We start from the raw sequence: 288,358 nt of genomic DNA on the forward strand, positions 1-288,358 counted from the left end.
CTCGGGGCTGTGTGTAGCAGAGTGAGGGAGGAAGTTCTCCCCTCTATGGCTTCAGATGTCACGCCTGCTGGGGAATGCCCCTTCCCAGTCTGTGAATCTGACTGAGACTGAGCAGAAAAGACAGAGCAATATCAAGGTAGAAAACTAACAAATAATAAAAATAAAGGCAGGGGGATTATAAAATTTAACAATATCATGAGAGGTACTCTTTAACCCCTTAAGGACCAAGCCCATTTTCACCTTAATGATCCAAGCATTTTTTTGCACATCCGACCACTGTCACTTTATGCATTAATAACTCTGTGTTGCTTTTACTTATGAATTTGACTCAGATTTTTTTTTGTGAAATATTCTACTTTAACATAGTGGTAAATTTTCACCGATACTTGCATAATTTCTTGGTGAAAAATTGAAAAATTTTATGAAAAATTGAAAAATTTTGCATTTTTCGAACTTTGAAGCTCTCCGCTTGTAAGGAAAATAGACATACCAAATAAATTATATATTGATTCACATAAAAAATATGTCTACTTTATGGTTGCCTCATGAAGTTGACATGTTTTTACTTCTGTAAGACATCAGAGGGCTTCAAAGTTCAGCAGCAATTTTTCAATTTTGCACAACATTTACAAAATCTGAATTTTTCATACCCCATAAATGCCCCTTTTATAAGAACTGCACCCCTCAAAGTATTCAAAATGACATCCAGTAAGTGTGTTAACCCTTTAGGTGTTTCACAGGAATAGCAGCAAAGTGAAGGAGAAAATTCAAAATCTTCATTTTTTACACTCGCATGTTCTTGTAGACCCAGTTTTTGAATTTTTACAAAAGGGGTAAAAGGAGAGAAATCCCCCCAAAATTTGTAACCCCATTTCTCCTGAGTAAGGAAATACCTCATATGTGCATGTAATGTGTTCTGGGGCTGCACTAGAGAGCTCAGAAGGGAAGGAGCGACAATGGGATTTTGGAGTGAGTTTTTCTGAAATGGTTTTTGGGGGGCATGTTACATTTAGGAAGCCCCTATGGTGCAAGAACAGCAAAAAAAAAAAAAAAAAACACATGGCATACTATTTTGGAAACTACACCCCTCAAGAAAAATTTTCTTCTCCACTAAAATGCTTTCCATTTCGTCCCTCGGCGGCACACAAAGGGTTATCATCTTTCTTTCCTCCTACTAGACAGAAGATATGGTCACAGAATTAATTAAAAACAATCAAGTAAATTAATTAATCCAGGGCACCTGGCCCCCTACATCTCCTATCTGATAAATGTAGCACAGAAACCAAGACACGTGTTTTTTTCTTCTGTCCTGCGGACAGTATGGTCAGTTTTTTCGTGATTATCTCAATAGAAGAACGTGGAGTTCCACAGGCTTCCAATGTGTATGGGGCCCTTGTTTCTTCCCAGTGTTTCTGGGAAGCGCATGTGGGGTACTGTCTGTCTTGCAGGTATGTTTTTTTTTTTTTTAGTATCGGGGCCCCCCTTCACGCTTACCTGCAGTGTAGTGACCGTTCCCCTGCCTCTAAGTGCTCCTAGCGTCGCGACGAGCTGAAGGCTCTCTCAAGAGAATTTACACCTCAGCCTCTTCAGCCTGTAAGGCAGCATTGGCTTCCATCTCTGTTGGTCGCGCTCTGCGACTCTGGCTCTCTCAACTTACCAGGGATCTGCAGGATGGTGTCTCCATAGATGAAATCTCTCAGGTTCTCCTTACCACAGATGCCTCTGCCAGCGGTTGGGGAGCACATCTTGGGTTCGAATGGGTTCAGGGCACTTGGGATAAGACGGAGGCGTCTCTGTCTTCCAACCGTAGAGAGCTCAGAGCGGTACGTCTGGCCTTAATCCATTTTTCTTCTTTGTTACAGGGCCGTCGGGTCCTGATACAATCGGACAATCTCCCTTCCGTATTCTACCTAAACAAGCAGGGAGGTACAAGATCATCCCAGTTGATGGAGGAATGTCGCCCTCTCATGGCCTGGGTGGAAGAACACCTGATAGATTTTCATGCTGTTCATATCAGAGGATCCCTGAATTCTCGTGCAGATTTTCTGAGCCGGAGGATTCTCAATCCATCAGAGTGGAGCCTCAATCCGATAATTTTCCAACAGCTAGTCCAGAGGTTCGGTCTTCCAGAAATGGATGTCATGGCTACGAGGGAGAACAGGAAAATTCCTGCAATCTGCTCCATTTATCGGAAAGACCTCCCCGACCACCTAGATGGTCTGTCCTTTCCGTGGAACAACAGATTCCTGTATGCATTCCCTCCATTTCCTCTAATTCCTCGCATGTTGTTGAAAATCAAGGAGGACCATGCCAAAGTCCTAGCGATCCTTCCGTTCTGGCCCAGGAGGGCCTGGTACCAGCTCGCGTGGAAGCTTTCGAGAGGCTGTCTCTGGGAGCTTCCACTTCTACCGGACTTACTTCTCCAAGAAGGCTTATGCCATCCGGGCCTTCACAAGTTGAGACTGACAGCATGGCTGCTGACAGCTTAACTCTGAGCTCCCAGGGGTTCTCTGAGGATGTAATCAAGCTCCTTGCTGCTTCAAGAAAGCCACCCACTCTTAAAATCTACTCCAGAGTTTTTAAAATCTTTAATTCATGGTGTTTGGATCATCACATTGATTCTCCATCTCTGTCTCAAGTCTTAGAATTTTTGAAAGATGGTTTTGACAAAGGTTTGAAGCCTAACACCCTTAGGGTGCATTTCGCTGCCATTAATCATTTTTTCCAAGGAATCTTTTCCAGCAATGCCCTAGTCTCCAGATTCTTCAAAGGAGTATCTAACCTCAGACCTTCAGTTTCACCTCCAATACCGTCATGGGACTTACTGTCAGTTCTTCAAGCTCTAACAAGTAATCCTTTTGAGCCTATTGACGAGTCTGATGTCAAATTCCTCTCCTGGAAAACACTGTTTTTGGTGGCCATCACCTCGGCTAAAAGAGTCTCGGAGCTCCAAGCTTTGTCCAGTCTTCCTCCCTATATTAGAGCTCAACAGGACTGTTAAGTTCTTCGTCTGAATCCATCTTTCAGACCGAAAGTATGTTCGGATGCTAATCTTAGTCAAGAATTTTTTTTGCCGGATTTTTATCCTAATCCTCAAAGTGAAATACAGATCTCTCTACATTCTCTGGATGTGAAAAGAGCTGTTCTCTCCTATATTGATAGAACCAAGCAGTTCCGACAGTCAGAGACTCTCTTTGTGCAGTTCCAGGGCCCGAATAAGGGGAAACCAGCATCCAAAGCTTCTCTGGCATGCTGGATTAAGTCAGTGATTTGTTTCTGTTATTCCCTCCATGGGGAAGATTCTCCTTTAGGTGTCCGTGCCCATTCCACCAGAGCCATGTCCACATCCTGGGCTAATCTAGCGCAAGTCTCCCTTGATGAAATATGCCGTGCAGCGACTTGGTCTTCTCCGGACACCTTCATCAACCATTACAGATTGGACCTCACGTCTGGCAGGGAGGCGTCCTTTGGCAGAAACGTGCTGGAAATGGCTTCCTCTTTACCCCCCCCCCCCCCCTTAAATTTACTGCTTTGCATATCCCTTTGTGTGCTGCCGAGGGACGAAATGGAAGGTTAAAATTTACTTACCAAAATGTTTTCTTTCCATGAGTCCCGAGGCGGCACAGATTCCCTCCCTATTAAAGATTTATTTTTTTTGCTGCATACTACACATGTGTCTTGGTTTCTGTGCTACATTTATCAGATAGGAGGTGTAGGGGACCATGTGCCCTGGATTAATTAATTTACTTGATTGTTTTTAATTAATCCTGTGACCATATCTTCTGTCTAGTAGGAGGAAAGAAAGATGTTAACCCTTTGTGTGCCGCCTCGGGATTCATGGAAAGAAAACATTTTGGTAAGTAAATTTTAACCCCAAGTAACCTTTTTCCCCAAACGTACAATTTTTACAAGGTAGTAAAAGGAGAAAATGTGTAACCCCGTTTCTTCTGAGTATGGAAATATCCCATGTGTGGATGTAAAGTGGTCTGCGGGTGAACTGCAATGCTCAGAAGAGAAGGAGCCACATTTGGCTGTTGGAGAGAGAATTTGGCTGTCAGAATTCGGCAGGCTGGAGGTGGATCCTCTGTGTCAGAGAGGGATTGGCGTGGACGGTACCGGTGGACCGGTTCTAAGTTGCTACTGGTATTCACCCGAGCCCGCCGCAAAGCGGGATGGACTTGCAGCGGCAGTAGCAACCAGGGCGTATCCACCGGTAACGGCTCAACCTCTCTGACTGCTGAGATAGGCGTGGTACAAGGGATTAGGCAAGAGCAAGGTCGGACGTAGCAGAAGGTCAGGACAGGCAGCAAGGATCATAGTCAGGGGCAACGGCAAGAGGTCTGGAACACTGGCTTGGGACAAACAAGGAACGCTTTCACTGGCACAATGGCAACAAGATCCGGCAAGGAAGGGAAGGGGAAGTGAGGTTATATAGGGAAGTGCACAGGTGAATACACTAATTAGAACCAGGCACCAATCAGCGTCGCACTGGCCCTTTAAATCGCAGAGAGCCGCGCGCGCGGGGACAGTACAGACGGGGAACGAGTCTGGTAAGCGGGCCGGGATGCGAATCGCGAGTGGGTGCATCCCGCATCGCGGATCGCATCCCGGCTAGGGACATTATCGCAGCGCTCCCGGTCAGCGGGTCTGACCGGGGCACTGCGAACAGAAAAACGCTGCGAGCGCTCCGGGGAGGAGCGGGGACCCGGAGCGCTCGGCGCAACAGTACCCCCCCCCCCTTGGGTCTCCCCCTCTTTTTTGAACCTGAAAATTTGTGAATGAGGTCCTTGTCGAGAATTTTATCCTCGGGTTCCCACGACCTCTCCTCAGGACCGCAATTCTCCCAATCTACGAGAATTTTTTTTTTACCTCTGACCATCTTAGACGCGAGAATTTCTTTAACCGAGAAGACATCTGAGGACCCGGAGACAGGAGTAGGAGCGACAACCTTGGGAGAGAAGCGGTTAAGAAAAGCTGTTTAAGGAGAGAAACATGAAAAGCGTTAGGAATACGGAGAGAAGGCGGAAGAAGGAATTTTTAGGAGACAGGAATGATTTGGCACTTAATTTTAAAGGGTCCAAGATAACGTGGTCCCAGTTTATAACTGGGGACACGGAAGCGGATATACTTGGCAGAGAGCCACACTTTGTCTCCAGGAGCAAAGACAGGAGGAGTTCTTCTCTTTTTGTCGGCATGCTTCTTCATCCGGGATGAGGCCTGAAGGAGGGATTTTTGAGTCTCTTTCCAGATGGTGGAGAAGTCCCGGGTAACCTCGTCAACAGCGGGCAAACCAGAAGGCGTGGGAGTGGGGAGGGGGGGAAGAGGGTGACGTCCGTACACCACAAAGAACAGGGATTTAGTGGAGGATTCAGAGACTTTGAAATTGTACGACAATTCAGCCCAGGGTAGAAGATTGTCCCATTCATCCTGGCGGGAGGAAACAAAATGTCGCAAATAGTCACCAAGAACCTGGTTAACTCTCTCTACTTGCCCATTGGATTGGGGATGATAGGAAGACGAGAAATTTAATTTGATTTTTAGTTGATTACAGAGAGCTCTCCAGAATTTCTACACAAATTGAACGCCTCTATCCGAGACGATATGCGTGGGAAGCCCGTGAAGGCGAAAAATGTGCACAAAAAATTGTTTCGCCAACTGTGGCGCAGAAGGAAGGCCTGGAAGTGGAATAAAATGTGCCATCTTGGAGAAACGATCAACGACCACCCAAATGACTGTGTTGCCATGGGATAAAGGCAGGTCTGTTATAAAGTCCATGGCAATCTGTGACCATGGTAGCTCAGGGACAGGCAGAGGATGAAGGAGGCCGGCAGGCTTCTGGCAAGGAGTCTTGTCCCGGGCACAGACTGTACAAGCCCGAACAAAATCAGCAACATCTGCTTCCAGGGTAGGCCACCAATAAAATCGAGAGATGAGTTGGATGGACTTCTTGACACCAACATGGCCGGCGAGGTGCGAGGAGTGTCCCCACCTGAGGATCTTGAGGCGCTGGCGTGGAGGGATGAAAGTCTTTCCAGGAGGTGTTTGTCTGATGGAAGCTGGGGAAGAGGAGATCAGACACTCAGGAGGAACAATGTGTTGCAGGGGGGCTTCCGTTTCGGAGGCATCAGAGGAACGAGAGAGGGCGTCAGCCCTGATGTTTTTGTCAGCAGGGCGAAAATGAATCTCAAAGTTAAAACGGGCAAAAAACAACGACCACCTAGCCTGGCTTGGGTTCAGCCGTTGGGCAGACTGAAGATAAGAGAGATTCTCGTGATCTGTGTATATGATAATTGGGTATTTGGAACCCTCCAGCAGATGCCTCCATTCCTCGAGGGCTAGTTTTATGGCCAGCAGTTCTCGATCACCAATGGAGTAATTTTTCTCCGCCGGAGAGAAGGTCTTAGAAAAGAAACGACAAGTAATGTTATGTCCAGAAGAGTTTTTTTGTAGGAGTACAGCTCAGGCTCCCACCGAGGAGGTGTCTACCTCCAGTAAGAAGGGTTTAGATGGATCAGGTCTGGAGAGTACAGGAGCAGAAGAAAAGGCAGTTTTGAGACGGTTGCATGCCTCGTCCACTTGGGGAGGCCAGGACTTAGGGTTGGCATTTTTCTTGGTTAGGGCCACAATTGGAGCCACAATGGTGGAAAAATGTGGAATAAATTGTCGGTAGTAATTGGCAAACCCCAAGAAGCGTTGGATAGATCGGAGTCCGGAGGGGCGTGGCCAATCTAACACGGCTGACAGTTTGTCTGGGTCCATTTGAAGTCCTTGGCCAGAGACTAAATATCCTAGGAAGGGAAGAGATTGGCATTCAAAGAGACATTTCTCCATCTTGGCATACAACTGATTGTCACTGAGTCTCTGGAGCACCAGACGGACATGACAGTGGTGTTCTTCGAGGTTAGAAGAGAAAATCAAAATGTCGTCCAAGTAAACCACAACACAGGTATATAACAGATCACGAAAAATTTCATTCACAAAGTCCTGGAAGACAGTAGGGGCGTTGCAGAGCCCAAAGGGCATAACCAGATATTCAAAGTGTCTCTGGTATTAAATGCGGTCTTCCACTCATCCCCTTCCCTGATGCGGATGAGATTATATGCACCTCTAAAATCCAATTTGGTGAAGATGTTAGCGCCACGTAGGCGGTCAAAGAGTTCCGAGATAAGAGGCAGGGGATAGCGTTTTTTATAGTGATCTTATTAAGACCGCGGTAATCGATGCATGGCCGTAAGGAACCCTCTTTTTTGGAGTCTGGCGAGACTGGTCACTGGGATGTTGAACCTGTTAACGAAAGAGGCCAAAATAAAATTTCCTGCAGATCCAGAATCCAAGAAGGCCACAGCTGAGAAGGAGGAGTTAGAAGAAGAAATCCGCACAGGCACAGTAAGACGTGGAGAAGCAGAGTTCACACCTAGAGCTGTCTCACCTTTGTGCGGAATCGGAGTGCGTCTTTCCTGACGTGGAGGACGGAGAGGACAATCCTTCAGGAAGTGTTCGGTACTGGCACAGTACAGGCATAGGTTCTCATTGCGTCGGCGTGTCCTCTCTTGTGGTGTCAGGCGAGACCGGTTTACTTGCATAGCCTCCACGGCAGAATCGGGGAGAGAAACCGCCTAGTGCGAACAAAGTCCATATCCGGACGGAGCTCCTGGCGTCTTTCGTAAAAGCGCATGTCAATGCGGGTGGCCAAATGAATAAGTTCACTCAGGTTGGCAGGAATTTCTCGTGCGGCCAGCACATCTTTGATGTTACTGGATTGGCCTTTTTTGAAGGTCGCGCAGAGGGCCTCATTATTCCAAGATTATTCAGAGGCGAGGGTACGAAATTGGATGGCGTACTCGCCTACAGAAGAATTACCCTGGACCAGGTTCAGCAGGGCAGTCTCGGCAGAAGAAGCTCGGGCTGGTTCCTCGAAGACACTTCGAACCTCAGCGAAGAAGGACTGTACAGTGGCAGTGACAGGATCATTGCGGTCCCAGAGCGGTGTGGCCCATGACAGGGCCTTCCCAGACAGGAGACTAACCACGAAAGCCACCTTCGACCGTTCAGTTGGAAATTGGTCCGATATCATCTCCAAATGTAGGGAACATTGCGAGAGAAAACCACGGCAAAGTCTAGAGTCCCCATCGAATTTGTCCGGCAAAGATAAGCGGAGGCTGGATGCGGCCACTTGCTGCGGAGGAGGGGCAGGAGCTGGCGGAGGAGATGGTTGCTGAAGCTGTGGTAGAAGCTGCTGTAGCATAACAGTCAGTTGAGACAGCTGATGGCCTTGTTGCGCTATCTGTTGCGACTGCTGGGCGACCACCGTGGTAAGGTCAGCGACAACTGGCAGCGGGACCTCAGCGGGATCCAGGGCCAGATCTACTGTCAGGATTCGGCAGGCTGGAGGTGGATCCTCTGTGTCAGAGAGGGATTGGCGTGGACCGTACCGGTGGACCGGTTCTAAGTTGCTACTGGTATTCACCAGAGCCCGCCGCAAAGCGGGATGGTCGTGCAGCGGCGGTAGCAACCAGGTCGTATCCACCGGTAACGGCTCAACCTCTCTGACTGCTGAGATAGGCGTGGTACAAGGGATTAGGCAAGAGCAAGGTCGGACGTAGCAGAAGGTCAGGGCAGGCAGCAAGGATCGTAGTCAGGGGCAACCGCAAGAGGTCTGGAACAGTTTGGGACATACAAGGAACGCTTTCACTGGCACAATGGCAACAAGATCCGGCAAGGAAGGGAAGGGGAAGTGAGGTTATATAGGGAAGCGCACAGGTGAATACACTAATTAGAACCAGGCGCCAATCTGCGGCGCACTGGCCCTTTAAATCGCAGAGAGCCGCGCGCGCCGGGACAGTACAGACGGAGAACGAGTCTGGTAAGCGGGCCGGGATGCGAATCACGAGCGGGCGCGTCCCGCATCACGGATCGCATCCTGGCTAGGGACATTATCGCAGCGCTCCCGGTCAGCAGGTCTGACCGGGGCGCTGCGAACAGAAAAACGCTGCGAGCGCTCCGGGGAGGAGCGGGGACCCGGAGCGCTTGGCGTAACATTGGCTGGAATTCAAGTCGGGGGCCATGTGCGTTTACAAAGCCCCCTGTGGTGCCAGAACAGTGGATCCCCTCACATGTGACCCCATTTTGAAAACTACAGTGTGAAAACTACAGTGTGTAGAATGAGTATTTAAACCCCACTGGCGTTTGACAGATCTTTGGAACAGCAGTGAACTGTGCAAATGAAAAATTTTATTTTTCATTTTTATGGACCACTGTTCCAAAAAATCTGTCAGACACCTATGGGGTGTAAATGCTCACTGTACCCCTTATTAAATTCTGTGAGGGGTGTAGTTTCCAAAATGGGGTCACATGTGGGGGGTTCCACTGTTCTGGCACTATGGGGGCTTTGTAATCGCACACAGCCTTCAATTCCAGACACATTCTCTCTCCAAAAGCCCAATGGCGCTACTCCTCTTCTGAGCACTTTATATATCCACATATGGGGTATTTCCATACTCAGAAGAAATGGGGTTACAAATTTTGGGGGGCTTTTTTTCCTATTACACCTTGTGAAAATGAAAAATTTGGGATAACACCAGCATTTTAGGGAAAAAAATTTTTTTTCCACATATAACCTTAACAAAAAATTTTCAAACACATGTGGGGTGTTAAAGGGGTATTCCAGGAATTTTTTTTATTTGACTATGCTACGGGGGCTGTAAAGTTATTGTAGTTCATAATATAGTGTCTGTAACTGTGTGATGGTTTTCTCACAATTCTTCTGTTATTTTCTACCCAACATTTATTTTTACCAGCATACAAAATGACTGTTGTCTCAGATTTTTCCCTGCTTGCAATGCGCCCGAGACCTGACTCACTAGTCAGCTGATGACAGGGAGCATGTCTGATCAATCTGCAACTAATGCAACAGCTGTAGGCACCCTGATTGAAAACCACACTGATTTGAATGGATGCAGCTCATTTATGTTTCAATGGGTGGGGTGGCTGATGTGTGGGAGGGAGGAAGATGGAATTGTGGGATTTGTAGTCAAAAAAAGATAAGTCAAACAGGAAATACTGGTTCACAAACAGCCAGCCACAGTGTTATGGTAATCTCACAACATAGCCATTTAGCCCCAAGACAAGTGCAGATCCTTCCTTGCATGTCCATTACTGTCTGCCAGGTACGTACTAAAATCACCCTATGCTGGATAACCCCTTTAAGGCTCACTATACCCCTTGTTACGTTCCGTGAGGGGTGTAGTTTCCAAGATGGGGACACATGTGGGTTGTTTTTTTTGTGTTTATGTCAGAAGTGCTGTAAAATCAGCCACCCCTGTGCAAATCACCTCAAATGTACATTGCGCTCTCACTCCTGAGCCTTGTTGTGCGCCCACAGAGCACTTTACGTCCACATATGGGGTATTTCCATACTCAGGAGAAATTGCATTACAAATTTTGGGGTACTTTTTTTCCTTTTACCTCTTGTGAAAATGAAAAGTATGGGGCAACAACAGCATGTTAGTGTAATTTTTTTTTTTTTTTTATAGCAACAAGCTGGAGTAGACCTCAACTTTACCATTTCATAAGGGGTAAAAGGAGAGGGGGGGGGGGGGGAAAAAAAAAAATGTGTTAGGCAATTTCTCCCAAGTACGGAAATACCCCATATGTGGCCCTAAACTGTTGCATTGAAATACGACAGGGCTCTTAAGTGAGAGAGCGCCATGCGCATTTGAAGCCTAAATTAGGGATTTGCATAGGGGTGGACAAACAGCGGGAAGCTCTGTTTTGGAAACACTTCTGTACCAGATGTTTTCATTTTTATTGGAGGGGGGGAGGGAGGTAACTGTGTAGGGGTATATGTATATGTAGTGTTTTTACTTATTGTGTCTTAGTGTAGGGTAGCGTTTTTAGGGTACGTTCACACAGGCGGGGGTTCACAGCGAGTTTTCCGCTAGGAGTTTGAGCTGCAGCGGAAAATTTGAATTTGCATTCACATTGGGGGGGGGGGGGGGATGGGGCAAACATCCAGCTGTTGCAAAACTACAACTCCCAGCATGCCCTTTGGCTGTCCGTGCATGCTGGAGGTTGTTGTTATGCAACAGCTGGAAGCACACTGGTTGCAAAACACTGAGAGTTTGTTACTTAACTCAGTGTTTCACAACCAGTGTGCCTCTAGTTGTTGCAAAACTGCAACTCCCAGCATGTCCAGTCTGTCGTTACAACTCCCAGCATGCATTGACAGTCTGGATATGTTGGGAGTTGTACTTTTGCAACAGCTGGAGGCACACTGGTGCGAAACACTGAGTTAGGTAACAAACTCTGCGTTTCACAACCAGTGTGCCGCAGGGCATGCTGAACGTTGTCATTTTGCAACAGCTGGAGGCACACTACTACAGCTCCCAGCATGCATTTGGCTGTCCATGCATGGTGGTAGTTGTAGTTATGCAACAGCTGGAGGCGCAATTTTTCATAATTACATATCCCAGCATGCCTAGACAGCCAAAGGGCATGCTGAGAGTTGTTGCTAGGCAACAGCAGGAGGCAAACCGCTTACCTCCTGCTGTTAGATCCCTACGCCAAAGACCGCCGGGACGCCGGTGAACCGCACCCCTGTTAAGACTCCCCCCACCGCCGATCACTCCCTCCCTCCACAGCCGATGCCACCCAGCTGGATGGGCGATTGGTAGGCCGGCCCGGCCGACTAATCACGCCGATCGTGAGGTGGCAGCAGTGCCACCTCACTCCTGCTGGGCAAGGGTGAATGGTGCCGATTGAACTGCACCAATCACCTTTTTTTTCCGGTCACCAGGTCACTGGTGACCCGATATCGCCGATCAGATTGGCATTTGCGGCGATCCCCGACATGGTGGGGTCTCAGGACCTCCCCAGGGCTTTGCACGCATTCCGCAGGCATCCCGGTCTGGTCCCCGCTCGGCGAGTGGCGGGGTCCGGAATTCCAACGGGCTTAAAGGTATGTCCTTGGTCCTTAAGTACCAGGGTGTTAGGGCATACCCATACGCCTTAAGGATCTATTCCCAAGTAGAGTATCCTGTGCATATTTGATGCTGTGTGCAGTGATTTAGTTTACATTGAAATCTGCAGCTTCAAATTCTGCACATCAAATATGCGTAGGATATTGTGTGCACGTACGCGTACACAGACTCTGAGGGTGTATTTACATCTACAGTATCCTGCACATATTTAAAACACAGGATTTAAAGCTGCAGATTTTACACTGCAGAGTTCAATGTAAACTAAAATCACTGAACACTGCATCAAATATTGTGCATCAGATATGTGCAAGATACTGTATGTGTGAATAGACCCTAAAAGGGTGTTCTGGGAATATTTACCTAGCCCGGTTACCTGCAGATCCCAGTCTCCATTTCTTGTCTCTTTTTTTCTGCAGGACTGCAGAGCAGGACTTGCCTGCACAGCCAATCACTGGTCACAGTGGTGTTCGATCTGATTGGCTGAGCAGGCAGGTTCTGCTTTAACTCCTTGTATTGGAAGCCAGGAGAAGGTTAAAGCAAAGCCAGTTTAAAAAAAAAAATTATAAAAATAAAAAGCATCACCTAGTTTTGTTTTTCTTACTTTTCTAAGCCAGATACTAAAATATGTTATTTTTCTCTAAGCTTTTTCTATTAGTAATTCCCCCCTCCCCCCATTTTTGTACATTATGATAGGGGCTGCCATCTTGCATGAGTGCTTTTTAACAGTATGTAGAGATATGTTTTACGGAAGGCCCAATGACCATTAGAACATTATACTTTAGGAAACCCTATTTCCATTTATGGTTGAGTTTTCTAGGCACGCTCTGTGACCTGTGCAGATGTGAGCGAAGAGAAAAGGCGTGAAACAGTCTGTCCCAGTTACGTCCCCTGCCTCCACTTTTGCACCAGCTTGTTATGCCTGACAACTATCAATAAAACGTATGGACGGTGAGTGCAGTCCTTGTTTTCTATTCATCATTGTTCATGCATTCTATTGGATTTTTTGCACCGACATATCCTACATTAAATTCTGGGAAACCCTGTTACCCACGTCATTCACCTGTCTACCAGCAGCCTTAGTTTTTTAGTGCCGGACTATCCCTTCTTTATTATACAACACACAGTTGTGAAGGTTTCACCTTCTCTAGCGTAAGAGGCAGATACACTGCGAATCAAGCTTAACTCAAAAAATGTCTTCAAGCATTTTTTATTTTACAAGTAGAGACAACAAGAGTAGAGAAGAGATAGCATCAGATGCGGAGAGGATTGTGTAAATACCAGTACACTATTTATGTGTCAGATAAACAAGAGCCACTCCCTTGGGGCCAAAACAATGACTAAACTAAAAACACGGCTCAGGAATGGATCAACATGTGCATCATGTTAGCTTTATGGCTTGTAAAAACTACTATGCAACAGCAGAATAAATTCCTAATTTTCCATTGTATATTCTACTATACTGGATGACAAGCAAGCAGAGTAGGCAGCAGAAACATGTCACATATATAAATACACCATCCAACTCATTTATGTTCACCGAGGACCTGTAGCCACTCCTAAACTGCCTGGTTTATTAAATGGATACATTTTTATTATAAAACAGAGCTGGAGCATTTGCATTGCACCATTCATAATGTATAAATAAGATGACAACTAAGTATCCTATGGATATGCTATAAATATTCACATGTACACGATCCTGTGCAGATTTGATGCTCAGGATTTGTAACTGCAGATTGGAAGCTGTGCTCAGTCATTTAGTTTACACTGCAGGATACTGTACGTGTGAACACACCCTAAGGGTACGTTCACATGTACGGGATCTACTGCATATTTTGTGCTGCTGATTCTGCTTCCCATAACCGCTGCACTATATATTGCAAGCCCAATCGAATCGCGATAATTGGGGATTGCGATATAACATTTTGCCCTTTGCAAAATGCTGCGATTATGCTGGGAGGGGAAACAGTGAGACTCATGCCAAAGGGGCCAGGCCACGCAGCACGGGAGCCGCTGATCCCAGCTCCGATCCCAGCTGAGCATGTATTCTCATCCTCCGTGAAGCGCGGTCCGGCCCCTTTGCTGTGAGTTTTACCGTTTCCCCTCCCAGCAGTGCCCACTGCTTGGAGGAGGTTAACCCCACCATGGCTGGCAGCCGTTAATAAATGGCACAGCTGTGCAGCAGGTATAAGAAGTGAGCTCAGGAGCTGAGCTCGCTTTATGTGGCTAATGCAGGAAATCACTGATCCGAGTGATGTCCGGCATTAACCCTTTAGATTTGCGCTGGGCGGTATGACCAAATATGTGTATCACGGCTGTTCCCCATTGGGGTAAATACTCACATACCACCCACAAGCGCTGCCCTACTCGTCCTCCTGTTTGTTGCGGGCCACCGGCGCTGACACTCTATACTGTACGCTGTATCCCTATGCCTGGGCTGCAAAAGATAAAACAAAATAAACTTTAACACATCTTCCTATGTCGGCCTTACGCTCTTCCTGGGGATGTGAACGCAGGAAGCAGGTCCGGACCGACGGGGAAGGTGAGCTAAAGTTTATTTTGTTTATCTTTTGCAGCCTGGGCATAGGGAGATAGAGTACAGTATAGAGTCTCAGTAATTGGGTGGGGCGCAGAACAGCGCTCGCGGGTCGCATATGATTAGTTCCCCGATGTGGGGACAGCGCAGCACTCAGCTGATAACTCATTCATTCCCGAGGAGGAGGGGCCAAACTGTTATTGCGGTATTGGGAAAAATTTATATGGTGCAGGACAAAAATTTCGGTATTCGGTATGAACCGGTATACTGCCCAGCCCTACTTTAGATGCCACGATCAAACTTGATCGTGGCATCTAAAATGCAGAGGCAAGTGCCGAAAGCTTAGTGGAGCTGATCAGGACACCCGCGGCAAAACCCGTGGGGTCCCGATTAGCTGGCTAATGCGGACCTGCAGAATAAATATAATGCATAATTTTCACTGAAAAGTGCAATGTGTAGAATAGTGTAGCCCTCCCTTCCCCCACACTCCCAAAAAATAAATACATTTTGCTTTACTATAGATTTAGAGTAAAAGGAGCAATTTCATTACAAAGTACAATGAGTGGCGCAGTAAATAAGTCTCATATAGGCAGTAGGTGGAGAATTGAAAGCACTGCGGCAGGCAAATGAAATGTGGAAGAGGAGGAATTAAGCTAATTTCTCCCCATTTCGTATCCTATCCCCCCTCAATTACTTATCAACTACCCACAGTGTATGATCACAGGGGTCTGACCTCTGGTAACTCCTGAGATCTCCCAAACAGGGTCCACAGTAAAAGACAAACACTTTTCTCCAAATGAATGGAGCGGTGTTGAACATTCTCATCTTGCAGCTCTAATTAGCCAGAAGAGCCAAGTCCCTGTTTGGGAGATGGTGAGCGGTCCAATATTGGGGGCTGGAACACCCCTTTAAGTCTCATAATACAGTCACTTTGACAGTCACTTTGACAGTCACTTTGACAGTACACCTTTTCTCATCCTCACAGGCTTCTGAACTATTCTGACCCCTTAATTTTTTGTATTCAAGGCTGTATGAGCGCCGTGATTTGTAGTTTTTATCAGTACCAATTTGCACAGGGTGCCTCCAGCAGTTTCACCACTACAACTCCCAGCATGCCCTGACAGCCAATAGATGTAGTGGTGAAACAGCTGGAGGCACCCTGTGTAGATGAACTAAGGGCGGAAGTCGCCCCCCCCCCCCCCCCCCAGCAGGCATCAGTGATGTCTGCCTGCTGGGGAAGACAAAAAGGCCTTTTTAATATAGTAAAAATAAATAAAAATAAAAGCAGGGAGGGGGTTAGGGAGAGATGGGCAATAGGCAGGGACGGAGGAAAAAAAAAAGGATGGTGGGAGCTACCCTTTAAAGGAAAACTGTGAGCTTGATCCCCTCGCACTAGCCAGTGGTACTGGCTGGTACAGTGCGGGGGGCGCTGATCAGTATGATGCTCACTGTGCATGGATCCGCACGGCCTATATCTTTTCCCTATATGCTAATTAAGTGCTAACTGGCACAGGCGGCATTAACTCTCACTCTGTCGTCACCGCCGCCAGCCACATTGCCACCAAGCTCATCAATATTCCTCCCCTCCCTCCGCCTCTCCCTCTTCATTACAGAGCGGGGAGAAGAGGGAGAGGCAGAGAGAGGCGAGGAATATTGGTGGCACTGCGGCGCTGATGTTGTAATAGATGTATCTATGTTTTTCTTCCATGTAATAATGTTCATTTAGGAGCTCCCCTCCCCCATCTGCTCTCTCTCATCTTCGCAGCCAAAGCCCTCACCATCGTGTAAAGGAAACAGCGAGGACAAACCTAATCCCACATTTGCTCACTCCGGTATCACCCCTCCCATCGTGTGAAGTCTTTGAACAAAGAAAGCCTGCGAAAATGTGCAAAAAAGGCATAGTAGGGGGTGGGAACTTATGCTAATTACAGAGGTAATAAAGCCAAGTGAAGGGCTGAATAAAGGGTAGAAGCATTTGAAACCGACATGGCTCTGTTTGATTTACTTCGCTATACTTCGGTATATACATTCTGTATACGGATTTGGCCGGGAGTAAGATAGCTACAAGAACACTGATAAAAAGCCACATCAACGTCAGAGTGCCAGTTACCCTGTCTGGGCCAGTTGGCACTTAATTAGCATATAGGGAAAAACAAAGATATCAGCTGAACGGCGAGGTGGATCCGGGCACAGTAGGCATCAAACTGATCAGCGTTCCCACACTGTACCAGCCAGTACTGCTGGTTAGTGCGGGGGAAGCAAGCTGAGTTTTCCTTTGAAGGGGTTCTCCAGTGGAGAAAAATTGTCCTTCTTTTCAGTCTGACCACAGTGCTCTCTGCTGACACCTTTGTCCGTGTCAGGAATTGTCCAGAGCAGGATCGAATCCCCATAACGAACCTCTCCTGGACAGTTCCTGACACGGACAGAGGTTTCAGCAGAGAGCAATGTGGTCAGACTGAAAAGAACTACTCAACTTCCTCTGTAGTATATAGCAGCTGATACTGGAAGGATTAAGATTTTTTCATAGACTTAATTTACAGATCTGTTTAACTTTCTGGAGCCAGGTGATTTGAAAAAAAATAATAAATAAATAAAAAGTTTTCCACCGGAGTACCCCTATAAGAGTATTCTGTCTAGGAAGTGAGCACAGGAGCTGTGCTCACTTCAGAGGCAGTGAGTGACGGCTGTGATCAGCAGCCAGGACTCACTTCTAAGGACGGAAATCAGCGATCACGCTGATGTCTGCCATTAACCCTTTAGAGGTCTTGATCAGCATTACTCACACTATCTAAAGGATCAAAATGAAGATGCCGGTGGGTTTGGGGCACTCACTGGAACTCCTGCAGCCGACTTTACAAGTTGGGTAAGACAACTCCAGCCGTCATTCTACCTCCATGTCGTCTCATACCTTTTCTTATCCAGTCTATACTAGCAGATGCCAATAACACCCATTGCTGTTCAGTGCTAGGCTATAACTAGAGATGAGCGAATCGAACTTGACGAACCCGAATTTGTTACGAATTTCATGAAAAATTCGATTTGCAACGAATACTAATATCGCCGTGATTCTATCGCACGAATTGCTTCATTAAACACCATTTTACAGCGTTCCAGGCTATTGTAGAGCTAAGATGGCGGATCCACATGTGAGTACATGGGGCAGGGGATTATGGGAGGGCGGGAAACAGCGGCGGGAATGAAGGTAGGCGGGCTGACCCAGAACCACATGTGAGATGCAGCCTATCAGTGTTCACTGACCCCTGTGATGCCACAGCCCCTATATAATCGGCGGCCATCTTGCCTCACTTCATTTCATCTGTGCACTCAGATGGAGAGGACGGGACTGTGTGTGGGTGAATAGCTCATACCACAGCGTTACACTGCAACTGCTAGTCACATCAGCATTAGGGAAAGGCAGGAGTGCAGAGTGCTGTGCTGTTACTCTGAGAAGGATCATTGATAGCTAAACCTCCTATTCACGTTATTGGGCATTGCAGCAGAGAGGGGCAGATAGCTGTCAGCTGCTTCATGCAGATCTCCAAGCTGCCTGAACTTTCTGAAGCATCTTATCTCCTCATTTTTCAGCTCTATTGAGTTTTTTTTTCTCCACAAATCTTCTGCTGCTCAGAATTGTGTGACAGAGTGCAATTTAGGGTTTAATCCCTGGATTTTTTTTTTTGGTGGTGCTGCGCTGTTGGGTCCTGCTGCTGTTCAGAAATAAGTCATATTAGTGAGGACTTTAGTGCCTTTTTACCATTTTTCACCTGTTACTCTGTCTCTGTGCTAAATTCAGTGTTATACCACACGTTATACACCTGCCGGTGTATTAAATAATTTTTTTTTTCCTGAGTACAAATACGCTTAACAGTGGCCTTATCATTGCAAAAGGCCTAAATACAAGCAAATAGAGTACCATATACTACCTTTTTTTTTTCTGTCTCTGTGCTAAATTAAGTGTTATACCACACGTTATACACCTGTCGGTGTATTAAAGAAAAAAAAGTTTTTCCTGAGTACAAATACGCTTTTTCAGTGGCATTATCATTGCAAAGGTCCTACATACAAGCAAATAGCGTACCATATACTACCTTTTTTTCTGTCTCTGTGCTAAATTCAGTGTTATACCACACGTTATACACCTGCCGGTGTATTAAAGAATTTTTTTTTTCCTGAGTAAAAATACGCTTAACAGTGGCCTTATCATTGCAAAGGGCCTAAATGCAAGCAAATAGCGTACCATATACTATCTTTTTTTCTGTCTCTGTGCTAAATTCAGTGTTATACCACACGTTATACACCTGCCGGTGTATTAAAGAAAGAAAAGTTTTTCCTGAGTACAAATACGCTTTTTCAGTGGCATTATCATTGCAAAGGGCCTACATACAAGCAAATAGCGTACCATATACCACCTTTTTTTCTGTCTCTGTGCTAAATTAAGTGTTATACCACACGTTATATACCTTCCGGTGTATTAAAGAAAAAAAAGGTTTTCCTGCGTAAAAATATGCTTAACAGTGCCCTTATCATTGCAAAGGGCCTACATACAAGCAAATAGCGTACTATTTAGTACCTGTATTTCTGTTTTATACCACACGTTATACACCTGCCGGTGTATTAAAGAACAAAAAGGTTTTCCTGCGTAAAAATACGCTTTTTCAGTGGCCTTATCATTGCAAAGGGCATAAATTCAAGCAAATAGTGTACTATATACCACCTTTTTTTCTGTCTCTGTGCTAAATTAAGTGTTATACCACACGTTATATACCTGCCGGTGTATTAAAGAAAAACAAAAAGTTTTTCCTGCGTACAAATACGCTTAACAGTGCGCTCATCATTGCAAAGGGCATACATACAACCAAGTAGTGTACTATTTAGTACCTGTATTTCTGTCTTGGTGCTAAATTCAGTGCTATTCCACACATTAGTATACACTGGCTGGTGTATACCACAAAAAAAGAGTTTTTTTCTGCGTATAAATACGCTTAACAGTGCGCTCATCATTACAAAGGGCATACATACAACAAAGGAGTGTACTATTTAGTAACTGTTATTCTGTCTGGGGCCTATATACTTTGAAAGGACAGCCGTAAGTAATCGCCTGCTGCTGTTCTATACCCTCATAAACGCACTAAGTATGTCAGGCAGGGAAGTGCCAGGACGTGCACAGAGAAGGGGCAGAGGCCTACATATGTCAGGCAGAGTTGGCAGCAGACTTGGGGCGAGTGGCAGCAGGAGTCGCAGCAATAGGCCTGAGCTCCCTGTAAACACCCAGCGGTCGTGTCGTCGACCCATCTCTCCTCGTCAATTGGTTTGCACACTCATCCCCATCATCACAAGCGACATCTGACAACCCCAGTCAAGAGTCGGTGGGTTCCTCAGACACAACCCTCAGTTGGCATGGCCCGGGAGCAGTCCCTGTAATCCCATTGCCTTTGTCCTATGCTGTTCCCTCTTGAGAAGTATCTCATGCTTTGGGTTCAGCTCCACTATTTAGCGAAGACAATGTAATAGAGGACAGTCAGCATCTAATGGGCAGCCAAGAATGTGAGGAGACATGCGTCCCTTGCTCCGCAAGGCGGCCAAGTAGTGATGCGGACAGTGACGTGGGAGGCGGTGTTTCAATTGCTCAGGGTCCTGAGGCAGACACTGTTGTGGAACACGAGGAGGACATCAGTGACACGCACACATCTTTTGATGATGATGAAGCCGATCGCAATTGGGAGCCGGGTGCAGAAGCAGGGGCTTCATCATCAGGAGAAGAGATTTGCTCTTTGTGTATGAGGCAGCAAGGCGGTAGCACGGTTGGCAATCAGCTTGGTGGTGGCAGTAGTGGAAATTCAGGAGCCAAACATGCCAGGGGGAGACCACCTGCTTCGCGGCAAGCTACCATTCAGGGAGGTAGTGGAACCGGGGTTCCTGGAGACGGCACCAATAGCAGTGAAATAGTGTGAATTACAGGTGGGAAAATCAGCTACTCTGCGGTGTGGTTGTTCTTCATAAAGAATCCGGAGGACCTTAGCGTAGTCACATGCAAAATCTGTGGGCAGAAAGTGACGCGTGGCCAGGGTCCCAATCTCGGCACCACGGCCCTGCGTCAACACATGATTCGCCACCATAAAGCGGCCTGGGATAACCGTGGCTCCGAGGTAGTGGTCCAGCCTGCCGCATCACCCAGTGGCCATCCGCACCCTCCGTCATCCAGCCAAGGCTCCACCACCTCAGCCGATGGGAGCATTGTGTCAAACCATCCTTCTTGCGCTCCTGCTTCCTCCGCTCGTAGTCAGCCATTCCACCAACAATCGATCGGCGAAGCCATGTCCAAGAGACAACAGTATGCGCCCACTCCAACGGCGCAGAAGTTGAATGTGCTCCTGTCCAAGTTGCTGGTGTTGCAGTCCCTCCCTTTCCAACTGGTGGACTCTGCAGCTTTCAGGGAATTGATGGCTTGTGCCGAGCCAAGGTGGAGAGTCCCAAGCCGTCATTTCTTTGCGAATAAGGCAGTACCAGCCCTGCATAAGTTTGTACAAGAGAAGGTGAGCCAGTCCTTGAGCCTGTCGGTGTGTTCAAAAGTGCACGGCAGCGCCGATGTGTGGAGCTGTAACTACGGGCAGGGACAATACATGCCCACTGGGTAAATGTTGTTCCTGCACAGCCACAGCAGAAACTTGGACAGGTCACACCGCTTCCTCCACCACGCTCTCGCTCCCAGGCAGTTGGTCCTTTTACAGTTTGCGCCTCCTCCTCCCCCATGTCCTCGGCCTCCACTGCACATCCAAATCTCGGTGGCCCTTCATCGAACCACGTGTGTAGGGCACAGCGGTGTCAAGCCGTCCTTCACATGGTTTGCCTTGGCGAACGGAGTCACACAGGGGAGGAACTGCTGAAGTTCATTAGGGAAGAAATCCGAGTATGGCTTACTCCACGAAATCTGGAAATGGGAACCATGGTGACCGACAATGGGAAGAACATTGTGGCCGCGCTGCAACAAGGAAGTGTGAACCATTCGCCCTGCATGGCGCACGTGTTGAATCTGGTTGTCAAGAAGTTCATCAAGTCTTCACCCCATTTGCAAGACGTCCTGACAATGGCAAGGAAACTGTGCATGCACTTCAGCCAAGCACACTTTGCTTGAGCTGCAGTGTCAGAACGGTGTCCCACAACATAGTCTCATTTGTGACGTTGCCACACTTTGGAATTCCACCCACCATATGTTGGACAGACTATATGAACAAAGAAAAGCCATCACGGATTTTTTGATGATACAAGCAGATAGGAGTACTCCCCTGTGTAACGAGTGAACGAGTGGCAGCTCATACGTGACACCTGCCGTTTGCTGAGGCCCTTTGAGGAAGCCACATTTTTTGTTAGTCGCTTGAATTACGCCATGAACGACGTAATTCCACTCCTACATTTACTCCAAAAAATGATTGAAAACATGTCTGGTCACGGCAATGGAGATGTTGCGCCTACATCAGAAGGCTACATGAGTCCTGTGGGGGATGACCTGGAGGAGGATGATGAGGGGCAGAGCGGAGCACAGTTTACGGTGGATGAGATGGCCGGTGTTTCTGGTCATTGGACAGGAGGGGAGGAGCAGGAGCAGCCAGAGGAGCTGGAGGGTTATTACGAGGGAGGCGAGACAGAGGACCCAGACACACCGTGGCAGTATGCAGTGGAGATGGAGGCAGGTAGTCCCAGTGAGTCATTGTCACAAATGGCACGATGCATGCTGAGTTGCTTGCATAGTGACCCCCGAATTGTCAAAATTCGTCAGCGCAGTGACTTCTGGATCTCCACCTTATTAGACCCTCGCTACCGGCCCAGAATGGGGGCCTTTTTTACACCCACTGAGAGGGAGGACAAACTGACCTACTTCAGGGAGCTTCTACGTAGTCAGTTGGCCGATGCCTATCGGCCGCGTGGTCCGCAGGTCTGACTCGGGGGGCCCTCTGCGCTCACCTTCCACTGTTGGGGAGGGGAGGGGTGGCAGGAGCAGTACTGGCTCAATCAGCAGCAGCCTGAGTCTACAGTCGCTGATGAGTAGCTTCCTTCAGCCGCATAGTGAAGCTACTCATCAGCAGCAGGTGGACCTGGAGCAGGACCTGAACCAGCAGGTGATGGCTTACCTCGACATGACCCTGCTAACAACCGTTGAAGATCCGCGGGACTTCTGGGTAGCCAAACTCGATTTATGGCCACAACTAGCGGAGTTTGCCCTGAAAAAGCTGTCCTGCCCGGCCAGTAGTGTGCCATCAGAGCGGTTGTTTAGTGCGGCCGGGGCCATAGTCACCCCAAGGCTAACTCGTCTGTCCGCTAAAAATGTGGAGAGACTGACGTTTGTCAAGATGAATCAGGGATAGATCAGCCAGGATTTCCAGCCACCAATGACAGATGGGTCTGAGTAGATTGACCATGCTCCTACAACATAATTTTCTCTATTGTGGTTGGTTATGAAACCCTCTGGGGCAGACCTGGGGATTGTACGGCCCGCTTGACACATACGACCCTTTGATTGGCTCTGACCGGCCCGCACTTATTGGGGAACAACTATGCTGCCTAATCTGGGGGACATCTATGCTGCCTAATCTGGGGGACAACTATGGTCCTAATCTGGGGGACATCTATGCTTCCTAATCTGGGGGACAACTATGCTCCTAATATGGGGAAAACTGAAGCTTCTGGCTTTGGGCCTATAATTTTTTGAAGTTTAGCAGTAGCTAAATGCATGCTTAATGCAAATGTCAACATTGATCTTTAAATGTTAGGGGTTATGAAACCCTCTTGGGTACTGCGAATAACTGCTCCAGACTCATTCTGTGTCTTTCACAAACTACTTGCCTCCCTGGTGCCTCAGGCCTTGGGCCTATAATTTTTAGAAGTTTAGCAGTAGCTAAATACATGCTTAATGCAAATGTAAACATTGATCTTTAAATGTAAGGGGTTATGAAAACCTCTTGGGTACTGCAAATGCATGCTCCAGACTCATTCTGTGTCTTTCAGGAACTACTTGCCTCCCTGGTGCCTCTGGCCTTGGGCCTTAAATTTTTGGATGTTTACAAGTAGCTAAATACATGCTTAATGCAAATTTCAACAATGATCGTTAAATTCTCGGCGCTCTGCCAGGGCCTTCTCCTACCCCGCCTGGGCCGATCCGAGGACCTCACTAACCAACTCACTAACTAATCCAATCGCTTATAGTGACGGGCGGTGTGTACAAAGGGCAGGGACTTAATAAATGCCAGCTTATGACCTTCACTTTCTGGTAATTCCTCGTTTTAAGATTAAATAATTGCAATCACAGATCCCTATCACGAACTGGTTTCGATAACATTTTGCGTTTTTTTGGGGTGGATTGTGAAGCCCGGGTGACGGGTGTGTAGTGTGCACTCGTGCATCAGTCAACTCCAGTCTGTGTCCATTAGGCAATATATGGGTTACTGATGCAGCAGAGGTGGGGCCTTGGTCTTGGAATTTCAATTCTTAAAAAAAAATGTAACATATTGTGTGGTTTATTATATTATAGAAGAATGTCTTTGGGTGGTCCACCGTCCTGCATTATAGAATCTTCTGAACTGCTGTATATGCGCTTGTTTTTTTTTAAAAAAAAAGGTATTTTGTCAGACAATTTCGATAACATTTTGCGTTTTTTTGGGGTGGATTGTGAAGCCCGGGTGACGGGTGTGTAGTGTGTACTCATGCATCAGTCAACTCCAGTCTGTGTCCTTTAGGCAATATATGGGTTACTGATGCAGCAGAGGTGGGGCCTTGGTCTTGGAATTTCAATTATTTAAAAAAATTTAGCATATTGTGTGGTTTATTATATTATAGAAGAATGTCTTTGGGTGGTCCACCATCCTGCATTATAGAGTCTTCTGAACTTCTGTGTATGCGCTTGTTTTAACAAAAAGGTATTTTGTCAGACAATTTCAAAAAAAAATTTTGGGGTGGATTGTGAAGCCCGGGTGTGTACTCGTGCATCAGCCAACTCCAGGCTGTGTCTTTCAGGCAATCTATGGGTTACTGATGCAGCTGAGGTGGGGCCTGGGTCTAGGAATTTCAATTTTTAAAAAAAAAATTCAACAATTATGTGGTTCATTATTTTTGAGAAGAAAGTCTTTGGGTGTTCCACCGTCCTGCCTTATAGAGTCTTCTGAAATGTTGGATATGTGTCAGGATTCGGCAGGCTGGAGGTGGATACTCTGTGCCAGAGAGGGATTGGCGTGGACCGTGTCGGTGGACCGGTTCTAAGTTGCTACTGGTTTTCACCAGAGCCTGCCGCAAAGCAGGATGGTCTTGCAGCGGTGGTAGCAACCAGGTCGTATCCACCGGCAACGGCTCAACCTCTCTGACTGCTGAGATAGGCGCGGTACAAGGGAGTAGACAAGAGCAGGGTCGGACGTAGCAGAAGGTCAGGGCAGGCAGCAAGGATCGTAGTCAGGGGCAACGGCAGGAGGTCTGGAATACAGGCTAGGAACACACAAGGAAACACTTTCACTGGCACAATGGCAACAAGATCCGGCAAGGAAGTGCAGGGGAAGTGAGGTATTAATAGGGAAGTGCTCAGGTGAAGATACTGATTAAAACCCATGCCCCAATCAGTGGCGCACCGGCCCTTTAAATCGCAAAGACCCGGCGCGCGCGCGCCCTAGGGAGCGGGGCCGCGCGCGCCGGGACAGCACAGACGGGGAACGAGCCTGGTAAGCGGGTCGGGATGCGCATCGCGAGCGGGCGCGTCCCGCATCGCGAATCGCATCCCGGCTGGGGACATTATCGCAGCGCACCCGGTCAGCAGTTATGACCGGGGCGCTGCGAACAGGAGAACGCTGTGAGCGCACCGGGAAGGAGCGGGGACCCGGAGCGCTCTGCGTAACAGTACCCCCCCCCCCCCTTGGGTCTCCCCCTTTTTTAGAACCTGAGAATTTGTGGATAAGGTCCTTGTCAAGGATGTTGTCCTCGGGTTCCCATGACCTCTCCTCTGGGCCGCAATTCTCCCAATCTACAAGAATTTTTTTTTTACCTCTGACCGTCTTGGATGCCAAAATTTCTTTAACCGAGAAGATGTCAGAGGAGCCGGAAACAGGAGTAGGAGCAACAACCTTGGGAGAGAAGCGGTTAAGGATGAGTGGTTTAAGGAGAGAGACATGAAAAGCATTAGGAATACGGAGAGAAGGAGGAAGTTTGTAGGAGACAGGGTTAATTTGGCATTTGATTTTAAAAGGACCAAGATAACGTGGTCCCAGTTTATAACTGGGGACACGAAAGCGGACATACTTGGCGGAGATCCATACTTTGTCTCCGGGAGAAAAAACAAGGGGAGTTCTTCTTTTTTTGTCGGCATGTTTCTTCATCCGGGATGAGGCCTGAAGGAGAGATTTTTGAGTCTCTTTCCAGATGGTGGAGAAGTCCCGAGTCAGCTCATCAACAGCGGGCAAACCAGAAGGCATGGGAGTGGGAAGGGGGGAAGAGGGTGACGGCCGTACACCACAAAAAATGGGGATTTAGCGGAAGACTCAGAGACTCTGAAATTGTACGAGAATTCGGCCCATGGTAGAAGATCGGCCCAGTCATCCTGGCGGGAGGAAACAAAATGTCGCAAATAGTCACCAAGAACCTGATTAATTCTTTCCACTTGCCCATTGGATTGGGGATGATAAGAAGACGAGAAGTTTAATTTGATTTTGAGTTGATTACAGAGGGCCCTCCAGAATTTCGACACAAATTGAACGCCTCTATCCGAGACGATATGCGTAGGAAGCCCATGAAGGCGAAAAATGTGCACAAAAAATTGTTTCGCCAACTGAGGCGCAGAAGGAAGACCTGGAAGAGGGATAAAATGTGCCATCTTGGAGAACCGATCAACGACCACCCAAATAACTGTGTTGCCATGGCATAAAGGTAAATCAGTAATAAAGTCCATACCAATCTGAGACCATGGTCGTTCAGGAACAGGCAGAGGATGGAGGAGGCCGGCAGGCTTCTGGCGAGGGGTCTTGTCCCGGGCACAGACTGTACAAGCCCGAACAAAATCAGCAACATCAGCTTCCAGGGTAGGCCACCAATAAAAATGAGAGATGAGCTGGACGGATTTTTTGATGCCAGCATGGCCTGAGAGATGTGAGGAGTGTCCCCACCTGAGAATCCTGAGGCGCAGGCATGGAGAGACGAAGGTCTTCCCTGCAGGAGTTTGTCTGATGAAAGCTGGAGAAGTGGAGATCAGACAGTCCGGAGGAATAATGTGTTGCGGGGAAGCTTCCATTTCAGAGGCATCCGATGAACGAGAGAGAGCGTCAGCCCTAATGTTCTTGTCAGCAGGGCGAAAATGAATTTCAAAGTTAAAACGGGCAAAGAACAACGACCACCTAGCCTGGCGAGGGTTCAGCCGTTGGGCAGACTGAAGATAAGAGAGATTCTTGTGATTGGTGTATATAATAACTGGGTATTTGGATCCCTCCAGCAGGTGCCTCCATTCCTCAAGCGCCAATTTTATGGCCAGTAGTTCTCGATCACCAATGGAGTAGTTTTTCTCCGCCGGAGAGAAGGTCCTAGAAAAGAAACCACAAGTGACAGCATGTCCGGAAGAATTTTTCTGTAGAAGTACCACTCCAGCTCCCACCGAGGAGGCGTCTACCTCCAGTGAGAAGGGTTTAGATGGATCAGGTCTGGAGAGTACGGGAGCAGAAGAAGAGGCAGTTTTGAGATGGTTGAACGCCTCTTCCGCTTGAGGAGGCCAGGACTTAGGGTTGGCGTTTTTCTTGGTTAGGGCCACAATTGGGGCCACAATAGTGGGAAAATGTGGAATAAATTGTCTGCAATAACTGGCAAACCCCAAGAAACGTTGGATAGCACGGAGTCTATCCACGGCGTGGCCAATCCAATACGGCTGATAGTTTGTCCGGGTCCATCTGGAGTCCCTGGCCAGAGACTAAGTATCCTAGGAAGGGAAGAGATTGACATTCAAAGAGACATTTTTCCATTTTGGCATATAATTGATTGTCCCGAAGTCTCTGAAGAACCATGCGGACATGCCGGCGGTGTTCTTCTAGGTTAGAAGAAAAAATCTAAATATCGTCCAGGTAGACCACAACACAGGTATATAGAAGATCATGAAAAATTTCATTTACAAAGTCTTGGAAGACGGCAGGGGCGTTGCAAAGCCCAAAAGGCATAACCAGATATTCAAAGTGTCCATCTCTGGTGTTAAACGCGGTCTTCCACTCGTCCCCTTCCCTGATGCGGATGAGATTATATGCACCTCTTAAGTCCAATTTGGTAAAGATGTTGGCGCCATGTAGGCGGTCAAAGAGTTCCGAGATAAGAGGTAGGGGATGGCGTTTTTTAATAGTGATTTTATTAAGACCGCGGTAATCAATGCAAGGTCGTAAGGAGCCGTCTTTTTTGGAGACGAAGAAAAATCCAGCTCCGGCAGGGGAGGAAGACTTGCGGATAAATCCCCTTTTTAAATTCTCTTGGATGTACTCCGACATAGCTTGTGTTTCCAGAGCGGACAGAGGATAGATTCTGCCCCGGGGTGGAGTAGTACCAGGGAGGAGGTCAATAGGGCAGTCATAAGGCCTGTGAGGAGGCAAAGTCTCTGCTTGTTTTTTGCAAAAAATATCAGCATAGTCCAGATAGGCCTTGGGGAGACCTGGTATCGGAGGAGCCATAGGGTTTTGACTGACAGTACTGGGAGCAGACATAAGACAGTTCTTGTGGCAAGTAGTACCCCAGTTCTTGATCTCCCCGGTGGTCCAATCGAGGGTTGGGGAATGGCGTTGAAGCCAAGGTAGTCCAAGAAGAATTTCCGAAGTGCAGTTAGAGAGGACCAGAAATTCAATCTTTTCGTGATGGGGTCCAATGCACATTAAGAGGGGTTCCGTGCGGTAACGCACAGTACAGTCCAATCTTTCATCATTAACAGAGGCGATGTAGAGGGGTCTGGCGAGACTGGTCACCTGTTAACGAAAGAGGCCAAAATAAAATTTCCTGCAGATCCGGAATCCATGAAGGCCACAGCTGAGAAGGAGAAGGTAGAAGAAGAAATCCGTACAGGCACAGTAAGACGTGGAGAAGCAGAGTTCACACCTAGAGCTGTCTCACCTTTGTGCGGAGTCGGAGTGCGTCTTTCCTGACGTGGAGGTCGGATAGGACAATCCTTCAAGAAGTGTTCGGTACTGGCACAGTACAGGCAAAGGTTCTCAATGCGGCGGCGTGTCCTCTCTTGAGGTGTCAAGCAAGACCGGTCAACTTGCATAGCCTCCACGGCTGAAGGCACAGGAACGGATTGCAGCGGACCAGAGGAGAGAGGAGCCAGGGAGAGAAACCGCCTTGTGCGAACAAAGTCCATATCCTGGCGGAGCTCCTGACGCCTTTCGGAAAAACGCATGTCAATGCGGGTGGCCAGATGAATAAGTTCATGCAGGTTAGCAGAGATTTCTCGTGCGGCGAGCACATCTTTGATGTTACTGGATAGGCCTTTTTTGAAGGTCGCGCAGAGGGCCTCGTTATTCCAGGACAATTCGGAGGCGAGAGTACGGAATTGGATGGCGTACTCGCCAACAGAAGAATTACCCTGGACCAGGTTCAGCAGGGCAGTCTCGGCAGAAGAGGCTCGGGCTGGTTCCTCGAAGACACTTCTAATCTCCATGAAGAAAGAGTGTACAGAGGCAGTGACAGGATCATTGCGGTCCCAGAGCGGTGTGGCCCATGACAGGGCTTTCCCAGACAGAAGACTGACCACGAAAGCCACCTTTGACCTTTCAGTTGGAAATTGGTCCGACATCATCTCCAAATGCAGGGAACATTGTTGAGAGAAAACCACGGCAAAATTTAGAGTCCCCATCAAATTTGTCCGGCAATGAGAAACAGAAGTTGGATGCGGCCACTCGCTGCGGAGGAGGTGCAGGAGCTGGCGGAGGAGATGGTTGCTGAAGCTGTGGTAGAAGCTGCTGTAGCATCACAGTTAGTTGAGACAGCTGGTGGCCTTGTTGCGCTATCTGTTGCAACTGCTGGGCGACCACCGTGGTAAGGTCAGCGACAACTGGCAGCCTGACCTCAGCGGGATCCATGGCCGGATCTACTGTCCCGATTCGGCAGGCTGGAGGTGGATCCTCTGTGCCAGAGAGGGATTGGCGTGGACCGTGTCGGTGGACCGGTTCTAAGTTGCTACTGGTTTTCACCAGAGCCCGCCGCAAAGCGGTATGGTCTTGCAGCGGCGGTAGCAACCAGGTCGTATCCACCGGCAACGGCTCAACCTCTCTGACTGCTGAGATAGGCGCGGTACAATAGAGTAGACAAGAGCAGGGTCGGACGTAGCAGAAGGTCAGGGCAGGCAGCAAGGATTGTAGTCAGGGGCAACGGCAGGAGGTCTGGAACACAGGCTAGGAACACACAAGGAAACGCTTTCACTGGCACAATGGCAACAAGATCCGGCAAGGAAGTGCACCGGAAGTGAGGTATTAATAGGGAAGTGCACAGGTGAAGATGCTGATTAAAACCCATGCGCCAATCAGTGGCGCATCGGCCCTTTAAATCGCAAAGACCCGGCGCGCCCTAGGGAGCGGGGCCGCGCGTGCCGGGACAGCACAGACGGGGAACGAGTCTGGTAAGCGGGTCGGGATGCGCATCGCGAGCGGGCGCGTCCCGCATCGCGAATCGCATCCCGGCTGGGGACATTGTCGCAGCGCACCCGGTCAGCAGTTATGACCGGGGCGCTGCGAACAGGAGAACGCTGTGAGCGCTCCGGGGAGGAGCGGGGACCCGGAGCGCTCGGCGTAACAATATGCGCTTGTGTTTGCACAAAGTTGTAAATAAAAAATAAAAAATTGTACAATTTTGTTGATTTTGGGGCGGATTGTGAAGCCCTGTGTGTACTGGGGCATCAGCCAACTCCAGGCTTTGTCCTTCAGGCAATAAATGGGTTCCTGATGCCGCAGAGGTGGGGCCTGGGTCTCGGAATTTAAATTTTTTGAATTGCGGGTGCTACAAAAAAAGATGGACACACCCTAATCCGTTCAGTGGAGCACACCTGCGGCCCTGGACATCTGAGGGCATAACATACCTGTTATTGCTCGATCTCAGGAGAAGGGGGTTCATCATCGGGAGAAGAGAGTTGCAGGTTGCCCTTGAGTCAGCAAGGCGGCAGTCAGCATGGTGTGGCAGTAGTGGAAATTCTGGAGCCAAACTTGCCCGGGGGAGACCACCTGCTTCGCGGCAGCTTACCTTTCCGGGAGTTAGCGGGTTACCAGCACCGGTTGATGAAAGATAGAGACACGCTAATCCGTTCAGTGGAGCGCACCTGCGGTCCCGGAAATCAGAGGGCATAACACGCCTGGTATTGCTTGATCTCGCAATTGATCGTGCAAAGGTAGGGGGTTATTAAAGCCTCTTGGGTACTGCTGAGGCCTACTCTTGACTGCTCCTGGTGCATAATGTCCACACAATGGAGTTTCCATGCGGAACTCCGCAGATGATTTCAATGGGATTCTGCTGCGCTGTGCATACGGTGGAATTTCCATAGATGTTTCTGCAGCAAAAATCCCGATTTTGGAGTCTGCAGAAATTTTCTGTGTGGACATTTGCCCATGTAAACATAGCCTAAGAGTGACTCCACATACCATACTCATCTGCAAGGCTTAAAATAAATACTTGTACATTTAAAGCAAATCTGTCTGTAGGAAAACAGGGGTGTAAATAAGCCAGTGGCTAGATAGGACTAGTCATCATGATTCCAGCCACAATTTTTTTTGTCTCCCTATAGTTCTAGAAACAAGATATCATCCTTTTTGTTAAATAGGCACTGTCAGATATAAATACTTTTTATATGTTTTACATCTTGGCAAAACAATAGTTTTTCTAATATCCTCCTTTAAAAAAAATTCACAATTTATTAAAGAAAACTGCCTTTGAAAACCCCACCACTAGGGGTCCCCATACCTCCTTGGACACTGATGAGTCCCACAGCAGCATGAGCGTGTCCAAGGGTCATGGATACGAGATGGCTGATTGACAAGGCTGCAGGAGAAACACTGCTGTAACACTGAGTTTTACCAATCATGTGCTTCCAGCTGTTGCAAAAGTACAACTCCAAGCATGCCTGGACAGTCAAAGGATGCCTGGGCATGCTGGGAGTTGTAGTTTTGCAAAAGCTGTAGGCACATAGCTAAAGGCAACACTGCTGTAAAAAGAGTTATCCAAACACTGTATCTCCAACAGTTCCAAAACTCTAGCATTACAGGACTGGCAAAGGATGACACACGAGTGACATAGGAAGATGTAAGTTATACACTCACCATATTGTCTTTGGTGGTAGAGTACAGGCAATCTCCAATAATAATTGTGTGTGTGTACAGCATAAATCCAGAGAGGAAAGGGTTACAGAGCAGGGCTACCAGGCTCCTCAGAGCAGTAAGTCAACAAGAGTGTGGGTGGGGGAGGAGTCATCACAGTGCAGGCAAGAAAGGGACATGCCCCCTCCCTTTGACAAGATGGAAAAGACATTGGCCCAGATTTATCAAATAATGTCTATGGTAGAGCTATTTTCCCACATTTATTTGGGTGGTGGGTTTAACTAGCATTCATCTAATTTATCAAGAAGGTGCAGCAGGATGATGAATTTTGTGCAGCTCTGCTGTGGGTGGGAAAAGCTCTACCACATACACTTTTTCTAGACTCTTGTGAGGGAGGGAAGTAGACACTTTCCCGGGTCCTGAATTTGGCAGGTTAGGTGTTTTTACTTACTTCACAGAGCTGTCTGGACATTTTTACTTGTATTTTAGATGCTACAATCAAATTTGATTGCAGTGTCTAAGGGGTTAAAGCCGGGCATCACCGTGATCGGTGATGTCTGGCATTAGAGATGGGTCCTGGTGGCAGATGTTGGCCACCAGGACCACCCAGCTATGACCCGCGCTCAGCTCCTGAGTGCGTGTCATAGAAAGGGAGTGGGACGCTGTCGTCCACATAGGTTAAAGGTTGAATTGTGGAAGGTAGAAATTATTCTCACGCCTACTGGCAGGTAGTGTAGCTTTGCACCTAAAAAAGTACCTTTGCGCACAAAATAGCGACTTTTGACAGAAGTCGCAAATGATAAATACGTGACCACTGCATGGTCAAAAAGAAGGTAAGCAAAAAGAGTGAAACTGTCTATATCAAAAGGCGCATAAAAGTCTCAAAATATGCTGCTTGCGCCTGAACTGCGCCTGAACATAGACAAAAAAAATGCTCTAAAAGCAATGATAAATGTCCTCCATTGAGAAGCTGTAATATGCTATTTTTAGTGAAATATCAGTGATAGAGACATAAAACTACATGTACATGATCAGGATTAGGTACTGAGTAACATATAACAGTTTTGTCTTTTTTGTGGGATCTGACAGGTACGCATCAATATGCAGATGTGGCTCAAGTGCCCAGGGGGCATTTCCTAGCACAGCAAGAGCTCAGGTATGTATAGCCCCTGGCCACTTTATTTAGTGCCTGACTGTAAAACAGGGTAGGTAGATGCAAATAGCCTGGGGCATTGATAAAGAAAATGTGTGCTGGAGTTGTCTGGGCTCTTGCTGTGCTGGGGAACGCCCCCTGGGCACTTGAGCCAAATTCAATAAAAAAGGTGCAAATTCTTCATATTTCATATCATGAGATTGTGGCACAATTGTTGAGAATTACATAAATTTGGCACAATTTTTGGTTTTGATTTTTACAATGTGAGAACATTACCTGAAAGTAACCTTTGCCCGATCCACCTTTTCCCAGCTGTTAAGCATGTTATTAGAAAATCACAAAGGCTTCTAATATCTTTTATTTGGGTTTCTAAACTTTCTGGATAGTCAGATTTCAGAGAAGCCGTCCTACTTTTGGAGTTACCATGCATGAGTATAGTTAACACTCTTGACCACAGGACACACATTGGAAAACTTTATTAAGTGGATAAATAACATTAGTGACTCTAATGTGACATAATATGGTTCTCTGACCTAAACGTAATCTGCCAGGCATTTGTTTACACAGAAGTTAAAAACTGAAATTCACACCTTTCTTAACACATCCAATCACAGTGCAACAAAATTTGATAAAAAAAACATGTACAACCTGTCTTGTTCTTATTTTGGGGGTATGCTATGCCCATGAACAGGTATAGGTTGAACTTGCCTGGCATTTTGAACAGAAGATACATGTGGAATTGATACATACTAGAAACACAACACTATTCATACAAGCAATGGGAAATGTCACTGGCACCAGATATACCTTGTCTGTTCTTTGCTGTTGGGTATATTCTATTAACTCTAACACTGCGGAAACTGACTGCCCTTAGTGCCCAGGACTACATCTATGTGTATAATGCCACCATTTGTAAAATGTAGAACAGAAAAATTAAATTAGAAAAAGCCCCTAATGGATTGCAGAATTGCTTTCATGTATGGCTGGTGGGACCCAGTTTCGAAACTTATTTGTAAAGATAATGAAGCGGAAAAGAACAAATATCTAAATATAAATAAAATATAAAATAATAGAATAAATTATGAACAGACATAAATGGCCTAAATATAAGTGATGTTAGTTAGGGAGATAGGCAGGTGAAGTCCATTAACAGCCAATGCTAGAGATAATACTCTTCCTATGGTGGTCTCCTATTTCCCTGTGGTTAAATTCCAGCTTTTTTTTTTACAGTTACTGCTTGAAATGAAAGTGCTGGAAAGGCAGGAAAACACAAGAAAGATGACTGAATGTTTAATTGTGTTCAGCTTCACGGAGTCTACATCCAACGGCGGTGATCAGTGCTGCCCCCTTCCCGCTACCATCTTCTGAGAGAAGGAAGGACACGTTACACTTTGGAGCAAGTTCATTTACAGTCTGGTGCATTATTCTGGAGAAGCTGCAAGTGAAAAGAAAATAAAAGTTTTATTATTTGATTAATTTCCAAGCCCAGAAAACTATCCTTGATTGCAGGGGTCCTGCCGCTGGGGACCCCAGCTATCTCCCTGCTGCACCCAGCATTCGTTTAGAGCGTCGAGTGCAGAACCGGAGGTTCCTGACGTCACGGCCATACCCCTTCAATGCAAGTCAGTGGGGTCACGCCCCCTCCCATATACTTGCATTGAGGGGGCGTAGCCGTGACATCACGAGCATCTGCCCAGCATCACCAGTCATCTGGCACGGATAGGGGATAAGATGTCTAGAGGCGGAGTACCCCATTAATACCACCATGAGAAGGTATTGTCTCATTTGATAAATCAGCTACCATTTCAATACATTGTAATACAATTTTTATTTAATTTATTTAAGCGCATTTTTAACAACAATTTTAATGGGGTACTCCAGCCTTAATACATCTTATCCTCTATCCAAATGATAGGGGATAAGATGTCTGATCACGGGGATCCCGCAGTGTGATGCGTGATGATCCCGGGGCCGAAGTATCGTGAAGTCACGACTCCGCCCCCGTGTGACGTCACGCCCTGCCCCCGCAATGCAGGCCTATATGACGGAATATGAGAAAGTGTGAGCTCTGAGAAAGAAAAATATAGTGCCTGATGCAAAACACTGTCAATGTGTGATGCTCTGCATCACACTTGGAGCCTCCAGCACTGTGAGCTCACAAATGTGGGTGCGGAATGACAGATTGCGGGGGTCCCCAGCGGCGGGACCCCCGCGATCAGACATCTTATCCCCTATCATTTGGATAGGGGATAAGATGTATTAGGGACAGATTACCCCTTTAATATTAGTGGTCTTTGTCAATAGGGCACCTTGCTCAAAAACTGGTGTGAATTTGAAAGAGTAAATACTGAATATAGGTGTATTGCCTATTGTTTGCTAAAAACATACATACGTGGAGCATACCCACAGTTTAGGTAGACTGATATGCTGGGACAATGAAAACCTGATAGATGAAAACAAACAATGAGACCATATTCTGCTATTTAAAATATGAAAGCTCTACCATGCTGGGTGCCATGGGGAGCAAAAATAGTTTTTCTGTTAGTTTTCAAATTTCTGCCCCATTTTGTGGCATGGCCTAAGACATCTGTGACAGGAGACATCCCTGAACATACCCATGAACTCCATCTCTAAAGGAAACTGGCAGATAGCACTCCTCTATGCTCTCTCCTGTATGATAGGACTCCTATGTGCTCTCACCAGTCTGATAGGACTCCTCTGTGCTTTCTCCTGTCTGATAGCACTCCTCTGTGCTCTCTCCTGTCTGATAGCACTCCTCTGTGCTCTCTCCTGTCTGAAAGTACTCTGTGCTCTCTCCTGTCTGATAGAACTCCTCTGTGCTCTCTCCTGTCTGATAATACTCCTTTGTGCTTTCTCCTGTCTGATAGGACTCCTCTGTGCTCTCTCCTGTCTGATAGTACTCCTCTGTGCTCTCACCTGTCTGATAGAACTCCTCTGTGCTCTCTCCTGTCTGATAGCGCTCCTCTGTGCTCTCTCCTGTCTGATAGTACTCCTATGTGCTCTCCTGTCTGACAGTACTCCTCTGTGCTCTCTCCTGTCTGATAGCGCTCCTCTGTGCTCTCTCCTGTCTGATAGTGCGCCTCTGTACTCTCTCCTGTCTGATAGGACTCCCCTGTGCTCTCTCCTGTCTGATAGTACTCCTCTGTGCTCTCTCCTGTCTGATAGGACTCCTCTGTGCTCTCTCCTGTCTGATAGTACTCCTCTGTGCTCTCACCTGTCTGATAGCACTCCTCTGTGCTCTCTCCTGTCTGATAGTACTCCTCTGTGCTCTGTCTGAAAGGACAGGAGAGAGCACAGAGGAGTGCTATCAGACAGGAGAGAGAACAGAGGAGTGCTATCAGACAGGAGAGAGTACAGAGGAGTCCTATCAGACAGGAGAGAGCACAAAGGAGTCCTACCAGACAGGAGAGAGCACAGAGGAATGCTATCAGACAGGTGAGAGCACAGAGGAGTACTATCAGACAGGAGAGAACACAGAGGAGTCCTATCAGACAGGAGAGAGCACATAGGAGTGCTATCAGACAGGAGAGAGCACAGAGGAGTGCCCCATAAATGCTCCATAAAACTGTACATAAATGTGCATAAAGAAGCTAAAATAAAAGCTTAAACATGTTGAGGCTCAATTTACTTAAAAATACACTGTGTGAACATGACCTTACTTTCACCCTAAATGGGCCTTTTGTTCCCATATTTTGTACTTCCATTTTTATGTGTGTTTTTTCACTCTATATGACAATAATACAATTGGAAATAATATTCCTTTCTTTACATGGAAAATGTGAATTTAGAAATACTTCTCTTTACTTACTGTGGATGTAATTTGTACAGAGTTCCATCAACGCCGACTGTGACCTCCAAATGGTCTAGGCCTCTGTTTTCCCGTATCTTATCCACAACAGCTGCCATTCCAGCACCACACAGCTGGGCTGCTCTTCTGGATACAACGCCACAGACTTCTTTGACTATTATACTGTCATCACAGGTGCTATTCAGACCCAGCTGCTGAAGGATGGCTCGTACTTGTAGCAATGCTAACCTATCACTGTATGAAAAGAGATACAATGTCTTAGTATCATATATTTCAGAATGTACCATCTTTTAGACAAAGATTTCATTAAATATGCACGTCCCGCCCCATACTGTCAATGCATGGAACTCTGTTTAACAACTGAATCAGTCAGAGAGGGCTACAAAGCCCTATATCTCAGCAACCACATATCTTCTTTAAAGGGGTTATCCAGGAGTTTAAAAAGCAGAGCTAATTTCTTTCAAAAACCGCTCCCCATCTGTCTCCAGGTTGGATGTGGTTCTGTAGCTTAGTTCCATTTAAGTAAATGGTGCCAACATAGGCGTGCGCAGCCTATTGCATTAGGGTGTGCACCCTAAAGCACAAACTCACGCCGCACGTGTATATGTCCGCCATTACCAGCGGGTCCCTGGCTGCGATCAACAGCCGGGACCTGCCGCACATGATCCGGGCATCGCTCCGATGCCCGTGGTTATGCTTAGGACGTAAATGTACGTCCTGGTGCATCAAGTACCACGTCATCAGGACATACATTTACGTCCTTCATCGTTAAGGGGTTAAATGGAACTTAATGAAAGGTATATTTTATCATATGGAAGGTCCCTATTCAAATCAGTGCCTGTAAGGTATGTAGGTTGGTTTTTAGCTAGCTAGGTCAGTTGGTAGCTAGGTGGATTGATAGCTAGGTAGATAGCATGTAGGCAAAGTCAGATCACAATACACAGTGTTACTTCCCACTTTGTATGTTTAGTTCACAAATAGAGCAACTGATAGAGTCACTTCATACAATCATAGATGCAGAGCCTCTAGTGTTATTCATAGTGCACATATAATTAGGTGTTACTGTTTCACATTTTGTGTAAACTGCGCATTCATAAACATAAGATGCATAACTTTGCCTTGATGTCAGGACCCTTGTATAGTTGCACAAAGTCCTGTGTATTACATCGGGTCCCTAGATTAGCACCAGGTAATGTATTCACTGTTCACGTCCCAACACTGCGCTATTGCATTAGTGTCCGTCACTGGTGGCCCGGGAAGCGATATTAGAAGAATACACGCTACAACGTGATCCCTGATTAATTAAAGCATGTAGGATCGCCTATGGCAATGTGAACGGAGCCCAAATACTTGAAACCAGCTACCACTAGGAAACAGCGAAGTGCAATGGCATAGTGTTATACAATCTGCAGCCAATGCATAACAAAGGAAGCTGTGTACATGTGTGGATTAGGAAATGGAGTGACGGGCACTAGTGCAATAGCGCAGTGTTGGGACATCTGCAATAAAGTGAACAGTGAATACATAACCTGATGCTAATATAGGGACCCCATGTAATACACAGGACTTTGTGCAATTATACAAGAAGGGTCCTGACATCAAGGCAAAGTTATGCATCTTATGTTTATGAATGCGCAGTTTACACAAAAAAAACCAGTAACACCTAATTATATATGCACTTTGAATAACACTAGAGCAGTGGTCTCCAACCTGCGGACCTCCAGATGTTGCAAAACTACAACTCCCAGCATGCCCTGACAGCCGTTGGCTGTCCGGGCATGCTAGAAGTTGTAGTTTTGCAACATCTGGAGGTCCGCAGGTTGGAGACCACTGCACTAGAGGCTCTGCATCTATGATTGTATGAAGTGCACTCCATCAGTTGCTTTATTTGTGAACTATACATACAAAGGACATTAACTCACATATAATTGGACTGCAAAATAAAGAGCAGTAATAAAAATTCATAGAAGTAACTGCATAATAGCGTGTCTATGTGAAAAGGGTCCAGTAGAGCAGTGTTTCCCAACCAGGGTGCCTCCAGGTGTTGCAAAACTACAACTCCCAGCATGCCTGGACAGCCAAAGGCTGTCCAGGCATGCTGGGAGTTGTAGTTTTGCAACATCTGGAGGCACCCTGGTTGGGAAAAACTGCAGTAGAGTAAGTGTGAAGTAACACTGTGTATTGTGACTAAAAGCCCACCCCACCCCACCCCACCGGGTCACCACCCCACACGATTCCCCATCCCAAAGTACCAAAGAAAATAACAAAAAAAACTCACCAATCCCACGCAGCGATCTCCTGAAGAGCCGGGCCGCGTTTTCTCTTCTCCACAGTGCAGGCGCTGATGATTGACGTCATCAGCGCCTGCGTCTGGGAAGGGGTCACGGCCTTCTCTGAACTGTGTGCGCACACAGTTCAGAAGCTCCGGCAGAGAGTGAACAGCTATAAATGCCTCCCTGGGTTAAATAGACCCAGGGAGCATATAATACAGCAAAGTCTGCGGGCAGAACTGGGGAGGATTACCCCATGATTTGTCCCCCTGCATGATTTTCTGGGGGGATGTGTCCCCCCAATTCCTACGCTCCCTGGATATCCCGAATTTGACGGAGCCTGGGCTTGATTAGGGTGTGCCCAGGCACACCCGGCACACCCCGTGCGCACGCCTATGGGTGCCAAGTTGTAATACCACACCCAACCTGGAGACAGACGGGGAGCTGTTTTTTTTAAAGAAATTAGCTCTGATTTTCTATTCCTGGATAACCCCTTAAAGATGGTGGATATCAGGGGGAGAGAGATGGAGTATGTTCTCTAGATATCTGCTAAGTTAATCAATTCTGAAGGTGCACCTCGCTATCATACCCTCTAAAGCCCTTAATATCTCTATGATACAGGCCTGATACAAAATTTCCACAGAACGTTGGCCAGATACGTGAGTAACTGGCGTGTGCAGGTCAGCCGCCAGGGGGCCCATAGGCCATAGTAGTAGTCCTTAAACACCAAAAAAGGCCCCCAAGGGATCCTTGGGCCAATATATATATATTTGAAAATACAAAACACTCCTTAGGGAAATTATCCCCTCAGGGATAACCCTGACTAAAGACCCCCTATAATGATATTGTTAAAACTTAGCCTTTATTTCTATAATTAAAATCATGAATTAGTGCTCAATAGCTATAGATGGCAGTGGTGTGTTAAAATTACAACACTGTGTGCATACACGTTCTGATAGAACAAGCTACTTGTGTCTGTGTCACAGACTACTTTGAAGTGGAATGTTGGATACGTATTAATACCAACTACAGACTAGTATTTCCAGCAGTCCATTAATGTTTTGGAACAATGACACAGTGTTGAGCTAAAATTCTTTCCCCTCTCTCCTAACGTTTCGCCATGAACTGGCTTTTTCAAAGGCGTGAGGCATATCAGAGATACTAACTTCCGGCTATTTATAGACTAGCTATTACCATATTTAATAAGAACATTTATTTAATTACTTGGCATCCTGAGCATCCAATCAACATTTATAACTACATCAGTACGTAACTTACGTGAAGCTTATTCATACATGTGATCTACCTGTGTGGTTATCACATCACCTAAGCGGCGCATGTCAGCAGACTGTACCATTTCATGGTTCTCCAGGTGCGTACTGCGCATGATTTCCCAATGTTTGCGCATATCTTGGGACTTAATGTTTGTCATTCAGTGTGCTCCGTTGTCTGCGCCTGTCTTGGAACTTAGTATTATTTTCTCTTCACTCTTCAATGTCTGCTCGTGTCTTAGGACTTCGTATTATTTTTATTGCACTCCAATGTTTGCGCATGTCCTGGGACTTCCTATTGTATTCCCTGCATAATTCAGGATCAGCGCAGATCTTTATGTCCGCGCATTTCTTCAGACTTAGTTATTCACTCAATGCACACTAGTAAAGCACCAAACTGAAACTTGGATCATAAATTTTACACTGTTGAGGCTATTGTTATTTGTGCTTATATAAATTTACTTATCCCATTCGTTTATATTACTGTATCGTTATTTCAAATTGGGAATATATAAGGAGCATAGAACAGATCTATATATTAAAAAGTGTATCATAAAACAAAAACTATATGTTACTATTTCCTCCATAGAATCACTATCTATTTACAGATAGTGTTATGTATAATACATTAAAAGATGTTAGTCATATTAATTATTATATTCATATGGAGTAATTCAATATAGGGGTTACTACTTAGATTTACTCATAGTCCCCCTTTACCTTAAGACCCATTACATTCATGTTAATTAATAGCTCCTTATTATTTTTCCCATATTATTATACTATTGTATTAACCTCTTGTCCTTATGTAATATAGCCTACCTTTCTATTTGTTTTATAGGTATGGATGCAATACTTTAGTATCCAAGATCTACCCTCGGTAAGTATTAACACAATTTTAAGTATATAGATGTATAAGTATCTTTCAAAAATGGATAAATGTTTAAAGTATATTGACCGTCATTTGGATTTGGTGATAGATTTAGTGTTAATTTTCATATATTGATCTATTGTATTGTATCATGGGTGCTCATAGTAGTACCTTATGTCTTTATTATGAAATTTAATGGGTTTTCTCGCCGATTAGTACCCTGATATTATCAACCACTGTCTGTTTTATTATATCTATTTGGTTATTAATAATTCATTTTATTCCAAGAATTCTGAAAATGAAAAATCTTTGTTTAATCCCTTTGGGCTTCGGCTATCCAATTGATATATCCATCGCATCCTTTCCTTTAACAGGATTTAATCCATGTCTCCTTTCCTTTCACCAATTTTCATCCTTCTTAGGCCCCAAAATTTGATGGCATATTTATCCTCAAAATGTACAGTACTCATATGATTTGCCAGGGGTGTGTCCGCTCCTGTACGGATGGTGCTGATATGTTTGCTCACCCGCTTTCGAAGTTCTTGAATCATTGTGCTTATATACAGATTCGGACACGGGCACTCAGCTTACAGTTTGTACAATGTCCACAGGGATACCGACACAACCACAGGGATCTTATCCCTGTGGACATTGTACAAACTGTAAGTTCTTCCCTAAAACAAAAGATTTCACTAATCCAATTGATGGGAAAAAATATGTCATTTGGGATTTTGTGAATTGTGGAACAAAAAATGTGATATATGTAGCTCAGTGCCCGTGTGTGAAGCTGCATATAGGTGAAACGATTCAAGAACTTCGGGTGAGCAAACGTATCAGCACCATCCGTACAGGAGCGGACACACCCCTGGCAAATCATATTTTGCCTTCAAATTTTGGGGCCTAAGGAGGATGAAAATTGGTGAAAGGAAAGGAGACATGGATTAAATTCTGTTAAAGGAAAGTACATGCTGGATATATCAGTTGGATAGCCGAAGTCCAAAGGGATTAAACGAAGATTTTTCATTTTCAGCATTCTTGGAATAAAATGAATTATTAATAACTGAATAGATCTAATAAAACAGACAGTGGTTGATAATATCAGGGTACTAATTGGTGAGAAAACCCATTAAATTTCATAATAAAGACATAAGGTACTACTATGAGCACCCATGATACAATACAATAGATCAATATACTGTATGAAAATGAACACTATATCTATCACCAAATCCAAATGACAGTAGATATACTTTAAACATTTATCCATTTTTGAAACATACTTATACATCTATATACTTAAAATTGTGTTAATACTTACCGAGGGTAGGTCTGGATACTAAAGTATCACATCCATACCTATAGAACAAATAGAAAGGTAGGATATATTACATAAGAATAAGAGGTTAATAAAATACTTAGGGGATAAGATGTCTGATCGCGAGGGGCCCGCCGCTGGGACCCCCCTTGATCTCCCTGCAGCACCCGCATTCTATGCGGGACCTGCAGGCTGGGGACGTGACGTCAAACCACACCCCCTCCATTCATGTCTATAGGAGGGGGCGTGATGGCGTCACGTGATCAGACATCTTATCCCCTATCCTTTGGATAGGGGATAAAATGTTTTTGCCCGGAATACCCCTTTAATGTAAAGGGGGACTATGAGTAAATCTTAATAGTAACCCCTATATTGAATTACTCCATATGAATATAATAATTAATATAACTAACATCCTTTAATGTAGTATATATATCTTTAAATAGATAGTGATTCTATGGATGAAATATCAATATATAGTTTTTGTTTTATGATACACTTTTTAATAAATCGATCTGTTCTATGCTCCTTATATAGTCCCAATTGGAAATACTGATACAGTAATATAAACAAATGGTATAAGTAAATTCATATAAGCACAAATAACAATAGCCTCAACAGTGTATAACTGTAAAATAAATGACCCACGTTTCAGTTTGGTGCTTTACTAGTGTGCATTGAGTGAATAACTAAGTCTGAAGAAATGCGCGGACATAAAGATCTGCGCTGATCCTGAATTATGCAGGGAATACAATAGGAAGTCCCAGGACATGTGCAAACATTGGAGTACAATGAAAATAATACAAAGTCCCAAGACAGGCGCAGACACTGGAGCGCACTGAATGAAAAACATTAAGTCCGAAGACATGCGCGAACATCAGGGAATCATGCGCAGTATGCACCTGAAGAGCAATGAAAAGGTGAAGTCTGCTGACATGCGCCACTTGTGGTGATGTGATGTGATGTGCACACAGGTAGATCACATGTACGAATAAGCTTCAAGTAAGTGTAGTGTTGATGTCATTATGAATGTTGATTGGATGCTCAGGACGCCAAGTAATTAAATATGGTAATAGCTAGTCTATAAATAGCCAGAAGTTAGTATCCCTGATATGCCTCGTGCCTTTGAAAAGCCAGTTCATGGCGAAACGTTAAGAGAGAGAGGAAAGAATTTTAGCTCAACACAGTGTCATTGTTCCGAAACATGAATAGACTGCTGGAAATACTAGTCTGTAGTCGGTACTAATACGTATCCGACATTCGATTTTTTTATGTAGTCTGTGACACAGACACAAGTAGTTTGTTCTATCGGAACGTGTAGGCACAGTGTTGTAATTTTAACACATTACTGCCATCTAGTGGCTATTGAGCACTAATTCATGATTTTAATTATAGAAAGAAAGGCTAAGTTTTAACAATATTATTATAAGGGGTCTTTAGTCAGGGTTATCCCTGAGGGGATAATTTCCCCAAGGAGTGTTTTGTATTTTCATAGCAGTAGTCCTGACCACAGATAAGAGAAGCAGTTGAGCACTGAAGCAGGGCTGTACATAGACATACTGCTTCCAACCCTATGCTGTATATGACTGGAGACAGGACCTGGTTTTAGGGGTCTCCAAAAATAATTTTATATTGGCCAGATTAGAAAGATAGATGGGGTAATGTATATGGAGTCCTGTCCAATTAGCTAGGCCAAAATGGTTAGTGCTTCTGAGTGACAAATCACCACGCCTCTCCAGGTCACTTATCCTTGTTTGACATCACTGGACCTCCCAGGATAATGCTGTCTTCTCCCCATGACATCACAGATCCCCCCGGGTAACCCTTGGCCTGCCCCATGACATCACTAGTCTCCAGATAATCATGCCTTTCTCACTTTGATATCACAAGTTCTTCCTGGATAACCCCTGCCTTATGACATAACTAGTCTCCAGATAATCATTCCAGATAATCCTCCTTCCTCGCACTGGACAATAATTTTATAGTGTTAATGTATGATTTTTAAGAATCTTAAGAATTGTTAATTTCTCCTACTGATTTCAGTGAGGCTGAATACCGGATTTAATTGCCTGTTTATCTTCTAAACTGATTGTTAAACTGATAGAAACTGTTTGCATTTAATGCATCAAAATCTGTGTAAAAATTATAACAAAAAAAGTAAAAAATCAGCCTTGCAATACTAGTGTGCCAGCTGTTGTTTAAAAGATAGTCCTAACAACCAACATTTGTTTTTTACAGCAGATCCCAGCACAAAAAAGGTTGTCAATCCCATTGGGAAGGATACATTTCCATAAATAAGTAATAACAGACAAGAAAACAGAGTTTCTGAGCGCTCAGGTGAATGCAGCCTACTCTATGTACTTTAGCGTTAAAATAGCATGTGATCTGTCTAGCAGCAAATGGTTGAAGTGTACATGTTGTTAACTTTTTATATAATGTAGATAATACCATTATATATATATATATATATATGTAATATAGAGTGATTAAAAATGTGTATATTTTTGGGTGAAAAAATGCTGTCTCTGCTGCTATTGTCTGCGTGTCTCTGTTAGAAGACCAAACACAGGAAGTGACGACCGGGGGTGTATCACAGAGCCTCAGTGTACAGAACCCTGCTTGTCCTCAGTGTACAGAGCAAAGAAATACATATAACTGAGTTGAGAAAGGGAGGAGACTCCTGAAACGTCCTTCAGTGGCTCGCACGCCAGCGAGCTTGTCTTTACCCCCTCAGAATCAGCGTCCATGTGGCCAGGAACATACCATCCTACAGACAGCAAGATTCTTGATGGATAGTTCTGAAGACACCGTATGGAAGGATCTCTGAACTGTTTTTATGCACTGGGTGAATATGTTCTGAATTCTCACTGCATTTTTTGTAATGAATGAAAATTTAGATAAAAAGGAACTTTTAAGTGCAATTCCCGGTTATATGTCTTTCTTTGCTATGAATACGGTTGAATATTCTCAGGTGATGGAGCCCTGAGGTAGACATTGGGAAGCCACCCTATATGTGCACACCTAAGGTCTGAATACGTGTTTGAATTGATACTCCGTGCACAGAGCCCTGCTTGTCTTCAGTGCAGAGAGCCCTGCTTGTCTTCAGCGCAGAGAGCCCTGCTTGTCCTCAGTGTACAGAGCCATGCTTGTCCTCAGTGTAGAGCCCTGCTTGTCCTCAGTGTACAGAGCCCTGCTTGTCCTCAGTGTACAGAGCCCTGCTTGTCCTCAGTGTACAGAGCCCTGCTTGTCCTCAGTGTACAGAGCCCTGCTTGTCCTCAGTGTACAGAGCCCTGCTTGTCCTCAGTGTACAGAGCCCTGCTTGTCCTCAGTGTACAGAACCCTGCTTGTCCACCCACACTTCCTGTTTTTGGACTCCTAACAGAGACACACAGACAATAGCTGTAGGGACAAAAATATATAAATTATTTAATCACTGTATAGTACAAATATACATACAGGGGAAATTTATCAAAAACGGTGCAGAAAATTTGCCCAGCTGCCCATAGCAACCAATCAGATTGCTTCTTTCATATTACAGAGGTCTGGTTAAAAATGAAAGAAGCGATCTGATTGGTTGCTATGGGCAACTAGACAGCTTTTCCTCTGCACAGGTTTTGATAAATCTCCCCCATCATGTTATTGTCTACATTATATTAAAAGCTTTTGTTAATGACAGGTACGCCTAACTGTACACCCAGCTGACATAGAAATAGCTTTATTTAGCTCTCGAATAACAGATTGCAATAGTGACCTGTAAGATTTGACTTTTTTGGAGCAGCAAAGGAGAAATGTTTCCAGTAGAATTAGACCACAATACCCACAAGCACTGTTTATTTCTTACCTCTCAATCTGTGAAAGAAATTTGGTTTCAAAGATACCCCTAGTTTTCAGTGCCTCGGAAATCTGCCCACGGAACAGGAATCCTCGCTTTGTAAAGTCAATTAGAATGTTTCTTACAATTTCTCCCAAGTACATTCCACTTATCATTTTCTCATATCTATAAACAGAATAACAAATGCAATAATGACAATGTATTAGATCCAGAGAAACAATTCATGACTTAGTTTTCCAGTATTTGGCTTATCTGACCTTTGTTTTCCTGAATTTAAAGACAGTTCATCAACAGCTTTGTCATATTGTGTTCGGATATCATCCAGACATCCATTGTCACCGAATGCTCCCCATTCCATGTTGACACACATTCTGCCTTCATCTCCATCTACCATTTCTATGTTCTTTGTCTCTTCCATGTAACATGCATTACTGCCGGTACCTAAGACATAATAAGATGTGTTCAATCTATAGCTGGATATGTAGGATACAATATATATTAAACATTTTATGAATTCTTTACAAGCACAGTATAACGTACAAATAATATCAGTTAACACTGATATCTGACTCAAATGTAGCTGGAAAATAAAATTCCAGCACATAATGACTAGTGCTATTTTTGTGTGATGCTGCAAGAGAAAAGCTTTTATAAAGGCTATAGACACCGTAGATTGTCCTTTTTTATTAATACGCTGTAATTGTCAATGTTTATAAAAATTTTACCAATATTAGAAATGTTTTTTAGTTTTTCTTCTACCGAAAATGTTATATAAAAACCTATGTGAACATATTTTTGCACATATGTACAATGAAATAATAAAAGAAAATGCATTCAAAAGGTGTCCATAGACTTCAAAGGTAATGTTTGGTTGAGTGGCTGATATCCACAGATAATGCATACTTACCCACAATGAGACCGATTTCACAATTTGGATCTTCATATGCACAAGTCATCATTGTCCCAACAGTGTCGTTTACTATGGCAACTACATCAAGGTCAAATTCCTGTTTTAAAAGAAAACTTACTATTTATCCAGAAATTATTTTTACTAGAATGCACACTAAATAATCCCACAAGTTATGTGACCTTTACAGTTAACCCTTTTAGAAACAGAAATGACATTGTATATAAAGTATAATACCATTATAGTTACGTTATATAGGGTGTAATGAAAGAGGGGTTCTTCACCATACCTACCTCTCTCCTCTTGATTCCTTCCCTTAGCAAATTAACCACATCTTCACCTTCACAATCAGTTGCTTTAAAGCCCTTGGTCCATGTTAGCAGGATACCCTGAATATATACAACTCAGTGTCAGAACTTTGATGTGCCAAATACCTAAAACCTGTGCGTATTTTACTAAAAGCTCTGCTTCTTTAGTGTTCCCAAAAAGAACACTGAACATATAATCATGAATTGTTGTCAGAAAATATATCCCAATATATATATAGACTCTAAACAGTGCCATCTTCTTATTTAAGACTATATAATGTGCTTGTATCTTCAATGACTTTGCATTATCCTCCAGATCCATCACCAAAAAGTTTTGGTTAAGATCTATTTCATGTGACCCATATCTTGAGTGGATGCTAAAAAAGTACTAGTTGTAGGCCCTGAATCTATTTCTTTGCTTTTCATAGCTCACAATTCCCACCCTCATCCATGTGACTTACAGCATCCAAACTGGTTTGCTTGCAGGGGAAGGAAAAGGTGAAACCCAGAGGAAGTCGTGCCCCTTTAATTCCCATGTAATCCAGGAAATCAGAGATGCAGTGAACAATGTGGTCAAATAGCTGAAACAAGACAATCATCATATTTGTGAAACAATCTAAACAGGAAATGAATCAACAGTGACAGAACATATATTATATGGGCAAGGATCGGATACTTATCTGGGATCAGATACTTATTCCCTATTATTTGGATAGGGGATAAGTGTTCTTGCACTCCAGTACTCCTTTAAGTGCATAGTTCTATTAGGATACAGGTATTTATTATGGATTTACCTCATCCCCAGTCCCTTGCATGACATCTGTAGGAATAGCATAGATTTTATTATGCATTTCCACCATTCTTCTTTTTCCACTGCGGATCTTGACAAGTAGAACTCGGAAGTTTGTCCCTCCAAGGTCTAGAGCCAGAAAATCACCATTTTCTATACAAATATAAAACAATAAAACACTGATATACAATACATGATAAGTAGTTAAGAATAAATTGCTGTAGAAAAAGTTAACTTACTGTTAATTTAATCATTGGTAGCAAACTATGGAGAAGATCATATAATAACAGAAACCTATAACCCTTAAGTCAGTTATTTACTAGCTTTTTATTCACAATGCTGACTTTTTCCTAACATTTTAAATCTCCTTCAATGGCAATTAATAGTAATGAAAATTAAAGAGATTTTCCAGGAAAAAAACAAACATTGGCATAAACAGGAGAAGACATCTGTAGTTAACTGGTAGGGTGCCGACACTAGGCATGCTACAAAGAGATTCTCTTAGGCTAAGTTACCACTTGGTTTTTTTTCCTGCGTTTTTTTGTGAGAAAAAAAAACATCAGAAAAAACACCAGTGCAACTTCTTGCATCTGACTTTTTTCTGGTGTTCTTGCATTTGAGTGGAAATTGCATTTTTGGCCCCTTTGGTGTTTTTTCTTTTTAATTTGTTGGGTACCAAAAAAGAAAAAAAAGGATGCAGTAGTCCATAATATAGCAGAGATGGAGCGGCTCTATACAACGCTCGCATCTCTGCTCTGTACTCCGGCCAGTGATGTGAATAGAACATCAATCATTCATATTTTCCACCCAGAGTGGGGATTACCAAATGGTGGCAGCCAATCACAGCTCATAGAGGAAAATATGAAAGGTGAGTGGCCAGCCAAAGTACAGAGCTGAGATGGGAGCACAGGAGAAAGCAGCTCCGCATCTCAGGGATGAAGGATGACACCCGCTGTGATCTGTCTTTAACTGTAGGTACTACTGCTCCCAACATGGAGCACACTCTGCTCTATGCTGGGAGCTGTAGTACCTGCATTAATAGACAGATCGCAGCGAGTTTCACTCCTGACACCCGCTGTGATCCTCCTGTATAATGTATAGATGTGAGCGGCCGCTCTTCTACGGTCCCCTTCACTGACGTATATATACACCTATTCATATTTCCCATAGAGAGTTGTGATTGGCTGGAACCATCTGGCCAATCACAGCTTTCTGGGGGAAATATGAGTTGGTGTATATATACGGCAGTGCAGGGGACCATGGAAGAGCGGTCGGCCCCATCTATACATTATACAGGAGGATCACAACGGATGTTAGAAGTGACATGGGCAATCTGTCAATTAGTACAGGTACTACTACTCCCATCATTGAACAGTGTGCTCCATGCTGGGAGTATTAGTACTACCTAAAAAAAAAAAGTAAAAAAGAAAAGTGAAAAACACACACATTTTTAGTGCCCTTCCTGCCCACATAAATTTATCCCTGTAATTAAAATGTTTTTATAATAAAGATACATTTAATTGAATACAATTTTTTCCATCAATACTGTATCTTTTTTTAAATATTTTTCTAATGGTACCCTACAAAATTTTATTTAAAAAGGTATCTCCATCACTTTTTTGGATCTCTAAAGTCCAAAAAAGAATAAAAACCTCCAGTAAAAACGCCAAAATTAAAACCCACATGTAGTTGGCATTTTTTTTTTTTTTACTCCCATAGACTTTTATGGGAGAAAAACGCCATGATTTCAGGAAAAAAAAAAGCCATAAGCTCAACATGCTGCAACTTTGCAAAACTGCTGAAGCTGAAAAATGCCAAAAACGAGTGAAAAAATGCCAAAAGGATTTAAAAAAGCCAAACTGAAAACCGCAGAGTGGAAAAATAATTTAGCAATTTATCATTGATTTACAGCTAACATCTGGCCGCAGCGTTTTTTTGCCGAAAAAACGCCACGAGGCAGATATATATATTTTTTTTTTTGGGGGGGGGGGGGCAAAAAGAAAACAAGTGGAAACTTAGCCTTACTCTAGAGCACCCAGGGCCTCTGTCAGGGGACCATTCTAACAGATAGTATTGTCTTAAGAGGACAAGTCCTTTAAGGTGAACTTGTCAATGTTATAGGTGTTGGCCAGGCTCATATAAATAAATGTTAAGATTTTGTACCGTGTGCAACGTTCTATGATTGTTTGTGTTTTGCTTTCCATCCATTTCCAGGATGTCTGTTAGTGAATAGAAACATTTTAGCTTGTATGCACAGGCTAAAAACCTTTCATGCACACACATCTGAAAACTGTTACAATGTATCAATCCAAAACAGGATATTTATTTGTGTAGCTGCCGCAGATTGTAACAAGCAGTTATGCCTAAATAGGACTAGGTCTATGCAGGTACTACACTAAGAACAGAGCGGGAAGCAATTGACTCTGTATTTTATGTAGTGGTGAGGCTGTGCTGCTTCATCCTTGGTTTCTATTGTCCAGCGGAAGGAAATAGTAGCTGAATCTGCAGTACCCTGGTGCTGCCGTTACACAGAGTACACAGCTAATTGTTCCTGGCTCTATTCTTAAGGTAACGTGAGTGCCAAACAGCTGATCGGCAGAAGTGCTGGGTGTTGCTGCCCTACCAGTTAACTATGAATGTCAATGTTTTTTTTTTTTTCCCCTTGAAAATCCCTTTAATTTTCATTACTCTGCACCTTATGCATCACACTCCCTGTGGTATGATTCAAATATGTTAAAGAAGTTATTCAGCATTAGAGAAACAGAGGTGTCACACCCCTTTGCATAGACTTGAATGGAGGGGGCGTGGCATGACGTCACGATCACGGTCGCCCGAAGTCAGGGTTCTGAACATGATCAGAACACCGGGGTGCCTTCCTGGAGATTGCAGGGGGGGTGAAGGGTCCTAGCAGACAGATCCCCGCGATCAGACAGATGTCTAGTGGTGGAGTAGCCCTTTAACGCTTATTTGTTTATGATATAATACTCATATTGAAAATTAAGAGTAAATGTGGAGTAATGGTAGCAAGTTATCACTATTCTTTAATGCTAAAGGAGTGAAAAAGCGTTCATCTGGTTCTGAAGATTCTTTTAACTATTATTGCATCCCTACACATAAGAAAAAGTTGGGAGGGATTGATTGATAATTTTATATGTATGGGGGTCAGGGCTCAAGTCCTGCATGAACGTGTGGGAACTAAGTTTCTGCATTTTTTCCACAGCAGAAACACCGTTCCCATTTCAAGAAGTCCTTGGCGGGACCAGTCCTTGAGTGGAAGTCTTAGGTGAGTTCCTACACTTTTTTTTCCTGGCACTTGACCCCTGATGGGGGTCATTTGAAAAAGGCTTATTACAGACATATTACAGAGACATGTAAAAAGTTTGATCAGTTGGGGGCTAGGTGTTCAGACCCTCACCAAGCTGGAAGAAATGCGGGGCTGAGCATTTCTGCAATGCTTGCTGCAATCTTATTCCCATAGCAGGAAATGGGCTTCATAGACAGGGAATGGCAGGTAGACCAGCGAGCCGGGGAGAGAAGCAGTTAGCCGCTGATCAATTAAAACTTTTCATATGTAAGAAGTTTTTTTTTTTTTTTCAATTAACAAGAAACACTTTAAAGAAAAGTGCAGTCAGAAATAGTGGATTGTCATGCATAAAATACAGATAAAATGTGGCATAAACCTATGCTGGTCATGCAATATATTTATGAATTTTATACATCACATAAGCACTATGCCTGGAAAACAGCAATTTAAATGCTTTCCTGTCATCAGATATATTGAATTTAGTGTTTAGGATCTTGACCACTATGATATATTAATGGATAATGATGTTCTACAAAACATGTTCAAAACACAGATTCCATGTATTATGCTCCCTCCTTCACATGTTATATTTAGAATGTGATTATTACCAGTGCCATCTGGTGTACTGCGAACAAATGTTGGCAACATTTTAACTTTTGCAATCTCATGAGTCTTCTTCTTCAGTCCATTCTCCATCTCGATCCGCATCCTTCTCTTTACTTCTAACAATTGTTCATGAGTGAGGCTGAACTCTTCAAGTGTCTCATCGATCTGCCTCCTCTGTTCAGCCAACCGGTAGGCCACTGCTGTCACCATAGCAGCTCCCTTACCACTGCCACTCTCAGACAACAGAAATCGTACATCTGACTCCGGGACCAATCGTCTCACTGTCTTATGTAAGCGTCTGGCATATCTGCGGAAAACACACCGAAGGAAATGTTAGTAACTTTTAAACATAACATGCATTGATCAGTTACAATCGGAAACAGTAACAAGTGTTTAAAAAACACAAACATCCATTTAGTTCACCCTGTTAGCCTGCAGCGTTGATCTAAAGCAGTGGTTCTTAACCTGGGTTCGGCGGAGGTCAAGACATACACCCGACTCATAAGATTTGTGATGACATGCCCCACTTGTCCATCATTGGCTGCAGGTGATCATGTCCCACCTAACAGATCTCAGAGTACTGTTTTACCCTACTGTAAAGGAAGCCTCCTATCCTTTGTGGCTCCGCTCCTACGCGATCGCCTGCATGCGTCCTACGCTGGAACGCACCACTTCCGTCGCGGCCTAACGTGATGCACTTCCGGTCCCGTGGCGTCTTAAACAGGCTCAGCCAGACGGTCCCTCTGACAAGCGGACAGCCTGGATGCACGGACGCACGGACGCCGCGGGAATAGGTAGGCACACTGAACCACCAGCAGGAGTCACATTGATTTGCAGTAAATATTCATTATTATGTTTTTTTGTGAAAATCATGTTTTCATGGTTTTGTTCTTTGTTCTTAATGGTTTTGTTCTTTAATGGTTTTGTTCATTTTGTGCACCTATGTATAAATATACAGTGGTCCCTCAAGTTACAATATTAATTGGTTCCAGGACGACCATTGTATGTTGAAACCATTGTATGTTGAGACCATAACTCTATGGAAACCTGGTAATTGGTTCTGAAGCCTCCAAAATGTCATCCAAAAATAGGAAAAAGAGAGGATTAAAGAAAAATAAGTAAATAACTAATACAGATAAAGCAAATCCTTACATATAAAAGTAATAAAGATCTGCTGGGAGCTGTAATCACTGTCTATGTAGAGGACAGGAGCTTCTTCAGGGTCCTGTACAGTACATGCAATGTCCTAAAAAAAAGTAACATGGAGCCGCCCTCACCTGGTGTCCATAGGAGCAGCTAACCCTGGCACAGGTAAAGAGTAATACAGAACATGTAGTACCTCCCTGTACTGTAGGGGGCACTACCAGACACCAGTCAGTGCATACGCTTCAGTAATACAGGGGTTTTACCAGTAAATGCCCATTCTGATTGGTCAGTTCTTCCGGCCATTGACACGTTTCACAGATCTGGACTGGCTGTACCATTGTATGTTGAGTCTGGTTTCAAGTTACAATGGTCCAGAAAAGACCATTGTATGTTGAAACTATTGTATGTTGAGGCCATTTTAAGTTGAGGGATCACTGTATATTTAAATATATAACTATGTTTTGAATTTGAAAAAATCATATTTTATTTTTCCAATTAAGAAGGGTTCGGTGAATGCGCATGTGAAACTGGTGGGGTTCAGTACCTCCAACAAGGTTAAGAACCACTGATCTAAAGGAAAGCAAAAAAAATTAAATAAAACACATGTAGAAGCCAATATTGCTCATTGTAAGGCGAAACAAATTTCAATCTGACTTCAAATCTGGCAAAATAAATCCGAGGATGAACAACTAATGACTATAACCTGTAATATTATTACTCTCTAGCATGTCAGCACTCACCACATCTTCTTTATTTTTTTTTTTATTTAATAACACCACATGTTCTTTAAAATCTTCTTTATTAATTAAATACTCACATAAAAAAACTTGCTGGACGGGGAGGATACATAAAGGAGGGGGTAGAGCTGATGGCAACAGAGCGGTTTTGCACTTCTTAGTAGTGCAAAACCGCGCTGTTGCCGTCAGCTCTACCCCCATTGTATGTATCCTCTCCCCTTTCAACAAGTTTTTTATGTGAGTATTTAAAGGGGTATTCCAGGAAAAAAAACTTTTTTTATATATATCAACTGGCTCAAGAAAGTTAAACAGATTTGTAAATTATAGAGAAAATGGGTAAGTGCAGCTCACAGCAAAAAATGCGAGGTTAAAGGGGTTCTCCGGTGCTTACACATCTTATCCCCTATCCAAAGGATAGGGGATAAGATGCCTGATTGCGGGAGTCCCGCAGCTGGGGACGCCCGTGATCATGCACGCGGCACCCCGTTTGTAATCCGGGTCTGATTACGGTCAACCATAGGGCCGGCTATCACGCCCCCTCCCGTAGGCTTGCATTGAGGGGCGGAGCGTGATGTCACACGGGGCGGAGGCGTGACGTCACACGCCGCCGACCCTGCGGTCGACCGTAATCAGACCCGGAGCGAACACACTCCGGGGACTGATTACAAACGGGGTGCCACGTGCAAGATCACGGGCGTCCCCAGCTGCAGGACACCCGCGATCAGGCATCTTATCCCCTATCCTTTGGATAGGGGATAAGATGTGTAAGCACCGGAGTACCCCTTTAACTGAGGTATTCTCTCACCCAAGAGAATTAAAACAAAAACAATAGAAAAAAAAGGGATACTCAGTCCTCAGCAGTCTAACCATTAATGGGAAATATGGTGGATGGTTCAATAGTGGAGAAAACACAGATTTCCACGTCTAGTTCGAATGGGTGTAAAAATAGGCGTGTAAAAAATAGGGGTGTAAAAATTTAAATAAATGAAACCTGTAAAAAGAAAAATGAAATGTAGCACAAGTCCTGGTGAAAAGAGAGTATGCAACAATGAAGGACAATGATATAAAGTAGAAAAGTGGAGCGGATGATCCGATCACAAAAAAGTGGAACATCTGAAGGAGCGCAGACCTCTTCGCTTCTGTGGGAGTCATTTTAAACACAGTGACAGCTACAGGACATCTTCAGCTCTGCTTCACCTATAGGAAGTGCCAATGTCTTCTGCAGCAACTAATTCTTCATCCCCGACGTCCCCGGTTGTCTCCAAGGTGGGAGGAGACAACCGGGGACGTCGGGGATGAAGAATTAGTTGCTGCAGAAGACATTGGCACTTCCTATAGGTGAAGCAGAGCTGAAGATGTCCTGTAGCTGTCACTGTGTTTAAAATGACTCCCACAGAAGCGAAGAGGTCTGCGCTCCTTCAGATGTTCCACTTTTTTGTGATCGGATCATCCGCTCCACTTTTCTATTGATGTGCTGGACCCTGCTACCCAGAGCCCAGAGGAACCTGGATGCTGCGACCCCTCTCTAATTTCTAAGTGACTGCAGGTGTTATGCTCTGAGCATAACACCGTAAGGTAAGGGACCACCCTGCTGGCCTATTTATCTAACCATTTACACACGAAGTTATCTTGTTTACCTGCACGAGGTGCGCACCGTTCTCTTTCTTGTATTCTAATGATATAAAGTAGCAATTCCCGATTGTTTCAGGGAAATATATTGTAACCAGTCCTGGAAGTATATCTTTAACAAAAGTCCTGATGAAAAAAGGTCTAATGACAAAAGGGATTATATATGAAAATATCAGTAAGCATATTTTCATATATAATCCCTTTTATCATTAGACCTTTTTTCATCAGGACTTTTGTTACAGATATACTTCCAGGACTGGTGTTACGCCGAGCGCTCCGGGTCCCCACTCCTCCCCGGAGCGCTCGCAGCATCCTCTCATTTGCAGCGCCCCGGTCAGACCTGCTAACCGGGTGCGCTGCAATATCACTCCCAGCCGGGATGCGATTCGCGATGCGGGAGGCGCCTGCTCGCGATGCGCATCCCGGCTCCCGTACCTGACCCGTACCCCATCTGTCTTGTCCCGGCGCGCGCGGCCCCGCTCCTTAGGGCGCGCGCGTGCCGGGTCTCTGCAATTTAAAGGGCCACTGCGCCACTGATTGGCGCAGCAGGCTTAATCAGTATGTTCACCTGTGCACTCCCTACTTATACCTCACTTCCCCTGCACTCCCTCGCCGGATCTTGTTGCCATTGTGCCAGTGAAAGCGTTTCCTTGTGTGTTCCTAGCCTGTGTTCCAGACCTCCTGCCGTTGCCCCTGACTACGATCCTTGCTGCCTGCCCTGACCTTCTGCTACGTCCGACCTTGCTCTTGTCTACTCCCTTGTACCGCGCTTATCTTCAGCAGTCAGAGAGGTTGAGCCGTTGCTGGTGGATACGACCTGGTTGCTACCGCAGCTGCAAGACCATCCCGCTTTGCGGCGGGCTCTGGTGAATACCAGTAGCAACTTAGAACCGGTCCACCAACACGGTCCACGCCAATCCCTCTCTGGCACAGAGGATCCACCTCCAGCCAGCCGAATCGTGACAACTGGTTACAATATATTTCCCTGAAACAATCGGGAATTGCTACTTTTTCATTTTACAGGTTTCATTTATTTTATTTTTTACACCCCTACGTTGGCTTTACTGGATCTGGAAATCTGCGTTTTTTCCACTATTGAACCATTTATGGTTAGACTGCTGAGGACTGAGTATCCCCTTTTTTTCTACACATTTGTAAATTACTTCTATTAAAAAATCTTAATCCTTCCAATAATTATCAGCTGCTGAAGATGAGTTGTTCTTTTCTGTCTGACAACAGAGCTCTCTACTGATAACTTTGCTATGGGGATTTGCTTCTACTCTGGACAGTTCCTGAGACAGGTGTCATCAGAGAGCATTTAGACATAAAAGAACAACTCAACTTCAGCAGCTCATAAGTACTGAAAGGAGTAAAAAAAATTTAATAGAAGCAATTTACAGATCTGTTTAACTTTCTGGAGCCAGTTGATATATATATAAAAAAAGATTTTTTTATCCTGGATAACCCCTCTAATTAACCCCTTAAGGACTCAGGGTTTTTCAGTTTTTGCACTTTCGTTTTTTCCTCCTTACCTTTTAAAAATCATAACCCTTTCAATTTTCCACCTAAAAATCCATATTATGGCTTATTTTTTGTGTCACCAATTCTACTTTGCAGTGACATTAGTCATTTTACCCAAAAATTCACGGCGAAATGGAAAAAAAATCATTGTGCGACAAAATCGAAGAAAGAACGCCATTTTGTAACTTTTGTGGGATTCCGTTTCTACGCAGTGCATATTTCGGTAAAAATGACACCTTATCATTATTCTGTAGGTCCATACGGTTAAAATGATACCCTACTTATATAGGTTTGATTTAGTCATACTTCTGGAAAAAATCATAACTACATACAGGAAAATGTATACGTTTAAAAATGTCATCTTCTGACCCCTATAACTTTTTCCACGTACAGGGCGGTATGAGGGCTAATTTTTTGCGCCGTGATCTGGTTTTTATCAGTACCATTTTTGTTTTGATCGGACTTTTTGATCACTTTTTATTCATTTTTTAATGGTATAAAAAGTGACCAAAAATACGCTTTTTTGGAATTTAGAATTTTTTTGCGCGTACGCCATTGAGCGTGCGGATTAATTAATTATATATTTTTATAGTTCGGACATTTACGCACGTGGCGATACCACATATGTTTATTATTTTTTTTATTTACATTGTTATTTTTTTTATAGGAAAAGGGGGGTGATTCAAACTTTTATTAGGGAAGGGGTTAAATGACCTTTATTAACACTTTCTTTTTGCAGTGTTAGAGACCTATAACACTGCACACACTGATCTCTCATGCTGATCACTGGCATGTATTAACACGCCTGTGATCAGTGTTATCGGCGCTTGACTGCACCTGCCTGGATCTAAGGCACGGAGCAGTCATTCGTCGATCGGACACGAGGAGGCAGGTAAGGGCCCTCCCGGTGTCCTGTAAGCTGTTCGGGACGCCGCAATTTCACCGCGGTGGTCCCAAACAGCCCGACTAAGCAGCCGGGATACTTTCACTTCAGACGCGGCGGTCAGCTTTGATCGCCGCGTCTGAAGGGTAAATACCGCACATTGCCGCGATCGGCGATGTGTGGTAGTAGCCGTGGGTCCCGACTGTTGATGAGCGCCCCCACGTAAATATACGTCCTGCATCGTTAAGGGGTTAATAGAGAAGATTTTAAAGCAGATGTGGTGAGTGCTGACATGCTATATTTCGTCCAAGACGATGTTGTTATTATCTGATATTGTCTGATATTGGCTCTCCTATAACACAGCTGTTCCCACTATATATATATTGGAGTAGCGGTAGTGCTGACTCATTATCTATTTCTATTGCATTATTACTCTCTAGAAATGCATCCAGGCCCCTTTTGAAATTTACCATGAGTTTACCATGACCAATTCCTCTAGAAGAGAGATTTGTATTTGTATAAAAAAGTAAAGAATCCTGTTCTGTCTTCTAAATTATAACCCAGTAATTTTTGGATTTTTTTTTGTGGTGTCTCAATACAAATAAACATATAATGCCATATTAACGTGAGGAATCAATCCTGTTAAACTAATCTGATCAGCTTATATTACAGTGGTACTCCCGTGGAGAACCTTTTTTTTTTTTTTTTTTTAATCAACTGGTGCTAGAAAGTTAAACAGATTTGTAAATTACTTCTATTAAAAAATCTTAAACCTTCCAATACATTTTATGGGCTGTATACTACAGAGGAAACAATTTTCTTTTTGGATTTCTCTGATGTCATGACCACAGTGCTCTCTGCTAAGCTCTGCTGTCCATTTTATGGACTGTCCAGAGCAGCATATGTTTGCTATGAGGATTTTCTCCTGCTCTAAACAGTTCCAAAAATGGACAGCAGAGGTCAGCAGAGAGCACTGTGGTCGTGACATCAGAGAAATCCAAAAAGAAAAGTATTTCTTCTGTAGTATACAGCCCCTAAAAAGTACTGGAAGGATTAAGATTTTTTAATAGAAGTAATTTACAAATCTGTTTAACTTTCTGGCACCAGTTGATTTAAAAAAGTTTTCCACGGGAGTACCCCTTTAAAAGGTAACTTGCAGTCTGGACTTGGGTAAGGCTTTGGATATTTTGTATCTAGATTTTCAAAGGCATTTGATTACTGTGACACATAAAATGTTGGTACATAAGAATGCCTCAGCTGGGAGAAATGTGCATTATTGGGTTAACAACTGGCTCCATAGGAAAATGAGGGTGGTTATTGATGGATTTATTGGGCTACCACAAGTCACAATTGGACCCTCCTTTTTAACCTGTTTATTAATGACCTTGTAGATGGCTTACAGAGTAGAATTTTAGTTTTGGCAGATAATACTAAACTGTGCAAGGTATACAACACAGATAAAATAAAACCATGGGATGTTTAAAGTTATTAAGGGCTTGTTTGAAATGCAGTATGAAAACAGAGATGCTCAGATTTGGGATTATTCAGTGTATATAAAAGACAGTTTAGCAGTGATCTGATCACAATGTACAAATATATGAATGGACAGTACAGAGATCTTCCAGTGATCTTTTTATACCTCGGCCGGTAGCCATGACAAGGGGGCCTCCTCTACATCCAAAAAGACTTCACCACCATCAGAGATTCATATAATTAATTAAAAAAAAAAAATAGAAAGGCACCACTCTAGAGAGAGTAATGGCACTACTATGGCTACATACCCTAACTCATTCACTGGTACAAAAAGAAAGAAGCAGATGGCATGTTAAGTGCACGCAGACTAATGCATCATTAATATATGTCATTATTATGCTCAATTCCACCAAAACACACAAGATCAAGACATTATTAACACTGTTTAAAATGCACATAGAAGGTTTCACCATTATCAGATATTCCTTAGATATAAGAGCACCGACTGCCTTTCTTAAATAATAAATTATTACAAGTTATGTCTACTGGATTGGGGCGTCCACAAATTTATCTAGATTGCAAAAAAGTAGCTTATGGACAGGGGAACAGAAATGACCCTGATTGCCGAGGTCATTTCTGTTCCCCTGTTCATGAGCTACATTTCATATGGATGAATAAAAGCTTGAACTTTGTTCACATGTGAGCACCACTAGTTGCGTTTTTCAGTTGTACTGCCTGTACTTGACTAAAAGAATGTGTTTAGGGTATTAGTCTCCCAATTTTTGTTTCTGCAGTAGTGCCACTAGCAGTTTCTTCTGTGCCTAGTGTTTATTTTATTTTTTTACAAACTATATTTTATATTAAATAAAGTACAGTTAGGAATGTTCCCATCAGAATCCATTTGTTGATTTAGTGAGTTGAGGGGGAATAATGACTTGGGGAGAATCATCAATCACAATAAGTACACTTACTGTGGATGCATCTTGTACAAAGATCCATCAATGCCTACTGTGGTGCGCAGTCTGGGAACGCCTTTATTGTCCCGAAGGCGGACTAGGATACCACCAAGTGTAGCAGCTATCAGGTTAGCAGAGCGGAAGGACACAATTGTGCAGACATGCTGGACAGCTATACAATCTTCATGGGAGGGTTCCACCCCCAATCTGGTCAATATGTCTTTGGCTTTACTTAAACCTTCTTTGTTCCTAAAAGAAAATAAATGATAAATGATCCAATATGCACAGGTAATGCATTACTAATGGTATTTATTGTTTTCACTAGGAATTAAAATTATCTTTACTAGAGATTGAGCATGGGAACTTCTTCCCATTTAAGTCTTTCTGAGGATAACATTTTCGAGACCTAATGGGTATGGGATGACCGTTTTACATAAGCTACAGTTCTTTGTACTGTAGTCCTAAAAAGGGCTGCCCATAAATTTCAGTGTAGGTGTCTTAACTACTTTATGCAGACCAAATGTTCTGTATATAGCCAGAACTGTGTGGGTCAGTAAGACGCATTTATACCAATTTGCTCTTCTTTAGCAGTATCTTTGTATAGGATGCCCATGCCCTTTAAATACAATGTCAAATTATAAAAATTCTTTAGGTCTTGGGCCCCATCTTACATGAGATTGACGCCATATATCTGTAAAAATAGTAATTTACTTCTCTATGGCAGATACATGTTTAGTTTCAAATTTCCCTCTTGTTAGCAGCTCTGGAGTGATTCTTCCTTCAAACAGTAGCCCTTCTTTGGCCATTTTTACCAAGATAAGTCGGACAAGCTCTCCAATGTACATTCCACTGACCATCTTTTCAAACCTACAAAGAAAAAAAACATTGCTCAAAATGGCATTTATAACTAGAGATAGAGAAATATGATTCTATTTTATAAATCTTTACCATTGACAATTATTTAAACATTATCATATACACATGCCCATAGTCCATGCACCAATAGTCACTTCGTTGACCTTTGTAATTAGCAGAGCTTTACATACATGCCTTGTACCATGTGTACACATATAAAGTTTTCCCATTCCCAGGTGTTATACAGTGGAAAATCCTCTGCAGTAAACCCACAACAAAAAAACTTTACTGCAGATTTTTGTGTGAAACATGTACAAAAAAAATATCTAAATTTCATTGCAGATGTGTTACAAATTTTGACTTCCATACGAAAGTCAATAGGGAAAATATGCAAAAAAACAAGTGACAAAAAGGGACATGATTGTATGATGCTGTCAGTTTTGTGGCCAAAACTTCTCGAACAATGCTCCACATTGCTACTACTGTAAAAGCGTCAGAGTTCTATATGGAAAATCCGCAGAATCTATGCCATGCGTGGCATTTTGCATAAACAGTAAACCCAATTAGCTCTTGGTAATTGTCCTGTCCCTAGAAGCTTTGCTTCTTCACAGAGATGACATTAAATAATGCAGCTTTGACAAACTATACCGCCCTATGATCCACTTCGAGGATAAGCACCAGGAATAAGAATCTGTCAATTAGGGCAGTTAGGCAGAGTCGTTTGCTGTATGCACCCAAAACATGGCAACCAATGACTGCACGACTTTATAGGAAAAATTGTGAGGCCTTTGGGTGGTGCATTTCTGCCATGGCTGCCCACTCATGTTGGTAAATGTAGCTTAGTCCACATAAAGCAAAGGTAAAAGTGAGTTTTTGGACTTAGGGTGGGTTCACACTACGTTTTCTCCCATACGGGAGCGCATACGGCAGGGGGGAGCTAAAACCTCGCGCTCCCGTATGCCTTCGTATGCGCTCCCGTATGTAATTAATTTCAATGAGCCGGCCGGAGTGAAACGTTCGGTCCGGTCGGCTCATTTTTGCGCCGTATGCGCTTTTACGACCGGACCTCAAACCGTGGTTGACCACAGTTTTAGGTCCGGTTGTAAAAGCGCATACGGCGCAAAAATGAGCTGACCGGACCGAACGTTTCACTCCGGCCGGCTCATTGAAATGAATTACATACGGGAGCGCATACGAAGGCATACGGGAGCGCGAGGTTTTAGCTCCCCCCTGCCGTATGCGCTCCCGTATGGGAGAAAACGTAGTGTGAACCCAGCCTTAGATTGCATTTAAAGGGAATCTACTGTATGAGCTGCAATTTACATTGAAAACTGCTGACTTTGTTAGAAAGCTGTTAGGACAAAAAGAGACGCATGGTACCTTTCACATATCTGTCGGTGCTTCCATAAGATAGAAAAATGTGTACTGTCCCAGTACAGAACATGGTTCTGTACTACCCTTAAGCCCCATCAGGTTGAGTCCATCAGTAACCTGGGGGCTCTCCTGCAGTGTCTCCCCTGCTGTTATTATAAGTGTCATTTATTGTCATAGGATTATAGTAAGTGTATTAATGTAAAGCTAGTCTAAAGGACCTGTGAGATACTGTGAGATGTCTGAAGGACCTGTGGAATGTCACATGTTATGTTGTTATATGAAGTTACCCAGAGAGCACCAGCTAAACCTATGACCCGCAGCTTGACCAATGGGCTTTGGCTCAGCCCCCCTCTATATAAGGGGGCGGCCATTACAATTCTCTCTCTTGTACCATCAGTCTTTACAGAGACCAGCCAACACCAGATACCTCAGTGCTAGTGACCAGCACCTGGAAGGCCGCTACAGTAATTCCAGTAAGTCAAAAGTCTATGTCTGCTGTCACTACCCATAGTCAAGTCCAGTCTAAAGTCAAGCCTCAAGATAATTATCTAAAGTCTAATTGGTCCCAACAAGCTGTGAGGTCCTTCTGTGTTCCTGGCCACCTCTCTGGGAATCTGGCCTAGCTGTGAAGATAATACCATCTATCTAAACTCAGTAAAGCCTCCTTTAAACCATAACTGGTTGTGGACTCTCCTTTCACTACCTAGCCATTGGAATAGCGGAGACACCTTTCATGTGGTTCTGGTACCCAAAAAACACTCTGGCATAACAAACATTAGGGGTTAACAAAACCTTTCCCCGAGGGTTAATACCATCTTGCCCCTACACCTACACTGCTACACCCCGTTTTCCTGTCATACACAGTGGGACACCACAAATGCTTTTATTCTCTGGTGTACAGAATTAAAGAGGTGTTCCCAAAACCCCGAAAGTGCTGAGGACTGTAATGCCTTTTCGCTGCCTCTCCTATCCCTGTCCTTGCTTGACTGACACTCAGCTTGAGGCCGAGCCCTGATTTCAAATGTCGGACCTGGGCACAGCTTCAAGCTGACTGTCAATCAGGTATTGGAGGGGGACAAAAGAGTCTTCTAGCCCTCAGCCCTCCAGGGACTTGGAAACACCTCTTTGACCCTTTTTGCACCATAGAATATGAAAGATACTGTGGTGGCCCAGTACGGGAGATGTTACCCCGCATCATTGCTGCCCTGTCAGGCAGCTTCCTTAAGTGTCCCCAGGGCCCCTTGCACCTGTTTCCCCCCTGTACATATGTTCTGCAGTGTATTGAACAATAAAATGTGTTGTATCTTTAAGAGTTATGTCATTTGATTGTTACCCAGGAGGTACCAGAGACCAGGTGATCCCAAGAGTGACCTAAGGGCTTCCTGCTAGTCTCCTCCATATAAGCCCTGTGTGGAGCTATCCTCACTCTCTTGGCTCTTAGCTCTTGCTTCCTGCTGAGGTCCAGTGCAGTCGTGCCTAGTGTGTGTGTCCAGAGTGTTGGAGACCTCAAAGTCAAGTCCTGCAGCCACCATCAATTCAAGTAAGCAAAAGTCACAGCTTTAAGAGTCAAGTCAGTCCCTGTCATCTGTCGAGTCAGAGTAGTCTGCATTCAATTGTCCAGTCCTACTACAAGTCCCAGCAAGCCCTTAAGGTCTCTGCATCACTGGTCACTTCCATGGGCCCTTGCCGAACTGTATAGACTTTACCAACTACCCTTAGTAAAGCTACCATTGTCCGTAACTTGGCGTCAGAGTATTTATTGCCCTAGACCAGGATCCAGCGGTATACCTTCAGGTGGTTTTAGGCTAAACGACACCCTGGCATCACAAATACAAGGGGTTAATGCCATCTGACCCGAGGGAAACAACATCTGCTCTCAACACACCCCGGTACCACAGTACCATTGCACTAACAATGTCAGCAGTTAAGAGCATGAATTGCAGCTGACAGATTCCCTTAAAACCTTGTATTTTGTCGCATGCAATGCCATGGCAGGGATGCTGTGGCCAATGGTTGTACAGTGTTGCTCAATATCCTTGGCTTGGGCAGCTGCAAGGTGGGAGCACATCATTAGTATGAACTACTCTGGGTCTGTGATGTTACTTACAGCTGTTTTCCTGGGTTTAGGGAACCTCTGTCAATCTCTCTATCAAATTCAGTCCTAATATCTTCCAGAGATCCATCATCCCCAAAAGCTCCCCATTCAGTGTTAATGCACATTCTCCCCTCGTCTCCTTCCACTAAATCAATGTGTCTCAGCTCCTCCATGTAGCAGGCATTAGTTCCAGTACCTTAAAAAACAAATCACAGTATGCCAATTGCCATATCATCCATCATACACAGTAGGAATCCTATATAATTCATTATATCATGTTACCAATGATTATGCCAACTTCACAGCGCTGATCATCAAACCCACAAGTCATCATAGTCCCCACAGTGTCATTTACAACAGCCATGATGTCTGCATCATAGTCCTATAGAACAAAAACATTAAGAAAATATTTAACACACATATGTTTAAAACTAGGTACGATAATTGTAAAATTCTTTAAAGGTGTCATCCAGTAAAATCTTTAAAAAAAAAACAATGTGCTTTGGCTTGGTAATAAAAAAGGCTTATACATACCTCCCTTGCTCCCCCCTGGGTTCTGGCATTAGGGGTCCTGCTTGAGAGCCCTACAATTTTCCTTTTCAAAGATATTTAGTGTTGTGTGTAGCTCACATTGCCACTCCACCTATTACTGACTGAGGCGGGACACCACTATGGCGGATTAGTGGAGCGGCACTGCGAGCTACACCAGCTGCAGAGGCTACGCTTTGTAGCTCTGAGAAGCAAAGTGTCTCCAATTACTTTAATAGAACCGAGCTGCAATAAATCGAAGAACCTGAAAACAGGTGTGGTGCTGTATTCTAACCCCTAAACCAGCTTTGTTTTTCTAATCCCTTAAATACATATTTAATTCCTCAATTAATTTACTTAAATGATTTCAAACAGTATAATCTGCACAAGTAAAGTACTATAGATGTATATATGGTAATCATTGTACTTTATGGTTGTCATCGTTGTCATCATAAAATAAAATAGCTCTATAAAACTTGTCAAACTTAGTTATACTAATAGAGACAAGAACACATAGATATTCCACCATTTCTATATATTTGTCACTCTGCTAAGAAAGAAAGACTTACCCCTCGTTTCTTGATGGCCTTGTTAAGTAGTTTGACCACATCCATCCCCTCAACTCCACTAGCCTTGAATCTCTTGGTCCATGTGAGCAGAACACCCTATGGGAACAATACTAAAATAAATAACATATTCCAGCAAAATAAATTAAAAGCCTTTTTACACATAATGTCAAATGAGCACTTGTTCCCGATAACTGGCCCAAGGGAAAATAACTCTTGTTCATCTGCTGATTGCATCTTATGTGTGGCATTTCATAAACAGGGGATGTGCGATGGACAATGATAAAATGAAGGGCTGCACAAAAGATGCAGCAATCATTTGTGCACCTGGCCACAAGCCTTCTTAAAGCTCAGCAAATGAGTGCGGAATATCAAAATTGGCGCTCTTTTATGGAAGCCCGTTGGCCATGTAAAAGGGCATCGACTTTCTATGGCACTGTTGGACAAAGAGGGGAAATATGGCAACCATCCGAAAGGCCATTTCAGAAACTTCACAATGCAAACTCCATGGTCGCAGCACCAAAGACAGGAATTCTAGATCAATTCAAAACTGTAGTTTTATAGGTTCCCCAATGTGCAACGTTTCAGCTACATAAAGCATGATACATACAGTCATAGGCGTAAATGTTGGCACCCCTAAAATTTTTCTAGAAAATGAAAAATTTCTCACAGAAAAGGATTGCAGTAACACATGTTTTTCTATACACATGTTCATTCCCTTTGTGTGTATTGGATCTAAACCAAAAAAAGGGAGAAACAAAGCAAATTGGACATAATGTCACACCAAACTCCAAAAAATGGGCTGCACAAAATTATTGGCCCCCTTTCAAAATTGTGAAAAAATTAGATTGTTTCAAGCTCCTTTAAACTCACCTGGGGCAAGTAACAGGTGTGGGCAATATAAAAATCACACCTAAACGCAGTTAAAAAGGAGAGAAGTTCAATTAGTCTTTGCATTGTGTGTCTGTTTGTGCCACACTAAGCATGGACAACAGAAAGAGGAGAAGAGAACTGTCTGAGGACTTGAGAACCAAAATTGTGGAAAAATATCAACAATCTCAAGGTTACAAGTCCATCTCCAGAGATTTAGATTTGCCTTTGTCCACAGTGCGCAACGCTATCAAGATGTTTGCAACCCATGGCACTGTAGCTAATCTCCCTGGGCGTGGACAGAAGAGAAAAATTGTTGAAAAGTGTCAACGCAGGATAGTCCGGATGGTGGATAAGCAGCCCCAAACAAGTTCCAAAGATATTCAAGCTGTCCTGCAGGCTCAGGGAGCATCAGTGTCAGCGCGAACTATCCGTCGATATTTAAATTAAATAAAACGTTATGGCAGGGGATCCAGGAGGACCCCACTGCTGACACAGAGACATAAAAAGAGACCAAGATAGAGCTTTTTGGTAAAGCACATCATTCTACTGTTTACCCAAAACGGAATGAGGCCTACAAAGAAAAGAACACAGTACCTACAGTGAAATATGGTGGAGGTTCAATGATGTTTTGGGGTTGTTATGCTGCAACTGGGTGCCTTGAATGTGTGCAGGGCATCATGAAATCTGAGGATTATGATCGGATTTTGGGTCGCACTGTACAGCCCGAGATCTTGGGTCTTCCAGCAGGACAGTGACCCCAAACATACGTCAAAAAGCACCCAGAAATGGATGGCAACAAAGCGCTAGAGAGTTCTGAAGTGGCCAGCAATGAGTCCAGATCTAAATCCCATTGAACACCTGTGGAGAGATCATAAAATTGCTGTTGGGAAAAGGCGCCCTTCCAATAAGAGAGACCTGGAGCATTTTGCAAAGGAAGAGTTGTCCAACATTCCGGCTGAAAGGAGGAAGCTTATTGATGTTTATAGGAAGTGACTGATTTCATTTATTTTTTCCAAAGGGTATGCAACCAAATATTTATTTAAGGTGCCAATAATTTTGTCCAGCCCATTTTTGGAGTTTGGTGTGACATCATGTCCAATTTGCTTTTTTCCTCCCTTTTTTGGTTTAGTTCCAATACACACAAAGGGAATAAACATGTGTACAGCAAAACATGTGTTACTGCAATCCTTTTCTGTGAGAAATACTTAATTTTCTTGAAAACTTTAAGGGGTGCCAACATTTACTGCCATAACTGTATGTTATGCTTTTGCTTATTGTTTGCATGCTGTACAGTTTTGCCCCCCTGCAAAGGATTCGGTTCTTCTCCATGTTTATATTGATTGTTTCTAAATAAAATGACTTTAAAGCCAATAAAATAAAATAAAAAAGTTAAATTGGAATAGAAGTACTAATACAGTAACCCCCCGACCTACGATGGCCCCGACATATGATAAAATCGACATACGATGGCCTCTCAGAGGCCATCGCATGTCGATGTCAGCATCGACATACGATGCTTTTATATGTCGGGGCCATCGCATTAACTGCTATCCGACAGCGCAAAATGCTTAAGCTGCTGTCGGATAGCAGTTTAAGCATCCCTGGCAGGTTCGCTCACCTATTCCCGCTGCTCCGGGTCCACTTCGCGATCCTTCGGTGTCTTGCGCATCTTCTCCAGGGTCCGGGCCTAGCTTTCCGGCGTCGTTATTACGTCACTACGCATGCCGCGCCGGCGCAGCAGCATAATAACGTCACCAGAAAGCGAGGCCCGGACCCTGCAGAAGATGCGGAAGAAGACGGAGGATCGCGAAGAAGACACCGGAGCAGCGGGACAGCATCGGGAGCCCCTGGGACAGCATCGGGAGCGGTGAGGACCTGATCCAGAGCGACGGGGACAGGTGAGTACAGCTTCCTATACTTTACATTGCACGGATCCCTCAACATACGATGGATTCGACAAACGATGGGTCGTTTGGAACGAATTACCATCGTATGTTGAGGGACCACTGTACTATTGAATTGAAATGGAATACTACTTAAAAACTGTTGCCATAGCAGCTGACTGACTGTCTGCAATAGCATTGCAAGGGGAGGGGGGTGGGGGGGGTTGATCCATATATGTATATCTTTGGGATGTCCACTGTAGATGTGCACGCTTATGTAAGATTTACTCACTAGCTAGATAATGTTACCTCATCTAATTTGGTCTGACTGCATGGGAAGGAGAAGGTGAATCCAACTGGCAGTTTCTTGTCTTTGATCTGTTTCTTCTCCATGAAATCTCCAAGACATTCTGCAACATGATCAAAAAGCTAAAGGAATAAAGAAAAACATTATATTAAACTTTGTAGTAATAATACAGAAAATGAATATACCATATAAAAGATAAAGCCATATTTGGACCAATACAACAAAAAACAATTAGCCTGACCACTGAATTGTATTTGGACATGTCTATGGCCATCATAACACATTGAATCGACACCATAAATAACAAGTAAAATATATCATAAGATATGATACCCTCAAAACACTATCTTTCAGGCCACTTTCTTTGCAGGAGAGAATCAGACATCATCTTCAACAAATCAGCAATCATTTCTATAGCACTTATATAACAATGCTGAAGTAGCTAATATGTAGGGTTTAGTGTGCAGTGGAACCCTGTGCGGGTCTGTTTCCTTAATCCCGCTCCCGCTGGATTTCTGACCATTACCACCCACTCCTGCAAGGTGTGTTCCACTCCTGCAACATGGTCCAATCCTGCGCACTCCCACAAACATTTTATCACAACTTTTATTAACTCCCCTATGCAATTTAATTTTCCCCTTGTGTCATTTTATTATCCCCTTGTGGCATTTTATTACCCCCTTATGAAATTTCATTACCCACGTGTGCCATTTCATTATCCACTTCCTTTCTTTACCCCCTTATGCCACTTCATCACCCCCTTGTGCCATTTCATTACCCCCCCCCCCCTTGTGCCATTTCACTATCCCCTTGTGCCATTTCATCACCCCCTTGTGCCATTTCATCACCCCCTTGTGCCATTTCAAGACTCGCGGGATCACAATCCCATTGCAGTCCTTTAGTGTGCAGCTTGGATGACATATTTATATAGATTTTGATAAATCCCACCCTTTTTTATTGTCAATATAAAAGAGTATGTAGACTATATAGGTGTCCCTGTTTTTGTCCCAAAAAACAGAAAAAAGGTGACACTAAGGCACTCTGTAGAAAAAAGACAACTGTATTGGTCACAGCTATACATGGGCCATGTCTGCATCTTTCAATGCACTTTTTATGCTTTGTGGATTTCTATACCATTTATTGACTGGAGTGATATTGCGCAAATAATTTTGCAACTTAAAAGGTCATGCACAGATGACACTTAAACCTTCTCCCCTTTTATGGAAGCCATACTCATTTGCCTGGATGTGCTGTCATATGCATCTTGGGGGATTTTTTTCACAATCTAAGTAATTGTAAAGGAAGCAAATACTATTGAAATGCTCCATGGATTAAGCCAAGGTTCCCAGCTCATGCTAATGTCCAAGAAGAATGTAACAGATGCTAACTACAATATGGTGCAGACAGCATTATCCTAGTAATGACTTAAAACAAAGGTAATTGTAATGGTCAGCTGTTTACCCAGGTATTGTCTCCTAAATATTCCTAAGCAACACCATCACCCCTGCACTGACCACTAACAGCCTGAATAGACGTAATTCTGTATTGTTCTGAGCTCCCTTGACATCAGACATCCCTCAACATCTGTCACATGATGTCTGAATATCCCTGGAAAGAGTAAAATGAGAAAGATTTGTAATATATTGTAAAACATATATATATATTTTTTAAGATGGTAAGAATCACTGTTAAGGTACCAATACACATTAGATTAAAGTTGGTAAAAACAGACAATTCCAGCCAAACTATTGTGTTTGAGAAAAATTTATGTTACGGTTTGTGCTCCGGCCATACGCGCTGGCCGTGAGCGCATTGCCCAGCTCTCTCCTCCAGCCGGCGGGGCTGGGATTCACATCGCGGGACGAGTCCGCATGCGAGTCCCAGTCCATCACTTACCTCAGTCCTCTGCTGTCTCCTCCCCTGCCTCTCAGCTCCGGCGCGCGTGTCCCCGTTTCCTAGGGCGCGCGCGTGTGCCCGAGCTATAAGATTTAAAGGGCCAGTACGCCCATAATTAAGTCTAACACCTGTGCCTCACTTATAATTTCCTGCACCTCCCACAGATTTCTGCAGGTTCTTTGTTGCCTTGTGCCATTGAGAAGTCTTGCCTTGCCGTGTTTCTGACCCCTTGTTCTGTGACCTGACCTTGCTCCTGTGCCGCCTGCCTACTGACCTCCTGCTACGTTCCTGACTACGCACCTGTGCTGCCGGCTCTGACCTTCTGCTATCCTGACTACGAGTTGCTTTCTCCTTCCTGTCCTGTGCCTTGAATCTCCTCAGCCGCCCTTTGTGGTCGAGCCGTGCCAGGGGTAGCGACAACCTGGGTGCCGCCTGCCGCAGCAAGACCATCCCACTTTGCGGTGGGCTCTGGTAAAAAACAGCGGCACCTTAGACTCCGTTCCCTGGTACGGCCCGCGTCATCTGTCACACAGGTCCAGCGGATCCACTACCTCCAGTGTTCCTGTCTTCTAACCGTGAGTGTTAAAATTTAACAACAAAAAAATTGTTCTTGATGACCAATGTTATCTTCTAAAAAGAAGTCGGCTGTGTTCGAAATTTCTGGCCTATAGTCAGGCAAAATCTATTATTGATAAATTAACTTTGTTGTGTCAACGAAAAGATTTCCATCAGATGATCATTCATTCAATTGTAGTTCAACCATAAAACTAACTCTATCTCATGTTTATGGCCCTCTGTAGCTTCTATTTTTTATGTAGGTTGTCACTATACAGTCTAAAGCAGGTGATGAATATGAAGGGATACACTGAGTATAATTTTCTCCCGTCTCTTGAAACCCATCAGCAATATCTGGTCAATCTGATGGCAGCGCGTAGTCTAGAGATAACTAATATACAGGGTGGGCCATCTATATGGATACACCTTAATAAAATGGGAATGGTTGGTGATATTAACTTTCTGTTTGTGGCACATTAGTATATGTGAGGTGGGAAACTTTTCAAGATGGGTGGTGACCATGGCGGCCATTTTGAAGTCGGCCATTTTGAATCCAACTTTTGTTTTTTCAATAGGAAAGGGTCATGTGACACATCAAACTTATTGGGAATTTCACAAGAAAAACAATGATGTTCTTGGTTTTAACTTGGTTGTAACTTTATTATTTCATGAGTTATTTACAAGTTTCTGACCACTTATAAAATGTGTTCAATGTGCTGACCATTGCGTTGGATTGTCAATGCAACCCTCTTCTCCCACTCTTTACACACTGATAGCAACACCACAGGAGAAATACTAGCACAGGCTTCCAGTATCTGTAGTTTCAGGTGCTGCACATCTCGTATCTTCACAGCATAGACAATTGCCTTCAGATGACCCCAAAGATAAAAGTCTAAGGGGGTCAGATCGGGAGACCTTGGGAGCCATTCAACTGGCCCATGATGACCAATCCACTTTCCAGGAAACTGTTCATCTAGGAATGCTCGGACCTGACACCCATAATGTAGTGGTGCACCATCATGCTGGAAAAACTCAGGGAACGTGCCAGCTTCAGTGCATAAAGAGGGAAACACATCATCATGTAGCAATTTCGCATATCCAGTTAAATGGCCCCCAAGGTTTCCCGATCTGACCCCCTTAGACTTTTATCTTTGGGGTCATCTGAAGGCAATTGTCTATGCTGTGAAGATACGAGATGTGCAGCACCTGAAACTACAGATGCTGGAAGCCTGTGCTAGCATTTCTCCTGCGGTGTTGCTATCAGTGTGTGAAGAGTGGGAGAAGAGGGTTGCATTGACAATCCAACACAATGGGCAGCACATTGAACACATTTTATAAGTGGTCAGAAACTTGTAAATAACTCATGGAGGAATAAAGTTACGTTAAAACTAAGGACATACTTCCGGTTCCGGCGCGGCCATGTGAGGAGCGGAGGGACGGAGCTCCTGTACCCCACACCCCAGAACGGCACAGTACCGGGCGACTTTGCCCCGCTCGCGATCCCTGCACGGACCTGCTCCCCCGTGAGGGCTCCGGAGACCAGCCAGCAGCGGAGATCTCACTCCCCGTGCTTTACCGGACAGCGCAGCGATCTCGGAGTTCCGGAAGCTGAATGCGATTGTGGGCGCCGGAGAGAGGACCGGGATTACAGCTGGGCGGCCTGAAGAAGACTGCGGAAAACCCGGTGAGCACAAAAACTGGTGCCCGCAGTTAGGACAAGCCCCGGGGCGGGTAGAGGGGGCCCTCATCGGGTGCACTCAGCTGGTTACCTACACAGCGCCACTCAGCGCCATCTTGGCCCCTCTGAGCCACCACTGACTATTCTTCCCTGTCCCCTGCTGAGCTGCTATTGCAACAGGGCATTCCCACACTGGCTTTAGGGAGTGACTACATAACGGACATAACAGCCAAGTCATGGATAAATTTGTCCACAAGGGACCTCAGGGCCCGGCAGTCTCTGGATTGCACGCATCTCCTGCGCCCTCTGGGCCCCCCCGCCCCCCTACCCCTCAGCACGAGACCACAAACGGCGCCTCTATTCCTGCTGCAATGGAAGTGACTGGTAGCCAACTCCTGTTCTCTCAACTTGCAGAGTCCCCTGGTCTGGGGGTCCAGCTCTCAGATGCCATGGCCGCAGGACCCTCTGTGGGGGGTTTACCGGCCCACCCTGATCTACAGGCACTGGCCGCAGCGCTAGTTTCTCTCATCACCCCCACGATACAGAGAACTTTAGAAAATACCATACGTGACACCCTAACGCAGATACGCACGGATTTGGGCGCTCAGGAGGGCCGCATTGGCGAGATGGAGCATAGAATTGTTGCGCTTGAGGATGAGAACAGCGGCCTGGCTACTAAATTGCGCCAAATGGACACAGATTTATGCTATGTTAGCGGAAAGCTGGAAGATTTAGAGAACCGTTCACGGCGCAGCAATCTGCGTTTGGTAGGCGTTACTGAGTCGCTCCTTCCTGCGGACCTTCAAGATTTTTGCGAGAGTGATCTACCTAAGGCGCTGGGTCTGCCACACAAATGCAGGGTGGAGAGGGCACACCGTATAGGCAAATTGCCTGACCGTAATGTTGATTCCAAGACGGGTGTAGATAGCCGTCCGCGTCAAGTAATATTTAAACTGCTCGACTACAACGACAAGGTTAGCATCCTGAGAGCGTTTCGAAAGCGCACAACACCTCTGACATTCCGTAACAAGAAGATGCTGATATTTGAAGATTTTTCGGCTGATGTAGCGAAGAGAAGGAAAGCTTTCAGCAATGTTTGCACTGCCTTATACAATGCCAAACGCCGCTTTCAACTGCAATACCCAGCCACATTAAAAGTGCACATGCCGGATGGATCTTTTCGCTCCTACCAGACTCCGTCAGCAGCCGAGGCGGAACTGCGAGATGTGCTAGCGGACCACCAGAGACACCCAAGACATTCACCTGCCCGCCAGGACCCCTCAAGAGATCAAGGTCCCCTGGCACAGAGACCCGCCCGTCGTAAGGAGGGGAGGGACCGATCACCAGCAGAGGGAAGGAAGAGAAAGAAGTCTCCAAAACGGAGGAGCAGAAGCCGTAGTAGCAGATCCTCGTCACCGGACTGAGTCCCGGTCTTCCAGCTATTGTTTCCACGCACCCCCCCTCTCTTTTTTCTTTCTTTTCCCCCAGCTTCCGATAAAGTACACGGACATGCGGTCTTGCAGAGCAGCTGATCCAGGATGACATCATAGAAGCTACTCTCATTTCTACCACGGCTGAGAATATAGGACTGCAATGTATAAAGGGTATTGTTCATCCTTATCCCCCGTGCTTGACTCTTGGGACTTGAGATTTTGAGTTATTGGCCATAATATTTTGAGGGGAATGTTCCATTATTACAGATTGGACTATGGCGGCTCTATGTATATCGTTAATGGGTATGTCTCGGGAGTGGGGCGGGGTCATGTGTACGGGTGGGTGTGGGGAGGGGTGTTCCTGTCTCCTCTCATGTCTGAAAAAAGTGAAGTCCACATCCAGTCAGGGGGTTGCCATTTTTCCACACAGGGCTTCCCTCACTGTTGGAGTTGCAGATATGGTTTTTTCATGTTTTTTTTATAATTCAAATGTTTTTTTCTTACGAGCTGCGCTGGCAGGGGCACACTCTAAGTTGAAAGGTTCAGGATTACTGTGGCGCTCCCCTTCTGCGAGCTCTAGTCATGTGCTGAGGTACTTCGATAGCTTGCGCTGGCGATCCCTGCTCTTCCCCTGTCTGCCCATAGTCCTGGGAATTTCCCTTGGGTGGGTTTTTGTGTTGTGTCCCTACGTCTCCCTGTGCATTACTGTTACCCTTCCTCAATGTATTCACGATGTGTAGAATTGTTTCGTGGAATGTGAAGGGTCTAAGATCACCTCAGAAGAGAATGTCCATCCTTCGATATCTCAAGCGCTTGAGGCCGGATGTGGTTCTTTTGCAGGAGACACATCTGACCGCAACCGATTTCCCTAGAATGAGGAAGTTGTGGGTGGGTGGTGTGTATGGTTCCCCGGCGGTGGACCGAAAGGCGGGTGTATTGATTCTGATACACAAGGCATTCCAACACCATTTGATCTCCCATACACATGATGATGCGGGACGTCTTTCCCATATTTCCTTAATACATGGCGAGCAATCTTATGCTATTTATAATGTATATGCACCGAATGGAGATAACGCCTCTTTCTTTCGTTCCCTAACAGATGAGTTAACTAGTTCAGCAGGTCTGCAGGTAGTGGTTGGAGGTGACCTGAACTCGGTGGTGGATCCTCTGGTGGACAGGAGAGGGGCGACATCGACGCCAGTGGCCATCCGACAGAGTGACAGGGTCCTGCAACCGTTTCTGTCCAGTACAGGCTTGGTGGATGCCTGGAGACATTTTCATCCCGATGGTCGTGAGTATACGCACTACTCCCACACACACAATTCCTGGTCCCGAATTGATTACCTCATGATTAGTCCTTCCCTTTGCCCTAGGGTGACTGTAACGGACATCTCTGACCTGATCATTTCTGACCACTCCCCTGTAGTGTTGGAGTTTCGGCAATCACACCCGAAGGGGACTGATTTTTTGTGGCGCTTCCCTTCTTATTTAGCGAAGGATGAGTCTTTTCAAGATCTTCTTCGGGGGTGGTGGCTGGAATTTCAAACTGACAATGCCCAACATGAAGGGGACCCTGCCCTTTTCTGGGAGACAGCCAAGGTAGTCCTGAGAGGTAAAATAATGGCCTATCATTCCACGTTAAAGCGTAAGTCGCAAGAGGGACATGCGGCCGCCAGTTCTCGCTTAGCCGCAGCATATTCCAAGTTTGTATCTTCCTCGACCCCCCCCAATAAACTGGCGTGGCAGACAGCACGTGCCGACTATGAACTATGGTTAGACAGGAGGGAGCGAATTTATCGCTCACATTACGATCTCCAGCTGTTTAAACAGGGAAACAAGGCAGGTCGCTTGCTGGCTAGACTAGCGAAGGGTCCACATTCATCTGCGCATGTGCTTGCTCTGAAGGACACCCAGGGCCAAATTAGTAGAGACCCGAAGGCTGTAAGTGCTCTATTGGGTGCTTACTATGCGGACTTGTACTCCGCTCCACCTGACGCAGGTACAGAGGGCCGGGACTTTTTGGACAAAGTGAGTCTCCCAAAGTTGTCTGAGGACCAACGACTAGAGCTGAACATAGCCATCACAGTAGAAGAGGTTAGGGGGGCTATCAGATCTCTAGCCAATGGGAAGGCCCCGGGACCGGACGGTTATCCGGGGGAATTTTATAAACCCCTAGTTGATCAGGTCACTCCTGCCCTGACAGCTTACTTTAATGGTGTCCTGTCTGGTGGAAACTTGTCGGCGGGAGCTAAACTAGCCTTCATTAAGGTTCTCCCCAAGCCGGGCAAGGATCCGCTAGATCCTGGCTCCTATCGTCCAATATCACTTATTAATCAGGATGTTAAATTACTTACCAAAATATTAGCGGACCGGTTAGCGAAACTATTGCCCGAGTTGATAGGGGATCATCAAGTGGGTTTTGTAAAAACGCGTTCAGCTGTCACGAACATACGGAAGGTTCTAGCGGTCATGGATAGTGTAGGCAGAAGGCCTGCGGTTATGCCCCACCCTGCACTGCTCGCTCTAGATGCGGAAAAAGCGTTCGATAATGTCCGGTGGGATTGGTTGCATTTGGTTCTAGAACGCTTTGGTATCACAGGGAGGTTCAGTGGTTTCCTGGAAAACCTCTATTCTGGCCTGGCAGCCAGGGTGTATACCCCGGGCTTTTTGTCTCCATATATCCAACTGCATAGAGGGACACGACAGGGGTGTCCCCTATCGCCCCTTTTGTTTGATTTAGCAATTGAACCCTTGGCGCGCTTTTTGCTCGCTTCGGACACGTACAAGGGTATAGCGGTGGGATCCAGAGAACTCAAAATATCCTTGTTTGCAGATGATGTGCTAATGTTCTTGGATGACCCAGGGCGGGATGTTCCCAAGGTATTGTCTTTTCTAGCCGGGGTGGAAGGTTTCATGGGCTATAAAGTGAACGCATCCAAAAGTGTGCTCCTTCCTTTGGGGAAGGGCCCGCCTCACTGGGAGCGGATGGCTGGGGATTTAGGGATCACTTATAGCACTTCTTCCATTCTCTACCTGGGGATTAGGATAGGGAGAACCGCGGATACACTATATGCGTTGAATTTTACCCCGGTGATTAAGAAGATAGTGGACGAGTTGGCACGGTGGAAAGACCTTCCGCTGTCCTTTATGGGACGTTGTCATCTGGTGAAGATGATAAGTTTTCCCAGGCTACTTTACCCTCTGCAGACACTCCCAATATTGCTGAAGCACGTAGATGTCAGGACACTCAACGCAGCATTCACTAAATTCATATGGCATGGGAAGAGACCCAGAATTGCGCTTAAAAAGTTGATGCTGTGTAGGATGGAAGGGGGGGTCAACTTTCCCAATGTGAGGGGTTACAACTTGGTATGCTTGTTCCGCAATGTGATGGATTGGTTGCATGATTCATCATACTTCTCTAACCTATTGATTGAGCGAGAGCTGGCGGCACCGTGGTCATTGACAGCCCTACTACATACTTCCTACACTAAGCTACCCCCGCAGGTCAAGAGCTCGCAGGTCCTTAGGGATACCATTATTACATGGAAGGAACTCCGTAAGACTTTTGGCCTATCGCACTTGTTGTCCAAGCGAATGCCACTCAGAGGACACCCTGAATTCTCTCAAGGGACTTCATCTACCTGGCTTGCTCTTTGGGAGAGGGAGGGGGTTTTGAGGGCTAGTGATTTGTGGGACGAGGATCGAAGGTCATGGCTTTCACCTGCAGAGATGGTAACAAAATTCTCTTTACCCCAAACTCAATTGATCTATGCAAATCAATTATACTCCTTTTGTTCGACCCGACTTAGGAACCTGACAGTGGAAGCCCCTGTCCACTCTTTTGATGACATAGTAGGGGATGGTCCGAGGAAGACTTCCATTTCCCAATTATACCTAGCTTTACGGGGGAGACTTTTAAAATTCGACCCAAAACGCCTGTTTACCACATGGGAGAGATGGACTGGGGACCCAGACATTCATGAGACTATACTTACGGGATGGGAAGCGGTTTGTAAACAGGTTATAAATGAACGATGGAGGGAGACCTATTTTAAAGTTTCCCACGCAGCCTTGTACGGCTTTAATATCCCACCGTCGCCTTGTTTCCCTGAGCGTATAACACACTGCCCCAAATGTCTTACACCTATGACAAATCTTTTTCACGGGATCTGGGACTGTGCTCACTCGGCTGGCTACTGGCGCTCGATCTGCTCCTACATCAGAGACCACTGGCGGGTAAGTCTTCCTTTTAAGGTTCAGACCCTTATATTTCACCAGCTTCGTCCTCCGGAGGAGGATCGGACGGGGATCCAGAGGATCCCTAAAATAATACATGTGGTCTTGCTGGTTGCTCTCCGATGCTTGTTTCTCCGGTGGTTGGAGGACCGGGTACCGGACCTGCAATTATTGATAACTCAATTGAAGTTCTTTTTAGGGGTAGACAGATTGGATGCTGAACGCCATTGCAACTCTGGCACGGCACGTTTCTTCGAAAAGTGGACACCGTTCATTGTTACACACTATAATCCCCGGGAGGTAGCCGACATTGTATATCCTTTTAGACACACCACATGGTACCTTACAGAATCATTGAAAGGGACGCTGGGGGCATTACAGCTTCCTGATTCAGTTTAGACTGTAAGGATTAAGCTTATTGAATCCTTGGGGAGAGAGGGAATCCTGCATCACTTCACTACAGCACCTCAGTATTTGTCATTTTTAAGACAGTTATTGTATTGTATGTTGGATCGCGGTCCGTTATTTTCCCAGATGGGGATCGTGATATTTCTGATATGTTTTTGTGTTATTCTGAAAATGTTGAATAAAAATATATTGCAAAAAAAAAAAACTAAGGACATAATTGTTTTTCTTGTGAAATTCCCATAAATTTGATGTGTCACATGACCCTCTTCCTATTGAAAAAACTAAAGTTGGATTCAAAATGGCCAACTTCAAATTGGCCGCCATGGTCACTACCCATCTTGAAAAGTTTCCCCCCTCACATATACTAATGTGCCACAAACAGGAAGTTAATATCACCAACCATTCCCATTTTATTAAGGTGTATCCATATAAATGGCCCACCCTGTACTACAGCCCCAAATCTCTTTTCAAAGTAACCAGGTGAGGTACAGTTAGGGTATGTTCACATGGCAGATTGTGCCTCAAAATTCAGCCTCATAATCTGTGCAGAATCCGAAAATCTGAAATTCATGTGGATTTACATATGAATTCCTTAGAAATTATTAAACTCCCATTAATGTCTTTGGGAGAATCCATGCGGAAATTTTTCACACTGACAAATCCACAATGTAGATTTTGAAAACCGTAAATTTTTGCTGCGTGAACAATAACATGCTTTAAAGGGATACTCCACCCCTAGACATCTTATCCCCTATCTAAAGGATGAGGATAAGATGTCTAATTGTGGGGGTCCTGCTGCTGGGGACCTTAGTGATCTTAGCTGCGGCACCCCAGACATCCGGTTCACGGAGCGAACTTCGCTCCATGCTGGATCACTGGCGATGCAGGGCGGGGGCTTGTGACGTCACGGCCGCATCCCGCTCGTGATGTCACGGCCGCGCCCCTCAATGCAAGTCTATGGGCACTGCACCAGACGTTCTAAACGAATGCTGCGTGCAGCAGGGAGATCAAATAAGATGTCTAGGGGCGAAGTACCCCTTTAAGGCTATATTCACACTTCGGAATGTCTGCCCGGAAAATCTCTGTGCGGACATTCCGGAGACTGCCCGGGAATGTGTCGTCTCATAGATGGCTATGCATTCTGTGTGGAGTCCGCAGAAAGAATGAACAGAATAACAGAATTCGGAATTTCCATGCCAGAATCATCTGGTACGGAAATTCTGATGTGTGCACCTCGCAGCACAATTCAATGAAACTCTGCTGCCCTGGAATCTCCATGCAGAATTCCAATGCGGTATTCCGCATGGAAATTCTGAGGTGTGAACATAACCTAAGTGTTCACTGCATATGATATGGGGAAGTAATTCAGTGAGCAGGAGGTTTGAGGAGAAAGGATTGACAATAGCTTACTAAGTGCAGAACCCTAGAAAGCTAAATAAGGGAGGAACATAATCAAAAGCTTTTCATATCCTCTCAATTTCTGCTCTTAGTGGTCATAAATGATGGCTAAATTAAATGTTAGAGCTAGAAACACTATCAGAACATTGCTATTTAAACCATTACCAAGTACATTCCAGCAGGTTCACCAGGCATAAAATCTACATTTGAACAAGCATACAACAACGTGAAATATCAACACTATGGGAATGATATTGCTAATTCTAACTAGAGCCCTGCATCGGGATTGAGATTCCCCTGGATCTTGTGGGACCCAATGCAAAACTTGTGAACACGGGCGGTAATTAGGCTTTTGAGGGCGGGAGTGGAAAATCAGGTGCTATGCCTGCGGCTCCTGCAAAGCTCGTGCACTCCCACACCCAGGCCCGTCGCTACAGGACAGGCAAACCAAGCAATTGCTTGGGGCCCCGAGCTGGCTGGGGGCCTCCGAGCACAGCCAGTGCTTGCCCGTCCTGTAGCGATTAACAATCCTGCTCTTGGAGTTTGTGCTCTGGGCCCCAGTTACCCAGTCAAACAAGAGGGCCCCCGAATGTCTGACATTTTTTTTTTAAATATACTTATTTGCAGCTTTGGAGTTCTTCTCACCTGACCACAATCATGCTCCCCCCACCCCTGCTGCACTTGGTATCTTCCCTCAGCCCCGGACTCTTCTCTCAGACTTCAGCCATCTGAGCAGGAGGAGGGGGAGGGAGGAGGAGAGAGAACAGAGCTGTGAGGAAAGGAGACCGCAGAGGCTGTACAATATGGGGCCTGACAATAGTAGGTGTCCCTGCATGTATTTGTGTATAAGCGTGTGTGTATATATATATATATATATATATATATATATGTGTGTGTGTGTGTGTACATATGTGTATGTCTATGTACTGTGCCTGTGTGTGTGTGTGTTACTACTGTGGATGACTATATGTAAAGTGCATGTGTGTATCTATACCAGTGTTTCCCAACCAGGGTGCTTCCAGTTGTTGCAAAACTACAACTCCCAGCATGCCCAGACAGCCAAAGGCTGTCTGGGCATGCTGGGAGTTGTAGTTTTGCAACCTCTGTAGGCATCCTGGTTGGGAAACACTGATCTATTCTATCTGTGTGTGTATGAAGCATGTTTAGTATGTATGTAATGTGTACAGTGTGTGTGTGTGTATTAGAGATGAGCGAACTTACAGTAAATTTGATTCGTCACGAACTTCTCGGCTCGGCAGTTGCTGACTTTTCCTGCATAAATTAGTTCAGCTTTACGGTGCTCCGGTGGGCTGGAAAAGGTGGATACAGTCCTAGGAAAGAGTCTCCTAGGACTGTATCCACCTTTTCCAGCCAACGGGAGCACCTGAAAGCTGAACTAATTTATGCAGGAAAAGTAATCAACTGCCGAGCCGAGAAGTTCGTGACGAATCGAATTTACTGTAAGTTCGCGTAAGTTCGTGTGTGTGTGTATGATGCATGAATAGTATGTTGTGTGTATGAAGCATGTATAGTATGTAATGTGTACAGTGTGTGTGTGTGTGTGTGTATGATGCATGTACAGTATGTAATGTGTACAGTATGTGTGTGTATGATGCATGTATAGTATGTAATGTGTACAGTGTGTGTGTGTATGATGCATGTACAGTATGTTGTGTGTATGAAGCATGTATAGTATATAATGTGTACAGTGTGTGTGTGTATGATGCATATACAGTATGTAATGTGTACAGTATGTGTGTGTATGATGCATGTACAGTATGTAATGTGTACAATATGTGTGTGTATGATGCATGTATAGTATGTAATGTGTACAGTGTGTGTATGATGCATGTACAGTATGTAATGTGTACAGTGTGTGTGTATGATGCATGTACAGTATGTAATGTGTACAGTATGTTGTGTATGATGCATGTGCAGTATGTAATGTGTACAGTGTGTGTGTGTATGATGCATGTACAGTATGTAATGTGTACAGTATGTTGTATGTATGGAGCATGTATAGTATGTAATGTGTACAGTGTGTGTGTGTGTATGATGCATGTACAGTATGTAATGTGTACAGTGTGTGTGTGTATGATGCATGTGCAGTATGTAATGTGTACAGTGTGTGTATGATGCATGTACAGTATGTCATGTGTACAGTGTGTGTGTATGATGCATGTATAGTATGTAATGTGTACAGTGTGTGTGTATGATGCATGTACAGTATGTAATGTGTACAGTGTGTGTGTGTATGTATGATGCATGTACAGTATGTAATGTGTACAGTATGTGTGTGTATGATGCATGTACAATATGTAATGTGTACAGTGTGTTGTGTGTGTATGAAGCATGCACGTACAGTATGTAATGTGTACAGTGTGTTGTGTGTGTATGAAGCATGCATGTACAGTATGTAATGTGTACAGTGTGTTGTGTGTGTATGAAGCATGCATGTACAGTATGTAATGTGTACAGTGTGTTGTGTGTGTATGAAGCATGTATGTACAGTATGTAATGTGTACAATATGTGTATGTGTGTATGAAGCATGCATATACAGTATGTAATGTGTACAGTATCTGTGTGTGTATGAAGCATGCATGTACAGTATGTAATGTGTACAGTGTTTTGTGTGTGTATATAATGCATGCAGTGGCAGATCTAGGGGGGGGGGGGACGGGGCAATTGCCCCGTCCCGTGCGTGCGCCCATTGGAAAGCAATGCGGAGGAGCGGAGCAGCGAACAGGACATGCGCTGGCCAGCATGGTAAGTGACCAGCGGCACATCAGTGTCAGTGCTCCGACCACCGCTCCTCCAGTCCCGGGACCTACTGCTATGGTGGCCGGACCAGAGGAGCAGTGGTCGGAGCACTGAAGTAGGGCAGTAAACAGTCATACAGCCTCCAGCTATACACTGTATGGCTGGAGGCTGGATGTCTGTGGGGTAACATACTACACCTAATGTGGGGGGACTATACTGCACCTAATGTGGGGTAAACTATACTGCCAACGTAATGTGAGCACTATACTGCACCTAATGTGGGGAACTATACTGCACCTAATGTGGAGAACTATACTGCATCTAATGTGGGGAGAACTATACTGCACCTAATGTGGGGGAACTATACTGCACCTAATGTGGAGAACTATACTGCACCTAATGTGGAGAACTATACTGCATCTAATGTGGAGAGAACTATACTGCACCTAATGTGGGGAGAACTATACTGCACCTAATGTGGGGAGAACTATACTGCACCTAATGTGGGGAGAACTATACTGCACCTAATGTGGGGAGAACTATACTGCACCTAATGTGGGGGACTATACTGCACCTAATGTGGGGAGAACTATACTGCACCTAATGTGGGGGAACTGTACTGCACCTAATGTGGGGAGAACTATACTGCACCTAATGTGGGGGAACTGTACTGCACCTAATGTGGGGAGAACTATACTGCACCTAATGTGGGGGAACTGTACTGCACCTAATGTGGGGAGAACTATACTGCACCTAATGTGGAGAACTATACTGCACCTAATTCGGGGGAACTATACTGCACCTAATGTGGGGAACTGTGCCGCACCTAACGTGGGGGGGGGGGGGACTGTGCCGCACCTAACGTGGGGGAACTGTGCTGCACCTAATGTATATTTAATACCTCAACTCAGCCCAAAAGGACTGAGCAAAAAGTCCACTTTTTATCCCTCACTTGATTAAAACTTAACTTTTAATTAAACAATAAAGTGGGTATACAGAGCTATAAGTGATTTTAAAAAATCCAGCATGTTAGCACCACATGTATTAGTGTACTTGTTGTCCCTAGGGACCAACTGAATATAGAAATCTACTCAGCGCATCTGCAGAATGCGCTGATTAAGGGTGCTTTTGCTGATATTTAAAATACTAACACACTGTCCCTCCTAACATGTTTCGCCACCAAAGTGACGTCTTCAGAGGTTAGGGAACAATGGCTATAAGAACGCCGCGTAGAGGGTTTATATAACCTCCCTTACCAAGGTCACAGCCCCTTCCTGTGTTTAACCCTCCAATAGGGAACTATCAATAAAATTGGCAGTTCACCTACCCAATTGCCAGGATTATTAGATTAGCCAATCACAATAATGACACCTGGGCAGGTACTTACCTCCCAAGGTATACGTTAAATTACCTGTCTATCTTCCCCAACTGTAATCTGATAGGTCAATTCATTGCCACTCACGGAGCTCCATCAGTTCCGGTTCCTTCTGCGCTGAATCACGGCAGGTCCCTAATGCGCCTGTGTAAAAACCACGCTTGCGCTCTGAATTGTAAACAAACAACGTCACCACGTAAGCTAGCGCATGCGCCCGTCCACCAATCAATCGCGCATGCGAAAAAACTTAGAAAGTAGAACGTAGTGGCCGGAATGAAAACGCGCATGCGGGAAAACTTAGAACTGGAAGGGTAGTGACTGCAGATTTAACATGCATGGGGAAGACTAAGTTTAAGGGGTACTCACTAATAATGGCTTAAATCCAACCTACAAAAGTTCTGTTAATCATTGTATCGGAACCAATATAATTATTCCTTTTACAATTCTGGATCCATTACTAGGTAAGTATATCCCAATCAAAGGAAGGGGGGGAAGGCAGGCAACTGTCAATCATATAGGATTTACTTATAAAATATTGTGTACAAAGAATTAGGATTAAGATTAACGAGGCTCCATATACAATACTAGATATAGTGGTAATAAACCGAATATCCCATATACATCTACCTTTATTGTGTGTATGCCTCATACTATATACTGGACCTTTATTCAAGGATTGGTTGCTGGCCAGCAATAAATCCTGGGTGGACCTTCACAAATCAAATTGCAGTGTGAAGGGATTAATATAGCAAACTCAATGGTTTATAAAAGTATAAACATACAAAGTATGTATCAAAGAGTATACCTCAAATGCAAGCATGTTTCCACATTTGTAAGGTAAGTGGTCCAAGTGAAATTTGCAATAAATAGAATCCATAATCTTCATACACATAAAACAGAACGAAAAATATATATATTGTGGAAAAACAGGAAGGGAGACTGTCATAATGTATTGTGGGCGTAGCTCAACAATCAATGCTATTATCAATACACATATTAGTATAGATAAACTGTCACTGCTGGAGGTATGTCTCACTTTACAAAAATGTCTTGCTTTACAGGAAGGCTGAAAATGTAAAGCCCTCATTCAGACCTAATGGGCTTCTAGATTTCAATTTGAAAATCCAAAATGCTTCTTCCTTGAGAAGTTTACGGTTCAAATTTCCCCGTCGTGGACCTAAATTGCACTTTTGAATGCCCCAAAATTTTAACAAGGTAACATTACCGCTGTGAAATTCCCTAACATGTCTAGACAGAGGGGTATCCATATGGGTGTTAATTGTGCTCAGATGTTTGGATATTCTCCTCCGTAGTTGTTGAATAGTTTTACCCACATATAATTTCGGACATGGGCACTGTCCGGACATATACACCACCCCAGTCGTTTGACAATTTATGAAGGTCTGAATCTTATAGCTCTTATTGTCCACCGGATTAGTAAATTCTTTTGTTCTAGGCATAAACTTACAAAAAGTGCAACTTCCACAGGGGTAAGAACCAGTGGTTGGTGACTTCAGCCACATTTGCATATTGTTCTCAGAGTAGAAACTATGAACAAGAGACTCCTTCACGTTTCGTCCTCTGCGATACGTTATTGCTGGTCTTTGGGGTAATACTTCTCTGAGGTCCATATCACTCATAAGTAAGGGCCAAAATTTATTCAATATCCTTACCACTTGATTATTGTTAGAGTCATATGTACCAATACAGCGTATGACCTTTCCAGATTCATTAGTACTTCTAGATTGATTAGACAATAAATAACTACGTGGTGTCGCTCTCGCTCTGGCATAGGCTCTATGGAGCCACTTTTTGGGATAACCTCGACTCAGGAATCTCTCATACAGCTCCTTACATTCCTTCTGAAAGGCCTCCTCACTAGAACAGTTTCTCTTAGCCCGTAAATACTGGCCTATCGGTATCCCTCTTTTGAGGGGAGGGGGGTGGAAACTATCCCAGTGAAGAAAACTGTTAGTGGACGTTTCTTTTCTATGTATGTTGGTATGTACTGTCCCATCTAAATCAAGTGATATAACCAAATCTAAAAAAGTGATCGTGTTAGTGTGAATTTCCGAAGTGAATTTCATACCTATACTATTTGTGTTTAATGCTATTACAAATGAATTAAATTCAGTGATAGTGCCATCCCAAAAAATCAAAATATCATCGATAAATCTCCCCCAAAATAAAATGTGATTGGTGAAATCAGAAAACTCAGAAAAAACTATCGTGTTCTCCCACCACCCCAAAAATAAATTAGCATAATTAGGTGCACAAGCCATGCCCATTGCGGTGCCTTTAATCTGAAAATAAAATTTACGATCAAATAGAAAGAAATTATGTGTAAGTAAAAAACGTAAAAGTGTTAACAAAAATTCATTGTGACGGTGAAGGTGAGTACCCCTAGTGTTCAAAAAGTATTCAGTGGCTTGAATTCCTAAATCATGGGAGATGTTCGTATACAGGGACTCCACATCCAAACTAGCAATAAGTGTTGTTACTGGAAACGTCAATTCTTGTAGTTTCGTAACTACATCTTTGGTATTCCGCAAATAAGACGGTAGACTTGTTACAAATTGTGCAAGGAATTGATCCACGTATAAACTGATTCCCTGAGTCAGGTTATCATTTCCCGAAACGATGGGACGACCGGGAATAGGTCGGGTTTTCTTATGCACCTTAGGAAGTGCGTACATTGTTGCAATAGTTGGTGTAGGGTTATACAGAACTTTAAATTCATCCTCTGAAATCAAATTCTCACTTTTCGCTGTTATTAATATTGTCTTCAATTCTTTATTGAAGTCCTCCATAGGGTTCTTGGGAAGGATGATATAGGTGGATCTATCATCCAATAACTGCATTACCATCCTTTTATAATCATCTCTATCTAGAAGAACAATGTTACCTCCCTTGTCTGCTGGTTTGCAGACAAGGGAGTCATTGTTCGCCAATTCTCTTAATGCTCTTTTCTCTTCTTCCATTAGATTATCAAGTCTAGTATTAGGTTGTAATTCTGTTATTTCTTGACAGACCATGTTTACAAATGTGTCAATGTTCGAGAATTGGGATAGACTGGGAGTCATCGTCGATCTAGGACGTAGACTCGAGAAGGGTGGATCCATCACCACTCCTTCCTCATTTTCTCTCTCTAACTCTTCCAAGATTTGAATGGCTTCTCTTTCTCTTTGATCATTATTAATCCCATTTCTTGACAAATTTAAGTGAACCTTATGTAGAGCCAATTTCCTCCCAAACAAATTAATATCTTTAACCCATTCAAAGGATTTGAATCTCGGTGTAGGGGTAAATTATAACCCTTTCTGTAACACCCTTATTTGGCTCTCAGTCAGTTGATATGAGGATAAATTATAAATCTGTAAATCTTGGGTCCTAGATGTCAAAACATGTTGGGCCCCATCATCTTGTCCCGAGATATTATTCCCATCCCTAAAAAAGAGGGAGTTGCTGCTGTTGCTCCTACGCCAGTGGCTACCAAACCAGTCATAGCCATTGTGGCTGTTGTTGATACCGAAACTGGTGGTGCTATATTCGCGACGGGATGGTGTGCTAGCGGTGTTAACTGTAAAAAGGAGGATGAGCCAGAGACAGGTGGTATATATCCTCCTTGCATGTTGTTCGGGTTCTGGAAGCTTGGATTTTGACCGGGGGGACATCTTGATTCACCAGATCTTGTGTTGACGGGTGATTTACGTGTGGGTTGTCTACGTGAATAACCCCCTCTTCCCCCTCTTCTGCGTCCTCTATTATCTGTGTAATTATTGGGTCTCCCTTTATTGGAGTCCTCGGATTCAGAGATATCAGATTCTGAGATATCAGTGTAGGGGTTGGGGTTATAATTGTAACTGTTATTCCTCTTAATGTAAATCACCCCTGTTTCAAAATCACGTTTGTCGCGTATATATTTGCGATGTTTTCTTTCTTTAATTTCTTGCTGGTGGGACTCAATATGTTTTTGCAATTTGGACTCCAAATTGCTGAATTCCACACTTGTTTTAAAGACTTGTATTTCTGCGATCTGTTTCTCAAGTTGTGCCCCTGTTCTCCTTAACACTTGCTTCTCATAATTGAGAAGATATTCTTGCATACGAATAGTGCAATCCGTCAGGAGGTTTTGCCAACCTGCTATAAACTCAATATCCTCCTGATGAGAATTAGGTAGAATATTGTCACGATGCCGGCTGGCAGGTAGTGGATCCTCTGTGCCAGAGAGGGATTGGCGTGGACCGTGCTAGAGGATCGGTTCTAAGTCACTACTGGTTTTCACCAGAGCCCGCCGCAAAGCGGGATGGTCTTGCTGCGGCGGTAGTGACCAGGTCGTATCCCCTAGCAACGGCTCAACCTCTCTGGCTGCTGAAGATAGGCGCGGTACAAGGGAGTAGACAGAAGCAAGGTCGGACGTAGCAGAAGGTCGGGGCAGGCAGCAAGGATCGTAGTCAGGGGCAACGGCAGGAGGTCTGGAACACAGGCTAGGAACACACAAGGAAACGCTTTCACTGGCACTAAGGCAACAAGATCCGGCGAGGGAGTGAAGGGGAAGTGAGGTGATATAGGGAAGTGCACAGGTGAAAACACTAATTGGAACCACTGCGCCAATCAGCGGCGCAGTGGCCCTTTAAATCGCAAAGACCCGGCGCGCGCGCGCCCTAGGGAGCGGGGCCGCGCGCGCCGGGACAGAACTGACGGAGAGCGAGTCAGGTACGGGAGCCGGGGTGCGCATCGCGAGCGGGCGCTACCCGCATCGCGAATCGCATCCCGGCCAGAGGCGGTATCGCAGCGCCCCGGGTCCGTGGAACCGACCGGAGCGCTGCAGTGAGAGGAGTGTAGCGAGCGCTCCGGGGAGGAGCGGGGACCCGGAGCGCTCGGCGTAACAGTACCCCCCCCCTTGGGTCTCCCCCTCTTCTTGGAGCCTGAGAACCTGAGGACCAGACTTTTGTCCAGGATATTGTCCTCAGGTTCCCAGGACCTCTCTTCAGGACCACAACCCTCCCAATCCACTAAAAAGAAGGTTTTCCCTCTGACCTTTTTAGATGCTAAAATTTCTCTGACGGAGAAGATGTCCGAGGAGCCGGAGACAGGAGTGGGGGAAACAGATTTGGGAGAGAAACGGTTAATGATAAGTGGTTTAAGAAGAGAAACATGAAAGGCATTAGGAATACGAAGAGAAGGAGGAAGAAGAAGTTTGTAAGAGACAGGATTAATCTGGCGCAAAATCTTGAAAGGACCAAGATAGCGTGGTCCCAACTTATAGCTAGGGACACGGAAGCGGACATATTTGGCGGAGAGCCATACCTTGTCTCCAGGGGAAAAAATGGGAGGAGCTCTTCTTTTCTTATCCGCGAATCTCTTCATGCGTGAAGAAGCCTGTAAGAGAGAATTTTGGGTCTCTCTCCATATGATGGAAAGATCACGAGAAATTTCATCCACAGCGGGCAGACCAGAGGGCAAGGGGGTAGGGAGGGGGGGAAGAGGGTGACGGCCGTACACCACGAAAAACGGGGATTTGGAGGAAGATTCAGAGATTCTGAAATTATACGAGAATTCGGCCCAAGGTAGAAGATCTGCCCAGTCATCCTGGCGGGAGGAAACAAAATGTCGTAAATAGTCACCCAAGATCTGGTTAATTCTTTCTACTTGTCCATTGGATTGAGGATGGTATGCAGAAGAAAAATTTAATTTAATCTTGAGTTGTTTACAGAGAGCCCTCCAGAATTTAGACACAAATTGGACGCCTCTATCCGAGACGATCTGCGTAGGCAACCCGTGAAGACGAAAAATGTGTACAAAAAATTGTTTAGCCAACTGAGGCGCTGAAGGAAGACCAGGAAGAGGGATGAAATGTGCCATTTTGGAGAATCGATCAACGACCACCCAAATAACAGTGTTGCCATGGGATGGGGGTAAGTCAGTAATAAAATCCATACCAATCAGAGACCAAGGTTGTTCGGGAACAGGCAGAGGAAGAAGAAAACCAGCGGGCTTCTGGCGAGGAGTCTTATCCCGGGCACAGATAGTGCAGGCTCGCACAAAGTCCACCACATCAGTCTCTAGAGTCGGCCACCAATAGAAGCGAGAGATGAGTTGCACAGATTTCTTGATGCCCGCATGACCTGCGAGATGGGAGGAGTGACCCCATTTGAGGATTCCGAGGCGTTGGCGTGGAGAAACAAAGGTCTTTCCTGGAGGAGTTTGCCTGATGGAGGCTGGAGAAGTGGAAATCAGGCAGTCAGGAGGAATGATGTGTTGAGGGGAGAGTTCAATTTCAGAAGCATCTGAGGAACGAGAGAGAGCATCGGCCCTAATGTTCTTATCAGCAGGCCGAAAGTGAATTTCAAAATTAAATCGGGCAAAGAACAGAGACCACCTGGCCTGACGAGGATTCAGCCGTTGGGCAGACTCGAGGTATGAGAGGTTCTTGTGATCGGTGTAAATAATAACTGGAAATCTTGATCCCTCCAGCAGATGCCTCCATTCCTCAAGTGCTAATTTAATGGCTAGAAGCTCTCGATCCCCGATGGAGTAGTTCCTCTCCGCCGGAGAGAAGGTCCTAGAAAAAAACCCACAAGTAACAGCATGCCCGGAAGAGTTTTTTTGTAGAAGGACAGCTCCAGCTCCCACTGAGGAGGCATCAACCTCCAATAGGAAGGGTTTAGATGGGTCAGGTCTGGAGAGCACGGGAGCCGAAGAGAAGGCAGACTTGAGTCGTTTAAAGGCGTCTTCCGCTTGAGGAGGCCAAGACTTGGGATCGGCATTTTTTTTGGTTAAAGCCACAATAGGAGCCACAATGGTAGAAAAATGTGGAATAAATTGCCTGTAATAATTGGCGAACCCCAAAAAACGTTGGATGGCACGGAGTCCGGAGGGGCGTGGCCAATCTAAGACGGCAGAGAGTTTATCTGGATCCATTTGTAGTCCCTGGCCAGAGACCAAGTATCCTAGAAAAGGAAGAGATTGGCATTCAAACAGACATTTCTCAATTTTAGCATAGAGTTGATTGTCACGAAGTCTCTGAAGAACCATACGGACATGCTGGCGGTGTTCTTCTAGATTGGCCGAAAAAATTAGGATATCATCAAGATATACAACAACACAGGAGTATAACAGATCACGAAAAATTTCATTAACAAAGTCTTGGAAGACAGCAGGGGCGTTGCACAGGCCAAAGGGCATGACCAGATACTCAAAGTGTCCATCTCTGGTGTTAAATGCTGTTTTCCACTCATCCCCCTCTCTGATGCGGATGAGGTTATAGGCGCCTCTTAAGTCCAATTTAGTAAAGATGTGGGCACCTTGGAGGCGATCAAAGAGTTCAGAGATGAGGGGTAAGGGGTAGCGGTTCTTAACCGTGATTTTATTAAGTCCGCGGTAGTCAATGCAAGGACGTAGAGAGCCATCTTTTTTGGACACAAAGAAAAATCCGGCTCCGGCAGGAGAGGAGGATTTACGGATAAAGCCCTTTTTTAGATTCTCCTGGACGTATTCAGACATGGCAAGAGTCTCTGGGGCAGAGAGAGGATAAATTCTGCCCCGGGGTGGAGTAGTGCCCGGGAGGAGGTCGATAGGACAATCATAAGGCCTGTGAGGAGGTAGAGTCTCCGCTTGTTTTTTGCAGAAAACATCCGCGAAGTCCATATAGGCCTTAGGGAGACCGGTTACTGGAGGAAGCAGAGAGTTACGGCAAGGGTTACTGGGAACCGGTTTTAGACAGTCCTTGGAACAAGAGGGCCCCCAACTCTTGATCTCCCCAGTGGACCAATCCAGGGTTGGGGAATGAAGTTGAAGCCAGGGAAGTCCAAGGAGAATTTCCGAGGTGCAATTGGGAAGGACCAAAAGTTCAATCCTCTCGTGATGAGATCCGATGCTCATTAGAAGGGGCTCCGTGCGGAAACGTATGGAACAGTCCAATCTTTCATTGTTTATACAATTGATGTAAAGGGGTCTGGTGAGACTGGTCACTGGGATGTTGAACCTGTTGACGAGAGAGGCCAAAATAAAATTTCCTGCAGATCCAGAGTCCAAGAAGGCCACAGAAGAGAAGGAGAAGGCAGAGGCAGACATCAGCACAGGCACAGTAAGACGTGGAGAAGCAGAGTGGACATCAAGGATTGTCTCACCTTTGTGCGGAGTCAGGGTACGTCTTTCCAGGCGGGGAGGGCGGATAGGACAATCCCTCAGGAAGTGTTCGGTACTAGCACAGTACAGGCAGAGGTTCTCCATGCGGCGTCGTGTCCTCTCTTGAGATGTCAGGCGAGACCGGTCGACCTGCATAGCCTCCACGGCGGGAGGCACAGGAACAGATTGCAGGGAACCAGAGGAGAGAGGAGCCGAGGAGAAGAAACGCCTCGTGCGAACAGAGTCCATATCTTGGCGGAGCTCCTGACGCCTTTCGGAAAAACGCATGTCAATGCGAGTGGCTAGGTGAATAAGTTCATGAAGATTAGCAGGCATTTCTCGTGCGGCCAGAACATCTTTAATGTTGCTGGATAGGCCTTTTTTAAAGGTCGCGCAGAGGGCCTCATTGTTCCAGGATAATTCAGAAGCAAGAGTACGGAATTGTACGGCATACTCGCCAACGGAAGAATTACCCTGGACCAGGTTCAACAGGGCAGTCTCAGCAGAAGAGGCTCGGGCAGGTTCCTCAAAGACACTTCGAATTTCCGAGAAGAAGGAGTGTACAGAGGCAGTGACGGGGTCATTGCGGTCCCAGAGCGGTGTGGCCCAAGCCAGGGCTTTTCCAGACAGCAGGCTGACTACGAAAGCCACCTTAGACCTTTCAGTGGGGAACTGGTCCGACATCATCTCCAAGTGTAATGAACATTGGGAAAGGAAGCCACGGCAAAACTTAGAGTCCCCATCAAATTTATCCGGCAAGGATAGTCGTAGTCCAGAAGCGGCCACTCGCTGCGGGGGAGGTACAGGAGCTGGCGGAGGAGATGGTTGCTGGAGCTGTGGTAGTAACTGTTGTAGCATAACAGTCAGTTGAGACAGCTGTTGGCCTTGTTGCGCAATCTGTTGTGACTGCTGGGCGACCACCGTGGTGAGGTCAGCGACAACTGGCAGAGGAACTTCAGCGGGATCCATGGCCGGATCTACTGTCACGATGCCGGCTGGCAGGTAGTGGATCCTCTGTGCCAGAGAGGGATTGGCGTGGACCGTGCTAGAGGATCGGTTCTAAGTCACTACTGGTTTTCACCAGAGCCCGCCGCAAAGCGGGATGGTCTTGCTGCGGCGGTAGTGACCAGGTCGTATCCCCTAGCAACGGCTCAACCTCTCTGGCTGCTGAAGATAGGCGCGGTACAAGGGAGTAGACAGAAGCAAGGTCGGACGTAGCAGAAGGTCGGGGCAGGCAGCAAGGATCGTAGTCAGGGGCAACGGCAGGAGGTCTGGAACACAGGCTAGGAACACACAAGGAAACGCTTTCACTGGCACTAAGGCAACAAGATCCGGCGAGGGAGTGAAGGGGAAGTGAGGTGATATAGGGAAGTGCACAGGTGAAAACACTAATTGGAACCACTGCGCCAATCAGCGGCGCAGTGGCCCTTTAAATCGCAAAGACCCGGCGCGCGCGCGCCCTAGGGAGCGGGGCCGCGCGCGCCGGGACAGAACTGACGGAGAGCGAGTCAGGTACGGGAGCCGGGGTGCGCATCGCGAGCGGGCGCTACCCGCATCGCGAATCGCATCCCGGCCAGAGGCGGTATCGCAGCGCCCCGGGTCCGTGGAACCGACCGGAGCGCTGCAGTGAGAGGAGTGTAGCGAGCGCTCCGGGGAGGAGCGGGGACCCGGAGCGCTCGGCGTAACAAATATTAATACGTAACCCACGATATGTTATTTTTTGTTGGGTGTAAGTTTCCAAGCTAGCCACCTCCCACCAAGAACGTAAGTGCTGTTTATATGTTTTTTGTAAATCCCTAAATCAATTTAAAATCACTTATAGCTCTGTATACCCACTTTATTGTTTAATTAAAAGTTAAGTTTTAATCAAGTGAGGGATAAAAAGTGGACTTTTTGCTCAGTCCTTTTGGGCTGAGTTGAGGTATTAAATAAACATATGTTTAGTCCACCCCTCACTAGGGTCATTGATCCTTGTGATCATTATTTTTGAGTGCACCTAATGTAGGGGCCTCGTATAGACGTTCGCTCACGTCGCGCTCCCAGCATTCAAGGGCCGGCGTTACTACATCCTGACGCCGGCCCTAGAGCGTGACGTGTGTGAACATCAAGGGGAGGGGGGGCTCCATGTCCATTTTGCTTGGGGGCCCCCAAATTCCTTCAAACGGCCCTGCCCACACCACAGACCTGGCCTCAAGTTAGGTCCTACCTTCCTGTCCCGAATTCCAGCTGAGCTCACCCAGAATCATGCTTGGTGCAATGCTCATGTGCAGCTTCTTGTCCTGCTCTCTCCTCCCCCCACTGATCGGAGACGGTATGCTACACAACATAGTATGTCACGTGCATAGTACATACAAAGGCCATTCAGAAGCCTGCCCTGGGGCACCTGTCGTCACCTCACCAGGCGGTATACTCATACATGGGTTGCAGGTAACTGCAGGTTGCCCGCTGTATAACCCTCCCTGCTTATATATATGTATGGCTTCACACATACTTTTATTCATTCTATATGATTATTTCTAGTCACTTTTTATGACCATTATAGAGTGTAAATGCCCATCTGCATTTCTGTACACATAGGGGTAGATTCATCAAAACCAGTGTAGAGGAAGAGTGTTGCAGTTGCCCATAGCAACCAATCAGATTGCTTCTTTCATTTTTAACAAGGCCTTTGAAAAATGAAAGAAGCAATATGATTGGTCGCTATGGGCAACTGGGCAACCTTTACTCTGCACAGGTGTGGTTAAATATCCCATATAGAGAATAATACCATAGTGTCTGTACAATCCTATACACATGGGGGTATGAGCGGAGCATTGCACCCTAGTCTGTATACTGCTATACGCATAACGGTATGTGCAAAGCATTGCACGCTATTGTCTGTACATTCTTTTATGAGGGGTAGGTGGGTGAAGAGTATTGCACCCTAGTGTCTGTACATTCCTATGTTAACGGGAGCGGGCAGGATTGGACACACGTTAGTGGGAATGAGCAGGATTGAACACACTTGAGTTTAGTGGGTTGGCCAACAGTATAACATCTGCAACTCTTTCACCTCTGTACATAGTTTTAGGACTAATACCTTTCTTTTACTCAGTAGGGATTTAGAACTCAAACCCAAATTGTAAAGCTGAGCCAAAAGTGCAATTTCAGAGTAAATACCTTAAAATGGGCATTGCCATGGAAAAAACTTTTGATATGTCGTAGAGTTTTGAACACAAGAATGACCCGGGAGAAGTGGGCGCTTAGTGTGTTCTCTACCGACTCATGTGACCAGGATGGACTCATAAATGTAAGTCTATGGGGCTGTCTCATGGTCTCAGACAGAGGGGGAGATCTATCAAAACCTGTGCACAGGAAAAGTTGCCCAGTTGGCAATAGCAACCAATCAGATCGCTTCTTTCATTTTGCAGAGGACTTGTTAAAAATGAAAGAAGCGATCTGATTGGTTGCTATGGGCAACTCAGCAACTTTTCCTCTGGACAGGTTTTGATAAATCTCCCCCAGAGTGTGGAGAGGAAAGTGGCTCCTAAAATATGCAATTATCATTTCATTAATTATACAATGTAATATCTCCTGTACTATTTTAAGTGATCCATATGCAAACCAAAGGGTAGTTTGGTAAATATTACTATCATGAATAAAAACTTTCACATGTTGCGCAGACATTTCAAAAATTTTGATTGCTGGATATAGCCAGGTAAAGTGTGCCCTTCATTCCTCGGCTCAGCGTTCACTTTGTCACTTTGCATATGACAAGTTTCATAGACCATAATGGAGTCTGTTTCCTGCAATGAGTGTCAAGTTGGGCAGGGAACCACGCTGCTGTGCACTTCACCCGGCTATATCTAGCAATTGGCAAGGGTCTCAGCACTGAGACCCTGACCAATTAAATCTTTTTACATGTCTGCATGGCATGTAAAAGAAAACATTTTCAGGTTTAAAATTCACTTTTAATTTGTTCTTCTACAACTCACTACTTGCACTACTTGCCTATCTTTGACATTGTTTATTCAGAATTTTCTGGATCATGAATATAACCAGACCTACAGCACCACTGTAACAATGGATATACACCTTAAAGGAAAGTGGTCGGAACCTACCTATTTTGCCAGAATTGGCTTATGTATATGTGAGGGGTCCAGAACCTTCCCTGACTGCAGATGTCAAAGGAAATAAAGATCACATATTGGAGTTCAACATGGCTCATCCTTTGTTCTCAGAGGTGTCTGACAGCAGGTTATTCTCTCTACATCAAAAACACATTCATGCTTGGCATTGTAATTGTCCCTACTGATGGCAGCCACCAAAAGTATAGGCCTCAGATTTCTGTTTTTGTTTCTCTTCGTACATGCAAGACTTACCCGTGTTCCAGTGCCATGAATTATGTCCTCGGGTGTGTCATATATCTCACTTTCCATCTGAACCGTCTGTTTCTTTTCATGCGAAACCTTGACCCGCAGAATACGGAAATGCGATCCACCAAGATCCAGTGCAATGAAGTCTCCCTTTTCTGTATGACAAGACAAGAATTGTGCACATATTTAGCTGATGGTGGCGATACTGTCTGATATAGGAGAACGGCTTCCTCTGAATACAGACATTTTCCTGCACGTGTAACAGAGTAAACACTATAACAGATGTCCCTTAATAAAAGCTGAGTGATTCCAGAGCGGCACTTTAACTAAACACTGGTTAATTCACAATGTACATAAAATGCTTAGTGCACAGTTAATGTGGCGAGAGTTATCTGACATTAAGTACACTATTATGAAGCAATGCAAACAGTAAACTCACCCTCACAGATCAGTAGAGAACACGGATAGTACTAAGCATTAAACAACACTTATTAACATAGATACAAGTAACAAATACCGTAATTTGGCATATTTTTTAATTGGATAATATTTATATTTAGGATCATGACATTTTCTATTACATAGCAGAGGGGAGAATCTAAGTCCACAGAGCTGTGTAAGTGTCCCCCTGTCCTGCCCCCTGATGACACCTGACTCAGAACTAGTAATACAGTACCGTAATTAGTACTGATTTGATGATGTGTAAAGTGGAGTCTATTTCAACTTTAAGAGTAGGCAAAGGACTTAAAAAGAAACTGACAGGCTATTCGCCCTCACTAAACCTCATATACTGAAATATAGTGCAGGTGAACAGCGTTAAAACATTACTCATTTACTTTATTCTGTTTACTACTTCCAAAGTTATGGACCTTTATTCTTTTCTTGCTGTTGCACTTCTGTACGCAATGGAGGCAGGAAGCGGGCTTGCCGAGTTTCCCTGCCTCCTCAATATTCACCATCCAGCCGGCCCGGTAAGGAATATGCAAATTAATTTACTCTTGCATCTCTAGGACTTGAGAGCCTGCTTGTGAGCGCTCTGCTGCCTTCCAGGTGCAGTGAGGCAGCCAGCTTCCCGCCTCTATTGCACACAGGGGCATATAAGCAAGGAAAGGATAAAGGTCCACAACTTTACAAGTAATTGAACAGATTAAAGTAAGCTGTTCAACTGCACTATAACCCAGTATATTGGATTTAGTGCGTGTGAACAACCTGTCAGTTTCACTTTCAGGATGCGTTCACATGCTAATAACAAGCAGTGGGTTTTCTGTGGAAAATCAGTTCCTAATTATGCTACGATTCTTTTGACCAAGTCTGCTGGCAAACTGCAAATCTGACACTATTGCGGACTCTCCGTGGACCCATTAAAATGAATGGTTGCGTAACTCGCAGCGTATTTGCCACAGTGGGAAACCCCCTACTAGTTGCTAGCATGCAAACGCATCCTAAAGGAGTTCAGAACAAAAAAAGGTTCGAAGTGAGGTGGTGGAATGTCATCTGAGGGACCTTTCTTTTTTATTATGCAATGTATAGGGATGTATAGGTTCCTCCATGGGTTTAGATGCTACAAGTAATAATCCTTTTAGCTGCTCTGTATCTATTATCCAAGATATACATGAAACAACTGGCTAAAATGGCATTATGCCTTTAATGGTTTGAGGTCATAGAGGTCAAATGGGAATCCCTAAAGGTGACCTACAGTTCAGTAGGACTGACAGTATTACTGGCTGAAGCTCATTTACCCAGGTAAACATATGGTGGATACCCATGTGCCATGTCAATTTTCCTGGTATGGCTGAGTGGACAAAAACACTTGATGAGTATTGATATACTGTAAATGACTCACAACCAGATTAGCACCCACTCCCTCCTTTCTAACCTCATAGATTGTGGGGTAACCCCATTTGGGTGGCCCAGTACAGAAGTGGCCCTTCTGTACAATCTATAGTCCTTTTCAGGTGGGTTCAGTCCTAGCCCCAGGCCCCACACGCCTCATGACTCTGGTTATGTGATTGTACATACAAATGGTTCATGTATTTTATTAAGAGGTATATGCCTTTAAGACCTGTTGTTAAGATATGTAACCAAGGACGGTGCCAGTGACCAGGTGACTTGGAGGTGACCTATAGGACCCCTCCAAAGGTCCTCCTATATAAACTAAGGGAGGAGTTAGCTAGCTCTCTTGAGTTCTAGTCTTTGCTGAGTACAGAACAGTCAAGTGTCTGGTGTCCTGAAGAGACCCAGGGCCTAACCACGCAGCCACATTTCCACCAACCAAGTACCCCACAGGTGAAAGTCAAAGCCTGGTAAGCTACCACAAGGGTGAATTTTAGTCAGTCATAGTCAAGTCAATCAAGTCTGTTAAATTCAGCGTGGGTCTGCCTAATTCAGTCCAAGTCCCAGTGAGCCCTCAAGTCTCCAAAGTCACTGGTCATTTCCTTGGGCCTAACTGAGCTGTAAAGACTATAACACCTGTCACCCTCAGTAAAGCTGCCATTGTTCCGTAACTTGGCATCAGAATCATTATTTGCCCCGCGCCTAGCACAGGATCCAGCGGCTATACCTCGGGTGATGCAGAGGTTAACCATGCCCTGGCGTCATGAATACAAGGGGTTAATTCCATCTGCCCCTAGGGTAATAACATCTGCCTTCATCACACCCTTTACCACACATTGATATCTGTGTGTTTGCCCCTCAATTATATAATGGATATGGCCACCTTGAGGGTACGCTCACATATGTTTTTGCGTTTTACATGTTACATGTTTAGTGTACATTTTTACATGTACAGTGATATAAGTTAGATTCAGTGTTATAATAAACTTTTTTATAGAAAGCAGATGAAAGCGGTAGTGATTATCTTGTTTTGACTGGGTGCGGAAATCTATTTGCAGATAGCAGGGAATCCCTATTAAATTATTTAGTCTGAAGACCTTGATGGCAGTAGCTGCCGCTGATATCTCTCCAGACACAAGCTGTTTTACTTCTTAATGGCAATAGTAAGATAGTATGTGGAAGCATGATGCACATTAGGCTAAGTGTCCACTTGGTTTTTTCTCTGGCAGTTTTTGGAAAACTGCCACTGCAGTTTTTGAGCCAAAGCCAGAAGTGTATTCAAAAGGAGTAGGACATATAAAGGAAAGACTTACATTTCTCCTCCCTTATGGATCCACTTCTGACTTTGGCTAAAAAACTGCAGTGGCAGTTTTCCAAAAACTGCCAGAAAAAAAAACAAGTGGAAACTTAGCCTTAGAACAAGCGCTAGTTTCCTGATTATTAGCTATTTATACATAAACATCATCTTCGGCTGAAAATTATGGGGGCAGTGTCAATGATCACATCCTATGGCTTACAATGTATTTCAAGAATCTTATTTAGACACCCCAGCAGAGGCATAGCTAAGTGTTCATAACAGGGAAAAACACATGGGGGGGGGGGGGGGAGATTTATCAAAACCTGTCCAGAAGAAAAGTTGCCCAGTTGCCCATAGCAACCAATCAGATCGCTTCTTTCATTTTGCAGAGGCCTTGTTAAAAATGAAAAAAGCCAGCTGATTGGACAGGTTTTGATAAATCTCCCCCAAGATGCTTGAGTTGGGCCTACAGAGTAATAGTGAACCGCCTCACAGTAATATTGTTTCTGTTTCTCGCTACACCTCAGTAGGTCTCCCTTAGTGCCTTCCACAAAGTAACCGTATCCCCTTACTGCCCTCTTCACAATAATAGATCCCCCTTACTGCCCATGCACACCAATAGTGCATTCTTCCTGCCTCTTCACATTAATAATGCTTCCACACAGTTGAGGTTGCTTCATACAGTCAACGTGCCACTCCTTAAAAAAAAACAATACTGACATAACCTCTACTTCGACGAAAAGTAAAGCAGTTCATGGCCCGAACTATAAGTGTTAGTGCTCTTTTAGTAAGTTCAGGCAAAATTCATACTGATTTTGAAGCAAAATCTGTGGCAGATAAGCCTCCCATTGAGTTAAACAGGATTACTGCAACTTTGTTCACACAGAGTAAAATCTAATTCCACTTAATTTCTGCGCCATTTAAGCAACAAACTTTTCCTAATAATTTTCCCCAGTCTGCACATGTAGAGTCCAGGCATGCAAAATGATGTCCAGCATCATACTGGTTTGCATTGAATCTTATAGGCAGAGGCTTGAAGTGCCTGCATCCTACAAGAGTGCATGGATCGGCAAGGAGCTGATCCATCTACATAGTATTAATCTACATGTGCCTCTTGAGGACACAGGCTAGTGCTGGGCGGCATACCGGTTCATACCGAATACTGAAATTTTTTCCTGCACGATATGAATTTTTCTCATACCGCAATACCTTCCTACATTCCCCCATTGCTCCGGTAACGGCCTCAGGCTGGGTATAGGAGCGTCAAAGACCCGTCAGCCTATCACCGGCCGCAACGATGTCCCGCCTCGGTTGGTGATAGGCTGAGCGCACTGTCATGTAAGGAGCCAGCCGGTTAAAGTTAATTTTATTTTTGAAGCACGAGCACAGGAATATGTAGTACATTACAGATTTCCAGCGCCGGTGGCCCACAACACAGGAGGACAAGGAGAGAAGCGCTTGCGGGTAACATGATTAGTTCCCGGATGTGGGGGACAGCACAGCGCAGCGCTAGGCTGATAAACCGGTGGTGTTGGGGAGGGGGGGTGTGCCGGGGGAGAATAGAGAAGCAGCACCCACGGGTCACATGATTGGGGGGGGGGGGAAATACTGTTAAATACCGTGGAATCGCCATAATTTACAAAAATACTGTGATACCCATTTTAGGTCATACCACCCAGCTCTAACACAGACAATATAGGAGAGAAAAAGAACAAAGGAGAGGACAGCGCCTCATGTAATTCCATTGGTATAATATCCCACACGCGTTCCATCACCTTTAATGACTTCCTCAGGGGTGTTACCCTAGGTGAGCGCACATCACAAGGGGGGTGTGATGTGCGCTCACCTAGGGTAACTCCCCTGAGGAAGTCATTGAAAGGTGATGGAACGCGTGGGGTTCAGGTGGACGCCTGCCAGGGAATTCTTACATTTAACTATCTCTTATCCTTGCATTTCCCAGCCTCTTCTCTGAGTTTACGTGGACATATTGGTATTAAGGTTGTATTTTAGCATTACCATTTACTGCATATCTGATAGTGAGCTCTGGTGTTATGCTTGTATATTATCATTATTATTGTATTATATATGGTGATTATCTAGAGATAGTACTGTTACTTTCTTAATACTTGCAGGTGTCCTGGAGGGGTCCAGAGGGGCTCCCCCTGTTGTGGAAGGGCATGTTTTTGCCCTTTTTCAGTGTTTTTATGGGGGCTTTTGTTTTGTATATTAATGTCATGTGTGGTTTGAAAATTAATAGAGATGTTTTTGTATCCAAGTGGATGTGCGCTATATATGTGTACTTTTTACTAGTTGTTTGTGGAATTGTTAATTGGTACACACAGTAGCACCCCTGTATCTTACATATATATTTATTGAAGCTGAGCCCGCTAGTGTTCTTATTGCTCACCTGGGGTAAGTCTTGAACAAAATGTGTCACCCCTCCGTGTGGGGTCAGATGACAGATCTCAGACTGCAGCCTGTGGAACCTTGGCCAAAACACTCAGGTAGAGGTGGGCAGGAATTGTAGTTACTGGAGGAGGAAAGATGTTCTGCAGTGGTGCTGCCTTTCAGAGACCAAATTCAGTTCCAGTTCAGTTAAAAAAGTATTCACATTTATTTGTGCATACATAAAAAGACAGACAAGCAAGACACGTTTCTGGGTTAAATTACTCCTTTCTCAATTGCAGATTAGAGTTGTCCCTCTAATTTGCAAATGAGAAAGGGGAAACTTAATCCCGAAATACATCTTACTTGTCTGTCTTTTTATGTTAATACTTTTTTTAACTGGACTGGAACTGAATTTGGTCTCTGAAAGGGAGCGCCGCTGCAGAAAATGTTTCCTCCTCCAATCTTGAGGACATAGGCATGGCTTTCACCATGTAACCTCACCAATATTTGCGGACAGACTCATCTGTCCCCCACTAGCTACGACTTTGCAAATATACTGTAATCTACCCATGGTACCCAGGTTTCTAAGGCCAAACATCTGCTACATGAGTTTCCTTTTGGCAAACTTTAACAGGTTTACAGCATGATACCATTTCTTTTTCCCACAGTATATATCTTGCCTTAATGACCACAGAGCAATAGAGTGTGCATAGGTAGTGGTTGTATCCAGGCCTTCCTGTTTAAGGGGCAGCTGTTTAAGGGGCAGCTTTGTACAGGGGGCACATGGTAGATACAGTTTTTACAGTGGGGCTCAGAGGCTTAAAGGGGTACTCCACTGGAAAACATTTTTTTTTTTTAATCAACTGGTGCCAGAAAGTTAAACAGATTTGTAAATTACTTCTATTTAATGCTCCACAATTCTATTATATGCTCCACAGGAAGTTCTTTTCTTTTTGAATTTCCTTTCTGCCTTACCACAGTGCTCTCTGCTGACACCTCTGTCCATGTCAGGAACTGTCCAGAGCAGGAACAAATCCCCACAGAAAACCTATCTTGCTCCGGACAGTTCCTAACATGGACAGAGGTGTCAGGAGAGAGCACTCTGGTCCGGCATAAAGGAAATTCAAAAAGAAAAGAACTTCCTGTGGATCAGCAGCTGATAAGTACTGGAAGGATTAAGATTTTTTAATAGAAGTAATTTTCAAATCTGTTTAACTTTCTGGCCCAGTTGATTTAAAAAAATGTTTTCCAGTGGTGTACCCCTTTAAAGTTGCACTTCTGATCATAAACATGTAATGAAAGGATCCAAATTTGCAAGCAAGATGTATCATATATATCAACACTTGATCCCTTAAACTACATATGCTGCATGGTCATGCTGGGAAATATTAAGGTGTGCACTATTTGTTGATAATGAAAAAAAATCACAAGTAACCCTTAACAAAGGCGAGAGGATGCCCAGTGCCTTAGCAGACCATCTGAACCACTCTGTCCTTCTCATTTTGTTAGCACCCTGTATTTTTAACCAGCCTGTTGCTCAGCTGTCATTGCCTCCAGGCTAAATATAGGAATACAAGAAACCAGAGACACAGACAACACTGGCCAGAAATGGCGCCGTTGAAATGTCATCAAACTGTTCAAAATAGCAAACCACCTGAACAGGTTAAATGTTAACATGGGTTAAATGTAAGCTTTGTCTAACTACATAATAGCTCTGAGAAGGCAGCCTGCACCGAAAAGGACGCTACTTATAATGGAATGGTTGGAAATTTGAAGAACTGGAATGGTGGGAGTGTTGTCCTATTAGTTTTTAAACTATTTGTACAGATATCTAGGAAAGAAGCAAAAGGTTTTTAAGATGTAAATATCCGACATGGAATATTGAGTACATTTTGGGAACTTTTATATCAGAATGACATGGCTGATTTACAGTGGGTGCAATAATTAAAGGATGGCAGAACCAAGACAGATTATTCAATTTAAAAAGTACCTGTCACCAAATAAACGCTTCTAAAATAACTCCGGCTATGTTCCCTAACTACTCCTAACACTCCCCTAGCTCTTAAAAAAATATTTTCAGAGCTTTAAAAAGCTGTGTATTATATCTTTCTTCTTGCTCACATAGTGCAATTTCCCAGCAGGAGAAAGTAGGCGTTTCACAGCAGGCATGACATCACTGAAGCTTGCTGGGTGACCACTTCCGCCTTCACATTGTTGCAGCGCTGTGATGATTAGAAGACCTCAGGCTCTGTGCATGTTTCAGTCTGTGTTGCTATCAGTGAGGTTCTCCTGCAGCTTTCAGTCTGTGCAGCTTTCTCTGAGAATCTGTGGAGCTTGCACTTTCTGTGCAGCTGTCGCTCAAGCTCAGTGCAGAGAAACACTTCCTGAGTTTGGACTCCTGCCAGGCTTGGAGGAGACCAAACTCACTGTATTAATTGTGGCAGGGAACAGAACAGAGCCACCTAGTGGCCATTTTTTATATTACATTTTAAACATATTTATGTTGATCATTTTTAAAGCAAGTGAATGGAAAAGTGCCTGCTGATTACACAAGGAACACTATATTAAAAGTTTTATTTGGTAAAGAGTACCTCTTTAAGGTTATTTAGTTTGGAAAAAAAGACATCTTAAGGGCCAACTGCATAGTAGTGATCTGCTTATACCTAGGCTGGAACCAAGAACATCCTCTATGTCTAGGAGAAAAAAGGTGTTCTCATCATCACAGATGAGGATTCTTTACTGTAAGAGCAGTAAAAATATGGAGCTGGTTGATTCATTTAACAATTTCAAGAACAGCCTGGATGCCTTTCTTGAAAAATATAGTTCAAGTTAGGGTGCGTTCACACGGAGTAATTCAAGAGGAATTTACTCGAGTAATTCCTCTTGAATTCTCCGCTCCAAATTAATGCACATCCCTTCTGCCCATTGACTTTAATGTTATTTCTGCTATCCTGTTCACACTGCGGAAATTCTGCTAGCAGAATTCCGATGCTGAATTCCGTTCCGCTTGAAGAAAGAACATGTTCATTCTTCAAGCGGAATCCGCTAGCAGAAATCAATTGAAGTCAATGGTTAAAAAAAATCCGCCCAACATCATTTTCGCGCGGAATTTGCGGGCAACTTGCGCAGAATTCGCAAGCAATTTGCACGGAAGTGGCTGAAAAACCCTTCATTTCTTTCTTCCCCATGTCCGCGCGCAATTCCGCGCAAATTGCGCGCAAATTTCCCACAAATTTTTTTTCATTTTTTCCGCCCGTAAATTTTTCAGCGTGAATTACTCTTCATTTACTCCATGTGAACGCACCCTTATGCCGACTAGATTTCTGGATAAGGGATGTTAATCCAGGGATTTATTCATATTTGGGATCGGGAGAGAATTTTTCCTTTAGTATCGGGCAACTGGGGGCTGCTCTCCCTCCCCACATGGGAATGTGTCTTGTTTGTTTCAAAAGCATGAAAAAACGATAAAAAGTTGAACTACTGCTTGGGTAAGTAGTAGTTTTCCATGATTCCTATATACTAGTCTTCTTAAGTTTGCTATTTTTCTTATACGTGAGCCCCTCGTAAAAGCAGAAAATATTTTGCATTATTGCTGTTTGGTAGGAATCTTCTCAATACTTTTAGAGAAGTTGGTTGAGGTTTAGGTTTGTACACCTGATGTCCTCCTCTGAACCCTCATCTTAAGAAGACAGAAGATATAATGGTAATGTATATGGGTCCCTGCTGAAATCGACGACAAGGTAATCTAATGTATATGGTGAGAGACTGTCCACAACATCTAATAGTGAGGGAAACAAGGATTGGAATATAGTGGCGCCATGATCAAACTTCTTATGTGAGTAACTGGAAAGATGTAGAATGTTGAAAGAAAAATGTTAGCTACCATTTTCCTAGACCAAGTTTGTAGATGAAAGCAATGATATGTATGCTTACTACTGCAAACATTTTTCATCTAGACTTTAAAAACATTATAGTAGTTAAAGTGTCACTTTTCATAGCCTGTGAACTTTAACGTGAAAGGGAAAATCTGTTGCCAGTATGGAAGCATTTTGTTTCCCCTCTACAAGCTTGTAACCTGGGGAACCTTTGATGGCTTTAGGCATGATGTTTCTCTTTGTAATGTGGATAAGACATTTAAGAGCTTTAAACATAGAAGACTCGCCTCTAAAGGCCACATTGTGATCCAAGACAACATTCATACCACCCCAGATTGTGGTCTCCCATAAGTATAAACTCTACTTCACTTTATCATCACCTAAGTGACACCATACAACCATTTCCAAGGAATTGAAAATCTTAAAAGTAGATAACTCATTCTGTTCTCAGAATCTCTTTCCTCATTGGATGTCCCGAAACTGGAGATATGCCACATATTTGGTGGGCATGCCCCAAACTGGTCTCTAACATAACATAACTAACATATAGTATGATACATAATCTGGTCTCCATAATCTAGTCTAGTCTCAACCTTTAAGACGGCATCCTTACTGGAAACCATTTTTGTCTTCTTACTTTTCTCCTTTTGGAAGCTAAGCAAACAATTGCTTATTTAAAGGGGTAATCCAGTGGAATTTTTTTCTTTTATTAACTGATGCCACAAAGTTAAACAGATTTGTAAATTACTTCAATTTAAAAATCTTAATCCTTCCAGTACTTATCAGCTGCTGTATTGTCAGGATTCGGCAGGCTGGAGGTGGATCCTCTGTGTCAGAGAGGGATTGGCGTGGACCGTACCGGTGGACTGGTTCTAAGTTGCAACTGGTATTCACTAGAACCCGCCGCAAAGCGGGATGGTCTTGCTGCGGCGGTAGCAACCAGGTCGTATCCACTGGTAATGGCTCAACCTCACTGACTGCTGAGAGTGGCGTGGGACAGGAGGACTAGAAAGAGGCAAGGTCAGACGTAGCAGAAGGTCAAGGCAGGCGGCAAGGTTCATAGTCAAGGGCAACGGCAGAAGGTCTGGTAACACTGGTAAGGCAAACACAGAAACGTTTTCACTAGGCACAAGGCAACAAGATCCGGCCAGGACAGGAAGGGAAAGTGGGTTTTTATAGGCATGGAGCAGATGGGAGCTGATTACACTGATTGGGCCAGGCACCAATTAGTGGTGCACTGGCCCTTTAAATCTTAGAGAGCCGGCGCGCGCGCCCTAGAGCTGGCCGCGCGCGCCAGGACGTGACAGACGGGGAACGGGACAGGTGAGTAGATTGGGATGCGACCCGCGAGCGGGCGCGTCCCGCTATGCGGATCGCATCCCCGCTGGCAGTGTCAGTGCAGCGCTCCCGGTCAGCGAGTCCGGGGCGCTGCAGAGAGGAGAATGCCGCGAGCCCTCCGGGGAGGAGCAGGGACCCGGAGCGCTCAGCGTAACAGTACCCCCCCCCCCCTTAGGTCCCCTCTTTTTATCTGCTTGCCCCTTCATACGAGAAGAGGCCATTGGGAGCGACTCTTGAGTCTCCTTCCAGATAACGGAGAAGTCCTAAGTTACTTCATCTAGGGCAGGAACTCCAGAAGAAGTGGGAATGGGGAGGGGGGGGGCAGAGGGTGAGTGTTACCAGGAAGGGGGCTATGAGGAGGCAAGATCTCTGCTTGCTTTTTGCCGAAAGTATCAGAAAAATCCTGGTAAGCCTTGGGAGGGACCGGTAAGGGTGGAATCTCAGGAGTTAGACAAGTGGGAGCAGATGTGAGGCATCGTTTGTGACAAGAAGGACCCCAATTTTTGATCTCCCCGGTGGTCCAGTCAAGGGTGGGAGAATGACGTTGGAGCCATGGCAGACAGAGGAGGACTTCAGAGGTGCAGTTGGGCAGAACAAAAAATTTAATTTTTTCGTGATGCAGTCCAATGCTCATAAGCAGGGGTTCTGCGCGGTAACGCACAGTGCAGTCCAATTTTTCTCCGTTGACAGAAGAAATGTAGAGCGGCTTGACGAGACGGGTTACTGGGATGCTGAACCTATTAACAAAAGAGGCCAAAATAAAATTTCCTGCAGAACCAGAGTCCAAGAAGGCCACAGCTGAGAAGGAGGAGTTGGCAGAAGGAGAAATCCGCACAGGCACAGTGAGACGTGGAGAAGCAGAATTCACACCAAGGGACGCCACTACCATGTGAACAGGGTGCGTGCGTGCGTTTCCCAGACGCGGGGGACGAATAGGGCAGTCCACTAGGAAATGTTCGGTACTAGCGCAGTACAGGCATAAATTTTCATGGGTCAGGCGAGACCGATCCACTTGCATAGCCTCCTCGGCGGGAGGCACAAGGGTAGATTGCAAAGGATTCTGGGAGAGAGGTGCCCAGAGATCAAGGTCCTTTTCCTGGCGGAGCTCCTGGTGTCTTTCAGAAAAACGCATGTCGATGCGGGTGGCCAAATGGATAAGTTCAGACAGGTTAGCAGGAATTTCTTGTGCGGCCAGTATATCTTTGATGTTGCTGGATAAGCCTTTCTTGAAGGTCGTGCAGAGGGCCTCATTGTTCCAGGCTAGCTCTGAGGCGAGGGTACGAAACTGGATGGCGTAATCGCCTACGGAAGAACTTCCTTGGACTAGGTTCAGCAAAGCAGTCTCGGCAGAGGAGGGCCGGGCTGGCTCCTCGAAAACACTACGGACTTCAGCGAAGAAGGACTGGACAGTGACTGTGGCAGGATCATTGCGGTCCCAGAGCGGTGTGGCCCATGACAAGGCCTTTCCAGACAGAAGACTCCGGGGAGGAGCAGGGACCCACAGCGCTCGCCGTAACATGTATGCTCCACAGGAAGTTCTTTTCTTCTTTTAATTTCTTTTCTGTCTGACCACAGTGCTCTCTGCTGACACCTTTGTCTGTATCAGGAACTGTCCAGAGGAGGATTTGTTTGCTGTAGGGATTTACTTGTACTCTGTACAGTTCCTGACATGGACAGAGGTGTCAGCAGAACGCACTGTGGTCAGACTGAAAAGAATTCCAGAAATAAATACAACTTCCTGTGGAGCATACAGCAGCTGATAAGTGCTGGAAGGATTAAGATTTATAAACAGAAGCAATTAACAAAACTGTTTAACTTTTTGGCGCCTGTTAAAAATGATTAAAAAAAAATTTCCACAGGAGGAGGAGGAAATAAAAGTTAACTCTAGAATGGATATAAGGGCATATAATCTGTAATGGTCAAAAATGTATATAACAATTTCTTTCACTTGTCACACTAGCCTACTTGGCAACCTCCCATTGACATGGCTGATATGGCCTCCCTATCTGTTCTATTATTCAAGTTACAATTATTTAGATTGTCTTAGGATGCAGATTTATATTTTTTATCTTTCACCCACTGACATGCATTATAAAAAAATTACAACCACAATGAAACAGGTTGCTTGTAGTGTGCATACTGTATTTGTTACATGGCTCCAGTAGACACAGCTCTTTTATGATAACTAGGGATGAGCGAATCGAATCTGACTAATCCGAATTAGTTAAAAATTTCAGGAAAAATTTGATTTGTAACGAATGCGAATATCGGCGCGATTCGCTTCATTAAACTCCATTTAGTGCGGTCCAGGCTCCAGGGCATCTAAAATGGCGGATCCACATGTGAGGACATGGGGCAAGGAATCCTGGGAAGGCGGGAACAAGGGTTGGTGGGATGACCCTGAATAACATGCAGCATGCAGCCTATCAGCAGCCAGCCACCCCTGTGATGTCACAGCCCTATATAATTGGCAGCCATCTTGAGTCACTTCAGCCTTTTATTGCAGAGAGAGAGAGAGGGACGGACAGCACTGTGTGTTGCACAGAAAAGCATTTTTACAGCAGCGATTCATCTCCCAGTCACATCAGTGTTCTATTGCAGAAAGAGAGGGACAGAGAGCAGTGTGTGTTGCATAGAAAAGCATTTTTACAGCAGTGATTAACCTCCCAGTCACATCAGCGTTCTATTGCAGAGAAGGACAGAGAGCAGTGTGTTGCACAGAAAAGCTTTTTTACAGCAGCGATTCACCTCAAGCCCAAATCTAGCCTAGAAGCACTGATAGGGAAGGGAGTCAGATTGAGAGAGAAAGTGTAATTTTGGGTGTAGCACACAGTAACTGTGTGCTGCAGCACTAGTGTGTACAACAACTGAAAAGCTAATAGTAGCCAGCCAGACTAAACGCAAATTGTCCTCTATTAAAGGGCTGCAAAAAAAAATGAAAAGGAACCATCTCTCCCCTTCCTGGGTTCCCGCAGAGCACCACTACAGCTGGTCGGTCCTCCGGTCCATCCTCTTCATACTTCCGGGTGTAACGAAGCGTCACATGGCACTCAGCCTATCGCCGGCCGAGGCAGAACAACACGGCTGCCGGCAATAGGCTGAGCACCATGTGACGCTTCGTTACACCCAGAAGTATGAAGAGGATGGACCGGAGTACCGATCAGCTGTAGTGCCACTCCGCAGGAACCCAGGAAGGTGAGAGATGGCTCATTTTCCTTTTTTTTTTGCAGCCCGGGCAGGACGGAGCAGGAATACTCTGCACCAGAGTACTCCTTTAAGTTTAACCTGTGTACATCTAGGCAAAGTCAAAAGTAGACACCTGCTGGGGTTGCAAATACTATTTTAAGCGTACTAGAGCTCATTGTCCTTTCCTCATAAGTGCATACCACATACGTACATATAAGTGGTGTACCATTTTGTTCCTGTTAAAGTCTTAAGGGCCTAGATACTGTGAAAGGCCAGGCAAAAGTACACACCTGCTGGTGTTGTAGACAAATACTGTTTTAAGCATACTGGTGCGCACTGTCCTCCCCTCATAAGTTCATACCACATACATACATCTAAGTGGTGTACTATTTTGTTCCTGTTAAAGTCTTAAGGGCATAGATACTGTGAAAGGCCAGACAAAAGTACCCACCTTCTCGTGTTGTAGACAAATATTGTTTTAAGCATACTGGAGAGCATTGTCCTCCCCCCATAAGTGCATACCACATACGTACATCTAAGTAGTGTACCATTTTGTTCTTGTGTTCTTGTTAAAGTCTTAAGGACCTAGATACTGTGAAAGGCCAAGCAAAAGTACACATCTGCTGGTGTTGTAGACAAATACTGTTTTAAGTGTACTGGAGCGCATTGTCCTCCCCTCATAAGTGCATACCACATAAGTACATCTAAGTGGTGTACTATTTTGTTCCTGTTAAAGTCTTAAGGGCCTAGATACTGTGAAAGGCCAGGCAAAAGTACACACCTGCTGGTGTTGTAGACAAATACTGTCTTAAGTGTAGTGAAGCGTATTGTACTCCCCTCATATACACACTAAGTACACTAAGTATGTCAGGCAGAGAAGTGCCAGGATGTGCACAGAGGAGTGGCAGAGGCCTAAATTCATTAGGCAGAGGTTGCAGCAGACTAGGGGCTAGTGGCAGCAGGAGTCGCAGTGAGAGGCCTGAGCTCCCGATATCAGCTAGCGGTCGAGTATCGACCAGCAACCCATCTGCTGTCATCGATTGGTTAACACGGTCATCCACTTCATCACAAGTGACATCTGACACCCCCAGTCAACAGTCAGTGGGTTCCTCAGACACAACCTGGGCATGGCCCAGGAGCAGTCCCTGTCCTCCCATTGCCTCTGTCCTATGATGTTCCCTTCTCCACAGAAGTATCTTATGCTGTGGGTCCAGCTCCACTATTTAGTGAGGAAGATCTACTAGAGGACAGTCAGCAGCTACTGACCAGCCAAGAAGTGGAGGAGACATCTGCTGCTTCCTCCACTAGGCGGGCAAGTAGTGATGAGGAGAGTGGCGTGGGAGGTAGTGTTACGAGCGTTCAGACTCCTGAAGCAGACACTGTTGAGGAACCTGAGGAGGACATCAGTGACGTGCAGACACAACTCGATGATGATGATGAAGCCGATCGCACTTGGGAGAGGGTTGCAGGTTGCCCGTGAGGCAGCAGCTGAGCCAGCAAGGTGGTAGCATGGTTGGCAGTCAGCATGGTGGCAGAAGTTGAAAGTCTGGAGCCAAGCATGCTTCGCGGCAGCCTACCTTCCCAGTAGGTAGTGGAACAGGGGTTCCTGGAGTCGTCGGCAGTAGCAGTCAATTAGTGCGGACTGTTGGTAGGAAAATCAACTACTCTGCGGTGTGGCAGTCTTTCATCAAGCATCCGGAGGATGTTAACCTGGCCACATGCAGGATGTGTCAGCAGAAGGTGAAGCATGGCCAGGGTCCCAATGTTGGCACCACGGCCCTGCGTCAACATATGCAGCGTCACCATAAAGCTGCCTGGAAGAACCGTGGATCCGATGTGGTGGTCCAGCCTGCTGCATCACCCAGTGACGCGCTGCTCCCTGTTTCAGCCAGCCAAAGCTCCACCACCTCAGCTGGAGGGAGCTGTGTGTCATACCCATCTTCTGTCGCTCCAGATGCTCCTGCTCCTCCTACTTCGAGTCAGTCATTCCGCCAGCAATCCATCTGCGAAGTCACGTCCAAGAGACAACAGTATGCGCCCACTCATCCAACGGCGCAGAATCTGAATGTGCTCCTGTCCAAGTTGCTGGTGCTGCAGTCCCTCCCTTTTCAAGTGGTGAACTCTGCACCTTTCATAGAAATGATGGCTTGTGCCGAGCCGTGGTGGAGAGTACCAAGCCATAATTTCTTTGTGAAGAAGGCAGTACCAGCCCTGCACAATTTTGTGAAACAGAAAGTGGGCCAGTCTTTGAGCCTGTCGATATGTACCAAAGTGCACAGCAGTGCCGATGTGTGCAGCTGTAACTATGGAAACCATGGTGACTGACAATGGGAAGAACATCTTGTCTGCACTGCGACAAGGAAACCTGAGACATGCGCCCTGCATGGCACACGTGTTCAATCTGGTTGTCAAGTGGTTCCTGAAATGTTTCCCCCCTCTGCAAGACATCCTAACAATGGGAAGGAAACTTTGCATGCACTTCAGCCACTCGTACACTGCAAAGCACACCCTCCTTGAGCTGCAGCGTCAGAATGGTATCCCCCAACATAGTCTGATATGCACGTTGGAATTCCACCCTCCATATGTTGGATCCACTATACGACCAGAGAAAAGCCATCACTGATTTCTTGATGATCCAAGTGGATAGGGGGACTCCCCTGGGTAGTTTCAATGTCAACCAGTGACAGCTCATACACAACACCTGCCATTTGCTCAGGCCCTTTGAGGAAGCCACATTATTAGTCAGTCGCCAGGATTACGGGATGAACAACATCATTCCACAGCTTCATCTACTACAACACGTGTTGGAAACAATGGCTGGTCAGGGCACTGGAGACGTGGCACCTACATCTCAAGGCCACATGAGCCCAGGTTGGGCTGAACTGGAGAAGGAGGAGGGGTAGGGGCACAGTGGAGCACAGTTTAGGTTTTGCAAGATGGGCATTTTTTCTAGTCATCAGACAGGAGAGGAGGAGCAAGAGGAGCTGGAGGAGCTAGAGGGTTATGAGGAAGGCGAGACAGAGGACCCAGACACACCGTGGCAGTATGCAGTGGAGATGGAGGCAGGGAGTCCTTCCGAGTCACTAGCACAAATGGCACGATGCATGCTCACTTGCTTGTGTAGTGACCGCCGAACTGTCACCATTTGGCAGCGGGATGACTTCTGGCTCTCTACCTTAATGGACCCTCGCTACTGGCACAAAATGGGGTCTTTTTTTATACCCACTGAGAGGGAGAACAAACTGACCTACTACAGAGACATCTTATGTAGTCAGTTGGCTGATGCCTGTCTGCGCCATTGTCCATCCTCTCGCAGATCTCACTCGGGGGGGCCCTCTGCTCTCACCTTCCATTGCCATGGCTGCTGGGGAGGGGTGGGGTGGCAGGAGCAGTATCAGCTCCATCAGCAGAAGCCTGAGTCAACAGTCGCTGATGAGTAGCTTTCTTCACCTGCACAGTGAAGAAACTCATCAGCAGCAGGTAGGGCTGGAGCAGGACCTGAACCAGCAGGTGGTGGCATACCTTAACATGACCATGCCAACACACCTTGAAGATCCGCTGGACATCTGGGCAGCCAAACTTGATTTGTGGCCGCAACTAGCAGAGTTTGCCCTGGAAAAGCTGTCCTGCCTGGCCAGTAGTGTGCCATCAGAGCGGGTGTTTAGTGTGGCGGGGCCCATAGTAACCCCAAGGAGAACTCGTTTGTCCACGAAAAGTGTGGAGAGACTGACCTTTGTGAAGATGAATCAGACATGGAACAGCCAGGATTTCCACCCACCAATGCCTGATGCATCAGAGTAGATTGACCATGGTGCCACACCAACACTTCACAAATATGGATAGTGCTAAACATATTTAAGGCGCTGCTCCCCAGTTACAAACATTCCTCAGCATCAGACCAGAAGTAAGTATTGAGGATATACATTACTTAAAACTTAACTTTTAATAATATTCTTAGGATAAAATATATGTACCCAAAACATTTTTTTAATAATAATAAAAAAAAAAAAGGTGTGCAAAAAAACACCATGAGCCACCTTCACCACCAAGTATTAATGTGATGCAAAGACCTCTAAAAGGTGGGAACAACGTATGGTCATTTGTAATCGGTGGGAGTAAAAACTTCCCCTGTAAGGCCCTACTCTTGCCCTATTAATTCCCTTCTAGACAAGTGTTACTCACCCTAAAAAGGGCATCCCCACACAGGAAACTCTCTATTTCCACCTAAAAACCCTGGGAAATGGCAGTATTTGTAGGTGGAAGTAGAGAGAGTTTCCTGTTTAGGGTGAGTAACACTTGCCAAGAAGGGAATTATTTGGGAAAGAGTAGGGCCTTACAGGGGAAGTGTTTATCCCCTCCTGCTACAATGAACAATACATTGTTCCCTTCCACCTTTTCGACGAAAATGTTACTCATCTTAAAAAGGGCGGCCCCACACAGGAACCAATCCCTATTTCCACCTAAAAACCCTGGGAAATGGCAGTGTTTGTAGGTGGAAATAGGGAGTGGTTCCAAGCTTCCTCGTACTGCCACCATATGTTCTCCTCATGCTGCCACCTCCAGGCTGTGTCATTCAGCCACTATATGGTCTCCTTATGCTTCAGCCAACTCCAGGCTGTGTCATTCAGCCACTATATGTTCTTCTCATGCTGCCACAAACTCCAGGCTGTGTCATTCAGCCAATATATGGTCTCTTCATGGTGCTGCCACCCCAACGCTGGGTCATTCAGCCACTCTATGGTCTCCACATGATGCCACCACCTCGACGCTGTGTCGTTCAGGCACTGTATGGTCTCCTCATGCTTCCGCCACCTCCAGGCTGTGTCATTCAGCCACTATATGTACTCCTCATGCTGCCACAAACTTCAGGCTGTGTCATTCAGCCACTATATGCTGCCACCACCTCCACACTGTGTCATTCAGCCACTATATGATCTCCTCATGCTGCGGCAAACTCCACGCTGTGTCATTCAGCCACTATATGCTGCCGCCAACTCCAGGCTGTGTCATTCAGCCACTATGTGGTCTCCTCATGCTGCTGCCAACTCCAGGCTGTGTCATTCAGCCACTATATGGTCTCCTCATGCTGCCGCTGCCTCCACGCTGTGTTATTCAGGCACTATATGATCTTCTCATGCTGCCGCCACCTCCACGCTGTGTCATTCAGCCACTATATGGTCTCTTCATGCTGCCGCCAACTCCAAGCTATGTCATTCAGCCACTATTTGGTCTCATCATGGTGCTGCCACCCCCACGCTGCGTCATTCAGCCACTCTATGGTCTCCACATGATGCCACCACCTCGATGCTGGGTCGTTCAGGCACTATGTGGTCTCCTCATGCTTCCGCCACCTCCAGGCTGTGTCATTTATCCACTATATGTACTCCTCATGCTGCAACAAACTCCAGGCTGTGTCATTCAGCCACTATATGCTGCCGCCACCTCCACAATGTGTAATTCAGGCACTATATGATCTCCTCATGCTGCCGCCACCTCCATGCTGTGTCATTCAGCCACTATATGCTGCCGCCAACTCCAGGCTGTGTCATTAAGCCACTATATGGTCTCCTCATGCTGCCGCCACCTCCACCTCCACATTGTGTCATTCAGGCACTATGTGGTCTCCTCATGCTTCTGCCACCTCCAGGCTGTCTCATTCAGCCACTTTATGTTCTCCTCATGCTGCCGCAAACTCCAGGCTGTGTCATTTAGCCACTATATGCTGCCACCACCTCCATGCTGTGTCATTCAGCCACTATATGCTGCCGCCACCTCCACACTGTGTCATTCAGCCACTATGTGGTCTCCTCATGCTTCTGCCACCACCAGGCTGTCTCATTCAGCCACTATATGTTCTCCTCATGCTGCTGCAAACTCCAAGCTGTGTCATTTAGCCACTAAATGCTGCTGCCAACTCCAGGCTGTGTCATTCAGCCACTATGTGGTCTCCTCATGCTGCCGCCAACTCCAGGCTGTGTCATTAAGCCACTATATGGGCTCCTCATGCTGCCGCCACCTACACGCTGTGTCATTCAGGCACTATATGATCTCCTTATGCTGCCGCCACCTCCACGCTGTGTAATTCAGCCACTATATGGTCTCCTCATGCTTCTGCCACCTCCAGGGTGTGTCATTCAGCCACTATATGTTCTCCTTATGCTGCCCCAAACTCCAGGCTGTGTCATTCAACCACTATATGCTGCCGCCAACTCCAGGCTGTGTCATTCAGCCACTATGTGGTCTCCTCATGCTGCCGCCAACTCCAGGCTGTGTCATTCAGCCACGATATGTTCTCCTAATGCTGCCGCAAACTCCACGCCATGTCATTAAGCCACTATATGCTACTAATTTGCATAGTTGCATCTCAGAGCAAAAGCCATGGCCCGCAGAAAGCTTTCAAAGCATCAGAGGGGTCTCATGGTTGAAAGGTATTAGTCGAAAGAAGGATACAAAAGAATTTACAAAGCAACAGATATTCCATGGAACACAGTGGAGACAGTCATCATCAAGTGGGGACGCCATACCCCCAGTGAAGCATGGTGGTGGCAGCTTCATGCTTTGGGGCTATTTTTCTTCATCTGGAAACAGGGCCTAAGTCGGGGTAGAGGGAATTATAAACAGTACCAAATACCAGGCAATTATGGCCCAAAACCTTCTAATCTCCAATTAAAACGCTGAAGATGAAGAAGAGGTTCACCTTTTAGCACTACAAGACCCAAAGTACACATCCAAATCCACAAAAGCATGGAGCGGGGGGGGGGGAGTGGAGATGGCGGCAGTTACCGGAGTCCACGGGACCGTTGATCGCGGTGGGATCGGCGGCAGCGGCGATGCAGCAGTGAAGGCAGTGGTAAGTGATCTTCACTGCTGCCTTCTAGGGGTGGCCAAACTACAACTCCCAGCATGCCCAGACAGCCCAAGCTGTAGCCCTACAGATGTTGCAAAACTATAACTCCAAGCATGCCCAGACTGCCCAGGCATGCTGGGAGTTTTAGTTCGGCAACATGTGGCCCTTCAGATGTTGCCAAACTACAACTCCCAGCATGCCTGGGCAGTCTGGGTATGCTTGGAGTTATAGTTTTGCAATATCTGTAGGGCTACAGTTTTGGACACCACTACACAGTGGTCTCCAAACTGTTCTCCTCCAGTTGTTGCATAACAACTCCCAACATGCCCTTCGGCTGTCTGGGCATGCTGGGAGCTGTAGTTTTACAACAACTGAAGGCAAACTGGTTGGGAAACATTGTCTGTTTCCTAACTCAGTGTTTTCCAACCCGTGTGCCTCCAGCTGTTGCAAAACTATAACTTCCAGCATGCACTGACAGACCATGCATGCTGGGAGTTGTAGTTTTGCAACAGCCGGAGGCACACAGGTTGGGAAACACTTAGTTAAGTAACAAACTCTTAGTGTTTTGCAACCAGTATGCCTCCAGATGTTGCATAACTATAACCCCCAGCAGGCATGGACAGCCAAAGGGCATGCTGGAAGTTGTAGTAGTATGCCTCCAGCTGTTGCATAACTACAAGTCCCAGCATGTCCTTCTGCTGTCAGTGCATGCTGGGGGTTGTAGTTTTTGCAACAGCTGAAGGCACACTGGTTGCGAAACACAGAGTTTGGTTGCAAAATACTAAGTTAGGTAACAGTGTGCCTGCAGCTGTTGCATAACTGCAACCCCCAGCATGCACGGACTGCATGCTACATTCACACGGCGGGTTTACAGGGAGATTCTCGCTGTAAGTTTGAGATGTTTGAACACTAAAAACACTACACCTACACAAAATAAAGGGTAAAACACTACATATACACATACCCCTACACATTTACCCCCCCCCCCCCCCCAATAAAAATTTGAAACATCTGGTACGGCATGGTTTCTAAAACAGAGCCTCCAGCTGTTGCAAAACAACAACTCCCAGTGTTACCGGACAGCCATTGACTGTCCAGGCATGCTGGGAGTTTTGCAACAGCTGGAGGCACCCTGTTTGGAAACACTGCCGTAGGGTAATTTTGGTATCAGAGGCAAGTCGAATTCTTGCATCCAGGTCCGTCCCTATGCAAATGCCTAATATAGGCCTCAAATGCTCATGGTGCTCTCTCACTTCGGAGCACTGTCATATTTCAAGGCAACAGTTTAGGGCCACATATGGGGTATTTCCGTACTCGGGAGAAATTGCCTAACAAATTTTGGGGGGCTTTTTCTCCTTTTGTCCCTTATGAAAAGGTAAAGTTGAGGTCTCCACCAGCATGTTATTGTAAAAAATGTTTATTTTTTACACTAACATGCTGGTGTTGCACCATACTTAAAATTTTTACAAGAAGTAAAAGGAAAAAAAGACCCCCAAAATTTGTAACACAATCTCTTCTGAGTACGGAATTACTCCATATGTGTACATAAAATGCTCTGCAGATGCACAACAAGGCTCAGGAGAGAAAGCGCCATATACATTTTAGGTGATTTGCACAGGGGTGGCTGATCGTTGCAGCGGTTCTGACATAAACGCAAAAAAAAAGACACCCACATGTGACCCCATTTTGGAAACTACACCCCTCAAGGAACATAACAAGGGGTATAGTGAGCCTTAACACCCCACAGGTGTTTGAAGAATTTTCGTTAAAGTTGGACGTGAAAATGAAAAATTGTAAATTTTTCATTTTCACAAGGGGTGATAGAAGAAATGGGGTTACACATTTTGGGGGGCTTTTTTCCTGAGTATGGAAATGCCTCATATGTGGATGTTAAGTGCTCTGCGGGCAAACTACAATACTCAGAAGTGAAGGAGCGACATTGAGCTTTTGGAGAGAGAATGTGTCTGGAAGTGAAGGCCATGTGTGTTTACAAAGCCCCCCGTGGTGCCAGAACAGTGGAACCCCCCCCCCACATGTGACCCCATTTTGGAAACTACACCCCTAAAGGAATGTAATAAGGGGTGAAGTGAGCATTTACACCCCACAGGTGTCTAACAGATTTTTGGAACAGTGGTCCGTGAAAATGAAAAATTTAATTTTTGCCAGTGGGGTGTAAATGCTCACTGCACCCCTTATTAAATTATATTAGGGGTGTAGTTTCCAAAATGGGGTCACATGTGGGGGTTTCTGCTGTTTTGCCACTATGGGAGGTTTGTAAATGTACATGGCCCCCGACTTCAATTTCAGAAAATTCTCTCTCCAAAAGTCCAATGGCGCTCCTTCTGTCCTGAAACCTGTAGTGCGGGAGTTTGGGGAATTTTCTTAATTGGGAGAAATTGGGCTTCAAATTTTGAGGTCCATTTTCTCCTACTACCCCTTGTGAGAAAGAAAAATTTGGGGTAACACCATCATTTTAGTGTTAAAAATCGAATTTTTCATTTTCACGTCCACCTTCAACGCAAAGTTGTCAAACACCTGTGAGGTGTTAAGGCTCACTATACCCCTTGTTACATTTCTTGAGGGGTGTAGTTTCCAAAATAGTGTTTGTTTGTTTTTTTTGCTGTTCTGGCACCCTGGGGACTTTCTAAATGCAACATGCCCCCCAAAAACCATTTCAGCTAAATTCTCTTTCAAAAAGCCAAATTTTTCTCCTTCTCTTCTGAGCACTGTAGTGCGCCAGCAGAGCACTTAATGTCCACATATGGTGCATTGTCTTAATCAAGAGAAATTGGAATATACAAAGAAAGGAGGAATGGCACTTACCGCTTACTGTAATTTCTTATCTTTTATTCTTCATAAAGTGCAGGTGCTTTAAAAAGGCATTTCACCCAGCCGGGTGTGGACGCCAGTGCGCGTGCTACAGGTAACAATTGTTTCGCTCTGGCTTGAGCTTCAACAGACCTGTTGGTCTGTTGAAGCTCAAGCCAGAGCGAAACAATTGTTACCTGTAGCACGCGCACTGGCGTCCACACCCGGCTGGGTGAAATGCCTTTTTAAAGCACCTGCACTTTATGAAGAATAAAAGATAAGAAATTACAGTAAGCGGTGAGTGCCATTCCTCCTTTCTTTGTATATTTGGATTCTGAATACTCTTCGTTTTCATAAGGAATTGAGCACCACTAACTGTTATGAGACTGACCTGGTTCACATAGGAGTCACGGGAAGCTTGGCAGTGCCGGCCAGCTTTTTCTAATCTAAGTTGTGATTATCAAGAGAAATTGGGCTTTACATTTTGGGGTCCATTTTCACCAATTACCCCTTGTGAAAAATAAAAATTTGGGGTAGCACCATCATTTTAGTGTTAAAAATAAAATTTTAAATTTTCAAGTCCAACTTTCACGCAAAGTCGTAAAACACCTGTGAGGTGTTAAGGTACACTATACCCCTTGTTACGTTCCTTGAGGGATGTAGTTTCCAAAATAGTATGCCATGTGAGGTTATTTTGCTTTTCTGGCACTATGGTGGCTTCCTAAATGCAACAGGGCCCCCAAAAACCATGACAGCAAAAAAAAATTTCAAAAATCACACAGTTGCTCTTTCCCTCTTGAGCCATGTTGTGAGCCCGCAGAGCTGTCAACATATGAGTTATTTCCATACTCAAGAAAAATTGGGCTAAAAATTTTATACCACTTTTAAAAATGTAAAAATGGGGCTGCAAGAACATGATAGTGTGAACAAATGCAGATTTAGATTTTTCTCCTTCACTTTGCTGCTATTCTTGTTAAACACCTAAATGGTTAACAAACTTTCTGAATGCCATTTTGAATACTCTGAGGGGTGTAGTTTCTATAATGGGGTCATTTATGGGGTATTTCTCACAGAAAGGCCCCTCAAATCCACTTCAAACTTAACTGGTCCCTGAAAAATCCAGATTTAGAAATTTTTGTGAAAATTTTGAAAATTGCTGCTATACTTTGAAGCCCTCTGATGCCAACATAAAGTAGACATATTGTATTTGTGAATCAATATAAAATGTATTTGGAACATCCATTTTCCTCACAAGCAAGAGAGTTTCATATGCAAAATTTTCTAAATTTTCATGAAATTTTGGGATTTTTCCACCAAGAAAGGATGCAAGTAATGACAAAAATTTACCACTATGTTAAAGTAGAATATGTCACGAATATGTCTCGGAATCAGACTAATCAGTAAAAGCATCCCAGAGTTACTAATGTATAAAATGACAGTGGTCAGAATTCCAAAAAAGGGCTCAGTCCTTAAAGGGGTACTCCCGTGGAAAACTTTTTTTTTTAATCAACTGGTGCCAGAAAGTTAAACAGATTTGTAAATTACTTCCATTAAAAAATCTTAATCCTTCCAGTACCTTTTAGGGGCTGTATACTACAGAGGAAATTTTTTTCTTTTTGGATTTTTCTTATGTCACGACCACAGTGCTCTCTGCTGACCTCTGTTGTCCATTTTAGGAACTGTCCAGAGCAACACATGTTTGCTATGGTGATTTTCTCCTGCTCAGGACAGTTCCTAAAATGGACAGCAGAGATCAGCAGAGAGCACCGTGGTCGCGACATAAGAGAAATCCAAAAAGAAAAACATTTCCTCTGTAGTATACAGCCCCTAAAAAATACTGGAATGATTAAGATTTTTTAATAGAAGTAATGTACAAATCTCTTTAACTTTCTGGCACCAGTTGATCTAAAAAAAAGTTTTCCACGGGAGTACCCCTTTAAGGTGAAAAAGGGCTCAGTCCTTAATTTAAACACAAATAAAACATAGAAAACTTCATTTTTTTTTATCAAAGTACATTTTTATTTACCATAATGAGTGCAATAGCAAAAATTAGTTTTAATGACAGTGCCCATTTAAGGGTGTGCACACTTATGCAACCAGGTTGTAGTGTTTTTTGTTTGTTTTTTTTCCCCTCAAAGATTTCAGTTTGTTTTACAATTGAATTGTCCACTATATAGGTCACATTAAATGTGGAAAAAGTTCTGACATGATTTATCTTCCTCTCCTTTAACATCATGAAAACCATGTAATTTTAACAGGGGTGTATAGACTTTTTATTTCCACTGTATCAGCTTTTGCTGCTAATCTGTAGGAACTCTGCTGCCTATTTCTCAAAGGTTGCAAAGTGGTTTCCACATAGCAATGTACAGATATCTAGTGAGTTCAGTCTGCATGGTACATCCTAGATACCAGGTACATGGATGCCAATAATATCCTTAAATACGGTAGCCATCAACCAACCACTAAGGAGTCTTTTTAAAAAGATTTTTGTATTAAATATATTGGGATTATTTAAACAGAGATTTAAATGATCTACTATGTAAAGATCTATAAAAGCTGTAGTCAGGCAGCACATACAGCAATAGCACTAGCCCAATGAACCGTGTAAAGGAGATTAGCTACTGTTTTAAAGGCCCTTGCTCTAGCTACTTAGGAGTAAAGGAGAAAGTGGGTCAGTCAAGCCCAGATAAGGCCAGAGAATGCTGCTATTCTAATACATAAAAGCTACACAGGCTAAAATACAGTTACTACAGTACAGTACAAAGCTGTGCCAGTCTACACATATTACAATAACAGCATCCTACAGATATCTGGGATTAAAGAAAAATCTTCATGTCTGGGTAATAGTAATGTTATACAACCAGAGGAGAAGCTATGTAAGGGTGCAGAAGTAGCAGTCACATCGAAGTCCTGCGGTTGTCTCTTGTAAGATGCAAGAAAGTGCTAAATTCTTTTATGTTTAAATGGTATATGATAATTGGGAGACCGGCCCACCTAAAGCTGTGCAGCCCAGAAGACATGTTCATGTGAGCAGAAGTGGTATATAGAAGGGGTTCTCAACCAGGGGTACGCCAAGAGTTATGCGGGGGTACGGCAATTTGCTGACAAATACCGGCCAGGCATTGGCCAGTATATATATCAATGCAGAGCGGGGATTGGACGGAGCTGCAGCCGCGGACACTTTACGTGAGCTGCAGTGGCTGCCGGGCCTAATGTGTGACATCCCTGATGTTGCTCGGAAGTGCCAGCACAGTGCAGGAGGATGTCACCCATCAGTGCAGCCCCCCCCCAACTCCCGCCAAATGGGATAGACACAGGCCTGGTAAGCATGTTAAACTAAGTGTAACACCGCAGTATGGGAGGGTGTTATAGTATGTATCTCTTCTATTGGCTCATGGGGATCGGAGGGGGTAATAATGGCACAAAGGGATTAAGATAGGGGGGAGGGGGGTAATGGCAAAGGGGGATCCGAGGGCAAAGGGGGATTAAGATGGAGGGGGGGGATAATGGCAAAAGGGGATCCGAGGGAGGGGGGAATAATGGAATAATGGCACAACTAGATTAATATGGAGGGGGAGGGTAATCATTATTGCCCCCCCCCCCCTCCATCTTAATCCCTTGTGCTATTATTCTCTCCTCCCGATGATTCCCTTTTGCCATTAGCCAATTATGGTAAAAGGGGATCAGAGGGAGGGGGAAATAATGGCACCAGGGAATTAAGATGGAGGGGGGGGGGGGGGGGGAATAATAGCACAGGGGATGAAGTATCACATTAGAAAGGTAGGCACACGCCATTATGAAATTAAGTACTTTTATGACTTATTTTGTCCGTGGGTACCCCTCGCGCGTAAGTTCCGTGCAAGGGGTACCCGCAGACATACTTTCTCCCTTTGGGGGTACAGCAGCGAGAAGGTTGAGAACCACTGGTATATAGCACTGATTTTACTGCACATACAATACATAGTTACTAGCAGAAAATATTTTTCTGGTGCTGTTATAATAGTTACATGGTATTTGCCTCAGCAATACACAATAGAAAGTATTTTAGTGTAGATTTTTTTTTAAATATATATTGCTGAGACATTATCAGCATATGAAAATACTTTCTTTTATATATAACCTGATTCCTTAAAAAAATTATTATCAATAAATCTGCTTAGTCATATAATCTGGTCATAATGTAAGTGTAAGTGGGAGAGAAAAAAAAGGACAGTGCCTTGTGCATTACCCTTGGGTGTTTGGTGACTCTATTAGAGGTCCACACAAAAAACCCTTCTGTTAGATGGCCGCTCACCTTGTATAAAGAAAAGTGGGCTTATCAACCCATCAGATGGGTATCACATGCTGGGGAGAAGCTGCTCAGCCTGGGGGGTTGGTTGCAGGATAGGGGCAATCTGTCCGCTCAGAGCGCAGTGTCAAGTGTAACCAGGCGATGCTTTGTCCAGAAATAAAGATTTCCAAGTTACAGATTATAAAATCCTACATGGACTTTTTTTTATTGAAAACAAATAAAAATTTACAAGACAATGACCCAATTTGGGGCTTGGTCCCCCTTCCTCAGATTTAGTCTAGTTAATTTCTTTTGTTTTCCATAAACAAGTTAATTCAGGATTTTATTAATATCTGTGAAATCTTTATAACTGGACAAAGCAGCACCTGGTTACAGAAGGGTCACCTTTCTTCCACTTCAACCTATAACCTAAATGTGGATAAGAGGCCTTTAGTACAACCCTAGAACAGCATAATAATTCACGTAGCCTACCTGATCCATCAGGAATGGATCTCACAAATGTGGGAAGCATCTTGACAATTGCTGTTGGGTTTGTGTCCCTTGAGAGACCATCTTCCATCTCTTTTTTGAACCGGTACACAATATCCAATAATGTTTCATCTGAAAGTCGCATTGCATACAGGTACTTGTCAATCTGTGAAGAGAAGAAAACATCAGTCAGCAAGGCTGAGAATCCATCAGTACATATCATTATTAATAATATGGTAGATGGAAGGACATGAACATTTGCATATAAAAGGGAGCTACAAGAAACCACAGGGGACCACCTCGAAGACTTTTGGATCAGGCACCAAGTGACAACAGGTTCCCTATAGTTTATGACTCTAGGGAAGTTAAAGGTATGGGTCCAGGACCCCATCAAATTTAAAGGTAAAACTCTGCCACAAAATTTCACATTCTGTGAGGGGAATTTATCAAAACCTGTGTAGAGAAAGAGTAGTGCAGTTGCCCATAGCAACCAATCAGATCGTTTCTTTCATTTTTCACAGGCCTCTTCAAAACTGAAAGAAGCGATCTGATGAAAACCCCATACAGGTTTAGTTTTTTCGAAAGTGAAAAAACTCTTTAATAGATTGCACTTCCATGGCTGCAGTATAATTGTTAAAGGAGTATGACATGACATATCTAATATAACTGGCTGAAATCGAGGGAACATAATGGGAAAAACTGATACTCCTAGCGCAGAGTCTGTGAGGTGGAACATGATACAGGATTTCTCTCCTCTGCTTTTGAATTTCTTGGCATGTACCACCTAGTGCTGGGCGGTATGGCCTAAAATGAATATCGCGGTATTTTTTTTATTAGCGCGGTATCACGGTATTACCGCACGTCCCCTAACCCCCCCCCACGAGCGGGGTCCCTGTGCCCACTAGTGGTGTCAAATGTGCCCCCTGCGAGCGCGAGCGCTACCATCACTGCTAGCGGGGTCCCTGTGCCCACTAGCGGTGTCACAAGAATGCCGAGCGTGAGCGCGGCTCTGTTCACCAACTTTGTGAGGTCTTAGGGTAAGGGAACAGATTTAAAAGCCTCGCGAGCAGCTAACATAGTACTGCGCATGCGCTAGGCTCCAAGCGCTGCCTACGTTAGCCCTACGCTATTTACGTAGTGCTGTGCCTGCGCAGTACTATGTTAGCTGCGTGCAAGGCTTTTAAATCTGTTCCCTTACCCTGAGAGCTGACAAGAATCACAAGAAGGCCGAGCGCGACTCTGTTCCCCGTCCCTGTCAGCTCTCAGGGTAAGGGAACAGATTTAAAAGCCTCGCACGCAGCTAACGTAGTACTGCGCAGGCGCAGCACTGCTCAAATAGTGTAGGGCTAACGTAGGCAGCCCTACTCTATTTGCGTAGTACTGCGAATGTGCAGTACTACGTTAGCTGCACGCAAGGCTTTTAAATCTGTTCCCTTACCCTGAGAGCTGACAGGGACGGGGAACAGAGCCGCGCTCGTGCTCGGCATTCTTGTGACACCGCTAGTGGGCACAGGGACCCCGCTAGCGGTGATGGTAGCGATCGCGCTCGGCATTCTTGTGACACCGCTAGTGGGCACAGGGACCCCGCTAGCGGTGATGGTAGCGATCACGCTCGCGCTCGGCATTCTTGTGACACCGCTAGTGGGCACAGGGACCCCGCTAGCGGTGATGGTAGTGATCGCGCTCACGGGAGGTATTCTTGTGGCACTGCTAGTGGGCACATGGATCCCGCTAGCGGTGAGGATTGATCGTGCTCGCGGGGACACTGGCTGACAGGCGCAGCGGGGGGACACAGAGGCACACCTGGACAAGTGATGGTGCCGTGCTGGGCTCTACAATTCATCCAGAGGGTGGGGGAGGGGCCCGACCGGTATAGCGGTATGGGCAAAAATCCATACCGTGGGAGAAAAAAAAAAACGGTATCCGGTTCATACCACCCCCTTATTAGAAAAAACACAAGGGATGTGGTCTCCAGCATTTTGGGCAATGCTTCTCCCGCCAACTCTGACCCCAAATCACCTCCCCCTTCAAAAATATGCATCACTCTGAATGGGGGCGGTGATATCGGGCCTGAGTGGGTGAAAGAAGCATTGCTTAAAGGGGTACTCCCGTGGAATTTTTTTTTTTAATCAACTGGTGCCAGAAAGTTAAACAGATTTGTAAGTTACTTATATTAAAAAATCTTAATCCTTCCAGTACTTATTAGCTGCTGAATACTACAGAGGAAATTGTTTTCATTTTGGAACACAGAGCTCTCTGCTGACATCATGACCACAGTGCTCTCTGCTTACATCTCTGTCCATTTTAAGAACTGTTCAGAGTAGGAGAAAATCCCCATAGCAAACATATGCTTCTCTGGACAGTTCCTAAAATGGACAGAGATGTCAGCAGAGAGCACTGTGGTCATGATGTCAGCAGAGAGCTCTGTGTTCCAAAAAGAAAACCATTTCCTCTGTAGTAATCTGCAGCCAATAAGTACTGGAAGGATTAAGATTTTTTAATAGAAGTAATTTACAAATCTGTTTAACTTTCTGGCACCTGTTGATTTAAAAAATAAAGTTTTTCACGGGAGTGCCCCTTTAAAAGACTGGAGACCTCATGCATTGCTTAGAAAAATAAATTTGCTTTAAAGGAAAAATACAGAATTCTTAGGAACGGCTGAAAGTATATTTTCCAGGTAAAGTGCATTTTAAACAGCATTACTGCACTATTAACCTGCATATTCAGGTTAGTGTGGGTGATACTGCTGTCAGGTTCCTTTAGAGCCATTTGTCCCAATATATCTGGTATGCTCAGAGTGTTTCTTTAAAGGGGTACTTTAGCCCTGAGACTTCTTATCCCCTATCCAAAGGATAGGGGATAAGATGCCTCACCGCGGGGGTCCCTCCGCTGGGGACCCCCGCAGTCTTGTATTCGCCACCCACCTGTTTGAGCTGCACGCAGTGGTGCCAGCTCATAAACAGCCGGGTGGCGACCACGGGGCCGGAGTGTCGTGATGTCACATCACGACTCCTCCCCCGTGTGATGTCACCCCTGGCCCTCGCTATGCAAGTCTATAGGAGGGAGCCTGCACAGTGCTGCTTGTCCCACCCTCACTTCCTGTATTTGGACTCCTCACAGAAAACACAGGTAATAGCTGCAGGGACAGCATTTATTCACCCCAAAAAATATACACATTTTTACATATTACATATATACAGGTGGAACTCAAAAATGTTTAATATCGTGCAATGTTCATTTATTTCAGTAATGCAACTTAAAAGGTGAAACTAATATACATGCAAAGTAAGATAGTTCAAGCCGTGATTTGTCATAATTGTGATGATTATGGCTTACAGCTCATGAAAACCCCAAAGCTTCCCCCCAATTACTATGATTTCGGGAGCGATGTCATCTGCTGGTGTTGGTCCACTGTGATTCATTAAGTCCAGGGTCAACACATCCATCTACCAGGAGATTTTGCAGCACTTCATGCTTCCTTTCCTTTTAAGTTGCATTAATGAAATACGATGAACTTTTGTACTATATTCAAAAAGTTTTTGTTAATGACAGGTACACTTAAAAAACTTCATTCTGATAAACTTAGACGAAAATGGAATATAATGTGAGTTCTTGTAAATAACTTATAGCATTATGAATAACAAAACTGAAAAAAAAAGTAAAATGAAAATAGTTAAAACGTATTTTCAAAAGCCATATTGAAAGTTGTTTGCTTACCCCGTGTTTCCCAACCAGGGTTCTATGTTAGTACTTGAATACAGTTATTGTGACTTAGTTACAGCTAACATATTGTAAAGATAAGAAGAATTTTTGGAGAAATAACCCGCAGGACTGAACATGTCTTATAACTTAAACTCAGCATTTAGTAATATAACAGAACCCCCTGGCTTGTGTCATGTGCACATTTACAGATCGTGTTTCCTATATGCCATCCACACTAACCAAAAACAAATGATGGCTGGGTAATGGGGCTGGTATTTGGGGTAGGTATATTCACATGCAGTATAAAAATCACTTCCACTCATCTAAATTTGTGTGTTTTGGAGAAAAGTACACGTTGTAACAGTTGTAATGATTTCTGTAACAATGGACCTATCTGTATAAATCAGAAATTAAGGAGTTTACTAAAGTTTAAACATATGTTGCTCAATAGACAGTCCTAGGCTGAATTCACACTATGTTTGCAGTGTCCATAAATATGTTGGAGGGATCTGTTGGGAAATCCTCCCAATGTATAACTCCACTGAAAATTCAGGATTAATAGACCCTTACCGCCAGTACCACCAGTACCATCAGTCTCTGAGAAGCTAATTCATAGGAGACAACTAATATGACTATACTTCCTATTGCCCTGTTTGGAAAAAAAAATGTCTACCACAACAGAAACATTTTTTGTCCGTAAAAGAAACTTGAAGAGTACCTCTCATGATCTATTTTTTAGTTTTCTACCTTGATATTGCTCTGTATTTTCTGCTCAGTTTCAGTCACATTCACAGACTGGGAAGGGGTGTTCCCCAGCAGTGGTGACCTCATCTACAGACATACATGGGAGAACTTCCTCCCTCACTCTGCTACACAAAGCCCAGAGTAGTTCAGTGCATGAGATGAGCTATTATTGGCTAAGGCTGCACACACACCCCTCTGCACTCCAGAATGCATTTCCTGATCTTGAACTTCTGCCGGGCCAGCAGGAGTCCAAAGTCTGCGCAAAAGATGGGGGGAAATGTGCTCTGGACAAGTAGGGAGACACTTAGTGGAAGCTTTTTTAAACCCAAATAAAACATAGAAAACTGATTTTTTTCCAAACAAAGTACATTAGAAAGATTTCTTTTCTTTACCAAAAGGAGTGCAATAGCAAAAATTTGTGCCCATTTAAGTGTTTTAACTGTTGATTTACACATTTTCACTTTTTGGGTAAAAATTAAAGAATGTGCCTCATCCCCTTGTACACTACCATACAGGATCTGTTTCCAGGACTCTGCATGTGCACAAGCCTTCGGCACTGTCATGGAATCCTGAGGCTTCTGATGACTGCATGATTTTTGTCATCAAAAGTTCTGGAGCACACACAGCACAGGTTGACTAAAGCCTTCCTGGGTGAAAAATGGAACAGAACTTACAGCTGACTAAGGCTAGATATTTTATGGCAACTTGTTTTGAAACTTTTTATTTCTTGCTCTCATCCAGTATTTCCTTCCGTATCCTGACCTCTTCCTAACACACATTTTGTACAGTGATCCCTCTACTCACAATGGCCTCAGAATACAAAATTCTCAACATACAATGGTCTTTTCTGGAACATTGAAACTTAAAACCATACTTAACCCCTTAAGGACTGGGGGGTTTTCCGTTTTTGCATTTTCGTTTTTTGCTCCTTGCCTTTAAAAAATCATAACTCTTTCAATTTTGCACCTAAAAATCCATATGATGGCTTATTTTTTGCGCCACCAATTCTACTTTGTAATGACGTCAGTCATTTTGCCCAAAAATCTACGGTGAAACGGGGGAAAAAAATCATTGTGCGACAAAATTGAAAAAAAAACGCTGTTTTGTAAATTTTGGGGGCTTCCGTTTCTACGTAGTACATTTTTCGGTAAAAATGACCTGATATTTATTCTGTAGGTCCATACAATTAAAATGATACCCTACTTATATAGGTTTGATTTTGTCGGACTTCTGGAAAAAATCATAACTACATGCAGGAAAATTAATACGTTTAAAATTGTCATCTTCTGACCCCTATAACTTTTTTATTTTTCCGTGTATGGGGCGGTATGAGGGCTAATTTTTTGCGCCATGATCTGAAGTTTTAACAGTACCATTTTTGCATTGATAGGACTTATTGATCGCTTTTTATTCATTTTTAAATGATATAAAAAGTGACCAAAAATGCACTATTTTGGACTTTTGAATTTTTTTGCGCGCACGCCATTGACCGAGCGGTTTAATTAATGATATATTTTATAATTCGGACATTTCCGCACGCGGTGATACCATATATGTTTATTTTTATTTTTATTTACACAGTTTTTTTTTTTTTATTGGAAAAGGGGGGTGATTTAAACTTTTAATAGGGGAGGAGTTAAATGATCTTTATTCACTTTTTTTTTCACTTTTTTTTGCAGTGTTATAGGTCCCATAGGGACCTATAACACTGCACACACTGATCTTCATCATTGATCACTGGTTTCTCATAAGAAACCAGTGATCAACGATTCTGCCGCATGACTGCTCATGCCTGGATCTCAGGCACTGAGCAGTCATTCGGCGATCGGACAGCGAGGAGGCAGGAAGGGGCCCTCCCGCTGTCCTGTCAGCTGTTCGGGATGCCGCGATTAGCCGCGGCTATCCCGAACAGCCCGACTGAGCTAGCCGGGAACTTTCACTTTCACTTTTAGCCGCGCGGCTCAGCTCTGAGCGCGCGGCTAAAGGGTTAATAGCGAGTGGCGCCGCGAGCGGCGCTGCGCGCTATTAGAGGCGGGTCCCGGCTTCACTATGACGCCGGGCCCGCCGTGATATGATGCGGGGTTACTGTGTAACCCTGCGTTATATCAGAAGAGCAGGACCAAGGACGTACCGGTACGTCCTTGGTCCTTAAGGGGTTAAAGGGCTACCCCAGTGGAAAACATTTTTTTTTTTATCAACTGGTGCCAGAAAGTGAAACAGATTTGAAAATGACTTCTATTTAATAAAAAAAATCTGTACTTCCAGTACTTATCAGCTGCTGTATGCTCTAGAGGAATTTATTTTCTTTTTTAATTTCATTTCTGTCTCTCTGCAGACACCTCTGTCAGAAACTGTCCAGAGTAGAAGCAAATCCCTGTAGCAAACCATTAGATTTCACTTTTTTGGGACATTATGGGATATTTATCAATACCTGTGCAGAGTAAAGGTTGCCCAGTTGCCCATAGCAACCAATCAGATTGCTTCTTTCATTTTTCAAAGGCCTTGTTAAAAATGAAAGAAGCAATCTGATAGGTTGCTATGGGCAACTGCACCACTCTTCCTCTACACTGGTTTTGATGAATCTCCCCCATTGTGTGTACTGTACAGGACCCTGAAGAAGCTCCTGTCCTCTACATAGACAGTGATTTACAGCTCCCAGCAGATCCTTCTTACTTTTATATGTAAGGATTGGCTTTATCTGTATTAGTTATCTGCTTATTTTTTTTTTAAAGGAGAACTATCATGTATGAAAACTTATCCTCTATTCATAGGATAAGGGGGAAAGTTTTAGAGTGCAGAGGTCTGACTGCTGAGACACCCCCCAATATACAATGGTACAATTAATATTTTCACTTGGGATCACTGTATATTATGAGGAAGTTGTGGACATCTAGAAGGATGTATGACTGCAGTATAAGACTACACAGTGTATGTTTATTGCATGTTACAAAAAAAGACAGAAGTCTGTACTGCAGCTGTAGACACAAAACGGTAGAAAACTTTTAATGAAGACTAAAGTTGCTTTTTATAAAAAAAAAATGTTTTTACATTAGAGAAATGTAAAAAATGGTTACAATGCTGTACATAGCAGAAAAAATTCTGGAAACACACTTGTGTAAGCCTGTAATATGAAACTCTTGTGATTTTTAGGCTTCCGTCGAGAGATTCCTGTGCATTATACAAAAGAGTGTTGTAAAACTGGTTTTCAATGTTTGCAAACACATTTGCTATGTCATCCTCACTGTGCACTCTATATTTTCTAAACCATAATAATGATGATTTAGGATATATATATATATATATATATATATATATATATAAACAGCACTTGCCGTAAAGTTACTGTATCTGTAGTTTGTCTTCTGCGCAGAGCAGGACAATGGCTGTACGGGCATGCTGGGAGTCATGGTTTTGCAACATCTGGAGGTCCACAGTTTGGAGACCAAGGCTGTAGGCTCTTGATATATTTTTAAAAATTTTAATTTCTTATCAAATTCAGGAATGGTTTATCAGATGATCTCATGTTTCCTATATCCATTAATACAGATGCTTTGAAGAAGTCATTAGAGTTATGAGAGCAGAGTTATGGGAGTGAATGAACAGGTGTGTATAGGTGTGTCATTGCAGGAAGCTGACTGTCACTACTACTAAGACTAAAAGGAGAACAAAGGAGGAGAAACCCGGGGGGGGGGGGGGAATTTATGAATAGTTCGTGTAGTAGAAGGCTTTTCTTGTCTTTTTTTTTTTCCCCTTTGCGGTGAAGCGTCATGATTTCTGACAGAAAATTCCAATTAAAAAATTCCGCCAGAACATTTAACCTGCTCAGTGTTCTGAGGGAATCCGTCCTACATAGATTACCATCTATGGGGATGTCCTAGTGGTCCTAGCGCCAACTGATTCCATCGGCACTGGCTACGCTCAGAAGCTCTGGACGAAATTTTCATTTTAGAGCTTTGCAAGTGTGAACTCGCCCTTACTGTTATAAGTATATACATATTAGGGATTTTTTTTATGGGAAAAATTGCGTTTTTATTAGAGGAAGGGCTTATTTACATTGAAAAAAAGATTTTATTTTATTTAAAAAGGGTGGGGATTCAAACTTTTATTAGGGAAGGGGTTAATTCACATTTATTATTTATTTACAAATTTTTTCCCCTTTATTTAGTCCCCATAGGGCACTATTACATTCAAGTAGATAGCATTGATCAGTGTTATCGGTGCTCCTTTACTACTGCCTGCTGTGACTGGCAGCAGTAAGGGAGCGACGATTGGATGGCACAGAGCACGGTAAGGGACCTCCGGCCATCCTCACAGCTGATCAAGACACCGTGATTTCACTGCGGTGATCCCGATCAGCATCCCTGAGCTAACCGGCAGTTATCTTTAGGACTTTTAGACGCCGCAATCAACTTTGATTGCGGCGTCTATAGGGTTAATGCCGGACATCACCGCCATCGGTGATATTCGGCATGAGCCACAGGTCCTGGTTATGATCCGTGCTCAGCTGCTGGGCACGCTGCATAGTTCGGCACCTCCATGATACCTGCTGGCGGGGGTCCCTCCGGCGAATATCGGATTAGGTATCAGGGACATTTGCACAAGTAAAAGTACTCGTGCAAATGTCTAGTATTGGTCCCGATACCAGTATCGTTATCGGGACATCCCTAATACATATGAACTAAACACTGGGGCTGTCGGTGTATTCATTATTTTCCATGTTCCGCAGTTAATATAATGCATCATAGGCCTGAATGCCAATGGGCTTAATGGGAATCTGTCACCTAGAAAGGTATTATTATGCTATATTATGTGATACATTGGAGGATATCTGAACATGTGTCTTTTCAACCATTCTAACTATGACTTCATATAGTTATTCAGACATTTAACTTAGGTATATCGGGGGTGTCCTGAATCACACCTGGTGGCAGATGTTGGGGAAAAGAAGTATTAGGGTCGCATGTACTGGAGCTGCTGCATATTTTGTGCAGCTGACGTTGCTACCCATTGAAGTAAATGGATAGCAAAATCAGCTTCACAAAATATGCAGCAGATCCTGTATGTGTGAACATACCCTTAGGGATAATTCACACCAGGTTTTGAACCTCCGGGGGTCAAATTCAGCTGTACAATTTTAAAACCAGATACTGCCATATCTCTGCAGGCCCTGTGCTGTACTCAATTCAATAAGCCGGATATAGTCAGCTTGTCAGTATCCTTCTTTTGGCACAAACTGAACATAGCAGCAGACCACGGATTTCAGTCTGGCTAAAAGCCAGATATGGTTGGAAAATGGAGCAGCCCATAGCAACCAATCAGATTCCAGTTTTAATTTATCAAAGACCTTTTTAAAAATGAAAGCTGGAATCTGATTGGTTGCTATGGGGAACTGATCTAATGCTCCTTTGAACAAGGCTTGATAAATCTCCCCTTAGTCATTATCAGAATAGATTTATAAAATGCATTTTGAATATGACTATACTACAGCAGCACAGCAGTCAGATGATACACAATATAGAATTAGACGTACACTCCCATGAGTGCACATGATACCTCTTCCTGTCACACCTTGTGTGTTGCCATGGTGAGAGCACAATTCAGGAAGCCCTCTAATTGGCTGCTATGAGCTGTGACCAAGAAAGACGGTCAGAAAGATAACAATAATCGGGAACAATCCAACTGCACAAGACGACTGTTAATAATTGTTACCTCTGTAGAAGACTAACAATCTGATCATTCATAGAATAAGGAAACACGCGTAAAGCTATAAACAAGAACAATGCCAGCTCGGAGTCAGTCTGTTATCAGCTGGCAGCACAATATTTGACCAATTTCATTCAGAGATGTTGTCCTGGATCTTAGTTGTCCCTTAAGGACCAAGCCAATTTTGACCTTAAGGGCCAGGCCAATTTTATTTTTGCGTTTACGTTTTTTCCTCCTCGTCTTCAAAAAATTGTAACTCTTTTACATTTTCATCCACAGACTAGTATGAGGGCTAGTATTTTTGCGGGACCAGTTGTTCTGCATAATGAATCACTCATTTTACCATAAAATGTATGGCGCAACCAAAAAAATACTATTTGTGTGGGGAAATTAAAAAGAAAACCGCAATTTAGCAAATTTTGGAAGGTTTCGTTTTTACACTGTCCAATTTACGATAAAAATGACATGTGTTATTTATTCTGCGGGTCAATACGATTAAAAGGATACCCATGATTACACACTTTTCTATTATTGTTGCGCTTAAAAAAATCGCAAACTTTTAAAACAAATTAGTGTTTAAAATCCTTCCAATTTGACGACCCATAACTTTTTCATTTTTCCATATAAGAGGCGGTATGAGGGCTCATATTTTGCACCATGATCTGTACTTTTTATTGATACCACATTTGTGTATATAAAACTTTTATTAATTTTTTTTATAATTTTTTTTTAATAGAATGTGACAAAAAAAGCAGCAATTGTGCCTTTTTATTTTCTTTTACGTTCAAGCCGTTCACCGAACGGGATCAATAACATTGGATTTTAATAGTTCGGACATTTATGCACGCAGCGATACCAAAAATGTGTATTAATAATTTTTTTTTACTTTATGGGGTGTAAAATGGGAAAATAAGGACATTTTACATTTTTATTGGGGGAGGGGATTTTTAACTTTTTTTTAACTTTTTTTTTACTTTTATTATTACACTTTAACAGTCCCCATAGGGGACTATTTATAGCAATCTTTTGATTGCCAATACTGTTCAGTGCTATGCATGGGATAGTCATCTTCTGCTCTGGTCTGCTCGATCTCAGACCAGAGCAGAAGACCCATGGAAGGCGGCGGAGGCAGGTGAGGGGACCTCCGTGCGTCATTCTGGATGATGCTCCTTCAAAGCGCTAGTCGTGGATGAAATACCAGAACTTTACAGGCAGATATCTTGACAGTCAGTGGACCAAAATAAGTAAGTGACCCGTCGTTAGAATCCTGTTCATCCATACTATAACCCAGTTTATATGGCTGACAGTTTTTATTTAAGGGTGTTGTAAGAACCCAAAGGGTTAATCTGCACTGAGAGCTTTTGTTTATTCTGGTTACTGCAGTTACACCTAGCTCTCTGGATGGTCAGCTGACCTCGTTTGCTTTCACCTGTGTACTCCCTATTTAAACCTGCAGTTTACATCCAGTCTTTGCCTACAAAAGAGGTTTCTCTATTAGCTAGCGTTGTTTCTTGTATTCCTGATCTTCTGGCATTTCTGACTTATTGGCTGGGCATTCTGACCTTTCTCCTGTTTTTGAGACTCAGCACTTCTGATAACTCCTGGTATTGACTAGTGGACTGTGACTTATTGTGTGTGTTTTTTTAGATATTATTTCTGTTGGTTTGTGTGCTCCCTTACTGCATCTTGACCTGTGTCTGTATTGTAGTTTATTTTGTTGACAGTGACTTCCATCACTTATTTAGGGAGGGACTTTCACTGTGTTGTCGATTCGCTATTTATGGTGGATAGGCAAGTAGGCAGGCATAGAGGGTGTGGGTGAGATCAGTACTGCACTCCTTCCCTGCCCATACATGACATTTCTGCAGGCCCACATACCTGCATTTGCCTTGCTCCTGCATTATGGAAGCTATGTCTGCTTTGGTAGAGCAAATGCATAGCTTGACTCAGCTGGTTCAGGATTTAGCTGAAATACTTCAGCAGTGTGAGTCTTCTCAGTCACAGTCAGCATTAGTTCAGACATTGCCTCAGAGACTGCAAGACCAGGAATAGCTTATCCAGGGCTTGCTAGCCAGAATCCAGGAGCTAGTGTCTGCCCGTACCCAGGTGTCATCTGTTCCTGTCTCGGCTACCGTGGAGCCGCAAGTTATTCTCTCTGAACGTTCTTCGGGTAACCGGAAAATGTTTAAAACCTTCTGTGAAAGTTGTACATTTTGTAAGTTATACTTTCATCTGAGACCTTACCTTTCTGGCTCTCAGGCCCAGAGAGTGGGAATTATTATGTCCCTTCTGCAAGGGGGTCCCCAGGAATTGGTATTTTCCTATGATCCCGATGCCCCTTAATTGACCTCCATGGATTCATTATTTGCGGGATTGGGTCTCTTGTACGCTGAACCTGACTGTGCTGCTTATGCTGAATCTCAGTTGCATACATTAAAGCAAGGTCGCAGACCCGTAAAAGAAGTATTGTACAGACTTCGGAAAGTGGTGTGTGGCCTCTCGGTGGAACATCCCAGCTTTGGTTTGTCAGTTTAGACTTGGATTGTCCAATACCTTAAAAGACATGCTGATGATTTACCCCTCTCCTGCCACCCTAGACCAAGCCATGATGTTAGCTGTGCGTTTAGATAGACGTCTACCTACGTGAGCGCAAATGGGAGTGTTCATCTTCCTCTAATTCTTCTCTTTTGCTTGACTCTTTACCTGTCTTTAATAACCAACCTGTGCCTGAGGTTGAACCCATGCAAAAAGGGTATATTCATACCCCGGAGGAGCGCAGAAAATTTTGCCAACTTAACGGCCTGTGTTTTTACTGTAGGGAGAATACACATTTCATCGGCTCCTGTGTCAAGTGTCCGCATCCAAGTGATAATCGTGGAGGCCACTTGGGCACACAGGTATGTCATGCCTCCAAGAGAGCTACGCCTGGCAAAGTTCTTCTGGGGGGCATTGGTCCATCTAGTGTGCAATATGATTTAACACCTGTATACTCCCTATTTAAACCTGCAGTTTACATCCAGGCTTTGCATGCAAAACAGGTTACTCTAGCAGTCATTTCTGACTTATTGGCTTGGCACTCCGACCTTTTTCCTGTTTTTGTGAATTGGCACTTCTGATAACTCCTGGTATTGACTCGGCTAGTGGACTGTGACTTATTGTGTTTGTTTGTTTAGATATTATTTCTGTTGGTCTGTGTGCTCCCTTTCTTAATCCTGACCTGTGTCTGTATTGTAGTTTATTTTGTTGACAGTGACTTCCATCACATTTTTAGGGAGGGACTGTCACCATGCTTGTCGATCCGCTGTTTAGGGCGGATAGGCAAGTAGGCAGGGATAGAGGGAGTGGGTGAGATCAATACTGCACTCTGCCCACAGGTGACAGGTGTACTCACATGTACAGTATCCTGCACATATTTGATGCAGATTTCAATGTATACTAATTGACTAAACACAGCTTCATATCCTGAGCATCAAATCCTGCTCATCAAATATGCCAAACTGCTAAAAACTCTACCTAGGCATTATTACCTAACTATGGGCCATAAAGCCTCAATGATATTCCATTGTTTGCAGCCTTATAGTTATCTCATAGAAAGATTTTCTTACATATTAATACTAAATCTAAGTGCCTCTGCATAAAAAACAGAGGGACATAGATGTATACTATGGGCCCATAGCAACCTAAGGCACTATATTACAGATCAATGCAACACTTATCAGTAATATGTAAACAGGTCTTCAGTTATTAAGTCATAATATATGTTCTATTCCTTATGTTCCCTATATGGCTCTCTGTGTACAACAGGTTTTCCACTGTGAAACAAGTGCATAACCAGAGGGACTGTAACCCAAGTGCCCTCATACCGTAGGAGACCAAGAGACCTCTTTGCCATATAAGAAAATGGAACTTTAGGAAAGCAGAGTATTTACCTCTTGAGAGACTCTGTAAATACAGGAAAACAGGTCCATGCAGGAACAAGATACAAAATTACCAACAGTAGAAAGAGAAGTCTATGTCAATAAGAATAGTAATCAAACAGAAGGGAAAATCCCATCCCCTACAGTGACATCTCTCGTCTGTAAAAATGGCTAAAAGAAGCCTATAGGGCCAGAGTACCTAAAGCAAAGAACAGCAGGTCGGACACAAAACAAATGGAGCAAAAGAGAGGAAGTCCAGGAGCAAACACCAAGAGCGACCTGTAATGTACAGGGGAATATGCCGGAGGCCCAGAGAAACTGATTGTAACTAGAAAAAGGTTTCCGAAAATGTAAGGGCCCTAACTCCAGACTATTCCACGGTATATTAAAAAAGGCAAACAATATCAGCTATCCCCTGAGCCTTCTAGTGTGTCACAATAAAATATTTTATTTCTGAAAAAAATTCTGGGTGCTGGTATGTTTATGTCTCTGTCGATTTGAATCTCCCCCAGAAACACCCACAGTTGAGAAATGGGCATAGGCAAAACTGGTGTAACTGCTAAAAAGAGAAGGTTACCTTCCTTCCTCATCTACCCCCCTCAGGTGGGTGAAGTTGGTGAAAGAGCATGGCTATATTCATAATGGGCACTCACAGCCTTCAATGGTCATAGATCTAGTCTGCTATCATAACCCAGTAAGAAGTAGAATGTGCCACCAATGTCCAAACACCATGGTAAAGATTCGTGAAGGGGTTTGACACTTAACGCAATGTGTAATCTTATCTGGGAAGTTGGGACAAGGGTGAATGTTGAACCCATAGGGTATGTTCACACTACAGATTATTAACGGAATCTCCGCTCGCAGTATTCCACGAGTGGAAATTCAAGTCTGGCAGCCACCGGAGCAATACTTTGGCGGTAGGACAGCGTGGCACTGCACCGTCACCATTGACGGCTATGCAGTGTTTGCGGACTTCCGCGCAAAAAATGTACATGTTCTTTCTTTGTGCTGAACAATTTCAGTGGCGGAATTGTCCGCTGCTGAAATTCTGCAGTGTGAATGGGTCTCCCAGAAACCCATTCACACTGATGTTTATGTTCACAGCACGTAATTCCATTTGCGGAATTCCGCGGGAATTACGTAGTGTGAACATACCCATACAGAGTAGCCATCTTTAAATATGTTTCCCTCCATCTATTGTTAATGACACACTTATGCACCTCTATCCTCCCTGAGAGAACATTACCAGATATATCAGAATCTTCTGTCAATTTCTACCATGTACTAAAGACCTTTCAAGGATCAAGTTTGAGAAATTAATTGCAAAAGGATCTATAAAAAAGAGCATTTGATGCCCTCTTTGGTCCTGTGCCAAATATATCATCTAGTGAGTGAGTTTGAGATTCAAGTGTGGGTTTTCGAAGCCTAGAGGTGCAAAACACATAGGCCTGCTTGGCATATATCATGTGTGGCATGTAAAGGGCATAAGTATTTAAGATTTCAGAGGATCTAAGCCATCTACAGTCCTCCCTATGAGATACCCCTGTACCTCCAAATGGACAGCCAAGAGGAAGACTTCCCTGTGGAAACTCAGGATGATTCAGCATGGGCATCCATTTGGAAAGAAGGAAGGGAAGGCCTTGCGCATCTCCTTTCAGGACACAATGGTGTCACATAGCAGCAGGGAGCAAGTTATGAATTTTATGTAAAACCTATATGGACCAAATATATATATTATTCACTTCTGTGTCCTCTAACAGGTCAACTGTCTTTAAATATTTTCCAGCACATATTTTTAATGCATAGATTCCATTTCATCCACCATATTGGTTTTCCTTTTCCAGCGTTTTTTCCTCAGAGGACAGAGTCCTTCAGTGAGTAGATAAATTGACATAAGCAAGGTCAGAGGGAGAATGGATAAAGATGCACTCAGCCACTTGAAATTCCACGCCTATGATACATGTACAACCAAAAGCACACAAATCCATTAAAGGTCTCATGCAACTGGAGTTCTCTCAGTATACCTGGCCTAGCGATAAGTATAACATTCACCTTTAATATTTATCCAAAATACTTTTGGGCCTAGGAGAGAAAATAGCTACACAGTAAAGTGACATTTATTTATTTTTGTATTTGACACCATCTTATAACCTAGTGACTGCCAAACACACACTAGAACTATAAAATCTGTCAAATAGGCACAGAAGGCAAAACCTGAACATAATTCATGTAATGCCAGACATGTATGAAATGATCCAAGCGGTTTGACCTCCCCTCTGGGTATTCTGAGTACATGTACACAGCAGCAGAGGTCAAATGCCTGAACCATGTCATTTCCTAGGTTCTGGTGACTCAGTAACAGTATAGTGGTATAGACTGGTTTAATGCGAGCGAGGGATGCTGAATGAGGAGAGGTGACCTGCCATATCCACACTAAGGTGTGCCCTCGTAGATAAATCAAGCCTGCCGTATGTACTCAGGGTGAGGATTAGCAGGAACACAGTTAACTAAGGAAATTGGCCGCTACCATTAAATTGACTTGTTACCCTCAGCCAGCTCATACAAGCTGCATATGAATTTTTTATACCCTCTATATGATGACAAGCCTTGTACTTATCTACAGGATATGTGGTTTCTTAATTAGTCTATGGAAATCATACCAGGAGGCAAAACATAGATAAATAGATAGAATTAGATTATGTAGTGATAGAAGAAAACCAAAGTCCGTCATCATTACGTTAAAGGTTATACCTTGTAATACAGCTGTAAAGAAATGGCTGTATGTCAGGCATCACGTTTACTGTCTCATAGTTGCACAAGGTGTTGGTGCAGGTAACATTACTCCAAGTTATTGTCTTAGTGCTATACACAAGCCCATCGCCACGGTGCACAGGACCTACGTGAAGGCCTGATCATAGAGTAGCTGCCATGAAATGTCTTCCACATCCTGCTTTCAAGGACACTGCAGCCTACACCATCACTACAATGTTCTTCTCCCCTGACATCTTGTACCTGTATCCTATTAAACCATACAGACAAAACCATTTACGTGCTAATAAATGACAAGATATACACGGTTGTCGTACTCTGGTAAGCAATGTCCTAATGTTAGTGGTGTCATGGGGATAGAGTGGGGTAGGTCTCACCTTTTTGACCTGATCATCTTTGAGCTCTGTGAAGTAATAGGCCAGGAGCTGGGCAGCTATCATCCTGCAGGCTGGCTTCAGTAATGTCTCGTCCCCCTGCTGTGCTGTGAAATGTCCCAAATGTGTAGTCTCAATGTGCAGTAGAGAAATTCCCTGATAGCAGCAGAGCTCCTTCTCTTCTTCTCACTGCCCTACAAGCTCAGAGATGTAGATGTGGTTTTCTTTCCTCTCCTACAGTGACATGTTTAATCCAACCCACTTCCTGCCCTGGGATTGGCTGTAACATGTGGACTTGCTGCATTGAGGAGAGGGCTGCCTGATGATCATCAATAGGGGGCTGACTGAGCAGAGCTGGGGGTGTGTTAGCACTGTTCCCTTAGCTGTGTGCTCTGGAAACCATAGTCTTAGAAATATAATGCCGCTTGTATAGGTATTATTATTATTATTCAGGGTGGAGACCTTATCAGAATGTTCCTTTAACTGTTCTCTTTCCGTTGTGTGTGTTAAGCACTAGTTATGATGAGTGTGCACAGAATAATGTGCAGGGGGAAGGGTGTGCAAGACACTAGTCTACATTGCAGAGGGAGGGTGTAACAGGCAGCACAGGAGGAAAGGCTGAGGAGGATACAATGTCTTGTGAGAAGGGGCGGTCCATTACATCTACTAAATATGTAATTAAGGCACGTTCACCACGTACTGCACCAGTGATGCCCACTACCTACTCCCCATCACTTCCTGTGCACATACCAAAGGCATTGGCTACTAGATTCAGCCCATATAAAGCCACCAATGCTATATGGCTTTCATATATTTTACATACATGGGAAATGTGACCTTGATGACATTGAAAGGCTTTGGTGTTAATATAGACAGACCTAGTTGAGGACAGTGTGTACTATATTCAGTATACAGATCACAGGGAGGGGGATTAATTGCTTAAGAAGAGAAGAAGCATTCCTTACGTATTAGTAAGTCATGGTGACATTTTACACCCTGTGATGACACAGCAACCCTTCCCCCTTGCATCGCCAGGCTACCAAGACTTTATTCAACATGCACTAGATAACAGGAGAACAGACCCAGTAAACTAGATTAAACACTGCCTTATCTTACATGTACTATAAAGTAAGGCTAAACATATATATTAACGTTTGGGAGTGACGATAAAATGAAAGATCGGATGTAATGCTGGAATGATGCACTGTCTGCAAAAACAATTTCAATGAAATATTTCCACTTGATTATAAATATGTGTACAGAAAAGTGGTCCCGGCACCAACTACCTGCTGCTACTCAGACCGTGACACTTAGCCGAAGGTTTGATGCTATCCCTGGAAGTCACACCTGTAGCCTGTCTGGTGCTATACACGCTATGTAATACAGGGCAGTCAAATCTTGTTGGAAGAATAGAAGCGGAGCACTCACCAGCTTCTTGAAACAGGGACTTCTTTAATTCACTGGAATGGTAAAAATGGGTTTACAGACAGGGGAACGAGATGGAGCACATGCGGGGGTATACAAGCTGGCGATGAACCGTTCTCGCGCCGGGGCGCGAGAACTGTCTGTCGCCAGCTTGTATACCCCCGCATGTGCTCCATCTCGCTCCCCTATCTGTAAACCCGTTTTCACCATTCCAGTGAATTAAAGAAGTCACTGTTTGAAGAACCTGGTGAGTGCTCCGCTTCTATTCTTCCAACAAGATAAATACTTGTAACTTTTAAATCACATTTAGTTTAAAGAAGAACTCTGGCTTCCATCTACTGAGAGTCCTGGGGAACAGCAGCCATCTTGTCCACTTTCTAGCAGTGAAGTAGAAAGCATTTATGTGTATGTGCATGAAAAATCCAAATCTGATGTAAAGACGTTCATTTATCTTACATGTCAGCCAAATAGCTATGTCTGTTATACATGATAGCCCATACACAGCTGATAGATGTCTTTGGCAGTGCTTATGTCCACAAACAACAACAAATGTGCAGAAATGTTAAAATTCTAAACGCCCAAACTACTGGTTGGAGCGATGAGATGTGAAGCAGTATGGTCAGAGAGCACCATCTCCCCTCAGCTTACAGGGAATCTAACAGCGGCAATTTACGTTCCAAACGGCTAAGGGTATGTTCACACTGATTAATATTTGCGCGGAATTCTCGCTGAAAAAAATCCGCTCAGAAATTATTATTTTTTCCGCGCGGAATGTGCGCGGAATTCCGCGTGGCATTCTGCACAGAGATCAGTGCAGAGTTCAGCGCGTCATAGGAGGCATTATTTTAAAAAAATTTATTTTGTTTGCGCGAATTCCGCGCAAAATTTGCATAAAATTCATGCGCATTCCACGTGAATTCCGTGCGAAAGTGTGGCGGATGAAAAAAAATTACATTGAGTTCTATGGGGTCAGGATGCAAATTCTGTTCTTCATGCGGAACGGAATTCAGTGACAGAATTCCGCTAGCACATATTCCTCAGTGTGAACTGAGGAGCAGAAATTTAATTACATACTATGGGGTTTTTCACTGCTGAATGAATTGGAGAGGAATAAGCGAGCAGAATTGCTCACGGAAATGCCTCTCCAAACCTTCAGTGTGAACATACCCAAACACTGTAAGGCTAGATTTTCCTTTTCCTTTTTTTTTTTTTTTTTTTTTTGCAAACCGCCAAAAAACGCTGCTCCCAGATGTTACTTAGGAGACAATGAGAAAATATGAAATGCCAAACCCATTTTTTTTCTTTGGTGTTTTTTCCCTTTTCATTGGCATTTTTTATCTTAGTGACAGTTTTTAGTGACAGTTTTCTAAAATTGCAGCATGCTGAGATTATGGTGTTTATTTCTGTGAAAGTTGCATTTTTATTCTCCCATAGACTTCTATGAGATGGAAAAAAACAACAAGAAAAATCCAATGTGGGGATAACATTGGTATTTTTTTGTTTGTTTGTTTTCTGTTCTCTAGATCACTTTCATATTCAAAGTATTTTATTGAACCAAACAAAACCAAACAGATGGGCAGCACATCAGCAAAGTACATCAGAAAAGAAGGGCACCGCCTCCCAAAGCGGAAGCGAAAGGATACATCACATAATACACAAAGTATACTGGGTAAAACGTGAGAGACAAGTAATAGGTATCCCAAATACACATCATAAAGGCTGCAGTAACGAGAGGGGAGCTGACGTGAGCATATACGATCGCTAAACCATCTGAGTATAACAATATAACAGATATGGAGTAACAAACAAGTAACGAAGGGAAGAAGGGAGAAGAGAGAGAGAGTAGGACGTAGAAAGGAAGAGGGGTGGGGAGGGGGGAGGGAAAGGGGGGAAGGGAAGGAGACACAGACACAGTAAGGCAGGAGGGGAGGGTAAAGCCGGGGGGGCGATCCCAGGGAAGGCGAGTAGCAGAGCCCGCGTCTCAGCAGCCCAGGGAGAGGGTACCAAATTCTAGGGAAGCCACAAACTCGGACCACGGGAGCCAGCGCAGTAGAGGACGCTCAGCGCGACGGGTAGCATCCACCATACACTCCTCCATACCCTGTACGTATAGCACTTCCCTAAGCCACTCAGCTACAGTAGGGGGCTGGGCGGTCCTTCATTTCCTGGGGATAACTCGACGTGCAGTAGCCAACAAAAGGCAGGCCAGACCCTTCTTAAGAGCATTTATCCTACTCGGGAGAAGAGACAGCAATATGACTTGATGGGAGCGGTGGAGGGTAAGTCCCGTCACCTTCAGAATTACCTGCAACACCCCTGTCCAGAAAGGCAAGAGAAGAGTACAATCCACCCAGATATGAGACATCGTCCCGGGAGCAGCACCACACCTCCAGCACACTTCAGGAACTGTAGGGAAGTACCGATGCAGTAATGCTGGCACACGGTACCATCGTGAAACAATTTTATAGTTAGTTTCCTGCAGCTTCACAGAGACAGAAGCCCCGTGACAGAGTGCATAGATTTTAGTCCAATCCTGTGTGCCAAAGGTGAGGCCCAGCTCCCGCGCCCCCCCCCCCCCCCCCCCCCCCGGTGTGCTGGGGGGTCGCCCCTGCGTTGGACAATTAGATGGCATAGATCACCGATACTGAGTGTCCAGGAGCTGCCGGAGCAACACACAGAGACTCAAAAGGCAGGAGGGGCCTCTCTAGATCACTTTCATCTGTGTAAAAAAAAAAAAGGCCATACTGAAAGCAGTGAAAAACTGACAAACGCTCACAAAAGATTTATCCACTAATAGGAAAAAACGCCAGACAAAATGATAGAAGAGAAAGCCAAAACGCTGGAAAAAGCAGTTGCAGTTTTTTGGGCAGTTTTTCTGGCATTTTTCACAACAAAAAACTGTCACAAAAATTAAGCTATACTGAATCCTAGCCTTAGATAGCTATTATGGCAAGGGTACACATAGTTTTGCCTATGTATAAATCATTAGTCAGACCACATATTGAGTATTGTGTCCAATTTTACGCACCTGCATATAAAAAGGACATCGCTGAACTGGAGAGGGTGACGAAGATAATTAATTGGAAAACAGAAACAAGTCAGCTCACCCAAATTGTAGATAGTGTCCATATCCAAAGAAAAAGCTGGCCGACCAGGTACTAGGGCATTGCAACCGGTTTGCAAGTCAATGTAGTGGAGAAGATATCCCAAAGGGCTTTATTTATACATGTTAAAAATATATAGAAGTGCCATAAAAATAGAAAAATCTGACACGTTTCGTTAGACAACCTTTATCAAGGTATGAACAGTTACAACAGTTAAAAGTTGTAACTGTTCATGCCTTTATAAAGGTTGTCTACTGAAATGCATTGGATTTTTCTATTTTTATGGTACCTCTATATATTTTTAACATGTATAAATAAAGCTGATATGTTTTAAATAATTTTTATGAGCCTTGGATTGGAAGTGCTGGGATCTTCCCTTTGGGATATCTTCTCAACTAAAGAGAATTCATAGTCTGGGAGGATTACAGGACCTAGACAGGTTATGAAGCTTGGGGTTAGTTTGGAGAAAAGATGTCTTATGTATAAATATATAAATGGACAAGTCAGAGATGTTGTAACGCCGGCGTTTGGCGTCCACCAACGTGTAACCCTTATCCACCGTCTTTCTGGGACGTGCAGCACGCACAAGTTATCCTGCTCGCTGAAGACTAAGATCTGGGATTTCTGCATCTGCTCCTATTCCTGTTACTTCCAGCAGAGGTTGCACTGGGTCAGTTGCTCTGAAGATCCACACAGTAGGGACACAGTAGGGATACAGAATGAACTTAATGGACTATTGTCTTTTTTCAACCTTATGAATTATGTAACTATAAATGTGACTATCTGTCTGTGATCCCAAAATCTAGAAAAATGCTTGTATTCTCCTGTGCAAAGTGTCGAAGGGGCGTTCCCAAGACCCTGAAATGCTGAGGGCATGATTGACTGACAGCTGGAAGCCGTGCCTTGTTTCCAAATCTTACACCTGTACACAATTTGTATGAAAAGAGCAGGAGGGAGATTTGAAAAAGGGACTCAGCTCAGTGCTAAAAGCTGAGCCTGGACTGTCAATCAGGCAAGGACAGGGATGGGAGGTTGAGTGAGAAGGTGTTCCAGCTCTCAGCACTTCAGGGTCCTGGGAACACCTCTTTGACTCTTTGCACATTATGGAAGTACAGACAGATACGTGAAAGGTACCGTTTCTCCTTTCACAGGCACGGTACAGCTGTCTAATAGTGTCAGCAGTTTGAATATGAAATGTAGCTCACAGATAAACCCATCCCTGGTGCTTACTAATGCAACAGATCCAAACCCATCCCTGGTGCTAACATATCGCTGTAACAATTCTGAGGAGCTTCAACCCATTGAGAAATTGGAAGACACACACATCCAAATCAATGAATGAAGGACAATAGAGCATTAAAAGACCACATGGAGGACATGGAGAATCGCTCAAAGCTCAACATCCTGCACCTAATACAGCAGGTTTACCAGAGTCAATAAGGCTGCAGACACTCATGATGCCCTGATGATATAGGGCCTGTGGAAGGTGAAGCAAGCACACAAGGGACCAAGGGAATATGGGGGAGCACACTTTGGCAGGTGATCACTTAGATCACACATATAATGAAAATGTTTTATGTGCCTTTAGAAGTAGCAATAACTCTTCAATGATCAGAAATGATAAAGTAGTACTATACGTTCACTTCTCAGTGGGGGTTTACTGCACTAGCAAATCCTTCAGTACAGTTTGTACAACTGTACAAATAAATAAAAGATCCGGCTCAAGCTGTCTCACTGAGGAGGTAGCAGAGGGACATCACTTGGCACTTTTGTGGAACCTTTTATGGTTAGAGAAAAAAAGGAAAAATTCCAAGAAGAAAGCACCTGTTATTCACTCAAAGAAGATGTCATCTGTAAGCCACTCTATGTAACGGTACTGTAATCACTGCCTGTGTAGATATAACCCAGCTTTCTGCTCTCACCAGCATGTAGCTCATCGTGATGGGCAAAGGTACCAGGTTACCCTAACTGCTCCAGGTTCTCCCTGACTCTTAAAGGGTCATCTCAGGCACCCAAATCCTTCCCTAGCCCATCCCTGGGAATCACCTGTTGTAATAATAACTTTCACCAGTCCAGTCACACAATGGATTGTAAAGTAAAGGGGCATGTAAAGTCTATTTCCCCTGGGGAACTTCCCTAGTGACGATGTCCTGGTGAGTGGTAAATGGAAGGTCTGTGGTGTAATGTGTGCAGTAGAAATCAACACACTGCAATTTAAAGGGTGTTGTGGCATAATGGGTAACTTTTACTAAAAGGGATTGGCCATCTGTAACATGTTTTTTTTTTTTTTTTTTTCATTCTGGCTCCAATCTCTCAGAAGATAGAAGTACATTTTCAGGTCAAGATAAAGTCTTTATGCAGAATTTCCGTAGTCATCTGCGTAGTAGTAATCCTTATAATCTTTAGTAACTATGCTCACATTCCAACTCGTAAATCCACAAGTCCTGATAGAGTGTAACCTGGGGCAGCAACTACGTTGGAACAATACTTTAAGACCATACTTTGAGAACATGTGGTTAGCAAAAATAAGACTTATATAGGAAGCTAATTATAATGACCCCCAAAGTAATGCTGTCCACCAGAGGTGGCAGCAGAGAGCAGATAGTGTAAGCAGAGGTGTCAGCAGAGAGCACTGTGGTCATACAGAAAGGAAATTCAAAAAGAAAAGAACTTCCTGTGGAGCATACAGCAGCTGATAAGTACTATAAGGATTAAGATTTTTTTAACTCCTTGGGGACGGAGCCCATTATAACCCTAAGGACGGGAGCATTTTTTGCAATTCTGACCACTGTCACTTTTAAGCATTAATAACTCTGGGATGCTTTTACTTTTCATTCTGATTCCGAGATTGTTTTTACGTGACATATTCTACTTTATGTTAGTGGTAATTTTTTGTCGATACTTGCATCATTTCTTGGTGAAAAATTCCAAAATTTGATGAAAAAATTTAAAATTTTGCATTTTTCTAACTTTGAAGCTCATTCTAACTTTGCATTCTAAATAAATAATATTTTGATTCACATATACAATATTTCTACTTTATGTTTGCATCATAAAGTTGACATGTTTTTACTTTTGGAAAACATCAGAGGGCTTAAAACTTCAGAAGCAATTTTCCAATTTTTCACAAAATTTTCAAAATCGGAATTTTTTAGGGGCCAGTTCAGTTTTGAAGTGGATTTGAAGGGCCTTCATATTAGAAATACCCCATAAATTACCCCATTATAAAAACTGTACCCCTCAAAGTATTCAAAATGACATTAAGTAAGTTTGTTAACCCTTTAGGTGTTTCACAGGAATAGCAGCAAAGTGAAGGAGAAAATTCAAAATCTTAATTTTTTACACTCGCATGTTCTTGTAGACCCAGTTTTTGAAATTTTACAAGGTGTAAAAGGAGAAAAAGCCCCCCAAAATTTGTAACCCAATTTCTCTCGAGTAAGGAAATACCTCATATGTGTATGTCAAGTGTTCGGCGGGCGCAGTAGGCGGCTCAGAAGGGAAGGAGCGACAATGGGATTTTGGAGAGTGAGTTTTGCTGAAATGGTTTTTGGGTCGCTTTTAGGAAGCCCCTGTGGTGCCAGAACAGCAAAAAAAACACACATGGCATACTATTTTGGAAACTACACCCCTCAAGGCACGTAACAAGGGGTCCGGTGAGCCTTAACACACCACAGGTGTTTGACGACTTTTAGTTAAATTCGGATGTGTAAATGAAAAAAAAAAAATTTCACTAAAGTGCAGGTTTTTTCCCCCAAATTTACCATTTCTACAAAGGGTAATGGGAGAAAAATCCCCCCAAAATTTGTAACGCAATTTCTCCCGAGTACGGAGATACCCCATATGTGGCCCTAAACTGTTGCCTTGAAATACGACAGGGCTCTGAAGTGAGAGAGCGCCATGCGCATTTGAGGCCTGAATAAGGAATTTGCAGTAGGGGTGGACCCGGTTACAAGGATGAGGCTTGTCTCCACCAAAACCCTACAGCAGTGTCTCCCACAGGCTGCCTCCAGCTGTTGCAAGACTCCCAGCCTGCCAGGACAGTCTATGGCTGTCCGGCAACACTGGGAGTTGTGGTTCTGCCACACCGCCGTTTAGGAAACACTGCCGTATGAGAGGTTTTTCATTTTTATTGGGGGGGGGGGGCAACGTGTAAGGGGGTGTATATGTAGTGTTTTACTTTTTATTATTTGTTAGTGTAGTGTAGTGTTTTTAGGGTACATTCACACAGGCAGGGGTTCACAGTAAGTTTCCTTGAAGGAAACCCACTGTAAACCCGCCCGTGTGAATGCACCCTGTACATTCAAATGGGGTGGGGGGGCGCCCCAAACCTTCAGCTGTGGCAAAATGACAACTCCCAGAATGCACTGACAGACCGTACATGCTGGGAGTTGTAGTCTTGCAACATCTGTAGGCACATTGGTGGGGAACCACTGAGTTAGAAAACAGACTCTAGCTCAGTGATTCCAACCCATGTGCCTCCAGCTGTTGCAAGACTACAACTCCCAGCATGTACGGTCTGTCAGTGCACTCTGGGAGTTGTAGTTTTGCAACAGCTGGAGGCACACGGGTTGGAATCACTGAGTTAGGAAACAGACTCAGGCTCAGTGTTTCCCAACCAGTGTGCCTACAGCTGTTGCAAAACTACAATTCCCTGCATGCCCGTACAGTACAGTCACTGTAGAGTGGTCTCCAAACTGTGCCCTTCCAGATGTTGCAAAACTAGACAGTCCAGGCATGCTGGGAGTTGTAGTTCTGCAGTATCTGGCCCTTCAGATGTTGCAGAACTACAACTCCCAGCATGCCTGGACAGTCTGGGCATGCTAGGAGTTGTAGTTATGCAACAACTGGGGAAGAACAGTGGCCTCCAAACTGTAGCCCTCCAGATGTTGCAAAACTACAACTCCAAGCATACCCAGACTGTCCAGGCATGCTGGGAGTTGTAGTTCTGCAACATCTGAAGGGCCATATATTGCACAACTACACGCCCAGCATCCCTGACTGTCTGGGCATGCTGGGAGTTGTAGTTTTACAACATCTGGAGGGCTACAGTTTGGAGACCACCATATAGTGGTCTCCAAACTGTGCCACTTCAGATGTTGCAAAACTACAACTCCCAGCATGCCCAGACAGTCAGTGCATGCTGGGAGTTGTAGTTTTGCAACATCTGGAGGACCACAGTTTAGAGACCACTACACAGTGGTCTCCAAACTGTGACCCTCCAGATGTTGCAAAATTACAACTCCCAGCATGCCCAGACAGCCTTTGGCTGTGTGGGCATGCTGGGAGTTGTAGTTTTGCAGCTTTTAGAAGGCCACAGTGAAGATCACTTATCGCGATCTTTACTGCAGCCTTCTCAGCCGCACTTTCCGGCCGCCGCTCTTCCTCCTGCCGTCGCTGCTCCGGGATGCCGCCGCAGGTCCGGGTAACCAGGGCCATGTTCCCCCCGTGTTCTCACCGCTCTGTACCGACTTCGATCGGTGCGCAGAGCGGGGGGAAATGAACTCTAACCCCCCGCCCCCCTCCTGCCATTGGTGGCCAGCCTGACCGACCAATGGCAGGGATTAGGAGGGGGTGGCAACATTGCCACCTCGCTCCTATGCTTTAGGCTGGTCGGAGCTGTCTCTGACAGCTCCGATCAGTCTTATTTTCCGGGAGATCGGGTCACGAGTGACCCAATTTGCCCGGACCGCGGCAAATCGCTGGTCTGAATTGACCTGCGATTTGCTGCGATCGCCGATATGGGGGGGTCTCAGGACCCCCCTAGGCATTGCCACGGGATGCTTGCTGATAGATATCAGCAGGCATCCCGGTCCGATCACCGCCCGGCGAGCGGCAGTGATCGGAAATGCCGACGGCGTATGGATACGCCCTCCGTCCTTAAGTGACGGGACGCGAGGGCGTATGCATACGCCCTTCGTCCCCAAGGAGTTAATATAAGTAATTTACAAATTGATTTACAGTTGATTTAAAGAAATATGTTTTCAAGTGGAGTACCCCTTTAACACCTTAAGGACCAAGCCCATTTTCACTTTTTTGCACATCTGACCACTGTTGCTTTAAGCAGTTATAACTCAGGGATGCTTTTACTTATGAATTTGATTTCGAGATAGTTTTTTCATGACATATTCTAACATAGTGGTAAATTTGCGTCAATACTTGCATAATTTCTTGGTGAACAAATCAAAAATGTCATGGAAAAATTTGAAGATTTTGCATTTTTCTAACTTTGAAGCTCTCTGCTTGTAAGGAAAATAGACATACCAAATAAATAATATATTGATTCACATATACAATATGTCTACTTTTATGTTTGCATCATAAAGTTGACATGTTTTTACTTTTGGAAAACATCAGAGGGCTTCAAAGTTCAACAGCAATTTTCCAATTTTTCACAGAATTTTCAAAATCTGAATTTTTTAGGGACCAGTTCAGTTTTGAAGTGGATTTGAAGGGCCTTCATATAAGAAATACCCCATAAATGACCCCATTATAAAAACTGCACCCCTCAAAGTATTCAAAATTGCATTCAGAAAGTTTAACCCTTTAGGTGTTTCACAGGAATAGCAACAAATTGAAGGAGAGAATTCAAAATCTAAATTTTTTACATTAACATGTTCTTGTAGACCCAGTTTTTGAATTTTTACAAGGGGTAAAAGGAGAAAAGCCCCCCAAAATGTGTCACCCAATTTCTCACGAGTAAGGAAATACCTCATATGTGAACGTAAAGTGCTCTGTGGGTGCAGTAGAGGGCTCAAAAGCGAAGGAGCGACAATGGGATTTTGGAGAGGGAATTTTGCTGAAATGGTTTTTGGGTTCTTGTCACATTTAGGAAGCCCTTATGGTGCCAGAACAGCAAAAAAAAACAAAAACAAAAAAAACACATGGCATCCTATTTTGCAAACTATACCCCACAAGGAACATAACAATGGGTACAGTGAGCCTTAACACCCCAAAGGTGTTTGACGACTTTTCGGTAAATCGGATGTCTAAATATAAAAAAACATTTTCACTAAAATGCAGTTTTTCCCCAAATTTACCATTTTTACAGGAGGTAATAGGAAAAAATGCCCCCAAAAGTTGTAACCCCATTTCTTCAGAGTATGGAAATACCCCATGTGTGGACGTAAAGTGCTCTGTGAGCGCACTACAATGCTCAGAAAAGAAGGAGTCACATTTGGCTTTTTGAAAGCAAAATTTGCTGAAATGGTTTTTGGGGGGCATGTCACATTTAGGAAGCCCCTATGGTGCCATAACAGCAAGAAAAAAAAACACATGGCATACTATTTTGGTAACTTTACCCCTCAAGGCACGTAACAAGGGGTACAGTGAGCCTTCACACCCCACAGGTGTTTAATGACTTTTCGTTAAATTCAGATGTGTAAAAATGTTTTCACTAAAATGCATTTTTTCCCCCCAAATTTACCATATTTACAAGAGGTAATAGGAGAAAATCCCCCCAAAATTTGTAACCCCATCTCTTCTGAGTGTAGTTTCTAAAATGGGGGTCACATGTGGGGGGTCAACTGTTCTGGCACCATGGAGGCTTTGTAAACGCACGTGGCCTTCAATTCCATACACATTCTCTCTCCAAAAGCCCAATGGCGCTCCTTCTCTTCTGAGCCCTGTAGTGCGCCCGCAGAACACTTTACATCCACAGATGGTGTATTTATATGCTCAGAAGACATGGTGTTACATAGTTTGGGGGGCTTTTTTCCTATTACCCCTTGTGAAAATAAAAAAATTTGGGATAACACCAGCATTTTAGTGAAAATTTTTTTTTTTTAAATTTTCACGTCCAACTTTAACAAAAATTCTTCAAACATCTGTGGGGTGTTAAGGCGCACTATACCCCTTGTTATGTTCCCTGAGGGATGTAGTTTCCAAAATCGGGTCACATGTGGGTGTTTTTTTTTGCGTTTATGTCAGAACCACTGTAACGATCAGCCACCTCTGTGCAAATCACCTCAAATGTACATGGTGCTCTCACTCCTGAGCCTTGTTGTGCGCCCGCAGAGCCTTTTACATCCACATTTGGGGTATTTCCGTACTCAGAAGAAATTGTGTTACAAATTTTGGGGGTCTTTTTTTCCTTTTACCTCTTGTGAAAATAAAAAGTGTGGGGCAACACCAGAATGTTAGTGTAAAAAATTAAATTTTTTTACAATAACAGGCTAGTGTAGACCCCAACTTTACCTTTTAATAAGGCGTAAAAGGAGAAAAAGCCCCCCAAAATTTGTTAGGAAATTTTCCCCGAGAAATACCCCATATGTGGCCCTAAACTGTTGCCTTGAAAGACGACAGGGCTCCGAAGTGAGAGAGCAACATGCGTATTTGAGGCCTAAATTAGGGATTTGCATGGGACCCGGATGCAAGAATTACAATTGCCTCCCATACCAAAATTACCCTAGGGCAGTGTTTCCCAAACAGGGTGCCTCCAGCTGTTGCAAAACTCCCAGCATGCTTGGACAGTCAATGGCAATACTGGGAGTTGTTGCTTTGCAACAGCTGGAGGCTGCGTTTTGGAAACAGTACCGTACCAGACATTTTTCATTTTTATTGGGGGGGGGGGGAGGTGGTAACTTTGTAGGGGTATATGTATATGAAGTGTACAGCGAGTTCACAGCGAGTTTTCCGCTAGAAGTTTGAGGTGCAGCGGAAAATTTTCTGCATCTCAAACTTGCAGCGAGAAACTTGCTGTAAACCCCTGTCCGTGTGAATGTATCCTGTACCCTGCAAACCTCCAGCTGTTGCAAAACTACAACTCCCAGCATGCCCTTTGGCTGTCCATGCAAGCTGGGGATTGTAATTATGCAACAGCTGGAGGCACACTGGTTTCAAAACGCTGAGAGTTTGTTACTTAACTCAGTGTTTCCCAACCCGTGTGCCTCCAGCTGTGGCAAAACTACAACTCCCAGCATGCATGGTCTGTCAGTGCATGCTGGGAGTTATAGTTTTGTAACAGCTGAAGGCACACGGGTTGGGAAACACTGAGTTAGGAAACAGACAATGTTTTGCAACCAATGTGCCTCCAGTTGTTGCAAAACTACAACTCCCAGCATGCCCAGACAGCCGAAGGGCATATTGGGAGTTGTAGTCATGAAACAACTGGAGGAGAACAGTTTAGAGATCACTGTATAGTGGTCTCCAAACTGTGCCCTTCCAGATGTTGCAAAACTCCAATTCCCAGCATGCCGAGACTGTCCAGGCATGCTGGGAATTGTAGTTCTGCAACATCTGAAGGGCCAGATGTTACAGAACTACAACTCCCAGCATGCCTGAACTGTCTAGTTTTGCAACATCTGGAAGGGCACAGTTTGGAGACCACTCTACAGTGGTCTCCAAACTGTGGCCCTCCAGATGTTGCCAAACTACAACTCCCAGCATGCCCAGAGAGCCAAAGGCCTGCCGCTGCCTGCTTAACTGTCACTTAACTGTGGGTAAATATAATCGCTGAAACTTTAGACACACTGGTTCTTCTGCTTGTGTGCAGGCTGTACTGTGTTAGTGAGTTATGCAAAGTGCTAGTAGCATGCACACAACCAGTCACACAGCAAGAGCCCATCCTGCAGGAAAGTAGGAAGAGAGAGGAGACTCTGCTTTGATCTTAAAAGGCACATGAAATCCTTTTAACTCCTTGATACTAACTGCGATTAGAAAAGGTCAGTTTAACAATATTAAAGTACCATTTTACATACAGTACAATAAATTCAGATGATGCTTCATCAAACGATAACATTATACATAATAGGCCACTGCAAGATAATAATACCTGTTCCTTGGATAGTGGTATTTTTGGCCTTTGTATGCTGGGTTTTGTTCAGTAGAAGTATGATGGCAATATGTATGTGATAAGATTTTCTCATGCTTTTTAGTAACTGTATGACTATTAGAGGGTCTATCATACATAGAAAACACACACACACACATGTAGTGTGTCTGTGAGAATGTTTGCCTTTTCAACCAGAAGAGCATTTGGCCATAAGTGCACACACGGATGTTGGATGAGAGGGCCTGGCTCTAATCTTTGTTCCAGTTCATCCCGAATGTGTTTGACAAGGTTGAGGTCGCGAATTTGCGTGGGCCAGTCAAGTTCTTCTTCTTCACCATTCTCTCCCAGCTATACCTTTATGGACCACTGGGGCACAGTCATGATGGAACAGAAAACCCAAACTGCTCTCACAAAGTTGGAAGCATACAGTTGTCCAAAATGTTTTTTGTTTTTTTATCTAAGAGCCGAGGAACGTGCTCTCGAATCACCCAAAGTGCAAGAAAAAGTACAAACATGTTTCACTAAAAAAAACATGCACAAAGGATGCGGACTATCGCAAGCCCTTCTCCAACAGGAGAGAGGCCCAACAACAAACCTTACCCTTCGCCTCTAGACCAAAAGGTACCTGCAAGGTTCCAGGTTCAATGTCCCTTTTTGCGAAGCTACTAAGGGACAACAAATGCCCCCGGCATCCCCCTTGGTAGTAGCCAAGGTATCTGCCGTGTCACGATTCGGCTTGCTGGTTGTGGATCCTCTGTGTCAGCGAGGGATTGTCGTGGACCGTGCCGGTGGACCGGTTCTAAGATGCTACAGGTATTCACCAGAGCCCGCCGCAAAGCGGGATGGTCTTGCTGCGGCGGTAGCAACCAGGTCGTATCCACTGGCAACGGCTCAACCTCGCTGACTGCTGAGAAGGCGTGGGACAAAAGGACTAGGCAGAGGCAAGGTCAGATGTAGCAGATGGTCGGGGCAGGTGGCAAGGTTCGTAGTCAATATGGATAGCAGGAGATCTGGAAACACAGGCTTTGGACAACACTAAACGCTTTCACTGGCACAAGGCAACAAGATCCGGCAAGGAAGTGCAGGGGAAGTGAGGTAATATAGCCAGGGAGCAGGTGGAAGCTAATTAGGCTAATTGGGCCAGACACCAATCATTGGTGCACTGGCCCTTTAAGTCTCAGAGAGCTGGCGCGCGCGCCCTAGAGAGCGGAGCCGCGCGCGCCAGCCGAGGACCAGGACGGGTAAGTGACTTGGGAAGCGATTCGCGAGCGGGCACGTCCCGCTATGCGGATCGCATCCCCGCTGGCAATGTCAGTGCAGCGCTCCCGGTCAGCGGGTCTGACCGGGGTGCTGCAGAGAGAGAGACGCCGTGAGCGCTCCGGGGAGGAGCAGGGACCCGGAGCGCTCGGCGTAACATGCCGCAGAGCCATTAACGGTCGGTACCCTGCACATGCAGGAGTACCCGGGGTTTTTGCAGGGAGGTGTGGAAACCTAATGGCCACACACACCTCCCCTAGACCACTAGAAGGGACACCCAGAAGGGCTACTGCATCCTAACAATCCTGTGGACACACAACATGCAAAAAGTGACACAGTGAACAAAAATAAATAAATAAGTGAATGTGCGCAGGTATACTGCCTGAAAATGCGTCCGGATCTATAAAAAAATTCTCCGATCCTAGCCAGAAGGCTGGGAATCAAGAAGTGAGTGCCACCAAGGTGAAGAGATCATGGTGCCAGTGCTTCAACTCAGTGAGCCAATACACACAGTGAGTTTCGGCACCTCGGGGGTCACCACTCTCCGAGGCATTAAAGTACCTCGGTTCTAGACCCTCTTGGCCTTATGGCAAGGCCCGGAGGAAACAGGTGACATCAGGGCAGCCATTGAGCGGCAGCCCCGGAACGCCCCGTTACACCTGCTTCTCCATGCAGCCATCCATTCCTACCAGTGTACTGACTGATAAGAACAGATACTTACACTTAGCCAAAAGGCCGAGAAGTGATGTTTTGTCCAACATGTTTTGTTATGCTAAAGTATTATGGTTTCCTTTCACTGGAATTAAAGTATCACCATCGCTAACCTGTCAAACAGGCTTGTAGTGCATAATCCCCCTCCCTCCTTGCGCGTGCCTGTTTACTCTACAGCGCATGGGCCGTAGATTAAACCTGCCATGCGAGCAAGGAGGGGATTATGCATATGGATGAGCCATTCAGCGCGCCTGGCCAAATATGATGTAGGGGTGCCCCGAGCTCCGGTCGTAGCTCCACCCATGCCCCATGGATCTCATTTACCTATGCAAAATAACGGCGGAATGGCTGGATTGTTAAGTATAGTTTTGATCAGTATCACCCGCACTAGAATCCTGTATGACAGGTTAGTGCTGGTGATACTAATGAGAGATTTCCTTTAAGGTACCTAGTCACACTCCTGCAGTTTCCTTTAAAGGAAATCTGTCATCAGTATCGCTTCTCGGCCTTTTGGCTAAGATCAAGTATAGTATCTGTTCTGATCAGTGGTTTAGTCTTTGCCATTGATGTAGGATGGATGCTGCATGGAGGAGCAGGTGTAACGGGGCGTTCCGGGGATGGTGCCACAACACCAGCTCAACGGGTGCCCTGATGTGACCTGTTTCCTCCGGGTCTCGCCATGAGGTTGGGGGGTGTAGAGCCGAGGCACTTGGTGCCTCGGGGAGTGGTGACCCTGAGGTGCCGAAACTCACTGGGTGTTAAAGCTCACTGAGTGAACGCACTGCACCATATACTCTTCACCTTTGGCACTTACCCTTGGTATCCCGGCCTTCTGGCTAGGATCAGGGACATTTTTATAGATCTGGCCGGTTGACCGGGCAGTATATCTGCACTCATTTACATATATTATTTTTGCATGTCACTGTGTCACTGTGTGTTTTGTTTGTACACAGGATTTGTCAGGATGCGGTAGCCCTTTTGGGTGTCCCTCCTGGCAGTCTAGGGGAGGTGTGTGTGGCCATCAGGTTCCTCACCTCCCTGCAACTCCTGGGCATCTTGACTTACGTCCAGATGCCATCAGTATACGGCTCCTTGGCTGATACCTTGGTTAACGCCTAGGTTGAAGCCAGGTGCATTTGTGCCCCCTTAGTAGCTTCGACAAAAAGGGGCATCAAACCTGGATCCTTGCAGGTGCCTTTTGGCCCAGAGGTGAAGGGTAGGTTTGTTGGGCGGGGCTCTCTCCTGTTGGAGAAGGGCTTAGCGATAGACCGCATCCTTTGTGCACGTTTTTTTTTAGTGTGACACGTTTGCACTTTTTCTTGCACTTTGGGTGATAGAGAGCATTTGCCTTGGCTCTCAATAAAAAAATAAAAAAATAAATCTGTCTTCAGTATCACCCGCACTAACCTGTCATATAGGCTTGTAGTGTGGGTGATAGTGGCGGGTGATACTGATCAAAACGATGCCTACCGTGTTCCAAAATGTCCAGCCATTCCCTCATTATTCTTGTTTTTCTTCTTATGTAAATGAAGTATTTGGGGCATGGACAGAGCTATGTCCAGAGCTCTGGGCACCCCTACATCATCTTCGGCCAGGCTGGCGCTCCACCGAGCTCATCCCTATGCATCTCCTCCCTACCTCCCTGCTTGCGCAGCAGGTTTACTCTACGGTGCATGCGCCACTTCAACCATGAAGCAGCGCATGCGCTGTAGAGTAAAAATGATGCATGGGTGCCCGTAGCTTCATTTACATAGGTCAGCTCATTTCTGGCCTGTATACGGTTTCGTGAGTGGACCTAAATTCGCAGTAAACTACGGTTTTAGGTCTGGTCACAAAACCGGATACGGGGCAAAAATGAGCAGACAGGAGTCACTGTTTGACTCCGGTCAGCTCATTAAAGTCAATGGAGTTTGGAGCCGGTCTGGCTGGGGTACGGGAACGCACGGTTTTCCCCTCCCCCAGCCAAGTCCGACAGCCGTACGCTCCAACCGCTGTGTGAATGCATCCTAAAACAGAGAAATTTATGAATTTATTTTCTGTCTGACAACAGTGCTCTCAGCTGACACCTCTGTCCGTGTCAGGAACTGTCCAGATTAGAATAATATCCCCATAGAAAACCTCTCCTGCTCTGGACAGTTCCTGACACAGACAGAGGTGTCAGCAGAGAGCACTGTGGTCAGGCTGGAAAGAACTTCACAAATTTCTCTGTAGTATATCTGTAGTATGCAGTAGCTGATAAGTACTGGAAGGGTTAAGATTCTTAAATAGAAGTGATTTACAAATCTGTTTAACTTTCTTGCACCAGTTGATTTGAAAATATTTTTTGCCACCGGAGTTGCTGTTTAAAGTGGCAGCTGTCTGTTCCTGAAATAAGGGTATATTCAGGTTATCAGGAGCCATATATGGAACAGCCCTCTATTGTTAGGGTAAGGCAGCTGTGAATTTTGCATGTGTGTGTTTGGGAACAAATGAATATTGCTTTGTACAAAAGAAATTAAGCACCATAACCGAAGTATTTTAGGAAAATATTCCAATGTAATAATAATGCTGGTTTAATAAAAAAAAAAAGTAAACTAAATGATATTATTTTTTATAAATGATTGTGGGGAATACTGATACATTTAATTTAATCTTTATTTATCGACAACCTCATATAGCATAGGAACTACTGTATAGTGATTCACTATAGGTCAGCAAGTAATGAGGAAGTGCAGTAATCCTTGTTGTGGTTTTAAAGGATGTCTGGGTTAAATGGGAAGTCTGAAATGTATAACCTTATTATTACTACCATTACATTTGGTCTATTTATAGCCATCTCTGACTTCCATGTAGGATATTCTTATTATTTGGGTTTCTTCCAAAATGCCAACATCCTTTTCAAGGTTCTTAATAAAGATGAAATAGTAGCTCTGTGTACAGTGATCCCTCAACTTACAATGGCCTCAACATATAATATTTTCAACATACAATGGCTTTTTCTGAACCATTGTAACTTGAAACCAGACTCAACATACAATGCTACAGACAGTCCAGATCTGTGAAAAGTGTCAATAGCTGAAGAACTGACCAATTAGAATGGGCATTCACTGGTTAAACCCCTGTATTACTGAAGCGCATGCACTGACTGATGTCTGGTAGCACCCCTTACAGTACAGGGAGGTACTACATGTTGTGTACTACTCTTTACCCGTGCCAGGGTTAGCTGCTCCTTTGGACACCAAGTAAGGTCGGCTCCATACTACTTTTTTCGGACACTGTGTGTACTGTACAGGACCCTGAAGAAGCTCCTGTCCTCTACATAGACAGTGATTTACAGCTCCCAGCAGATCTTTCTTACTTTTATATGTAAGGACTTGCTTTATCTATATTAGTTATCTACTTATTTTTCTTTAATTCTCACTTTTCCTATTTTTGGATGATATTTTGGGGCTTCAGAACCAATTACCAGGTTTCCATAGAGTTATGGTCTCAACATACAATGGGTTCAACATACAATGGTCGTCCAGGAACCAATTAATATTGTAACTTGAGGGACCACTTACAATGCTTCTAGGCATAAATAACAAGCATGTAGCTGATATAAGTATGAAATACATCACTGTAGTAGTAGCTCTAGACAAGTGAAAACTTGTCAGTACTGTGGAATCCTTTAGTATACGTGTGCAGTTTTCATCTACAGTTTTGTTCACGTTCGCTGTTCTTGTGGTCCGTCTTTTGTTTATGACACAAGAAGTGTCTAACATTGTTATCCACAATTATTTCCGGATTATTTCAGACATAATTGTGCCACGTTCCATCAAGCAAATGTATACTGTGCTTCAGGGTGAGTATATTTCAGTACACTCAGAGTCTTATAGCGACTGCATGGCAGTAGATGCTTGTTTACATACTAAAGAAGCCATACAAGTTTTGGGCACTGCTGTAAAGGCTCCAAGAGTGATCTCAAAAATGGAGGGCTGGCCTCTAAGACCCTGTTTAAATGGAGTGATGGTCAGACAATTTTCGCCTATTCTGTGGATAAGTGAAAAGCTGCTACTCATATCTTCTTCTCTGAAAATCATCTTAGCTTTGTCCTGTGTCTGCAAGACAAGCAATACAAAATTATGGAGTTAGCTCTGCCCACCAGCTCTGCGAGCACTGTAAATTAGAGATGAAGCCTGCAGAGCAGAAATGTGCTGAAAAATACTAATAATAAAAAGTTATTTTTTACTGCACTGGAGATGGCTGATGCTTATGTACAATGCTTTCTCCTGCCAGCATAGACTTCAATCACAACCCCTTCGGTCAGTAACCCCTCCCCTCTCCATAGATATTCATCCCTTTTCCTCAGTAGATCCATGAAGGAGGCCGAAGGCAACGGGACGGGCAGGAGAAAGCATTGCACATACAAGCAGCAGCCCACTACATTGCATTTAGGAGAAAATGCCATATTAGCAACAAGATTAATATTTCCTGAACAGCTGCACTGATTTTCACCTGGTAACAATCCTTACAAGCAGAGTCACCCGCACTATCTACCTGTATATTGAGGTTGGTGTTGGGTGACCCACAGAGGACAGTTCTAGCTATATTGCAGTCTTTGCATTTCAGAGTGTTACAGTCCACTGGCCTCAAACTGTAAAAAATATATTGAAAAAAGAATTAAAATATTATTTACATAAAATCAGTAAACCTTTTTAATATTTAAACATGGGAAAAAGACAAGTAGAAAACACAGCGCTCGGGGATGGTTCGGAAGATAATAACAGTCAAACTATATTATGGTATATTATCATTGAGGTAGACTTACTTCACTAGGGGAGATGTGTAGGTGGAATTGCCTTTCACATCATCCCCTTCCAGGAGAGTTTTACAGAAGGGCCAGGCAGCCCGTGGGTATGTAGAATAGGGTTTATTGCGACGCGTTTCGGAGGGCTTACAGAATCGCCTCCTTCCTCAGGCATACAACAAGACAAAGCGATAATACAGTCCTTTTATATACATACCATGGCCGGGGGAGAAGCGTGTTAATTGGCTCTTTATTTCTTACAGAGTTGTAGTTTGAGGACCTGCAGATCCGGTTCTGCAGGTCACATGTTCTATACCTGGGTCACGTGATCATAGATCACGTGATACCCAATAGTATACTCGTTTCCTCCTAAAGAAGACCGGAAGTTTCAGCAGTGGGAGCCGCGACCACGTGACGAATATCGCCACATGATCGAGGATCACCCGCCGACCTTTCGGAATCATGCGTTCCACAATGGAGCGCATAACTCAAATGCGCATGCGGAGAAGAATAGAATACTCAACGCTTGCGCACCTGGTGTATCGAAGGCCCGATGCGTTCCAGGATGGAACGCACTACAAATTCCTATGGATGAGGTATTTGAGGACTAAAAACCGCTTATCCTGCGGACATGTTTACACAAGGAAGGTATATAATTCATAAAGAAAAACATATTCACTTGAAGACATACAATAATAATAATGATAATGGTATAAATAAAGTACAAATGTAAAAAATATATAGTATATATATATAAATATATATATATATTGGTGCATAAATGTATACACACACATGCACACGCGTTGAGTATTCTATTCTTCTCCGCATGCGCATTTGAGTTATGCGCTCCATTGTGAAACGCATGATTCCGGAAGGTCGGCGGGTGATCCTCGATCATGTGGCGATATTCGTCACGTGGTCGCGGCTCCCACTGCTGAAACTTCCGGTCTTCCTTCTTTAGGAGGAAACGAGTATACTACTGGGTATCACGTGATCTATGATCACGTGACCCAGGTATAGAACATGTGACCTGCAGAACCGGATCTGCAGGTCCTCAAACTACAACTCTGTAAGAAATAAAGAGCCAATTAACACGCTTCTCCCCTGGACATGGTATGTATATAAAAGGACTGTATTATCACTTTGTCTTGTTGTATGCCTGAGGAAGGAGGCGATTCTGTAAGCCCTCCGAAACGCGTCGCAATAAACCCTATTCTACATACCCACGGACTGCCCGGCCATTCTGTAAAACTCTCCTGGAAGGGGATGATGTGAAAGGCAATTCCACCTACACATCTCCCCTAGTGAAGTAAGTCTACCTCAATGATAATATACCATAATATAGTTTGATGGTTATTATCTTCCGAACCGTCCCCAATTGCTGGTTTTTCTACTTGTCTTTTTCCTAAATATACGGACCACGGTTCTGTGATTCCGTCTTACCCTGCACCCTCCCTAAGGGATGTCCATATGACGGAGATTGGTTCAGTTTATAAGCTTGAAGAGGACTCTAGGTGTTAGTGGGGGATCACTGTCCTGTGACCTCCCACATACACCGGGTGAGTACATACCTCTTACACTTTCATTGGTTTTTGGGATTCGAGCGCCGCCCTTTTTCATTTTACCTACTATAATATTTAAACATGTGAGTTATGGTTACATTTGAATGTATGCGTTGAATACAATGTACTTTAAGGGACACTGTGCACCCCCTAGTGGCATAAACTATGCACGTCTACACCTACATACATTTTGCGGTGTATGTATGACAAGAGAAAATAAGTGTTTTCTAAAAGCACTCAGGGACATGGCTATATGCATCAAATCCCAATGTATTCTTACTGCCAATGTCACTTGACACAATGTCACAGAACTATCTCTACCAGTAATTGTTGGTCACTAAATTATGCATGAATGAAATTTGTGACAATTGTCAAAATCAATAAAAGAAAGGGAATATAATGGTGTGATCACAAAATGTTTTAAATAATATAAACTGTTAGAGTAACTTTTTGAATCACGTCAGTCACATAGACTCAGACCTAGAGTATTTTATAAAATTACAAGTAGATTACCTGGAGTTATCCAGTCTTCCTACCTAAACCTTGTGGGAGAGGAAAAGCAACAAAGACACTCCTGTCCTCATATCCTGTAGTCATATCCCGACCTTATATCCTGTCCTCATATCCTATCCTCATATCCCAAACTAATATCCCATCCTTAGGTTGGGCTGACCTATGATAACGAGATTGTAAGCCAAAAATAGAAGGGGATATGACTTGTGGAAGGGGGCGTGGCATGCAAGCTGGAGATGCAGAGCTTGGGGAGTAAGGTGGGGCAGAGCTGTGATTAAGAGATTGTGGTTAAAGGACCTGTGATGTGGGTGTATCGGGTGTAAATGGTGTTTTCATCCCTAGGCCAAAACCAAAAGGGCTGAAAATAGAAGGGACTTGTCCTGTGGGAGGGGTGTGGCTTGTGGGAGGGGCATGGCTTGCAAGCTGGACCGACACACTCACCAGAAGATGCAGAGAAGAGCTTGGTTGCATGGGACTTAAAGGGGTACTCCAGGGAACTAAAGCCATAGCCCATCTTTTCCCTCTCACCAACCTATTTATTTGACTAAATATTATTCATTAGCTATATAGAGCAGTTTCCCTCTTTCAGCTCTTACTTACATGCAGGGAGTGAGAGAAAGATGTCATTATCTGATCCTGCTTGTCTTTGTGTAAACCCCTCAGTGAAACTAGTGCCGACCCTCCTGGAAGACAAGCATCACGTGATTTCTGGCTTCACAGCCACACCTCCCCTCCCCTCTCTCTCCCTGTGTGAGTATTTTGCCAGCAGAGGTCTCCTCAGCACATAACGCTGCTCTTTTCCTGCTGTAGATCTAATCACTGACTGCTACCATTCAGGTCATAGCTTGATTTATTGCTGGGGGGGGGGAGAATAGTTTGAAAGAAAAGACATGTACAGTGTGTTTACAACAACACAGCATGCATACAAATAGTAAAAGCAATTGGCTGGCAGCTATTGCATAGAGCTGCACTGAATGCTGGGAATTGTAGTCTGGGCTGCAAGCAAGTAAACAAAATATTTAGGAGACAACAAGGGCCACAGGAGATGGCAAAATCACATGGATTACTACAGGGGACATCAAACAGGTATTGTAGTGGCTGTTACGCCTAGCGCTCCGGGTCCCCGCTCCTCCCCGGAGCGCTCACGGCGTCTTTCTCCCTGCAGCGCCCCGGTCAGTCCCGCTGACCGGGAGCGCTGCACTGTCATGGCCGTTGGGGATGCGATTCGCACAGCGGGACGCGCCCGCTCGCGAATCGCATCCCAGGTCACTTACCCGTCCCGGTCCCCTGCTGTCATGTGCTGGCGCGCGCGGCTCCGCTCTCTAGGGCGCGCGCGCGCCAGCTCTCTGAGACTTAAAGGGCCAGTGCACCAATGATTGGTGCCTGGCCCAATTAGCTTAATTGGCTTCCACCTGGTCCCTGACTATATCTGACCTCCTCCCATGCACTCCCTTGCCGGATCTTGTTGCCTTGTGCCAGTGAAAGCGTTTAGTGTGTCCAAAGCCTGTGTACCTGAACTTCTGCTACCCATCCTGACTACGAACCTTGCCGCCTGCCCCCGACCTTCTGCTACGTCTGACCTTGCCTCTGCCTAGTCCTTCTGTCCCACGCCTTCTCAGCAGTCAGCGAGGTAGAGCCGTTGCTAGTGGATACGACCTGGTTGCTACTGCCGCAGCAAGACCATCCCGCTTTGCGGCGGGCTCTGGTGAAAACCAGTAGCCTCTTAGAACCGGTCCACTAGCACGGTCCACGCCAATCCCTCGCTGACACAGAGGATCCACTACCTGGAAGCCGAATCGTGACAGTAGATCCGGCCATGGATCCCGCTGAGGTGCCGCTGCCAAGTCTCGCTGATCTTCCCACGGTGGTCGCTCAGCAATCGCAGCAGATTGCCCAACAAGGACAGCAGCTGTCGCAGTTGACCGCCATGTTACAGCAACTTCTGCCTCTGCTACAGCAGCAACCATCTCCTCCGCCAGCTCCTGCACCTCCTCCGCAGCGAGTGGCCGCTCCTAACCTCCGCTTGTCCCTGCCGGACAAATTTGATGGGGACTCCAGACTCTGCCGTGGATTTTTGTCTCAGTGTTCCCTGCATATGGAGATGTTGTCAGACTTGTTTCCTACAGAACGGTCTAAGGTGGCGTTCGTAGTAAGCCTTCTTTCAGGAAAGGCCTTGTCCTGGGCCACACCGCTCTGGGACCGCAATGATCCTGCCACAGCCACAGTCCAGTCCTTCTTCGCTGAAGTCCGAAGTGTCTTTGAGGAACCTGCCCGAGCCTCTTCTGCTGAGACTGCCTTGCTGAACCTGGTCCAGGGTAATTCTTCCGTTGGCGAGTACGCCATACAATTCCGTACTCTTGCTTCTGAACTATCCTGGAATAACGAGGCTCTCTGCGCGACCTTTAAAAAAGGCCTATCCAGTCGCATCAAGGATGTGCTGGCCGCACGAGAGATTCCTGCCAACCTCCAAGAACTCATCCATTTGGCTACCCGCATTGACATGCGTTTTTCTGAGCGACACCAAGAGCTCCGCCAGGAAAAAGACTTTGATCTCTGGGCACCTCTCCCACAGCATCCTTTGCAGTCTACGCCTGGGCCTCCCGCCGAGGAGGCCATGCAAGTGGATCGGTCTCGCCTGACCCAGGAAGAGAGGAATCGCCGTAGAGAAGAAAATCTCTGTCTGTACTGTGCCAGTACTGAGCATTTCTTGGTGGATTGCCCTATCCGTCCTCCACGCCTGGGAAACGCACGCACGCACCCAGCTCACGTGGGTGTGGCATCTTTTGGTTCTAAGTCTTCTTCTCCACGTCTCATGGTGCCCGTGCGGATTTCTCCTACAGCCAACTCCTCCATCTCGGCCGTGGCCTGCTTGGACTCTGGTGCCTCCGGGAATTTTATTTTGGAGTCCTTTGTTAATAAATTCAGCATCCCGGTGACCCGTCTCGTCAAGCCGCTCTACATTTCCGCGGTCAACGGAGCCAGATTGGACTGCACCGTGCGTTACCGCACAGAACCCCTCCTCATGTCTATTGGACCCCACCTCGAGAGGATTGAGCTATTCGTTCTCCCCGGCTGTACCTCTGAGGTCCTCCTCGGTCTGCCTTGGCTCCGGCTTCATTCCCCCACCATTGATTGGACCACCGGGGAGATCAGGAACTGGGACTCTGCCTGCCACAGGAAGTGCCTCTCCCCCCCTCCCAGTCCCGTCAGGCAAGCCTCGGTGCCTCCCCATGGCCCCCGTCCTGGTGTCACACTGCCCCGTGCCAGGCCTCGCCCTCTGCCCTCCCTCCCCATTCCCACTCCTGCTGTACTGCCTGCCGTTGAGGAAACCCTCCGTTCTTTCCCGGTGTCCTCATCCCAGGGGAGGCAGTTACCGGACAAAGAGAAGGGGAGACCTAAGGGGGGGGGTACTGTTACGCCTAGCGCTCCGGGTCCCCGCTCCTCCCCGGAGCGCTCACGGCGTCTTTCTCCCTGCAGCGCCCCGGTCAGTCCCGCTGACCGGGAGCGCTGCACTGTCATGGCCGTTGGGGATGCGATTCGCACAGCGGGACGCGCCCGCTCGCGAATCGCATCCCAGGTCACTTACCCGTCCCGGTCCCCTGCTGTCATGTGCTGGCGCGCGCGGCTCCGCTCTCTAGGGCGCGCGCGCGCCAGCTCTCTGAGACTTAAAGGGCCAGTGCACCAATGATTGGTGCCTGGCCCAATTAGCTTAATTGGCTTCCACCTGGTCCCTGACTATATCTGACCTCCTCCCATGCACTCCCTTGCCGGATCTTGTTGCCTTGTGCCAGTGAAAGCGTTTAGTGTGTCCAAAGCCTGTGTACCTGAACTTCTGCTACCCATCCTGACTACGAACCTTGCCGCCTGCCCCCGACCTTCTGCTACGTCTGACCTTGCCTCTGCCTAGTCCTTCTGTCCCACGCCTTCTCAGCAGTCAGCGAGGTAGAGCCGTTGCTAGTGGATACGACCTGGTTGCTACTGCCGCAGCAAGACCATCCCGCTTTGCGGCGGGCTCTGGTGAAAACCAGTAGCCTCTTAGAACCGGTCCACTAGCACGGTCCACGCCAATCCCTCGCTGACACAGAGGATCCACTACCTGGAAGCCGAATCGTGACAGTGGCTTTGGGGCATTTTTATTTTTCTTAACTTCCCAGGAGCACCCCTTTAACATAAAAACCCAGACTCTCACAAATGAGGGTGGGCTAGGTCCAATTTAACTTTACATATAAGTAACATGTGAACCAAACGCACACACACACATTGAGTTTTATAATTGCCTAATCATGGACAGTAAGATTTAGCATCTAACCAGGGGTGTCCGAAAAATCGGAAAGATCTTGGTAACAGTCACTCCAACAAGGCACACTAGAATGCCCTAAGGGTCAGTGTAGTGAGGCTATCCCTTCTCGCTCAAAAAACACCTGGAAGCTCGCCTTTATAAGAGCAACCCCTGCCCGAAACTACCCCCTGGATCCCTGTTATCCCCTAAAGTTCCTACCCTACTCATTTAAACTGGGGTAAAGTGACAAATAGTAAAGTAAAAAAAAAAATTGGTCCGCAGTGGCGTGTAAATCAAGGCTGCGCAGTCTACAGTGGTAGAGTACAAGGTGTATGGCTAGAGGATATGCTATGTGGCTATACATAGATTTATACCAGACTTTTTTCTCCCCATTGGGATACTTTTGTTTATAAAATTATGTGGCATCATTTGACAACTTGTTCCTTGTCCCCAACCATAAAATTGTTCATGCTGAGTTTTCTGTGGACTATACATAAGCCAAAGAGTATCCTTTTCAAATATTTGTACAGCACAAATATTCCGCAATTATTTAGGAATATTTCCTAACAATAATTTTATTTTACAAACTTGGGTGGGGTTTTATCTTTGTGTTCTTTTGTCTGCAGTATGCAATGTATTGGACAATGCCCTTATGAGGGTTGGAAGCTGAATTGATCTTCAGACTCATGCCCATTGGTAGTTCATGGAAGCTGTATGGCCTTTTACCATGCAGACTCGTGGCCTTCATACTTTGCTATAAAAGGACTACTTTTAGAGACAATGATTGATTGATAGATAGATAGATAGATAGATAGATAGATAGATAGATTCTGATGGAATATGCCATATTTTTTTTTCAACAAAATGAAAACCCTCTATGTGTGTTCCTATGAAATCTGTAGCATATGGATGTATTCATGCACCTCTGTGGGGCACTTTGTCACATCGATTACTTTGAAACTGTTTTTGGGCATATATTTTGTGGGCTTAAAAACTTTTCTTTTTCTTTGAGCTTTGGAACAAACTACTATTGATGCATTCTGGGGTTATTGGTAGGCCAGAGTTGATTTTCATGTGAAATACTGCGATTATGCCTAATTGTACAAAACCATAAGTAGTTTTTATAGTGTTTATACCACATACAACAATACTTTTTATGACATTTGTTTGTGTCTGTGGTGAGAAATGGTGCCTCACTCGTGTCGTGGATAAATACTTTTATACCTAGGCTCCACAGTTTTAATAATTCATTTGTTTGGGTGGATAATACTAATTATTAGAATGCTGCAGCGGTTTTATTGTAAGAAAACTGTAATGATAGCAAAGACACTCCTGATATAAGAATAGCACAAGAGAACTTTATCGATTATGCAGAGTGATAACTGATTAAGTCTTTGAGGATTTTCATTCCCACATATGCAATTAGTGAGTAATTAGAAATCAGTTACTGAAAAAAGTATATTAGCCTCTGTATGTCTACACGGAAAAGGGGCAAGAGACTAGTCGGAGGGGGTAGGGGTCAACATAAGAGATAAACTCTATAAATCCCTATGAATTTTAAGGAGTTATTGGAAAAGGTATAAGGTGAACTCGAAAAAATTAGAATATTATGCAAAAGTTCATTTATTTCAGTAATGCAACTTGTGGTGTCGGGGTGCGATGTGAGGTTTAGGGGCAGATGGTGTTGCCCAGGGGTAGATGGTGTTAACCTCTTATTGTTTGTGACACCAGGGTGTGGTTTGCCACCCGAAGGTAGCACCACTAGTCCTAGGTTAGGCAGGGCAAATAATAGTCCAAGGCCAGGTTAAGGTTAACGGTAGCTTTTACTGAGGTAGACAGATGGTACAGTCTTTACAGTTCAGCCAGGATCCCAGAGAGGTGACCAGTAACACAAGGGACCTCGCAGCTTGCTGGGACATGCAATGACTTGACAGACTTTAGCGCAGCCACACTGACTATAACTGACTTGACTTCACTAAAGATAGTGACAGCAGACAAAGATGACTTGACTTACTGACTTGTGGCTGCAATTCAGGCTTGAGGCCTCCGATTGTGCTCGACACTAGCTCTAAGACATCTGGACTGGACTTGACCTCAGGATCTAAGAGAGTGATTGTAGTACCTCCCCTCTTATAAAGGGGGGCTAAGCAAGGAGCCCATAGGCTAGCTGCGGGTCATCTGGTCATCTGGTGCTCTTTGGGTAACAAAACAGATGACTTAAACATCTGACAACCATTATCAGGTGACTAACAATCATGTGACCATATAAGGTCCTTTACACTAAATATACAACCTAGACACAACATGGGGGAACACTGCAGGAGAGCCCTGAGGACGTACAGGGACTCAACCTGACAGGACTGTAGGCTGGGACATCACAAACCCCCCTACTTAAGCAAAGTCACCCTCGATGTCCGTCCTGGAAGGCTTTGAGGAGCGAAACGGCCTCAGGGCCACAAGCATTCCTGGAGCATTGTAACCAATGTTCATTTCCAGGCTGTTGTTGACAAAATTGATAATGCAATAGAGTCTCTGTATCAATGCCCATACATGCTCTGATAAATTGTATAACTGAATAACCATGGATTACTGGAGAATAAGGATTATGTATAGCAATGACAATATACCTACGACTATAGTATACACATGACTTATGGACTATGGGGGGAATTCATCAAAAGTTACTTCAGAAAGTCATTATATAAGTAGTTTCTTTTCTGCTTTGGTTTTTCTTTCTTGCTCAAAATTTATCAAAATGTCGCAAGGCAGTGGTAAATTTTGCACATGAAAGTCAAACTTTGAAAATCACCTCACAAAGCAAGTTTCAAAAGACAGGATTTTATTTGCTTTGCTGTGCGGTATTTTTTACTTTCGTGCAACTTTTTTTTTGCGAATGTCGCTATAATAAATTCACTATTACTGCAAAGGGAAAAATTGAAAACTTGCTTACCTAGGGTTTGTAACAAAAGTTGCTTATCAGCCACTGCCTTTAAAAAGTCACACGGAAAGTTGCTTTGGCGCACATGCGACAATATATGCGCATAGAATAAGCAAAAAAAGTCCCTTACCAGCTTTGATAAATTCCCCTCTATGACTATGCATATTATGATATTTGACTATGCATATAACATTTGACTATGTATATAACAACACTTTATTCATATGACTAAGACATGACACTCACGGATTGGGTTGCCGGAGACTTTCTGCCCAATGCCTTGGCTACTGGGGTCCCTTGGCATTACACACGTCTCCCTAGTACACTGGTTATATAGACATTTATTAGATAACATTAGACATTTGTTACATTTATTTTTTTAGGTTATGTGCTTTGTGGAAACAGGAATACCTTCTGGCCAGCAAAGAATCCTGAGCAGGTGGACACAAGAAAAATCACATTAGACATTCTAGACACAGGAGACATTGGTATGGACTGTGTGGTTGTGAGTGTTACAGTTTTAATGTACATGAGACGTGTACATGACTTTATGTGTACTTATGAACTATGTGTAGTACACTACTAAACTTTGACTGTACATGCTGTTGGCGATGGGGTGAAAGGTTGCTTCTCCCGACTGTTCAGGATACCCCTGAAAAGAAAACTGCCAGACACCAGAAAACAGGGTAAACCATGATGTTTGGTGTACAACAAAATATATACATTTTATTATATTACAACCATTTTAGTATGGAAACACAAATATATCCCTTGCGCATAATAGTGAGCAAAAATATCTTACTATGGCAGTATTTACACAGATGTCATGTATCGCTCAGTAGTCCAGATACACTATAGAGTTCAGGTTCTAAGAGCTCAGGCTCTGTCAGGTTCCTGAGGAGACACTCGGCCGTAGCCGAGCACAACACTTACGAGATTGGTTACCACAAAACTTTCTTGACTAGTTCATCAGGCCCTGTGCTTAAACGTTGCTGGTAAATCTGGAACAACAAATGATTGTGCTTGCACACAGAAGTCAATTAGTCTCACAACCAAATTTGGTAAGGTACTGTACATGAGTACACAAATAGAACATTTCTTTTATGCAGGGTACTCTTCCATTCCAACCTCGTGGGTCAGACTGTCTTCTAGGTGGGCGCATATACCTAGGACCGCAAGACTGGGCCCCCTCCATGGGGTTGACATGTGTGTTCCATGAGACATGGGAAAAACGGGATTCAGTGATGGTTGGACTCACAGTGACCACCACTTGTACAGCAGCAGCTTGCGCCACTGGTGGAATGGCAGTTGGTGCCTGTTGGGCCGGCCAAACCTCCTGAACAGCTGGAGTAGACCAAGACACTTTTGTTGGTGCCCGATGGTCAGGCCAAACTTCTGGGGCAACAAGAGTAGGCCTGGACACTTCTGTTGGTGACCGATGGTCAGGTCAAACCTCCTCAACAGCAGGAGTAGGCCTGGACACATCTGTAGAAGACCCTTGATGCAGATACTTGGGGTCCATAGCAGGTGACTCCAGATACCACTCTTCATGAACAACTGTCCCCTTAACACTTGGTGGCAGGAGACCAAATGGATCTGAGTCCCAATCTTCAGAGGGGAAATAGGCGAAGGGAATTTGTGTGGGATTCTGAGGTCTGGTGATGGCTGCTGCCCATTCCCCTTGCAGGCTTTGTACAGGTGTGTACTCCACAATCTCCGCGCTCTTCAGAGAATGCATAGCTGGGGGGACATAGTCCCTTTGTACTGCCCTCCTGTTCACTAGAAGGATGCCCCCATGGTGGCAGTCCATAAGGGTGCAAAACCCCCTCCTTTACAGGTCCTTTACACTAAATATACAACCTAGACACAATATGGGGGAACACTACAGGAGAGCCTTGAGGACATACAGGAACTCAACCTGACAGGACTGTAGGAGCATATGCCGTACTGGGACATCATAAACTCATCTGCGGAAGGAAGCATGAAGTGCTCCAAAATCTTCTGGTAGTTGGATGCGTTGACCCTGGATCTAATGAAGCACAATGGATCAACACTAGCAGAGGACATGGCTTCCCAAATCATTGGGGGGATTTGGGGTTTTCATGAGCTGTAAGCCATAATCATCACAATTATGACAAATCACGGCTTGAACTATCTTGCTTTGCATGTAATGAGTCTCTCTAATATATGAGTTTCACCTTTTAAGTTGCATTACTGAAATAAATTAATTTTGGCATGATATTCTATTTTTCGAGTTTTACCTGTAGGACATAGGATAGTCACTTGCAAAAAAAAAAAATTCACCTTGTTAATAAATTCTTATTTTACTGTGGATGAGACTTCGAGCCTATATGTTTCCTCCACTATATCTGCTCCAAACTTTAGAATATATTTTCTGTCCAATCAAAAAGTACATCTTGGGAGTAGGCGAGATGATGAATTTATAGAATATCTATTAAAGGGGTTCTCCCGTGGAAAACTTTTTTTTTTTTAAATCAACTGGTGCCAGAAAGTTAAACAGATTTGTAAATTACTTTTATTAAACAATCTTAATCCTTCCAATACATTTTATGGGCTGTATACTACAGAGGAAATCCTTTTCTTTTTTGGATTTCTCTGATGTCACGACCACAGTGCTCTCTGCTGACCTCTGCTGTCCATTTTAGGAACTGTCCAGAGCAGCATATGTTTGCTATGGGGATTTTCTCCTGCTCTGGACAGTTCCAAAAATGGACAGCAGAGGTTAGCAGAGAGCACTTTGGTCGTGACATCAGAGAAATCCAAAAAGAAAAGCATTTCTTCTGTAGTATATAGCCCCTAAAAAGTACTGGAAGGATTAAGATTTTTTAATAGAAGTAATTTACAAATCTGTTTAATTTTCTGGTTCCAGTTGATTTAAAAAAAAGAAAAAAGTTTTTCCACGGGAGTACCCCTTTAAACTTGGAGTGCCCAACTCTAGGATATTTCTGAACTAACTGAATATGGATAGTTGGCTGGGAAACGGTTTAACTCTTTTCTGAAAGTTATTCATAAACCCTGGTTTAAACGGAGTACTCTGGTGGAAAGCTATTTTTTTTCTAATCAACTGGTGCCAGAAAATGAAACTAGTGATGTTGTCCAAACTTGGCAAATGTTTGTTTTAGAAATTCAGACCTGGATGGCTGTGAGGATCCCCTTTAATTCTGTGTTATGTGATCATAGTAAATTTTCTTAGCCCAAACCATTATAAAATACCCATTCTACGATTATTGATAACTGTGATAACACTCAGTCATGGTTGGCACCCCCAGAAGTTTTGGTCTTGAGACTTAAAGGGGTACTCTGGCCCTAAGATATATTACCCCTTATCCAAAGGATACGGGATAAGATGTCTGATTGTGGGGGTCCCCCCACGCCCCTTTCCATTGACTTGCATTGTGGGGGCGGGATGTGACGTCAAAAGGGGGGCGGATTCGTGATGTCATGATACTCCCCGGGGTCGTGATTCTTCAGACACGGAGTGATCATTGCTTCATGCAGCTGAGACAGGTGGGTTCTGCATGAAAGATTGCGGGGGTCCCCAGTGGCGGGACCCCCGAGAACAGACATCTTATCCCCTATCCTTTGGATAGGGGATAGGATGTCTTAGGGCCAGAGTACTCCTTTAAGATCTCTAAGAATTAAAAGCAGTAATCTTGGCAATCTCAAGCATCCCCACATGAGAAACAGCTTAATGGAGTGGCACCCAGAAGTGGGGCCCATGTTACCATCCTGTAGAAAAAGGTGTTGCCCAAATCAGGTAACCAGTTCATACAGGCTTATACTAGTTACTGAACAGCTGTCATATAGATACACTCACTGGCCACTTTATTAGGTAGGCTGTCCTTATACTGGGTTGGACCCTCTCTTGCCTTCAGAACTGCCTTCATTCTTTGTGGCATACTTTCTACAAGGTGCTGGAAACATTCCTCAGAGATTTTGGTCTATATGGACATGATGGCATCACACAGTTGCCACAGATTTGTGGGCTGCACATCCATAATGTGAATCTCCCATTTAACCTTATCCTAAAGGTGCTCTATTGGATTGAGATTTGGTTCAAGAAACCAGTTTGAGATGATGTGAGAGCTTTGTGATATGGTGAATTATCCTGCTGGAAGGAGCCATCAAAAATAGGTACACTGTGGTCATAAAGGGATGGTACGCTGTCAGGTTTAAACAATGCTCACATGGTAATAAGGGTCCCAAAGTGTGCCAAAAAAATGTTCCCACACAGTTATACCACCACCATCCTGACCAGTATATGCAAGGCAGGATGGATCCGTATTTTCATGTTGTTTTTACAAATTCTGACGCTGCCATCTATACTAGAGACTCATCAAACTGGGTAGGGTTCTTCCAGTCTTCCCTTGTATAATTTTGGCGAACCTGTGCATATTTTAGCCTCAGTTTCCAGTTCTTAGCCAACAGGAATGACATTGGATGTGCTCTCGTGCTGCTGTAGCCCATCTTCTTCAAAGTTTGAGGTATTTTGTGTTCAGAAATGGTATTCTGCATACCTTGGTTGTAACAAGTGGTTATTTGAGTTACTGTTGCCCTTATGTAATATAGAACCAGTCTGCCCATTCTCCTATGACACTAGCACAGCATTTTTATTCACACAATTGTCTCTCACTAGATATTTTCTCTTTTTCAGACCACTCTCTGTAAACCATAGAGATAGTTGTATGTGAAGATACCAGTAGAACAGCAGTATCCAAAATCCTTATATAAGCCCATGTGGCACCAACAACCTTGCCATTTTCAAAGTCACGTAATTCCCCTTTCTTCCTCATTCTGATGTTCGGCTTGAACTTTAGAAAGATGTCTTGACCTAAATCTATTGAGCTGCTGCCATGTGATAGGCTGATTAGCTATTTGTGTTAACAAGCAATTGAACAGGTGTACCTAATAAAGTGGCCAGTGAGTATGTACTAAAATATATATTAAAATATTACTGAACACTGAGGGTTATGGAATCTTATTAAATATTACTAATAATGATATAAGTCATGCAGCTCTTACCTCTTCTGTCATATGATAATATTTCGAGCCCAGGGCTGCTCAAATCCAGCAGGTCATTGACATCCAGCTTGACTGCAACAGTAGTCTAGTGGAAATAACATTTTGTTTTGCCCGTGAACTGCCTTAAAGTGACCTTATTGAATAAGCAGACTTCATTCTTTAACAATTCCACTGTTCAGCCCTCTGCATGGAATGGCATTTTGCTTTTTGTATAAAATAAATGACCTTGCAAATTATCCAAATTTCAGGCGTACTGTGAACACAATTTATAACAACAAGACTCATGCACATTGCTGAGGGGTTCTTTTGGGCCTACGTGTTTGCTTTTTTTCTCTGTGTATTATTTTATGACTAAATCATTGAACAATTCTGGGGCCAAACACAGTGTTATGATTGGTTATATCTGTTGTATATATAGAATTACAGTAAGGATGATGGAGTTTAGCATTCATCTGTGCCAGCTGGGTCACATCCATGATCAGCACTGCCAAGTCCTACACATTAGTTTCTTCCTCAATGACAATACTGGCGCTCAATGAAAATGTGTCGTGCTTGTATTAACCTAATCTGTTAGTGTGATGTCCCAGTACAGATAGACGGTCCTGTACTACCTGTACGCCCTGTCAGGTTGAACCCTGCAGGGGTTCCTCTTGTTTTCTCTCTGTTGTTTTATGTGGTGTAAGTTCCTTTAATGCTTAGACAGGATCCCAAAGTCTAGATAGTAAAGAGGACCTGTGGGAGGTCTCAAGGACCTGTGAGTAAGCCTGTCACATGTTATGCTATGCAGTCACATGATCTGTTGTCACATGTACTCCCACAGAGCACCAGCTTTAACCTATGACCCACAGCTTGACCAATGGGATTTAGTCCAGCCCCCCACTATATAAAGGGGTGGCCATTTGCAATTCTCTCTCTCTTGCATCTAAGGCTTTGCTGAAGCAGCTACCAGAGATCTCGGGTCAAGTTTTCAGCATCTGGAAGACCACAAAGCTTAAGTCTCTCCAGTAAGTCTCAAGTCTATGTCTGCTGTCACTGAAATTAGTACAAGTCAAAGTCAAGTTTATTACAAGTATTGGTCCAGCAAGCTGCGAGGTCCTCTGGGCCGTGGCCACCTCTCTGGGAAATATGGCCTTAGCTGTGAAGATAATTACACCTGTCTTCTACTCAGTAAAGCCTCCATTTACCCATAACTGGTTGTGGACTCTTTATTCCCTACTAGCCTGTGGGATAGCAGAAAATCTGGGCGTGTGGTGTTCCGGAACCAAAAAACCACACTGACGTCATGAACACATAGGGGTTAATACAATCTGACCGCCAGGGTTAATAACATCAGATCCCACCACTCACACCGCAAAACCGTGGTCCTGCCATTCACCTGGTGGTGCACCACATTAGGGTCTATTCACACACAGAATTTCTGCTTGCGGAATTCCACCTCAAATTACAGCCCATAGAATCTATGGGATTCCACACTCCCATTCACACTTCTGAATTTCCGCAAACAAGTCCTATAGCTGGATAATTAAAGGAGTAGTGCAGTGAAACATAACTTATCCAGGATAGGGTATAGGATAGGGTATAAGTTATAGAACACAGGGGGACCAACTTCTAGGACCCCCGCGATCTCCTGAACGTGGCTCCGGCAGTCTGCCGGAACTGGCCTTTCTGCCCCCCGCCGATGGGATACATGGAGGGTCAGCACGCCCCCTTCCAGCAGACTGTGGGGCCCCATTCCGAAGATCACAGGAGGTCCCAGCAGTCTGACCCCCTCTTTTGGATAGTGGATAGAAGAGTTATAAATTTTAAAAGGCGAGGAGGAAAAAATGAATATGCAAAAACAATGAAAAATTGCAGCATTATTAAGAAGTTAATAGAGTATTTTAATAGATATTTCTGCATTCAGCAATACGATATATGTTTTTATTTTTTATTTTTTTTCATTATTTTGTTTGGAAAATGGGAGAAGGGGGGTAATTTAAACTTTTATTCAGGGAGGGTTTATTCAGGGAGGGTTTACATGTATAACATAAGACACAAAATCTAGCCAAGCCTTTTGTGGCAGCAGGGAATGATAAGTAATTTTGGGAGGGGTTGTTGAGACAAAACCTTGCTGACAATGAAAGGACTACACAACATCCTGTCAGGGGTATTTCAAGTAATAAGATGCTGAAGGCAGTACCATTTGTGAAAACATTAGTTATAAAGTGTTAACTAGATGTATTAACGCACCAAGAAAATCTTAATCCTTCCAATAGTCATTAGCTTCTGAAGTTTTCTGTCTAACTGCTCAATGATGATGTCACGTCCCGGGAGCTGTGCATGATGGGAGAATATCCCCATAGGAACTGCACAGCTCCCGGGACGTGAGTCATCAGAGAGCAGTTAGAAAACAACAACTCAACTTCAGAAGCTAATAACTATTGGAAGGATTAAGATTTTTTAATAGAAGTAATTTACAAATCTGTTTAACTTTCCAGAGCCAGTTAATATATAAAAAAAAGTTTTGGCCTGGAATACCCCTTTAACTGTACATCTGTATATCTTAGAATACTAGGTCTAATTAAATAGACTTTAAGATTTCTTTTCACACATGTTATGGTGTGTATTAAGCCCTGCCTATTGCACAGGGCTTTTCAACTAAAATATGTTTTTTTGCCTAGGCCCCTCTCCCCAGGGTACCTTTTGTGACAGTATTACCTTACAGTACTGAGGAATCTCCTTTTCCTCCAAGGTGAGACCTGTGACCACAATAAAGTTGTGGGGCCTGCAAAGATCTGGTAGAGGGAAGATACAGAGCTAAAGCCTGATGGCTGGCTCATCCCCTCAGGCTATGTTCACTAAGCAGAATTTCTGCTATTCAATTCCAAAAAGTAGACTGCAGATTTTTAAGAGTTTTTCAGAATTTCAGCGGAATTCAACCTAAATTTCTATGTTCTCAAAACACAGATTCTGCATGAATTCAGAGTCCCATTAACTTCACGGACTTTACATGTCTTTTTGCAATTTCTGGAATGCGAAATTTCCACCACTGAAATTCCGATGTGTGGATGGGAGATAATGGGCAGTAAATTTGCTGAATTCTGTGGTAGAATTTTTTCATGGACATTCTGCCGTGTGACAAACTACAAAGTCTTCTACAACTAGTGATTGTAGTTGGCTGTGAAATGCAAGGAGAGTGCTGTGCAGGGAAAGAGCCAGCTGTCATTCCCCTTTAGGACACCGGCCCATGTGGCAATTTCCAGATGGGCAGCCCGGCCAATAGTGAAGGTAATGAAGATTGAAGAGTCTCCAGCACTCCTATCTGGCCAGCAGGTAAAATTCATCTTTATTCAGCAAATGCATCATAAAAGTAGCCATGATGTGTTGCCCGGGAACACAAGTAACATAATTCCAGTCCTGTAAATTAAAAATACACTCTGGAAAAACATCATGCCTGATTTTATTGTAAGACTCACGGCAGTAGGCTGTAGCACTCAGGGTAGTAGTGGATCCGCTGGACCTGTGTGGTAGATTATGTGGGCCGTGCACACAGGTACAAAGGATTTCCCATGGGGAACTTGCTGAAGATCAACAGGAGCTGCTGAGATCAATCACTCTGGAGGAATAATATGCCTTGGCGTGGAGTCCAATCCTACGACATCGGAGGACCTGGAAAGAGCATCGGCTTTTAGTTCTTGCTAGCAGGGTGGAAATGAATGAAGAAATTAAATCTGGAAAAGAAAAAAGAGACACCTAGCCTGGCGAGGGTTCAATCGCTGAGCAGACTGGAGATATAGGAGATTCTTATGGTCTGAATAGATGCTGACCGGATGAGAAGAACCTTCTAATAAATGTTGCCACTCTTCCAAGGCAAGCTTAAAGGGGTACTCCGGTGAAAACCTTTTTTTATTTTTAAATCAACTGGTGCCAGAAAGTTAAACAGATTTGTAAATTACTTCTATAAAAAAATCTTAATCCTTCCTGTACTTATCAGCTACTGCATACTACAGATATACTACAGAGAAATTTGTGAAGTTCTTTCCAGCCTGACCACAGTGCTCTCTGCTGACACCTCTGTCTGTGTCAGGAACTGTCCAGAGCAGAAGAGGTTTTCTATGGGGATATTAGCTGCTGAATACTACAGCGGAAATTCTTTTGCTATGGGGATTTCCTTTTACTCTGGATAGTTCCTAAAATGGACAGAGATGTCAACAGAGAGCACTGTGCTCATGATGTCAACAGACAGCTCTGTGTTTCAAACAAAAAAAGAATTTCCACTGTAGTATTCAGCAGCTAATAAGCACAGGAAGGATTAAGATTTTTTTTTATAGAAGTAATTTACAAATCTGTTTAACTTTCTGGCACCAGTTGATTTAAAAAAAAAAAAAAAGTTTTTCACCGGAGTACCCATTTAATAGCAAGGAGTTCTCGATCTCCAATAGTGTAGTTCCTCTCTGCAGGCGAGAAAGTCTTAGAAGAAAAACCACAAGTTACAATCTTGTCCTTGGAGTTTTTCTGGGTAAGAACGGCACTGGCTCCTGTGGATAAAGCATCTACCGCCAAAGCAAAGGGTTTCTCAGAATCAGGTCTTGAAAGCAAGGGAACAGAGGCAAATGAGAGAAGGCCTCTTCAGCCTCAGGAGGCCAAATCTTGGGGTAAGAGTTCTTCTTAGTGAGAGACCGTATCGGGGCAACCAAGGAAGAGAAATGTTGAATGAACTGACGATAATTGGCATATCCCAAAAAGCGTTGAATAGCCCGTAGACCCGTAGGACGAGGCCAATCCAAAACCACAGTCAGTTTGTCCGGATCCATCTGTAGGCCTTGATGAGAGACAATGTAACCGAAGAACAGAAGACTAGATCTCTTGAAAAGGCATTTCTCCAGTTTGGGATAAAAATCATTCTCCCGTAGGCGCTGTAGAGCCAGATGGACATGTGAGCGATGCTCCTCCAAATTGGATGAGAAAATCAATATTTCATCAAGGTATACGACAACACACGTGAAGAGCAGGTCTCGGAAAATGTAATTGACAAATTCTTGGAATACAGCTGGACTATTACAGATACCAAAAGGCATCAAAAGATACTCAAAACGTCCATCTCGGGTATTAAAGGCGGTTTTCCATTTGTCTCCCTCGCGGATATGAATAAGATTGTATGCTCCTCGCAAATCCATCTTGGAGAAGATCTTGGCACCACAAAGACGATCAAAAAGTTCAGAGATCAGAGGTAGGGGATAGTGATTTTTATTGTGATCTTATTAAGACCCTTGAAGTCAATACAAGGACAGAGATAACTATCCTTCGGCCTACTTTTCGCTTAATATGTCAGAATAGTCCTGATATGGAAGAGGCAGACCAGGCATAGGAGGAGGTAAAGAGACAGCTTTAGACTGGATTGGCACAAGACAGTGATTTTGTCAAAACTCCTCAGTGTGTGAGTTCACCAGATTTCCAGTCCAGTTGCGGAGTATGACGTTGAAGCCATGGGAGACCAAAAAGAAGCTCCGAAGTACAATGTGGGAGCACATAGAACAAAATTTTTTCCTTATGCAAGACTCCTACTTGCATAACGAGAGGTTCTGTGCGAAATAGCACTGTAGAGTTCAGGTTTTGTCCATTAACAGAGATAACTTACAAGGGCTTAACAAGCAGAGTCACAGGAAGCCGGTGTTTATGGACCAGGGAGGCATCAATGAAGTCACCATCGGAACCAGAGTCCAAAAAGGCAGAAGCAATGAATGAAGTCTTAGCAGCAGTAAAAACGTGGACCGAAGTGGTTAAACGAGGAGAAGTAGAATTCACACCTAGGGTCGTTCCTCTTATTTGTCCTAGATGCGAGCGTTCTCCCAGACACAGAGGATATATAGAACAGTCTTTGAGAAAGTGCTCCGGACTGGCACAATATAAGCACAAATTCTCATTGCGTCAACCGGATCTTTCCTGCTGCATTAAGCGAGAGCGGTCCACTTGCATAGCCTCTTCAGCAGGAGTCAAAGAAGACTGTAGAGGTGGACGTTAGAACACTGGTGCCAAGCGAGGAAATCACCATGTTCGGACAGGTTCTCTTTCCATACAAAGTTCTTCCTGCCTCTCAGCAAAACGCCCATCAATATGAGTGGCTAAATGGATAAGTTCACTCTGGGTAGATGGAGGATCTCGTGCAGCGAGAGCATCTTTGATTCTACTGGACAATCCTTTTTTAAATGTAGCACACAAGGCCTCATCGTTCCAAGCCAGTTCAGAGGCAAGAGTGCGGAATTGAACTGCGTAGTCATCAATGGAGGAGTTCCCTTGGCAGAGGTTCAGTAGAGCCATCTCGGCAGAGGAAGCTCTTGTGGGTTCTTCAAATACATTGCAGAATTCTTCAAGGAAGGCCGGCAGATTAGATGAGAGGATTTGCCCAGACCAAGGCTTTTCCGGACAATAAACTGACCACAAACGCCTCTTTAGCTTGATCCGGCAGGAACTGATCCGCCATGAGCTCAAAATTCATAGAACACTGTGTCACAAAGCCTCTACACAACTTGGGATCACCTTCATACTTCGTGGGTAGGGATAAACAAAGCTTGGATCCAGAAGGAGCTGCAAAAACAGGTGGAGAAACAGGAGCAGGTTGCGGCTGCAGTTGCTGTTGTTGCTGCTGTATGGCAAGAAGCTGTTGCATCAAGGCAGACGATTGATTCAGTTGTTGCGCCTGATGGGCTAACTGCTGCGACTGTTGAGCCACGACGAAGGAAAGATCCGAAACTTCTGACAGAGCTACCTCAGCGGGATCCATGGCCGCATCTTACTGTAAGACTCACGGCAGTAGGCTGTAGCACTCAGGGTAGTAGTGGATCCGCTGGACCTATGTGGTAGATGACGTGGGCCGTGCCAAGGAGCAGAGTTTAAGGTGCCGCTGGTTTTCACCAGAGCCCGCCGCAAAGCAGGATGGATTTGCTGCAGCAGGCGGCACCCAAGTCGCTACACCTGGCATGACTCAACCACACAGGCGGCTGAGGAGATTCGAAGCACAGGAGGGATATGGCAACTTGTGGTCTGGATAGCAGAAGGTCAGGGCAGGCGGCACAGGAGCAAGGTCAGGTCACGGAACATTGAGGTCAGGAACACAGCAAGGCAAGACTACAAACACTTTCTCTAGGGCACTAAGGCGAACAAAGATCCGGCAGGGGTTAGTGGGAGGTGCTGATACTTATAGGATAGGTGCAGGTGTAGATGATAATTACGGGCGCACTGGCCCTTTAAATCTTAGAGCTCCGGCGAGCGCACCCTAGGAGGTGGGGGCACGCACGCCGGCGCTGCGAATCCCAGCCCCGCTGGAAGAGGAGGACAGAGGAGGGGAGAGCTCACGGCCAGCATGTCTGGCCGGAGCGCAGAGCGTAACATTTATTATGTACTGTATTTGTTTAGTAAAGATACATTTTTACTGTTGGTCAGACAGGAGTTCTAAAAACCTTTTAATGTACCCTAAACAAGTCCAGGAGTTGTTTCCAAAAACAGAACATCACATGTCTTTGGGTTGTATCTGATATTGCAGCTCATTTATGCAAACTCGTTTATGTTTTAGAACAGCCAGGGGTGGACTGACAGGTCAGGCACTGCCCAAAGGCCCGGGCCAAATAGGAGGCCCACCTCCATCATGTTCTTTTTTTTTTGTTACAGTTATTTCACAGGGCTAACTCCAGTCCCACTGTTTTTCATACCATCCCAACATTCAGACATAGTAAATTTGTAAAATAGTAAAGACTTTTCAGGCCATGCACTGTAATCTGCAGAAATGGAGAGGGAGAAAGCTTTCCCCGCCCCCTCCCAGTCTGTGTGGCTAAGCTCTGACTGGTGGAGACACTTCTCCCTTAGAAACAGAGCGCCATGGAGCAGCGAAGGAGAAGATTAAACCCCTTTTCCTGGCCACCCTGATCCTACACTCAGTGACTACCCCTGTAAATAACACAGTACTTACACTGTCACTGATAAGGAGGGGAGAGAAGAGGAGAACAGCAGGCTATGACTGATAACACAAAGGAAGAAAGATTATTATTTTTTTTTTCCAGAATTTTATTCTACAGCTATAGGATTACAACTCCCACTGTAGTCTGTCTGATCAGCCTGTGCTCCTTCTAAAGCTGGGTTCACACCACGTTTCGTTAAATACAGTTCCCGTATACGGCTGGGAGGAGGGGACGGGGCTTAATTGCGGCGCCCGCACTCAGCCATATTCGGGAACCGTATTTAATGCATGTCTATGAGCCGACAGGAGTGAACCGCAGCCTCCGGTCGGCTTCGTTTTCGGCCGTATGCGGTTTCCCGACCGCAGGCAAAAACGTGGTTGGCCGCGTTTTTGCCTACGGTCGGGAAACCGCATACGGCAGAAAACGAAGCCGAACGGAGGCTGCGGTTCACTCCGGTCGGCTCATAGACATGCATTAAATACGGTTCCCGAATATGGCTGTGTGCGGGCGCCGTGATTAAGCCCCGTCCCCCTCCTCCCAGCCATATACGGGAACTGTATTTAACGAAACGTGGTGTGAACCAGCCTTACCTTGATCCTGGGGAGGCACACAAACCACACTGGAAGTTGTAGTCCTACTTGAATTTTTACTCTCTAAAATACAGTTACCCTATGACTCTGCAGCTTCTGGATAAGTAAAAGGCTCAGCTGACACGTACTTATTTTTGCTGCAGTACATTTTGCTGCCCATTGACTTCAATGTATAGCAAAATCTGCTATAGAAAATCTGTAGCAGAAAATACACATGTAAATGTACCTTTAGGGTGCGTTCACACCGAGGAATAGGAGAGGAATCCGCGCGTAAAAATTTGTGCGAAAATCGTGCTGAATTAACGTGGAATTCTGCATGGATTTTCCACGCGGCATATAGGAGGAAACTTTTTTTTTTTTGCTCAACTACAACCACCAATTGGAATTTCGCACAAATTCCGTACAAATTCCATGCGGATACGATTTCAAGAGGAAATTTTTTTACCATTGACTTCAATGGACTTCTGCTCATGTATTCCGCAAGACGAAAGAACATGTTCTTTCTTATAGCTGAATGGAATGCCGCCGCAGAATTCCGCAAGCGGAATTTACGCAGTGTGAACAGTGCAGAGTAAAATAGATTGAAGTCAATGGCAAAGCAAATGTTAATTATTTCTAAGTGGAGAATTCAAGACGAATTACTTGAGTAGATTCCCCTTGAATTACTCAGTGTGAATGCACCCTTATACAGAATAAACTGCCAAAATAAAAACCATTAACATTTTGACTTAAAGTATATTGATTTTTACTCACTGACAGTTTGGTGGTATTGTTCAGTTTTGGTATGGTTGTGTTATCCAGTCATGGTATGGAGATATTGTTCAGTCCTGGTATGGAGATGTTATTTATGCATAGTATGGTGGTTTTATTCTGGTACAGCAGTGTTATTCAGTGACGGTATGGTGGCATCCCTCAGTTCTGGTATCGGGTTGTTATTACGTGACGGTATGGTGGTATTTTTCAGTACTGGTATTTATTTAGTGATGGTATGGTGGCATTGTTCAGTTCTATTATCGGGTTGTTATTATGTGACAGTATGGTGGTATTTTTCAGTACTGGTATTTAGTGATGGTATGGTGGTATTGTTCAGTTCTGGTATGGAGGTTTTATTCAGTCATGATTTGGTAGTGTTCAGTTCTGGTATGGCAATGTTATTCAGTCATGGTATGGTGGCATTGCTCACTTCTGGTATGGCGCTGTTATTCAGTGACAGTATGGTGGTATTTTTCACTTCTGGTATGGCGGTATTGTCCAGTTCTGGTATGGCAGTGTTATTCAGTCACAGTATGGGTGTATTCAGATACAGTATTATTTGAGGAAGGGTGAATCTCTGTATACAGATAGGGGTACTGGGGCACAGTCCACCCTAATGACCACCAAGAGTGGGTTGTGCGCTAATAAGAAGCATATATATTTATCAATCATGCTGCTGAATATTATATCTATTATTCATATATAATGTCAGTATATAGTATAAATGCATTTGTGGGGACCAGTATATAGTAAATTTATATGTAGGGTCAGTATGTTGTATAAATTCTTATGTGGAGGTATGGCTCACACATGGGTAAATGGTGCAGGGGGGGCCCCATGATCCTCTATTGCCTCTACTGTCCACCCCTAAGAACAGTGCTTCCCAAATGGCCCTCCAGAACCTCCCAACAGGTCATGTTTTCAGGATTCCCTTAGTCATTCATAGGTGATATAATAATGGTCAATGTATCAGGCATTACCACAATTATATGACCTGTGAAAGACTAAGGAAATCCTGGAAACATGACCTGTTGGGGGTGCGTGAGGACCATTTGGGAAACACTGTTCTAGAAAATTGACTTATTAGTAGATATTATAAAACACAAGTCCTGCTCATCTACAGAATAGAAGTAGTTTAGATCATTTTCATTACATAAAAAATACTAAAACAACATAAATATAGTATGGCATTTATCATTGTCTTTAGACTGTTTTTTGTGTCTAAAAAAAAGGCGCAAGCCGAGTTTATTTGCGCCTTTTTTGTGCCTTTTGGTTTACACATTTCTGCTGGTTTTGAGTTGCAATCCACTGGTTTTGGCAATACCCATGATATGGAAGGGTTTTATGAACTGCGCCTTTTTGTTAAAAGGCGCAAAGCCACTGAAAAGTCTCTAAAACTACACCAGCCCAGACTTAGCTTAGCTTTTTGGTGTATGTGAAGAGAGAAATTTCAGAAAATGTTTACCTGTACAATATTTATGAAATACCCTGTGAACATTTAATAAATCTGGTGCTCCTACACATCAACAGCACACAAAACAAAGGGGTGGAAAAATGCTTCACTTACACATAGAGTTTTGGGATTTTTACTATTTTGTAAGTGATGAAACAAAATAAAGGAGCTGTTTTACAGGCAGACACACAATGTGAATATATTACCTCTACAAATGTAATTCATACATAGTGCGGATACTAAAAGATCCTGTACACTTGATAGACGTAATCCATTAAAGTATTTTATGTTGGGGAATATAAATACTGTATATAGGCTGCAATCTTTATTCCTCCATTCAATTTCAGACCCTTGATACATAAGGGGAGATTTAGCAAGACCTGTGCTGAGAAAAAGTTCACCAGTTGCCCATAGCAACCAATCAGATTGCTTCTTTTATTTTTTAGAAGTATTGTTACAAATGAAAGAAGCGATCTGATTGGTTGCTATGGGCAATTGGTCAACTTTTCCTCTCCACTGCTTTTGATAAATTTTACCCATAGTTTGCAACCTGCTTCTGGTTTCTGACTTCTCCCTTATGTGGCTGTATTCTCCCATGTCTGTTTGCCCAGGATGCTACGGCTTTATTTCTGCACTACTTTCCTCTTCTACAAACATTGAAGGATCTCTTCTCCTTTGCACTGACAGACCATGAAGCTGATCTGTCCTTCCTTAGTACTATGATGCTTTTCTCCATATTCACACACTAATATGCTGTATATTACCTCCACCCATATCCCTACTTGTATCTCTAAAACTAAGACAAGGGAGAGGAAAACTAGGTGGAGCAAGGAGCATTCTATCTATGTTAGAGGCAGCAGAACAGCCAACCTTGTGAAAGAGTTACACAGACTTTGCAGCAGGATACTAATAGAAAATAGTTAATACTTTTTAAATTGTTATTTTTGTGACACTTTGTATATATTTATTGTTGAGTGTTGCATGTGTTGTAGACTCAGATAAGTTTTGCTTTGGTAGCCATCTAATTCTTGTCCTGTTCCTCTCTACTGTGGAACTTTTTGGCCACTGCAGTGATAAGTGCGGCTCCCTTTCCACTGCCATCTTCTGAAAGGATAAATGTCACATCACATTGCGGTGACAACTTCTTCACAGTTTCTTGCATGATTCTAGAGAAACTAAAAAAGAACAAGAAAGAATGAACATACTAAAATATGCTATTAAGTCCTCTGAATATTCTATATCTAGAGCAGCTCAAAAGTTGTCAAATTTGTGTACATTACCAGCAAAGAGTAGTATTTGTAACCATTACATGTATAATTCTTATATACCTTTTAAAAAGTTAAGGCTGTCTAGAGTTTTGGTTAGCAGGGATAGCCTAGGACTTTAGCACTTAAAAGGCTTATGAATCTATTTATTTACACATTCTAAAGTGGTCGGACTGGGGTGAAAACATTAAGAGTGTAAGTGCAAGAGTGGGCACAGTCATAATGGCAGGGGATCTTGGAAGGTGAGTACATAATGGCAGTGTCAGGTGATCATGGAAGGTTAGTATTCTTAGAAGGTCAGTATTAATTATTTCAGTCATCCAGATTCACAGCTCGGTAAAATCTGTAGGCCTGTCTTTTTAACTGAAGATAAATTCACAATTTAGCACAAGGCAATTTCTTAATTTTTTCTCCCAACATTGAGTGAATCCATTGTACTTCTTCTACTTGATTTGGAAAAATATTGCATTATTAATTTAAAATAATTTACTTCCAATTCTTTTTCATGAAGCCCAACAATGCTCAGCTTTAATGTTGACATTGTTGTGTGTCATATCTAGGATTTGTGTGTTTGCTGAAAAGTAGAAAAGCTTAATAAATATCCTCAAGATGGGAATTCCACAATTTTTGCCAGGGACTGCAGAACCTTATCTCAGATGACATGTAACAGTGCCAATTATCTAAGAGCATTATTAATCAAAGGATATTTAAAGGGGTTATCCAGGAAAAAACTTTTTTATATATATCAACTGGCTCCAGAAAGTTAAACAGATTTGTAAATTACTTCTATTACAAATTTTTAATCCTTTCAGTACAAATGAGCTGATGAAGTTGAGTTGTTCTTTTCTGTCTAAGTGCTCTCTGATGACACCTGTCTCGGCAACCGCCCAGTTTAGAAGCAAATCCCCATAGCAAACCTCTTCTACTCTGTGCGGTTCCCAAGACAAGCAGAGATGTCAGAAGAGAGCACTGTTGCCAGACAGAAAACAACAACTCAACTTCAGCAGCTGATAATTATTGAAAGGATTAAGATTTTTTAATAGAAGTAATTTACAAATCTGTTTAACTTTCTGGAGCCAGTTGATATATATATAAAAAAAGTTTTTTCCTGGAATACCCCTTTAAGTGCTATGGAAGTATGGGCAGGGCAAGCTCTAGTGGCACCCAACACAGGGGTTTCAGAATGTTCCCCATCATGTTTCATTCCATGAAGATCACCATGATAATCAATCATCTGCCAACCTTAACCCCTTCAGGACCAAGCCCATTTTGGCCTTAAGGACCAGAGCGTTTTTTGATCATCTGACCACTGTCACTTTAAACATTAATAACTCTGGAATGCTTTTAGTTATCATTCTGATTCCGAGAATGTTTTTTCATGACATATTCTACTTTAACATAGTGGTAAAATTTTGTGGTAACTTGCATCCTTTCTTGGTGAAAAATCCCAAAATTTCATGAAAAAATTGAAAACTTTGCATTTTTCAAACTTTGAAGCTCTCTGCTTGTAAGGAAAATGGATATTCCATTTTTTTTTTATTATTCACATATACAATATGTCTACTTTATGTTTGCATCATAAAATCGATGAGTTTTTACTTTTGGAAGACACCAGAGGGCTTCAAAGTTCAGCAGCAATTTTCCAATTTTTCACAAAATTTTCAAACTCGCTATTTTTCAGGGACCAGTTCAGTTTTGAAGTGGATTTGAAGGGTCTTCATATTAGAAATACCCCACAAATTACCCCATTATAAAAACTGCACCCCCCAAAGTATTCAAAATGACATTCAGTCAGTGTTTAAACCCTTTAGGTGTTTCAGAGGAATAGCAGCAAAGTGAAGGAGAAAATTCAAAATCTACATGTTCTTGTAGACCCAATTTTTGAATTTTGCAAGGGGTAAAAGGAGAAAAAAAATTTATTACTTGTATTTGTAGCCCAATTTCTCTTGAGTAAGCAAATACCTCATATGTCTATGTAAAGTGTTCGGCGGGCGCAGTAGAGGGGATTTTGGAGAGAACATTTTTCTGAAATGGATGGTTTTTGGGGGGCATGTCACCTTTAAGAAGCCCCTAGGGTGTCAAAACAGCAAAAAAAAAACACATGGCATACCATTTTGGAAACTAGACCCCTTGGGGAATGTAACAAGGGGTAAAGTGAACCTTAATACCCCACAGGGTTTTCATGACTTTTGCATATGTAAAAAAAAAAAAAATTACATAAAATGCTTGGTTTCCCAAACATTTTACATTTTTAAAAAGGGTAATAGCAGAAAATACCCCCCCCAAAATTTGAAGCCCAATTTCTCCCGATTCAGAAAACACCCCATATGGGGGTGAAAAGTGCTCTGCTGGTGCACTACAGGTCTCTGAAGAGAAGGAGTCACATTTTGGCTTTTTTGGAAGCAAATTTTGCTCTGGGGGCATGCCGCATTTAGGAAACCCCTATGGTGCCAGGAGAGCAAAAAAAAAAAAAAAACACATGGCATTACATTTTGGAAACTAGACCCCTCGGGGAACGTAACAGTGTTACAGTGAGTACTTACACCTCACAGGTTTTTTGAACAGTGGGCCATAAAAGTGAACATTTTTTTTGCACTATATTGATAGTGTTACCCCAAATGTTTCATTTTCACATTGGGTAATAGGGCAAAAGGCCCCCAAAATTTGTAGAACAATTTTGTCTGAGAAAAAAAATACCCCATATGTGGATGTAAATTGCTCTGTGGACGCACTGCAATGCTCAGAATGGAAGGAGTGAAAATTTTGTCGAAATTGAAGTCGGGGGTCATGTGCATTTATAAAGCCCCCAACAGCAAAAAAAAAAACACATGTGACACCATTTTAGAAACTACACCCCTCAATGAACGTAACAAGGGGTACAGTGGGAAATAATACCTCACAGGTTTTTTGAAAAGTGGGCCATAAATTGAAAAATTAGATTTTTTTTTTACACTAAAATGCTGGGGTTACCCAATTTTTAACATTTTCACAAGGGGTAATATGAGGAATTGGGTTACAAATTTTGGAGGGCTTTTTCCCCTGACTATGAAAATACATCCACATATGGGGTAACTTGCTGGACAGGCGCACAACAAGGCTCAGAAGTCATAGATGTCAGTTTGTATTTGAGGCCTATGGCATATCAGTAGCTGACGTTAACATATATTCCGAGGAAAATACAAAAATGAAACACCTGCATGTGACACCATTACAGAAAGTACCCACCCTAAAGAATGGGTATAGGGGTAAAGAGGACATTTTGAACGCACAGGTGTTTCCTAAATTTATTTTCCAGGAATGGATGAAGGGTAGCTTTTGAAAATTGCAATTTTCAACCTATGCTCTGCTTCATCTTTCTGGGAACAACTAACATGTGACTCCGAATTGTCGCCTGGAAATACGACAGAGCTCAACGAGAACTCTTCGCATTTGAGGCGGATGTTTTTTACGGACCTAACAGTTACATACATTCGGAGGAAAATACAAGAAAGGAACACCCACATGTGAGCCTATTACAAACAGTACACCCCCTAGGGAAGGTGTATAGGGTGAAGTTGAGATTTGGAACAGACGGGTGTTCCCTTCATTTATTTTCCAGGAATGGATGAAGTGTACTATGGGGGGGGAAGAAAATTGCAATTTTAGTACTGATATTCCCAGAATGATGACCCAGAGTACAGCCAAAAGTAAAAATGATGCCCGCCCCAAACCCTATACTCTGAATCATCATTCTGGGAAGGGGATGTGTGGGGCCGTCCCTATTCTGTTACCTCAAATGCGCACCCCGCTTAGGTGGGGAGAGAGAGCATTGCGCATTTGAGGCAACTGCAAACCTCCAATGCTGTTGACTCTGTGTCCCATGACCCATTTTTTAGGGGGAAGAACAAAAAAAAATATTGGGGGTATTGGTAAAAAGGTTTTGGTTTTGGCAGTTTTTTTTTTTTTTCTGGGGGGGGGAGGTTGTTATAAAATTTGGAAGACAATGTACTCTGGACTGGTACATTGGAGTCGAATTGTGGGGAATGAAAATTGGGGCAAAGGATGGAAAATTTTGTACTCCATGGAAGTGTGATACTCCCTGAAGCAGCCTATGCAGAGGCCCGGATGATCGGGGCAAGTGTCGCATTGAATGGTGGTGTCCTTCCGAATCCCCCTCTTGCGACCCACTCTGCATTACTTCTGAGATCGTCCCTTCTTTCCAGTGTGGGGGATCACACCTGGAAAGTGTTGGCCGGGGACGATCCGGGGACCTTAAGTTCCAGAGGTTGTCTGACCCGCTCTTTGGTGGTCACCATAGATGAGGGCCTTTAGAACTTCCTCTTGGAACTCCAGGTATGTCCCTGTGTTGCCAGCGTACTTGTACAGTACAAAAGAGTTGTACATGGCAACCTGTACCATGTAGACCGCAACTTTTTTGTACCATACCTTTGTTTTCTGCATGGCATTATATGACTTGAGGACTTGATCACAAAGATCAACTCCCCCCCCATATACCGATTGTGGTCCAGAATACAATCGGGCTTGAGGACCGGTCCCACGGTACCTCGCACAGGGACAGGAATGCTGCCATTCCCTTGAATAGTGGTGAACATCCCTCTTGTCCTTATACCGGACCAACAACAGGTTCTCATGGGAAAAGGCACAGGACTCACCCGGGGGATAGGAGTCTGCAGGGGATAGGAAGGAAGGCCTCTTTGATTCTTCCGGACTGTCCCACAAGCGAGCGTGGATCTGGCGGCGAGGGATGTGAAGAGAGGGATACTAGTATAAAAGTTATCCACGTAAAGGTGGTAACCTTTATCTAGCAATGGGTGCAAAAGGCCCCAAACGATTTTCCCGCTAACACCCAAAATGGGGGAACAATCTGGGGGTTCAATGCGGGAATCTCGTCCCTCGTACACCATAAACGTGCAAGTGTACCCGGAGGTACTCTCGCGAAGTTTATACATCTTCACACCATACCGCGCCCGCTTGGTAGGAATGTATCCCCTTAAAGCTGATGAGAGACTCATCAATAGCGACCTCCCTTCCAGGGACATAGGCCTCCCAAAATCTGGCCCCGAAGTGATTGATGACCGGCCTGATTTTATACAGACGGTCATACGCCGGATCAGTTCATACTGTATAGGGGTGTGTATGTATTGCCTGACACTGGATTTTTTAACTAGACCCATATGCAGCACGAGGCCCCAAAAGGTTCTCATTTCGGCTGCATCGACTGGAGTCCAGCCACCGGGTCTAGCTAAAAGTGAGCCCGGGTTAGCGGCGACAAACTGTTGGGCATACAGATTCGTCTGTGTAACCATTAGATTAACAAAGTCTTCACTGAAAAAATTACCGAAAAAGTCCTTTTCAGTTAACCCGGCGATGTTAATCTTGATTCCTGAGTCGCCCCAGGGGGACTCATACTAGCATGGGGCACAGGGTCAAGGGCAGAGGAGGTTTGCGGCACCGCACGGCGGCGTCTCCGCCGCCTTGGTGGCTCATCATCAGAACTAGATGATGAGGAGGATGATGAAATAAGGAAGGTGGGGTCTTAATCGTCCTCTGAGCCGCTCTCGGTGTCGGAGGCAATTATGGCATATGCCTCCTCCGCCGAAAACACTCTGCGGGCCATTTCCCTACTCTAATGGGGATACGGATGTGTGTGTGTGGGGGGGGGGAAACTTTATTGGTGTATGTGCTGTGTGTGGTGTGGTGCGATACTACTTCCCTAGCCCGCCCTAACCCTCCCTAACCTAATCTAACTAAACTAACCCGCCCTAACAGAAAAAAAATAAAAAGGGGACTTAAAAAAAAAAAAATGTTTTAAAATGGGACTTCTAGCGTAAAAAAGCCCTTCGCCAAAAAAAGCGTTTATCTAATCAGTGGTGTGCGCACTGATTAGCGCTTGTGGCGGCAGGGGGCGCAGAAGTCAGAGGGGGTCCGGCCACTCAGCCCAGAACAGTGGCTGGTGGCTTGTACACAGACCCCCACACAAAAAACCCGAAAAATAAAATTAAAAAAAGCTTAACCCCGAAAAAAATGCACCTGCCTGAACCCCCAAAAAAACGCTCATCAGTGATAAATCACTGACAGCGGTGGGACAGGCTGCACACACAGGTACGGTCCGTCCACACAGTACACGCCTGCTACTGGTGGCACGGACCGCCTATGGGTGCAAAAAAGCGCTAGAAAACGCGAAAAAAGCGCCAGCACCACAAAAAAAACACTGATCAGTACTACGGGACTGATCAGCGGCGGGTGGGCTTTAACAAACGGTGGCGGACCGCTCTTTTATAACTAAGAGGGTCCGCACACACGCTTAGGGAAAAAAAAAAGAAGATCTGTGCCAAAAAAAAAAAAAGGCTGGCGGCAGACCACAGAGACCCAGCAGGGCCGGGGTCATGCAGCTAAAGGTGCTACGGACCCACGGACACCCACTGAGGTACGCCGAAAAAAAATAATTAAAAAACATCTCTGTGAAATGGTGGGCAGAACGGAGCAACATGCTCCTAGCCCACCCAATCCCCTCCCATTACTATGTGATTGATGTGGCCACTTTGGCCACCCAATCACAACTGTACTGAGGGGGGTGGCCACAATGCCAGCCCCCAGTACAGCAAGGATGGTGATTGGTGGTGTATGCTACACCACCAGTAACCATCTATATCCATGTCACAGGGTAACACGTGACCCTGATGACCCGAAACCGCTGCAGAATGCCGGTAAGTAGTTACCAGCGTCTTGCAGCGATCGTCGGTATAGGAGGTCCTCTGGACACTGTACACTGCCGGGATGTCTGCTGATTGAAATCAGCAGACATCCGGCTCCGATCCCTGCCCGGCGAGCGGCAGGGAACGGAATCAAAGCACATCGTTCATCTGAATTGGGGCCATGATGACCCCCCTGGGCGATATATGCCGAGATGCCTGCTGAACGATTTCAGCAGGCATCCGGCTCCGGTCCCCAACCGGCTAGCGGTGGGGACCGGATTTCCCACGGGCGTATGGATACGCCCTCGGTCCATAAGGACTCAGAATGCAGGGCGTATCCATACGCCCTATGTCCTGAAGAGGTTAAATCAAAGAGTAAGTTTGTCTTTGAAGAGCAGAGATGCTAGAGTCTGTATGTGTAATGTTCTTATAAACCACACAGCCTTGACATTAAAACCATTAATGTTGCAAAGGTTTCCCTGTGCCCCTAAAATTGCTCTGAGCCATAAAGGCATGGATGCATGAGACCTCTGAAGATGCCTAATGGTATCTGGCTCAAAACCCTCAGTGGCTGATTCTAAAGTTCTATACGTTGTGATGTGTGGCAACCATGAATTGAACATTTGTGTATGTACTATTGGGTTCCTTCTCAGTCTATATGTCCACATAACACGTAAAAAAGACTACGTTATTTTTTTCTATCTTTCCACCTAACTCCTCTCCTGGGGTGTGTGTGGATGTACTAAAAGAAATACACAAGAGGATAACCTAAAACTCCCTGCAGAGGACACACCATTTACAAATGAACCACTGAAGACTGCGAGGAAGCAGTACCAACCACTGAAGACTATGAGGAAGCAGTACCAACCACTGAAGACTGCGAGGAAGCAGTACCAACCACTGAAGACTATGAGGAAGCAGTACCAACCACTGAAGACTATGAGGGAGCAGTACCAACCACTGAAGACTGCGAGGAAGCAGTACCAACCACTGAAGACTGCGAGGAAGCAGTACCAACCACTGAAGACTGCGAGGAAGCAGTACCAACCACTGAAGACTGTGAGGAAGCAGTACCAACCACTGAAGACTATGAGGAAGCAGTACCAACCACTGAAGACTGCGAGGAAGCAGTACCAACCACTGAAGACTGCGAGGAAGCAGTACCAACCACTGAAGACTATGAGGAAGCAGTACCAACCACTGAAGACTATGAGGAAGCAGTACCAACCACTGAAGACTGCGAGGAAGCAGTACCAACCACTGAAGACTATGAGGAAGCAGTACCAACCACTGAAGACTATGAGGAAGCAGTACCAACCACTGAAGACTGCGAGGAAGCAGTACCAATCACTGAAGACTGTGAGGAAGCAGTACCAACCACTGAAGACTATGAGGAAGCAGTACCAACCACTGAAGACTATGAGGAAGCAGTACCAACCACTGAAGACTGCGAGGAAGCAGTACCAATCACTGAATCACCTGTTATTTTACTGTTTAGTATCATGTATAGATCATTTCTAGAATGTTGACTGAGCAATACATACAGTATCTTGGTTTGCATATAATAAATATAGCAATACTGATATAACTTACTGTGGGTGTAACTTGTACAAGGTCCCATCAACACCAATAGTAGTTTTAAGATGATCCAGACCACGGTTTTCTCTTATTTTATCTACAACTGCAGCCAAGCCGGCACCACATAACTTTGCTGCTCTCGTTGACACTGCACCACAAACTTCCTTCACAATGATACTGTCATCACATGTACTATCCAAGCCAAGCTGCTGGAGGATCTTTCTGACCTGGAGGAGAGCTAGACGATCACTGTATAAAGAAAAGCCAAAATCATTGATGAGTGTATACAAATGGCATAGGGGCAGAATTACTACAGCCTGACGTTCTACATGTGTTTAGATAACCTGCAGTGGAGTACTCTGCTCCTAATGTATTAAGAGGTGCACATCTTATAATAAACTGTCACATCTTGTGCTGTGCATTTGCCTCTGACTGGACTCTACGCCAGCTAGAAACTGGCATACGTTTCAGCTTTAATGTCCCCTTAACACCAAGCCCTGTCTGCATTCTAAAAACCAAAAAGTTGTGTACTTTTGGACAAAATGGGGGCTTTTACAAAAACATGCCACTGTTTTAAAAGGCAGAAAACTGGCCAATATGGCAAATAAATGTCCTTCCATTGTCTTTACAAAGACAGATAAGCAGAGTGACTATATAAAAAGGTGAGGCTGTATGTTAAGTTATATGGGTACATTAGCCACTCTAAAACAAAACTCTGCTGCTACAGAACCTCTTTTTGAAGATAAAAAGAAGTTTCCGGTTCACAATTTTTTTGATCTACAGTGCGCCCCAATGATTAGGACCAGGAGACTTGCGGGGTGCTCAATACCAGATAGCTTCAGATGCAGCCAATAAATCATAGCAGAAAACGAGAGGCAACTCACCGCATCAGTGCTCCAAAGACTGTTATTTTCAGTGCAGTAAAAACGCCAGCAGTACCGGACCGTAAGCCATTCACAGAAAGCTTTAGTTAGTTTAGTTAGCAACTGTTTCACACTGTTATGGTGCTTTGTCAGACTACGTTTCTCACCTGAGGGAGGGGAGGTAATAAGCTCACGTCACCCATGATGCAGGTGAGAGGAGCGTGTACAAAGAACAAATTACATATAAAACAAATTCTACTAATCTTATGCAACAAACTAGCCAGGGGTCAAGTCTTGGGAAAAAAGTGAGGGAACCCGAGATTTCCACTCAAGGGCTGGTCCTGCAGGACTCCTGCTAATAGGAATGGTGTTCCTGCTGTGGAAAAAGTGCAGGAACTTAGTTCCCACGCATTCCTGCTGGACTTGAAACTGAAACTAGGATGTCCTGAAACTAGGATGCTAAGGTCGGACCTGTCAGTAAGTCCTAAGTTCCTTAGCCCTTTGAGAGCTTGTATCGTGCAGCCTATATAAAAATGTTTGCATGGGCATGTAATAGCATAAACTAGTCCAGTAATCTGACAACATATATAAATGCGGTTTAATAGGTACACCTGCTATATTAATATTTTTATCTACACACATAAATGAACACCAAGAGCAGATCTGCACCTACAATTACCTGCTGGAAGTGATTTCTGTAACCAGTCATGTTCTTTTGAGAAAACTTGCTACGGGTTAATGTGTCACCTATATTGTGGCATCTTTTAGACGAAAATAGAGGTCTCTGTCTACCTACATCCTGCAAATCTGCCTCATTCCTTATTATGAACCAGTATTTGTTAATTATTTCTTTTATTTTGTTTGCCATAGGGCTAAATTTTAAAGTAAAGGAAAATGGGTCACTCTCTTGTGCTGTAGTGTGAGACCTGTGTCATTGAAAGGTTTATGATTTTTAAAAGGCAAGGAGGAAAAAATGAAAGTGCAAGAACAGAAAACGCTCGGTCCTTAAGGGGTTAAGGGACTCCACATCGACAGAGGCAAGAATGAAATGCTCAGGCCACATCATTTCACCTAGAGCACATAGAAACTCCCCTGTAACCCCTGCAGCGCTAGGGAACTTAAAGGGGTACTCCGGTGAAAACCTTTTTTCTTTTAAATCAACTGGTAGCAGAAAGTTAAACATATTTGTAAATTACTTCTATTAAAAAATCTTAATCCCTCCTGTACTTATTAGCTGCTGAATACTACAGAGAAAATTATTTTCTTTTTGGAATGCTCTCTGATGACATCACGACCACAGTTCTCTCTGCTGACGTTATTATAATAATAATAACGCTTTATTTATTGTTGTCCTTAGTGGGATTTGAACCCAAGTCCCCGACACTGCAAAGCAGAAGTGCTAACCACTGAGCCACCATGCTGCCCTTAGCATACATCTGCTATGCATGGTTGCTAAAATGGACAGAGATGTCAGCAGAGAGCACTGTGTTCGTGATGTCATCAGTGTTCCAAAAAGAAAGGAATTTCCTCTGTAGCATTCAGCAGCTAATAAGTACTGGAAGGATTAAGATTTTTTTATAGAAATAATTTACAAATATGTTTAAGTTTCTGCCCCCAGATGATTTAAAGGAAAAAAGGTTTTCACCGGAGTACCCCTTTAAGACTGAATGACAGGTCCGACTTTAGCATGTTTATCGGCTAGTTTGCTGCATAAGATTAGTCGAATTGGTTTTATATGTAATTTGTTCTTTGTACACGCCCCTCTCACCTGTGTCATGGGTGACGTGAGCTTATTACCTGCCCTCCCTCAGGTGCGAAACTGAGTCTGACGAAGCACCATAACGGTGTGAAACAGCTGTTGTAACTAAATCTTTCTGTGAACGGCTTATGGTCCGGTAGTGCTCTAAAGACCAAAGTCTTTGGAGCACTGAAGCAGTGAGTTGCCTCCCGTTTTCCACTCCGATTTACAAGATATGGCAATATAGGGCTTCTCATCCGGATTCTAGACATGTCTTCATAGTCCTTCCCAGCTCCAATATATAAGCCTTTTTGTATATAAGCGAGGCTAAAGTGTCCTTGGGGGAGTCCAGCCTCTCTCTTTATTTACACCTCCTTGCCTTCTGGTTTATGCCTTAATCTTAATCCTTCCAGTACTTATTAGCGGCTGTATACTACAGAGTAAATTCTTTTCTTTTTGGATTTCTTTTCTGTCTGACCACAGTGCTCTCTGCTGACACCTCTGTCCATGTCAGGAACTGTCCAGAGCAGGAGAAATCCCCATAGCAAACATATGCTGCTCTGGACAGTTCCTGACATGGACAGAGGTGTCAGCAGAGAGCACTGTGGTCGTGACAGAAAAGAAATCCAAAAAGAAAAGAATTTCCTCTGTAGCATACAGCAGCTGATAAGTAATGGAAGGATTAAGATTTTTTAATAGAAGTAATTTACAAATCTGTTTAACTTTCTGGCACCAGTTGATTTAAAAAATGTTTTCCACCCCTTTAAATATTACCTAAACCATATGATATTAGAAACATGCTGCTCTTCCCTAATATATCATTTAAATGTGCTTTTTATGGTACAGATTTACTTTACTCATATGCTAAAATATTGGCATGTACAAGATCACAAGACATAACCTTTCTATCTGAGACAGAAATTTGGTTTCAAATATTCCCTTTGTCCTCAGCCGTTCAGAAATCTGTCCTCGAAATAGGAGGCCTCTCTTGGTTAGATCAATCAGAACCTGTCTCACAATTTCTCCAAGGTACATTCCACTTGACATCTTTTCAAAGCTGTGTGAAATATATGCAAAGCTATATTAGTTGTTTGCATACTGCAAGTAAATTAAAATTGTTACATTTTCTATTAATATCAAATATGTACCACATTTAAATGAATCATTTTCATGTCTTCATTCCATGATTCCGATAATTTTATGTAACAAGATGTGGAGAGACCGAAAAGAGAACATATTTCTGTAATATCTTTTGAGCTCAATTTGAAAATCATGTTTTACAATTGAAAAAACAGCCCAAAATGGATGTTTATTTTAACTTGTTGAGTTCTATTAAGCCCATTAGTAGAATGTCCATTTTGTTCACGATCCAATATTTTTATGGCTGGAATTTTTACATTTTGAAATAAAAACATTCTTTTTTACATTTCTCTTTTTTGGCTGTTTATGGTCCCCAAAAAACGTCACTTTTGGTAATTCCAGTCATTATTGGCCAATTTTTTCCCCACTGCAATTTTTTCATAAAAAATGGCAATTTTTTGGAACGACTGAAAATACTGACGGAAACCTTTGAATATAGGAATATATCCAGGATTGAATGTTTGATCTTCAGGCTATTTGTTTCAGGCTGCTGTACAGTAGTAGCTGTACAGTAGATTAGCGGTGTAATGTGAGCGGCCCTCCGTTTGCAATTATGAGACAAAAAGGGGGTCGATTCTGTAACGCTGCAGGTCAGTTACCATTGAAAAGCTATATAATGCAAAACTAACATAGCGTATATACTCGAGTATAAGCCGAGTTTTTCAGCACGATTTTTCATGCTGAAAACACCCCCCTCGGCTTATACTTGAGTGAACTCTCCACCTGTCAATCCCTTCTCAGTGGTCTTCAACCTGCGGACCTCCAGATGTTGCAAAACTACCTAGCTGCGAATGAACGTCCCTGTGCATCGTCGTCAAGGCAACGTCACTAGTCCGGGGCCAGCCCGGAGCGGAGAAGAGGGCCTCCCGGTGAAAATGGACCGCCCGGAACGACTAACCCTTCCCACCGGACGGTCCCTGCAGCATAGATGGCCCAGATCAGCTCACTCTTCCCGAGGGGAGGTGAGTAGAGAACTAAATGGGGGTCTGGATGATGACGGAGGCCGCAGTGGTCTTCAACCTGTGGACCTCCAGATGTTTCAAAAATACAACACCCAGCATGCCCGGACAGCCGATGGCTGTCCGGGCATGCTGGGAGTTGTAGTTTTGCAACATCTGGAGGTCCGCAGGTTGAAGACCACTGATGAAGGGATTGACAGGCGGTGATGATGAAGGGGGGGGGGGGAATGAAGACAGGGTGATGATGACGGGGGTCTGGATAATGACAGGGGGGATGATGACAGGGTGATGATGATGAGGGGGAAAATGACAGGGTGATGATGACAGGGGTGATGATGAGGGGGTGTTAATGACAGGGGTCTGGATGATGACATGGGTGTATGATGTATTTCCCACCCTAGGCTTATAGTCGAGTCAATAACTTTTCCTGGGTTTTTGGGGTGAAATTAGGGTCCTCGACTTATATTCAGGTCGGCTTATACTCGAGTATATATGGTATGCAGTAACCAATTCTGCTGCAAATGTCATTCTCTATTAATTTTACCTTTGTTTTCCAGGATTTAAGGAATTTACATCCACGTGTCTATCATATTGTGTCTGGATGTCTGAGAGACGGCCATTATCCCCAAATCCTCCCCATTCTGTGTTAATACACATTTTCCCTTCATCGCCATCTAAAAATTCAATGTTCTTCATTTCTTCCATATAACAAACATTGCTCCCAGTACCTGGGGAAGAAAGACATATCTCAGATTGTATTGTATTGTTTTTCATTTTTTATTCTATAACATTTAGGGGTATGTATGGTGGCACACAACATTCTTACAAATCCACATTAAAGAGACATATGTGCTCATTATATGACTCTTTAAGTGGATCTGTAAGGTCGTTGTGTTCCACCATACAAACCCCTAAATGTTATACAATAAAACATGAAAAACAATTTATGCATTAGAACATGCCACGAAATTCTTGAGGGGAAAAAACTCCTTTTTTAGGGGAGGAGCCATGAAATGATAAAGTGCAACAACACATTAATAGACATAGAATACACATGAAAATAATGGCCCTGATTTACTATTGCAATCCCAAAATGTGTTGTCGGGTTGTGCGCCAGATTCTGGCACATTGCAGCAGAATTGAAAATACACGACTAACTCTCCATTTTACTGAGAAAACCCAAAAAAGGGGTGTGGCAGCAGTAAAAAAAAGGGATGTGTCCCTGACATTTTCACAAAAACCCTACATGTTTACTAAGGTTCCCACATAAAATGTGGTGAATTTGAGCTGAGGAAAACCCCACAGATCAGAGCATGTGTAAAAAAAAAAAAAAAGCAAAGTGTAGAGAAAAGTGCAAAATGTAGGGAAACCTTAAAGGGGTACTCTGGCCCTGAGACATCTTATCCCCTATGCAAAGGAAAGGAGATAAGATGTCTCACCGCGGGGATCCCACCGCTGGGGACCCCTGTGATCTTGTATTCGCCTGTTTGAGCCTGTATTCACCTGTTTGAGCTTCACGCCTCGGTGCCAGCTCACAAACACCCGTGTGGTGACCACGGGGCCGGAGTATCATGACGTCACGACTCCGCCCCCGTATGACGTCACCCCCCACCCTCGCTATGCAAGTCTATGGGAGGGGGCGTGATGTCACGACTCCGCCCCTGAATGACGTCACCCCACCCCCCGCTATGCAAGTCTATGGGAGGGGGCGTCACGCCCCCTCCCATAGACTTGCATAGCGGGGGGTGATGTCACACTAGGGGGGGGGGGGGGGGAGTCGTGACTTCACGATACTCTGCCCCCGTGGTCACCACACAGCTGTTTGTGAGCTGGCACCAAGGTGTGCAGCTCAAACAGGTGGGTGGCAAATACAAGATTGTGGGGGTCCCCAGCAGTGGGACCCCCGTGGTGAGACATCTTATCCCCTATCCTTTGCATAGGGTATAAGATGTTTCAGGGCTGGAGTACCCCTATAATAAATACCATGGAAAAAAATTGAAGGGAAATAAAACCCATTAACCTAAGAAACCTACACTCCACTCTTAGTAAATCAGGGCCACTGTCTTTGTATGATGGCTGTGAGAGGCTTTACTTCAATGTAGTATGTCTTTGCAGGGCATAGAAGCCAACGTAATTGAGTTCTGTTCTGATCATAGTACACACCAATGCAGCTTTTCTGTTCTCATATTTGATACAAATAATTACCTGCAATGAGTCCAATCTCACAGTCTGGATCTTCATATCCGCATGTCATCATGGTTCCTACTGTGTCATTGACAATTGCCACAATGTCTAAGTCAAACTCCTTTAAAGCAGGAAAGAATACCATACAGATGTTAGTATATATACCATGGCTAATGATTTAGAAGCTAGCGCACAGTCCATAGTTTATTACAGTATCTTCTGCCGAACTCAGGTCATAACCATGTTGCATATTTTATCTCCATCATTTATTATCTGATCATTAAAGGGGTTATCCAGGGGAAAAAAAACTTTTTTTTTAATAAATCAACTGGCTCCAGAAAGTAAAAAAGATTTGTAAATTATTTCTATATTTTCTTTTTTATCCTTTCAGTACTTATGAGCTGCTGAAGTTGAGTTGTTATTTTCTGTCTAAGTGCTCTCTGATGACACCTGTCTCGGGAACCGCCCAGTTTAGAAGCAAATCCCCATGGCAAACCTCTTCTACTCTGTGCAGCTCCCGAGACAGACAGTGGTGTCAGCAGAGAGCACTGTTGCCAGACAGAAAACAACTCAACTTCAGCAGCTGATAATTATTGAAAGGATTAAGATTTTTTAATAGAAGTAATTTATAAATCTGTTTAACTTTCTGGAGCCAGTTGATATAAAAAAAAAAAAAGTTTTTTCCTGGAATACCACTTTAAAACATGAATCTAAGCAGATTTCTTTATTCTGCAGCATCAGATTATACTGAATATCCCCAAAAATCCCCACAAGTGTCACAAACATACAAATGTACCAGTACCTTATATATGAAATGCTAATGAAAAACTGCTATTAATTTGGCTATTCATTGTCTCTTATCAGAAGATACTGAGTCAAATCACAGTTTACATTTGAAAGCGCTGCCTTCTTCATACAACATTCCATGTAGACTTCCGTGGCGAGCACTTGGGTCTTCAGGCTTATATAACTTTTATTTACTGTGCTGCTGTATTTGGACTATTGTTTTATATCTCATAGGCGCTGAAGAGTAAATGTATAAAGAAAAATGTTATGTATTGTGGAGGGGTGAAAAGTCATACCCCTGGTGATCAACATAATCTAATGACAAATGGCGTCCTAAACCAATGATTGCTACAGTATCAATCTAGGCAATATATATGCAACTTTAAAACCTTGCCCCTACATTACCTCTTGTAACACATTGGGAGGCTACAAAACTGAAATCAAGTTCTCATGGGGAGAGAGGCTTTTTTCCTACCCAAAGATCAATCTATATATATAAAACTCAACGTGTGTGTATGTATGTGTGTGTATGTATGTATGTGTGTATGTTCCACAAAAACTTCCAAACGGCTAAAGATATTAACATGAAACTTGGCACACATGTTACTTATATGTCAACAACAAACATAGGATAGGTGATTTAACCCTTACTCACACCCATTTGCCAGGGGTGGGGTTTATGTTTAAAGTACCATACAACTCTATGGGAAATATATGTTACTGCCTAACTTCCAAACGGCTGGAGATATTTCCAAATACTTGATCACATGTTACTTATATGTCCCCTTAAAATATAGGATAGTTAATTTAACCCTTAACTACCCCCATTTGTGAGCGGGGTTTTTGTTTAAAGTCCCATGTAAATCAATGGGAAATGTATGTTCCCACATAACTTCCGTACGGCTGGAGATATTTCAATACCTGGTACTCTTATTACGGGTCCGGATATGAGGACGGGATGGGAGGTCAAGATAGGAGGTCAAGATAGGAGGACAGGATGGTCTGGATAGGAGGTCGAGTTAGGAGGTTGGGATAGGAGGACGGGATAGGAGGACAGAATAGGAGGTCGGGATAGGAGGACGAGATAGGAGGCCGGGATAGGAGGTCGAGATAGGAGGACCGGATAGGAGGTCGGGATAGGAGGTGGAGATAGGAGGACGGGATAGGGGGTTGAGATAAGAGGACGGGATAGGAGTTCGAGATAGGAGGACGGGATAGGAGGATGGGATAGGAGGTCGAGATAGGAGGTCGAGATAGGAGGACGGGATAGAAGGACGGGATAGGAGGTCGAGATAGGAGGAGGGGATAGGAGGTCGAGATAGGAGGAGGGGATAGGAGGTCGAGATAGGAGGAGGGGATAGGAGGTCGAGATAGGAGGACGGGATAGGAGGTTGAGATAGGAGGATGGGATAGGAGGTTGAGATAGGAGGATGGGATAGGAGGACTGGATAGGAGGTAGGGATAGGAGGTCGGGATAGGAGGACGGGATAGGAGGTCGGGGTATGAGGACGGGATATGAGAACGGGATATGAGGTTGGGATATGACAACAATATATGGGGATGGGATATGAAGTCAAAAGCTTCCTCCTTTGTTAAATTTTCCTCCACAACAAGGATGAGGAAGGAAAAAACGGGCAACGCCGGGTACTCAGCTAGTACAGTTCATAAAATTTAGAAGCTCAGTTAATGACAAACAAAAATAAAAAGTAAAAAAAAAAATACTAAAACAGGTGTATTTCATTATTATACTATTTTTTAATTATAAACTTTTAAGCATTTCATTTTTTGAAGATGAATTTAGCAGGTATTTCTACTACCAGGTTTTTTGTTGGATCACGTTGTGGTTTTCCTGGTGATTATAGAATAAAAAATAAAACAATCTGGTATCTAATTCAAAAATAATATTAGCCCTTTAAAGGGGTACGCTGGAGGAACAAAAAGTTTTCAAATCCATTGGCAACATAAAGTTAAATAGATGTGCAAAATACTTCTATTTAAAAATGTTAAGCCTTCCAGTACTTATCAGCTGCTGTATGTTCTAGAGGAAGTTATGTAGTTCTTTCCATCTGACCACAGTACTCTCTACTGTCACCTCTGTCCGTGTCAGGAATTGTCCAGAGCAGGAGAGGTTTACCATGGGGATATGATCATGTTGTGTATATTTCCTGGTGGCAGCAGGGAGCGCTGTGTCTAACTTAAAAGACTAGATTGACTTCCTCCAGGGCACACAGAATTCATTTAAAAATCTGTCACCAGTTGATTTGAAAACATATTTTTTTTCTTCAGAGTACCCCTTTAAACCCACGTATGCATGCCTTATATAGACAACATAATATGAAGGAGTGAAAGGAAGTATGCTGTTTTTGTTTTCTTATTTTAGTGAACATGAAGTGTCAGGTAAGAGAAACCTAGACATTTCCTTCCATGCTGCTGTGTTAACTCACATTGTATATTATTTTCACACTCACAAAACCATATAAAGTTTTATGTATTAACAATATAAACATCATGATTCCCTCCATAAATGTATTTTGAGGCATACTTACATTTCTCCTCTTGATAGCTTCTCTTAACATGTCTACTACATCCTGTCCTTCACAGTCAGTGGCTTTAAAGCCCTTTGTCCATCCAACTAATGTTCCCTATGAAACAAGGCAAAAAAAATCAGTGGCCTATAAATATTTCATAGAGGCATTTATTGTCTCTATGTAGTCTTAAAGGGTTACTCCGCTGCTCAGCGTTTGGAACAAACTGTTCTGAACGCTGGAGCCGGTGCTGGGAGCTTGTGATGTCATAACCCCGCCCCCTGATGATGTCATGCCCCACCCCCTCAATGCAAGTCTATGGGAGGGGGCGTGACAGTCGTCACGCCCCCACCCATAGACTTGCATTGAGGGGCGGGCGTGACATCATGAGGGGGCGGGGCTATGACATCACAAGCTCCCTCTGCCGACTCCAGCGTTCGGAACAGTTTGTTCCAACTGCTGAGCAGCAGCGTACCCCTTCAAAGTAAACCATGCTGCATTCATACATCTACTTAGACTACACAGCATTAGGAGAAACGTATTCATTATTTATATGGGTACTGTCAGGGGAAAGCATAATCTTAATAGAGCATTGCACCTGCTATACTTAGAAATCAACTCTACAAGTCTTGGCTTTGTTACACCTATCAGAAAACATCAGATGCACACAAAAATATACTATAGAAACTTGCTAAATGTTATTATTGTCACAAAAATACAAATAAAAATATACAAAGAGTCAATGGAGAGTCAATGCAAGGGAGCAGAAAGCAGGGTCATTGTTTGGGGAATTCTGGTCTTCATGCTAAAAGAGATAGCAGTTACATACAGTTTACTAATAAAATTCCATAAATAATAGGACTAGTGATAAAGAATGAGTTTTAAGGTTTGACAAAACATTTTCTTAAACACGGAACAGATTTCAATCAATAGAAAATGGCAGCTGTGTTAATTTTTCTTATTTTACTTGCCAAACAACCAATAAGTATAGCTAGACTTATTTAATGAAATGGATAGAAAAAATGACCTCATAAACATTCAGGCGTTGCTTTCTGCCAAAAGGCTCAGAAGTATTGAACACTGGTGGTGCTTCTGTATTAAAATAACAAAGTTACAAATGCAATAATGTGTTTCGAGGGTACTAGCCCTCTTCCTCAGATTGCATCCAATGCAATCTGAGGAAGTGGGCTAGTACCCTCGAAACGCGTCATAATAACACGTGTCTGCAGTAACAGATTACTAGTAGAGCATGTGAGATAACCATACCTTGTCAATTTGATCTTGTTGACATGGGAAAGAAAATGTAAATCCCAGGGGCAATGGGGCACCTTTAATTCCCATGTAGTCTAGGAATTCTGCGATACATTCCACTATGTGGTCAAAGAGCTAGAATACAATAAGATAAATAGCTGTTAATATTAAGTTATAATAAAGTGTTTGTTACATTCAGGGCTGGCCTTAGGGTATTCCACCTATACAGTACCACAGGGCATATCTCCTGTCACTACTGATCATCACTGGCCCACATGCACTTGGTACCAGGATTCTGTATCTTCAACCAACATTTGGTGTCTGACCCTATGGAACAGCAACTACACAGGATGAAGCTAAAAGGAATTTTCCCAACTGTTAAAGTTATCCCCTATCCACAGGATCCCAAGTCTACTGGTGGAATGGAGTGGTGGGTTACAGAATTATTCTCTATTAGAGCTGCTGGAGTTTGGTGTTTAGTTGTCTCTGCGGCTCCCATAAAGAATAAATTGAGCATCGGTTCGCATGCGCAACTAGCTGTTTGGTTTTACCTGGAGAATATAGGGTGCACCTATATTATATACTATGCATGCGGTTACTTTTTGCACACTTACCTCTTCCCCAGTGCCTTGCATTATTTCTAGAGGTATAGCAAAGATCTTGTTGTACATCTTTACATAACGTCTTCTCCTGCTCCTGATTTTGACGAGCAAGACTCGGAAGTTGGTTCCTCCTAGGTCCAGAGCTAGAAAGTTCCCTTCCTCTAAAAAATACATTAGAAATTTTGAACTATCAACCTATGTTCTAAACGGATTTATAACACTCCAAACTATTCCAGATCCAAGGAAAGGGTAGGGGAGGGGGAGGACGGGGAAACTCGAGCTCCACTTGAAAGTAGAAAAAATTCCTTTATTAGTGATCCATAACAATAGAAAAAGATAAATAAGTGCAGACAAAAATCACACGTGCATGGTGAGTTAAAATCTCACGTCCACCGACGCGTTTCGGGCTGTCAAAAGCCCTTAATCCTGGAGCATGGTCTGTCTACCTCGGGCTGCTTATATATACTGGAAACCTATCACTAGGTCACATGATCACAGACCACGTGACCCAAACATCTGATGCTTAATTAACTCTAATCAAAGTACGTCTTAAAATACATAGAACCATAAAGAAAATGTATCCCAATCAGATAAAATCTATCCTACTGAAACACTTACCTGTTCTTTATGAAGATGCAACATTGTACACTATTCTTCAGGAAGAGGTTAATGTTGTGGCTAAAAGAGGTCGCACCCTGCGCAACCAATTGTCCCCTAGTGACTTTCTAAACAAATCTTGAGACAACACGTGGTTGCACTTAAAGGGATTCTTTAAATGTGCTAAAAATAGATGCAATCTCTGCTGATATGCCACCAAATCCAATACTTTTACATCGATGGCAAATGGCAAGAAATATTCTAAAAATCATTTCTAAATTGTGACACTACACATGTCATATATGTGGCTACCTGCAGAGATTGCAAAAAACAATATGTTGATTGTACAACTAAAAAATTGAAAAAACGCATTTGTGAACATATGCATAATGCACACATTGCGGTATTCAACTCACGTTCAATGTCCGGTTTGTCCAAGCACATAACTGAGGTTCATCAGGGCAATCCGAATTCCATTGAAGTATGCGGCATTGAAAGGGTTTCCCCTCCTCAACGAGGTGGAGACTGGTCTCGTTGGCTGTTAAAACGCGAGGCGTATTGGATTCTCATGCTGGAAACTAGATTTCCAGCAGGGATGAATTACAAAAATGATCTGGCGTATATCTATTGATAATGTTGTTCTCAGTATATGCGAGTGATTGGGATACATTTTCTTTATGGTTCTATGTATTTTAAGACGTACTTTGATTAGAGTTAATTAAGCATCAGATGTTTGGGTCACGTGGTCTGTGATCATGTGACCTAGTGATAGGTTTCCAGTATATATAAGCAGCCCGAGGTAGACAGACCATGCACCAGGATTAAGGGCTTTTGACAGCCCGAAACGCGTCGGTGGACATGAGATTTTAACTCACCATGCACGTTTGATTTTTGTCTCCACTTATTTATCTTTTTCTATTTTTATGGATCACTAATAAAGGAATTTTTTCTACTTTCAAGTGGAGCTGGAGTTTCCCCGTCATCCCCCTCCCCCACCCTTTCCTTGGATCTGGATTGTGTTAACCGAGAATATGGCTCGGCTCTGTGCTCTCGTGCTCCCTGCCTGAACACATCTTCCACCTGCGAACTGCATATTTACTGGTGAGCTGGAATTTTTTCTTTTTGTCTTATGACTTTGTGCTTATTACTCCAAACTATTACCTGAGATCACCTAGCTTGTACCCAAAACATTTAGTTTATACTTTATTATGGGTAGAGCTTTAAAGGAGTTGTCCAATTTTACAAAAATGCTGCAGAAATTTAACAAGATGCGGGGGATGTTGAGTGTTGTGTAAAAAAAAAAAAAAAACATTTTAGGGGTTGTTCAGTATTACAAACAAACTGCTTTTTTTGTTGTTGCAAAAACAGTCCCATCCACTGCTTGTGTCTGGTATTGCAGCTTTATTGAAGTTAATAGAACTGAGCTGTAGTACTACACACAACCTGTGTGTAGTAGTGGTGCTGTTTTTTCACGCCCCCTCCCATAGACATAAATGGAAAGAATGTGGCGTGACGACGAACCGAACCCAGCGTTCTGAACAAAAATGTTCAAAATGTCCCAGCGGCCGGACCCCTCGCGATCAGACATCTTATTCCCTATCCTTTGGATAGGGGATAAGATGTCCAGGGGTGGAGTACCGCTTTAAAGTTCTGCTGCCTGTAAGTACTCTCTGTATACAGATTTATACAGCTCCCACTGTGCTCAGTAAGTACTGTAAAAATCCATATGCAGCAGGCTCTCTTCTCCCTTTAGGGCCAGCTTCAGGCAGACAAAATATATTGCAAAACAACAACTTGCCAGCATACTAATAGCTACGCAGACATTCTGGGAGATGTAGTTTCACAACAGCTGGCGAGCCAAAGGTTGGTAATCACTGATTTAGAGCATATGGTTACATTACGTGTGTACATGAGGAATAACACTATTTTTGTCCAATACTTAATTTGTATCCAGCATTTTCACCAATCTTCCTCTCCGCAGGATTCATCTCTAATCTCTAGTAATTGTCTCTGAATTAATGTCATACACTACACAAAAAGAGAAGAGGAAATCCAGCCCCCCTGTGTCTGCCTTTGCTTCTCTCAAGGCTAATTTTAACAGTGAATCTTACTAAAACAATCTTACTTTTTGATACCCCTTGAAAGTTTAGGATGTCCTGAGTCTAGGGGTGTCCTTATTTTATTACTACGCCCCACCCCCATTTCCGATATATGAGGGGTTTTGTACCCTGTCAGATGGGGTGTATTAATAAAATAAAAACACCCCTAGGCCCAGGGCACTTTTTAACTCTATGGACCATTGTCGCTTTATTTCCAATGAATGCTGGGATCTGATTAGTTATCATGGGAATTATAGTTGTTGTCAGTTATACAATGGTGCAGATTTACTAATACTAATTCTTACACAGTGCAAACATAGATTAGACAGTGTAAACATGTGCTAAACATTTTAGGCTGTTTGCAAATCTGGTGCATATGTGGACTGTGCAGTCTAAATATAGACCAACTATTTGTTGGTTTACTTTATACCAAAATGCAATGACATAATTTTGGTGCACAAAGTCACAAGCAAACCATGCCCCCTTCCCCGTAAAGCCATACTCTTTTTTCAAGCAATTCTCAATAGTGTCTTAAACATTTTTTTTAAATTGTGCAAGTCACGTATGCCAGTTTCTTCTGCACAAATGCACCAGAATTCTGGCGCATATGCAATAGTAGATCTGAATGAAGAAAAGAATGAAGATGGCACTTACCACATCAGAGGTAACGGTAATGCTTTATTAGGTGACCGGCAGACTACAGCATAGGGAGGAGGAACGCCAGGAGCGTAATAGCTATTTCGTGCAACAAGTGCACTTCTTCTGTAGTCTGCCGGTCACCGTTTACCGTTACCTCTGATGTGGTGAGTGCCATCTTCATTCTTTTCTTCATTCATTCTGCACTGAATTCCGAAATGAGCACCCTGCCAGAGGGTATACGGACTGGGTGTCCACAGGCATCATTTATTAGGTCCCTTGTAGCTGTGCCAATCGCTTCATCTTTTACAGCAATAGTAGATCTGCTTCCATGTGTCTAGTCCATAATGAAAGATTAAATTACAGAAATTACCTGTCCCATCTGGTGTCCCATAAACGTAAGTCGGTAACATTTTCACAGTTGCGGAGTCATGCGTTTCCTTCCTGAGTCCATATTTTAGCTCCTCCATCATCCGTAATTTAATATCTGCAAGCTTCTCATCAATCTGTAGTTGATTTAGAACTTCATCGATCTCCTTGCGTTGTGAGAGCAACCTACAAGCCACTGCTGTTACCATAGCTGCTCCTTTACCACTACCGCTTTCTGAGAGTAGGAAGCGCACATCACAGTTAGGAACCAGTCTCCTTACAACCTTGTGTAGGCGTTTAGCATACCTGAAAAAGAAATGACTCCAGGGTTATTCTTCATAGTATGCTCTAATGGGGGAGATTTATCAAAACCAGTGCAAATTAAATGTTGTCCAACCAATAATATTGCTTCTTCTTTTTCCAGAGGTCTTACAAAAAAAAAATAATAATAGAAGGGATCTGATTGGATGCTATGGGCAACTGGTCAACTTCTCCTTTGCACAGGTTTTAATAAATATTCCCATTGTGTATGTGTGTAAATGCTTGAATGCAGATCAGTCTCTTAGTTATAGGTTTGGCCATCCTTTGAAGGGGTACTCCGCTGCTCAGTGTTGGAAACAAACTGTATAGAACACTGGAGCCGGCGCCGGGAGCACGTGACGTCCTATCCCAGCCCCCTCATGATGTCACACCCCGTCCCCTCAATGCAAGTCTATGGGAGGGGGCGTGGCAGCCATCACGCCCCCTCCCATAGACTTGCATTGAGGGGGCGGGGTGTGACATCATGAGGGGCGGGGCTATGACGTCACAAGCTCCCGGCGCTGGCTCCAGCGTTCAGAACAGTTTGTTCCAAATGCTGAGCAGCAGAGTACGCCTTTAAGTAAGATCAATTGATCAGTTGTCAGATTTCACCTATACCTATGGTTACATTACGTTTTAAGAAAAAAAAAAAACATGAATAATTAGATGTTTTTTTCTTTTACACTTGATAAGAATACAGTGCTCTGTAACTAAGCCCTAATAGTCACTGTTCTGGTCTGTATCCGGACTAAATTGCATCTATATGTGATTATGAGTAAGAGTCACAAGACTCGAAACTTGTCCTACTGAGCATTCCCAGGGATGCCTCTGTGATTTAATTCATTTGTTATATGATATTTCAATGGATCCTCAATAAAGACGCATTTTACTTCCAACAAGTGCTGGTCTCTTGGATCAATGCGCGTGTGCAGGCCACTTATTATGATATATATATATATATATATATATTGACTTAATTCACATATGATTAGTTACTTACTGGGGATGTGTTCTATAAACGGTTCCATCCATTCCAACTGTTGTCCTCATCCTATCCAACTTCTTGTTTTCACGAAGTCGTGTGAGAATGGCAGCAAGAGCAGCAGCACAAAGATTGGCCGAACGGAATGATACTATAGTGGCGACATGCTGAACAGCAATGCAGTCCTCTTCTGATGGCTCCAGGCCCAGGTCAAGTAATATCTGTCTAGTGTTATACAGCCCTTCCTTATATCTGCAATACAAAGACAAAAGTATAGGCAGGAACTCCTACCACTCATTCACCATGCAGTTTTTATATATGTAGCAAATGCTTACTTTTCCATGGCAGCCACATGACTTGTTTCTATTTTCCCCTTGGTACGGAGACCATTAGAGACCTTGCCACTGAAAAGAAGCCCTTTTTTTGCCATCTTTAGCAGAATAATTCTGACCAGTTCTCCCATGTACAAACCACTGATCATCTTCTCAAATCTTTTATGAAAACAAGACACAATTGCAATTTTTTTTTAGAATAAAATTTTTTTTGAAATCTCACAACTTACATATAATGTTCCGATACAGATGCTCTGAGTTTTAGATAATACTATGCCAGGTGGCACTATGAGAATGACATATGTGTGTTAATGTGACAATATATTATAATACATAGCATTACTCAGATTTTTAATTTAGGATACAGTATCATGCAAAAAAAAAAAAAAGAAAACACAAAACTAAAACCCCAGCCTTTAAGGTCAACACATAATGACAATATTGCTAGACATTTTGCATCTATAGGGTTCTAAGGGTATGTTCACACTACGGAATTCCCCGTGGAATTCCGCGGTGTGAACTTAACATTAGTGTGAATGGGTCTCCGCGAGATCCGTTCACACTGCGGAATTTCAGCGGCTGACAATTCCACCGCTGAAATTGTTCCGCGCAAAGAAAGAACACGTTCATTCTTTGCACGAAAGTCGGCGAGCACTGCATAGCCGTCAATGGTGACGGCACAGTGCTGCGAGGACCTACCATACTGTAGTGTGAACATACCCTAAGACAGAAATCCATTGCTAGTCATCTGTGTAGCTCACAGCTACAGAAGCATTGCAGACTCATAGCTGCAATAGTTTAAAGGGTTACTCGACTGGTGCTGCGGGGGTCGACCATGCCCCTAAGGATGTCACGGCCACGCCCCCTCAATGCAAGTCTATGGGAGGGAGCGTGACTACCGTCACGCCCCCACCCATAGACTTGCATTGGGGGGGTGTGGCCGTGACATCACAAGGGTGTGGCCGACTCCTGCAGCGCGAAAACAGCATTCAGAACATATAGCTCCGAACGCTGGCCAGTGGAGTACCCCTTTAAAGATATTGCACCCCGGACTTAAAGTGTTAAAATCATGAATAAAAACTTTTATGCCATTCATATATGTGAAAAGTTTTTATGAGACCCCCACCGATTGCTAAATATAGCTGGGTAAAGAGTGGCAGTGTGCTTCACTACCTGGCTCAGCGCTCAATGCAGGAGCCATGATCCGTGATAGTCTATGGTCATCTACAAAGTAACGGATTGAGTGCCAAGCTGGGGAATGAAGAGCACTACCAAACGCTTTACCTGGCTATATCTAATGATTGTGGGGTTCTTAGCACGGAGACCCTGACCGAACAAAACTGCACAACTTTTCAAAAGATTTTTTTCATGACAGCAACAGATCAGTATAAGAACAGGGCTGCCCAAATGTACTGATAATTCAGCAATACCACGGCCCTTGATCTTGCAATTCCATCAATGTAACATCTACAATATTTATGCCATGTTGATGTAATCTCTCATCCTTATGTTGTGGTTTCCCTAAAATATCCGGCACAATTAACCATGAACATATAATAAAACACAAGACCATCAGGGAATAAGCATTACGTCACTAATATCATTTTGTGGTGGTCCTACCCCCAGCATCTAACCAAAGGAAAAGTCTCCAGTTTCAGAGTCCTGCAAAACCTATTTAACCACTGACAATGCAGGACAAAAATAGTACTAAAATGGCAAATCTTAGTCTCCCCGACGCCATGACAATCTATTGGCACTTTGAAAATGGGATGTGGGGGGTAGGTGCCTGATGGTTTACAGAGGAAGTCCCTTCCCTTTGTTTAACCACTTAGATTCTACAGTCAAGGCTGATTAGGTATAAAAGACTAGGCTTTAAAGGGGTATTCTGGTGGAAAACTTTATTTTTTTTCCAAATGAACTGATGCCAGAAAGTTAAACAGATTTGTAAATGACTTATATTAAAAAATCTTTACCCTTCCAGTACTTTTTAGCAGCTGTACGCTACAGAGGAAATTATTTTCTTTTTGAATTTCTTTTTTGTCTTGTCCACAATGCTCTCTGCTGACACCTCTTCAGTTCCTGACATGGACAGAGGTGTCAGCAGAGAGCACTGTGGACAAGACAAAAAAAGAAATTAAAAATGAAAAAAAACTTCCTCCATCGGAGTACCCCTTTAAGTTATTTCAGATACTAGGTGCTAGAGCAAGGTGACTGCTGCATTACACAGCCTGTAAATGTAAGTGATGACTCTGGAACAGCTCCTATGCATGTATGAACACAGTAATGTACATTTATGTCAGTTCACAGAAACAACTCCCTTACCACAAGGGGCAGGAATGGGCTGAAGCACTATTAATAGCATTTCAAGAAATTTGGTATGAATCATTGGATAACCCCATTAAGACACTATTACATTGTATAATCATGAGTACTCACAGAGGCGCAACTTGTAGCTTTTGGGCCCCCATGCAAAATCTGCAACAGGGCCCCATGTATCAATTATATTAATGGTCTCTTATGGGCCACACATGCTTTAAAGCCACCTTAGGCACCAGGGTCCCGATGGGACTGCTACCTCTGCACTCCCTATAGCCATGCCCCTGAGTACTCAGTCTATCTTATCTCTACCAACTTTGGCTTATTCAATCCATTAGCACCTGGCAACAGTCATTTTGAGCTGAGAAGTGTTCAGTAGATAGGACCCATCAGCCTACAAGGTGGCAGACTTCCCTTCCCATGGGGACCCTGTGCAGCTCTATCCGATGCTATATGTCTTTTATTGCTTATTGTAAGTCAACCTTTTGTTTAACCTGTTTCCATATCACCTATATAAAAATACTTACAGTTGCTTGCCAGGGTTTACTGATCCTAAATCTATTTCATTGTCAAAATCTGTTCTGATGTCATCTAAGGCACCATCATCTCCAAAAGCTCCCCATTCTGTATTAATGCACATCCTCCCCTCATCTCCTTCCACTAGGTCAATGTTACTCAGATTCTCCATGTAGCAGGCATTTGTACCACTCCCTACACAACAGAAACACAGAGATCAGTATTATACAAGGTATAGGTTTCCTTATATACATTGACTGCCAGATGTTTACAAGCTGGAGTAATCTACTGTATAGAAGACAGTAGCTGCAGAACATTTAAAGGGGTTATCCAGGGAAAAACTTTTTTTTATATATATCAACTGGCTCCAGAAAGTTAAAGGGGTTCTCTGGTGCTTACACATCTTATCCCCTATCCAAAGGATAGGGGATAAGATGCCTGATCTCCGGAGTCCCGCCGCTGGGGACCCCCACATGTCGCCGCTGGCCCGATGGTCGTCTGTAATCAGACCTGGAGCGAACACGCTCGGGGGACTGATTACAAACGGGGTGCCGTGTACAAGATCCCAGGGGTCCCCAGCGGCGGGACTCCGGCGATCAGGCATCTTATAATAAGATTCGATGTGTAAGCACCGGAGAACCCCTTTAAACAGATTTGTAAATTACTTCAATTAAAAAATCTTAATCCTTCAGTACTTATGAGCTGATGAAGTTGAGTTGTTCTTTTCTGTCTAAGTGCTCTCTGATGACACCTGTCTCGGGAACCGCCCAGAAGCAAATCCCCATAGCGAACCTCTTCTACTCTGTGCAGTTCCCGAAACAAGCAGAGATGTCAGCAGAGAGCACTGACAGAAAACAACAACTCAACTTCAGCAGCTGATAATTATTGAAAGGATTAAGATTTTTTAATAGAAGTAATTTACAAATCTGTTTAACTTTCTGGAGCCAGTTGATATAAAAGAAAAGTTTTTTCCTGGACTACCCCTTTAAAACAATAACTGACAATAGAGTGCACACATGATATAATAGCCACACCATTCATTCTTAGGACAATATTTCTACTTTCTCAAGATATTGGAGGTCCCAGTGGTCGGACCCCACCAATAATCTTGTTATCCCTATCCTGTTGATAGAGAACAAAATCTTATTGTATATTATTATCTTATTATATATGACCAACTTAATTTTTAAAATTGGGCATAAAATATAGAGGTTGTCTCCGCATAGACATTTGTGGCATATTGGAGAAATATACTATATTTTCTAATTGACAAGTGTACAACCACCATAACACCAACTTACTAAAAAAAAATAAGTGTCAGCAATACTTAGCAAATATAATTGGCTGACTATGTGCCTTCTAAAAAAAAACATAGCAGACAGGTGACAAAGTGGGGTGACACTTTATTAGTGCCTCTGCTGCTTTCTTCAGGTGACATGTAGGGGTTTAAGAGGAATCAGATCCTCATTCACTGAGCTATGTAGAGCCCCTTTAAAGGGGTATTCCCATGGAAAACTGGCACCAGTTGATTTAAAAAAATAAAATAAAATAAAATAAAGCTTCCCACGGGAGTACCCCTTTAAGGAGAAACATGGACATTTCCACCTATCTTTTGAATGCATCCACTTCATACCAGTGATAGATAATAATGACTGCCTCCATAGGGAGAGACATACAAGTAATATACAGCAGGACTCAGGAGCACTGGTTGATAATAATATTTCAGTAATTGGATACAGCAGTGGTCTTCAACCTGTGGACCTCCAGAGGTTGCAAAACTACAACTCCCAGCATGCCCGGACAGCAAACGGCTGGGAGTTGTAGTTTTGCAACCTCTGAAGGTCCACAGGTTGGAGACCACTGGGATACAGGGTTGTTATTATTGAGTAACCTTATATATCATCCGTATAAACTCCAATTCAAACATTGCTTGAATTCTTTTACCTACAATAACGCCAACTTCACACAGTTGGTCATCATATCCACAGGTCATCATAGTGCCCACCGTGTCATTGACCAAACTCAGGACATCCACATTTGTGTACTAAAAGAAAAACAAATTTAATCAAATTAACACCTAAAAATATAATAATAAAAATAACGCTTATGCCAACAGCAGCCAAACAATCTACCTTATGTGTGATTCAGTTTTAATATGTGATGAATATTACTTCTACAGCTTTCTATAGGTTAAAGGGGTACTCCTGTGGAAAACTTTTTTTTTTTTTAATCAACTGGTGCCAGAAAGTTACACAGATTTGTAAATTACTTCTATTAAAAAATCTTAATCCTTCCTGTACTTTTTAGGGGCTGTATACTAAAGAGAAATCAAAAAAAGAAATGCATTTCCTCTGATGTCCTGACCACAGTGCTCTCTGCTGACCTCTGCTGTCCATTTTAGGAACTGTCCAGAGCAGGAGAAAATCCCCATAGCAAACATATGCTGCTCTGGACAGTTCCTAAAATGGACAGCAAAGGTCAGCAGAGAGCACTGTGGTCAGGACATCAGAGGAAATGCATTTCTTTTTTTGATTTCACTTTAGTATACAGCCCCTAAAAAGTACTGGAAAGATTAAGATTTTTTAATAGAAGTAATTTACAAATCTGTTTAACTTTCTGGCACCAATTGATTAAAAAAAAAAAAAGTTTTCCACAGGAGTACCCCTTTAACCTATAGAAAGCTGTAGAAGTAATATTCATCACATATTAAAACTGTTAGAAGATGGAGATCTTATTCACAGTACATAGTAAGTGGCTTTGGAACATACCTTTTTCTTCCTCAGTGTTTTCCTTAGTGCTTTTACCACATCCGTTTCTTGAACTCCTCTTACTTTATATTCTTTTGTCCAGGATATCAAGACCCCCTACAAAAAGATTACTTTTAGTTCATCAAATCTGCCCATTATGTACACTTTGTACGCTGAATGTATGCATATGTGTATTTTTTCTTTTATAAAGACATTTGGGGCGATTTATCAAACCTTGTGCAAAGAAACAATTGAGCAGTTGCCCATAGCAACCAATTAGATTCCAGCTTTCATCTTTAAGATGCCATTTTAAAAATTAAAGGGGCTATCCAGGAAAAAAACTTTTTTTCTTATATATCAACTGGCTCCAGAAAGTTAAACAGATTTGTAAATTACTTCTATTAAAAAATCTACATCCTTTCAGTACTTATGAGCTTCTGAAGATGATTTGCTCTTTTCTGTCTAAGTGCTCTCTGATGACACGTGTCTCGGGAACCGCCCAGTTTAGAAGCAAATCCCCATAGCAAACCTATTCTACTCTGTGCAGTTCCCGAGACAAGCAGAGATGTCAGCAGAGAGCACTGTTGCCAGACAGAAAACAACAACTCAACTTCAGCAGCTGATAATTATTGAAAGGATTAAGATTTTTTAATAGAAGTCATTTACAAATCTGTTTAACTTTCTGGAGCTAGTTGATATATTAAAAAAAAGTTTTTATGCTGGAATACCCCTTTAAAGAAGCAATTTGTTCGGTATTAACAACTGCTTCACTGTTCCTTTGCACAAGGTTTGATACATTTCCCCTATAAACAGGGGTCAAGTCCTGGAATAAAAAGTGTGGAATTCACCTCAGGATTTCCGCTCAAGAGCTGTCCCTTTATGGTTTAAAAAGTGCAGGAACTCAGTTCCCATAAGTTCCTGCAGGACTTGAACCCTGCCCATAGATCTTTAGACAGTGTTCACAAATAGTATTTTGATCAGTATTTTTAGCCAAAATCATAAGTGGAACCCACACAAAAAGAAAAACTATAATGATAAGATGTAACGGGCAGTGAATGTGGACCCGTTGTGCTACCTAACCAGTTTGGCTTTGAGTCATGCCCGGTAGGGGAGTCTAAGTTCCCCTTTTTTCCTACTCCAGAATGTGGAAAAAGGACTTCTGCTGCTAGAGGACAGCAGGTGACTCCAAAAACACGGTCCTGGCATGGGTAGTGGCTAGCCCAGCAGACAAGATGGTACTGGTGCATGGCACCAGAGGATCAGGCTGGTAGTGTAGTCAGCAGGCGGGTCAGATACAGGAGACTAGGAGAGTCAGAATAGTACCCAAGGAGGAGGCAGAGATGTAGTTCAATACAGACAGGTGGTTAAGGCAGGCCGCAGATGTTTAATCAACAATCCAGGTCGGTAAGAGGGAAACCCTATGGTACAGGAGGGGTCAGGCAGATTAGCATAGTCCGAAAAATAGGCACAAGTCAGGGACTAAGGAAAACAGGTACAGGAAAACGTACTTTCGTTATAAAACAGTACCAATAAAGCTTAGGCACAGGATGTTAGGTGGAACCTCCTTATATAGCCCCTGCCTAATGTGGATAGGTGGGTGAAAACTTTAGAAATGGGCCCACTAGCCATTTAAATCTTAAAGAGTGTGCTTGGCTGGTCCCTAGAGGCACAGCAGTAAGGGGGTGGCAGAATTGGGAGTAGACTGCAGCCCAGAGCAATACAGAGCTGGAGAGAGAGGCAGGGGGCAGCAGATGACATAGGAGGAGAGTGGGCAGTAAGGGCCCTGGGCTGAAAGAGGGGAAACATGGAGTAACAGCGGAAGACACCCAACCCAAAGTTCTGCAACACAGTTTATATTTAAATTCTTCACTTGCCCTTACCTCCCAGTGCCTACTTGACTGACATACAGAACCCTGTACATCATTCAAGAAGGAGTTGGGAATTAAGGGCAAGTGAGGAGTTCCTAATCCTCCCTATTAATATTATCTACTCCCTACCTCTCTTAATTATAAATTATTAATATCTCTTTTTATGTTTGACCCTCCCTTCCTTCGCCCTTAAACTACCTCCCCTTGTACCCATCATTATTGGATCATCAGTATATAACAATACCAATGTCTTTATTAATTGCATTTTTCTCATACAGTAATAAATATATGTATAACTTTTTCATTCTTGCATCTTCAGTTGATCCTTGGATGTGTATGGCCATCTTGTAGTCCCCCATTTTTTGGCATAGTGGTAACGTTTTTCACTTCTCTTCTGTCCTCCTCCTTTTATTACTGGCCATTATTTACCAATAGCACAATGTGCACTTAACACAGATATGTACAAGTGAAACTCGAAAAATTTGAATATCGTGCCAAAGTTAATTTCTTTCAGTAATGCAACTTAAAAGGCGAAACTATTATATGAGAGGGACTCATTACATGCAAAGCAAGATAGTTCAAGCCGTGATTTGTCATAATTGTGATGATTATGCCTTACAGCTAATGAAAACCCCACATCCCCAATATATTATATGATTTGGTGAGCCTTGTCATCTGCTGGTGTTGATCCACTCTACTTTATTAAGTCCAGGGTCAACGCATCAGTCTACCATGAGATTCTGGAGCACTTCATGCTTCCTTCCGCAGATGAGTTGCATTACTGAAATAAATGAACTTTTGCACAATATTCAAATTTTTTGAGCTTCACCTGTAAAGGTTTCCTGGCCGTACTGCTACTACACGCGCCAGCCACGAGGAAACACTGTCAGTGTTGTGCACGCGCCGGCCATATACCAACTGCATACATCGTGTGCGCGCATTACGCGTGTGCCAGATGGACAAGTTTGCCAGCAGCGAGACAACAGCATACAGCGGTGCGCAAGCGCCGGAAGCCAGCTCCTGTGCGCCGGCACAGATATCTCACTAAGGGTGGGTTCACACTACGTTTTTTCCCATACGGGAGCGCATACGGCAGGGGGGAGCTAAAACCTCGCGCTCCCGTATGTCACCGTATGCGCTCCCGTATGTCATTCATTTCAATGAGCCGGCCGGAGTGAAACGTTCGGTCCGGTCGGCTCATTTTTGCGCCGTATGCGCTTTTACAACCGGACCTCAAACCGTGGTTGACCACAGTTTTAGGTCCGGTTGTAAAAGCGCATACGGCGCAAAAATGAGCCGACCGGACCGAACGTTTCACTCCGGCCGGCTCATTGAAATGAATGACATACGGGAGCGCATACGGTGACATACGGGAGCGCGAGGTTTTAGCTCCCCCTGCCGTATGCGCTCCCGTATGGGAAAAAACGTAGTGTGAACCCAGCCTAACACCGCACGATTGGTGTGCAGTATAGGGATAACACCCGCTTGGCTCCTCCCATTGGGGGCGGAGCCTAGTAAATCTGGTTTGGTGCCAAATCCATCTAATTTAAGGAGGAGCTTGATTCTGGCTGCTGCTGCTGTTTGAAGGGAAGAAGCTATCATCCTGTGTCCCCCTCCTTCTACATCAATTACACCAATGGGTCTCAGTGAGTGGTCCTTATTGGACCGGGTACCTTTTGTTTTTCTTGGCAAATATTAATGGTTAGCCACATCAATTGTTATTTACTTATCCACTCCAAGGTTTGTTTTCCTACCAATGTTCCCCTGATGATCCCCACATTTGCTCCTCTTATCTATATTGGAGGGAGGGGGGGGGGGGAAACACATTGGAACTGAGATAAATTGGTTGTGTCCATTGACACAATTCCCTTTTTTTTGTGTAGGAATTTCCATTGATACTTTTGGTGAGGGTTCAGCATTGGGGCAGTGTGTAGTTATTTGTGTACCTTACCTTATTTTTTCTATTTTGAATTTGAGGACGCTTTATTTTAAATGATACAATTAAAGGTTATGTTTCAAAGAGTTAATATTATTCTTACTGTGAATCAAGTGAGGAGTGGGATTATAACAGCTTGATTCCACCTCCTTGATAGTTTGCTGTTATATCCAATGATGCCAACCCCCCTTCCCCCCACTACCTCCTGATTAGACACTTATCCCCTATCATATGTGTAAGGTAAAGTCCAGATTAAAATTCAATAATTATCTTACCTCATCAAGTTTTGTCTGTTTGCATGGAAAAGAGAAGGTTAAACCAAGTGGAAGCTTTTCTGTTATCTGTCTTTTCTTCATAAAATCACCCAGACAGTTCACAACATAATCAAAGAGCTACAAATACAAAACAATAAACATCACTGTAAATTTAGTTTTTCCAATAAATGTTGGCAATTGTAAATTTAAAAGGTCACGCACTGTACTTTATAAATGGCGTATAGTGTTCCGTAGATTGAACATTACATGTGGTTAGACTTACTTCAGCTTTGCTTCCATTTATTATCTCCCCTGGTGTTGGATAGATCTGACTTTCCATTTGAACATTCTGCTTCCCATCTTGAGATACTTTCACCCTAAGAACTTTGAATTTTGAGCCTCCAAGATCTAGAGCGAGGAAGTCCCCCTTTTCTGTGTGGCAAGGAGATTGAGAAAAATTATTCCTAAATATATAGTTGGGGGACGGTCTCTTGCAGCATTATCCCTTTCAAGTGAACAGTGCAGCATTGAAGCACCTTGCTCTACAAGCAACAAGAAAGCATTGATGAGGCAATGACGCAGCGGCCTTTTGAAATAGCTGATGAGCGGGGATGCTGAAAGTCGGACCCCAAATGATCTATTATGGTTGGCCTATCCTGCGAACTGGTCATCAGTTTTACAAAGCTAAATAATTCCTTTAAGACTGAAACATAGAATGTGTTGGCAGATAAGGACCAATTGGCCCATCTAGTGTGCCCAATATTCTGAATCCTCTCAATAATCCCTGGCCCTATCTTAAATAAGGGGTTAGTTAGCCTTGTGCCTATCCCATACCTGTTTAAACTCCTTCACTGTATTTGCACCGACCACTTCTACAGGAAGGCTATTCCATGCATCCACTACTCTCTCAGTAAAGTAATACTTCCTCATATTACCGCATACACCTTTGCCCCTCTATTTTTTTGTCCTCTTGTGGTAATTTTTCTTCTTTTAAATATGCTCTCCTCCTTTACTATGTTGATTTTCTTTATGTATTTAAAAGTTTCTATCATATCCCCTCCAGTCTAGTCTTTTCTTCCAAGCTATACATGTTAAGGTAACTTAACCTTCCAATGAAGTTTTATCCTGCAATCCATGTACTAGTTTAGTAGCTCTTCTCTGAACTCTCTCTAGAGTATCTATATCCTTCTGGAGATACGGCCTCCAGTACTGCACACAATACTCCAAGTGAGTCCTCACCAGTGTTCTGTACAGCGGCATGAGCACTTCTCTCTTTCTACTGCTTATACCTCTCCCTGTACACCCAAGCATTTTGTTAGCATTTCCTGCTGCTCTATGACATTGTCTGCCTAAAATATTAACCCCTAAATCCCTTTCCTCCGATACTGAGGTTAGGACTGTATCACATATTCTATATTCTGCCCAGGGGCATTATTTTGCACTTATCCACATTAAAGGTCAGTTGGCAGAGTTCTGACAATTCTTCTAGTTTACCTAAATCCTTTGCCATTTGGCATATCCCTCCAGGAACATCAACCATGTTACAAATCTTTGTGTCACTAACAAAAAGACCATTACCTTGCCATAAAGATCTTCTGCAGTATCATTGATAAATATATTAAACACAATGGGTCCCAGTACAGATCCCTGAGGCCCCACACTGGCAACAAGACCTTGGTCTGAATATACTCCACTAACTACAACCCCTTCGTTGTGACTTCCAACCCATTTCACCTTATATCTTTATAGTGAACCACCTACCAGATCCATCAGGAGTTGTTCTGACATATGTTGGTAACATCTTGACTGAGGCTGTTGTGTTTGTATCTTTCTTTAGGCCTTTTTCCATCTCTGCTTGAAAACGTCCCATAATATCCAATAAAGTTTCATCGGACAGGCGCAAATGGTACAGGAAGCGATCAACCTGCATGTGCACAGTTACAAATAGAATTGTTTATATTATTACAATAAATAAGTAAATTCTCAGACCAGCAAACCAAGTCCATATTGTTCTGGGGAAATAATTGTGAAAATAATTGTTTACGTTATTACAATAAATAAGTAAATTCTCAGACCAGTGAACCAGGTCTATGTTGTTCTGGGGAAATAATTGTGAAAATAATTGTTTAGCATTGCCCCAGTACCCATCTACCAGCTGATGTAGAATTTAGGTTGCAATGTGGCTGTAAAAAGTATCCTGACAATCAAATCCCATTCGGGTATCGTGAGTTAAACTTGTCTGATGTATCACACTGTTTCTATATTGCTATACACTGAGGTGATAGAATGGTTAACTTTTTTTGTGTCCCATCATCATTGGTGGGAAAATTGTACATGAGGACTGGGTCACTTTGGAACTTCGTTTAGACAGGCTTTTGCTCTAGAATTCTCAGGAAGGAGTCTACAAGAAGAAAAAAAGCAGTGTGAACTAGTTATTACTGACTAGATCCTGCAAGTTAGGTAGCTCTGGTAGTGAAGTTTAAACCTGTTTCATGTTGCTACCTAATTGGGTCAGCTCTGAGTCGGTCACAGTGAATTAGAGCACCGTATTGTATTTAGGAGGAATATTACCCAAGAACTGTCTTTAATCCACACTGATTGGGTATTTATTCCTACATTTGTGTTCCTACTAAGAGAGGGAGAATTGTCTTAAAGCCAGCAAAGATATAGCCAGCAAGAGATAGCAGAATAGCACTTGTACAGCTTCTATCACTGGACTCTTCGTGGGCTTCCGGCCAGAGTCAGCGGTGTGTGGCTGACAAGTCAAGCCCTGTTTAGCTTTACGCCTTGTGATAGGAAATCGTAACACAGGTAATCATGAGTAAAAAAAAACTTTTTCATATTCACCACAGTGGACAAAGCTGTTGAGATCCTCTTCATCCTAAGTGCATCTTAACTGAACTGTGTACCTAATATAGCAAAACTAAAAGTGATTAGAGTGTTAGAGACTTTTCTACAATATTTCTGCCACCAAAGTAACTAAGGGGATTGTGTCCAATTCTCACACACTCAATCCAAAGAATGTGTAATGAGGATTTCCAGTAAGTTGTTCCTGTTTTTCAAGTTTACACCTGTATCTGGATCAAGTTATTTGCACATATCGCTATAGGTACACAGGACCCAGATGCCAGACCATAGTGGATCCAGGGGCAAAGATCATCAATAACAAAAGTTGCGGGATTGTAGACAGAATAATAACTAGACAGAAGACATAGCCTAGGTATAGGTATGCCTAGGAATAGATGAGCTAGGAAAGATGCACACTTTGCTGACCCACTGGAATACATAGGAAGTGCAGAGATATGAGATGTTGTTCTGGCAAAAGTCAGGCCTAGACTGGTTCTAACAGGTTTGGGTTCAATCCTTCTCCTGCCATTAAGAGGTTAAACTAGGGAATTCTCCCACAAGCACTGGTTGGAAGGATCATGTGACCAAAGTGTGGTAGCCATTGGGAGTATAGTGTAGTTGGGGTGTTGCTGTGTTGGAATATGAGGGGTTAATTTAACCCTTGTCACTCGTGACGCCAGGGTGAGGGTTAATACGCTGAGGTAGTTGCTAGGCCTATCGCCACCCTTCCCAGAAACGATAGGTGCGTGCAGAAATAAACGATTGTCCACAGCAGTGCTGAACTTGAACTTGCAGGAACTTTACTGATGAATTGCAGTAACGGTAACAGTCTTAGTAACAGAGTCTATTATCAGCACGGCAGTGACTGACAGTTGCTTAGGACCGATGGGTTATCCTGAGATTAGTAGAATTAGGTTTTGCAGAGATCCGCTGGATTTAGGGGTCTATTTAGGGGTCTGTTTAGGTCCAGTGATCTTGCGGAGTAATAGGGAATTGAAGTAACTCACAGTTTTGGAATGATGGCCGACGCCGCAAGGCTTTGGCCTAGTGGTTGCCGATGACAGCTGCGCAGATCCGTCCTCATCAGCAGCCCACGAGGAAAGAGCAAGATTAATGGTCGCTGCTCCCTTATATGGGCAGGGCCGTTTTGGATTGGTCCATGTCAGCTGTCACTCACCATTACAAAGCATGGTGGGTGATCTCCTGACTACCTCCAAAGGTCCTTGAGTAAAAACCATAGAGTCCTGCGACACTACAACAAGGTAAGTACACTTTATATACATATAGACAATTAGAATTTGAATAATTTTAATTATTAAAGGGGTGACTAGGGGCTAACTATAGATGAGGATCCCACTGGTACCTAGGGACTCTGACTTTGGGGACCTCACCACAAGGTAACGGATGCAATCCGGTACCGGAAACACCACAAAAGCATCAATCATCAGGGTACAGTTATGTACAAAATGGTAACCCTTCACCCTTACTCTGTAAGACTTCAGTGTATGCAATAAAAGTGGTACATGCACGTAAACAGTTACAATAACTTTTCAATACCTAATGCAAATTTTATGCATTAAGAAAAGCTTCAAATCTCAGCCACTATCTTAGGATAGTATTCATCAACCTACACGTAAAGGAACCAAAAACACAGTCTGAAAATTAATGGGACTAACAAAATGCAAACAACCTATTACACAAAAGTCCCCCCCCCCCCCCCAATATACAACGTGACAACAATTGTAGTCTGAAAAAGTGAAATATAAACTTTATTAATACATATATTATACACAAAAACTGGTGACCCCAAATATTCCAATAAAAACACATAGACACAAAAGGGACATGTTAAAACCAATATGAGAGAGGAGAACAATGAGTGATGATGTAATAAAGATAAAATGATAATAAATCCTGGTTATTAATCCTGAAAATTACTGCTCACATAATACAACAGTAGAGCCGCATGAAGCTATAAACAACTTTTATTGCACATATTCCCAAATTAGATTAAAGAGTCCAAGCAAACACTGGGCCAATACAGAAAAACAATGCAATTGCAAAATGGCAAACATATGTACACCAAAGTGTATGATTGTAGTGCCAATACCTGGGATAGTCGCTCGTGTTCCCCCACCTCACCCTCCTAAGGACACTATGGAGATAGACGATTTGTCCCCGATAGTGATTTACTATTTAGGAGTCAGGGAAAGCTGGCTGAGTGGCAACACACAGTGTCAGTGTCACAGCAATGTCACTTGTTAAGTGTCTTAAAGGGGTACTCCGCCAGAAAATATTTTTCTTTAAATCAACTGGTGCCAGAAAGTTAAACAGATTTGTAAATTACTTCTATAAAAAAATATATATCTTAATCCTTCCAGTATTTATCAGCTGCTATTTGCTCCACAGGAAGTTCTCGTCTTTTTGGATTTCTTTTCTGTCTGACCACAGTGCTCTCTGCTGACACCCCTGTCCATTTTAGGAACTGTCCAGAGCAGGAACAAATCCCCATAGCAAACACATGCTGATCTGGACAGTTTCCAACTTGGACAGAGGTGTCAGCAGAGAGCACTGTGGTCAGACATAAAGGAAATAAAAAAAGAAAATAACTTCCTGTGGAGCAAATAGCAGCTGATAAGTACTGGAAGGATTAAGATTTGTAAATAGTAATTTAAAAAAAAGTAATTTACAAATCTGTTTAACTTTCTGGCACCTGTTGATTCCCCTTTAATGGAAATGTACACACTTATGTGAGTATAGGAATGAGAGGAGGGGGGGGGGGGGGTTGATGATAAAGAGACACATTTTACAGGAGTCATGAGGGCCAACCCATATAGCCATCATCATGGCTTTCACAGCATTGTCATTCAGCTGCAGTGGCAGTTTAATATTGACACCTCTGTCCATTATAGCAACTGTCCAGAGCAGGAGCAAATTTCCATAGCAAACCTCTAGCTCTTCCTCTTCCTAGCACAGACAGAGGTGTCAGCAGAGAGCACTGTGGTAAGACTGAAAGGAAATTCAAAAAGAAAAGAACTTCCTCTGTAGCATATAGCAGCTTATAAGTACTGGAAGGATTAAGACTTTTAAATAGAAGTAATATACAAATCTGTTTAACTTTCTGGCATTAGTTGATTTAAATAAATAAAAAAATAAAAAATGTTTTCCAGCGGAGCACCCATTTAAAGTTCTCACATGTTATCATTCAGCTATTCTAGGCTTCTGAATGGTAATCTACCCACCTTTTCAGCAATATAGGAAATTTGGCAGGGGGTGGGTTACATATTTATTACCAACCTACCTACTTAATATGGACGACTATTTACTACATTCTTACCTAGCTTATATGGGAGACTATTTACCCCCTTCCTGCCTAGCTAATATGGGGGACTATCTACTACCTCACTTATACTACCAAGCTAATAGGGGGGTTATTCACAAACTACAAATCTTAAATGGGGTGGGCAGCTATCTGGGGGTTTACCTACAGGGGGCAATTATCTGGTGGGGGGGGTCCTACTTGAAGGGCCCAGTCTTATAGGGGGAGCCTACTGACTATTCTCCAACCCACTTATCTACCCACTCTATTATGTCAAACACTGTGTGTGTGTGTGGGGGGGGGGGGGGGGGGGTGCATTATTACAGTTTGGGACACCAGAGATCTTGAAAACGTGTGGAGCCAGAAATGTTTATTTTTTGACAGGTTTAGCAGAGACGAATCGTAGCTGAAAGAAATCATCACAGCGATGTGAGCTAGATGGAGAAAAGAAAAGTGAACAATTCCGATCAGAAAAGATGTCGTCTATGAGTCGCAGATGTAATTGTAATGTAATCGCTTACATAGTCTGTAGTGGTAATGATGGGGGTTGCTGTTAAGGAGGTATTCCCGTTCTCCATGTGTGGGCATGGCTGAGGCTGTGTTTGGGGGTATGGTTGAGGGCATTGTCAGGGGGCGTGGCTCGTCCATCTTTGCTCTCAACAAAAGTTGTGAGGTATGATATAAGCATGCCAGCAGGCAGACACAACTTCCCACTTCTCTGGCAAGGGCCAGACAAAACAATTGTGCTCAACTTTGGGGACTCCTTTGAAATTTCTAGAGGCTTCTAGCAGTCTGTAGGGGATGTGGATCAAGTTACCAGCTTCTCATACACATGACAAAGAATAAATAACTAAAATATACCAGTAGGTGGCAGCAAAGAATAAGTAAACGATTGCACAGCTATACAGTGTTCCCTCAAGTTACAATATTAATTGGTTCCAGGGCGACCATTGTATGTTGAAACCATTGTATGTTGAGACCATAACTCTATGGAAACCTGGTAATTGGTTCTAAATGTCATCCAAAAATAGGAAAAAGTGAGAATTAAAGAAAAATAAGTAGATAACTAATATAGATAAAGCAAGTCCTTACATATAAAAATAAGAAAGAGCTGCTGGGAGCTGTAAATCACTATGTCAGTGTTTCCCAAGCAGGGAGCCTCCAGCTGTTGCAAAACTACAACTCCCAGATGCCCGGACAGCCGAAGGCTGTCCGGGCATGCTGGGAGTTGTAGTTTTGCAACAGCTGGGGGCACCCTGCTTGGGAAGCACTGGTCTATGTAGAGGACAGGAGCTTCTTCGGGGTCCTGTACAGTACACGCAATGTCCTAAAAAAGTAACATGGAGCCGCCCACACCTGGTGTCCAAAGGAGCAGGTAATCCTGGCCCAAAGAGTAGTACAGTTCAATTCCTATAGGTCACCTAAGTGACCCAAAAATAACCCAATTTCCCATATATTCCCAAAACTTTATTATTAATTCTTAATTAAGCACACATTTAATTTAAAAGATACAGTGTTTTTCCGCTCCTAAGGTATTAGCTGCTATATAGCACTCTCCGTATTTATGATCGGTGTACACCTGCAATGTGTACAACCAATATAGGAGCTAACACTGATGTTTAAAATCAAAGCTCAGCCCCCCTCAACATGTTTCGCTGCTGGACGCAGCTTTGTCAAGAGGTTAATGGGCACTGAGGTTAGCACGCCATAGTCAGGGTTTATAAAAACTCCCCTTGATGACATCATTGAATTAGAAGCTAGTTGCTGATTGATTGACACGCCATCAGTCCTATCCGCTTGCTGTCATGTTGTTTGACAGCCCTTTCACCCTATAGTTGTGATCGTTCATCAGCAAATCAAATTCCCTGATGCAATGTCCACTTGTGAATGGTTAATTCCTTTATGACGTATGTGCGCAGAGAATCCTGCGCCGACACATAGCGCACAGGCGCTCAGAGATTCATTACCTGCGCAATAGATCCGATGCGCGAATACTTTGTACGTTTTTCATGCCGGCATTCCGTCACATATGTATCACTGCGCACAAGAAACTGCGCGAACACTTAGTCATACCCATGTCGCGCCATCATATATATCACTGCGCACAAGGAGCTGCGCGAACACTTGTTCATATGCATATCACCCCACTACATGTGAATTGCTGTGCACAGAGGCTGCGCGAACACTTAGTTCTTATCCGTTGTGTCTAGACAATTCTTACAGGTAAGTATAGTGCATCACTCTTCTTATTAGGATACTAGGACATACCCCAATTTAAATTTATTAATAGGTGATAGGAATCATAATCTTCAATTTATTCATTTACTAGAGGACATAATGACGATAGTATATGTGACCATAATATCGCAGATAGATATAACAGATGGTTTGTCTAGGTATATTATTAATACTGATGTCAATATATCTGCTAGATAAATTTAAATTGGGGTATGTCCTAGGATCCTAATAAGAAGAGTGATGCACTATACTTACCTGTAAGAATTGTCTAGACACAACGGATAAGAACTAAGTGTTCGCGCAGCCTCTGTGCACAGCAATTCACATGTAGTGGGGTGATATGCATATGAACAAGTGTTCGCGCAGCTCCTTGTGCGCAGTGATATGTATGATGGCGCGACATGTGTATGACTAAGTGTTCGCGCAGTTTCTTGTGCGCAGTGATACATATGTGACGGAATGCCGGCATGAAAAACGTACAAAGTATTCGCGCAGGATCTAGTGCGCAGGTAATGAATCTCTGAGCGCCTGTGCGCTATGTGTCGGCGCAGGATTCTCTGCGCACATACGTCACAAAGGAATTAACCATTCACAAGTGGACATTGCATCAGGGAATTTGATTTGCTGATGAACGATCACAACTATAGGGTGAAAGGGCTGTCAAACAACATGTCAGCAAGCGGATAGGACTGATGGCGTGTCAGCCAATCAGCAACTAGCTTCTAATTCAATGATGTCATCAAGGGGAGTTTTTATAAACCCTGACTATGGCGTGCTAACCTCAGTGCCCATTAACCTCTTGACAAAGCTGCGTCCAGCAGCGAAACATGTTGAGGGGGGCTGAGCTTTGATTTTAAACATCAGTGTTAGCTCCTATATTGGTTGTACACCGATCATAAATAAGGAGAGTGCTATATAGCAGCTAATACCTTAGGAGCGGAAAAACAATGTATCTTTTAAATTAAATGCGTGCTTAATTAAGAATTAATAATAAAGTTTTGGTAATATATGGGAAATTGGGTTATTTTTGGGTCACTTAGGTGACCTATAGGAATTGAACTTGAGTATCAACCGGCCATATATTGGTCTACATATGGCCAAAGAGTAGTACAGAACATGTAATACCTCCCTGTACTGTAGGGGGCGCTACCAGACACCAGTCAGTGCATACGCTTCAATAATACAGGAGTTTTACCAGTGAATGCCCATTCTGATTGGTCAGTTCATTGACAAGTTGCACAGATCTGGTCTATCTGTAGCATTGTATGTTGAGTCTGTTTTCAACTTACAATGGTCCAGAAAAGACCATTTTATGTTGAAACTATTGTATGTTGAGGTCATTGTAAGTTGAGGGATCACTGTATATCGCAGTGTAGTCACATGTTAAGCATTATAAAGCAATACAGTACACATTACACGTGCTTAGACTTACAATACCCAGACAGGAGTAAACAGACAGAGCAGAGACTACTGCTTTACTACAACCTAATGTCTTAAGCGGGTACTGGGACACTGCACATACATTTATAACCTACAGCTGTGGATATCTAAGTAAATATGTTTGAATTAAAAGCAAAGCATCCTACATTAGCTGTAGTCAGTAAAGTGTTATTCTGACTTTAAACACTTCTCCTCTATTCTGTGATTTCAGATTGCAGGGGGTCTGACCTTTGTGACCCCTTTGATCTTGAATATGGACATGCAAATCGGACCTTGTAATGATTCATTGCCTATTGAGCTGCCAACGATAGTCAGGTGCTGTACCAAGTGTATGCACAACTCTCCACTTCATTCTCAAGATAGCGGGGGTTCCAACAGTGGACCCCGTGATGTGACACTTGTCTATCCTCTGGATAGGGAATAAGTGTTTTACTTGGAATAACCCATTTAAAAAGACTTGTGGCCTATTTAAAAACATCAGGCTTCATCAGATATAAGGAGCTACTGCTCCACAGATTGCTGTGCTTCTTGTTTTTTATTCATACCCCCCTCCACACTCCCGATAGGATAGCTATAGATGTCTTTGGTTTCGTAGCTCAATATACTTAGCGTATAGTCTACTAATCGGGTTCTCAACAGGAACAGGCTCAGATTTATGCCCTACTGAGAGCAGTGGGCCCGTCCCTTTGACAATCCACAGGCTACATTGAAGAGGGCAGTCACCACTGCTGTCAATAAGCTGTGAACCTGAACGATCTCCTTGTTGATAACTAACCAGTGGTAATGGACAGCTGACAGTTTATGCACCTTTAGGTTGGAGGATGGCTAGAATCTGTACATTCTTGCAGTGCACAGTAGTCAGACCTCCAGGGGATATACCATAAGGGCTCATATATTCCGGGTGGGGATTCCATCTGGAGCGAGCTCGAGCAAAACAAGCCAATGCTAGGACCGCTCGGAAATGTGCCATCCCAGTAGCCGTCAATGCATTTCAGATTGCATTCCGCTGAAAGAATGCACATTTCATTCTTTTGACGGTGTCTGGGCTCTTGAATTTCCAAGACAGAAGTTCCGTAGCGTGAATGGTGCATCAGATCCGACTGAAAACAATGGAAGACTAATGCACCGTATTTTCCAAGCAGAATGCTTGGAAAATCAGTGATGTGAATGGGCCTTAAAGGTATCCTGTCAAAATAATAAACAAAAAAAAAACCTTTTTCCTATGTTACTTTGCTACTTTACTTAGCAACCTGCAACTGATTGTAATGCAAATATGTAGTCAGCCAACCTGATGGCAGCAAGACAATGCAAAATGTATAGAGACATAGGCAAAAAAAAAAAAAATAATAATTTTAAATCAGAAATTTTTATTGAACTTTTTGTGGTATACAAACAAACGACAAAACAAAACCACAAACCCCCTACCCCTTCCCCACCCACACAAAACTCCCACCCACCACCCCCAAGTCCCGTGTCCTACCCTCACATAAGAATAAATAGAAAACTTCAAAATAGAAAAATAGTGCAATACCCGTCCATAAGTTGCATAGACATGGTACAGTCAGAACGGAAAAAATTATATTAAATGATCCACAATAATAGAGAAAGGAGGGTCACCACCCTAAGGAGTCTGCAGAACATGCGGATGAGCACACCCATAAGAGGTATAGGCAAAACATTTAACAGTGCATCAGTGCCAAATACTGAGCCCCTATGCACTATTTCTAAACAGAATTTTAGCAGGATTAGATGTTTTTACAAACAGCAAGAGTCATCCAGAGTTAAATTACCATATATACTCGAGTATCAGCCTAGTTTTTCACGCCAGGCCGACCATCTTCTCTGCAGGGGACCGTCCACATTCCGGTGGGGAGAATGAGCTGGTCTGGGCCGTCCATCTTCACCGGGAGGCCCACTTCTCTGCTCCAGGCCGTCCCTGGACTAGTGATGCTGCATTGACCCTGCATATGACGTCAGGGGCGTCCCTGCGAATGAGGTGTATGACGTCAGGGGCGTCCCTGCGCAGAGACATCTGCTATGCACGGACGTCCCTGCGTGGTGAAGTCAATACAGCATCACTAGTCCGAGGATAGCCCGGAGCAGAGAAGAGGGCCTCCCGATAAAGATGGACGGCCCATACCGGCTCACCCTCCCCCTGGAATGCGGACGGTCCCTGCAGTGAAGATGGACTGCCTGTCTCACCCTCCCTGGATGGTCCCTGCAGCTACTAGAGCAACAACGGGGGAGGTAAGAAAACGAAAGGGGGTCTGGATGATGACAGGGGGTCAAATGGACAGGGGGGGTCTGGATGATGGACGGGGGTCATATGGACAGGGGGGGATATTGAAAGGGGGGTCTGGAAGATGACAGGGGGATATGGACAGGGGGTAATATGGACAAGAGGGTCTGGATGGTTACAGGGGTGGGAGGATGATGGATGATGACAGGGGAGGGGGATGATGACAGGGGGGGGGGGAGAATGTATTTCCCACCCTAGGCTTATACTTGAGTCAATAGGTTTTCCTGGGTTTTTGGGGTGAAATTTGGGGCCTCGGCTTATATTCGGAACGGCTAATACTCGAATATATACGGTAATTGATTAAAGGGATATCGTTGTACCAACAGTGTGGTACTATCACGTCAACCTGAACCAAAATCTATACAGTGTTTCCCATTGAAATTCCTGTTAAGCCCAAGTTAGGAAGAATTCAGTCAGCAAAAAATAAAAACAGAGGTCTGGTATTTTTTCAAAAAGGCAAAAAAATGATTGCACAACAACAAAAGTGATGTAACATTTTAGCTGCAGTGCTATCTCAAGCATATATATATGTCTAGAATGTGTAGCGTGTGTCCTACAAGCTTTTATTTTTTTTTATCGGTTTTCTAGAGTAGAGTACAAGTATTATAGATTTTTGTATTTAAAGTTGAATTAATCATGAACTATGTGTACCTGAACTAGCATATTACAAGCTGTCATTTATTAGACTAGGTTCTCACATAGGTCCATCCCTCTCAATTTGACTCTCTCCAGGGCAGTACTAAAATACAGAAGGGAAACAGATATCGAAGCTCATCCCATAGTGTCATATGAAAGCATTTTTGTGTTCTGCAGCATCAATTTTGATTCTGGATAATCTCACAGTTATAGACAAAGAAAAAAAAAAACATATATGCAAATAGCATGTTGCTGTCCAACTGTGGACACCGGAACAGTGCAGGATCAATTGTATCCAGCTCAGGCATAATATATGGCAACCCAGCCTTATTTATCAACCAGGTATCTATGTAACAATGGATATCCCAAAGTACCCACCCCTTAAGATAGCCCCAAAATATCCACAGTTAGCAATCCCTCAACTTACAATGGCCTCAACATACAATAGGTTCAACATACAATGGTCTTTTCTGGACCATTGTAACTTGAAACCAGACTCAACATACAATGCTACAGATAGTCCAGATGTGTGAAATGTGTCACAACTGGAGGAACGGACGAATCAGAATGGGCATTTTACTGGTAAATCACCTCTATTACTGAAGTACATTCACTGAATTCCTGTCTGGTAGCGCCCCCTACAGTACAGGGAGGAACTACAAGTTCTGTACTACTCCTTACCTGTGTCAGGGTTAGCTGCTCCTTTGGACACCAAGTAAGGGCGGCTCCATTTGGGACACTGTGTACTGTATAGGACCCTGAAGAAGCTCCTGTCCTCTACATAAACCATTGTTTCCCAACCAGGGTACCTCCAGCTGTTGCAAATCTACAACTCCCAGCATGCCCGGACAGCCAACGGCTGTCCGGGCATGCTGGAAGTTGTAGTTTTGCAACATATGGAGGCACCCTGGTTGGGAAACACTGACATAGACAGTGATTTACAGCTCCCAGCAGATCTTTCTTACTTTTATATGTACAATCTTGCTTTATCTGTATTAGTTATCTACTTATTTTTCTTTAATCCTCACCTTTTCCTATTTTTTTATGACATTTTGGTGGCTTCAGAACCAATTACCAGGTTTCCATAGAGTTATGGTCTCAACATACGATGGTTTCAACATACAATGGTCGTCCTGGAACCAATTAATATTGCAACTTGAGGGATCACTGTATTTCAATGATAATTTTCTGAAAACACCCAATATCCCGACTGAAGGCATATGGGAGGGTGGAGGATGCATATGAGAACATATATTGGTGATGTTATATTGTACCAATCCAAAGTCTGGCATCAGAGCAAAACTATACAAGCATTTAGTATTTCAGCTCAATGAAAATACAGGTACTGGGTAATCCCAGCCCAATCTTAGTAAGTGATCAATGAGTTAACACGTAAGAAAGGAAATAACATTGCTTACCTTCTTTATCTGATCTTCTTTTAGTTTTGTGAACCAAAACGACACTAAATGTACAGCAAGCATTTTAGACCAATGAATACAAAGTTTAGGTTTAGGAGGAAAAAAGTTCTATTGGAGTTCATATAAAACAAGGGTCCGGTCACGTCCTATTACCAAAGGAGTCAGGACTGAGAAAATGAAGACAAAGGCTGCAGTGATTCACTGTGCTGGTTCAATCATTAACACTCTTTTCTTGGTTTATTGCTAGGACTAGATATTGATTAAGCTAAGTGTAATGAGTCACCGACATTCTTATGGCCCATATACGGCACACAATCGTATGGTGTAATGTTCGTAGGTATACACACAGGATTGTAGAACTTTCAGGACCAGTCCAGGCGAACCAGGAACACAGACCCAGAAGTGGCAGATAAGGAGAGATAGTTGTAGGTGTAGATGCAGGATTTCAGGACTTTCCAAGAAAGCAGGAACATAGACTCAACAAGATAATAACAACAAGAATACTATACGAGTAGTTCAGAGGAGTAGGCAGATTCAGAATTCAGAAACATGCCAGGTCAAAACCCAGAAGACAACTTGAAGGAGGTCCGGACATAGGACTCAGAATCACTTGAGGCAGCCAACACACAAGAACAGAATGTGGACCAGACCAAAACATGGGCTGGGACTGAACAGACACTCTTGCAAGAGCATAGGGCAAAAGGTTGGTCTTAGAAGCAAAACCTGATAAGTAACAAGAGCGAGCAGGAGGATGCCTGGGGGAACATATACAGGATTCACTATTGCCTTGCTAAAGCACAGAAACCAGAGAGCAGCAGAAAAGCGCACAGCTGAGCGCTTAAAGGGGTACTCCAGTGGAAAACTTTTTTTAAATCAACTGGTGCCAGAAAGTTAACCCCTTAAGGACCGGAGGTTTTTCCGTTTTTGCATTTTCGTTTTTTGCTCCTTGCCTTTAAAAAATCATAACTCTTTCAAATTTACACCTAAAAATCCATATGATGGCTTATTTTTTGCGCCACCAATTCTACTTTGTAATGACGTCAGTCATTTTGCCCAAAAATCTATGGTGAAGCGGGAAAAAAAATCATTGTGCGACAAAATTGAAAAAAAAACGCTGTTTTGTAACTTTTGGGGGCTTCCGTTTCTACGTAGTACATTTTTCGGTAAAAATGACACCTCATATGTATTCTGTAGGTCCATACGATTAAAATGATACCCTACTTATATAGGTTTGATTTTGTCGGACTTCTGGAAAAAATCATAACTCCATGCAGGAAAATTAATACGTTTAAAATTGTCATCTTCTGACCCCTATAACTTTTTTATTTTTCCGTGTATGGGGCGGTATGAGGGCTCATTTTTTGCGCCGTGATCTGAAGTTTTTAACGGTACCATTTTTGCATTGATAGGACTTATTGATCACTTTTTATTCATTTTTAAATGATATAAAAAGTGACCAAAAATGCACTATTTTGGACTTTGGAATTTTTTTGCGCGCACGCCATTGACCGAGCGGTTTAATTAATGATATATTTTTATAATTCGGACATTTCCGCACACGGTGATACCACATATGTTTATTTTTATTTTTATTTACACTGTGTTTTTTTTTTTATTGGAAAAGGGGGGTGATTCAAACTTTTAATAGGGGAGGAGTTAAATGATCTTTATTCACTTTTTTTTTCACTTTTTTTTTGCAGTGTTATAGGTCCCATAGGGACCTATAACACTGCACACACTGATCTTCTATGTTGATCACTGGTTTCTCATAAGAAACCAGTGATCAACGATTCTGCCGGATGACTGCTCATGCCTGGATCTCAGGCACTGAGCAGTCATTCGGCGATCGGACAGCGAGGAGGCAGGAAGGGGCCCTCCCGCTGTCCTGTCAGCTGTTCGGGATGCCGCGATTAGCCGCGGCTATCCCGAACAGCCCGACTGAGCTAGCCGGGAACTTTCACTTTCACTTTTAGCCGCGCGGCTCAGCTTTGAGCGCGCGGCTAAAGGGTTAATAGCGCGCGGCGCCGCGATCGGCGCTGCGCGCTATTAGAGGCGGGTCCCGGCTTCACTATGACGCCGGGCCCGCCATGATATGACGCGGGGTTACTGTGTAACCCCGCGTTATATCAGAAGAGCAGGACCAAGGACGTACCGGTACGTCCTTGGTCCTTAAGGGGTTAAACAGATTTGTAAATTACTTCTATTAAAAAATCTTAATCTTTCCAGTACTTTTTGGGGTCAGTATACTACAGAGGAAATGGTTTTCTTTTTGGAACACAGAGCTCTCTGCTAACATCATGACCACAGTGCTCTCTGCTGACATCTCTGTCCATTTTAGGAACTGTCCAGAGCAACATATGTTTGCTATGGGGATTTTTTCCTACTCTGGACAGTTCTTAAAATGGACAGAGGTGTCAGCAGAGAGTACTGTGGTCATGATGTCAGCAGAGAGCTCTGTGTTCCAAAAAAAAAGAAAACTATTTCCTCTGTAGTATTCAGCAGCTAATAAATACTGGAAGGATTAAGATTTTTTTAATAGAAGTAATTTACAAATCTGTTTAACTTTCTGGCACCACTTGATTTAAAAAAAAAAAAAAGTTTTCCACGGGAGTACCCCTTTAACGTCAAGGCTTGGCCACAATGCCTAATTTGTGGCATAAGACAGGATCCATAGACTTACAATGAGTCAGGGAGAGCAGCGAGCTGGGGAGTGAAGCACTCAGCCATGTGCTTCTCCCATCTCTATATAGAAAATCAAAACCTTAGACATGTTTGAGTGCAAGGTCAAAAGCTTTTTTTTAATGTACCTTCATTTTAAGATTGTTATTAGTGCTATTATGTTACTCAATGAACTGCAGAATTGATAATGAATTGTGCAAAATATATATATCTTTGCTTAAATGGGCACTGTCACCAACTTTTTTTTTTGATATGTTGTAGTACTTATGTACTACAACATCTCTCTAATATAGTTAAAAAATGTTATTATTTTTTTTATTAAAATGCTTTAATTTACATTTGAAAACCGGCCACTAGGAGTCTCCCTCCTAGTGGCCGGCTGCAGCCTGGCGTGGCGTCACGCCTGAATTTGGACCGACTGTCAATCATACAGGCGCGAGCGAGCACTGAGAACAGATGCGCGCATTGACTCCTCTACTCCCTGGCCTCGCACGCCAGCCCCGCCTCGCGGCATCCAGTCGCTGCTGCCGGTATCCACCTCACACCGGACTGTCCTGCACTTTGGTACGGGGGAGACCAGGTTGCACGGCGTTGCTCGGGTAGCGGTGTTCGTGGGTGGGAGGAGTTTGGGTTTCGGGTTGCGCCACGGTCATAGAAAGATATTGTTTTTAATACAGGGTGCCTCCAGCTGTTTCACCACTGCAACTCCCAGCATGCCCTGACAGCCAATATATGTCAGGGCAAGCTGGGAGTTGTAGTGGTGAAACAGCTGGAGGCACCCTGTGTAGAAGAACTAAGGGCGGAAGTGTCGGCCCCAGCAGGCATCAGTGACGGCAAATTTTTCACCGCAGTGCAACCTCCTAGCGGGAAACTCACCGTAACCCCCCGCCAGTGTGAATGTACCCTAAAAACACTACACTACACTAACACATAATAAAGGGTAAAACACTACATATACACCCTCTTACACTGTCCCCCCCTCCCCCAATAAAAATGAAAAACGTACCGTACGGCAGTGTTTCAAAATCTGAGCCTCCAGCTGTTGCAAAACAACAACTCCCAGCATTTCCGGACAGCCACTGACTGTCCAGGCATGCTGGGAGTTTAGCAACAGCTGGAGGCACCATGTTTGGGAATCACTGGTGTAGAATACCCTTATGTCCACCCTTATGCAATCCCTAATTTAGTCCTCAAATGCGCATGGCGCTCTCTCACTTCAGAGTCCTGTCGTATTTCAAGGAAATAGTTTAGGGCCACATATGGGGTATTTCCGGGAGAAATTGCACTACAAATTTTGGGGGTCTTTTTCTCCTTTTACCCCCTATGAAAAGGAAAAGTTGGGGGCTACACCAGCCTGTCAAAAAAATAAAAAAATATTTACATTAACATGCTGGTGTTGCCCCATATTTTTTCTTTTCACAAGCAGTAAAAGGAAAAAAAGACCCCCAAAATTTGTAACGCAACTTCTCCTGAGTACGGAAATACCCCATATGTGTGCATAAAATTCTCTGCGGAAGCACAACAAGGCTCAGGAGTGAGAGTGCACTATGTACATTTGAGGCCTAAATTGGTGATTTGCACAGGGGTGGGTGATTTTACTGCGGTTCTGACATAAACGCAAAAAAATAAATACCCACGTGACCCCCTTTTGGAAACTACACCCCTCACAGAATGTAACAAGGGGTATATTGAGCCTTAACACCCCACAGGTGTTTGACGAATTTCCGTTAAAGTTGGATGTGAAAATAAAGAAAAAAAATAAATTTCACTAAAATGCTGGTGTTACTGTTAATTTTTCTTTTTCACAAGGGAAAATAGGAAAAAAAGCCCCCCAAAATTTGTAACCCCATTTCTTCTGAGTAAGAACATACCCCATATGTGGATGTAAAGTGCTCTGCTGGTGCACTACAATGCTCAGAAGAGAAGGAGCGCCATTGGGCTTTTGGAGAGAAAATTTGTCTGGAATTGGAGGCCACATGTGTTTACAAATCCCCATAGTGCCAGAACAATGGACCCCCCATGTGACCCAATTTTGTAAACTACACCCCTCACATAATGTAATAAGGGATGCAGTGAGCATTTACACCCCCACAAAAAGTCGTCAAACACCTGTGAGGTGTTAAGGCTCACTGTACCCCTTGTTACGTTCCTTGAGGGGTGTTTCCAAAATAGTATGCCATGTGTTTGTTTTTTTTTTTTGTTTTGTTTTTTTGCTGTTCTGGCACCATAGGGGCTTCCTAAATGCGACATGCCCCCCAAAAACCATTTCAGCAAAATTTGCTTTCCAAAAGCATTTTACGTCCTAACATGGGGTGTTTCCATACTCAGAAGAGATGGGGTTACAAATTTTGGGAGGGCATTTTCTCCCATTACCCTTTGTGAAAATGGTAAATTTGGGAAAAAAGTTGCACTTTAGTGGAAAAAAATGTTTTTTCATTTACATATCCGACTTTAACGAAAAGTCGTCAAACACCTGTGGGGTGTTAAGGCTCACTGGACCTCTTGTTACGTGCCTTGAGGGGTGTAGTTTCCAAAATGGTATGCCATGTGGGGGTTTTTCTGCTGTTCTGGCACCATAGGGGCTTCCTAAATGTGACATGCCCCCCAAAAACCATTTCAGCAAAATTCACTCTCCAAAATCCCATTGTTACTCCTTCCCTTCTGAGCCCTCTACTGCGTCCGCCGAACACTTGACATACACATGAGCAGGGCCGGATTAAGAGCATCATGGGCCTGGTGCTGAAGATTTTGATGGGCCTTTTTATCGGAATATATAAAATGAAAATGCAACACAAAGTAATTTTTCTTAACACAAATAAAGCGCATCTGTCACATGTTTTATGCACATTACCAGGATAGCTGAATATATGTTAGTGTCCAGAGGAAAAATTGCTGAGTTAACCATAGCAACCAATCAGATCGCTTCTTTCATTTTCCAGAGGCTTTTTCAAAAATGAAAGAAGTGATCTGATTGGTTGCTATGGGCTTTTATACTGGAAGAAAGGAGATTTTGTCTAAGGCAAAGGAAAGGGTTTTTTACACTAAGAACAATAAGGATGTGGAATCCTCTGCCTGCAGATATGATCTTATTAGAGTCTGTAAAGACGTTTAAACAGCAACTGGATGAATATTTGCAAAAACATAACATTAAGGGATATAGGCCCTGATTTTTTTAGCATGTTGTGATGCCCGTGCTGAATGCCCACAGAATGGGAAAGTGCTAAAAAAGTTTTTACCATTTAAAATTACAGCTCCCAGTATGACCTTAAGTATGTGGTAAGGCTATGCTAGGAGTTGTTGTTTCACCCCTCATTACTGCAGAACTTACTAGTGACTCCAGCTCTGATAGGACATAGTGAAGAGAATACACAATGATATCAGTGATTACAGGTGACGTCTGCTCTATAGTGAGGAGAATACACAATGATATCAGTGACTACAGGTGACGTCTTCTCTATAGTGAGGAGAATACACAATGATATCAGTGACTACAGGTGACGTCTTCTCTATAGTGAAGAGAATACACAATGATATCAGTGATTACAGGTGACGTCTGCTCTATAGTGAGGAGAATACACAATGATATCAGTGACTACAGGTGACGTCTTCTCTATAGTGAGGAGGATACACAATGATATCAGTGACTACAGGTGACGTCTTCTCTATAGTGAGGAGGATACACAATGATATCAGTGACTACAGGTGACGTCTTCTCTACAGTGAGGAGAATACACAATGATATCAGTGATTACAGGTGACGTCTGCTCTATAGTGAAGAGAATACACAATGATATCAGTGATTACAGGTGACGTCTTCTCTATAGTGAGGAGAATACACAATGAAATAAGTGACTACAGGTGACGTCTTCTCTATAGTGAAGAGAATACACAATAAAATCTGTTACTACAGGTGACGTCTTCTCTATAGTCTTTTCTTATCTAATTTAGATGGTACATACCGCCAGGACTTGTTTCAGCTAAATGTTCACTCAGCAGAACTTGATGCCCACACGTCTCCTCACTATGTCAGCGGATTCTGATCCTCTATATGAAAACAATAATTATTATAATACTGCCAAACACCATATCCTTTGAATATAATACTGGCACACACTGTACCCTCTGAATATGATACTACTACACATTGTACCCTCTGAATATAATACCGCCACACACCGTAACCTCTGAATATATTACTACTACACACAGAACCCTCTGAATATATTACTACAACACACTGAACCCTTTGAATATAATACTACCACATACTGTGCTCTCTGAATATAACCTTGCCATGCACCCTCTGAATACAATACCGTAATTATGTGGCCCATAAAAACCATACTACCCCAAAATTCCTTATAATATACACTATGGCCAACATGTATAATTGTCTTTAGACTGTTTTTTTGTGTCTAAAAATGGTGCAAAAAAGGCGCAAGCAGGGTTTATTTGTTCCTTTTTTGCGCTTGAGTTGTAATTCACTGATTTTGGCAATACACATAATATGGACGGGTTTTATGCACTGCACCTTTTTGTGAAAAGGCACAAAAAATGCGCAAAACCACTGAAAAGTCTCTAAAATTACACCAGCCCAGACTTAGCTTTTTGGTGTATGTGAAGAGTGAAATTTTAGAAAATGTGACCTGCACAAAATTTATCAAATGCTCTGCTACCTTTTAATAATTTTGGTGCTCCTACACATTACAGCATTAAAAATGCTTCTCTTACACCTACAATAATAAATGCCGGCCCATACCTCTGAAATGCAAAACACTCTGTGCCCCTCATGTATGGTAATAATGCCCCATCCTGTGCCCCCACATATAATAATGATAACCCGTCCTGTTCCCCCCACATAATAATAATGCCCTTTGTCCTGTACCCCTTGCATATAATGCACCCTGGCATGTTCCCCTCACATATAATGCCCCCTGTCCTGCCTCCTCAGGGGGCATTATATGTGAGGGGCACAGGACATAGGGCATTATATGTGGGGGGCACAGGACAGCACATGGGGCATTATGTATAAGGGGCACATGTCAGGGGGCATTATATGTGAGGGGCACAGGACATGGGGCATTATATATGAGGGGCACATTTCAGGGGGCATATGTGGGGGGGCACAGGACAGCCCCCCCCCCCGTCATGTGCCCATATAATGCACATATAATGCCCCCTGACATATGTCCCTGACTTATAGTGCCCCCTGTCCTGTGCCCCTAAAATATAATGCCCCCTGAGGGGGCAGGACAGGGGGCATTATATGTGAGGGGCACAGGACATGGGGCATTATGTATAAGGGGCACATGTCAGGGGGCATTATATGTGAGGGGCACAGGACATGGGGCATTATATAAGAGGGGCACATTTCAGGGGGCATTATATGTGAGGGGCACAGGACATGGGGCATTATATATGAGGAGCACAGGACAGGGGGTATTATAAGTAAGCGGCAAATGTCAGGGGGGCATTATATGTGCATTATATTGGCACATGACAGGGGGGCCCCTGTCATGTGCCCCCACATATAATGCCCCCCTGTCATTTGCCCCCCACATATAATGCCCCCTGACATGTGCCCCTCATATATAATGCCCCCTGGACATGGGGTATTATATATCAGGGGCATTATATATGAGGGGCACAGGACATGGGGCATTATATATGAGGGGCACATGTCAGGGGGCATTATATGTGAGGAGCAAATGACAGGGGGGCATTATATGTGGGGGCACATGACGGGGGCATTATATGTGAGGGGCACAGGACAGGGGGTATTATAAGTAAGCTGCAAATGTCAGGGGGGCATTATATGTGCATTATATTGGCACATGACAGGGGGGACCCTGTCATGTGCCCCCACATATAATGCCCCCCTGTCACTTGCCCCCCACATATAATGCCACCTGACATGTGTCCCTCACATATAATGCCCCCTGGACATGGGGTACTATATATGAGGGGCATTATATATGAGGGGCACAGGACATGGGGTATTATAAATGAGGGGCATTATATATGAGGGGCACAGGACATGAGGTATTATATATGAGGGGCACATGACAGGGGGGCATTATATGGACACATGACAGGGGGGGGGTCCTGTCATGTGCCCCCACATATAATGTCCCCCTGTCATGTGCCCCTTATATATAATACCCCATGTCCTGTGCCCCTCACATATAATGCCCCCCTGACATGTGCCCCTCACATATAATGCCCCTGAGGGGGCAGGACAGCCAGGGGCATTATATGTGAGGGGCACATGTCAGGGGGGCATTATATGTGAGGGGCACATGTCAGGGGGGCATTATATGTGAGGGGCACAGGACATGGGGTATTATATATGAGGGGCACATGACTGGGGGGCATTATTTGGGCACATGACACCCCGTCATGTGCCCCCACATATAATGTCCCCCTCATATATAATAAACCATGTCTTGCAACCTATAATGCGGTTGCTGCCCCCCTGACATGTTAAATTGTGCCCCTCACAGTGCCTTACATTATAAATGGCCCCAAGGGCTGTCACCTTTCTCTCCAGGACCCGGTGACTCAGACTGACATGCTGCGGCGGCTGCTGCTCAGTCCTTGTGTCAGTGGGAGCCGCGGGGACATGACTTCCGGGCGCCGCCGTGAAGTGGATGACGTCACCGCAGCTCTCACTGACAGCTGCCGCAGCGCGTGTGACCGGCGGAGGTGACGACGGCCCGGGTGTTGTGAGATAGTGAGGAGCGGGGGGGCGCGTTAGGTGTTAGGTGTCGGCGTTAGGTGTTGGCGGCAGAACGGGAGGCGGGTATTATAAATGAGGGGCATTATATATGAGGGGCACAGGACATGAGGTATTATATATGAGGGGCACATGACAGGGGGGCATTATATGGACACATGACAGGGGGGGGGTCCTGTCATGTGCCCCCACATATAATGTCCCCCTGTCATGTGCCCCTTATATATAATACCCCATGTCCTGTGCCCCTCACATATAATGCCCCCCTGACATGTGCCCCTCACATATAATGCCCCTGAGGGGGCAGGACAGCCAGGGGCATTATATGTGAGGTGCACATGTCAGGGGGGCATTATATGTGAGGGGCACATGTCAGGGGGGCATTATATGTGAGGGGCACAGGACATGGGGTATTATATATGAGGGGCACATGACTGGGGGGCATTATTTGGGCACATGACACCCCCTGTCATGTGCCCCCACATATAATGTCCCCCTCATATATAATAAACCATGTCTTGCAACCTATAATGCGGTTGCTGCCCCCCTGACATGTTAAATTGTGCCCCTCACAGTGCCTTACATTATAAATGGCCCCAAGGGCTGTCACCTTTCTCTCCAGGACCCGGTGACTCAGACTGACATGCTGCGGCGGCTGCTGCTCAGTCCTTGTGTCAGTGGGAGCCGCGGGGACATGACTTCCGGGCGCCGCCGTGAAGTGGATGACGTCACCGCAGCTCTCACTGACAGCTGCCGCAGCGCGTGTGACCGGCGGAGGTGACGACGGCCCGGGTGTTGTGAGATAGTGAGGAGCGGGGGGGCGCGTTAGGTGTTAGGTGTCGGCGTTAGGTGTTGGCGGCAGAACGGGAGGCGGGTCACCTGTCCGGGCGGCCTATGCGGGCCGCCTGTGCAGGCCACTGGGCCTATTTTAATGTAAGGGCCTGGAGCGGCAGCTCCATCCGCCCCTACATTAATCCGGCCCTGCACATGAGGTATTTCCTTACCCAAGATAAATTGGGTTACAAATATTGGGGGGCTTTTTCTCCTATTACCCCTTGTGAAAATTCAAAAACTGGGTCTGTAACCTAACATTTTTGAATTTTTCACCAAGAAATTATGCAAGTATCGACAAAAATTTACCACTAACATAAAGTAGAATATGTCACGAAAAAAAAAAAAAAAAAACTATCTCGGAATCAGAATGAAAAGTAAAAGCATCCCAGAGTTCTTAATGCTTAAAGTGACAGTGGTCAGATGTGAAAAAACGCTCAGGTCCTTAAGGTGAAAATGGTCTTGGTCCTTAAGGGGTTTTAAAAAAAAAAAATAAAAAATAAAAAAAAAATAAAAAAAAAAGGGGGACTCTGCAGCAATGGAGTTTCCAAGTGGAATTTTTCCCCAAATTCCGCCATGTGCTCCTACTAGGATTGAATTCTGGATCAGATTATCTTTAAACAGATGGTAGACTGCTGGTGTCACCAAAAGGTGAACATAATGACCAGTCATGGAAGTGCCAAGGTAGAATGATTCTGCTCCCTGTACATGAGAGAGGCCACGGGCTCTGAATACAGCCTCCATACCATGGAACTTCCATCAGATCTATATATTTCTGCCCATTCCAGTGATACCAAAGGTCTTCTAAATGATCACAGGGGATCAGAGCTCACCTGCAGTGTTTCTCAAGCGCGGTCCTCAAGTACCCCCAACAGGTCATGTTTTCAGGATTTCCAGTCTTTCACATGTGATATAATTATGGTCAGTGAATCAGGCATCACCACAGTTATATCACCTGTGAAAGACTAAAGAAAATCCTGAAAACATGACCTGTTGGGAGGACTTGAGGACCACACTTGAGAGACACTGAGCTAGAGCAACCATGGCCAAAAGGACCTACTTTTTGCCCAGCGATTACAGACCTGTTACCCACATGGGAACATTGTTATGTTCTAGACCAACTCTATTAAGCCACATTTAAACTTCTTCTTTCTTTAGATTTCTAGCCTTTGTGATGTCCCAGTACGGGATAGTTCCGTACAGTACATAGGCCCTGTCAGGTTAAGTCCCTCTGTGCCGTAGGGGCTCTCCTGTAAGGTCTCCCTCATTGTGTTATCTGTATATTTGTCACATGGTTGTTACCCAGGTAGCACCAGCTAACCAGGTGACCTGCAGCTTGACCTATGGGCTCCTTGCTCAGCCACGCCTTTATAAGGAAGGGAGGAGCTTCAATCTGTCTATTTTGCTCTCATCACTCCTGCTGAGCTACAGTAAAGACCGGACGTCTCAGAGCCAGTGTCCAGCACATCTGGGGGCCTCAAGCCTAACCAGCAGCCACATGTCAGTAAGTCAAGTCGTCTGTGTCTGCTGTCACTACCTACAGTCAAGTCAAGTCTATAGTCAAGTCAATTATAGTCAGCGTGGCTGAGTTGAAGTCTGCCCAAACACTGCAAGTACCAGCAAGTTGCAAGGTCCCCTCTGTGTTACTGGCCACCTCTTTGGGATCCTGGCCTAGCTGTAAAGACTGTTACAACCTGTGTACCTCAGTAAAGCTACCGTTAACCCTAACCTGGCCTTGGACTATTATTACCCTGCCTAACCTAGGGATAGCGGAGCTACCTTCGGGTGGTTACTTAGTGAAAACCATGCCCTGGTGTCATGAACATTTAGGGGTTAATAACATCTGCCCCTGGGCTATAACATCTGCTCCATACACCATCACCTTCACCCCCCCGTAGCGCACCACACCTTTATGCTACAAGGTCTACTTTCTTGTGGCCATAACCTTTACTAAGTGCATTAGTGAGATTTAGAATTTAGCAGCCATTGACTCTTACCTCATTTATATTCAAGACATAGTTCTCTTGAGAACTTTAACCCCATTCACTTCTAAGGAGCTTTTCAACAACATTAGGCAGGAGGTTGAATTACCGGTTTTACCTGACCCCTGTACAGAAGAGAAGATACCTCACTTGTTGCGGGCTGAGCCCTAAACACCTATGTGGAATGCACCAGAGAAAAACAAAATATCCATATGGATATACCTTTTGTAAAAAAAAAAAAAAAAAAATGCAATACATTACAATCCTAGAGATACATATACACACAAAATGAAACATTACAGAAATATACACTAAAAATAAAATGAGTGAAATATGGCAGAGACAAAAGGCAGAAAGAGCTTTATTTCAACAGTTGTCCAGCAATCTTTTATAAATAGAGTATAGCATATAAAGGTGGGCGAGCCAGGCTGAACCACAACTGATAAGAAAACACTCAACCAGAACAGTGTCTACTGAATGAGCAGAAAATAATGTTTCAGACCATCAGACTACTTTTAGTATTAGACGAAGATTATTGAACTGCACATTTATTGAGGAAAAAAGATGTCCAGCTCTACCTGGCCGTATATATGAAAAAAACAACTGCCCCTTTAGCTGCAAGATAACTAATTCATGAAATTCACAATAAGATTCAATTTTACTAGCCAAAATCTTAACATCGCTTGTAAAAAACATGTCTGGCAACATGAAGCAAGCTAGACAGCCTCACAATACAGCACATGATGCAGTACTCTACACATGCCAAACATACAAGTAAATAAAAGAAAAATCGGAAAGGGTTACAAAGCCATTGCCAAGGCTCTGGGACTCTAGTGAATCATTCCCAAATAGAGATTCCTTTTCAGGAGTGGCTGGCCTACAAAAACATCACCATGAGTACACTGCCGACTCCTCTACGAAATAAAACAAACAAACAAAACTAAAAACTATTAATCTAAACAAGTGCAGGCTTTTTTCCCCCTCAGTTAAGGTCAATGTATACAGCTGACTGTTCACAATAAAAAAATACCTTGTGTAAAAAATGGAAAAGCTGCAAAGGCACAAGGCACTGCTGACCAAAAACAACACAAATTCTCATCTCACATTTATGAACACACATCTGCGTTGATCAAAGGTGATACTTTTTGGATGACAAAAGGTCCTGTTAATGCCACATTCCACAATAAGGTCAAAAGCAATGGTTAAGGCTGCAGTCATACAAGCCTTTGGGAGATCTGTTTTTGGTGAATTAAAGCAGAAAGGAAAATACTGCTTTAAATAAAGGTTTGGTAATACAGGGGTTGGAATAATTATTGAACACTATTTTTCTAACAAAATTTCCAAATGTGCTATTGACTTGAAATTTGCACCAAATGTTGGTAGCAACCCAAGCATTCCATACATACAAAGAAACCAAAACACATAAGCTCAGTAATTAACCACTTCCCTTGTCCCCTGGGCCTTAACACACCGCGACATGCCTGTACGCCCTTAAGTGTTAAATATTTTGAAGCAAGCGCAGGCGCTGCACTTGCTTTAAAACAGTATCACTGGTAATGATTAGAGATGAGCGAATTTTTGAAAAATTCGATTCAGCCGATTCACAGAATTTTCCGGAATTTTTTTTTGGCTACAGAGAGCTTCAATAGGGGTGTAGAACACTTTGCCTTATTGTAACAGGTATAGGGAGTGTGTTGTGTTAGTGAAATAATACTGTAATTCAGTATGCCATGCAGATTACAGGCATCGCTATTAGAATCACTGCCGCAGAGCGTCTGGATGTGGCAGCAGGGTTGGGAGACCATATGGAATCACAATTGAAGAGATTTAAGAGATTATTTTATGTAATTTTTATTTAATTTTATTTGAATTTATTAAAAAATGTAAAATCCTTTTTTGAGGACCCATTTCTGGTGCGCATCGAGCTGGCGGTCCTCCGTGAGGCAAGATACCACCTGTTCCAGCCCCTGCCTCTCAGCAACCCTGCCCCCCATTGATTGATTAATCACAATTGAAATGATTAAAGATATTTTGTAAAATTTAAATTGAAGATTATATATAGATTAAAATTTTAAGTTTAATTAAATGTGCGGACAGCATGAGGAGGCCATATGGTGGCACAATGACACAGCCTGGAGGTGGCAGCAGCATCAGGAGAGCATAATCTGGCAGAATGACACAGCCTGGAATTGGCAGCAGCAAAAGGGGACCATATAGCGGCAGAATGACCCAGCCTGGAGGTGGCAACAGCCTGAAGAGGCCATAAGGCTTCACAATTGAAAATATTAAAGATATATTTTTTTTTATTTAAAATGAAGATTTCAAATAGATGAACCTAAAACATTTAATTTAATGTGCCAGCAGCATGAGGAAACCACATGGCAGCACAATGACACAGTCTGGAGGTGGCAGCAGCAGGAGGAAACCATAATGTGGCAGAATGATGCTGCCTGGAGGTGGCAACAGCCTGACAAGACCACAGGGCCTCACAATTGAAAAGATTAAATATATTTTTTAAATTTAAATTTAAAATAGATTAAGATAAAAAATGTCATTTAATGTGCCAGCAGCATGAGGAGGCCACATGGCCACGGTGTGTCTGGGTCCTCTGTCTCATTACCCTGCAGCTCCACAGCCTGCTCCTCCTGTCAGATGACTATAAAAACCACCCATTTTGCAAAACCTTTCCTGTGCTCCACTGTCCCCCTCCTCCTCCAGTTCAGCCCCCACAGGGCACATGTGGCAGCAAGATGTAGTCAAGATGACGTCTCTAGTGCCATGACCAGCTATCATTTCCAACACGTGTTTTAGTAAATGAAGCAATGGAATGACGTCATTCATCCCGTAATCCTGGTGACTAATAATGTGGCTTCCTCAAAGGGCCTGAGCAAACGGCAGGTGTAACGTATGAGCTGCCACTGGTTGACATTAAATTTACACAGGGGAGTCCCCCTATCCGCTTGTATCATCAAGAAATCGGTAATGGTTTTTCTCTGTTCGTATAGTCGGTCCAACATATGAAGGGTAGAATTCAAATGCGTTGAAATTTCGCAAATCAGCCTATGTTGGGGTATACCGTTTTGACGCTGCAGCTCAAGGAGGGTGTTCTTTGCGGTGTAAGAGTGGCTGAAGTGCATGCAAAGTTTCCTTCCCATTGCAGATGGGGGAATACTTTAGGAACCGCTTGACAACCAGATTGAACACGTGTGCCATGCAGGGGGAATATGCTTCCTTGAAGCGGCGCAGACAAGATGTTCTTCCTGTTGTCGGTCACCATGGTTCCCATTACCAGTTTTCGTGGAGTAAGCCATGATTCAATTTCTTGATGAATAACTTAGCAGTTCCTCCCCTGTGTGACTCTGTTCGCCAAGGCAAACCATGTGAAGAACAGCGTGACACCGCCGTGCCCTGCACACATGGTATGCTGGAGGGGCACTGAGACTTGTCCGTGCAGTGGAGGCTGAGGACACGGTGGAGGATGAGGAGGTGGAGTTGCACACTGTCGCAGGACCAATGGCCTGAGAGCGTGGAGGCGGAAGCGGCGTGACCTGTCCAAGTTGCTGTGCAGGAACCACATTCACCCAGTGGGCCGTAAAGGACATGTATTGTCCCTGACCTTAGTTACAGCTCCACACGTGAGCGCTGCGGTGTACTTTGGTAGAGTGGGGTGGTGGGTGTTAATATCAGTACCCGGTAACGAAGGTGGGTAAAAGAAGGAGAACTTGGCATCAGGCGGGTGGCAGGATCAGAATAGTAGCTGAGGCAGGAAGAAGAAAACGGTCTCTTTTGTCAAAGTGTTGGTGTGCACAAGTAAGTATTGAGTATATGCATTATGTAAAACTTAACTTTTAATATTCTTAGGATAAACTATATGGACCCAAAAATTTTTTTTTTTAAATCTAACAAAAGGAAAAGTGTGCAAAAAGCACCATGTTCCACCTACACCACCAAGTATTGATGTGATGCAAAGATCTCTAAAAGGTGGAAGGGAACAACGTATGGTACATTGTAACAGGTGGGGGTAAAATCTTCCCCTGGGAAATGGTAGTGTTTTTAGGTAGAAATAGGGAGAGGTTCCTGTGTGGGGCCGCCCTTTTTAGGACGAGTAACACTTGCCTGTCCATCTTCACCAGGTGGACCTCTTCTCCGCGCCCGGAATAATGATGTTGCCTTGACGACGACACACAGGGACGCAACGTCCCTGTGCATAGTCGTCAAGGCAACGTCATTATTCCGGGGCCGGGCATGAAGCGCGGAGAAGAGGCCCACCCGATGAAGATGGACAGCCCGGAACGACTATCCCTTCCCACCGGACGGTCCTGCAGCACAGATGACCCGGACCAGCTCACCCGAACGTCCCGCCGAGCGGAGGAGAGTACAAAACTAAAGGGGGGAGGGGGTGGCTGGATGATGACGAAGGCCCGGGCAGTGGTCTTCAACCTGCGGACCTCCAGATGTTTCAAAACTACAACTCCCAGCATGCCCGGACAGCCATCGGGAGTTGTAGTTTTGAAACATCTGGAGGTCCACAGGTTGAAGACCACTGAGGGCAGAGCGTTCACTCGAGTATAAGCCGAGGGGGGTGTTTTCAGCACGAAAAATCGTGCTGAAAAACCCGGCTTATACTCGAGTATATACGGTACACCACGTAGGTGTACCTACAGTTTACACTTATGAAAGCTGGACAATACGCTCAGCTTAAAACTGTATAAGGCTACAGAAACAAGGGTGTAGCTTTGGCTGGCCTTTCACAACTAGGCCAAAATTAATTTTTCAGGAAAAAAAAACTACACCACGTAGGTGTATGTACAGTTTAAACTTATAAGAGGAGGACCTTGTCTCCACTACAAACTATATAAAGCTAAAGAAACAAGGGTGTAGCTTTGGCTGGCCTTTCACAATAACTAGGCAAAAATTTGTTTTTCAGGAAGGAAAAAAAAAAAAACACCTACACCAGCTATAGGAAGCTGCAATACGCAACCTGTATTAGGCACTGTAATCAGGTGATTATGGCTTTTCGTGCTCACCCTAACTGACCCGTTAGCTTTACAGTTGTTGTACAACCAAGTGCAGCAGTACAGAATCGCTGTACAGTACAGTATTATTTGGCACTAATAGCAGATGACAATGGCTTTTACTGCTCTGCCTAACTTGCCCCTTTAAGCTTTAGAGTTGCTGTACACCCCACAGCAGCAGTGGAGTCGCTGTGTATTACACCCAAAAGTGTACTTTCTGTCAGTGATTTTAGGAAGTGATTTGGGTTTGTGGTGAATCGCTGCTGTAAAGCTGTTTTTCTGTGCAACGCACACAATGCTCTCTCTCTCCCTGGAATGAAACACCCTCTTGGAAATAAAACGCTGAAGTGACTGGCCGCAAGATGGCTGCCGATTATATAGGGCTGTGACATCACAGGGCTGGCTGCTGATAGGCTGCATGCCTACCCGCCTTGCCGCCTTCCCAGAGTTCCTTGCCCCATGTCCGCACATGTGGATCTGCCATTTTGGATGCCCTGGAGCCTGGACCGCACTAAATGGAGTTTAATGAAGCAATTTGTGCAATGGAATCACAGCAATATTCAGATTTCGTTGTGAAGCAAATTTTTCCGGAAATTCGTAACGAATTCGGATTAGTCAGATTCGATTCGCTCATCCCTAGTAATGATGTCTAACCCTTTAGACGCCGTGATCAATGCTAATCATGGTGTCTAAAGTAAAAGTTGCCAGTTTGCTCAGTGGAGCTTATTGTACCCCTTTCAACCTGACTGCGAGGTTATAATAAGCTAAAATGGTGGAGGGTCCTCATGCCTGCGGCCAACTCATGGGATTAGCTAGGCTGTATCAGTGGATGGCTGATTACACTGTGTAATGCTATGCCATAGGCAAAGCATAATACAGTGAATGCAATCTAAAGATTGTACATAAAAGTCCCCTATGGGGACTTAAAAGGGGTAAAATAAAATAAAGTCTATAAATTTATATAAAACCCCTTCCGTAATAAAAAAAAATAAAATCACCCTTATTTTCCCATTTTACAAACAAAAAAAATCTACATATTTGGTATCACGGCGTGCGTAAATGTCCAAACCAATAACGATATAAATATTTATGAAACGTAAAAAAAAAATACCAAAACTACAGATCAGGGTGCAAAAAATTAGCCCTTATACATCCGTGTATATGGAAAAATAAAAAAAAGTTATAGGGGTCAGAAAAGGACAATTTTATGTTTACCAATTTTCTTTAGAAAAGTTAGCCGCCCTTTTTTTTTTAGGACAAGTAACGCCTGTCCATCTTCACCGGGTGGGCCTCTTCTCCGCGCTCGGCCCCGGAATAATGATGTTGCCTTGACGACGACACACAGGGACGCAACAAGACACATCTCATGATGGGTAACAGCAAAGAGCTGTCACAAGACCTTTCCAACCCAATTGTTGCAAAACATAAATGGTGTTTGTTACACAGACGCCTTTCTAGGCTTCTGAATGTTCCAGTGAGGAGTGAAAAGAATAATCAGAAGGGTTGTCTAAGAGCCAAGGACAACTCTTAGAGAGCTTCAAAAAGACCTAGAATTACCAGGTACTGTTGTCTAAAAGTAATGCAATCCGCCGCCATGGCCTGTATACATATTTACCACATAAGACTCCATTCCTGAATAAAAAGGATTTAAAGGTTGTTTAAAGTTTGCTGCACAACATTTGGAAAAGTCAGTGAAATACTGGGAGAATATAATGCGGTCAGATGAGAGCAAAATGGAACTGTTTAGATGTCATATTACCATGTTTGGAGGAGAAATGGCACTGCACATCACCCTAAAAATACCATACTTATAGTGAAGTTTGGAGGTGCAAACATCATGGTGTGAGGCGGCTTTTCAGTAAATGCCACTGGAAAACGTCACATAATTGAAGGAAAGATAAATGGGCAAATATACAGAGACATCCTTGACAAAACATTTCGGCCATCTACCAGGATGATGAAGATGAAACATTCAGCCATGGAAACTCTCAAATGGTTTTGAATGAAAGAAAATAAGGCTGCTACAATGGCCCAGCCAATTGCTTGACTTAAAGAGTACCTGATCTTGTTAAATATTAAAATCCTCCCAGTTCACTGCCCCATCATGATAATCCCCCCCCCCCCCCCCCACCTGCCTTTATTTTTATTATTTGTTAGTTTTCTACCATGATATTGCTCTGTATTTTCTGCTCAGTCTTAGTCAGATTCACGGACTACACGGGCTACTACGGGCTATTGTACAAGGTATTACATAAATATCAGTAAGCATGGTTAATACTTATTCACTGCCATTTCACATCATCATACATATCTTAATTTCTGATCTTATTTATATGTATAGCTACCAAACATAGTATTGCTAGCTTTTGCAAAACTACAACTCCCAGCATGCCCACACAGCAAAACGATTTGTGTGGACATGCTGGGATTTATATTTTCACAAAAACCAAGTAAACAGTGTGTGGCAAAAACGTTTTATTTATAGGGGCAAGTTACATCACAATGTACAATACTATACAGAAGCCGCTTCTGGGTGTAGACAGGGAGCCAGCACATGCGCAGTGGAGTCCTGAAATCAGTGGGGAGGAGAGGGAGATGAGGAGGGAGAACATGAATATTCATAAGCCGGGCGGTGGTTACGTCACAGTGCCAGATGAAGTCAGTAACCCAGCCTATGCCAGTTGGCAGCTAATTTGCATAGCCTGAAAAAAGAAAAATAACGGTAGAACGGCGTGGCGTATCCGGGCACGCTAGGCATCAAACTGATCAGCGCCCCCCGTACTACCGGCCAGTACCGCTTGTTAGTGCAGGGGGGGGGAGAAAGCAGACAGTTTTTTTTTTTAAATGTATAAATTGAGGATTGAGTCTTACTTTTGCCAGCTTTTTAACTGGACGTCATGGTATGATGCTATCCTAGTTTGAACAGCTTTATTGTGCTCTGTAACTTTAAAGGGGTACTCCGCTAGGGCTGGGCGGTAAACCGGTTCATACCGAACACCAAAATTTTTGTGCTGCACGATAGGAATTTGAACCCATACCAAAATAACGGTTTGGCCCCTCCCCCTCGGAATGAATGAATCAGCCTAGTGCTGCGCTGTCCCCACATCGGGGAACTACTCACATGTCACCCGCGAGCGCTGCCCACCAATTATCAGCCCAGCGCTGTCCCCATCGGGGTAAATACTCACATGTCACCCGCAAGCGCTGCCATCCTTTTCCTCCTATTTGTTGCGTCCACCGGCGGTCTACAACCTGCGGACCTCCAGATGTTGCAAAACTACAACTCTCAGCATGTCCGGACAGCCAACGGCTGTCCGGGCATGCTGAGAGTTGTAGTTTTGCAACATCTGGAGGTCCGCAGGTTGAAGACCACTGCTCTATACTGTGCGGTATCCCTATGCCCGGGCTGCAAAAAAATACCGTTATACCAAAAGTTACAAAAATTCCGCAATACACACATTTGGTCATACCGCCCAGCCCCATACTCCGCTGCTTTTGAGAAAGATTTTCAGCTCACCTCCCGCTGGTTTTGCACGGATCCTCAGCCTGGCCTGGTACTTATCGTAGAAAAGAAAAATGTCCTGGATCCTGCAAGTCCGTAAAACATCCAAGTTTATTTGTAATCTAAAAACATTAAAATCTTGCAAACAAGCACTTAGTGCACAGCACCTAACCAGTGATACACTGAATCATGATCATGTTTCAGTGTATCACTGGTTAGGTGGTTTGCACTAAGTGCTTGTTTGCAAGATTTTAATGTTTTTGGATTACAAATAAACTTGGATGTTTTACGGAATTGCTGGATCCAGGACATTTATCTTTTCTATGATACGTACTCCGCTGCTTGACATCTTATCCCCTATCCAAAGGATGGGGGATCAGATGTCTAATCAGGGGGGGGGGTCCCGCCCCTTGTGACATTATGCCACGCCCACTCCACGTCTATGAGAGGGGGCGTGACGGTCGACATGCCCCCTCCCATAGACATGAATTGAGGAGCGTGGTGTTACTTCATAAGGGACATGGCGGTGACCTCATGATCACAGCCGCCTGCTCCAAGCGTTCTGAACATAAATATTCAGCATGCTGGGGCATGGGAGTACACCCTGTAACACTTTCCAAAATGTAAAATAAAACCAAATGATTACCATCTTTATATAGTGTTTTTTATTTTACAATATTAAAATATAAAAAAAAAGTGTAAATAATCTATTTATACTATTTTTTCTTTCTGTTCTTTTTTAAAATGTCCAGTTCATTGAATTTGGCCTGGCTTCCTCGGCTGTGCTGGCGAGACATCCATTCTTTTTCCAGCTGTTTTAACATGTCTGGTGTAAGGAGTCCATCCTGAACAAGTTTAGATGTGAGAGTTCCTTTCTGGGCATCAGAATTTGCAGATTTAATAGTCCTGTTTCTCCTAGGTCCGGGTCTTTGAGTGTCATCCAGAACACTTGCCGAGTCCTTCTGCATTTCATCAACGATTTGCAGTGCGGTCCTGATTTCTGAGGCTCTGATAAGTTTAGTGATGCTATGAACACCTGTCTGAATAATGGTGTCTAGTTCTCTCTGAATTGACCTGACAAGTCCTGCATCCGGAAACATATCCATGAAGCGGTAACTGATAAAAGAAATAGATTTAATACACAGCATTACCTACAACCAATAGGTATGTATAAAGCTGCACTGTACATCTCTACACCTTCCCTTATCAGAAACATAGGGTACTTCTCTCAAGTCGATGAACAACCTACTGCTGTGGATACACTTCTAATAACTGTGAGCAGGAACTAGGAAAAATGTAATGGCAGCAGCTCATCTCAGTCGAGCATGCATGCATATAGAGAGGTCTTTAGATATGGCAACACTGAAAGCAGTATGGATAAAGTTTTATCTTACCTTAACCATAGATAAAGATCAAGGATGTCATGCACAGCTTCTAGATGCATTAGATCCTTAATGGTTTTCGGAGGTGAAACAGGCCAGCTAACATGTTTGCAAACCCACTGGAAAGTAAGGGGCTCATTCCTGCTGAACTGACGGGCAAACTAAAGGAGACAGGCATTAGATCAGTAAATAATAAATAATGATAATATTGTACTAATAAAATATCATACAAAAGCAATATATCACGTTGCTATCAAAGTACGTTAGAAAACACAGATTAAGGGTACGTTCACACATGCATATTTTTACTACAGATCTGCTGCAATAGATTTTGCTGCCCTTTGACTTCAATAGGCAGCAGAATCTGCTAAAGCAAATCTGCAACAGATCTGCAGCCCAAAATACACACGTGTGAATGCGCCCATATTGGAGAAAAAAAGGGATACAAGAAATTCTTACTCACCTTTAGTAGTGAAGTGCACACAAATGGCAGATTACGATTTATGGGAGCAGTGCAAAATACATAACGTGCCCTTAAATTTAGAGGAATATGTTGGATCATGTCAGCGACAAATTTAAAGTCATCGATGTTGCACACAAAGTAAAGTCCATCCACTTGAGAGAGACTCACAAATATGTCCTAAAGTTGAAAAGAAGTAAATGAAATGCTAAAGTGTTAAGTTACTAATACCCAGACAAATAAGCAGAAATACATTGCTATGGCCCTTCCAAATATAAAGCATCCAGTGTAAAGATTATACTTCTATGTCTGCTAAATCACCTCCTGCAATGGGTTATCTCCCAGAAAATACTAACAAACATTACACTGAAATCCAACACGACTGATCCTCGTTTAACCTGACACCTGCCTCCCAATTGTTAGGTATACATACACATAGGATTGTCAATATAGCGCAACATTATTCTAATATATGGGTACTGGTAGATACTACAAGGTTGGACACTGGTTGGAGGGAAATTCACACTGAGTTTAAAAGTGACAGATTGCGTGGGGCTCTGTGGGGGCACATGTCGTGACAATTTTCTACCTGTTCTTGTCTCATCCCCTGCCTGGCATCCTGCACTGTGGTTCACATATCCAGCTTATTGCTTATTGTACAATTGTGCATTTAGAGATAGCCTGTCCAGCCCGTGCACACACAGTCAAGGCCGTAAATGTTGGCACCCCTGAAATCTTTCGAGAAAATGAAGTATTTCTCACAGAAAAGGATTGCAGTAACACACGTTTTGCTATACACCTGTTTATTCCCTTTGTGTGTATTGGAACTAAACCTAAAAAGGGAGGAAAAAAATCTAATCGGACTTAATGTCACACCAAACTCCGAAAATGATCTGGACAAAATTATTGGCACCCATAACTTAATATTTGGTTGCACACCCTTTGGAAAAAAATAACTGAAATCAGTCGCTTCCTATAACCATCAATAAGCTTCTTCTACCTCTCAGCCGGAATGTTGGACCACTCTTCCTTTGCAAACTGCTCCAGGTCTCTCTTATTGGAAGGGCGCCTTTTCCCAACAGCAATTTTAAAGATCTCTCCACAGGAGTTCAATGGGATTTTGATCTGGACTCATTGCTGCCACTTCAGAACTCTCCAGCGCTTTGTTGCCATCCATTCCTGGATGCTTTTTGAAGTATGTTTGGGGTCATTGTCCTGCTGGAAGACCCAAGATCTCTGATGTAAACCCAGCTTTCTGACACTGGGCTGTACAGTGCGACCCAAAATCCGTTGGTAATCCTCAGATTTCATGATGCCTTGTACACATTGAAGGCACCCAGTGCCAGAGGCAGCAAAACAAGCCCAAAACATCAATGAACCTTCACCATATTTCACTGTAGGTACTGTGTTCTTTTCTTTGTAGGCCTCATTCCATTTTCGGTAAACAGTAGAATGATGTGCTTTACCAAAAAGCTCTATCTTGGTCTCATCTGTCCACAAGATGTTTTCCCAGAAGGATTTTGGCTTACTCAAGTTCATTTTGGCAAAATGTAGTCTTGCTGTTTTAGGTCTCTGTGTCAGCAGTGGGGTCCTCCTGCCATAGCGTTTCATTTCACTTAAATATCGACGGATAGTTTGCACTGACATTGATGCTCCCTGAGCCTGGAGGACAGCTTGAATATCATTGGAACTTGTTTGGGGCTGCTTACCCACCATCCGGACTACCCAGCGTTGACACCTTTCATCAATTTTTCTCTTCTGTCCACGCTCAGGGAGATTAGCTACAGTGCCATGGGTTGCAAACTTCTTGATAATGTTGCAACTGTGGACAAAGGCAAATCTAGATCTCTGGAGATGGACTTATAACCTTGAGGTTGTTGATATTTTTCCACAATTTTGGTTCTCAAGTCCTCAGACAGTTCAGTTCTCCTCTTTCTGTTGTCCATGCTTAGTGTGGCACACACAGACACACAATGCAAAGACTAAGTGAACTTCTCTCCTTTTTATTTGCTTTCAGGTGTGATTTTTATATTGACCACACCTGTTACTTGCCCCAGGTGAGTTTAAAGGAGCATCACATGTTTGAAACAATCTTTTTTATCCACAATTTTAAAAGGGTGCCAATAATTTTGTCCAGACCATTTTTGGAGTTTGGTGTGACATTATGTCCGATTAGATTTTTTTCCTCCTTTTTTTTGTTTAGTTCCAATACACACAAAGGGAATAAACATGTGTATAGCAAAACATGAGTTACTGCAATCCTTTTCTGTGAGAAATAATTCATTTTCTAGAAACATTTCAGGGGTGCCAACATTTATGGCCATGACTGTATACATATATTTTTTGCATGTAGGGTTGGTTCTGTGTACATGTGCCCACTTGCCCAATCACGTTTAGTAGGCAATTGATTTGGTTTTTTGATTAACAATTTTTTTTTTTTAACCCTGCTTGTGTCTTTTTTTTTTTTGTTGCTTTGTACCAGATTAGTATACTTGCTAATAAAGATAATTTTTATCATATATAATTGTAGCCATTTTTTCAAGGGTGTGCATTGCATTAGGAAGTATCCACTTTGTCATTTTGTTTGTATCTAGTTTCTCTGGATTCACTACTCTACACCTGTATACATATAAAAATAAGAATTTGTTGATCTATATTAGTTGAACTCCCTTTCTTCTTTGCGTTTGTTCACGTTCACCTACACATGTGAGGCCTATGATATGCTAATGATGATTTAATGTAAATCACTAAGAATATATACTGTATATTTGTCATGCACACTGGGAGTGTGAAATAACCAAAAACATTGCAAGGAGTGAAATAAAGCAAGAGCATTTTTATTCAGGTTGTGCAACTTTTTTTTTTGTGGAGTCACTACAGTGGACCTAGCACCAGGCTCGATGAGCCATGCACCCTTTACATATACCAATATCCTGTGCTGTTGGTTGAGCTTTTGTTTCATTGAGTTTAACAGACAATACATGTTTACTAGTGGCCATGTTCGGACCACGTCAAGCCAAAAGCAAGCTCTGTTGCGCCTTTAAGTCCAGCATAAGGGCTCGTTCCCATGGGCGGATCCACAGCGTATTTTACCGTTGACGATGGACCCCTACAGTGTGTCTCAGATGTGCCTGCTCCGCCGCTACAAGCGGACACACTGCTGCAATGTGCAAGTCGCCGTGCACATGCGCGGTGTACTCGCACACATTGTGGCCACTCCCCCTGCTCCCTGAGCTAGGTCGAGAGCAGCCACGATGTGTGCTAGTATACTGCGGATGCATGCGCCAGCGGATTGCCGTTCTGTGCAGGCACATCTGAGACACACTGTAGGGGTCCATCATCAACGGGGATCCGCCCATGTGAACGAGAACGAGGCTACTTTCACACTATGAGCATTCCTCCGTTATTAAACATCAGTTTTCTGTGTAAAAACAGATGTATAATAACGGATGAAATAACGGGTGCTAATGGCTGAATAACGTCCATCAAAATAACAGGCATATTCATCCGTTAAGACCAGTTATAACATCCGCTATGTATGGCAGTTTTAACACCTCTGCCTACCTGACGGAGATTAGCAGTGGGGAATAGACCGCGGTGGGAAATGAATGAATGAGGCAGCATTGGGGGTACAGGTCAGGTACGGCGGCGGGGAATAGAGCGCTATAACAGCGCACAGGTCCCTCCATTCTCCACTGCTTCTCTCTGTCAGATACGGAGATGAGCAGCAGGGAATGGAATGGCATGTCCCTGCTGTGCGCTCAGACAGGCAATTCAGGGCTCCCGGCGAGGAATTTAAAAGTGAAAGTAAAATACATCGTACATCGCAGGGGAGTGGAGTATAGATGAGCGAAGTTACAGTGACTCGATTTGTCACGAACCTCGCGGCTCGGCAGTTGCTGACTTTAGCCTGCATAAATTAGTTCAGCTTTCAGGTGCTCCGTGGGCTGGAAAAGGTGGATACAGTCCTAGGAGACTCTCTCCTAGGATTGTATCCACCTTTTCCTGCCCACGGGAGCGCCTGAAAGCTGAACTAATTTATGCAGGAAAAGTCATCAACTGCCGAGCCGAGAAGTTTGTGACGAATCAAATCACTGTAACTTCGCTCATCTATAGAGTGGAGCATGCCGCCCGCTCGTTTAATAATTTCTAATCGCATCAGGTTTCAGAAGTGAGACCCGGTGCGATTAGTCTGTTCCATGATGGGGGTTGTAGTGCAAACACTAAAGTAGCCTCCCCAGGCACGGCAGACTGCCGCAGCTGGGGAATTACCATGATGAGAGTAGTAGTAGTAGTCCCTCAGCACTGCAGGAGTCTGCTGATGTCATCTCTTGTGAGCATGCTCAGAAGTAATAACGGATATTATAAACCAGGTGCAAACGGATGACATAAAGGCTCATCCGTTTGCCATAGACTTCAATGTAAATTTACCCGTTTCTTGTGACGGAAGAAAAATTTGTGCATGTGCCGTTTTTTCTTCCATCACAAATAACATCTGTTATTCATGACGGACTATAACGGGTGATAACGGATAATCAAAAATCCCAGAGACTTTAATGGAATTTTGTAATGCCTTTCAAGGCCTTTCTAACGGAAGTTTATAACTGGTCTTTTATAGTGGTCTTAAAAAGTATATGACCAGGAAACAGACTGAACAGTCACCAGCAAACTAAGCTCCATCTTTTAGGCCTGGTAAAATGTGAGCACACTTCTTAGAAATCCCAATGTACAGTGGGGCAAAAAAGTATTTAGTCAGGGACCAATTGTGCAAGTTCTCCCAATTAAAAAGATAAGAGGCCTGTAATTTTCATCATAGGTATACCTCAACTATGAGAGACATTATGAGAACAAAAATCCATAAAATCACATTGTCTGATTTTTTAAGAACTTATTAGCAAATTATGGTGGAAAATAAGTATTTGGTCAATAACAAACGTTCATCTCAATACATTGTTATATACAGTTTGTTGGCAATGACCGAGGTCAAACGTTTTCTCTAAGTCTTCACAAGGTTTTCACACATTGTTGCTGGTATTTTGGCCCATTCCTCCATGCAGATCTCCTCTAGAGCAGTGATGTTTTGGGGCTGTCACTGGGAAACACAGACTTAAAAGGGAACCAATCATCAGATTTTACCCTATATAACGCTTGGCAAAGCGTTATATAGGGTAAAATCTTTATTTTTGCCATTCCCGGGGGACGCTCCTGCCCCCAGGGATGGTGAAGATATGGTCAGACCCCCGCGATGAGTGTTAAAGGGCTGAAGATGTCCTTTAAGCAGGGGGACACGTCTGGCACTGCATGATTTGAGTCCCTGGCAACGTAGTGTGTTACTGATGGTAGCCTTTGTTACTTTTGTCCCAGCTCTCTGCAGGTCATTCAGTAGGTCCCCCCCCCCCCCCCCTGTGTGGTTCTGGGATTTTTGCTCACCGTTCTTGTGATTATTTTGACACCACGGGGTGAGATCTTGCGTGGCGCCCCAGATTGAGGGAGATTATCAGTGGTCTTATATGTTTTCCATTTTCTAATAATTGCTCTCTCAGTTGATTTCTTCACACCAAGCTGCTTGCCTATTGCAGATTCAGTCTTCCCAGCCTGGTGCAGGTCTACAATTTTGTTTCTGGTGTCCTTCGACAACTCTTTGGCCTTGGCCATAGTGGAGTTTGGAGTGTGACTGTTTGAGGTTGTGGACAGGTGTCTTTTATACTGATAAGTTCAAAGAGGTGCCATTAATACAGGTAATGAGTGGAGAACAGGAGAGGAGACTCTTAAGAAGAAGTTACAGGTCTGTGAGAGCCAGAAATCTTGCTCGTTTGTTAGGTGATCAAATACTTCTTTTCCACCACAATTTGCAAATAAATTCTTTAGAAATCAGACAATGTGATTTTATGGATTTTTTTTCCTCATTATGTCTCTCATAGTTGAGGTATATGATGAAAATTACAGGCCTCTCTCATCTTTTTAAATGGGAGACTAAATACTTTTTTGCCCCACTGTATACCAGTGTCAGATGGGGAAAAAGGAGATGTAAATGGGGTTATACCCTGATAATTTGGCGAACGTGTAAAATTTCTATAAAATTTTCACTGAAAATTAGTAGGGCAACAGAAGACCGATTGGTATGAAGGCTGGCTGCCCTTTTACAGCTCATCATTGTTCTTTCATATAAAACCATGATCCCAAAATATTTTAGTGAATGTAGTAGATACAGTACTCAACTGTACTTGCCAGTACAAAACATATTTAAATGGTAATCTGCTCTAATGTATGGTATCCTAGGTATATTTATATTAAATCACAATTTAGTATCATAAAGCAGCATACTTACTATAAGGTTAGCAAGAGTGGCATCAGGCAAATGGTAAGCAAACATTTCAATCTGTTCTGCTGTGGGATGCAACCCTGCAGCCTAATAAAAAAAGAGAAAAGAAGCAAAAGAAAGGCAGCTGTTTAACAATTTCTATGGGATTAAATGGTTATTTTCAATAGGAATGATTACACTAAACTAAAAAGCCAATACAGAAAGCTGGTGCAGCATAGAGAGGGCCCTTTGCTTTTGCTTGCCAAGAGCAAGCAGCTCCTGCACAGGTTAACCTGATCATGTACAGTGGTCCCTCAACTTACAATGGCCTCAACATACAATAGTTTCAACATACAATGGTCTATGCTGGACCATTGTAAGTTGAAACCAGACTCAACATACAATGTACGGACAGTCCAGATCTGTGAAACATGTCAATGGCTGGAAAAACTGACCGATCAGAATGGGCATTCACTGGTAAAACCCCTGTATTACTGAAGCGTATGCACTGACTGGTGTCTGGAAGCGCCCCCTACAGTACAGGGAGGTAGTACATGTTCTGTGCACTTTACCTATACCAGGGTTAGCTGCTCCTTTGGACACCAGATGAGGACGGCTCCATGTTACTTTTTGGGACACTGTGTACTGTACAGGACCCCGAAGAAGCTCCTGTCCTCTACATAGACCAGTGTTTTCCCAAGCAGGGTACCCCAGCTGTTGCAAAACTACAACTCCCAGCATGCCCGGACAGCCTTTGGCTGTCCGGGCATGCTGGGAGTTGTAGTTTTGCAACAGCTGGAGGCTCCCTGCTTGGGAAACACTGACATAGACAGTGATTTACAGCTCCCAGCAGATCTTTCTTACTTTTATATGTAAGGACTTGCTTTATCTATATTAGTTATCTACTTATTTTTCTTTAACTCTCACTTTTTCCTATTCTTGGATGACATTTTGGTGGCTTCAGAACCAATTACCAGGTATCCATACAGTTATGGTCTCAACGTACAATGGTTTCAACATACAATGGCCGTCCCGGAACCAATTAATATTGTAACTTGAGGGACCACTGTATTACATGTTTGGCTATTCACTTGAGAGAAAACACTGTATAAGAAATAAAATAACCTGGAGTTCTAAAAGTCTCGCTCTTCTATAACAGCCTTTATTGTACTTTACCTGTATATCATGGACCGGTTTGTTGAGAATTTCCTTCAGCAGAGGGAGATCATCTTGGAGCATGGTGGTTACTTCACCTTCCTTAAACATGGAGCTGAACCTGCCAGCTCTGCCTGCTATTTGGAGAGCCTGGGAAGTGGTGATCGTATCCATCTCTTTCTCCCCTTTCTCGTTGATTGATGGTTTTACCAATGAATTAAAAATGATTCTCCTTATGCTCCTAATAGCAGAAAATAAGAACTAAAATTGTAATTGCAATTCTCTGCCTGGCTTGCTGTGATTTAGGTTTCCTGCAATAGGCCAGGGAGTTAAAGGGGTACTCCCGTGGGAATCTTTTTTTTTTTTTTTTTTTTTAAATCAACTGGTGCCAGAAACTTAAACAGATTTGTAAATCACTTCTATTAAAAAATCTTAATCCTTCCAGTACTTTTTAGGGGCTGTATACTAAAGAGAAATCCAAAAAAGAAATGCTTTTCCTCTGATGCAGCACATTGCTCTCTGCTGACCTCTGCTGTCCATTTTAGGAACTGTCCAGAGCAGGAGAAAATCCCCATAGCAAACATATGCTGCTCTGGACAGTTCCTAAAATGGACAGCAGAGGTAAGCAGAGAGCACCGTAGTCATGACATCAGAGGAAATGCATTTATTTTTGGATTTCTCTTTAGTATACAGCCCCTAAAAAGTACTGGAAGGATTAAGATTTTTTAATAGAAGTGATTTACAAATCTGTTAAACTTTCTGGCACCAGTGGATTTAAAAAGTTTTCCACGGGAGTACCCCTTTAAGTGCTAAGCCAAGCGCTTCTCTTGGCTGTGTCTAACAATCGTGGAGGTCTGAACAACATTTGACATGTAGCTGGAAGTTTTTTTAAAGTGACAGTGCACATTTAAACAAGTATTAAAAAAAAACTAGCTTCTCAATTGTCAGATATTCTGGATTATTAGACTTTGATTTAAAAAAATAAAATAAAACTCACAATTTTCATCAATACTTTGTGCTCAGTCTAATGGTTTTGTGGAATTATAGTTCACGCATTTGGGGCAACAAATAATTGCAACAATTTTTGGATTACTGGCTCCTAAATTAAAGAAATTTAGCTGTGTCTATAAGGATGTTTTTTGTTAATCAATTACCTTTTGTCATGGGCATTATTAGATATATTAGGTATATTTCACTGTGTTTCCTAAATACACCTACTGTTATTAAAGGGGTACTCCGGCGCTAAGACATCTTATCCCCTATCCAAGGGATAGGGGATAAGATGCCTGATGGCGGGGGTCCCTCCGCTGGGGACCCCCGTGATCTTCCACACCGCACCCCGTTAGAATCAGCCCCCGGAGGGGGCTGATTCTAACGGGGTGCGGCGTGGAAGATCACGGGGGTCCCCAGCGGCGGGACCCCCGCCATCAGGCATCTTATCCCCTATCCTTTGGACCCCTTTAAGTTCCTTCAGTAGCCTCAATTGATATCCTATATAAGACTTGTCAGCAGTAGAATTGATGTATATAGCACCTGTGAATCACCAATGAACCTTTACCCTACAGTACTGAGGTCACTCTTTAGCTTACAGTGACTTGTGTGATAAGATTTCTGACTACCTGGACAAACACTCCATTGTGGAAATATACTCCATTGTAGAAGTACCTACATTTTATCAAGTGACCCATGCTCTTCTTAATAAAGAGACTAAAAGCACTTGGAATTCAAAAAAAAATATGCAGCTCACACAAACCTTCCCCTATCACAAATAAGGTCTTTGTGGGATTTTTATGTAATATTATATAAAAGTAATTATGAAGCTCTAGCTTTAGTGAAATAAATATCAATTCATATTTATATTATCTGTACGTTGTTGTTATTTTACTACATGACTGTGTATATAAAAATGCTGCAAAAAATTTTCAACTCACAGGTTCAGTCCCATTCCAATGGCATCTGTGGCCACCAGGATTTTGCATGGATCATCTGGGTCATTAAATTTGTTGGCCTGTGCTATTTTTGTCCCTAAAAAGAAAAAAATGTAAGTTACCAGAAAAGTTTATAAAGACTTAGAACAAGACAAGGTGCCAATGTCAGCTGCACTGCAAAGACAGACATCTATAATATACTGAAAGGCAGTTAGAACAGTGGCTGCAGTGCACTCTCTATTCAGCCCAAGAACAGGGGTTATGTAAAAAGTCAAAAATGAAATCCACAAAAGGCATGGACCTAAACTGTTTCCATACTGGTCTGGAGACCTTAAGTTTTCACACAACCATTTGCCTTTCCTAGGATAGTTAATCCCCAGGTATGCTTTATCTGGATCATCAATGTAGTAGTCCCAGGACACTAGGAAAAAAAAGCTTTCATTTACTCTTATGTTGTGTGAAAAGTACAGATACGCCATCTTTATTGTGTTGGATTCAGCTAGTCCATACATATGCCCCCCCCCCCCCCCTGTATAAACTGCTCAAAAATGTAAGAACATTTGGACCCCTTGGCTGCCACTAAATGAAACAACTAAATAACCAGTGTTATTTCTTACTCATGCATCCTTTATGTCTGGCACTCCACATGCATGCCATGCCCAATAGCTGTAGGATATCGCAGCGTCACAGTGCTGTAAACACATTTTCTCCTCTCAGAAGGGATACTTTCCAAACTACCGCAGGGTAAAAGCGGAGTGTTAGGGAGCGGAAAATGAAACGCTTTTTCGGCTCTCTGGATAACACCTTTTAGGGGTTGGTTGGGAGGGGGGGGGGGGGGGCGGCAAAGTACTTGGATTAGTGTTTGGTGCATACGGTTTTCCCTTTTTACTTGGTTGTGTGCTTCTCTAACATTTCTCTGTTGATGCCGCACTTGACACTCCTCTGAACGCCACCCAGCTTTACTGTATAGAGGTTTACATTTTATGACACTTTTCCTGTATGTATTTGTCCATCACTTTGTATTCAATTGAATGCGGTTATGCAGATTGTTGATGCAGACAAGGATGCACACAAGGTTGGTCGTATTAAAAGGAGAACTCCAGCCAAATTAAATTACCTTTATATAGCTGCAAATGTTAAACTTGTATAACTTTGTTATGTACAAGTGTAATATTTGCTTAGCACATACCTGGTTTCTCTCTCAGCTTTTCCTCCAGGCAGGAAGATCAGTAGTTCATAAAAGGGGTACTCTGCTGCTTAGAGTTAGGAACAAACTTTTCCGAACGCTGGAGCCGGGAGCTCGTGACGTCATAATCCCGCCCCCTCTATGCAAGTCTATGGGAGAGGGCGTGAAGGCTGCCACGCCCCTCCCATAGACTTGCATTGAGGGGGCGGGGAATGACATATGAGGGGGCGAGGCTATGACGTCACGAGCTCCCAGCGCCGACTCCAGCGTTCGGAACAGTTTGTTCCAAACGCTGAGCAGCGGAGTACCCCTTTAAGACACATGAAGGCTGTCATCTACATGTAGACCACATGTCACTTTGCCATATCACACACCATCCTCCTCAGCTTTCAGGGAGCTCAGAGAGCTTCAGTGTGTGATCAGCTGCGACTGACTAAGGTGCACACATCTCCCTCTTCTATAATCACCGCTTCTATAACCATGTGACCTCCTCAGCACTTAAGGCAGTCCCTCCATGCAGCTCACACAGGAAACAAGCACAGGGGCTGATGGTTTGTGTAGTTTTTACCATCTCTCAGCTGGACTTTCAAAGGCTGTTTATAAGGGCTATTGGAGTCTGAAATAATTCAGCTGGGAGCATACATCACTTATTTAAGTTTTTATTTTTACCACTTTTGGTTGGATATCTCCTTAAAAGTTTATTGTTGCAAAATATATATAAGAACATAAAAAAAATTATCTTTGCCTCATATGGTCTGCTATAAAAGAGCTGCATTAGGGAATTGAGCAAGCAGTTCATTAGCTATTCAAGATACATCTTATAGATGGTTGTAAAGTGCTACTGTCTCTCAATGTTAAAAGAAAGGTATATTAATAGCAATCTGAGCATAGAATAACTCACCTGGAGGAAGGCTGCCATAAATGACCGCACATTCTAAACCCCGCGTCTCAATCTGCCGGCTAACAGAGAAGATATCATTCTTATTGAAACAAACTATACAGTCGCCAGGCCTTAGATTGTCCAGTGACTGAAGTGCATGATCCACAATCTTAAGAGAAGTCAGTCTTTCATAATTCCGCACCTCAAGGAAAAAATAAATAAATAAAACACAGTTTTTTTATCTATGTATGTAGTCTGTTAACTCCTTAACGACCACGGACGTAAATTTACGTCCTGGTGCGGAGGTACTTCACGCACCAGGACGTACATTTACGTCCATGCACTGCAGGCAATCGTGCTGGGGTCTTCTGCTCTGGTCTGAGATCGAGCAGACCAGAGCAGAAGATTGCCGATAATACTGATCAGTGCTATGCCCTATGTATAGCACTGAACAATATTAGCAATCAAGTGATTGCTATGGATAGTCCCCTATGGGGAATTAAAAAGTGTCAAAAGTAAAATAAATAAATAAAAAAGGGGGAGAAATCCCCTCCCCAATAAAAATGGAAATTGTCCCTTTTTTCCCATTTTACCCCCAAAAAGCATTAAAAAAAAAATTATATTAATAAACATATTTGTTATCGCCGTGTGCGTAAATGTCCAAACTATCAAAATATAATGTTAATGATCCTGAACGGAGAACTGCGTAAATTTAAAAATATTTTATTTTAAAGTCCAAAATTGCTGCTTTTTTGTCACATTTTATTCCCAAAAGAATTAATTGAAAGTGATTAAAAAAAGTTTCCTATATGCAAACGTGGTATCGATAAAACGTACAGATCATGGCGCAAAAAAAAATGAGCCCTGTATACGGAAAAATTAAAAAGTTATAGGTGGTCAAAATAGGGCGATTTTAAACATAATGATTTTGTACAAAAAGTTTGAGTTTTTTTTTTTTTAAGCTGTTCAATAATAGAAAACCGTATATACCGTATATACTCAAGTATAAGCCGACCCGAATATAAGCCGAGGCCCCTAATTTCACCCCAAAATCCCAGTAAAAGTTATTGACTCGAGTATAAGCCTAGGGTGGGAAATACATCATCCAGACCCCCGTCATCATCCAGACCCCCGTCATTAACACCCTCATCATCATCACCGCCTGTCATCATCCCCCCCTTCATCATCACCGCCTGTCATCATCCCCCCCTTCATCATCACCGCCTGTCATCATCCCCCCTTCATCATCACCGCCTGTCATCACCCCCCCTTCATCATCCCCTTATCATCCCACACCCGCCCTTAATCATGCCCTTAATCATCCCCTTGTCATCATCCCCACCCCCCTTCATAACCCCCTTGTCATCATCCCCTTGTCATAATCCCACACTCCCCCTTCATCATCCCCTTGTCATCATCCCCACCCCCTTCATCATCCCCTTATCATCCCACACCCCCCCTTCATCATTCCCTTGTCATCATCCCACACCCCCCCTTCATCATTCCCTTGTCATCATCCCACACCCCCTTCATCATCCCCTTGTCATCATACCACACTCCCCCCTTCATCATCCCCTTGTCATCATACCACACTCCCCCCTTTATCATCCCCTTGTCATCATCCCACACCCCCCCTTCATCATTCCCTTATCATCCCACACCCCCCCTTCATCATTCCCTTGTCATCATACCACACCCCCCCTTCATCATCCCCCTTGTCGTCATCAGCCCCCCCCCCCCCCCACCTTCATCATCACCACTTGTCAATGTCTGATACAGTGGTCTTCAACCTGCGGACCTCCAGAGGTTTCAAAACTACAACTCCCAGCAAGCCCGGGCTTGCTGGGAGATGTAGTTTTGAAACCTCTGGAGGTCCGCAGGCTGAAGACCACTGCGGCCTTCGACATCATCCAGCCCCCCCCCCCCTCTCACCCCCTTTAGTTTTGTACTCACCTCCGCTCGGAGGGACGGTGCTCCGCTGTTCCGGTGCTGCAGGACTGTCCAGTGGGGAGGTCGTCCGGTAGGATAGTGGTTCCGGGCTGCCATCTTCACCGGGGGGCCTCTTCTCCGCGCTTCGGGCCCCAAATAGAGGCGTTGCCTTGACGGCGACGCAGACGGGCGTTGGTAATGAACGTCCCCCTGCGTTGTCGTCAAGGCAACGTGACTTTTCCGGGCCCAAACCGCGGAGAAGAGGCCCCCCGGTGAAGATGGCAGCCCGGAACCACTATCCCACCGGACGACCTCCCACCGGACAGTCCTGCAGCACCGGACCAGTGCACCCTAACGTCCCGCCGAGCAGAGGCGAGTACAGAACTAAAGGGGGTGAGAGGGGGGGCTGGATGATGTCGAGGTTTCAAAACTACAACTCCCAGCAAGCCCGAACAGCCGATGGCTGCCCGGGCTTGCTGGGAGTTGTAGTTTTGAAACATCAGGAGGTCCGCAGGTTGAAGACCACTGAGGGCGGAGAGTTCACTCTAGTATAAGCCGAGGGGGGTGTTTTCAGCATGAAAAATCGTGCTGAAAAACTCTGCTTATACTCGAGTATATACGGTATGTAGCCAAGGGTATAATTTTAATCGTATTGACCCACAGAATAAAGAAAACGTCATTTTTACCGTAGAGTGTACAATGTGAAAAGGAAACCCTCCAAAATTTGCTAAATTTTGGTTTTTCATGTAAATTTCCTCCATAAAAATTCTTTTTTTTGGGTTCGACGTACATTTTATGGTAAAATGAGTGATGTCATTACAAACTACAATTGGTCACACAGAAAAAAAGCCCTCATATGGGTCTGTAGATGGAAATATAAAAGTTATGGATTTTAGAAGGCGAGGAGGAAAATACAAAAACGCAAAAATAAAATTGGCCTGGTCCTTAAACGGGCTTGGTTCTTAAGGGGTTAAAGAGGATTTCTTTTCAATATATATATATTTATTATTTTATTTTTTTTGTTTTTTTTTTAATCAAAATTTTTATTCAACACATTTTTTATAATAAAAACATACAATACAAAACAAACCGGCATTCCCCAAAACCCTCCCCCCCCCATCCACCCCAAAATAGACAAAGACCCCCCCCAACCCAGTGTCCTCTCCTCAGTAGCCATATATAGGAGGCAAATGGTGGTCCGTAGAAGGGATAAAATGCATCACACAGTAAAAGTAAAACACATGGCGTACAACAGTTTCAGAAAATGATCATATATTGAAAAGAAACTGCTCCGACACCACAAGCTGTGTGCACTTGTCATCAGTTTCTCTATTCATTTTCACGAGACTGACATTGTGCACCTCAAAGTAATGGATTTGCCCATAAAGTCAATATAAGGGCTCATGCACATTTTTAAAGATAAGTGGCACATGTTCACTCATGACAGCCATGGAAATCTACTGACCCATGCTGAACTACATGCCTCAGATTTTACACACACTTTTTTTTCCCCCCCCCGAGAATGAAAACGGTGGCATACAGCAGTGTATGCAAAGATACAAATGTATCTTCTCAGGAGAATTATATGGCAGAAATACTGTAGTGGTTCATATTCACTGACCAGACATCATTTTCCTCCACTTCCAAAAATAAATTTTATTATTGCTCCAACAATCTTTATCAGAGAAAAATATAACAGCACACACGCACAATTTCAAATGTGTTGCATGCAGCATGGTTTGAGGTAGCTCTGAATTTTAAACAAGGACTACACTGGAAAACCCTTCTGGTAATGCCATTTTATGGGGCAAACAAGAAAAGGAGATTTTTTACACTTACCGTAAAATCTTTTTCTCAGAGGCTCCATTGGGGGACACAGGAACCGTGGGGTATATCTTGCTGCCACTAGGAGGCTGACACTAGGCATACAAAAAAGAAGTCGGCCCCTCCCAGCAGGGTATACCCCACCTACTGCCTTAGAGACACTCAGTTTTAGTCCCAAAGCAATAGGAGGAACCGAAAAAAATACAGAGTCCGGAGGGAGCCCAGTCAAAACAACGAACCAACAGACTGACAGGCGACCAACTCTCAGACCACAACTAACAATACAGGGTGGGAGCTGTGTCCCCCAATGGAGCCTCTAAGAAAAAGATTTTACGGTAAGTGTAAAAAATCTCCTTTTCTCATTCAGCTCCATTGGGGGAAACAGGAACCGTGGGACATACCAAAGCAGTCCCCGGGGTGGGAACCATGTAACCCAGAATCAAGCGGACGGCAGAGCCACAGCTGCCTGCAAAACCTTACGCCCCAAAGAGGCGTCGGCGGATGCAGAAGTGTGCACTTGGTAAAACTTGGTGAACGTGTGCACCGAAGACAAAGTAGCCGCCTTACACACCTGTAGGGCCGAAGCCCTGTTAAAGACCGCCCAAGAGGCCCCCACAGAACGAGTGGAGTGAGCCGTAACCCGAAAAGGAGGATCCTTCCCCTTGGAACGATATGCTTCAGAAATGGCGGACCGGATCCACCTGGAGATGGTGGCCTTTGAAGCCGGCAAACCTTTGCGTCGGCCCTCCGGAAGGACAAACAGCGACTCCGACCGTCAGAAAGAAGAGGTGGCCTTGAGGTAAACTCGTAAGGCTCGGACCACATCCAGATTGTGGAGAGAACGCTCCTTAGGATGAGACTGAGCAGGGCAGAAGGAAGGAAGAACGATATCCTCGTTCAGATGAAAGGACGAAACCACCTTCGGTTGAAAAGTAGGAACCGGCCGAAGTACTGCCTTGTCTTGATGAAGAATCAGGAAGGGAGGTTGACAAGAAAGAGCTGCCAATTCCGATACCCGATGGATCGAGGTCACCGCTACCAAAAAGGCGACCTTCCAAGAAAGGAAACGAAGAGAAATATCGCGGATAGGCTCAAACGGAACGGATTGCAAGGAACTCAGGACCAAATTCAAGTCCCAAGGGGGAATAGGAGACCTGTAGGGAGGAATCTCGTGAGCTACTCTTTGGAGGAAGGTGTGAACTGATGAGTCAGAAGCTAGAGGCCGCTGAAAAAGAATAGACAGCGCCGACACTTGACCTTTGAGAGAACTAAGAGCTAGTCGTGTCTCAAGACCCGACTGAAGAAACGCCAGAAGGTTCGGCAGGGAAAAACGAACCGGGGAAAGAGAGCGGGCCTCACACCACCGAAAATAAGCCCGCCAAGTCCTATGGTAGATCCTCGCCGAGGATGGCTTACGCGCCCTGAGCATAGTGCGAATAACCCCAGGTGAGAAACCGCGAGCCTTCAATACCGCGGTTTCAACCGCCACGCCGTCAAACGCAGCGGCTGTGAATTGGGGTGGCAAAGAGGACCCTGAGAAAGAAGATGGAGGCGATCTGGCAGCCGAAAGGGAACGTCCGCCACGAGCCGAACCACGTCGGCGTACCAAGATCGGCGGGGCCAATCCGGAGGCACTAGGATGGCCGATACGCCTTCCGCCTTGAGTTTCCTGAGCACTCGGGGAAGGAGGGGAATTGGCGGAAACAGGTACGGGAGAGTGAACCGAGACCAGGGAATGACGAGGGCGTCCGCGGCCAGCGCCAGAGGATCTCTGGACTTGGAACCTGCCGGTTTAAGCGGGACGCAAAAGGGGTCCACGTCCGGAACCCCCCAACGACTGCAAATGGACTCGAACACCTCCGGGTGAAGGGACCACTCCCCTGGATCGGGAGAGGAGCGACTTAGAAAGTCCGCTTCCCAATTTTCCACCTCCGGAATGTGGATCGCTGATATGGAGGGAACCATGCGTTCCGCCCAGGTGAAGATCTTGGACACCTTGGTCATGGCGGCACTGCTGCGAGTGCCCCCTTGGCGGTTGATATACGAAGAAGAGACTCCCAGTGCCGGAGACAAAAGGAATATCACCCGGATCTCCAGGACATTGATAGGAAGCCTGGCTTCCCGAGGTGACCACCGGCCCTGGACCGTCCGGTCCAGGAGAACACCCCCCAGCCGAGGAGGCTCGCATCCGTCGTAAGAACCAGCCAGTGCAACGGTAGAAACGAGCGGCCGCTCTGAAGGAGGGGAGTGTGGAGCCACCAAAGAGACTGGCGAGCAGAGGTGGGCAGACGGATCCAGTGGTCCAAGGACAGAGGGGGGATCCGTCCCAAAGGGACAGAATGGCCCACTGAAGCGGACGGCAACGGAACTGTGCAAACGGAACCACCGTCATGGCCGCCACCATTCTGCCCAACACTGCCATACAGGCACGAATGGACACTGGATGCGGGCGTCTCAAGTGATGAACGCCGGACAGCAGAGCACTCCGCTTGTCCGGAGGGAGGAAGACTCCGGCGCTCCCGATATCGAACCGTAGGCCCAGAAAGACCAGAGACCGGGATTTCGCCTCGTTGATCAGCCACCCGAAGACAGGGCCTTGATAAGCAGGTCGTCCAGGTAAGGAAGGACAGACACCCCCCGGGACCTGAGAATGGCCATGACAGCCGCCAGGACCTTGGCAAAAACCTGGTGTCTGTGGCCAGGCCGAAGGGCAGAGCCACAAATTTAAAGTGACCCTGCGGAACGGCAAAGCGGAGGAAACATTGATGAGGAGGAAAAATCGGGATGTGTAGATACGCATCCCGAATGTCCACTGAAGACAGGAATTCGCCCTGATCCATGGATGCCACGATCGACCGTAGCGACTCCATACGGAAGTGGCGAAGATGTTGGTTGAGGAGTTTCAGGTCCAAAATCGGACGGACTGAACCCTCCCTTTTGGGCACAACGAAGAGGTTTGAATAGAAACCCCTGAAACGGTCCTGAGATGGAACGGGCACAATGACACCCTGTTGCAGCAGATGGCGAATGGCAGAATGAAAACCTGCGGCCAGAGTAGGTGAACGAGGAGGCCGGGACTGAAAAAAAACGATCCCGGGGAAAAGAAGCAAACTCGATTCGGTAACCGTCGGAGATGACGTCCCGAACCCAAGAGTCCCGGACTTGTGCCAACCAGACGTTCCCAAAGAGAAGTAAGCGACTGCCCACCCGAGATGGAGTCCCAGGTGGGGGCGCCCTTTCAGGTGGAGGAAGGTTTGCGGGTTCCCGATTTAGCGGAAAAACGGTTGGAACGATTATCCTGATTCCCGGAGGAGCGAAGTTTGAAGGACGGGCCCTGCCTACCCTGCGAGGGGCTCGATTTTTTCCTGGCGCCCCTGACCCAGGGAGTTTGAAGGACGGGCCCTGCCTACCCTGCGAGGGGCTCGATTTTTTCCTGGCGCCCCTGACCCAGGGAGCGAAAGGACCGAAAGGAGGTTGACTTACGAAAACCCCCACGTGCCGCAGTGCGGCGAGCCTTGTTCTGGGGAAGCAAAGAACTTTTACCACCCGTAGACTCAGAAATGAAGTCGTCTAGCCATTTCCCAAAAAGGCGACCGCCGGTAAAGGCCATTGCAGTCAGAGATTTCTTGGAAGCCGAATCAGCGTTCCAAGCCTTGAGCCACAGGGAGCGACGAATGGCGACTAGGTTGCCAGACGCGACAGCCGCACAGCGAGCAAACTCCAACAAAACCTGGCATAAATATTCGCCTGCGTCTGACACCTGACGAGCAATTTCAGCCAGATCATCCGGGGAAACTTAATAATAATGTGCTTATTAAAATTACAGTACAGAAGTCACTTATAAGGACTAGAGAAGAGCGAACTTACAGTAAATTCGATTTGTCACAAACTTCTCGGCTCGGCAGTTGATGACTTATCCTGCATAAATTAGTTCAGCCTTCAGGTGCTCCGGTGGGCTGGAAAAGGTGGATACATTCCTAGGAAAGAGTCTCCTAGGACTGTATCCACCTTTTCCAGCCCACGGGAGCACCTGAAAGCTGAACTAATTTAAGCAGAAAAAGTCATCTACTGCCGAGCCGAGAAGTTCGTGACGAATCGAATTTACTGTAAGTTCGCTCATCTCTAATAAGGACCAAAGTCCCAACTTATATTGTCATTAAATGACTTGGTCTGATTTCTCCTCACTGGGATCTTCTATATTTCATTCCCCCACTGGGGATATTCTCTAGTTCAGACCAGTCAATATTTTTATTATTGTTGGTGACTCTGACTGCTCATTAAAATAATTAGCTATGAACACCCTACACACCCCCCGACGTTTTGCTGGACATAACCAGCTTCCTCAAGGGTAAGGTGTAATATGCCTCTTACACCTTAACCTTGAGGAAGCTGGTTATGTCCAGCGAAACGTCGGGGGGGGTGTAGGGTGTTCATAGCTAATTATTTTAATGAGCAGTCAGAGTCACCAACAATAATAAAAATATTGACTGGTCTGAACTAGTGAATATCCCCAGTGGGGGAATGAAATATAGAAGATCCCAGTGAGGAGAAATCAGACCAAGTCATTTAATGACAATATAAGTTGGGACTTTGGTCCTTATAAGTGACTTCTGTACTGTAATTTTAATAAGCACATTATTATTAAGTTTCAGCACATTATTTAGTTATAAAAACTTTTTTTAAATGAAGACTAATAAAGATTAATAATTTTAGTTGTAGATCCCTATTAAAAGGGGATTTTTGTCCCAGGAGGGCTGATTCAGCCCAAGTGGGAATTTGTGGTTATAATTTGAATACCCTGGGAAATCCTTTGGGAATTTTGTGATTAGATCATCCGGGGAGGCCCCGGACAACAGTCCCTGACGACGCTGAGAAGCCCACACCGCTAAGGCCTTCGCGACCCAGGTTGAAGAGAAGGCTGGGAGCAGGGAGGATCCCACTGCCTCAAACGCGTACTTGGCCAAATTCTCGACCCGCTTGTCTGCGGGATCCTTAAAGGAAGCGGCATCCGCCAACGGTAGAGTGGTGGATTTGGATAAACGAGAGACTGGGGGGTCCACAGATGGTGGAACGGTCCATTTAGAGATAAGGTCCTGAGGGAATGGACACAAAGTCTTCAACCATTTAGTGCCTTGGAAACGCTTCTCCGGAAGCTTCCAGGCGGTTTCCACAAGTACATCAAACTCCTTAGGAGGATGGAAAAACTTAGGAGAGCGAGGAGTACGGGCAAAGGAAACTTCAGGAGCAGAGTGCGAAGGTCCAGGGTCCTGTAGACGGAAGGTGTCCCTGACTGCAGACACCAAGCTGTCCACCAAGACAGCTCTTCAGAATCCGAATGTGGGTCTGAGTCCGCCAATTCACCCGGGGAACGGTTAGTGGAGGCTCCTGATCTAGGTGACCGGGATCTAGAAGGGAAGTTCGGGGAACGGCCCCGGGAACGCTGCCTAGGAGCAGGAGACCTGGAGCGCGAGCGGTGCCTGTTATCAGGAGATGAGTCAGGATAAACAACCCATGGAGCGTGGGAGCGTCGACGGTCCGAAGACGCCGAACTCGCTTCCCGAGAGGGACGCAAGGAAGACTGCCTTAAGGCCTAAGCTACCTCCTTAGAAACCTGCGTCAAGTCTGAGATAGTTTGGGAGAGGGAAGACACCCAAACCGGGGCCGGACCAGGGACCACAGACACCGAAGGACCATCTTGGGCAGGGGGAGCAGGGCGTGAGGAAGAGCAGGCAGAACAAGTGGGTACAGCCGTACCCCCCGAAAACTTAACCTTACACCCTGTACAAGCATAGTAAGTGACCAGGGCAGGGGCCGCCTGTCTGAGGGGAGGTTCAATGCTGGGGGTAGACATTGCCAAGCACAGCCAACTAGTGACAGAAGAACTGGAACTAGCTCACCCAGGTTCCTGACTGACGTCCCTACACCTTCGGAATACAGGACAGCCGGCTGGAGAAGCAGAGATGGAAGACCCACAGGAGCAGAGTGCAGTAGCGTCTGTGAAGAAGCAGAGCTGGACCAGGAGCGAGTCACGTGATACCGAAGGGGAGGAGTTACCGCGCGCGCACTAGCACGGGAGAGGCTGAGACAGCATGGAGTGCCTGCGCTGCCACCTGATAGGCTGAACCAGCCCTCCCAGTGCCGGCGCTGCAATGATTGGGCGCTCAGAGAGCGCCAGAAGGGGGCAGAGCTACACTCCGCCGGGACCAGGCCAAAGCCGCGGCCTAAAGTAGCGGCCTGGCTCCCGGCCGAAAACCACCCTGAAGACTGTGAAGCCGGCAGCAGTCTCCCTCTGCGGGGACGGCTGCCGGAGTGAGTAGCAGCCGAGACCGCCCGCGGGGCAGAGCTACACTCGGCCGGGACCAGGCCAAGCTGCGGCTAAAGTAGCAGCCTGGCTCCCGGCCGAACCATGCCGCCCCGACAGTGAAGCCCGCAGCCGTCTCCCTCCGTGGGGACGGCTGCCGGAAAAACATAGCTGAGACCGACCGCGGGGCGGAACTACACTCGGCCGGGACCAGGCTAAATTAGCAACCTGGCTCCTGGCCGAACACGCCGTCCCGACACTGAGAAGCCGGCAGCCGTCTGCACTGCGGGGACGGCTGCCTGGGAATATAGCCAGACCGGATGGCCGCAAATGCCGTCAGGAGGGTCCGGCAGCTGCCTCACCATGTGTGGGGGCTGTAGCCCACAGTATGATGGTCGCAGCCAGTGCCACAAAAGTTACAGGTCCCCCAATGTCCCTACCCTACAACAATAAAGGGGCCCCCCAACTGGAATAAAGTCATTCCCCTGTAACCCTTGAGGAGCCTTAGTAGATGGAGAGGGGTGAGGGGTGTAGGGAACTCACCTGATTATAGAGGTTCTGTCTCCAGAAGTCTTCGCTAGACTAAGCCTGCTGCATCATGCCAGGCTTCTTTAAGCGGGGCGAGCAGAGGCAATAGGCGACCCGGACCCAAGGTACAGACCTGGTGCTGGGTTAACGGACCATACTCTATGGAACCGTGCCCTTCAGTCGCATGTGGGGAAACAGGCAGCGCCATGCTCTTGTCGCCCCTACCTAGAAAATAAAAAAGAATAAAAAATTCTAAACACTAACACTAAAAAATAATAAAAAGACCAGGCCTGGAGCAATCCAGGCCCGTGTTGCCTCCTATGACACTAAGCTAAAACTGAGTGTCTCTAAGGCAGTAGGTGGGGTATACCCTGCTGGGAGGGGCCGACTTCTTTTTTGTATGCCTAGTGTCAGCCTCCTAGTGGCAGCAAGATATACCCCACAGTTCCCGTGTCCCCCAATGGAGCTGAATGAGAAAGGAAGATTATCTGAAGATCAAGATCAGAGCCCCTTCTCTAAATCCTTCACAGAGCCAAATCCGATTGTTGCATATAATGCAGGCCTGGAGGAGCTACTTATACTGGTGATCTCTATAAAAACTACTATAATAAGACAGTAAAAATAAAGAACACATAGTACATTTACCTCTACTTCTTCGCCGGTTGTGTACATCAGCTCTGTCACTAAATTAATAGCAGCCACCTCTCCACATAAATGGATTTCTTGTGCACAAATCCCTAAAACAAAAAAATGTATCTGTTTTAATAGAAAGAAAGAGAAATGGGTACAAGATCAGAGAGGGGGATGGCACATTAAGGAAAATAAAAAGAATAAACAGAGAAATAGAAAATGTTGTCATGTTACCTAGAAGTGCTCTTGTCCAAGCCCAACCTCTGCCAGGATCTCTAATCATCTGAATTTCATCGATCACAGCTACTTCATCTTTAAAAGCACAGAAATAAAAATGAAAATGTCATTCATATTCTATCTAGATAATAAACAATGTACTGACTGTCCATGAAGTTACATACAAGGTGTGTTCACGCTGCACATCTCTACTGTACATGCTGCATGTGCCGATGGCTTTCCTTCTGGATCAACATAGATCAGCTCCTCCCCGGTGATCAAATCACAAGAAACACCCTACAGAAAGAACATAAAACATCCATATTATCTGAAGCATTTCCTCCTTCCAAGAGAACAAAGGAAGATGTAGTTTTGATAGCAGCAATAAACTGCATTTTAGTGGACTAGATAAAAGAAGGATTTTTCCCACTGTTTCGTATGTGTGTATATAGTGCTTGTAAAACAATTCTCACCGCATCATTACTCTTCTTGTAGATCTCATGTGCAAGCAGTTTTAATGGGCCACAATATATCCCAGACTTGGCACCCAGGTATCTCTGGATCGCATGATATGTTTTTCCACTATTAGTGGGTCCAGCATGAAAAATAATCTTGCGCTGAATGGCCCTTGCTTCAGGATACCTGCACCAAAATAAGTATTAGGAAGGTTTATAATGATGGAACAGAGATCATCATATTTGTAAAATGAATCATACATATATCTATAGAGGTATGTAATCAAAGTATTTAAAGTGATGGAACACAAATGAAAATAATTCATACCAGTTAGGAGGTAATCTCAAGTCACTTATTTTTCGAAGATCATCCAAACAATCTAGCATTGGGAAGACCTGTTTAGCATGCCTCATGAAGAATGGGAAAACATCATCCATGTGACCTAAAAAAGGAAGGTAACCATTATTACAGGACACAACTGATCAACAAGAAGAGAAGCATTACAATTTAAAATCTTAGCCAAGAGGTTCCTGTTGGCACACTGCTTTTTTTTTGCCCTACCTTTTTCCCTTCTGACTGAAAAGTGGGAAAACACCTTTAGCGTAGTGACACACATAATGGATCTGCAGTGTATTTTAGGCTGCGGATCCGCTGATGACCTGACCCTATAGTGTGCCTCCAGCTGTTTTCTCCCCCTGTATCTGGCTCACAGCAGCAATCCGCTGCTGCGAGCAGCCACACAGGAACATGTGTTTCGCTGTGCAGTATAGTGTGTTCGGGTATCGCGGACGCTCCACGACGTCTGAGTATACTGCACTTGCACGCAGGTCCCTGTGTGGCTGCTCGTATCGGCGGATTGCTGCTGCGAGCAGGATACAGGGGGAGAAAACAGCTAGAGGCACAATATAGAGTTGGGTTATCAGCGGATCTGCAGCGTAAAACACGCAGCAGATCCATTACGTGTGACCCTTCCCTTAAAGGGTTATCTAGAGTTTACCTAGGTAAAACTCTTCAGACCTAAGAAAGGCCAATTATTGTCCAATCTCTGGATATTTATCTTAGTGATCCCCCTAAGTAAATGCTGAAAGCACTACCATAAAGTTAAATGAGTTTACAAGACAAACACTTTTTAATACCACATTTATATGTATAGTAAGGTAAACAATATTTACCATGGAGTTCTCTCAGCTAAAGGACAAAAGAGTGTTGCATTCTCCAGGGGCCTATATTTTAAAGGAGAACTCCGGAATAGGAAAATTATCGTCCATACTGCCGGCAGTAAAAAAAATAAACAGGTTCATACCTTCCTTTGCTCCCCCGGTGCCTCTGGTAAGCAGGTGCCGAGGCCGAAAATGTCACCCTGCCGCTCAGCCTATCGCCGGCAGAGTCGGGACTTCGCTGCAGCCGGTGATTGGCTGAGTGCAGTATGACTTACTAGCCACCGGCAACCAGGAAGAGGATCGCGGCGGAGGCCGGAGTTGGTTACCAGAGGCACCGGGGGAGCGAAGGAAGGTATGTACCTGTTTATTTTTTTTACTGCTGGCAGTATGGACAATAATTTTCCTATTCCAGAGTTCTCCTTTAACATGCCTCAGTGTTCCATGTGATGGGTAGAAGAGATTATACGAACAAATCCAACTGAAAAATGGCAAGCTCCTTTATAACTTGCAATACACATACCAACACCGCAGCAAATATCATTCAAGACGATGTGTAGATCCACTTGCAGAGGGTCATTTTCCATAACACATCTTCTGAAGCTTATAAAAGCTTGATGAAAAAGACGAGCTAGAAGAGAGTCAAATAAGAATTTAGCATTTGTGAAGTGTTCTGTGTGTTTTTTGAGTCTTTCTGCTTGGAATCATTCTTGGGATGACATATGCTCTGTACAGAGAGGGAAGGGGTTTACTCAGATATGTGTGACTGAAGACATGTGGTCTATATTTTAGCCCTTGATGGGTAGTAGTAAACTTTATGAAATTTAGTTTTATGCATAAATAAATAAGCGCATGCTGCCTAATAAGGAAACTCTGGAAGCATTACATGATTGGGTTCAAATAACTGTAGACTTTAGGATTCTGCTAGGCCATTTGAGGAGTTGTGGCACAAAGAACTGCCATAAATATTAATTTGGTTGCTCGTCTCAGGTCATATTAAAATAAACTGTTGCCAATATATGTCTTTAAATGTCCACAGCTGTCTTGCAATAGCTCCATTATACATAAATATATGTCCAGTAGAAAGGATCACTGCTTAAAAGGGGTACTCCGCTGCTCAGCGTTTGGAACAAACTGTTCCGAACGCTGGAGCCAGCAGCTTGTGACATCATAGCCCCGCCCCTCATGACGCCCACCCCCTCAATGCAAGTCTATGGGAGGGGGCGTGACGCTGTCACGCCCCCTCCCATAGACTTGCATTGAGGGGGCGGGATATGACTTCATGAGGGGGCAGGGCAATGATGTCACGAGCTCCCGCCGCCGGCTCCAGCGTTCCGAACATTTTGTTCCAAACGCTGAGCAGTGGAGTACCCCTTTAAAAGGGGTACTCCAGTGGGAAAAAAAATATTTTTAATCAACTGGTGCCAGAAAGTTATACAGATTTGTAAATTACTTCTATTATGGAAAGAACTACACAACTTTCTCTGAGTATACAAAAGCTGATAAGTATTAGAAGGGTTAAGATTTTTAAATAGAAGTAATTTTCAGGCACTAGATGATTTGAAAAAAATGTTTTCCACTGGAGTAAAAATAT

General features: G+C 44.0%; 3 protein-coding genes, 1 long non-coding RNA gene and 1 pseudogene across 11 annotated transcripts in view; 2 read left to right on the plus strand and 3 right to left on the minus strand.

The window, feature by feature from the left end:
- Nucleotides 1–33,413: 33,413 nt before the first annotated feature.
- LOC130282259 (hexokinase-1) lies at nt 33,414–143,092 on the minus strand. The gene is made up of 18 exons (XM_056530306.1): nt 142,856–143,092; nt 125,647–125,809; nt 97,319–97,467; nt 69,084–69,203; nt 66,022–66,117; nt 65,207–65,306; nt 64,937–65,120; nt 61,312–61,467; nt 60,616–60,849; nt 52,258–52,562; nt 48,350–48,498; nt 48,017–48,136; nt 47,541–47,636; nt 47,248–47,347; nt 46,598–46,781; nt 46,350–46,505; nt 36,782–37,015; nt 33,414–34,387 (listed from the first exon to the last, which is right to left on the minus strand). The coding sequence occupies exons 1-18, from the start codon at nt 142,916–142,918 to the stop codon at nt 34,243–34,245; spliced, it is 2,754 nt and encodes a 917-aa protein (XP_056386281.1). The 5' UTR covers nt 142,919–143,092; the 3' UTR covers nt 33,414–34,242.
- Nucleotides 132,644–140,191, plus strand: LOC130282261 (uncharacterized). Its single transcript, XR_008846308.1, has 3 exons — nt 132,644–132,770; nt 133,636–133,692; nt 139,597–140,191. It is a non-coding gene; the product is annotated as an uncharacterized LOC130282261 (long non-coding RNA).
- Nucleotides 143,093–159,612: 16,520 nt separating the features above from the next.
- LOC130283590 (U2 spliceosomal RNA) lies at nt 159,613–159,702 on the plus strand (annotated as a pseudogene).
- A 29,337-nt stretch (nt 159,703–189,039) lies between these two features.
- Nucleotides 189,040–252,030, minus strand: LOC130282257 (hexokinase HKDC1-like). Of its 8 annotated transcripts, XM_056530299.1 has the most exons (19): nt 251,930–252,030; nt 246,325–246,409; nt 227,251–227,413; nt 225,773–225,921; nt 225,511–225,627; nt 221,453–221,548; nt 220,629–220,728; nt 218,696–218,879; nt 215,856–216,011; nt 215,539–215,772; nt 214,243–214,544; nt 210,550–210,698; nt 209,951–210,070; nt 208,706–208,801; nt 205,395–205,494; nt 203,734–203,917; nt 201,992–202,147; nt 198,505–198,738; nt 189,040–190,126 (listed from the first exon to the last, which is right to left on the minus strand). In XM_056530299.1, the coding sequence occupies exons 3-19, from the start codon at nt 227,357–227,359 to the stop codon at nt 189,973–189,975; spliced, it is 2,640 nt and encodes an 879-aa protein (XP_056386274.1). In that variant the 5' UTR covers nt 227,360–227,413; nt 246,325–246,409; nt 251,930–252,030; the 3' UTR covers nt 189,040–189,972. The 8 variants fall into 8 exon arrangements, 7 of the variants coding, with proteins under 7 accessions (XP_056386274.1, XP_056386273.1, XP_056386275.1 ...); XM_056530298.1 differs by lacking the exons at nt 246,325–246,409; nt 251,930–252,030 and adding an exon at nt 239,687–239,749; XM_056530300.1 differs by lacking the exons at nt 246,325–246,409; nt 251,930–252,030 and adding an exon at nt 229,344–229,415.
- Nucleotides 252,031–261,082: 9,052 nt separating this feature from the next.
- SUPV3L1 (Suv3 like RNA helicase) overlaps nt 261,083–288,358 on the minus strand; it is a 31,867-nt gene continuing 4,591 nt past the window's right edge. Inside the window, exons 3-15 of the mRNA XM_056530307.1 lie at nt 287,288–287,395; nt 285,935–286,049; nt 285,625–285,793; nt 285,337–285,448; nt 285,170–285,247; nt 284,951–285,042; nt 273,745–273,925; nt 271,661–271,754; nt 269,751–269,970; nt 268,602–268,682; nt 262,277–262,453; nt 261,826–261,974; nt 261,083–261,547 (exon numbers count right to left, since the gene is read on the minus strand). Of these exons, the coding sequence (XP_056386282.1) occupies nt 261,148–261,547; nt 261,826–261,974; nt 262,277–262,453; nt 268,602–268,682; nt 269,751–269,970; nt 271,661–271,754; nt 273,745–273,925; nt 284,951–285,042; nt 285,170–285,247; nt 285,337–285,448; nt 285,625–285,793; nt 285,935–286,049; nt 287,288–287,395 (1,976 nt within the window). The 3' untranslated portion in view covers nt 261,083–261,147. The remainder of the gene's footprint in view (nt 261,548–261,825; nt 261,975–262,276; nt 262,454–268,601; nt 268,683–269,750; nt 269,971–271,660; nt 271,755–273,744; nt 273,926–284,950; nt 285,043–285,169; nt 285,248–285,336; nt 285,449–285,624; nt 285,794–285,934; nt 286,050–287,287; nt 287,396–288,358) is intronic.

Source organism: Hyla sarda, chromosome 7, assembly GCF_029499605.1.
Source record: "Hyla sarda isolate aHylSar1 chromosome 7, aHylSar1.hap1, whole genome shotgun sequence".
Lineage (NCBI taxonomy): Eukaryota > Metazoa > Chordata > Amphibia > Anura > Hylidae > Hyla > Hyla sarda.

Coding starts and splice junctions, on each gene's coding strand:
- LOC130282257 (XM_056530298.1), bottom strand. CDS start 239,749: ATGCTTGCTGTACATTTAGTGTCGTTTTGGTTCACAAAACTAAAAGAA. Junction 210,071..210,549: donor TGCAAGGCACTGGGGAAGAG/GTAAGTGTGCAA, acceptor ATTGTATTCTAG/CTCTTTGACCACATAGTGGA. Junction 203,918..205,394: donor TGAGATTGGACTCATTGCAG/GTAATTATTTGT, acceptor TTTCTTCCCCAG/GTACTGGGAGCAATGTTTGT.
- LOC130282259 (XM_056530306.1), bottom strand. CDS start 142,918: ATGATAGCTGCCCAGCTCCTGGCCTATTACTTCACAGAGCTCAAAGAT. Junction 48,137..48,349: donor TGCAAGGGACTGGGGATGAG/GTAAATCCATAA, acceptor GTCTTGTTTCAG/CTATTTGACCACATTGTTCA. Junction 37,016..46,349: donor TTTCTTTCACAGATTGAGAG/GTAAGAAATAAA, acceptor CTTTTCATACAG/TGATAGGTTAGCATTGCTAC.